This window comes from Felis catus, chromosome A3 (genome assembly GCF_018350175.1).
Source record: "Felis catus isolate Fca126 chromosome A3, F.catus_Fca126_mat1.0, whole genome shotgun sequence".
Taxonomy (NCBI): Eukaryota; Metazoa; Chordata; class Mammalia; order Carnivora; family Felidae; genus Felis; species Felis catus.
In genome coordinates, this window is record NC_058370.1 from 90,087,354 (window position 1) to 90,319,066 (window position 231,713).

General features: G+C 45.7%; 3 protein-coding genes, 3 long non-coding RNA genes and 1 pseudogene across 19 annotated transcripts; 5 read left to right on the forward strand and 2 right to left on the reverse strand.

Moving 5' to 3' along the window:
* Positions 1-19,470: 19,470 nt before the first annotated feature.
* Positions 19,471-24,769, forward strand: LOC109498218. Its single transcript, XR_002154915.3, has 2 exons — positions 19,471-19,604; positions 23,859-24,769. It is a non-coding gene; the product is annotated as an uncharacterized LOC109498218 (long non-coding RNA).
* A 4,853-nt stretch (positions 24,770-29,622) lies between these two features.
* ACTG2 (actin gamma 2, smooth muscle) lies at positions 29,623-52,030 on the forward strand. The gene is made up of 9 exons (XM_003984129.6): positions 29,623-29,748; positions 37,537-37,698; positions 38,537-38,665; positions 43,903-44,013; positions 44,261-44,345; positions 45,857-46,018; positions 46,796-46,987; positions 49,234-49,415; positions 51,809-52,030. The coding sequence occupies exons 2-9, from the start codon at positions 37,573-37,575 to the stop codon at positions 51,950-51,952; spliced, it is 1,131 nt and encodes a 376-aa protein (XP_003984178.1). The 5' UTR covers positions 29,623-29,748; positions 37,537-37,572; the 3' UTR covers positions 51,953-52,030.
* A 5,667-nt stretch (positions 52,031-57,697) lies between these two features.
* Positions 57,698-86,743, forward strand: DGUOK (deoxyguanosine kinase). Of its 6 annotated transcripts, none has more exons than XM_003984131.6 (7): positions 57,698-57,988; positions 68,745-68,857; positions 76,486-76,673; positions 80,129-80,276; positions 85,256-85,371; positions 85,979-86,078; positions 86,519-86,743. In XM_003984131.6, exons 1-7 carry the CDS (start codon positions 57,847-57,849, stop codon positions 86,543-86,545), a joined length of 834 nt encoding a protein of 277 aa, XP_003984180.2. In that variant the 5' UTR covers positions 57,698-57,846; the 3' UTR covers positions 86,546-86,743. The 6 variants fall into 6 exon arrangements, with proteins under 6 accessions (XP_003984180.2, XP_006930256.2, XP_019682982.2 ...); XM_006930194.5 differs by lacking the exon at positions 68,745-68,857 and adding an exon at positions 71,044-71,141; XM_019827425.3 differs by lacking the exon at positions 68,745-68,857 and having other exon boundaries at positions 57,857-57,988.
* Positions 65,964-85,256, reverse strand: LOC109498221. Of its 2 annotated transcripts, none has more exons than XR_006595673.1 (2): positions 84,787-85,256; positions 65,964-66,350 (listed from the first exon to the last, which is right to left on the reverse strand). It is a non-coding gene; the product is annotated as an uncharacterized LOC109498221 (long non-coding RNA). The 2 variants fall into 2 exon arrangements; XR_002154918.3 differs by lacking the exon at positions 65,964-66,350 and adding an exon at positions 81,344-81,937.
* Positions 86,744-101,081: 14,338 nt separating the features above from the next.
* Positions 101,082-105,028, forward strand: LOC123384501. 3 transcript variants are annotated; one of them, XR_006595671.1, is made up of 3 exons: positions 101,082-101,863; positions 102,337-102,661; positions 104,751-105,028. It is a non-coding gene; the product is annotated as an uncharacterized LOC123384501 (long non-coding RNA). The 3 variants fall into 3 exon arrangements; XR_006595672.1 differs by having other exon boundaries at positions 101,084-101,863; positions 102,478-102,661; XR_006595670.1 differs by lacking the exon at positions 101,082-101,863 and having other exon boundaries at positions 101,870-102,661.
* A 3,907-nt stretch (positions 105,029-108,935) lies between these two features.
* TET3 (tet methylcytosine dioxygenase 3) lies at positions 108,936-215,557 on the forward strand. 6 transcript variants are annotated; one of them, XM_019827426.3, is made up of 12 exons: positions 108,936-109,097; positions 111,155-111,887; positions 125,933-125,989; positions 162,473-164,606; positions 183,469-183,559; positions 189,780-189,873; positions 196,478-196,686; positions 198,713-198,863; positions 201,550-201,639; positions 202,151-202,288; positions 206,768-207,104; positions 207,688-215,557. In XM_019827426.3, the coding sequence occupies exons 2-12, from the start codon at positions 111,585-111,587 to the stop codon at positions 209,463-209,465; spliced, it is 5,382 nt and encodes a 1,793-aa protein (XP_019682985.1). In that variant the 5' UTR covers positions 108,936-109,097; positions 111,155-111,584; the 3' UTR covers positions 209,466-215,557. The 6 variants fall into 6 exon arrangements, with proteins under 6 accessions (XP_019682985.1, XP_019682986.1, XP_023107545.1 ...); XM_019827427.3 differs by lacking the exon at positions 108,936-109,097 and adding an exon at positions 109,366-109,536; XM_023251777.2 differs by lacking the exon at positions 108,936-109,097 and adding an exon at positions 110,093-110,312.
* On the reverse strand, positions 150,881-150,979 carry LOC111559933 (annotated as a pseudogene).
* Positions 215,558-231,713: the final 16,156 nt, after the last annotated feature.

Sequence of the window (231,713 nt, forward strand, 5' to 3'; positions counted from 1 at the left end):
TCTTTTGGTGTTGTCTCAAGTGGGTCATCCCATTCACTTCCTCCGTATGCCCTAAAAGCTTTCAGCTAAAGATAATAGAGCCTTTGTTTGGAGTGCCAGGTTATACCAAATGAATGATTACATTCCCTTGCCACCCCACCCTACCGATTTTATGATGTTGTTTATTCTTTTCTGACTCAGGCAACATTTAGGAAGCGGTTTGAGACTGCAGTTGATTCTATATTTTCCTTTCTATGAGCTGAGTCTAGCATTGTAAGGTGGCCTAGAAATAATGGTACTGCTTATGACCCCTCAGGTGACGGCAAGAGGGTAAATACCTTGCATAAGAGAAACATGTTTCTTTTTATATTAAACTTCTATAGGAAAAATTCTGCAAACGTATGAAGTTTGGCTTCATTTTGAAGTTTTGTGTCCTGAATATATTAAGTTCTTTATCACTTAGGTTAGTGTCCTTGAACTTTTCCCCTGGAAGAACCAAGTCTCTATATTCTTCTTCTCTTGGGTTCTTAACTCCCAGGTATCAGAAATTCTTTTTTCTGTAGTTCCAGTGTAAGTGGGAACATGGGGCCAAGTGAGTCTGGGAAGGAGGAAGAGTGCCTGTCCTATCACTGCCTTCCTTTCCCTCCAGCGGCCCCAGAGGCAGCCTGGGCTGTTCCACCTTGCCTTAACAGTCCTGTCATTGCCCCAGTTTGGTACTTTCTCGGAAATTCATCCTTTTCTTTCCATGCTCAGGGCTTTATTGCCCCTTACTTGGACTAGTGCAATAGTGGGTTTTTACCAGGTCTCTCTTCTCTTCTCTCTCTCTCTCTCTCTCTCTCTCTCTCTCTCTTTTTGGTATTTCTTGACTCCAGTCTGTTCTGCCCAGTACAGTCAGGAGAAGCTTCCCATATTACAGCCATCCTCATGTTTCCTCTCTTGCTCCAAAACCTGCAATATCTTTGCATTGCCTAAGACCTAAATTTAGCCTTTACTCAGAACTTTCTGCATATGGCCACATAACGCTCTTGTCCCTGGCTACACATTCAAATACACATTAAAAAACTACTGATGCTTGTGCTCAACCCCACACCAATGAATTCCAAATCTCTGGGGCGGGGTCCCAGACAGTGTTTTTTGTTTTGTTTTTCTTTTGGTCTCTAAAGCTGCTAGGGTGCAGCCAGGGTTGAAAAGCACTGCAGGAGTCATAGTTCAGGGGCCACTATACCTAAGAATTGGGAGCTCTCTTATCCATCTCTACACTTCAAGGACATTCTACAAAAGTTTGTTGAACCAAAGTGAACTGAATATGTCATGTGTCACAACTGCATTGATCATTTACTTTTTACCAAATGGCCACTTTTCTTTTCTTTCTTTCTTCCTTTCTTTTTTTTGCCTCTGCACCTGTGTACAAGAAATCTCAGAGGCTGCCCAGGAGCAGAAAACCAGTCAGCAAATGCCCCCTTTGCACCTGCTGCAGTGTAGCCACTCTGCACAGGGTGGTTTCAGTGTCTCTTCCCCTTAGCTCTGGGGGAGAGATGTGGTATCAATCCAGCACCCAAAGAAGCAGGGGGACAGGGCAGGTGCATGAAAGAGAAAAGGAGCCAGAGTTGCAGGGAAAAGGGGAAAGGATTCCATATTGTGAATAAAAGGGAACCAGACCGTGAAACCTGAGGAAAGCAGCTTATATTGAAAAAGTAGCAACTGCTCAGTGGAGAGACTGATTCCTGAGCTCCTGAAAGCCTTTCCGCTCTCCCAAGCCATAGGAAGGAGCACCATGCATACTGGTCTGGGCTGAGTAGGGAGGGAGGGCAGTGTCTGGTTGCTTCCCAGTTGGCTTCAGAGGCATAGACCCTCCCAAGTGCCATGGGCCGGGTGCAGACAGACTCTGGGGAAGCTGTCCTCCTGGGATTCGGGGCAGGGCTGTGTTTCTTCAGATGATCATTTTCACGTACTCCGTTAAACATCACCAAAGAGGAAGAAGAAATCACTTAAGCCTTTAAGAAAGAAATCACTTGCTTTGTCGGGTAGCAGTCACCTTAAAAGGCAACATGGGGAGAAGCATTCCCTAGTGGGGCTAGTGTGGTGGATATTTGTTGCTTGAGAGGCTAGGGTCTCAAATTTCATTTTGGCACCCCCAATTTTAAAATCACAATGCCTACCCCCTTTGACTGTTGATTGCTACTGAAGGGTTTTAGCTGTCCAGGTGGAAGGAAAAAATTTTTGTGTGGGGGTTGGGAGAAATGGCGACCCCTGAGAATGAAGCTTTCATGGCGTGAAATCCCAGTGAATCCTGCAACTTTGGGCTATTTCAAATAGATTTTGAGAACAGTTTTAGGACCAAACCAGTTGTTTCCTAAAAAACATTTGTCAGTTGGTATTGTGTCTCCTGACTCCTCCCCCCGGTATCTCAGCGTTTTAACCCCACCTGGGTTTGGAGACCAGTTTGTCTAAGGATCTTTCACACTTGTGACCAGGAGTGGAACTTCTGAGTCAAAGCTCATTTCTTTTTGTGAGGAGCTTTGCCTGGGCACTGAGAAGGCCTGTTTGGATCAGGACCACGAAACATCCTCTGGAGAGGAAGTGCCACGCCGAACATTTAAGACCTCACTTTTAGGTCCAGCTGTTTATTCACCCACAAGTCACTTAACTTCCCAGACTTTTAAAAAAATCTATGAAATGGGGTCAGCCTGATACGCCTACCCCAAATGAAGACAAAATGAAATCCATGTGCAAGCCCGAGAGCCATAAAATGCTATAAAGATTGAAGGTACCTGTTTTTGGTGTCTCCAGAAATGTTGCTTCTACCTACTAGACTTTTATACCACACAACTTCCAGCTAGAAGACTCTTGAGTCAGATTTGCATTCTTTGTCACTGGCTGGACCTAGGCTCCAAATAGCTTAACCTCCCACTTGGTTGTTCCAGCTACTTTTTGAGGTGAAAGAAGAGGAAGAGAACTTTGACCCTCTTCATGAAGTCTGCGTTCCTTAATCCAGGGTTGAGTTTCGGGGTTGACTTTAGCCTACTTGGGGTTAGAAGCAGGGCCGTAGGCTTATAGGCTGTGTCCAGTATCATTCACTGTGCCTGTTGGATCCAGAATCCAGGCCGGTTGCACTGCACTGCCATGGGCTCTTGTGTCCTTCTTTGGCGATGAAACCTACTTCCTGTAGGTCTTTGTTCAAGTTCTGCCTCCTCTAGCTCCTTCTCTCACTGGTAAATTCACTCCGAGGGTTCCTTCTTTGAACTCCAGTGGCATTTATAGGCTGTTTCCCGTAACTTGATTGCGGATTTTTTTGCTGTTTCGCAGTGTTTTCTCACTGTCTTCCTATATAGGTCGTGTCTGAACTCACATAAATTCTGTAAGGGCAGGGATCATGCTTGTTTTCCAGCACTGTGTTGAGTGCCTTTCAGTCAGCGTAGCACTTCCTTACTTTCTTTTGCTTAGCCCTTCCTTGAAATAGAGTCTTTGGTGTTGAATCGTGTGTTAGGAAGCCAGCTGGACCTGTGCCCTCATTGAGAAGATCTGTCTCCACTTTGCGGGAGGCCATCTTAATGCCTTGCCTCAGATGTTGCTTTTGGGGCCTGTGCTGCCACCCCAGTGTCACCTTGTGCCGAAGGTTTGAATATGAGCAAGAGCTCTCAGCAGAGGGAGCCGGCAGTTGAGCTCTCTTCCAACTGCCAGGACAGATGGTTATCCTGCCCAACAGGCTCCATTCTCTGGGTAGTCAAGAGAAGATGCCAGGAAGGCTGAAAGGGGGGAGGTCAGAGAGGCAGAAGAAGACCAGGAGATAGCGGCACCACTATCTTATCACAGAAGCCAAGGAAGGCAACAGTTTAAAACAAGTGGAGTTGCATGGCGCCAAATGGCTCAGGAGGGGTTTTCTGGGCTAACGACCAGGATGAGTTCATGGGATGTGGCAGTTGGCAGTGGTCTCCCCTGACAACCCCATCTAAAGCGCCTCCACCCCATCACTCCACCACACCTTCCTTTAACTCTCTGAGTAGCACTGTCATTAGCTAAAATCATCTTGTTTATTTCTAGCTTATGTATCTAAAGTATACTCCTTGAGAACAGCAACTTTGTCTTGTCCACCCTTGTATTCTCAGCTCCCAGAATAGTGGCTGACACTCAGAAAGATAGGAATACGTGCACAGACTTGTCCAAAGTCACCCGGCTACTAAAGTGGGACGTCTTTGGAGGTGTTGGGGGGAACAGAGCAGTAAATGTGCATATGTTTTGAATACTGATTTTAAAGATTGTACGATTTAAAAATTCACAAGTTAATCATAGAAGATTACCTCTTAGAAGGTAAAAGAAGGAAAGCACGTGAGAATAAAATCTGCATATATAGCCATTTAGTTATTTAGAGATGAATGATAATGCAATATCATAGGTGAGAACATCTGGAATTTCTACAAAGTGTACAGAGTTGGAAATTTAGAACTTTAAGTGCTTTCACTATTTAATAAGAAAGAATAAAAAAAAATGAATCAAGCATTTGATTCAAATGAGAAAAAAAGAACAAAATATAGACCAGGAAAGCCAAGAGAAAAGAAACACATACCATAGCAGAAATTATTGAATTTTAAAATAGGAGAATTGGTAGATACATTCATAATGTCATTTTTTGAAAAAACAATGAAATAGTCAAAAAGGAAAACACAAAATTAGAAAAGAACAAGGGTATACAACAAATGTATAAGAAAGTACTATGTGTAACTAGGTTAATGAATTTGCTACTTAGTGAAATAGGTGATTTTCTGGTAAAAAAAAATTATAAGTGTGAATGAAACCAAAATTGTCTTAATTATCTTAAGCTAAGTGGAAGACCTGAAAGATCAATAATCAATGAAGAAATGGAGAAAAGTGTACAAGTATTATCTCCATATGCTTCTATGAATGAGTTCTTTCAAAGTTTCAAGGAACAGGTAATTCTCATGCCATTTTCTTTATCATATCACCATTCTGATTTATTTTAATTAATTAATTATTTAAATTGAGGTATAATTGACATACAACATTATATTAGTTTCAGGTGTACAACATACTTATTTGGCATTTGTATATATATTGCAAAATGATCCCCACAATAAGTCTAGTTAGCATCCATCACTATAGATTGTTAGAATTTTTTCTTGTGATGACAGTATTATTATAGTTGCCACATTGTACATTATATCCCCATGACTTATTTATTTTATAGCTGAAAGTCTGTATCTTTTGACTCCCTTCACCCATTTCACTCACACCCCCCCCTCCTCTGGCAGCCACCAATCTATTCTCTGTACCTATGAGCTTGTATTGTTTTTTAAGATTCTACATATAAGTGAGATCATATGGTATTTGTCTCTTTCTGACTTATTTCACTTTGCACAATGCCCTCAAGTTCCATCCATGTTGTTAAATGGCAAGATTTCATTCTTTTAAATAGCTGAATAATATTCCATTGTGTATGTGCATGTGTGTGTGTGTGTGTGTGTGTGTGTGTGTATTTCACAATGTGTAAATGATTATGTGTATATTACAATTTAAAAATTCTGTTTTGTGGCTGAATAATATTCCATTACAGATATATATGTATATGTAAAGGATATATATATATATATATATATATATATATATATATATATATATATATTGTTTAATCTGTTCATCCGTCAGTGAACATTTAGATTGTTTCCATATGATGGCTATCGTAAATAATGCTGCAGTGAACATGGTGGGTGCGTATATCTTTTTGAGCTAGTGTTTTCATTTTCTTCAGATAAATACTCAGAAATGGCTGCACTGATTTATATTCCCACCAACAGTGCACAAGGTTCCCTTTTCTCCACATCCCTGGAATAAACCCTACTTGATCATGGCGTGTGATTCTTTTAATGTATTGTTGAATTCACCTTGCTAATATTTTGTTTAGGATTTTTGTATCTATGTTCATCAGAAAATTGGCCTTTAATTTTCTTTTCTTGATGTGTCCTTGTCTGGTTTTGGTATCAGGTAATGTTGAACTTTGTAAAATGAGTTTGGAAATGTTCCCTCCTCTTCTGTTATTTTGGAAGAATTTGAAAAGAATAGGTATTAATTCTTTGAATGTTTGGTAGAACTTACCTGTGCAGATGTATGGTCCTGGAATTGTGTTTGTAAGGAGTTTTTAAATTACTGATTCACTCTCCTTACTAGTAATTAGTCTATTCAGATTTTCTCTTTGATTTGGTCTTGGAAGATTGTATGTTTCTTAGAATTTATCCATTTCTTTTACTTTGCCCTATTTGTTGATATGTAATTATAGTAGTCTCGTGATCATTTGTATTTCTGTTATATCAGTTGTAACATCTCCTCTTGCATTTCTGATTTTATTTATTTGAACCTTTTCTCTTTCCTCGTGGTGAATATAGCTCAAGACTTATCAATTTTGTTTACCTTTTCAAAGAACCAGCTGTTGGTTTCATTGATTTTTTTTTTCTATGTCTTTTTAGTCTCTATTTATTTCTGCTCTGATCTTTATTTTCTTTTTCCTACTAACTTTGGACTTCATTTGTTCTTCTTTTTCTAGTTCCTTGAAGTGTAAAGTTAGGTTGTTTGAGATTTTTCTTGTTTCTTGAAGTAGGCATTTTTTGCTGCTAACTTCCCTCTTAGAACTGCTTTTGCTGCATCCCATAAGTTTTGGTGTGTTGTATTTCTCTTGTCATTTGTCTCAAGGTATACTTTGCTTTTGCTTTTGCTTTTGATTTCTTCACCAACCCATTGGTGGTTTGGTAGCATGTTGTTTATCTCCACATATTTGTGAATTTTCTAGTTGTCTTCTTGTAATTGATTTCTAGTTTCTTACCATTGTGATTGGACAAGATGCTTGGTATGATTTCGGCCTTTTTAAATTTGTGAAGATATGTTTTGTGGCCTAATATATGATCTATCCTGGAGAGTATTCCATATGCACTTGAGAAGAATGTGTATTCCATTGCTTTGGGATGGAATGTTCTGTATATATCTGTTAAGTTAATCTGGCCTAAGTTTTGTTTAAAGCTGATGTTTCCTTATCAGTTTTCTATCTGGATGATCTATTATGTGAGTGTGTATTAAAATCCTCTACTATTATTGTATTGCTGTCTATTTCTTCTTGTAGGTCTTTTAAAATATTTACTTTATATATCTAGATGCTCCCAGGTTGCATGCATAAATATTTACATATGTTAAATTCTCTTGTTGGATTGACCCCTTTTATCATTATGTAGTGCCCTTTATCTCTTATTACAGTCTTTGTTTTAAAGTCCTTTTGTCTGATGTAAGTATAGCTACCCCAACTTTCTTTTGGTTTCCATTTACATGGTACATCTCTTTTCACCCCTTCATTTTCAGTCTATGTATGTCCTTGCATCTGAAGTGAGTCTCTTGTAGGCAGCATATAGAGGAATCTTGGGGTTTTTTAAATCCATTCAGTCACTCTGTCTTTTGATTGGAGAATTCTGCCCATTTATTTAAAGTAATGATTATTGTGGTAAAAAAATCACATAACATAAAAATTGCCATCTTGACCAGTTTTAAGTGTACAGTTGAGGACTGTTAAGTATATTCATATTCTTGTGAAACAGATCTCCAGAACTTTTATCTCTCCTTTCCTCCCTCTCCCTCACTCCCTGGCGACCACCCTTCTATTTTCAATCTTAATGAATTTGACTTCTTTGGATACTTCATATAAATGGAAGCATACAGTATTTGTCTTTTCATGACTGATTTGTTTTACTTACCATAGTGTCCTCGAGATTCATCCGTGTGGTAGCATGTGTCAGAGTTTCCTTTTGAGGCTGAATAATATTTCATCGTGTGTATATATCATTTTGTTTATCCACTCATCCATTGATTGACACTTGGGTTGCCTCCACTTCTTGACTATTGTGAATAGTGCTGCTGTGGACTTTGGTGTATAAATATCTCTTGCTGTTTTAACTGTTGTAGAGCATGGGAAAATAAGAAAACCAACATAACTCATTTTTATGAACACAACCTAATCATGTACACACACATATATACACACTTCACACGGCACTCAGTAATATAGATGCATGAATCCTAAATAAAGCACTAATGAATGTATCCTTATAGTAAAGGAACAATAACTACCAGCATTTATTGTCCATCCCGTGATGCATTAAACCTTAGAACACATTAGGGTTCTAACCACTGAGTGGTTCAGTTGGTCAAGCATCTGACTTCAGCTCAGGTCATAATCTCACGGTTTGTGAGTTCCAGTTCCACATCAGGCTCTGTGCTGATGGCTCAGAGCCTGGAACCTGCTTTGGATTCTGTGTCTCCCCCTCTCTCTCTGCTCCGCCTCCACTCATGTTCTGTCTCTCTCAAAAATAAATAAATATTAAGAAAAAACTTAAAAAAAAAAAAAAGAACTTAGAACACATTAGGGACACCTGGGTGGCTCAGTCGGTTAAGTGTCCAACTCTTGATTTTGGCTCAGGTCATGATCTCACAGTTGTGAGATTGAGCCCCATGTCATGCTCTGTGCTGGGTGTAGAGCCTGCTTAAGATATTCTCATTTTCTCTCCCTCTCCCTCTCCCTCTCCCTCTCCCTCTCCCTCTCCCTCTCCCTCTCCCTCTCCCTGCCTCCCTCCCTCCCTTCCTCTCCCTTTCCCTCTGCCTCTCCTTTGCTTATGCGTGCTCTCTCACTTGTTCTCTCAAAGAAAAAAAAAAAGAACTTAGAACCCAATACCTCACTCAGCTAGTAGGGCAGCCCAGATCTATCCAGCTCCAGAGCCCTGATGCATTTGGTGAGTTTGTTGAGAAGATAACGATGGCCCCATAAAAGAAATCCATTAATATCACATTTCACAGAAGTAGGTCAAAGGAAAAAAAAACCAGACTTAAGAGTCTCTCATGGGTAATAAAGTATTTGAAGATGAAAATCAACACTTGTTCTTTATTTTTGAAACTCCCCTAATAAATTAGGAGAAAAAAGAAGCTTTATTAACATAAATCTGAAAGAACACCCAGCATCATTATTTTTTTTTTAATTTTAATTCCAGCGTAGTTAACATACAGTCTTACATTAGTTGCAGGTGTACAATATTGTGTATAACAGTGATGCAACACGCTCAGGATGCCTCATTCTTAATAAAGAAATAATGTTGTCAGGGATAAGACAGACCCATTCTAACCCCTATTCTCTCACAGTATCCTGAAAGGATAATCGAGCGGATGTAATGAAGCAGGATAAAAAATTTACTATTGGAAAGGAGACACAAGTTTTAGCTGAAAACTAAGTATCTACCTAGAAATCTAGAGAGAATCAATCCTGAAAAATGGTTAGACCTAATAGAGAGCAGCAGTCGTCCCCTGAAAACGTCTAACATAGCTTTCCAAGCACAAGAAGCCACCAGTTGTGACTGAGAGAAAGAAATCTCATTCATCCTAGCAACCAAAACTATAAAATACCTTGGCACAAAATTAACAGGAAATGTGCAAGACATACAGGAAGAAGACTAAGCTTTGCAGAAGGACATGAAGAAAATAAACGGGAAGGCAGATAGGCCATATTCCATGAGGGGAAGACTTGGTGCTTCAAAGATGTTCATTCTTTTTTCATTGATCCGTAAATTTAAAATGCAAGTCCATGACAACCTCATTTTTTAAGACTTGGAAATACTATTCTAAAACTAATCTGGAATAAGTGAAATAACCATTTTTAAAAATTGAAAGAAGAATGTTGGGGGAAATTTTATTACTAGATAACTTACTATAAACCTGTAAGTTAAAGCAATATCGTCCTGGTGGTAGACTCATTTAAACATTAGCAAACTTTAATGTTGAAGGAGTTAAGATTTAAAGAGAGAAGTTGCCAAAGACCACAGAACCTTAAATGAGTGGTATCAGACTTTCAAATCCATACTCTTAACTACAATGCAATACTGCCTTCCTAAAACATACATAGATACACGTATTCATAAAACGATGAGAAAGAAGCACACCGAAATATTAATATTAGTTATCTGCAGATGAGGGAATTATAGCGTGATTATTCTTTTTTTCCCTTTCTATCCTTTTCTTGAATTTTCCAAATATTCTGTGGAGAACAATATTGCTTTTATAATTGAACAAAAAGGACAATGCCTGCTATTTTCAGAAACCAAAGCTCCACTGCCCCTTCAATGTGGGAATTTGGCCAAGATCTTATTCTTGGACAGCATCAGTGAAAGGGCCTTGGGAATGCTCTTGGGCGCAGCAGCAGAGGCATGTCATATATGGAAACCTTCCATTAGGATGACCTCACTACTGGAACCCATTCAACATAAACCTTGCCTGCAAGAGCTAGCAGAGATCTTTGGACAAAACCTGGAGGGTGGAAAGCTGAGAAAGTACTGACCTAAAGAAGAGAGAACTGGGCTTTTGGCCTGTAGAAGTCCTCTGTATCCATTCGGGCTCAGCAGGTCTCTGTGATTAGTTCCTGGGGAAGGATTACTTTCCCCATCTCACTCTCCTCCAAAAAAGAACTCCTGCAATGGCCAAAGGGTTATTTTGTCTTTTTCCTGGGCCTGAGTGAGAACGTAGGTTGTTACTTGTGTTGGAAAAACGGTAATGGGTTATTAGTGGGTGAAAGAAGTGGAAACATCACCTAAACTAAAGGAAGTAAGACTATTCTTAGATATTCCTCAGCCATTCCCTGTGGTTATTTCCCGATTCCTGGCAGTCTCCTCTCTTTACCTCACCTTGCCTTCAAAACAGCACTGGTGCCTTTGCCACCTTGAACAGCTCTTAACAGCTCTGCTTGCCATGCTTAAACATCTGTGTCTAGAACTTGTCTCACTCAGCCTAATGTTCTATACTTTTCCCATGGCTTTGGAATTAAAAAAAATTTTTTTTAAGTAGGCTTCATGCACAGCACAGTGCCCAACACAGGGCTTGAACTCACAACCCTGAGATCCCAACCTGAGCTGAGGTTTAGAGTCAGCCACTTGACCAACTGAGCCACCCAGACACCCCTTATATTATTCTTAATTGAACCATGGTAGACTCAGGATAAGTTTATACAAATATTTTAGTTCCCAGTCTTAGTGTTGTTGTGTAAGCACAAGGCCTCTGATTATGGCCTTTGGAACTTAAGTGTGGCCTGGGAAGAAACCATATAATGAGAATGGAATCCTGTGTTAGTCTGAACTATTTTCATTCCACTGGCAGAAAGCTCAATTCAAACTGGTGTTCAGGCACAGCTGGATCTAGTGCCCACTGTCATCAAGATTCATTTTTTTGTTTTGTTTTAAAGATTTTGTCTTTTTATTTTTTTTTTAATTTTTTAAGGTTTATTTACTTTTGAGAGAGAGACAGAGACAGAGTGCATGCAGGGAAGGGGCAGAGAGAAAGACGGAGACACAGAATCCAAAGCAGGCTCCAGGCTCTGAGCTGTCAGTACAGTGCCTGACGCGGGGCTCAAACTCATGAGCCATGAGATCATGACCTGAGTCAAAGTTAGACGCTTAACCCGCTGAACTACCTAGGCACCCCGGATTCTATCTTTTTTTAAATGTTTATTTATTTGAGAGAGAGGCAGACAGAGCACAAGCAGGGGAGAGGCAGAGAGAGAGGGAGAGAGAGAATCCCAAGCAGGCTCTGCACTGTCAACACAGCCTGACGTGGGACTTGATCTCAGGAACAGTGAGATCATGACCTGAGCTGAAATTAGAGTCAGTCGCTTAACTAACTGAGCCACCCAGGTGCCCCTGTTTTTTTTGAAAATTGTTTTTTTTTTTAACGTTTATTTATTTTTGAGACAGAGAGAGGCAGAGCATGAACGGGGGAGGGTCAGAGAGAGAGGGAGACACAGAATCGGAAGCAGGCTCCAGGCTCTGGGCCATCATCAGCCCAGAGCCCGACACGGGGCTCGAACTCACGGACCGTGAGCTCGTGACCTGAGCTGAAGTCGGACGCTTAACCGACTGAGCCACCCAGGCGCCCCAAGGTGCCCCTGTTTTAAAGATTTTGTTTTATTTTAAAATCTGTACACCCAACATGGAACTTGAATTCACAACCCAGAGACCAAGAATCACATGCTCCACCAAATGCCCCAAGACTCATTTTGAAGGATATACTCAGTGTTTGTTCGTTTAAGTAAGTTTTCTCAATGTGGTAGCTTTGATGGCTTTTATACTCAGTGTTTGTTCATTTAAGTAAGTTTTTCTAATATGGTAGCTTTGATGGCTATAGGTTTATATACTATATAGGTTTATATACTATTGTTTTGGTGAGTCCAACAAGAAAAAGAAAACTTCTGTGTCCAAAAGTTCCCCCAAAAAAGTCCTGGAATTGAGTTGTTGGGTCATGGGTTTGGTCATGACTTCATCCTAGGACCAATCACCAGGGCCAGGGGGTTAGAATATTCTGATTGGCCAGTCCTGAGTCATGTGCCTATACACCATGTGAACCACATGCACTGAGAGTAGGGGAGAATTCATCCTCCAAAAAAAAATCACGATGACATCAAGAGTAGAAGGAGGAGTGGATGCTGGGCGAGCAAAGACAACAGATGTCTGCAGCAGGTGCCTAGGAAAAAGCTAGGGCCTACCTTCACCACTGTGGGCAGTATGACCTAAGGTGAGCAAACTAAGACAGAACTGGAAGCACCAAGTGCTACAAGCTTTAGATAATAGCACCAAAATTATAAGGTAGTGACCCCTTCACTCCCAAAAAGGCGTGTCACACATCCAGGCCATGAATCTTTCATTCATTTGATTTGCATTTAGTGAGCACCTACTTTGTGCAGAGCACTGTTCAAAGTACACAGAAGTAAATGGTGTGCTCTCTGTCTTTAAGGAGTGAATAATGGGGTAAGACAAAGGAGCCATATTCCCATGAAATAGCACGAGAGCAATATCTTCCTAACTGATGAGCATACACAGGATGGGCAGCAACTTCATGTATGGGTGTTGAGGGGACCCAAGCAAGGAAGAGATGAATGTTTTCACTTTATTTATCCTCTACTTTTATAATTTAACTCATACTCTTTATAATTTATTTGTACTCCACCTTTAACTGTTTCAATAAATATTTACCGTATGCCTACTAAGTGCCAAGTCCCCAGACTCTAGATACCAATAGAAAGGTTTTCCAGGATAGGTAAAATATTAGAAAGAGAAAATAAATCGATTGAACATGGGGGCAAGTGAATATAGAATACAAGGATGCAACGACATGGATCCGGTAATAGAGCAAAAAATGTAACCTGTGATCACTTACATTCCCAGTATAGATGAGTCGCATGATGTATGATGTCACAAATAATATACAAATTTGTTCAATGAACCCAAGCAACACAATAGAGTGTTCTGTTTTGCCATGTAAAAGATGGCACAAGATACAGTAAAATATGTGCATATTATATATATAACATAGTAAGGTACAATATGTAGTAAAGCACAATATATAGTAGAGAGTAATTCTGCTGGAACTCAGGTGGGTGCAGGCATTGGGGCAGTATAGAGTTCAGCCCAAACAACTAGCTGTCTGCTAACCTAGCTTAACCTAGATGGTAGACTGCATGAATTTTAAACAACTCCAAGTTCCTTTTCAGTGACATTTTAATATTTAATGACAGTGAACTTGGAATTGTAATCTTTGGCAAGTGCTTGGGGGTGCAGCTGCCAATCTTTATTGGTGGCCGAGTAAGATCTGAGGCTCTCAACTTTCAAACTGTTTTTGTTTTGTTTTAACACAGCTCACCAAAGTTTTAGTAAGACAGCCTGTGGGTCACTTACTACATCGATTCCCCTTTCACAGCAGAAAAGGAACTGGCAGTAACCACAAAGGGTGTCTGTACAAGCCAATATGGGGTGTCAAAATTTGGACTATGTGGTTGTCTCCTTATTTATGAACTTGGGGAAAACATGGGAATACCTACATGGGGAATACCTACCCAAAACCAATCTTCGAGGTTTTGATCTTGTAGCCTTTCTTTCTTGCCATAATTGGCTAGCAGGGTCTGTTGTATATACAAACCATTCTTTGTCTAGGAAAATAAAGCCCTGTCATCAGAGTAAAAAAGAATATCTTCCTTCCTTTTTTTTTTTTTTTTTTAATAGCAAGGGGCTATGCAACCGGCCCATCTAAAGATAGTATCAGTTTTTTTTTTTTTTTTTTTTTTAATGAGTGGAAAAGTACTGGTGTCAGAATTCATCCTGGATCAGCCCTCAGGAAAACTGTCCTCCCCCCACCGCTCTGGCCCATGAAGTAGAATAGCAGTGCTGAATCAATTTGTCCATGGCCCAGACTGAGGAAAGGTCAATAAAAGTTGCAGATAATTTGATATTATTCTTGCCACTGTAGGGCAAAAATTATAGCAGTGACCTGTGGTGGAATTGCTTTTTAAAGCCTATCTGTTCCTTATATCCAATGCTCAGCTGAGAATCCTGGATTTTCACCACTTGTTAGAGAGCTTTATAGAATTCATAAACAAATCGACGTTTAAAAAAATTTTTTTTTTAATTTTTTTTCAACGTTTTTTATTTATTTTTGGGACAGAGAGAGACAGAGCATGAATGGGGGAGGGGCAGAGAGAGAGGGAGACACATAATCGGAAACAGGCTCCAGGCTCCGAGCCATCAGCCCAGAGCCTGACGCGGGGCTCGAACCCACGGACCGCGAGATCGTGACCTGGCTGAAGTCGGACGCTTAACCGACTGCGCCACCCAGGCGCCCCTTAAAAATTTTTTTAACATTCATTTTTGAGAGGCAGAGAGAAACAGAATGTGAGTGGGGGAGGGGCAGAGAGAGAGGGAGACAAAGAATCTGAAGCAGGCTCCAGGCTCTGAGCTGCCAGCACAGAGCCCGAGGTGGGGCTTAAATCCACGAACAGGGAGATCAGAACTGAACTGAACTGAAGTCAGACACTTAACTGACTGAGCCACCCAGGCACCCCACGAATCAACTTTTAATTTGAGTTAGAGGATGCCCAGGTTGTTCTCACTCAAGAAAGATAAACTGGATTCTGGGTTTAGCTCAACACAGCTAAGTCCAAAGAGTAAAAAAAATAAATAATAAACACAATCAATAAAACTGGGGATGGGAGCCCATTGTCCAAAGGAAGTATTAACAACTCCAGAAGCAAAAAGTTGCTCACGGGTGCTTTATTTAGATCGAGTTTTTAAATTGTCTGGGCAGTGAATTGGGCTCTAGTCAGAGATCGGCCTCATATTTATAAAAATTGGGACAGTTGACTTTGTTTCGTGAAAGCCAGAGGAAGTGAACTTCCCAGGTGTTTGGTCCCACACAAACTCAGTTTCCAGAATAACAGCTCAAAACCTTCCCGAGTCTGCTGTTGTTGCCAGAGTCCATTCTCACCACGAGGTGTTATTGAAGTAAAGTATTTTTAAGACGGTGAAAAAATGTATTCTAAACTTTAACTTTTATGAGGTCCTGAGTGGCCTTTTTCTATTTTGGGTTCTCACAGCTTCTTCATTTGATGTGTTAAAGGTTATTTCAGCTAGCCAAGAATTCTTAAACCAAATGTAGGATGAGCAGGACCTGCATTTGCTAAAACATTTTGAAATTAAGACTGATTCTAAATTATCTGCCCAGTGTTGTGATGAGAGAGCCTCATCTTCGGACACTTCTAGTAGTTCTCAGCTAATCCCAGGTTGCAAGTATATTTTTCCCCTCAGCCCTAGGGGAGGGCGTAATGCTGAGGTTACGAGCGGGCTCCAGAGCCAGACTGACCTGGGATGGATTCCTGGCTTCCTCACTTACTGGCTATGTCATTTCAATAAGTGTCTTATCCTCTCCAGCTTCAAAGTCCTCAACTTTATGAAATGTGAATAATACCAGGAGCAAGTGAGAGAATGCATACACACAGAGGCTTAGGACAATTTGGGGCACATAGACACAACTCAATAAGGGGCAGTATCGATAATAACAATCATAGTAATAGCGATGAGGCCTAAGCCAATAGTTTGCTGTGAATCACACTTTGGGGACAGGGGAAACATCTTTCTCTTGCCTAGAGAGATGGGCAGAGGATCCTAATACCCCAGGGAAACCATAGCCCCTGATCACAAAATAAAAGGGGACAGTTCCTGCTTTCATTTAAAAGCCACCCTTCTGGGTGGGCAGGTCCGAGTGTCAGGGAGATCTTGACTTTTAAAAAAATTGTTTTTCAACGTTTATTTATTTTTGAGACAGAGCATGAATGGGGGAGGGGCAGAGAGAGAGGGAGACACAGAATCGGAAAAGGCTTCAGGCTCTGAGCCATCAGCCCAGAGCCCAACGCGGGGCTTGAACTCACGGACCGCGAGATGGTGACCTGGCTGAAGTCAGACGCTTAACCGACTGCGCCACCCAGGCGCCCCTAGGGGATCTTGACTTTTAAAAGAACCATCTAGCAGGAAGGCTATCAATCCTGCTTTTAAAGCCCTCTAGTCCCATCCATTCCCCCCGTCCCTGCCCCACTATAACTCTCCTCCAGCTCTTCCTATCTGAGGATGAAGGTAGGGACTTGGGACACCACGCTCCAAGGGTTGATGGGAAGGACAGGATGACTGTAGGAGTCAGAGGAAGGCACTGCCTGATAATAAATAAAGGAAATAATGGGGATCCTGGGGGACTTCCCAGGCCAGCCCAAGGTTGAGACACTTAGAAAGTCTAAAGGGGTATAGTCTGTTTCTAATTCCTCCAGGGTCAGGGTCATCCCAGAGGGAAAAGGAAGGACATGTGTCTTTTTACTTAGATGTATGGTAGATTTCAACATTCTCTCCTTTGGCTGTTACTTCTCCATTTAGCACCGACTGTCAAATGCTGGCTTTCTCGTAACGATCACATGTGGAGTTTCCCGTGGGTCCTGTGCAAACCGCACCATTCCACCCAAGTTCACACTTCCTTGATATGGGAAGTCTGGCCTAGTTGAAATGCTCTTATCCTCCCTTATCCCCACCTTCTCCAGTGATACACCCACATTCTTTCTCTTGGGTGGGGCATTGGCAAGAACACTCCAGTCCAACCACCTTCCCTGTGCCCATTGGTCCTATGAGGACACCCCAAAACTGAGGGTGTCCAGTCTGCTCCACACTTCCCCACTGTCTGCCCTATTATTGCCATCCCACTAGCATCTTCAGGTGGGCTCAAGGCAGATCAGTACAGCCACTGCCCCAGTAGACACCCAAATGGAAAATGCAAACTGTTATGGGCACCTGTACCCTCCAAACCGTCCTCTTGGAATCCCCCCTTACTTGCGGGGATACAGCCCTCCTTCTCCACAGAATAATCGAAGAAGCCATTATGTCACTGCTCTTCCCCAAGGCTGGGGACTCAGCTGGGAAGACTCAGTCTACTTCTTTCTCTGCCTTTCCCACATAGACACCTGGGGGTAAGGACACCAGAAAGTAAGTTGGCTGAGCTGCCTCTCAGTCAGCCCTGGGGGAGGTGTTGGGTTCCATTTCTGGCCATCTCCTAGAGCCTATTGTTTGCATTTGGGGCCATAGCAAGAATTTCAGGGAAACAAAAATGTTCACTCAGCAGTCTGTACCAGATAAGATTTAATCCTGTTATTCAAATACTGTATATCTTTCTTGATTTTTTTAATCTCCCTGTTCTATCAGTTACTGAGAAGTTGTGTTACTTCCAGTATGATTGCAAATGTATCCATTTCTCCTTTTTGTTTAGTTAATTTTTGCTCTCTCTCTGTCCCTGTGTGTGTGTGTGTGTGTGTGTGTGTGTGTACATACAAGTGCTACTAGGTGCATACAAATGTGGAATTGTTACATTCTCTGGTAGACTGCTGTCTCTTTCCTTCAGGACTACACCTTGCCTTAAAACATACTTTGTCTCATATTAGTATAACTTTCTTTTGACTAGTACTTCTTACTTTCAACTTTACTGAATCTTTGTATTTAAGATGCATCTCTTGTAAGTAGTGAATTACCAGTTTGATATCATCAAATATCCAAACTATCTTTAAGTAGGAATATTTACTCAATTTAAGTTTAGTGTAATTACTGATGTATTTCGGTATAAGCTCACCACTTACAATTTGTTTTCTTTTTTCTCTCTTCTTCCAGGAAGATGTCTTCTCTGTTAAGGTCATTGCTGCCTGGATGAGACCCATCCCTTTTGTGGTAGATAATCTGCATAACTCAAAGACTACTGATTTAAATGTTAGTATCATCTTTTCTTTTTTTTTTTTTTTTACAAGATGCATACTAAATTTTTTTTTATTTTTTATTTTATTTTTTAATTTAAAAAAAATTTTTTTTTCAACGTTTATTTATTTTTGGGACAGAGAGAGACATAGCATGAATGGGGGAGGGGCAGAGAGAGAGGGAGACACAGAATCGGAAACAGGCTCCAGGCTCTGAGCCATCAGCCCAGAGCCCGACGCGGGGCTCGAACTCACGGACCGCGAGATGGTGACCTGGCTGAAGTCGGACGCTTAACCGACTGCGCCACCCAGGCGCCCCCTAAAATTTTTTTTAATATTCATTTTATTTTTGAGAGAGAGAGAGACAGAGTGCGAGTGGAGGAGGGGCAGGGAGAGAGGGAGACACAGACTCTGAAGCAGGTTCCAGGCTCTGAGCTGTCAGCACAGAGCCTGATGCAGTGCTTGAACTCACACACCACGAGATCAGGACCTGAGCTGAAGTCAGACTCGTTTAACTGACTTAACTCGCTTAACTGACCGAGCCACCCAGGCACCCCACTGTTAATTTCATCTTTAAAATACTTCCAGAGAAGGTCACCTGGGTGGCTCAGTCAGTTAAGTGTCCAACTCTTGATCTCATCTCAGGTCATGAGCTCATGATTTGTGAGTTCAAGCTCTGCTGACCATGCAGAGCCTGCTTGGGCTTCTCTTTTTCTCCCTCTCTCAAAATAAATAAATAAACCTAAAATAATAGTAATAATAATAATAATAATAATAATAAACCTCCAGAGAAACACCTACATCAATGTTTGGCCACATATCTGGGTACTGTGGCCTAGCCAAGATGACACATAAAGGTGACCATCAGGTCCCAGTGGAAAGAAAGCCCAGAGTGTTTGACAGACCCCTCCCTACGGTGGCTCTGAACTCCCTAGCCCCATAAGTCTGCCAGAAACATTGATAAGTTTCTTAGTCTCTTAGTTACTGCTTCTTGCTCAACTTCTTTTTTTTTTTTTTTAAAGATTTTATTTTTAAGTAATCTCTTCACCCAACATGGGGCTTGAACTCACAACCCTGAGATCGAGAGTCGCATGTTCTTCCAACTGAGCCAGCTAGGCACATTGCTTTTTGATCAACTTCTTCTTCTTCTTCTTTTTTTTAATTTGAGAGAGAGAGAGAAAGAGAGATAGAGCACGCTTGCGAGCCAAGGAAATGGTCAGAGAGAAAGAGAGAGAATCTTAAGCAGGCTCCATGCTCAGCACAGAATCTGATGCAGGACTTGATCCCACGATCCTGGGATCATGACCTGAGCCAAAATCAAGAGTCGAACACTCAACCAACTGAGCCACTTCTTGGTCTCTTCCCTGTGCTGCTCTAACATGGAAGGATGTCTCCAGAGGAAGATGGCACAGAATATCAGATCTGCCCAAATGAGATCCCTCTCTCTAGAAGACTGGCCTTTTATGTCCTACCTGCTTTGGTAGTTCTGGGTGACTACAAACAGGTATGTTTTCATAGTTTATTTTAGTGGGAGGATCATTGAGATGCTGAAAAGGGCATTTTATGAAATCCAACTCCCAATGAATAGCTCTTAAACCTAGAATGGAGCAATATGTCCTTAAGATGAAAAATAATGCAAATTATATTGAATAATACTAGAGTAGGGTCCTCAGTGTTGTATTGGGAAAGAAGATGCTTCAATATTACCTGTGTAGCTAACAAAGCACAGTCACCTGGATCCCCCCCTCAGACGTAATGAACCAAAACCTGTGAAGGTTGGAGGGGATGGGTTAAGAACACTGAAGTAGACACATTTTCATTAAAGACAAGAATGCCATTTGTAAGGGCAAAACATTAAACATTGTTCTGAAAGTTCTAAATAGTGTAATAAAAATAAGAAAATAAATCAAAGGTAGAGATATTGGTTGAAATATTTTCAGATGATAGATTATCTACCTAGGAAAGAAAAACTTCAAACTAATGAGTTTAAGATGACTAGATAATGTGTGTATAATATATATGTGTACATAATAAAATGTTTATATTTCCTATACGTCAGTAATAAGTTGGAAAATATAACAAAAATGTATGGGGCACCAGGATGGCTCAGTCAGTTAAGCGTCTGACTTTGGCTCAGGTCATGATCTCAAGGTGTGTGAGTTCGAGGCCCGCGTTGGGCTCTGGGCTGACGGCTCAGAGCCTGGAGCCTGCTTGGGATTCTGTGTCTCCCTCTCTCTCTGCCCCTCCCCCGCTCACACTCTGTCTCTCTCTCTCTCTCTCTCAAAAATAAATAAGCATTAAAAAGGAAATATGACAAAAATGTTAATGTAGTAGCAAATAGGGGTGCCTGGGTGACTGAGTCAGTCAAGCATTCGACTTCACCTTAGGTTGTGGTCTCTCAGTTTGTGGGTTCAAGCCCCTCGTAGGGCTCGCTGCTGTCAGCGTGGGGCCCGCTTGGGATCCTGTGTCCCCCGTCTTTGCCCCTCCCCTGCTTGTTCTCTCTTCCTCTCAAAAATAAAATAAACATTTAAAAAATACATATACAGATAGAAGCAAATAAAAATACAAAAACCTAGTTAATAAAAACAGAACTGTGCAGGACCTATATGATGAAATCTTGGTGATGTTATTGAGGAAGATAAAGAAAGTTTTGAATAGGTGGAAAGACATAAGTGGAAAGTCCAACAGTATAAAGATATAAACAGTATATAAATTAGTATAAAATTCAGTGTAATTCCAGTTAGGATCTCAAATTTTTTAGGGGGGATTTGGTGAAAGAATTTCACAAAATGGTTTTAAAGTTTTTCTGGAAGAACAAATAAACAGTAATAACCAAGAAATATTTGAAAGAGAGTAACAATGCAATATTTATTTCTGCATATATTAAAACCTAGAGCTGAATGAAATAAGTCATACAGAGAAAGACAGATACCATATGTTTTCAGTCTTATGTGGATCCTGAGAAACTTAACAGAAGACCATGGGGAGGGGAAGGAAAAAAAAAGTTAAAGAGGGAGAGAGCCAAACCATAAGAGACTCTTAAAAACTGAGAATAAACTGAGGGTTGATGGGGGGTGGGAGGGAGGGGAGGGTGGGTGATGGGCATTGAGGAGGGCACCTGTTGGGAGGAGCACTGGGTGTTGTATGGAAACCAATTTGACAATAAATTTCATATTAAAAAAAAACAAAAAAAAAAACCCACTGGTTTAAATTAAAAAAACAAAAACAAAAAAACCCCTAGAGCTGTATTTGAAATGCTGAGATACAGGGATGCCTGGGTGGCTCAGTTGGTTGTGCATCTGGCTCTTGATTTTAACTCAGGTCATAATCCTGTAGTCATGGATTGAGCCCCGCATCAGGAGTGTGGGCCCTGCTCGAGATTCTCTCCCTCTGCCTCTCTCCCACACTTGCACGCTCTCTCTCTTTCTCGAAAAAGAACAAACAAACAAACAAATAAAGTGGTGAGGTGCTAACGCAGAAATAAGTAGGCAGATAAAGGAAGAAAGCAGAGTGCAGAAAGAGAACATTTCAAATCACGGAGATGGTGTTGACTGGTTTGTAAGTGATATTGACTAGTTAACAAATAGTGTTGGGTAGTAGCTCTTGGGGGAACAGAGAAGACAGGAAAGTCTGAACCTATCTCATAGTTTATATTAGAATAGATTTCAGCGGGATTCAGTAGAAGTTTCAGTGTAAGATACGAAATAACAAAAGCGTCAGAATAAAATGTAGGTGAATATTTACATAATCATGAGTTGAGGAATGATTTCTTTAAACATGGCCCAAAGGTACATACCATAAAGGGTAAGGCAGATATTTTTATGTCGGAAGTTAAAACTTTATCGGAGTAGTGTTTATCTTGGGAGGATTATTGACTGTGAGAAGTTACATGAAAATCTGATTTGGGTATGGTTACGTGGGTGTAAAGACTCACTGCACACTTAAAATTCACTTGTCTGTATGTGTGTTATTCTTCAATTAAAAAAAATTTAAGTAAAACTTCTGGTTGGAAAATACCAAGAAAATAATTTTTGAAAAAATGATAAACTAAGAATAAATATTTGCAACATTCACAATATACAAAAGGTTAATTAATATCTCTAATACGTAGTTATTGTAAATCAATAAGAAAAGATTAAACACCCTAATAACAATTAAAAATGCACAAAACCTAATACATATTGACAATAAACAAGAAAAGATGTGTAGCTCATTGATAACCAAATAAATGTGAATTTAAATATTTAAAAAATAATTAAAAAATTATTTTTTTAATTTACATTCAAGTTAGTATATAGTGCAACAATGATTTCAGGAGTAGATTCCTTAGTGCCCCTCACCCATTTAGCCCATCTCCCTTCCCACAACCTTCCAGCAACCCTCTGTTTGTTCTAAATATTTATGAGTCTCTTGTGTTTTGTCCCCCTCCCTGTTTTTATATTATTTTTGTTTCCCTTCCCTTATGTTCATCTGTTTTGTATCTTAAAGTCCTCATATGAGTGAAGTCATATGATATTTGTCTTTCTCCCACTAATTTCGCTTAGCATAATACTCTCTAATTCCATCCACGTGGTTGCAAATGGCAAGATTTCATTCTTTTTGATTGCCGACTAATACTCCATTGTATATATGTACCACATCTTCTTTATCCATTCATCCATCGATGGACATTTGGGCTCTTTCCATACTTTGGCTATTGTTGATAGTGCTGCTATAAACATTGAGGTGCGTGTGTCCCTTCGAAACAACATACCTGTATCCCTTGGATAAATACCTAGTAGTGCAATTGCTGGGTCGTAGGGTAGTTCTATTTTTAGTTTTTTGAGGAGCCTGCATACTGTTTTCCAGAGTGGCTGCACCAGCTTGCGTTGCCACCAACAATGCAAAAGAGATGCTCTCTCTCTGGATCCTTGCCAACATCTGTTGTTGCCTGAGTTGTTAATGTTAGCCATTCTGACAGGTGTGAGGTGATATCTCATTGTGGTTTTGATTTGTATTTCCATGATGATGAGTGATGTTGAGCAGCAAAATGATTTATAATTAAAATGTGCATTCTACTTGACCAAGAAATTTCTCCTTTTGGAATGATCCAAGGAGATAACCCCACAGGTACACAAGCATAAGTAAAAACATACTTATTGCAGTATTGTTTATAATAATGACAGATTGGAAACTAGTTAGATAGCCAGTCAGAAAAGGACTGGTTCAAGAAATACATTGAAATATATACAGCCAGTAAAATAGATGTTGCTGAAAATATATATACCTATGGACACAGAAAAAAGAAATTCCAAGACATCGTGTTAGGTAATAAAAGTGGGATTTGCTTATTTCTTCATGTAACAGATATTTATTGAGTGCCCACATATGTCAGGCCTTCCTCTAGTCACAAGGGATACAGCAGTGAGAGAAAAAAAGTAAAAGCAATTACTGCCTTCCTGGATCTAATATTCTAGTGGCAAATGAAAAATAATAAAAACTGAAATAAATTATGTAGTTATAAAGCAGCATGTACAGTACAATAGCATTTTTCTAAATGTGTATTTGTATTGAAAATGTCTGCAAAGAGTTTAATTCATAGTGGCTTTCTGCATGGTGGGGATTTTCATTTTCCACTTCATACTTTTTTTCCCCTGAAATGTTTTGAGTGAGTATTCCTTTTTAATCAGAAGAAAAGAAATGAATTTCTAGTTTGACAAAAAGAAAATGGCAAAAGAGTGTCTGAATAAATTATATTTGCTATTTCCTTCCCCACAAGAAATGAAAAGATCAACAACTCCCAAGTGGAAGAAACTTTTTGACATTAGAAAGAAGTGCTCAGTTACATATCAAAGCCACAGTGATATGGACCAACATGGCTGCTGGGAATGCAAAATGGGTACAGCCATTGTGGAAGGTTGTTTGGAAGTTTCTTACAAAACTAAACACACCCTCACTGTATCATCCTGCAGTCACACCACTTGGTATACAAATGGGTTGAAAATTCATGTCTATACAAATACCTGCTCAAGGATGTTTGGAACAGCTTTAAACTTGGAAGCATGTCCTCCAGTGGGTGATTGGATAAATAAACTTGTGTGTCCATCCAGACAGTGGGGCTGTTATTCCTTACTAAAGATAAATGAGCTATCAAACCATAAAAAGACATGAAGCAACCTTGAATGCATATGATTAAGTGAAAAAAGCCAATCTAAAAAAGATTCACAAAAATAAAATAAAAAGTCAAAAGGCTACATAGTGTGTGATGCCAACTATATGACATTCTGGAAAATCAAAACTATGGAGACAATGAAACAATCAGTGACTGCCAGGAGTTGGAGTGGGTGAATAGGGATGAATGGCTGGAACACAGAGGATTTTTAGGACAGCAAAACTATTCTGTATGACACTGTAATGATGGATACATGTCATCAGACATTTGTCAAAACCTATGAAAGGCACAGCATCAAAAGTGAACTCTAATATAAACTATGGTCTTTGGGCAATAATAACATGTCAGTGTATGGTCATCGATTGTAACAAATGTACCAATCTGGTTGGGGATGTTGACAGTGGGGGAGGCTATGTGCGTGGAGGGGTAGGGCATATATGGTAAATCAGTGTACTTTCTGCTCAATTTTTCTGTAAGCCTAAAACTACTCCCAAAAATAAATATTTGTTGTTGTTGTTGTTGTTGTTGTTGTTGTTGTTATTATTATTATTATTATTCTTTGGAAGACACAAGAGATACCACCTCACACCCATTAGGATGGCTGCTATCAAAAAATGTGGAGAAATCGGAACACTTGTACACTGTTGGTGGGAATGTAAAGTGGTGTAGCTGCTGTGGTACACACTGTGGTTGTTCCTAAAACAAACAAAATAGAATTACCATGTGATCCAGCAATGCCACTTCTGGATATATGCCCCAAAGAATTGAAAGCAGTGTCTTGAGGAGGTATTTGTACATTCATGTTCATAGCAGCATTACTCACAGTAGACAAGCGGTAAAGATAAACCAAGTGTCCTTCAATGGATGAATGAATGAATAAATGTGATATGTACATGCAATGGAATATTACTCGGCCTTAAAAAGGAAGGAGATTCTGACCCATGCTCCAACATGGATGAACCTTGAGGACATTATGCGAAGTAAAATGAGCCAGTCACAAAACGACAAATACTGTATGATACCACTTACATCAGATACCCAGGGTCGTCAAAGTCACATGAACAGAAAATAGAAGGGTGGGTGCCAGAGACTAGAGAAAGTTGTTGTTTCATGGGTACAGAGCTTTATTTTTGCAAGATGAAAACGTCGTGGACATCATTTGCACAGTAAAGTGAATAAACTTAACCTTACTAAACTGTACACTTAAAAATGGTTAAGATGGTACACTTTATGTTATGTATAGTTTACCACAACTAAAAATAAAATAATGAATAAAAAAAAAAAAAGGGGGCGCCTGGGTGGCGCAGTCGGTTAAGCGTCCGACTTCAGCCAGGTCACGATCTCGCGGTCCGTGAGTTCGAGCCCCGCGTCAGGCTCTGGGCTGATGACTCAGAGCCTGGAGCCTGTTTCCTATTCTGTGTCTCCCTCTCTCTCTGCCCCTCCCCCGTTCATGCTCTGTCTCTCTCTGTCCCAAAAATAAATAAACGTTGAAAAAAAAAAAAAAGAAGCACCCAGCTTTCCTGAGAATGTTATGAAATACAGACAACAAAAAGGAAAGACCTCTGATTAAAGAAACACCAATACGGTGCATGCTGCCAGACAAAATCAAAAGGCAAATGTTAAACTGGAAGGAAGATACATATTTGCAACCGATGGGATAGGCCAAAGGCTAATCGTAATCACTGATGAAATGTACCAAGAACTCTTATAACTCAAGAAGATTAAAGTGAACCATCCAATGGAAAAATAGGCATGAACCAGCCATTCTCAGAAAGACCAAAAAAGAAAAAAGTTAATAAATGCCACATGAGTTCATTGTCATTAGTTATTAAAAATTTTTACATTTTAATTTTAGAACAAGAAGGTGCCAGGGCACCTGGCTGGCTCAGTCGGTAGAGCATGCCACTCTTGATCTCAGGGTTGGGAGTTCAAAACCCCACATTGGGCATAGAACCTACTTAAAAAAATAATAAAACAAGAAGGTGCTAAGTTTCTCCTTTTGTATTGGGAAAAATTTGAAAGATGTTTCTTTAGGGCACAAGGAGATCCAGAGAGGCTCAGCTGGACAACTATCCACTAACGCAAACAAGATGCAAACATCTATTTCCAATTTTTCTTTAAGAAAGAAAAAAACATTGTATTACTTTTATAAGCAGGCGGGAAAACAATTCTAAGCTGAAGAGTCATAGGAAGATTAGCATGTTTCCAAATGTAATAAACAAATATAATGGACCAAAAAAATAATTGAAAAACATCATTGATGCTCAGTGTCTGGTGTGTGAAGAAGGAAGTGGTCTCAGACACTCTTGGCAGGAGGGTAAACTTGTCCAACCTTTTCAGAAAACAGTTTGGCAGTTTCCACCAATATTTCAAATGTTCTTGTCTAATCAAATAATTCTGCTTTAAGAAAATCATCATATAGATACACACATACATGAAAGCACATAAAGTTTTATTAATTTTGGCGATGTTTATGTAAGTAAGAAATTGGAAATGACCCAAGAGCCTATCAATAGGATATGTTTAAATAATTTATACTATATCCCTACTGCAGAAAACTATGCTAACATTTAAAAAATTACCTGAACTCATTTGGAAAGACATCCAAGAATATTATTAAGAGAACATGGCAAGTTTCAGAACAATTGTAAAGGGGCACCTGGGTGGCTCAGTCGGTTGAGCCTCCGACCTTGGCTGGGGTCATGGTCTCCCAGTTTGTGAGTTCAAGCCCCACATCAGGATCACTGCTGTCAGTGCAGAGCCCGCTTCTGATCTTCTGTCCTCCTCTCTCTCTGCCCCCACCCTCAAAAAAATAAAAAATAAAAACAAAAATTAAAAAATTTTCTTAAAGAATAGTTGTAAAAACATGTTATAATTCTATTTTTATGAAGTAATATAAAAATATAGAAAAATCTAAAAAAATTAGCAGGAATACACATCATACTGTTAACTGTGGTCATCTCTGATTCAGGTCTGAGATTGCAGGAGATGTTTGCTTTCTAAAATACACATTTTTGTACTCTTGAGGTTTTTTGCATTGATTTGTGAAACGAGGGGTAAAAAACAAATCTTCAGGGTGGGTTTCCTCATACTACAAAAAATTGAGTACCTCCAGTACCTGGTCTAGCCTCCTGCCTCCCATACGCCTCCTTCTCTCTATCAAAGTCAAGGCAGACTGCACCTCCCTAAGAATTTTCTAAGAGCTTCAATTTATTCAGATAGCATTCCTTTGTGATCTCTGGGCTCTTTGGACCCTGAATCACAACAAACCCCTTTGGATCATAGACTCTTTATTGTTTATCAGCTGACTGTGCCAACAAGGTGTGAATGTCTGGCCTCAGTGCTAAATGCTTAGAAGGAAACAGAGCCAACCCTGACACTGCAAAGGGAAACGATGCCCCCTTTAGATTCCTGATCAGGGTGAGAGAGACTACTGCCCTGTCCCCACTCAAGGAGGGAAACTCGAAGAGGAGCTCACAACCTGGGCATTAGCTCTCAGCTGCCTTGGCCAGTGAGGACTGACAGCACTCTGTCCCTGCTGGACAGCTCCCACTTTATCCGCTGCCTTGCATGCCCCATCCTCTAGTGAGGGCTTTTCCAGGAGCCTGAAAGGCTCGGGAAAACTTCCCATGGGGCCTGGAGTTTAGACTACACACTAAGCACTCAGTTTAATTGTCAAAAGGTAAGTATACCTCATGATGGCTACAGTGTCCCTTCTCCACAGGGGACAATCACAAGCCCTCAAGTCAAGCCTTCCCTAACCTATCCTCTGGGTTTTTTTTTTTTCCCTCCGTATCTACACTTCTATTAATCCTCAGTTAATGAGGAAGACAGACCTGCACCAGGCCATTGCACCAGGTCACCCAAAACCATGTAGAACTCCCATACGATGTCCCCAGAGTGGGTGTAGTTGTGCCCGTCTGTACAGGTAAAAGCTGAAGGAAAATGCCATTCATACCTGGAAGAGAAATCCTGTGTGCCCTGCTCACCTGCTGCCCACCCCCCACAAGCTCCTTAGTCTTGGGCTGAGTCACCAGGTGGGGGTGGGGGAATGTTCCCGGGGACGCCTTAAGCAGGTATTTGATGCATGCTCCTTCTGATGAAGGGTAGGTATCCTGGGCACCCCCAGAGTTTCTGATTCCATCCATTTGGGTGAAGCATGAGAATGTGCATTTATAACGGATTACCCAGTCATGCTGGCACTGCCCTCCAGTCAGGCTGGGGCACTTGGGAATCACTGGGTTTGAAGATGGGGCAGAGTCAGGAAGCTGTGTCAGGACCAGAGCCTGAAGCAGAGTGGGGCCAGCAAGGGTGGGAGGCAGACAGCAGAGCTGAGGGACATCTCCGAGGGGAGGGCCACCGGGAAGGGAGCCCAGTTGGCTGCAGAGCATGAGGTGGGGTGTCTAGACTGACTTGGGGTTTCTTGCCTGAAGGACCAAAGGGGAAGATTGTGAGGTAGGGAACCCAGGAGGCAGAGTAGCATGAAGGGAGGGGATAGGGGTTCAGGTTTGGAGGGTCATCTGGGTGGAGATGCCCAATAGGCACTTGGTCATTTCAGTCTGGATTAGACATCAGGTGTGAGAACTGTGGGAATATGGGAGCAGAGGGTACTTGGGACAGAGCTGATGACTGGTAGTGTAGGCAATGAAACAGCTACCCAGGGAGAGTACATGAATTATGAAAAGAAGAGCAAGAACCGCAGGACTGTGGAAACTTCTACAAGCCTGTGAGTCTTATCAGGTGTGTTAAGACAGCTCCCTTGGTCTGTAATTCCCCAAATTTAGGGACCAACAGAGGAAATCCAGCAAGGTAAGGGAAACGATAGGGGACAGTGAAGTTCCAGAGGTGGCTGAAGGTATCCTGGGACAGCCAAGTTGACTCAGCCCAGCATTTAGTAGCTCGTGTGATGGGCAGGGGGTAAGGAGGGCACACGGGATCTTTCTGGATGGCATTTCCCTTCAGCTTTTAACTGTCCTGGGCTTGCACCAGACAAGGCACGACTGCACCCACTTTGGGGCACGGCATGGGTGTCCCAGGCCGACCCAGGGTGGGGTGGGGGGGCTGCAGGCAGCAGGGCCTAAGGAGGGAGGTGTGGAGGGAGGAGGCCCACTGCCATTCTTGGTATGGTTCTCTCTCCAGGAGCAGAGTTGTATCTGGCCTCACTCTGGGCAGCTTATAAGGCCTGGTGTGAGTTTTGTTGATGCAAGTGCAGCATAAAAGGAACAAATCCGCCAGCACCAGGGCTGTTGCCACTGGAGTCCTTTTGCATACATTTCTCAAATGATAATTCACTCTACCCAGCCCCCTTCCCCACCCCCCTAGGCCGATTTATTGAAAAAACCACCTTATATGGTAATATTGTTAACACACCGTCAGCTGGCCTTTTTAGGGACTCTGTTTAAAGAAGATCCGCCTCTGGGGTTTTATATTGCTCTGGTATTTATGCCAAAGACACACCAGCCCTCCGTCACTGGGAGAAGGACCTCTCGTATACTCGGTGAGTACTGCACACACAGCTTCTGCCATCCCTTCCTTTCTGAGGCTGCCTGGCCCCCTGGGTGCGGGAGGTGCCTCCAGATTGGCCTGGCTTCCGTGACGCTGGCCCAGCTCACATGTCAAGGCGCTCGGTGGGCAGTGGGGCCTCCGGGCATGCTGCTGCCTTCCAGGAAAAGGCATCTCTGGGCATGGGGCATGCTGGACAGCCCTGCGACTGGATGGTGGGTGGGATAGAACACCTGTGGTCTCTACTCACCCTGCTCACCTGGGCCACTGCAGATCTATAACCTCATGTCCTTTGTCATGATTCAGAACGTCTGAGAGGCTGTTTTAGGGAAGTGGATGTTTTGCAGGAAAACAGCTTCTTCTCGGGGTATTTGAATCAAAGCCAACAATGGTCCCAGGATCCATGAGATGTCTGTGTTGGGAATGGAAGTGTGTTTTCTTCAGTCCCCTTGTGGGTCTCACTCTCCTCTGATTCATGCTTGGCTGAGATGAACTGAGAATTTTCTCAGTCCTTGAAGGCTCCAGGGTCATTGGGGGATGTGGAAACTCAGGGTTGGGGCACGGGCAAGTGTCCTGTGGCATCATGCAGGTTTAGGGCTGGCGGGAACATGACAGTCATCTAATTCATTCTGAAGACACTGAGGCCTAGAGAAGTTAAGTGACCTGCCCAAAAGGCTCACACCCAGCTGTGAAACCACCTACCAATGCCTTCATCCTCCCCTCCGATCCCCTGCAACACATGCACGCACAAATAATTAAGAGGGAAATGAGACCAAGGGGCTGTTTCCACTTTTGTGACCAGAGTTGTGAACATCTGTTTGTGGCTGAGGCAGCTTGGTGCAGTGGTGGAGCTCTTGGAGGCAGACTGCCCAGCTGCCAGAGTTACTTGGTGACCCCAATGTTCTCACCTGTAAAATGGGAGTGCTAGTGACAATACCTACCTGGCAGTGTTGTTGTGAAGATTAAATGAGATAATGCATTTATAGGGTGCTCAGCTCAACACTGGTAGGGCCTGGCCCTGAGTGCTTTAAGTATCACTTGCAGGGCTTGTTAAAACACAGATTGTCTTCCACCCCGCCCCAGATTCTGATTCGGTAGGCTGGGGTGGGGTCTGATAATCTTCATTCCTAATAAGCTCCCAAGTGATGCTGAGGCTGCAGTTCTGAAACCACACTTTGCACAGGGAGGCACTGAGGGCTTGCTTTTTACTATTCGAACAAGTTTAGACTTGGAGGTTAGCCTTTGAGCGGAAAAGAAACTGAGCTTCCTCTGGTGGAGATGGATAGGTACTTGGAGAAAATGCAATGAGCGATGAGATACTACATGCCAGGTCTGGGATACCAAACGGGCAGTATGACATCATGACTTTGAGGCTAGAGTTTTCTCCTTCCCTTTGTTCATTGCACCAACATTTATTGAGTACTTATTATGTGTCAGGCTCCTGCTCCTTAGGGACAGTGTAGAGGCTTCTGCAATCACTAGGAGAGATGAGCAAACAAACAGATAAAGCCCAGGAGGGGCCGTCACCCAGTCCTGGAGTTATCTGGGAAGGCTTCCTGGAGGAAGGGTACCTGAGCTGGGTACTGATGTGGACTAGTCCCCAAATCAGGGAAGCATGGTCTTTGGACTGTTGAAGTGGCTCAACTCCACTGAATTAGATTTCAAGACAGGAAGCAGGGACAGTTTAAACAGAGGGGCAGGCAGCGCTGGATTACTAAGGCTTCATACACTAAAGGGTTAGGCAATGGGGGACCACAGAAGCGTGACGGCAAGAGATCTGCCCTTTGAAGGGACTGCTCTGTCAGCGGTGAAGAGAGTGGACTGGAACAGGGCGAGAGCGCTACCCGAGTGTGCAGAGGCCCCGAGCTGGAGCACCGCGGTGGCGCGGAATCAGAAATACAAGACCCCAGGATTGGTTGGGAGGGCAGTGGGAGGAGTCGGGTGTTGGGCGTGGCCTCCAGAGTGGGCGGTGCTCTTCTCTCTCGGGCGGTTCCAAGTAGAGGATGGTGATGAAGGCCGCAGCCCCGGAGGTGGAGTCGAGGTGCTAGGGGTCTGGGGTATAGATGCCCTGCAGGCAGTCTTCTAGAGCCCGGGAGAGGGGTCTGGACTGAGCGGATCCGGCAGAGCAAGAGAGACGCGCCGGTAAAAGAACAGGCCCAAACGGCAGATTCCTGAGGATCAGAAATATTACTAACCAGAAGTCATTTTTAATTTAGTTAAGTATACCAACGAAGTCAAGGTAACAAAGTTGATTAGAGGTGCTGCTGCTAGAATTTTCCACCGCAGGAGCGTTTTTTGTTAAATTATTTCTCTGTGCCAGGCTAATTGTATGGATATGTGTGTCTGCAGATTATTATAGGCAGCTGCTTAATGTCGTTTGAAGCCCTCACTGCAAAATATTTCTCCAACTATTGTTTGAGGTCCCACCATCTGAGAGGCCTTCCTTTTAGGACTTACATTTTGTACTGAAATGAAAATGCCTTTGGAAAGTGGTGTAAGTTCAGTCTTCCCTTTAGTAATCATTGATTTGTGAAGTGGATGGTTCAACTCCTTCCAATATGACAGACTTCATTATGGGAGCAAGTTCTGATAGAGAAGAGTAAGAGAGGTCATAAGAACTATGATTTTTGCAGCCCTTTGCAACAGGGTTTGGCAAACTTTTTCTGAGGAAGGCCAGATAGTAAATATTTTATGCTTTGCAAGTCTAAAGGTTTCTGTGGCGACTATTCAAGGCTGCCATCATAGGGATAGCAGCCATAGACGGTATGTAAATGAACAGGTGTGGCTGTGTTCCAATAAAACTTTATTGATAGGCTCTGAAATTCAAATTTCATATAATTTTCTCAAGTCATAGAATATTATTCTTTGGCGTTTTTTGCAACCACTGAAAAATGTCAAAATCATTCTTAGCTGGTGGGGCCCACGAAAACAGGCATTAGTTTGCAGATCCTGATTTACAATTATAAAGCACTTTCGTTTCCACTATTTCTTTTTTTTTTAATGGTTATTTTTTTTTTTTGAGAGAGAGAGAGAGAGAGAGAGAGACAGAACATGAGCGGGGGAGGGGCAGAGAGAGAGGGAGACACAGAATCTGAAGCAGGGTCCAGGTTCCGAGCTGTTGGCACAGAGCCGGACATGGGGCTCAAACTCATGAACCATGAGCTCATGACCTGAGCCAAAGTCGGATGCTCAACCGACTGAGCCATCCAGGTGCCCCACATTTCCATTATTTCATTTGCTTCACAATCCCAGGAGACAGATGCTACCCTTTCCAGGAAACTGAAGGCCAGAGGGGGATTCGGGGGAAGGGGCCATGGGAAGGGGGTACCCTGAGGGAGGAGAAGGGGAAAGAAAGGGAAGCCGGAAAGAACTCTGAAGCCAAATCTTGTCTCCTTCAAAGTGACAGGTTGGGGGGCTAACGTCTCTGCCCTCATGTTTGCCTGAGGGTGGCCAGGGAGATGAGTGAATGAACACATTTTTTGGCACCCATTATGTCTTTGGGTTTTGACCACCCTGAGGGGCGGGGTGGAGCTGGGTTTCTAACTCTGAAACCCTCAGTGAAGACCAGATGTGCCGAAAGAGAATAATTCTGTTGGCTTTCCGTGAGCACAGAATGGTCGTGACCCTGGGAAACCACAGTGATTTTGGCTTTGGTTCAGCTGACACACTCAAGCCTAGCCACAGATTACCAGCAAGCAGCTGAGAAAGGTCTAGAATTTCTCTTGGCAAAGACATTCCAGGAGAGCCTGGCTTCATGGTGAAACCTTTCTTCCCAGGCCGTGTGGGACCCCGTGGAGGCCCCACTCCAGGCCAGCAGCCCTACCCCTGTCTTTACCTCTGTCACTTCTCATTTGGTTCTGACTTCAAAAAAGCAGATTTAAATCCAGCTAAAGTGCTGCACAATGGCATTGTTGACTTGACAGCTTTAAGTTGCTTTGTGGCTTGTCTCAGCTGCTGCTCGGCTTGGGAAACAAAGTCCAATCCTCTCCTTCTGTGTGTGGGGAACTCAGCTGGAGACAAAAGGGCCCATTGAAAAGCCAGACAGGCTTGAACTACAAATCGCACCAGAGAGGGATGCTGAGGGGACCCCAGAGGGAGATAGTCACAGAGATGCAGCTTTTCCTCTCGGCCACCTTCTAGCTTTTGAGGTGGTTTTCCCTTCCTGGTGGACCACCTGCTAGAACAGGGCAGCACAACTGATAGCCGACCAGCTTGTGAAGAGAAAACTGTCTCCCTGTGATTCAAATCAGGCCCGTGTGAGCAAGCTGTCAGGAGACTGGACTGTGGGGACCCAGGGATCCCAGGGGCAGGGCAGATCAGGTCTGGAAAGGGGCCACTCGGGTGGTGGTGGGGGTCACCCACTGTTTATTGAGCACCTACTGTTTGCTAAGCACCGAGTTAGTTTTGAGGGCTGTAAACATAAACCCAGACTTAGTCCTGGCATAGGAGGGGTGCAGAGGCTCAGAAAGAGAAGTGAACACAGATCCTTTTGTTTCGGCCTTTTGCTGCCAATGGCTCTAGAGACAGAAGCAAAAACACCAAACATGGAGAAGTTAGGACAGTTTCACTAAGGAAGGTGTAAGCTTCCGGCTTTGGAACCTGTTCTGAGTTGATGCCAGCCCTGCCTCTTCTTGACTGAGACCTTGGGCCAAGTTCCTTCCCTTCTCTGAGACTTGGTTTCCAAATCTGTAAAACAGAAATAAAAACATTTTCCCTTGGGGCTTTTATGAGGATTAAATAGATAATCTATGTGAAGAGCCCCACATTTTTTAAAATTAAAAATACATTTTTACCAAAAATGGAAGCATGGCCAATACTGGTATGTTTCACCTAGCAATGCAGCTCACCCGTTTTCTGTTGCATTAACTATTCTGCTCTCCCCATTATACAAAGGTTTCAGGCAGTTAGTTTACAAGCCAATTTATTGTTCGACAACTTCCTTTGATATTACGTGGCTTCTAATTTTGGTTATTTTAAGCTGTGATAAACTAGCCCATAGCCAAATCTTTGCATTCACCCATGAGTGTTTCCCAAGGATAAAATCCTGGAAGTGCCTTTGTGGAGTCAAAAGTTATGTACATTTTTAAGACCAGGGACAAGGATTTTCGAATTCCCCTTCTGAAATGCAGTGCAATTTGGCACACCTCCGCTGTGAATGCAAACCCACCTCCCCACACCTTTCCAGATGCGGGGAGGGGGAGGGGGGGCAAGCATCGGACCTGGTGTTCCAGCTAGAGGTAGTGTTAGCTTTTAGCCTGGCCCCAGAGTACTTCTCCCTCTTCACAAGACCCCATGTCCCGCTTACAGATGCTAAACAAGAGCTATCACAGTTTGCTTATTTCGACCCACGTGCAAAACCTCGTATTTACCCTGTTAGGTTTAATATTATTTGACTTGGCTCATTTTCTCTGTTTTTTGAGATCATCTTGGGTTTTGATTCTTCCATCCAACACATTTAATATTATACTCTCTTCCAGCTCTGGAAATTTGATCGGCACGTACCCCATATTTTCATCCAACGCATTTATAAAAATGTGTGACAGAGGACTGAGAGTGGAGCCTGGAGGAATATTGCTGCCTCCAGGTTGATGTTGACTCATTAATGAACACCTTTCAGTGACAGTAATTCAGGCAGCTGTAAATATGCGTAACTCATTTATTGTTCAGCCCACATGGCTTTATCAATAGGGATATCACAGGAGACCTCGTCAGATGCCATGATCAAGTTAAGGTCCAAGGTCTCCCACCTTCTTCTGCATTCCCAGCCCACAGCAGTCCCGGGGAAAAAGGGGAGGCTGTCACTCTGTCAACATTTGTTCTTGGTAAACCCTTAGTAATTATAAAAAATCACTGCTTCTTTAATAATGCTTTCTTCTTTAACAGTGCCTTCTGGAAACCTGCCTACCTTGCATATCAAGATTAACTGATGTTTGAGAAATCTGCTTTCTTTCCCTTTTTGAACATTAGAACAAACTTTGCCCATCTTCAGCTTTCTGACATTCCTTCATTTCCCACTCTTCTAACATGGTAGGAAGTTAGGATCTTCTCTGCAATCCAGAAACTGGTCAGACCAGAAACAATATTGTTTTAAGCAGCTAGGGAAGGGTGCTGTCCTTCAATCTCCATCTCATCTCACACCTTGAGTTCCTCTTACCAGTGTTTGGTCTATCTTTGTTACTCTGAAAATCCTTCTCCTTGACTCCCATTGATTAATTCACTCCTTCATTTTGATGACAAACATTTAAAAGCACACTCTGTGCCAGATATTGTGTTGGGCACACTGAAGAATCGTGGGGGGAACAGGACAGACCCAGCTCCCGCCTTTGCAGAGCTACGAACGAGCCGGGATATGCAGAGTTGATCATTGCTCATGCAAGTTCAAGGTGCTGTGGGGCCAAGAAGAGGGGCTACTGACAGACTGGTGGGCCAGAGAGGCCTCATGAAAATGCAGTGTCCATGCAGAGGCCTGGCAGGTGATAGGAGTTAGAGTAGCAAACAGGTGAGGGGAGGGTGCTCCAGACCCTGCGTCTCAAGGTCCGGCAGGGAGAGAAGATGACACAGTTCAGAGAATGGAAAGAAAGTCCATATAGGCAGAGTGAGAAGGCCAAGAGGGGGCAAGAGGGAAGGTGAGCCTGGAGACACAGGCCCGGCCAGACCCTGGGGAGCTCTGTGGCCTGAGTTAGAGGGCTGGGACTTGATCCATGGCCATGGGGAACCCCAGGGGGAACAGGGACAGAGGCAGAGCTGGATTCAGGAAGTCACAGCAGCTTCTTCCCTGGTGTCCACTCTGCTTTGAATGTAACAGGGAAGAGCTTCCTTTTAGCCTTAAAGTGTGTTACTAACCTTCTGCTCAGCCTCAACTTTGCCTTTCTGACCTCATATTCACAAGCCTGTGTCTCTGTCTCCTCCTTGCTTTGTCCACCTTTGATGTGAGGCCACGGAAGAGCCAGGGGCACAGATTTCCATAGCATTTATCTCCTTCCCGGCCTGTGGTCAAATGTTCTGAATGAAGCTTCCAGGGGCCTTCCTCCTCAGCAGCCACCTGCTTTTCCTGGACTGCTGAGAGTTAACCTCCCTGAGCCCAGGGCCTTTCTGTCTTCCACCTGTCCCGCTGGGGGACCCCCCAGGCCAGGGGGTCTGCACACCCTCCTCTGAGCTTCTGTTGTTTCTTCTTTGTCACCGAGCGCCAACGAGTCGTCAGCTGTTGTCTTTTAGCCTCCCTGAAAGAAAGAAAACCTGCAACAGATGTGGGAAAAATGAAGTCCCTCACCACTTTGCAGCCATCCCAGTGCAGCGATGAGCATCAGCGGACGGACTGCTGCTTTCTCCACCCGAAGAGCCAGGGACTGGGCTTCCTGTCCAGAATCCTCTCTCCTCTCAGGCTGCCTTTCCTCCCCGAGCCGCTTCTAATGTCCACATCCTATAAAGATATCCATCCTATTAGACTAGTCCCATTGAACACCAGTCATATTAGATTATTGACTTCATTCTGCCTTAATTACCTGTCTAAAGACACTATTGCCAAATATGGTCCTGCTCTGACACGCTGGGGGTGAAGACTTCAACATATGACTTGGGGCGGTGGGGACACAATCCAGCCCGGGACAGCAGGCTCCAGGGAAGAAGTCCAGCTGCCCGGGGGTGGGAGTTCAGGCCCATGTCTGCTCTTCGTGGAACTGGGCCCTGGTTGGAGGTGGAGTCAAGCTTCAGAACCAAGACATGCCTGTCTCCAGCATGATTTTGACAAGGCGCTGACTAGTTCTCTTCTTCCCCTGCCCCGAAGGTGCTCAAGCCCCCGGTTCACTCGGCCACACTCACCATGTGTGAAGAGGAGACCACTGCGCTCGTGTGTGACAATGGCTCTGGCCTGTGCAAGGCTGGCTTTGCTGGAGATGATGCCCCCCGGGCTGTCTTCCCCTCCATCGTGGGCCGCCCTCGCCACCAGGTATGTGCTCATCTGGACCCAAGGCTTTGAGCCTCTAGGAGTAAGCGCTGCATGGTGGAGACTACCTGACGTGTGTGTGCGCGCGCGCGTGTGTGTATGTGTGTGTGTGAGCTTTGTGAGTGCATGCGTTGGGGGTGGGGGGGACTCGCTTCCAGTTAACTAACAGAGCAAGACCCTTCAAATAGAAATATCCAGGACTAAACCCAACATAGCCCAGGCATGCAGGGATGGTATTATGTTTGGCTTAAGTCTTTGGAAGAAACTTGTAAAAAATACCTGCAAGTAAATAAGAACTTTGCCTTTAAGAAATGTACACTCTGTGAACTAACTTGAGATCACAGGCTACAACAGAGGCAAAATATTTCACCAGGGGGAGCACAAAGGAGGGAGAGATTAAATATGAGTGGAGGGACCAGGGAAGAGAGGCTTTGCAGAAAAGGGAAAACTGAGGATACGGAGGATCTCCTCATATGCAGAGAAGAGCAGGAGCCAAGATGTGGGGACGTCAAAATGTAAGCAGAGGGTATCTGAGGAGAGCAAGTGTGAGCCCTGTGTGTGTGAAGTGAGGGAAGAAGCGCATGGAAGGCCCTGCTCTCTTGGAAAATGACGTTGTCTTAGGAGAGAGAAGAGAGACGAGCCCACAGGAAACCCTCCCCCTTCTCTCCACGCCACCTCCACATTCATCAGTACCTGCCTCGCCCATGTCTCATTCTGTCCTGTCTCCAGGAAGAAAGATATCTTTCCCATCTGTATCCTTCTTCACAGCCCCTCCAGTGCCTAGATCCCCCTAAGTGGAGCCCTCAGCCAATCTGCTTCTTCCTTGTCTTTTGCATTACAGGGTGTAATGGTGGGAATGGGCCAGAAAGACAGCTACGTCGGGGATGAGGCTCAGAGCAAGCGAGGGATCCTAACTCTCAAGTACCCCATTGAACACGGCATCATCACCAACTGGGATGACATGGAGAAGGTATTGGTGGACTCCCCCCTTTTGGTATAATATACACCGTCATGACCCTCATCTCCCACAGGCCTCTATCCTGTCAAGTGCCTCAAGATGTGTCTCATATCCTTCCTTCCTTCTTCGTCCATCCCCCTGGTCACTCCCCGTGGGGCTGCCAATGGCTCTCGTTGGACGGCTGCAATGGCTTCCTGATTTCTTTGTCTCCAGCCTCGCCATCCAGTGAATTCCCTGCATTGCTGCAAAGCTAGTCTTCCTAAAAACAGATCAGATCGTGTCCCTCATCTTCTCAAGAAGCTTCGGTAGCTCCTCATTAACTGACAGTAGCTTCCTAACCCCCTGTCTGGGATCTGAGGACCTGTCCTACCTAATGCCCAGCTTCATCCTTTCAAACAGCTTTCGCTCTAGCAGGTGCTCAATGCTGCTGCTGCCTCAATGGGGGTAAGTGGCTTCTCTCCCCTTCGTTTTTTCCTGTCATGACCTCAGGGAGCTGCATTAATGCCATGTCGTTATGATGATTCTCTAATGAAAGTTCTAAGTAGGACTCTCTAGGGGTTTCTAGAAATGTGTGTGTGTGTGTGTGTGTGTGTGTGTGTGCGTGTGTGTGCGCGCGCGCGCGGGCGCGCGCAAGAAAATGCAGGGGTAAGGGGGGGATTTTTAAAAGGTAGTTTGTGATCAACAAAATCATATGTGGGAAATGCTAATAGAGCCTTCTTAATATTCTTTTGATATGTTCTGCTGACATTTGTCTGAGAATCCTTGTTTTTGCAAGGAGTGCCTTTTGAAGTGCCATAGAATGCTTATCGAACAGACTGCGACCAGAAAGGAGGATGTTGCTGTGAAATCTGTAATACACTCTACTCTTGTCTAAATCCCAGATTCAGTTATTTGGGGTGTGAAGCTTTTACGCTGTGCAGTGGCTAAGAGCAAAGACCCTGGAGTCCGTGGCAGGGAGGTCTGGCAGTGGGTTCTTCCTTCTGAGCCTCAGTTTCTCCATTTGTGTAGATAAAAATACTTCATTACGGTTGCTTTGGAGACTGAATTAGGTACTCAGTATGATCTCAAGGCATGGAACACTGTGCTCAGTAAATGGCATCTATTACTCATAGTATCTAACAGAATCTAATTCAAAAACAGACAAAATATTTTGGTATAAAAATATTTTAGCAGTAATTATTTTAGTAGTAATAATGTGTGACCTCGTTAAAGAAATTCCTAAACATATATTATACACCTCAAAGAAAAATAGAATAGGGGAAAGCTGTCAAATCTTCCCAAATTCATTTATAGGCTCATTGCCTTTCTAATAAAAAACTCACATTTTTTAAAATTGTATATATATTTTTTTAATTTTTTTAACGTTTATTTATTTTTGAGACAGAGAGAGACAGAGCATGAATGGGGGAGGGTCAGAGAGAGGGAGACACAGAATCTGAAACAGGCTCCAGGCTCTGAGCTGTCGGCACAGAGCCCCACGCGGGGCTCAAACTCACGGACCGGGAGATCATGACCTGAGCCGAAGCCGGCCGCTTAACCGACTGAGCCACCCCGGCGCCCCTAAAATTGTATATATTTAAGGTGTACGAGCTGATGGCTTGATACACATTTATATATGTAAGAGCCACCACATTCCAACTAATCAATGTACCTATCACCTCACATAGTGACTTTTTTTTCCTTGTACTGAGAACAAACACTAGGATTTACACTCTTAGCAAATTTCATATACACAGGACAGTATTGTTACCTATAGTCACCATGCTATACATTAAATCTCCAGAACTTATTCATCCTGCATTAAGGCTTTGTACCGCTTGACCAACATCTCCCTGTCTCCCCACCCCCAGCTCTTGGTAACTACCATCCTCCTTTCTGCTGCCATGAGTTTGAGTAAAAAAAAAAAAAAAAATCACAATTTTTAATTCTGCAGGGTAATCATGAATAACGTACGTTTGGAGAAATAAATAAGGCAAAATTTATGAGAACACAGTGAGTAAGGAAAACTATGAGAAGCTTGCCATGTTCACATATTAAAATATAATATAGTATACAAATTAAAATAGTTTGGTACTAGCACAAAGGTAAAGAGGAAATACATGATAAATGAAACTTTGAACACCAAAGGGAGAACAGGGTTGGTCAACAAATTATTCCAGAACAACTGATGAGTTATTTGGGGGATGGGAAGTCTTTATGGCCCCTACCATACACCATTTCACCAAACACATATAAACTGAATATAAAAGTTAAATATAAAAATTCAAATGGTAAAGAAATACAGCATAGTAAGCGTGAGCATTTATCAAATTTCTGGTGAAAGAAGTCATAGAGGGAAAAAATGACAAATGTGATTTTCAAAAAATCATGGCTTCTAGTATGTGAAAAACATAACCAAATGTAAAAGGCAAACAATAAGTTGCAAAAAAAATTCACAAGAGCAATGAAGATTAATATAAACAGCCAATGTAAATTGATGACTAAAAATACAAAGTCTCCACTGGGCAAATAAATAAAGGACATGAACAGATAATCCACCAAACAGAAATTATAAAAAGTTGCAAATCTGAAAACACTTAAACTCATTTGAAACAAATGTAAATTGTCAAAGTAAAACAATGAGGTATTATATTTCGCTACCAAATTATTTCCTATATTAAGAGTGAGAACCCTGGATGCAGGTAGGGGGAAAATGGGCTTTCTTATTCTGGAGGAAAGAGTAATTTAGCCTCTTTGTTGGTAAAAAGAAATGAAAAGGTCTTCTGGGGTGCCAGAGTGGCTCAGTTGGTTAAGCATCTGACTCTTGATTTCAGCTCAGGTCATGATCTTATGGTTCTTGAGTTCGAGTCCCGTGTTGGGCTCTGTGCTGCAGAGTCTGCTAGTATTTTCTCTCTCTCTCTCTCTCTCTCTCTCTCTCTCCCTCTCTCTCTCTCTCTGCCCTTCCCCCATCTCTTTCATAAATACATTTTTTAAAAAGGTCTTCCAATCACCATGCTAATAGCCTAGTAATTCCACTTTTAAAATTCTTTTCTTTGGAAATGCCCTGAATAGAAAAAGGAAAATACAATATGTACAAGATAGCTATGATAGGATTATTTATAAATGAAAATCAAAGATACCATGAATAGTAATACAATTAAATATATGATAGCATATGATGAAATGTTGTATAAGCATTAAAAATAAATGTTCAAATAATTAAAAAGAAATATTTACTATGAAAAAAGAAATTATTTATGTTACACTCACCAAACAGTGGCAGGAAACAAGATTGAATGTAAAAACATAAAAATAGTGTAACAATAAATAAATACAGGTATATGAAATAAATAAGTCGTGATAGTAATAAATTTGAAAATGCTCAAAGGTGAAAGATTAGTAAGAAGAAAAAGCCAAAGTGTTAACTATTATTAGATGATGGAAATGTGGGAGACTTTTACTCCTCTTAGAAATAGTTCTATAATTTTATGGGGCGCCTGGGTGGCGCAGTCGGTTAAGCGTCCGACTTCAGCCACGTCACGATCTCGCGGTCCGTGAGTTCGAGCCCCGCGTCAGGCTCTGGGCTGATGGCTCAGAGCCTGGAGCCTGTTTCCGATTCTGTGTCTCCCTCTCTCTCTGCCCCTCCCCCATTCATGCTCTGTCTCTCTCTGTCCCAAAAATAAATAAACGTTGAAAAAAAAATTTAGAAATAGTTCTATAATTTTAAAATTATCAACATCTCTAAGTTTTAAAGTACTTTGTAAAAGCTCTAAAAAGTTAAGTGAAAATGAAGTGCAGGTATTTGGCCTCAACAGCCATGATTCGGATTCCTGGACCCGGGGTCCAGCCTGGGAACCTGCACCAACAGCAGTCACCCCAGCTCGTTCTGTGATAAAGCGTCTGGGGCCCACATTTGGAGAAATACTGACATCACTCAATTAAGACTCATTGCCATTCATATCTCTGTTGTGAAACTTACATAGACAGGGCCTTGGCTTCTTCCATGTCTTCTGCCTCAGATGCCCTTCTCAGCCTCTGGAGACCTTCCTTTGCCTGCAGGGCCCACTCAAATCCCCCAGATAATGAACTGCCTCCTCTTTTACTCAAAATGTGAATATATCTTTCTATTTTGTCTTCTTGGGTGTTTTACTCCTCTCTGGGCCTTGAAACCAAGATCAAGGGACCATGTCTGATTTCGTATCTGTCCTCACTACAGTTAGCACCATCCTAGCACAAAGCCGGGAGTCCACAAATATATGGGTGCAATGGAAGCAAATGACCCTATGCCCCGCCTCTGAGGAAATCAGAGCCCTATGTCCCTGCCACTCTGCTGAATCCCTCTGAGATGTAGAGTCCTATTTGGTTGTCTTGGCTCATTGGACACGGTGAGAAGAAATAGCTTCCTCTAAAGCAGTGATTCTCCACAGGAGCAATTTTGCCTCCTGGGAGACGTTTGGCAATGATCGGAAACATTTTTGCTTGTCATAGCTGGAGAGGTGCTACTGGCATCTAGTGGGTGGAGGCCAGGAATGCCGAACATCCTGTGATGCATAGGTCAGCCTCTCACATCGTGGAATTATCCAACCTGAAATGTCAAAGTGCTGAGGTTGGGAAACCCTGCTCTAAAGCACCAGCCTGGCCAGTAATAGACAGCGATGGCTCAAGCATATCTGTCAGGTTCCCATAGAGAGGTGTGAGCAGGGGGAGGGAACCAGGAAGAGATGTTGAGGCACCCACGTCCTAGGAACAGAGGAAAGCTCTTACACCCTAAGCCTGAAAGGTGGGTTAGGGGCAGTGTCACTAGAGCTGGAAGAGGAGCCACCCAATAGGAGCCGGGCTCACAGTGAGCCACACCATTGCTTGGAGAAACACCCTGACCTCTCTCCCTCTTCCCACTCTCCAGCCTCTTGCTGATGTCTTCCATCCGCCAAGTATAGCCAGAAGCCAGGAAGCAAGGAATACTGAGAGATGCAATGGGTCTGGCCCCCCAGGGAAGAAAGTCAGGGGGACAGAAGAAGAGTAAAGAGGAGGGAATTTCCTATGGAAATAATCAAGACGCTAAGTATATTGGCCCCAGATCTGAGTCCTGTCTAGGGCCCTGTTGAAAAGGAATGTAAACTCCAAAGGTTAAGCAGAAATTCCCAGGACTGACAGTCTTCTCTTCAGACCCATCCCATGCTGTGGACGTTGTGTCATGCTCCCCCAGCATGTACATGCCAGTGGAATTTTATAGGAGACTCCTCACCTCATTTGACTTTTGTCTCAACCAGATCTGGCACCACTCCTTCTACAATGAGCTGCGGGTAGCACCTGAGGAACACCCCACCCTGCTCACAGAGGCCCCCCTAAATCCCAAGGCCAACAGGGAGAAGATGACCCAGGTAAGAGGCCAAGAAGTCTTAAGCATGACACAAGAAAGCAGCATGGATCCCTTCTCCCTTTCACACATCAGTGCAGCAAAAATTTTTGAGGACATGCTATGTGTGTAGTCGATGTCAGGCCCTATGGGAGGTGGGGTGGCGTAAATAGGCACAGCCCTTGCCCTAAATAAGGTTACAAACCATCCCATGAGCCAAGAGGTGCTGTGATTTCTGCCAGATCATCCTTCATTCTTCGTTGTCCTTTCAGATCATGTTTGAGACCTTCAATGTCCCTGCCATGTATGTCGCCATTCAAGCTGTGCTCTCTCTCTATGCTTCTGGCCGCACAACAGGTGAGCAGCCTGTAATCTGATCCCTTCCTGACTTGATGTGGGGGGGCAGGTGCTGTAGAGAAAGCTGGGCTCCTGCAGAAGTTCCTGCTCAGAAGAATCAAAGGGACAGTCAAAGTCCAGGGAAAACCCTGCTTAGGGATAGCAGAAGGGAAGCCCATGTGGAATGCATTCAGGTCTACCCAGTAGAGCTGACAAGAATTTATATGAACGAAGCATGACAAGTACATCCAGCGAGGGCTGTTTCCCTCACAGCAGTCAGTCCCTGAGCTCACATACACTTTCTAGCAGTATTGGAATGTTTCTGCTCATGCGCCTGTGATGGTGGACATGTATGTGCCCTTGGTATAGAAGGGTGCTCAGGGAAACAGAAGGAACTTCAAGATAGAGCAATTTGTAATGGGGACTCGATAACTTCCATGAACATTGTTCAACATTCATTCATTCAAGTATTCATTGATTCAATGATTGATTGATCGATTCATTCATTCATTCTTCAGACATTTCCCATTACTCCCTACCAGGTGCCAAAGACTGCACCAGGCCATGGGCATACAGTGACAAATGAGACAGCCCTGCCATCCCAGAGCTAATGGTCTAGTGGGGGAGAGGCAAAATGAAAAGATTGTTTCACTGCTGATGACAAGGACAGTGATGGGGAATGTATGATGGTTCTATAATTCACTTATTTGTTTGACCATTTCTCTACTGCTGGACTTTTAGGTTGTCTCCAGTTTTTATTTTTTATTATAAAATATGCTGTGATCAGCATCCTTGTACAAGTGTAAACTACCGGTCTCTGGATGTTTATTTTGTATCGGGCCCTGACTGAGCCATCTTATTAGCTCTGGCCATGTCTCAGTTGATTCTCTTGGGTCTTCTAGGTATACAGCCTCACCATCTGTAAATAATGACAATTCTGTTTCTTTTTGATAATACCTCTTATTTCTATTTTCTGTCATATTGCATTGGCTAGAACATCCTCAACTGTATTAAATAATAATGATACAATAATAATATTAGTGTTTCTCCATAGATTATGATATGGATTGAGATTTATTATCGTGTTGAAAAGCTCATTTCCCTCCATGGTTTAATAAGTTTCATCAGTCAAGAATGTTATTTTTTTTTAATTGGATGGTTTTTGTGGTCCCTTCCAGATCTCACATTCTCCATGCGTGTGCATATGTGTTAGTTTAATGCCAGAAGGATGTGCAAATTATCCAGTCTCCTTAAAGAATGTGCAATTGAGATGCACATTGACAAGTATGCATTACTATGAAAGTGTTTTAAGGAATACAAGAAGGGAAGATGTTTTACTTGCCTTCCAGAAAGCTACCTTCTCATTTTGGAGAATGAATTGATGTACACAAAAAATATTACTATTGATCCTTATGGTGGGTGAATTTTCTTAGCTGCTAAAGAAAAGTATGGTAATTGAGGATCATTTGGCAACTGGTCCCAGAAAGATGAAAGACAAGAAGTTTTCATGGGTCCTATCCCTCTGTCCATAGGCATCGTGCTGGATTCGGGGGATGGCGTCACCCACAATGTCCCCATCTATGAGGGCTACGCACTGCCCCATGCCATCATGCGTCTTGACCTGGCTGGCCGTGACCTCACTGACTACCTCATGAAGATTCTCACAGAAAGAGGCTATTCCTTTGTGACCACAGGTATCCAGCCCCTTCCCTGATTCTCACTTGAGCTCAGAATGAAATCTGATCTAGGACCAGGTGTTCTTTGATGAGAAGTCTGTGGCCCCCTGCCCTCAAACTCTCCTGGGATAGATGAGGAGGCCCCTAGGCTGGGGCTGGGCCTCTGGACAAGACCAGGTAGTCAAGGCAGCCTTATTTATGGAGGAAGGTTCCCAACCAAGTTGCCCTTGGGAGGACGACAAACCCTCCTAAGTGCCCTTTCAGAGCATTCCCTGCTTCCCCAGGGACCTGCTACCTCTGTCCACATCCACACCAGGATCAGAGATGGTTTTTACAGTGCTAAATGGTAGCAAAAATCTGATGATGCATTTTGTGTCTTAGGGGCATTTGTGGTTTGTCTGAGGACACATGGAATAAATAAGGTCTGAATTTCTAAGGGGAAGTTGTCATGCCTCAGTGGCCACCCTGGACAAGAGGAGATCTTAGGCAGGGCCCTTCCTAGATTCTGTAAGATCACAGCAGATTCTCCTACATCTAGCTGGAAATGTGTCCTGTAAGGCCCTCGGGAAGCCCTGTAGCTTTGTCAGGGCAGAGTAAAGATGGCAAGGAGAAAAGCCCATGCGAAGTTTTGCCTGGGAATCAAGATTTTGAACTTGCACTTTAGGAAGAGGAATGAAAAATTAACATTTATCCTAAGAGTGAATTCAGAGTAGAGGAGGAGGTTTTCACGGAGATCAAAATAGGACAAACTAACAGAACAGAGTATCTGCTTTCTGTCATTTCTCCTCTTACTAGCTGAGCGAGAAATTGTGCGAGACATCAAGGAGAAGTTGTGCTATGTCGCCCTGGACTTTGAGAACGAGATGGCCACAGCAGCCTCCTCTTCCTCCCTGGAGAAGAGCTATGAGCTGCCAGATGGGCAGGTCATTACCATTGGCAATGAGCGCTTCCGCTGCCCTGAGACCCTCTTCCAGCCTTCTTTCATAGGTGAGGTGTTGCCCACTGTCCCTGCTAATCGAGAGCGGGGATGGGGAGGGTGAGGTAGAGGGGTGGGGGGACGGAGGGAGAAACACCAGGAGCCGTGCACACTTTGTTTATGGTTTATACATAGCCCACATTTTTCCAAGAAGAACCAAAAACACATCAACAATACAACTAGATAAAATCTAATTTTTTTAATGTTTATTTCTTTTTGAGAGAGAGAGACAGACAGAGTGCAAGTGGAGGAGGGGCAGAGAGAGAGGGAGACACAGAATCTGAAGCAGACTCCAGGCCCTGATCTGTCGGCACAGAGCTCGATGCAGGGTTCAAACTCATGAATCGGGAGATCATGAACTGAGCCAAAGTCGGACGGTCAACCGACTGAGCCACCCAGGTGCCCCGATAAAATCTGATTTTAAATAAAAGTATAGGAAAATCAAAATAAAGGAAAAGCAGAACAGGGAATATAACATAAAACTAAGAATAAGGTTAATACACAAGACACTTCTTGGATGGCCCAACATTTAGGTCACTGGGACCAAAACCCACAGTGGTAAACAGAATGGGTCTGGGGGCAGACCTGGTCTCAAGTCCTGATTCTGCCCCTTCAGACCCTGTCACCTTGGATGTGTTACCTTCTTCAAACCTCAGTTTCCTCATCTGTAAAGTATAAATAATGATAGTACCTACCAGATAGGGTTACAACAAGGATTAAATAAGAGAATATTTAATACAAGGACAACTACTTTTTTCGAGGAGTGTATAAGAAGAGATGGGCCTGTGAGCAAATGCTGATAGATGGTGTAGTGTTACATACCAACGCACAAAGTGATAGAAGCCTAGGAAACCAGTGAAGGCTTCTTAGAGAAGGTGAACATTTGAACAGAATCTTGAAGAATGAGTATCATTTGATGGTATCTGGGGACGGAAGGAGTGCAGGATGGGAATGGCCTACAAGGAAGATGGAAGGCTACCTATAAAGACAAGGAAGTGTGAAAGGTCATGTTCTATTTGGGACATGATGGGAGAAGTAGGGGTGTGTGTGTGTGTGTGTGTGTGTGTGTGTGTGTTTGCACACAGAGGAAACTGGAAGGAGTTGCCAGACCCCACGAAGAGCATGGTGTTTAATCATACTAACAATGAAGATCCCTGCAAGTTTTTAGCTGGCAGTGTAGTAGGGTCAGGTTTGTGTTTCAGGAAGATTCCTCTGACCTCAGTGTGAAATTCTGTCACGTGGGGAAACTACTAGAGGTGGGGGAGACTAGGTAGGTGGGCACGAGCTGGTTGGGCATGCAGGCCTTTCACTGTGGAAAGTCTTGGTGCCAGGCGAAGGTAGCTAGATGTAACCTGTAGATTAGGGGGCTGTCAAAGATGATATGATGGGTATATCCATGCAGTGGAATACTGTTTAGCAATAAAAGAGAATAAAGAACTGACGCAGCCTCTAACATGGATGAACCTTGAAAACATTATATGAAATGTTAACATTAACATAACATTAAGTGAAAGGCTCCAGACACAAAAGGCTACGTATTATATGATTCCATTTATGTGAAATGCCCAAAGCAGGCAAATCTACAGAGACAGAAAATAAATTCGTGGTTATCTAGGGCTGGGCAAGGGGTGACAGGGGAGATGGCAGTGTCTGCTAATGGGGACAGCGTTTCTTTTTGGGGTGTTAAAAATGTTCTGAAATTAGGTTTTGGAAATTAGAGTTTGCACAATCTGTGAGTATACTAAAAGCCACTGAACTCTAAAGGGGTGAAAACTAGGATATATGAATTCTAGCTCAATAAGGCTTGAAAAAAGACGACACAGTGGAATGTTCCCTTAGAAATATATCTCGGGTGGGGCTCCTGGGTGGCTCGGTTGGTTAGGCATCTGACTCTTGATTTCAGCTCAGGTCATGTTCTCACACCGTGTGAGTTCAAGCTCCACATCAGGCTCTGTGCTGTCAGAAGCACAGAAGCCTGTGCTTCAGATTCTCTCTCTCTGCCCCTCCTCCTCTAGCATTCTTTCTCTCTCAAGATAAATAAACTTAAAAAAAAAGAAAAAGAAATGTATCTTGGGTGAAAAATGTGACAGGTCAGTCAGAACAGGAAGAACCACTGGCCAGTTAGAGGTCTAATCCTGGGAGGTGATTAAGGGTGTGTACTAAGGTCGCTGCAACAACAGAAGGGTCACTTGAGGAGCTGAAAGTGTGGGTATTTATGACGTGATGGATGTTGACAAGATACTATGACTTGTACTAGGCATGGAGTCTGCCGGGATTCATGAAACCACCTACAATTCCATCATGAAATGTGACATCGATATCCGCAAGGACTTATATGCCAACAATGTCCTCTCCGGGGGCACTACCATGTACCCTGGCATTGCTGACAGGATGCAGAAGGAGATCACAGCCCTGGCCCCCAGCACCATGAAGATCAAGGTGGGTCCTGTCCCAGTTCCCTCCACCCTTTGGGAAAATACAAAGGTCCCAAAGACCTGCCTACTTGGGAGATGCTCCAAGTCTGTCTGCCAGGCCCATAGCTTGGTGGTCTCCTGGGCTCAGCATCGTCCTGGTCTAGGGCAGATTTCATCTCAGGGGATTATGCTCCTTGGGCACTGGTGAGCTGGAGACATGTTTAGCATGGGATCTCAAATGTAATCACGTGATGTCATATGAGAAGGGGGTGAAAGAGCTTGGGATGAGAATATTGCGGGGGCTGAGGATGCAATCAGGAGGAGGGAAATAGAGGGAAAGAAAAGAAGGAAGCAATACTACAGCATCTTTAGACTTTAAAAGGGCTGTGCTGCCCCAGAGGAGGGTCAAAGATTTGGAGAGAAAGTGTGGCGTGGGTCGGGCTGCTGGCTCACTCACAGACACATCACTTGATTCCTGGGCAGCCTTTGATCTGTTGTCTCCTCTTGGTTCCGGTCCTCCCCATGTGGCTGCTCACCAGGGCGGCTCACCTCACAGGCCTCATCAGAACAGGGGCCCCCACCTGTCTTCTGCTTCTCCCCAGCCTCTGGTCCCCAACAACCATACAGAGCTTTTAGGGCTTCTAGGAGATTTGCTGCTAGCAGGTTTAGAAAAAGAGTTGGGAATTGAATACAGATAATGAATAGATTAAAAGTTACAAAGTCTCACAGTCAAGGTGGTCTCTGGGAGTAGGCCTGATCTGAGGAAATGTGTTCTAAGAACCTTTTTCACAAAGGAGGGCTACCCTAGGCCTTCCCCCTTTCTGGCATATGGTGCTCAGCACAGGGAAGCAGAGTAGGTCATCGGGAGCCACTGGAGCCACCGTACTTACTAAGGCCTGCCATACCGGGGCATTGTGCCAGGGCTGGGGCAGGGGCTTTTTACCAGGACCATGTGTCAGGATCCCACACCTCGCCTCGCCCCCAGATTCTGGCTCAACAGATTTGGGGTGTCCCATCACCTACATTGATAAACGAACACCAGCGTTTTGTTGCATATCCCAATTTGTGAGCCACTGCCCTGAGTGATTCGTAGACATGATCACTGAGAGGGTGACTTAAATAAGACAAGAGGAGGGGAAAGGGCACTTGAAGCAGGAAAAATGCAGAGCACAAAGGTTCCCCATGGTGTGTGTATGCAGGGACAAACACCCCCAGCTAAACTGGACAGCAGGATTTGTACAGAAGAATTGGGGAGACGAGACAGGCTGCAAGGATGTGGAAGAAGAGATGTGAGACCAAGGACACCAGCCCAGGACAGCCCAGTGTTTTCTCACAACCAGAGTGGCGCAGCAATAAAGTGGCCATGCTGTCCTTGAGGTGTCAGTCCAAAGAGTGACCAAGTGACTTTTGTCTGACTGAATAATAAGATAACTTCTAAAGACTCTTCTTCCTCTCCAATTCCATGATCTCTGCAATTTAGGAAATATGTAGAGAGAGCCTAAGTAGACAAAAAAAAAAAAAAAAAAAAATCCAGTGTCTGGTTTCTTCTAGCACTGAATTCTTAGACCATTTAATAGCAGTCTTTCTGGACCTGCTTTTAGGTGGAGTTTAAAATTGTTTGACAGGACAACCAATTTCTAAAGGCTAAGCTCAGGACTTGCAGGGGCAAGGATGAACCGTGTGTGTATGAACTTGAGAACTTGTCAGATATAAGTGGCTGTTGACAGCTGAAGCTCAAGACAGGGTGTGAGTGGACCGGCTGGCTCAGGATTGGAAGACTCAGACTGGCTGAGCCGCCCTTGCATCCCAACTCCAGGCAGGAACAGAGCAGCACTTTCCCTGCAGGTGTTTGCACGGGTCATCTATGGCTGAGGCACAAGCAACTGCGAAATCCCAGGGACATAACACTAAGTGTTTGTTGCTTGTGCATCTGCAGGTCAGCTGGGAGTCGGCCAATCTAAGTCAGGCCCGGCTAGGCAGCCCTGCAGGTCTAGCCAGCTCAGGTCAGGTCCATATCTCATTGTGGGGCCCAGGCTGAAGGGCCAGCAGCTTCCCAAGGGAAGCCCTTCCCCTGAAGGTGGCAGAGGCACAAGAGAGCCTGCCCGGCTGCATGCCTGAAGCGCATTTCAAGCTCCCGTTTGTATCACGTCTGCCTAAGTCCCATTGGTCAAAGCAAATACAAGGCCCAGACCAAAGCCACAGGGTGAAGCAACGCATCCTTCCCATGGGGGCGGGGTGGGGAGAGGGAGGGACAAAGATCTGGGCAACAATCTAATCTACCACAAGGTTTACCCTGTTTGTTTCTGACCGTGCAGCTGTCCTTACCTGGGGCAGCCCGCTCTGTAATGAGAGGATTCCCAGACCACCTCGCTCTTCCCTTGGGGACTGACGGTGATTCACCACATTTATTCTTTGCAGATTATTGCTCCCCCAGAGCGGAAGTACTCAGTCTGGATTGGAGGCTCCATCCTGGCTTCTCTCTCCACCTTTCAGCAGATGTGGATCAGCAAGCCTGAGTATGATGAGGCAGGGCCCTCCATTGTCCACAGGAAGTGCTTCTAAAGTCAGAACAGATTCTCTGGGGATCCCCTTGAGACTGCTCTGTTACTAATCATGAAATATTAAAACCTGCAAGCCTTACTTCTCTGCGTGGGGCTTTTTCTCTCCTCCCCCCTGGGCTTTTACATGGTGCTAAGGACTTTTCACCACACAATGATCCTGTGAGATACACATATCCCCATATTATGGATGAGGAAATTGAGGCTCAGAGAAGTTAAGGACTTGCTGAAGACCACAGAACCAAGATTAAAATCCAAGTGTGTCTAACTCTAAAGCTAGTACTCTCACTCTACTACCTTGTTTCCTTTTCCTTCAACATGAGTAAGAATGAGGGCTAGATGACTCTTGGGGGGGGGGCGTGTTAAGAAACAAAGGCTTTCAGAGATGTACATCCTTTTACTCAAGGGCAAGACACAGAGAACATGAACACAAAGAGAAACACAAGGATTATAGGGTGTGACATATGAATGGTTCAAACACAATGTTTGAACTTGTGTGGAGGAAGGTCATAGTGGCTTAAGGTCTCTATGAAGTCCTTTGTTATTGAGCATTAGGCTTATCTTGCCCCGAAGCTAAGAAAGGAGTAACATTCTTAGGAAGAATATGTTTTTCTTTCTTTTTCTCCTTTCCTCCTTCCTCTTCTTCTTCTCCCCTTCCCCCTTCTTGCTCTTCCCCTCCCCCCTTTTTCTTCTCCTTCTCTTCCTTCTGCTCCTCCTCCTCCTTCTTCTCTCTCTCTCTCTCATTCTCTTTCTCTTTTGTTACTTGCTCCCCACTCTCTGCCCTCGGTCGATTCTGTTTAATTTCACAAGTATTGACTGAATTTTCAGCATCTGCTATTACTGGGTAAGCCCACATGGAATTTATGTATCCAGCAAAGATGATTCCTGCCCATCAAAGTCTCACTGCATAAAGTGGGAGAAGACATATGCAAGACAATGATTTGAGGTGAAATGGAAGCACCCACAGAGTACTACGAGAAAGTAAGAGATGATAATGATAGCTAACGTTGGTTGTGTGCTTACAATACACGCGGCCCTAGGTTAAGGGCTTTACAATGATTTCCTCATTTGCTCTTCACCGTAACACTATTAGCCGGTACTAGTATCATTCCCATTTTACAGCTAGTTTACAAACTAACTCACTCGCCTAGCAAGTTAAGAGCAGAACTAGATCCCCACTTTTGCCTGGCACACCCTTCACTCTGCCTACCCAAGTCCCATCCTTGCCGCCCCTGAGCAGATCCCACTTGGCTGGGAGCCTTCCCAGACACACTTACTTGGAGACAGTGGACCCCAGTGGAGGTGCACAGACCTCAATGTCAGGCACTCTTCCTCCACCATCCCCACACTTGTCCTCTGGGGTGGAGAAGCATGTTTTGCAAAAATCCTTAGTGGACTCATGTTTTAGGACAGGTTTCCCAGAAGCAGACCCCGAAGTAAGGCTACACAGGCAAGCGGTTTATTAAGGAAGCGCTCACAGGGGAAACCAGTGAGCAGAATCAGAGAAGCAGAACAAAAATGGAGAGGAAGAGCAGCAGGGGAGCTCTCAAAGTCCCCCAGAGGGTGGCCTCACCCTGATTCCCAGGCAGCTGGGTGTGAAAGCCTGACCGGATACAAGTGGGCTTTCACACGAGCCTATCAGTGATGAGTGAAGATGCACTCTGGGGGGGGGGGGGGGGGAGGAGGGGAGGTAAAGTCCCAGGCTTTCCACCTGTGCTGGGAAAGGGCTTCAGTAGCATGAGGACAGTATTGCAAAGAAAAGCTGTCGGCACTGGCTGTTGGGAGAGAGAGCAAGGGGAGGAGGCCAGAGGGAGTCATACACACACACACACACACACAGGGTCCGAGGAAATGTGGAGCACTGACCATCCCTGCTGCAGAGGGGTGCATCAGAATCTCCATGTGGGGAAAGACAGGGAAGCTGACTGGTTGTTCCCCACCCAGTCTTGCCCCACTTCAAGAAGTGCTATCCTAGAAGTCTTCAGTGGAAGTCAAACTATGGGCTGATAGTGAGGGGGACATGGGTGGGTGACATGGCTTGAGGAGAGATGAAATACATCAGGAAATCAACTAAAGATAAATATAGCAATAATGTCCCAGGCACAGAAGGCCAAGCTGAAGGCAGCCATCACTTACCACGTAATGTGTACTGGGTGGTAACTGTGTGGCGGGAGGTAAGTGCTGCTTGTGGATTATCTTTCTTAACCCTCACCCCTGGCTATCTGACCGCTCCCTAAATGCCTCCTAACCGCTCCCTAAATGCCTCCCTTTATGATTAGGTATATCAGTCAGAGTGCATTCAAGGGAGCAGAGCCATCATGCACATTATGGGAAGAAGGGGTTTATTATAGGAATGAGACTTTACCTGAAGGTGGGAATAGCTGGGGAAGTGAAGTTCTGGAAACAACTGTAGGATGATCAGGAAGGAGACACTAGGGCTTTGAGGACAAGCTGGGATCTCTCTGTGAACTCATCTGTCTGTCACAGTATCTGAAAGACATCTCCCCAGACGATGGCTAAGGCTCTGCCTTCTGAATCTTATACCTGGGCCTCTTTTGGCCGACTCTAACTCAAAGCCCTGTCAGGAGAGAATTCTAGAAGCATACTTCCCGGCTTAACCAAACTGACTTAGCATCATCTAGCACATTAGAAAATCTTCGATGTAGATGAGACTATAACTGACCAGATATCCGAGCAGCAAAAGAAAGTCAGGGTCACATTGGCATATGTTTACCTTCTTATTTTTTGTGGCTATGTTGTAGCATTTTTGTAATATGGGTCTGTATCTATTTGTCACAATAGCACTTACAAACATTTGAAAACAGTAAATCCTTCAGAGCTGTACTCTAAGGACTAGAAAGAGTGCCTGATAACATAGTAGATGCTCGGCAAAAATTGGGTGAAGAAATGGATGCTGAATGACAAGAGTCCGTGTAGTGTAATCAACCCTTGTTCATACATCCCAGCAGATATCTGACAAACTCTAGGAGCGTAAAGCGGCCTCATTCCTGTAGACAAGTAGGATGTAATTCTGTTCACCAAGACACTGCTGCTTTTTGTGTTCTGGCCATCACCTGAGGGGGGATGAAAACACCCTGTTTGCTCCTTCTAGGAGGGACCGATCACTACCTTTTTGGGTGTCTTCCTTGCTCATGATGATCCCTTTAATCGCCTTCCTTCTTTATGCACGGGGTGGGGCAAAATACTCATGTTCATTCCATGAGAACTTCATTTGGGGCACAGCTGGGCCAATTAGATTCTCTCTCTTGGGAATTTGGAATTAGGACCAAGAAATATATGAATCCATGATATAACATAATAACGAACACTACAAAATAAAAGGGAATAGAGGGGTCATCACTGATATTGGGACAACTGACAGGCAATTTAGGCCATTTTAGTTTTTTACTTATAGTGAACACCAAGGAAATTTGAAAGCTTTTTAAAAGCAAGGAACAGAATGAGAGAAAATATTCATAAAGGAGTTTATATCCAGAATGAACAAAGAACAGTAAGTAAAAGACAGATAGCCAATAGAAAAGCGGGCACAGGACTTGACTAGGTCCTCCAAAACAGAAGTTACCGATATAGCCAATAAACATAGGAAAGAGTGTTTCACTTCGTAAATCATCAGGAGAATGCAGGTGAAAACTATCTACAGCATATTGGACAAAATGAAAAGGCTGACAATACCAAATGTTGTTAAGAATATAGGATGACCAAAAAAAAAAAAAAACAAAGAATATAGGATGACCACAGCGCTCACCCATGATGGTGCGAGTCGATTGGGACAAACACTATAAAAACTATCTACTGTTTGGGAATATTTACTAATGCTGAACATACAAATAACCTATCACATAGCAATTCCACTCACAGGTAATTATCCAAGAAGACTGCATGCTTAACTTCACCAAAAGACATATTCAAGAATATTCATAGCAACCCTATTCATAATAGCCCAAATCTAGAAACTCATAAATGTCCATTGATAGTAGAATGGAGAAAATACATAGTGGTATAGTGACATATTGGAATACTACACAGAAATGAGAATGAACTACAGTTACATATATAGCATGGATAAATCTCATAGATACTAGGTTGAATAAAAGAAATACTATATGATTCCATTTATCTAAAAAACAGGCAAAACTATTGTCTGCTCTTAGAAGTCAGGCTATGGATTATTTGGGATGGGTAGTAACTGGCAGGGCAAATGGATTCAGGAGATACTAGCAATGCTCTATTTCTTTATCTGAATCCAAGGAACATTTTCAGTTTGTGAGAAATTCATTAAACTGTACACTTATGATGCATGCGCTTTTCTTTACTACTTATTACACTTTACTATAAAGTCTAAAAAAATTATAACTTTTAGGAACAGGTTAGTTGCCTGTCTGCACCTAAAGTGGCCGACAACATCGTCATTTAACTTTCCTGATATCCCAGATGGCAGTGAGGGCAGGGAAACATTGGGGGCTCAGAGAGCCTCTCAAACTTGTTTGGATGAATATTTTCCAAGTCTGAGTTTACATAGCTAAAGAAATGTAAGCAATGATTTGACACGGAGGTGCCTGTGAGAGTAGGAGCAGAGGATGGGACTGACTTTAGCTGTTCCCGTATCTATCAGTGCTCCATCCAGGTTATCCTAAATAAATTTATAATCTATATTTAAAAATAATGTGCTTAATAAATGAACATCACTTCAATCATCTCATATAAACATCAGTATAAGAAAAGGTCCCGTGCTTGCTATGCAAGACAGGTGTCCCAGCCACGAACCCTTCCCCAACCCCTCGCAATCTGATCCCCATTTCCTAAAACCTCCCCCCCTCTAAGGTGTTGCCTGAAGGCCGTTTTAACTGTTGGACTCCTGGTTTGACTCTTGTGGTTTCAACGATGGAAAGTGGAAATACCCTCTGACAACATTTCATAACTCGTTAGTTCTGAGGTCGTTATGACAACGGGGTGGTGGTGGCAGGACAAAGCCAGTCAAGGCCTCACCGGGTGCAGCAGCTCAGAACTGTCCCTGACCCTCCACAGAGCACAGGTCTCCACCGACGGCAAGACTCCAGGTTTATACACCAGCCAAGTCTCTCTCTACTCTGGCTCTGCTCATCCTTTTGCAAATCCCACTCAGATTCCCCACCGCCCCACGCTGGCCTGCAACTCACCCTCGCCGTGGTTCACACCCACAGAGCCCAATCTACGTTTTAAACGAGTTCCACTCACATCCTGAGCCTCCACCCACTTTATCCTAATGGGATTTTTGGCTGCTGTGCAAATCGACCGAGTGAACGTTTATTTCATTCAAGAGACAAAATACGAGGTGGGATGTAATGAACTAATTTGTTGATTTATTCAGTCATGTGCCAGCATTGTGCTGCGCGTCACCGTGAATGGGAAAAAGTTAACTTGTGTACATCATCAGATTGCGTCATTTTCCTGCTTAAAATAGTCCAATTTCTACCCAAGTTAGAATAAAAAGCAAACACCTGGAAAAGCCTCGTTTAAAATTACAATTACTTTGTCTTTAGTTATGACTTATTTGAAAGTTACACAAAAATACAAAGGTGAGGAGCTTGCTGAGCGTACGTCTCTTTCACAATGTTGCTCTTCCGACGAACAGCGAGACGGCGAGCCTCCCAGACAACCGCAGTTACTAACGCTCCGGCACCCCCGCACTGGAAGTCTTTTCCACCTAGCGTTGCTTTGCTACAAATTTCGCGAGAACACAGGGGTCCCTTCGGCCCCTCCCCGCGCGGCCAGCTGAACTCCACCCACTTCTTGCCCGGCGATCTCCTGACGTCATAGGCGCGCCGGAGCGCTTGCACAGCGGAGCCGGGGGCGGAAGTGCTCTCCGCGGAAGTGATAATTGCGCGAGTCGTGGGTGGGATGACCGCGGGTCAGCTCCTTCGAAGGCTGTTGCGAACACCTTCCAGTTCCATGGCTCAGAGCCGAATCGGTGGCGTGTCCCCCTCCAGGGGCATGCACGCGAAGCGCGGGCCTCGAAAGCTCTCCATCGAAGGAAATATTGGTAAGGGCCGGAAAGTGGCTACCAAGCCTTTGCCTCCCCCGAGCTGGTGCCCGAAAGGCTGGGAAAGGGAGCTGGGCCAAGACCACCCTGCCCCCGCGACCTGATGTGACGGGGCCTTTCCCTTCCCAAAGAGGCCTCTTTGATTTTTAGGATGTCAGGCCTCAGTACTCTCCCACAGTCACGAAGTCCGTAGATAGCCAGGAGTTCCACCAGCTTGTTCTGATCGCAATAAATGCGACAAGGAGCAGGGTGTAATTTCTTTTGTTCTCCTAAAATAGGGATGTCGGATTTGGGGGGGCTGGTGAAGTGCCATTTAAAATAGGATTTCAGATTTTAGTATGTGTGTGTGTGTCCTATGCAATATTTGGGACATGCATGAGAAAAAATTATTATCTATCTACAATTAAAATTTACTGGCGTCCTGTATTTTATCTGGTAGCCCTACCCTGAGAGTTCTTAAAGTTCAGTCATTCAGATACCACTTACAGTAATTTTGCCATGTCTCTCTTCTAGTCCCATATAATGTAACATTTTTCTTAGGAGAAACTCACTTTTTAAACTTAAAACATGTTTTAAAAGTAACTGTTACAAGAGTAGAGACCCGGTATGTTAGATAAAAAGAAACCAAAAAAACCAAATGAAAGCATAACACTTCGATTTTTTTTTTTTTTTTTTTTTTTTTTTTTTTACTGTTTATTTATTATTGAGAGAGAGCATGAGCAGGGGAGGGACAGAGAGAGAGGGAGACATAGAATCCGAAGCAGGCTCCAGGTTCTGAGCTGTCAGCACAGAGCCTGACGCGGGGCTCGAATGCACAAACTGTGAGATCATGACCTGAGCCGAAGTCGGGCGCTTAACCGACTGAGCCACTCAGGCGCCCCTGCTTCAGTTTAACGTTATTAAGTTCTGACTTGATGCTTTTACCTGCTGAGGTGCTGAATAAGTGTTGAAAATTGAAGACAGCCTAGAAGCCAACTGAGAATTCCTCATTTTATTCATTCGACAAATAACCCTTTGAGCAACTTCCGTATGCTAACACTGTTCTTAACCCTGAGGATATAGCACTGAACAGAACAAATAAAAATCTCTGCTCTCACGGAACTCTAGTAGAGGTAAATAATAAACAGTATGAATTAAGTAAACAATATATTAGATAGTAATGAATGTGATGGGAGAAAATTCAGGGGTGAGAGATTGAGGGAGGTTGCAGTTTTAAATAGGTTCGTCAAGACAGGCCTCACTGAGAAGGTGACATTGAAGCAACAACCAGAAGAAAGCGATGAAACCATGTGGATAACTGGGAGACTCTTCCAGGCAGAGGGAAGACCAAGTGCAAAGGCCCTAAGGTGGATAGCGTGTTCAGGGAACAAGAAGAAAGCTGTTGTGGCTGGAGTGGAGTAAGCAAGGGGGAGAATGGGAGGAGATGAGGTCCAAAGGTAAGGGGTGGCTGGATTGCATAGGCCTTGTAGTCCATGTTGGACTTCTTCTTGCCACTGGAAAAGATTTGCGCTGTCATGTGACATGATTTGACTTAAATTATAAGAAGGTGACTTTAGCTGATATGTTGAAAGTAGGGGTCAGGTGGTTATTGCAATGGTGAGTTGCGGTGAGTTCGAGCAGGGTGGTGACCGTGGAGGTGGTAAGAAGCAGTCGGATTCCAGTTACATTTTAAGGCAGGGCAAACTGGATTTAGTAGCAGATGTGGATGGAGTATGAGGTAAAGAGAGGTCCGTGATCACTCCAATCATTTTGGCCTGAGCAACTCGAAAAATGGGAGTTCCAAATTTTCATAAATGGGAGAAGAATGAGAAGAACAGACTGAGCACAGAGGATGGTTTCAAGATTTTACCTTTAGTCGTGTTAGGTTTTTGTACGCTTGGTAGATATCTGAGTGGAGGTGTTGAAGAGGCAGTTTGATATATACGTCTGGAGTTCAGAGTCTCCCTGGACTGGAGGTATAAATGTAGATGGTGTTTGAAGCCAGGAGACCTTGTTGTGTTGATGGAAAGGACTAAGCCATGGGGCAGTTAGATGGAAGAAGGAATCAGGCAAAAGAAACTGAGAGGGAATGAGCACTGAGGTAGGAGAAAAACCAGAAGAGAATGATGTCTTGGAAGCAAAGCGAAGAAGGTGTTTGGGGAGTGGGAATGTTCAACTGTGTAATGCTGTTTAGGTAATGGAGCTTTTTGGTGAACTTGAGAAGAACGGTTTTTAGGGGCAGTAGGGGTGAAAGTCTGATTGGCATAGGTTCAAGGAGAATGGGAGGTGACAATGGATTCAGACAACTACAAGTTTTCCTAGAAAGGGGAGACATGGGGTGGTAGCTGAAATGGGAAGAAGGTTTGAGGGGGTTGTTTCCATTTTTTTCTTTTTGTAAGAGGTATTGGATCATATTTTTAAGCTGGTGGAAATGGTCTAGTAGAGAGGGCAAAAAAATTCGTGAAGCAGGAGACAGGATATAATTACCGGAGTGATTTTAGTAAGCAAGGAGTGGAATCTCTTGCCGAAGTGGAGAGAGGTTGGCCTAAGCTAGGAGCAGAGTTTATCCCTAGGAACAGTGTGCGTGGCAACATAAATGAGTACTGACTCAAGTAGGTGTGGTGGGAACTTGGGGAAGGTCTTTTGGTTGTTTCCTCGTGAAACGGGAAGAAGGGTCAGCTAAGCAGAGTGGGTGTGAGGAGAGAGGAAAGACATGAATTAGTCTAGTGAGTGAGCAAGAGAAATGTAGAGAGTTGCTAGGCAGCATTAAGGACCCACTTGGACTTAGTGGTCATGGGTTTAAAGTGAGATCAGTCACCACATCTGTGTGTGTTTCTGCAGCCAAATCAGAAACATCAAAAAGATTGAGAAGGGAGGGTCCTGATGGTGTTCAAGATGTTCTGCCTTTGGGAAGCATGCCTCTAAGGGAAGCTCTGTTCTCAGAGCCCACAGAGGTACCAAAGTACTTCACAAAAGAAGTACTTGGACAGGCCATTAGGTGAAGTTTGATTTTCCTGACCAATTTTCCTGACCTTTGCGTCTTAACCTTTGCAGATGGATATGCTTCTGCCTTGGTTTCTCTTGAACCAAGACTTACCGAATATGTGCTATGAGGGTAGACTCACATGTGATACAATTCCTGTCCTTTAAGAAGCTCATAGCCAGGTGGGAGGAGCAGACTTCTAAACATCATTCCTGTACCATGTGATGAGTGCCATGCTTGCTTGGGCATGGAAACTCAGAATCTCTGGGGTAGGAATTCCCAAGGGGGAGATGAGAAAGGAATGTTCCAGGTACAGCAGGTAACACTTGCCAAGGCAAAGCCTGAAGAAACATGCAGTTTTAATAACAGGGATGTACCTGTGTGGCAGAACAAGAGGGTGGAAGGGTAGACTTGCCAGATGTTGAACAATCTTGTGGACCATGCTAGTAGAGGGACCATGCGGGGGAGGGTGCTGAAGATTTGAGGCCGGTATGTGTCACAACCAGATTAATTTTAAAATGGAAATTGGCCGGAATGAACGAATAGGAAGGTCCATAAAACAGGCACTTTCTTTATATGTCTTGTTTGCTGCAGTACCCATAGTGCCTTGTATCATTGCTCTGAGTGAATGAGCAGGAACAGAGTTTGTAGCTAGACTGGTTTTGTGGCTGTTGTTGTAGTAGTGGGAGTGTGGGAAGATGCCGGCCTGGACAGAGGGAATGGAAGGACGGAGAAGAATGGAGTCATTTGAGAGAGATTCTTAGAAGTGAGATTGACAGGACTAGGTGGCCACTTCTAGTATAGAAGATGACAGTGAGGCTTTTAGTTTGGACACTGACTGGAAACTGAAGATGGGAATAAAGGAAGAGGGAGTCTGGGGAGGTAAGAGTGATATGTTTAGTTATCAGGTCCCTCTGAAGCATACAGAGATAGATGTTCTGGGGTAGATTAGGACATGTGCCTGAAATCCAGAGGGATGGGACTGAGCTTTCAGGTATGGAAGTTGTTGATGGTGGGGGTAGCTGTTGAAGCCTTGGAAGTGGATGCACTTGCCCAAGGAAAGTGTGACTAATGACCAGTGGACTGGGGGACCCTGATCTGGCTGTTTCTGGTTTTACCTCCTACAACTCTTCCGTCACCCCACACAGCCTGGTGACTGTCCTCAGGCGGAATTAGTCACTGCCTCCTCTGTGTGCTCCCATAACATTTTGTACCCACAAATGCTGCAGCACTTGACTTCTGCTGAGACCTTCCTTGGGTTGGCTGCTTAGTGTTTTGCTCATCTTGGCATCACCAGCACTTAACCCCTGCCTGACCCATTGTATTCTTTCAGTGTTGACCACATGTTTGGCTCCTGTGCTTTGACATCCACGTGAAAGGTCGTCACTGGTGCCCACGGAAGGAATATGTCAAACTGCTTTACAATCCTAGTCAGGACTGAGCTTGTTCTCTAATCACAGGTGGCATCCCCAAGTAAATGAGTACCCATCCAGGAAACCTGAATAGAGGAAGGGAAACCCTTGTCCTGACTGAAGTTAGATATGTTTAGAGGGGCTTTTCTAGTAGTCCTGCTGCTCCAAGTCTTGTTGATCTGATCCTGTAAGTGCAGACACCCTGCTCATGTGTCTGGTATGAGCTGTGAAGCCATCTGCCACGTGTGATGGAACGTCAGAAACTTGGTGCCTGAACAATGCCTGAAAATCTAAGAAATACTTAGCCTATCTTCTAAGTGTATTCATGGCTACGGTATGTTATTGCCTCCCAAAGCCAGTTATTTTGTAATTACAAACCTCAGTTGAACAAAGGACTACCATATGAAATACTGGCAGTGAGTGATCTCAGACCATTCTCACTTTGGTTTTCAAAGACCCAACCAAAGCAGAAGAAACTTTATCACTTTTCCAGTCTAGAGGCTTGTATATAAAGCAGCGGAGAGAGCTTCCCTAATAGCATGTTTCCTGCATTCTAACATCACTAATGCTCATCTTTTGCTTTTATTGCGTGTAAACAACTGGGCAAAGAATCCTAGCGGAAAAGAGACTATTTATTCTAAACGTTGTATATTGGAGCATTTGTTTCTGTGATTCGCCTCGTTCCATCCATCTCCATTCCTAGGACCTGGCTAGGTACTCAGGATGCAAAGGGAACAAGGCCAGTCTGTGTCTTCAAAAAGCAAGTGGAGAGAGTGATGGGTCAACAAATAATTATAATGTAATACCTTGGTACATCAGAGAAGGCAGTAATTAGCTCTGCCTCCGGGTGACGTGGAGCTGGAGAGAGTTCAGGAGAGTTTCACGGAGAAGGAGGGAGTGAAAGGATGAATCCTATGGTGGGCAAAGTGGGGGAGGAAGGTGTTCCAGACCAGTGAGGGTCTCATGCTGAACAGAGCGGTTTGGATTGTTGGGATTGTTTGCTGGGAGCTGGGAGCAACTTTTTTTTTTGGTAAACATAGTTTTCCCTAGGAAAAACATTAAAAGGAAGGAGGGCAAAAATGTATTATGTTTCTTTTAAGCCTGCTGAGTGATTTTTGTTACGTTTGCCCAGTGTGCTTTTAGGCTCAGAGCCTTTCTGAACCTAGGTACTTTGTTTCACGGGTGGATTATGAACTTTTTGAGGGCAGGATCTCAGCCTAGTTCATTTTATAGTACCTACTAGTTGGTAGCGATTCCATAAACATTTCATAAACATCTGGTGAGCGAGTGAGTGAGAGATGAATGTGGCATCACATGCAGTTCCTGAAGTAAAGGCTTTCAATTTTCTTTGGAAGACTTTTGTGTTTAAGATAGACAGTTTTATATATATTGCCTTTGTTTGCTTTTTGGTAAAAGGTTTCAGAATTGGATTTTTGCCATGTTTTTCATTTTGTTCAGGAGAGGAAAATGCTTGGAGGTGATGGTATGTTTAAGAGGCTCACATGAAATACAGCTGTATTAAATTTAAAATAATACATTATTTTGGACATTACACTCTGACTGCTAGGTTTTAGCAGAATGTAGCAATAGCAGGCATCATAGTTTATAGAAAAATTTGTGGAAGAGAAAAAGGAAAAGATGGACATTAGCAAGAGAACTCTTTGGTGCAGCTTGTGGAATGACAGTCTTGGTGCTAATAAAAATCAGCATGTTGAACTAATATACTCTAAAGAAAGTACCTTCCCCCCTTTTTCAAGTCATGGCGCATATAGTAAAGTTCAGTAATAGCCAAGGCCCGAAGGGAAGGTTTGATTCTGCAATCTGATACAGGTTTAATTCTGCGATTAAAGAGTATATTGAAAGATAACAGTGAACCTGGGATCCAACTATCGTGATAATGATATCATAAGAACCTGGTGCTCTGCACAGAGACCGGACAAAGGGAGGACTTTTTCTTGTTTGCCCAGTGTTGCATAAAGAGGAATGGCTTTTGGTGGACATGAGTGTTCTGCTTGCTAGGAGAAGGCCATTGTAACAGGAAAGAAGCAGATGTCACCACTCTTATGAAGCCCCTGGAACACATTAAAACATTTGTCTTAAAAAAAAAAAAAAAAAAAAAAGCTAACACAACAACCAAAACCCCAGCAGGAAGAAGAAAAACCTGTTATGATTAGGTATTATATCACTAAAAAAAAGTTGTGTGTGCTTTTAAAATAAATATATCACTGAATTATCTTTTACAATTATTCCATATTTGTGGCCTATGCCTGGCACAGCTGAGTTCCATTAGAACACGGTTTTAAGAACTACTGCCCTATGGCAAATGACCCCGGCTCTCTGAGCCCTAGAGCAACATGGATGGCACAGCTCTTAGGACCTGCCACCACCATTTACTGTCATTCTTTGCTGAAGCCAGCTTCTGACTACTCAACTGACTTTCCAGAAGCTTTCGAATGGGCACTGGGGTGCAGGGTAGAGCTGTTGCCCTGGTGTAATTATTCCAGTAATTGGAACTGTAGATTTCCCATTACATCAAATTTGTTGCCATTCTGGGTTTTGTGTGCTTAAATGGCCTGAGTCGATTTCTCAGAGTCCTGACTGCCCTTAGATGAACTAATAGTGTCTGATCTCAGAGGTGAAGTTGACATTTTCTAACCCTGAGGGCCCTTCCTGTCCATCTGCAATAGTTTTTTAGATTGTTTTTAACGTTTAAAGCATTTAATTCTAACAGTCACTTAATCCCAGCCATCTCAATTACCTTAGTCTTTCCCTGTTAATTAAAATAGCTTTTCACTGATAGGCAGGAACCATGTTCTAGATTTAATCAACAACCTGCAATCTAAATATTGACCATCTATGCCAAATATTTTAAGCTAGAGACTTTTTAGGGCAGGCAGACATCTGATAATATATAAACTCAACCAATTTGTAATTCCTGTCAGTCTCCTAGGTACTTCATGATAAGCCTGTAGGCTTTTATTCAGTAGCCTGGTATGTGGTTTTAGAACCTATATTAAAAAACAAAACAAAACAAAACAAAACTACCTCTGTTGATTTTGAACAGATTGTAATGGACAGCAACCTCAAATATAAGTATGCATCAGGATCACTTTGGGGCATACTTATAAATGTGGATTCCTGGGTCCCAACCCCAGAGAGTCAGGTCCTGTTAGGAAACCAAAAGTAAGACCCATGAAGCAATCAAAACAATTGAATGCTAAACATACTTTTTTTTTTTTTTAATTTTTTAATGTTTATTTACTTTTGACAGAGAGAGAGAGCATGAGCATGAGAGGGGCAGAGAGAGAGCGAGACACAGAATCTGAAGCAGGCTCCGGGCTCTGAACTGTCAGCACAGAGCCCGACGCCGAGCCCAAACTCCCGAGCTGTGAGATCATGACCTGAGCCAAAGTCGGACGCTCAACCGACCGAGCCACCCAGGCGCCCCTAAACATACTTTAAGCAGTTAATAAATATTTCTTATTTGATTCAATTGCCCCATACGGTAGAAATTCCATGTGAACTAGAGACATTCTGAACCCATGGAAGAGGTGGGGCCTTGGCCTTGGTAGGGGAAAGGATTTAGACACAGGCCTGGAAGAGCAGGGGAAGGCATTTATTCACTGAAGTGTGGGAACAGCAGAGGCTGGGCGGATGTGCAAAGGCACGCATGGGCTGGGTGGAGGTGGAACTGAGAGATGAGCGTGACTGTACAGAACGCACAGGTTCATGATGTTTGTTCTTACCCTGTGTTGTTCAGACAGGAGTTGGAGTGGTGTGTAATCGATGGCACATGTTGGATGTGTGGGCTCTTCTGAGACAATCCCTTCACACCTGATCAGTAACCCTGGGTGGCTGATAGAATTGACTTGAAGGGCACCTCCCTTCCTTCTCTTGGTTCCATTAAATGTTTCACTCAGTCAGATCATTATGCTGGTTTGTGGTTCCAGTTCCACTCTGTGTGCCCTAGAGGAGCCCCATCTTCTACCTGCAGAAACAGAATTACAATTGCAGTGACAGATTCTTACCCAGAAGGCCAGACCAAGGGTAAAGGATGATTAGCTGATCTAGCTCAGAGGAGTCAGGGTCTGGAAAAGCTTCATGCAGGAAGTATATCTGAGCAGAATCTTGAAAATTGAGTAGCGGGTTGACCAGGTGAGGGGAGAAGATGCTCCAGGAAACGGGAGCACGTTTGCAAACTCACATTTGCAGGGAAGAACATGGCATGATTGGAGTTTGGTCAGCAGGAGCTCGGGGTGCCTGAAGGAAGCCGAGGCCAGAGAGGTATATGCAGGTGTTATGTCTCGTAGACCATGCTAAAGGGTTGGATTTTGTCACAAAAGCAATAGGGAGCTGGTAGAGGGTTTTAAGCAGTGTTATTTTGTGTTCAGTGTGGCTGCAGTATGGATGATAGATTGAAGAGGGCAATGCCAGAGTCAGAGAGGCAAGAGATGAGAGCCTGATCTTGAGCTTGGAGGTGGGAATGGAGAGAAAAGGAAGGATGGGGAAATTTTAGAAGGCAAGTGCAAAAGGACTTGGTGGCTACTTGAGGTTTGGCAGAGGAGGGACAAGCCCTGACAGTGAGTGGATGCTGCTGCCATACCCGGGTCCAGGATATGGGAAGAAAGTCATTTTGGTGGGGATGATGATGACTTCATGTAGGGAGCAGACTGATTTTGAGGTATTTGTGGGACATCCAAGCGGAGGTGTCTGGGGGGCCCTTAGCGAGTCTGGAGCTCAGGAAGGTATAGGCCAGACATTGTTGTAAATGGAAAAAGATAATTTGTTGTACTAGGTTGGTTTCATCTCCAGAGTATTTCCCAAAAGCAACCACAACTTTCCACGTCCTCTGCCATCCCTTGGTTCAGGCTACTATTATATTCTAATTGGTGTGGCTACTTCTGTTAGCAGTCTGTTCTTTTTTTTTTTTTTTAATTTTTTTTTAACGTTTATTTATTTTTGAGACAGCATGAACAGGGGAGGGGCAGAGAGAGAGGGAGACACAGAATCGGAAGCAGGCTCCAGGCTCCGAGCCATCAGCCCAGAGCCCGACGCGGAGCTCGAACTCATGGACTGTGAGATCATGACCTGAGTCAAAGTCGGACTCTTAACCGACTGAGCCACCCAGACGCCCCGTTAGCGGTCTGTTCTTACACACCTGGCAGAGTGATCTTTTAAAAACGAGATGGAATCTGGGACACCTGGGTGGCTCAGTCGGTTGCGCGTCCAACGTCGGCCCAAGTCACGATCTCACGGTCTGTGAGTTTGAGCTCCACGTTGGGCTCTGTGCTGTCAACTGAGAGCCTGGAGCCCGCTTCAGATTCTGTCTCTCTCTCTCTCTCTCTGCCCCTCCCCCGCTCATTCTCCCTCTCCCTCTCTCTCTCTCTGAAAAAAAAAAGAAAAAGAAATAAAAAATGAGATGGAATCTTTTCATTTCTCTGCTTAAAATATGTTGCCACAGATTTCCCATTGCTCTTAGAATAGATTTGAACTTCTTACCATGCTACGAGGTCTTGCCTGATCTCGTCCAGCCTGCCTACCTGCTCCTCCAAACATCGTGAGCCTTTGCTTGACCATGTCTCTTCTAGGGCACAGGCTTCTCTTCTGTCTTGTCGTACACCAGGTCCCCCCACACCCCCCAGCCCTTGCTTATGCGGCTCCCTTTGCCTGAAATACCCTTCCCCCATCCTCGGCCTGACTAACTCCTCACCTTTCAGCTCTTCCCTCAGAGGACATTTTCTTCAGAGGAACCTTCCCTGGTCTCCTGTGCTGTATTAGAGCCGTCCTGCATTTTTCTTTCCTACCACTCAACGCCATTTGTTATTGGTTACTTCCGTGTTTGTTTAGTGTCTCCCGTGCAAGCTCTGTGAGGGCAGAATCCATCCTATGTTTTGTTCATCACTGTACCCCAGGGCCGGATAGTCCTGAGCCCATGGTAAGCACTCCGGTAAATACTGATTAGGTTTGTTGAGCGAATGAGGGTCATAATCTTAACTTTCTTTCTTGAAAAACTTGCAGTTTTTACAGTCACAGAATATGATTCACGCATTACAACTTAAGTAGCTGATTTCATCTACTTCTGGTAGTCTTACATTTTTCAAGGTTATTAAATAGTTTGCCTCTGGGAGGTTGAAGCATTAAAACTGCAAGTCATATCTGAAAGGTATTTATCTTCCCTAATGCCTCTGTTCCTTATGGCGACTCTGGTTAGCAGGGCCTGACCTATCCATCGGCCGTCGGACAGTCGTATGGCACTGAGTTTTGAAATTGGGAAACCTGGTGCTTGTTGCCTTAAGTTGGGTCTTTGTGGCAGAGTTTAGTAGCAGCTTCTCCTTCAGCCCTCATTTGGGAAGTGTCCCAATACGTGCTGTTTGCGTTGCAGCTGTGGGAAAGTCCACCTTTGTGAAGTTACTCACGGAAACTTACCCAGAGTGGCACATAGCTACAGAACCTGTAGCAACATGGCAGAATGTCCAGGCCGCTGGCACCCAAAAAGTAAGTTTTGAGTTGTGGTGGGTAGTTGGCAGGCATGGGTGAATAAACTCATTGTAATAATCTAATTTGCTCTGAGTTGGTGAAATAGCCCAGTTTGAGTCTCTGTTTTAAAATACTTTCATTCCAGAAAGCAGACCGCATGTGCCAGAGAGGATATGACTTGTTTGAATATGTTTAGTTTTGATTTTTGTGGTTTTTACATGTCTACATAAGTGACTGCCTCTGTTCTTTGTGGTTTCCCAAAGCATGTCCAGCCATCCTGGCTTTGTCATTCCTACCCTTAAGTGTATTACTGAAGCTGGCCATCAGGACTATTAATAGTTAATTATAGTGATCTTAACTTATTTATGAAGTCTGAGAAATTGGAAGGGACTTAGCGAACATCTTGTCACACTCTGAGTCGATGCAGAATAGCTGACGTTTATAAGGCACACTCTGCCACTTACTATGCCAAGTGCGGTGCATTTCACTTATGCCTCGTGGCCTAGGGCCCAGTGTCACGTCTGCTGCTTTGGGAGAGGCCGTAGCTTTGGTTTCAACACCAGCCACATCAGTGTGAGTAGGGAAGGACCAAGTTAGACGTGAACCTCAGCGGTAGCCGAGGGAATGGCACCACCTTGCCTCAGTCTCCACACACTCCTCCCACAGCCACCGGGAACATTCGCCGAGCAGCTTGTTCTGGGTTTTAACAACTCTAATTGTTAGAAAGTTCTTGTATGAGCCACTTCGCATCCCTGTGACTCTGACTCATTGATTCAAGTTCTGCCTCTTAAGTGTTTTGACTTTCCCACATGACAACGCTTCATATAGTTGAAGGTAATGATTTGTTTGCTCTTTCTCTTCCGTGAGTCTTTCAAGCCAAACACCATTTTCCTCCAGACTCTTCCTCATTCCGAAGTAACTTTGTCTAGGCGATAAGCTCCACTTTGTTAGTTTTCTGGTTAGAATTTACTAAAAGTAGTACTCTACATGGTAAAATATATCATAGAACTTGTTTCAGGTGCCATTTTTCTGTTATTCGAACTCAGAATTGTATTACCTCTTTAGGCAGGCACTTCATGCTTATTGTGGATATATGTTTTTTAAATTGCCTCTTCCTGTGTGTGTGTGGGGGGGAGAGTATTTATGAAATTAGCTTTCCATTTAGAAAATAAATTACCTATCTTTTTCTGAGTGTGCCGCAGGTCACCTGTTCCAAGGATTTAAAAAATACGTCCACAAATCGGTGGATGAGCTTTCCTTTGAGAGGTAGACCCAAATTTTCTCCTTGAGTGTGGGCTGGACTTAGGGACTTGCTTCTGATGAATAGAATATAGCAGGAATACAGTGGGACTTTCTAAGGTAGACCATAAAAGACATTGTATTTTCCACTTTGTTCTGTCTTGATCACTTTTGGCTCTGGGGATGCCGGCTGCCATGTCACGAAGCAGCCTTGTCTGTGAAGAGGCCCATGAAGCAAGGGATGATTGAGTCCTCCTGCCAACAGAGTGTGAGTGAGTCTTCTTAGAAGTGGATTGATCCTTCAGCCCCAGTGAAGTCTTCAGATGACTGGCCTCCACCAACATCCTGACGGAAACTTTTCGAGAAACTCCAAGGCAGAACCAGGCAGCTAAGCTGTGCCCCAATTCCTTGCCCGTAGAAACTGAGATAATGAACATTCTTTTTGTTTAAGCCACCAGACTTTGGCACAGTTTGTTGTGCAGCAGTAGAAGATTAATACTCACGTAGTCCCATTATCCAGAGGGAAATAGTTAACATTTTTGTTCTTTTAGATTTCTTTCTAAAGAGGAGAAAATGTATATATATACACCTATGTTAATATGTTAATACACCTATGTTAATGTGTTAAAACATATATACATTTCCTTTTTTTTAAGCAAAAATTGTAATTGTTACCTGCATGGTTTTGATATACAAGGTCTTCCTTTCATAGTCATTTTAACGATTGCAGTTTACTGCATAATATCATAATTAAAATACTTAATTTAATACATAATATTACATGTGTTAATTTCTTCCTGTTATAAGCAGTGTTACAATGATGAATATCCTTGTAGCTACATCTTTTTTTCTTTTTAATAGCTAAATTTTGTGCACTTTTGTGTTTTCTTAGGATAATCTACAATTGGAATTTTGATGTCCAGAAATTACACATCTTGTTGACACTTGTTATATATACTTTACAGAATTTTCCTACAGAAAAGTTGTACTACTCTCCCCATACTTTTGGCGACACTGGCTGTTACTGTTTTTCATCCTTTCTAATATGAGGGACAAGAAAATGGTGTGTTACTTTGTTTTACATTTCTTTGATTACCAATGAATTCAACATCTTTTTTATGTTATCAGTCATTTATTACTATTCTTTAGTGAATTGTCTATTCAGACCTCTTGCTTTTCTTTTTCCTATTGAGATCTTCACGTTTTTGTAATGGCTTCATAAGAACTCACTGTATGTTAAGTATCTCAACTCTGTCCTATATTGCTGATACTTTCCCCAGTTTGTCATTTTTCTTCTATCTTTATATATGATGTGTTTTGCCATATAATGCTTTTAAGTTTTTATGTAATAAAATCTTCTTGTAATTACTGCCTTTGATGTTAAAGTTTAAAAAGGCCTCAATCTGAGATTATAAAAATCTGTGCCTATGTTTCTATCTCTTGCTTTTATGGTTTTATTTTGCTCTCTGTGTGACTTTAAAAGTTATAGGAGGCTAATTTTCCCCAAGTCGTTATTTACTTTTCATGATAGTATTCTTGTTTAGTTTATTCCTGAGTGGTTATATATTTTCTTATTATTGTGACTGGGATCTGTTTTCCCATCATCTTTTTCAAAGTTATTACTGTTTTGAAGGAAAGCAGTTAACTGTATTTGTCTCATGTGACTTAATTTTTGTAACATTATTGTTTTTTTTTTCTTTGCTTTATCTGCTTGAGGTTTAAGAAAATAATAGTTTTCTCTAAAAACTGATCATTTGTAAGAGTTAAGAGTTCTCCGATATCCATACTTCTGTTTTCTTTTATTGGGTAGAAGTTCCAGAACAATACTAACTGTAACAGCACTGACAGTTAGTTAGCCTTATCTTGTTTTGTCTTTAATGGAACTACATCTGACGCATCAGTGTTCAGTTCTGTGATTGTTAATTGTTTCAGTAGATCATGTGCGGCAAGTGCCCTTCTAATTACTAGGATAGTAACATTTTCCTCAGGATCAGATGTTGAATTTTCATCAAAAGCCCTTTTAGTACCTAGTGAGATAATCATGGGGTTTTTCTTTTTTTAATCTCTTAGTAGTAGTCAATAGATTTGATAGTGGTGCCATTTGTACATTCTAGAATGAACCCTTTTGATCATGGTATACTGTCCCATTAATTTGCTACTAGGTTGTTTGAAATTTTGCATGTATATATATATATTTAATTGGAATTGCTATTTTTTAACAGGTTTTACCATCAGGGTTATGAATGAATTGAGAAGTTTTATACTGTTTTAGCATAGGAATTATCTATTCTTTGAAGGTATGATAGAAATCATTTTTTAAATAATATGGATCCAGTGCTGTTTGGGGGGTAGAGTTACTGGACAACTGTTTCTTTCTCAATTATTATTCAGAGTTTGTGTTGTTTTAGGTATTTTTCTTTCAAATAGGATTTTTAGTTTTTACCCAGTGTTAGGGTTTGCCTTTCCTGGGTATTTTCTCTCTTCTATCACCTTATTTTATGCTTTCATCTTTTTTTTTTTCCTTTTTGCTATATTTAATATTCTCTTTCATTTTTCTCCCCTTTATTCACATGAGAAACATACCGTTTTTATCCCAACAGTGGAAACGTTTAAATTAAAAATGTACATGTGCTGCTGAGCCTGGTGGCTTTGTCGGTTAAGCGTCTGACTTCAGCTCCAGTCAAGATCTGATGGCTCATGAGTTCGAGCCCTGTATCTGGCTCTCTGCTGTCAGCGCAGAACCTGCTTTGGATCCTCTGTCTCCCTCTCTCTCTGTCCCCCCCCCCCCAATATATAAACATAAAAATGTACATGTTTAAACCTATCTTTTAATGTTAGTGGAGTCTCTGTGAAAGGGAAAAACAAACCAAAACAAAACTTTCTTACTTTTTTTTATCTTCTTCTTCTCCAGTATATTAAAATTATCTGAAATTTTGTAGATCCTGAATGCTTTTCCATTGTGAAATGTCTCTTTTAACAATAGAAATTTGGCACTCAGTTTTATAGCCATTTAAATAATAGTTCCTTAGTTACATTTCACTCTGTTCTACTGGTTGATCACTGACCACTGTTTTCTCATTACCACATCTTCCCATTTTGTAATTTTTCAGTTGGTTGGAATATATTTTAGAGAATTTTTTTCAGAAGGGGTATGTGGGTGGTATAATTTCTGAGTGATTGCTTGTCTAAAAAATGTCTGTTTTTTTGCTCTGGAATATAAAAGGTAGTTTCTGTTGTAGAGAAGTATTTTATATGGTTTTGATCCTTTTTTTAAAAAGATTTTTTAATGTTTATTTTTGAGAGAGAGAGAGAGACATAGACTGCGAACAGGGGAGGGGTAGAGAAAGGGGGAGACACAGACCCAAAGCAGGCTCCAGGCTCTGTCTGAGCTGTGAGCACAGAGCCTGATGCGGGGCTCGAACTTACCAACCACAAGATCATGACCTGAGCCAGAGCTGGATGCTTAACTGACTGAACCACCCAGGTGTCCCTGATCCCCCTCCCCTTTTTTTTTAAATAAGTAATTTGTGTGATTCCCCCTTGTTAGGTTTTTGTTTTAGTTTTATGAATCGTCAACATTTTGGCAGGATAGGTCCAGCTATGGGTTCGTGTGTGTGTGTGTGTTGTGTGTGTGTGTGTGTGTGTGTGTGTGTGTGTGTGTGTGTGTGTGTTTATGCTTATGAAAGCTATATATGTAAATATATATGAAATCTCTTATGGTACTCAGTGAATTTCTCTGGTGGAAAGTCTCACATCTCAGAGCTTTTCTTTAATTTTTTAGTTTTAGCTTTTCTATCCGATCGGTTCCTTCTTACTATAACTCCTAGTTGTTCCATGGTTTTAAACTGTTCTCAAATACCTAGAGATCCTACATGTTTCTATTAGATAGCGATTCTCAGTGATGATGAGAGGGAGACGCACACCTTATGAGTAGGGGTCTTCCTCTGCTCATCTCTTTGTTGGGGGTGGCTTTTCCCTTCCCTGTGTTGGACTCTTGTCTCATAAGAAGGAAAATCATCTCCCTAGATAGCTTTGTCTGAGCTACAGGTACTATGGAGTTGTGGATCACTTTAGCTCTTGTTTGGAAAGTTGTTTGATACAAAATCATATTAATTACTGTGAGGTGGAACACAGGTGACATTACATCCTGATCTATCTTTCCAGAGGAAAGACAAGGAGAGGCCAAAAAAAAGCCCTGCCACGATAAGACAGTGCACACTGGATCTCTTCCTTCTACCCTGCGTGTCTTCATTTCTGTCATCCTTTTCTGGTTGGTTTTTTTTTTTTTCTCTTAGTTTAAGGACAATTTCTTGAGCCGATTCACTAATTAGGTTTACTGCAGCATACAGTGTGCTAGTTACCATCTTCATTGAGTGCTTTGTTACGGCAATTTCGTTTTTCTCCTCTAAGAATGTTCTTTTCTTATTGTTCCTTTTTTTTTTTTTTTTAATGACAGCCTGTTCTTATCAATGTGGCAGTCCCTTAACTCTCATTGAGATTTTTCTGGCAACAGCTCTGTCTCCTAAGGGGCTGCTTGTCCTGAGCACACACATTGGCTTTCTCCTTTTGAATTGCTGAATATTTCTATATCCAGTTATTTCCCTCTCTTTGTTTTTATGTTTGAAGGGATGTCTGCATTTGTTGTGTAGCTGAGGTGGGTTCTTTCAGAAATCGTGTAGACCCTGTACAGTTTTTTGTTTTGGAATGGCCTCCCTTTGGTAGCCCAAAGGCTGCCGGTGGAATAGCTCCCACCTGGTCCACCTAGTACATCTGTACTCACAGCAGCTCGCTCCACTCAGTGGTCTTCTGCGCAGTCTGGTAGCTGTGCCACACCCCAAGGGCTCCCTACAGTTTCTAGTGACACCATCAGAGACTCAAGTGGATTCTAATTCATCCCCCTGCTTCTACTTCCAGCTCGTAACCAGGAGCCGTTTGTGAGGCTGTTGTGTGTTTGCGGATTGGAGGATTGAAAGGAGGGAAAACATGTTGTGATCCATTCTGCTTTACCTGCATTGCTCCCAGTGAAGCCTTTCAGAGAGCTGGGAGCCTTCTGTGTAATCTAGGGTTGATCCTTAGCCAAACTGGACCACTTATGGATGTCTAACCTTTTACACCTCCTATATCTTTCTCTCCACCCAAATGCTTTTTAATTTTTTTTAATGTTTATTTATTATTGAGAGACACAGAGAGACAGAGCATGAGCATGGGAGGGGCAGAGAGAGAGGGAAGCAAAGAATCCGAAGCAGGCTCCAGACGCTGAGCTGTCAGCACAGAGCCTGATGCAGGGCTTGAACACACAAACCACGAGATCATGACCTGAGCTGAAGTCAGACGCTTAACCGACTAAGCCACCCAGGCACCCCCCGAAATGCTCTCTTAATCCCCATTTCCATCTGTGGAAATTCCATGTATCATTGACCTCCAAGCTTATCTTTATATAGAGAAACATTAGAATGAAGTTAGAGGAAGCCAGGTTTGAGTCCCTGTTCTGCACTTACTCACCTTGAGACCTTGGACAAGTAAGTTACTTAATTAACCTTTCTGAGTGGACTTGCCTTTCAGGAAAATGAGCATAACAATAGTTCTGTCTTCATGAAGCTGTTTTGAAGATTAAATGAGATAACAACATAGTGAACACTGAAAATAAGTCTTAGTTTTGTTTTCCGAACCCCTTACAGCATCGAGCCCATGTAGCGCCTCATCCATGCAGGCCCTCAGGTAATGGCGGTTGAATGAATGCAGAGCCAAAGGGCTTTGTGCTGAGTCAGTGGCAGAGCCCAGGAAAAGAATCAGGGCTCTCGAGTATCTGACCCATGTTCCCACCTGCACGTGCCGAGTAGGTGGGTCTTTAAATATGTTTCATAAAGTCTCTAGAATGGAGGAGGAAGGTTTTGCTTGGCTGTTTTAATCCCTTCATTGAGAGGGAAAGAGAGAGAGAGAGAATTCTCTTTGGTTGGTTAGTTGTATTTTTGAATCATCCGCTGCTTCCTTGTCTGGGTTGGAGTTGTAGAAAGAAATAGCCAGGGATGGAAGCTCAGAAGAGAGGCAACATAGTGTTACAGTGGAAAGATTTGATTCCAAGTAGTTGTTGGAGAACTCTTCGTCAGACAGACTCCACAAACCAGTCAGTGAATGTGCTCATTCTGCATGTGGTTCTGCTTCTGCTCTTCTCTGGTATGCTGAAGGTGGCATGTCCTCTCCCTCTCAAATTCTCTCCTAATCAGGTAGGAAAATCTCTTCCTTGATTATGTGGCTTTGAATAAACTGGGGGATATGATTACATTTTTTTAGAAGGAAACTTCTGTAATTGTTTCCCTCACTGATATTAAACCATGGGTGTGGGGAGCAAACACCATGAAGTAAATGTACCTTCTAGGAAATTCTCCTCTTTTGTAATTTCCCTTTAGGCCTACACTGCTCAAAATCTTGCAAACTTGCTGGATATGATGTACCAGGAACCAGCACGATGGTCCTACACATTCCAGACGTGTTCTTTTATGAGCCGCCTAAAAGTACAGCTGGAGCCCTTTCCTGAGAAACAATTACAGTCCAAGAAGGCGGTACAGATCTTTGAGAGGTCCGTGTACAGTGACAGGTAAGACCCCGAGCCCTCCACTGGGCACAGGCCCCGTGCTCAGCACCGCATGTTTTCTCTTGCTCAGACCCTGCTCCGCTGTGGTTTTGAAAAGTATACTTGGAAAAATGCTGCTTTTTTCTTTTTAAATTTTTTAAGTTTATTTATTTATTTTGAGAGAGAGAACACAAGCAGTTGGGGGGGGGGGGGGTGGAGAGAGAGAAAGAGAATCCCAAGCCGGCTCCATGCCCAGTGCGGAGCCCGACGCGGGGCTCAGTCTCACAATGGTGAGATCATGACCTGAGCTGAAATCAAGAGTCGGACACATAAGTGACTGAGCCACCCAGGAGCCCTGAAAAATGCTACATTTTCATTGCCCATTTACTTCTGAAGATGTAAGAAATAGTTACCCATTTACTTCCAGATTAGACAAACCAATTCTACTTCTTGGTGTTCCATAAAGCCTCATGTAGGAAAAAACTACGGGTACACTTGTAAATGTCATGTAATTTTTAATATCTCGAAACACTGCGAGATATGTCATGCAAGATATGCAAAACAGTGCAAGATACGGGCTACATATTCCTTCTCTACCCCAAGAGAGAGCCTACTAAGGGGCACCTGGGTGGTTCAGTCAGTTGAGTGTCCAACTTTGACTCAGGTCAAGATCTCACGGTTCATGGGTTCGAGCCCCACGTTGGGCTCTATACTGACAGCTCAGAGCCTGGAGCTTGCTTTGGATTCTGTGTCTCCCTCTCTCTCTGCCCTCCCCCGTTTGTGCTCTCTCTCTCTCAAAAATATTAAAATTAAAAAGAGAGAGAGAGCCTACCCTTTATAAAAGCTAAATATGTGAATTATAGGTAGTTGGGCTGTAGATTTTGGTTCTTTTCATTTGTTGGGTATACTACTGCATATTTTTCTCTCCCCTTTCCTAAGCCATGCCTCTTGGACTGGGAAGATGACTTACATACAACAACCCTGGTTGCTTGGAAACATATTCACCATGGGTTTTTTTTTATTCCCAGCCCTTTAGTGAAGTAGGCATATGAGAGACCCCCTCAGAAAAAAGAATACTTGGTTTAGAAGGTATAAGATCTTAACATTTACTTGTAAAGGAAGAGATGAGAACTGATTTTGCTATAGACAGCTATACATTCTAGATGTTTTCTTCAGAGGGGGGCATTTTTGAGATAGAAAAGATAATTCATTTAATCCTAATGGTAACTTAGGCCTTTTCCCCTTTTTTAATTTTCTATTTTAGAGAGCATGTGCTAGCAGGGGATAGGAGTAGAGGGAGAGAGAGGGAGAATCTTAAGCAGGCTCCACGATCAGTGTGAAGCCTGACACGGGGCTTAATCCCACAACCCTGGGATTATGACCTGAGCTTAAATCAAGAGTCAAACGGACACTCAACCGACTGAGCCACCCAGGCACCCCCAGACCCTTTCCCCTATTTAAAGAACTCGTTCACTTGAGGCACCTGGGTGGCTCAGTAGGTTGGGCATCCCACTCTTGGTTTCGGCTCAGGTCTTGATCTCACAGTTCATGGGTTCAAGTCCCACCACATCAGGGCTCTGTGCTGGCAACGCAGAGCCTGCTTGGGATTTTTCTCTCTCTCCCTCTCTCTCTGCCCTTCCCCTGCTCACGTGCGTGCTCTTTCTCTCTCTCAAATAAACATTTTGAAAACATTCATTCATTCATTTGCTCAAGCACAGATTTATTAAATCCCTGTATGTTCAGACACCAAGCTGGATCCTGGTACTCAGCAGTGAGCAAAGGAGACCCAGTCCCTTCCTTCAGGGTAATCCTACTCTAACGGGACTCTGAGACTGCACACGTGCACACGTGTGTGATGTGTGTCTCAAAGGAGGAACACAAATTGTTTGGGAGAGGGGACGACTGGGAGGAAGAAACCTAAATCTTTTTGGTTTGAGTTAAAAGAAACAAAAGCATGTGTTTTTAGAACAGGGGCCCTGATGCCTGTGTCCTTACGCTTGTTCTTTGCAGCACCTACATGCAGTAGTTCCCTCCCTTAGCCCACTTCTCCCTCTCTTCCCATCAACACCAGCTGGGAGAAAGAAGTGCTCATCCTCAAGAAAGATGAGGATCCCTCGTAAGGCTTATAACAGATATGTTTTTTCTCTTTATAAGATTTTAGTTTCTAAATTGTGACGAAGCTGAAAATATTTTTCAGAAATTGAGTTACAGAAGTCATCTTTTTGTTGCCTTCGGCTAGACCGTAGCTAAACCATTCCAGACTGGGAGAGTTGACTTCTGGAGCTCCCAGATTAATTTCTTTACAGCCCAGCAAAGAAGTAGGTATAGTAACAACTACGATGTCTTGAATACTATGCACCAGTCACTCCAGCAAGCACCTTGTCCTACAAACAGTCAACACAACAATTCCGAGTTGGGTTCTACTGTTACCTCTTTGTATAGAGGAAGAAATGGGCTCAGGGAGTTTGATGGCTTGCCCATGGTAACGCAGCTTATGAATTTGGGGGCCAGGCTCACACTCAGGAATGTGACACTGCAGCCCATTCTTTTAATCGCAACACTTGCAGCCTTGTGGTGTATACTTCCCTGGGCCATTCGTACGCAAGGATTCTGAATTTCATTTTCCCAGAAGTGGCCAGTTGCTAAGCGTTGCCTTAGAAACTGGTGTTCACTGTTTAGGATGTAAATTGTGTTTTGTATCAAGATGCCTGACGTTTGAAAGCAGAATTGACCCTTCTGAAGCAGTGGGTTTCTTGTTAGCTCTGATCTCCTATTTACCAGATGCTCCTTTTGTTGTGGAAGTAAGCAAGGCTCAAGCTAGCTTGATTTTTAGATTTAGCTTTCTGGTACCTGGATTAGAAGCTCAGCAACAGAGGAAACGAGTAAAGAAGAGCTCATGTGTGCTTGGGGGAAGGTCTGCTCTCTTGGTAATACTGTAGTAAGTGAGAAATGCATTTCCTACTGCATGGGTGACCCCACTTCAGTACGTTTCCTTCTCCGCTTGTTAGCTGTATGAGAGGATGGCTCAGCAGCCTTGGAGACTCAGAAGCCCTCACAAGCCCTAGGTTGGTTTTTTTGTTTGAAGGCTTGCTACAATAATAATAGAGAAATCTCAAAAGTTTCAGTTTTCATGCACCGTATGCTGTAGTTCTGACTGGCTTCCAGCAGGGAAAATTGCTAGCAACCAATGATATTCTTTTCCAGTGCCCCTTTTCTCCCAGTGGATCAGTCCTGTTGGAGAGCTGTGATTTTGGCTTCTAAAGTCTAGATGCTATTTCCCATCTTGCCGTTGGACAAGGAAGGAGATCTAGGTTAAGAATTCAGATTTCTTAAAGATTGATGAGGAGCTAGAAAGGTTAAGTGGTTTGAACAGATGTGGAACAAGTTGGTTATTGATTTTTCTCCTTCTCTCCCTTTGGCCTTTTATTCCCTTTCCCATTCTTCTCCCCTCCCCCAATCCCACTTACATTTCCAACCAGGTATATCTTTGCAAAGAATCTTTTTGAAAATGGTTCCCTCAGTGACATCGAATGGCATATCTATCAGGACTGGCATTCTTTTCTCCTGCAGGAGTTTGCCAGCCGGGTCAAATTACATGGCTTCATCTACCTCCAGGCTACTCCCCAGGTAATGCAGAACTTCAAGCCTTAAGCTTCCCAGCCATATGAAACCTGAGAGGTGACATTCTCCAACCCCTGATTTTCTGGTTGGAGAAATTAGATTGTGGGTATTATCTGGAGCATGGTGGGTAGAGGGTAAACACCCTCCCATTCTGGCATCGAGTACCCCATTTCCCACAGGCTTCTGCAGTAGAGGGCTAAAACAAATGACTGAAAGGGATTCTCTCAATGTAGTAACAACACAGAGAAAATTGGGAATTGTCTTTATCACCCAGGGTTTGCAGATTGGCTCCTCTGACCAGGTCACCTGTACTCCGTTGCCTCAACTTTCCCTTCTCTCCAACTGGGTCATCCATCAGAGTCTGGGGTGGTCTTGATGGTTTCCTGAATAGGATGCTGGGATGCAGTGGAGAGTTTCCTCACCTCACCCTGATACTACTGTAATTTATAGCTGCCTTTTTGTTGTTGTTGTTGTTGTTGTTGTTTTGTTTTTTAATTTTTTTAAATGTTTATTTATTATTGAGAGATAGACACAGAGCGTGAGCAGGGGAGGGTTAGAGAAGGGCGGGGAGACACAGAATCTGAAGCAGGCTTCAGGCTCTGAGCTGTCAGCACAGAGCCCGACGCGGGGCTCGAACTCACAAACTGCGAGATCATGACCTGAGCCGAAGTCGGTCGCCCAACCGACTGAGCCACCCAGGTGCCCCTATAGCTGCCTTTTGAACCTTGAGGATGGACTACAGAAGTTACATTTTATGACTCTCTGACTTGGACCCTGGAGCCAGCTTAGTATGCAATAGGGTGATATCATAGAAGGAGCACCAGGAAGGAGAGTCTTTGACTGGCAGTGACCCTGGACACCTTTCCCCTGGAGGGGTCCTTGTCTTTTAAATCCAGTGGCTGAGACTAGTGGTCTCCAAGGGCTCTTCTGGAGTGGGATTCTGAGTCAAGGCTGGAGGTAGTTTTTGAGAGGTGTGTTGCTCTCGGCTTTTGAGACATATGTAATGTATAGTCAAATACCAGATACACTGCATAATCTTAGGAGGAAAGCTCCTTTCTGATTAGAGGCCATGCTTTTTATTTATTTTATTTTATTTTTTTTAGAGGCCATGCTTTTTAGAGATGGGACTGAGCCTTGTGGACAGGGGCAGGCCTGAGAGCAGACTGAGCAGTCAGAAGATAGGTAGGAGAGCCCATCACACAGGCTTGCAGGAGCTGGAGAAAAGGCCAGCAAGAGTCTTCCTCACTTGCTTGTGCCCTTTGGAATGACTGAGAAGTGATGGTGACGGTGGTGGTGGTGATGATGGTGGCCGCGGTGGTGGCGGCGGTGGTGGTGGTATGACTGACACACCTTCGTGGAGAGACTAACTGAGCTCCTTCAGCAGGGGTGGAATGAGGGGGGTTGTTGAAAAAAAATGAGGGGCTTTGAAGGTTTCTTGCAACTTAATGGTAGAAAAAGCAGAAGAGCTTTAAGACTGGTTGTGGATTTTGATGGTCTTTTGATGGTTTTAGAGCCAGAGACCCAGGAATGCCGATATCCTTCCCCAAAGTCACCCCTGACCCCCTCCTGTGAGATTCAGAGGTGACCATATCCGAGGGAAGAGAACAGACGTGAAGGCGTCTGCGTGTGAAAAGCCATGCGAGTGCCCAATACTGTAGTACAAAGCCCTGGGAAAGAAATACTGAGTTTAGAGCATGTGAGATGGACCTCAGTAGGGCATTTTGCTCCTTTCTACCTGCTTAAATTCTTTTTTTTTTTTTTAATTTTTTTTTTCAACGTTTATTTATTTTTGGGACAGAGAAAGACAGAGCATGAACGGGGGAGGGGCAGAGAGAGAGGGAGACACAGAACCGGAAGCAGGCTCCAGGCTCTGAGCTGTCAGCACAGAGCCCGATGCGGGGCTCGAACTCACAGACCGTGAGATCGTGACCTGGCTGAAGTCGGACGCTTAACCGACTGCGCCACCCAGGCGCCCCCCTGCTTAAATTCTTAAACACAAGCAAGCCAGCCTAAAAAACAGTCAAAAGAGAAATGTCTGTTCCTCAGTGTCCCACCCAGCCCCATGGAATCAGGAAGAGAATGCAGCCCTGCCGGGGACTGTCGGCAGCATGGAGCTAGTATGCCGGAAGTGCCTGGTGCCCGTGGCACCCAGGCTTGGGCTTGGGAAGTAGAGTGGCCAGACCCACTAGCGGTCACAGTTCAGTGTCCAAGCAGCCTCTCTTCCTGCGGTGGTTGGTCAAGGGGGCAGATCAGCAAGAAGGTCCCCGCTTGCTGTGTGCAGCTACACCGCCCTTCTTACATTCAGGTGTGTCCTTTTGTGAGGACTGATACCAAGAGACACAGGTCTAAAGAACTGTTTGCATATGACTTTTGAAGAAAAGAATTTGTTGAGGGGCATCTTGGCGGCTCAGTCAGTTAAGCTTCTGATTCTTGGTCTCAGCTCAGTTCTTGATCCTACTGTCATGGGTTCAAGTCCTACATTGGGCTCCGTGCTGGGTGTGAAGCCTACTTAAAAAAAAATTGATGTAGCCGTACCAGTAAAATAAGAATTTTGCCAAATGTTCGAAGTAGGAGTTTACCTGTTAATCACGCTCCTTGGAATTTATACCATAAATATGCTCCCAAATGGGCACAATGGCTCATGTGCAAGACAGCAGTGTTTGTAAATAACAGATTATTGGAAACAACCCAAGTGGTCATCAGTAGGGATCAGTTGAATGTATTGTGCTCTATCCATACATTGGAAAACTCTAAAGCCATAAAAAAGATGGGAAAATACTAATTGTTAAGTGAAGAAAAGCCAGCACAGGGGATGTAGTGGGACACCTTTTACAAGTATGGTGTTTTTTTAAAAAGTGGTGGTAAGAATGTGTATATGCATAAAATATTTCTGAAAGTATACAAAATTAACATTGGTTGCTGTGGTATCGAGAACTGGGCAGCTAGAAGTTGGGGGTGTAAAGCTATGTGATGGGGAAGGGAGGAGAACAAGGGGAAATGTCTTGAAGCCATCAGCAGTAAGGGTGGGGTGTATAGGCAGAAAGAGGAAGAAGAAAGCAGGTTCGTGGTGAAAGAAAGTAGAAATGGAGAAGATGAAAGCAGGAGAAAAAGGTTAACAGAGCCAGGGAGACGAGGGCAGAAATGGACTCAGCGAACGGCGGCAGGCAACAGAGTTTTCACTGACCACTGGCTGCGCCAGCCCGGCGCTCGGCCCTGAACAAGACAGACTCTGGCTCTCAGCCGCTGTGCTCTCAGAGCTCCCTGTACACGCCTCCCTCTGTCTCCTGAGACAGCTGAAATGCCACCGGCGGCCTGTGTTTCCCCAGGGCCTGGCACAGCGCCGGCTCTCCGAGTGGTGCTCAGGAGCTGGTACTAGAAGTAAAGTGGGGGGGGCCCTGCCTCCTCCAGGGAACACCTCTCTGGCTCTGGGGCACAGCTGCTCCCTCCCTGATCTGAACTGCTACACTGAAGAAAGATCCAATGCTCACAGTTTAGCACTTGATTCATTGTTTTGCATGTTGGTTTACCTATTGTCTAAGTAAATTATAAAATCCCAAGGACAAGGACTTCATCTAAGTTTGGGATGATAGTTGATTAGGGGAAAAGATTGGCGAGAAGGAATGGGTGCTAGAAGTATTAACGTGTCAGATCTGTCTCTGTTAATCAGTTTGAAAAGTTGGACATAAGCTCATAAATGAAATTTGTTTACATGATTTCGTCCCCTTAGAGGAAGGGCTGAGTGAGAGGGAAACAGCAAGGACTCTGTGCGTCTTTGGGAGTATTGTGTGCTTCATTTGCAGCTAAAGTTTACATTTGGGATAAAGTTTTTAAGTGTTTGAAAGAGGGTAGCCCTAGATAAGTGGGCTACTCCACCTGTTCTTCCCAGGACAGGTGACATTGAATGATGAAATGTTTGCCATGTGGAAAGAGGAAGGAAAGCAATCAGGCAAAACAAAGATTTGGAGCAAAAGTCTCAAGGTGGTAAAGAGCTCGGCCTCTCCTGCGGGTCCGATCTGGCTACTGGCACTGAGTCCAGGGAGGTGCTAAGGATGAAGGTGGAGAGGTAGGAGGGACGGCCAGCATCTGGGATGGCCTTGTGCGACAGGTAAAGGAGAAGAAGACATTCTCTGAGCCAGTGTGCTTCAGACTTTTCTACCAGGTGAAGGCAGAGTGGAATCATGCACTCTCTGGAAAGGGGGAGGGAAGGAGAGTTAGTCTTAAGCCTCACTTTTTTTTTACTTCTTTGTTTTATCTTCGACCTGGGCAGAGTTTGCATTCTGCTGCAGACTCAGTGAGTGAAAGGATATGAAAGTCGTGTTTCAGATTTTCCATTTTGTAAATATGCTCCTCATGCTTCCTTGAACCTGGGGCTCTGTAGCTGTAGGTAGTACCGAGCCTGGGAAGTGTTCGCAGCAAGGAGCGCACCGCCACACTCCTGCAGCACTAAGGAAGGGTGGGTGGAGGGGTCTCACTGGGAGGAGAGAGCAACTTTGGCCAGGAACTTGACATGCCTTACCTTGGTGAGTCCTCACCAACTCCCCATGGGGTGAGTGGAGGGGAGGAGAGGGAAGCCCACAGAGCTTGCACCACTAGTACAAGGCGAAGACAGGAATCGAATTGTGGGTTTTCTGACTTTAAGGCCTGTGCCGTTCCCATGCACTTCACCGCCTCCAGAACGCAGAGAGCCAGAAGGCTCTTGCCACCATCCGAGTGAGAGGTGATAAGGACCTGACTAGGACAGAGGTGAGAGAGATTAAAGAGAATTTAGGGACTTCCTGGATGGGATTGGGAAGAAGAAAAAAAAGGGTTGATGAAGTTTGCCATTAACCCTGTGATTGAATAAGAAAACCAGACAGTAGAAGCAAAGTCATGGCTTACCGTTCTCAGGATAGACGTTATGAGTTGAGTCAGAGAGCCCCTGAGGACTGCCTTGTCACAGCCAGGATAGCACATGAGCTCAGCAGGGCCTGGGGATTGTCTTTTAGGTTTGCTGGAAGAGACTACACCACAGGGCCAGGGAAGAGGAGAAAGGAATTGAGCTGGCATATCTCGAGCAGCTTCACAGTCAACACGAAGCCTGGCTTGTTCACAAGACAACCAGGTAAGCAGAGAAGAGGGCAGCACCACACAGACGCCTGCCTCCCTACAAGCCAGTTGCCCAAACATGAGTTCAGCACGCAGCCCCATAAGAAGGTTGAGAATGTACCGAGTGGTTGGAAATGCCAAGCATTATCCAACTCAGAAACTTAAATGTTAGATGTAATCTATATGCTGAGAGACTTTTTATTAGATTCTGTTTCTCACCTTTTTTGTTTTTTAACATTACCCTAGATTGAACATTGTGATTGAGGATAGTGATATAGTTAGCTCAGGGTGAAGGTCTGAAAATTTCTGGAGAGATTGTCCTTCTTACTAAGTTGACAGTCCTAGTTTGGGCCTTTCCTTCCTTCGGGCTCGGCATGCTGTCCACTGGAAATGTGTAGGGCTCTGACCTTCCGTATCCATTTCAAGACTAAAGAGAAATTTCAGCCTTCCTCTTGCTGGCCAACTTTGTTAAACTCGTTTTCAAAGTGCTATTTACATGCCATTTCGTTGAGAAGCCATGTGACTTTAGATCTCTTCTATGGATTACTAAGACTTGGTGAGTATGTGAAGGTTGGCTCAGCTTTCTTTTTTCTGTCCCCTAAAACGTTCATGCTTCTTACAAGGCTCCACTTTGAGGCTCTGCTGAACATTCCAGTGCTGGTATTGGATGTCAATGATGATTTTTCTGAAGAAGAAACCAAACAAGAAGAACTCTTGAAAAAGGTGGGGAGGATCTTAACTCCTGCATCTCGTGATTTTCCTTTATTGCGCTTTTGTCTTTGCTTCAGACTTCAGAATGATGGTCTTATGCTTTGTGCTTCAAATTGCATTTCACACTCCAAAGCCCGTGGGACCTTGTACATGTCACAAATATAATCCCTATTCTCTAAAGTATTTTGGGCTAATAATTGTTAAATAATTGACTTCCCAGCTAACTTCCTCCTCAAAGGTATTTTAGAACTGGGGAAATACAATTTATGGATTCTATTCCCAGCTCTGCCACTCGATACTGTATGACCCCTGAGCAGGTCCCATTTCTCCCCCGTGCCTATTTTCCCTTCCTCACAAAACCTGGTGGGCTCAGCTACATATGCAGTGTGGGTGGACTGTTGTAGAGTGCTAAAAATGTGAAATATAACTTTTGGTTTTTCTCTTTCGCACAGGTAAACACCTTTGTAAATAATCTGTAACCAGTCCCGGGATGTTCTGGCTCTCTGAGTTTCTAAAGCTGGAAAAATCCCAAGTCATGCACCTTTCCATCGCCTTTTGCCCCTAGAGTGCTCTGACACTCAGGTGCATGGTTTGGGTTAGCCTTCGACTTTGCAGTTACTGTCTTTTATGTCTCAAAGGCTTCTAAAATAAAGTGGAAGTTTTGCTTATTCTGTTAATCCAGTTGTTGGTTTATCCCTGTGCATATTTCTTGGTGCCCGCTCTGAATCTCCCTCTAGATGAGCCATTTTCACCTGAGAACAGCCATAGCTTTTCTCTTGAACCCTTCACCACCTAGACTTCCCTGTGTGCTCACTTGTTCCCTCTGATGCGCCTGGGCTGGGATTGTTCCCAGGACTCCCATCCAAGCCCTGCCCTGGGCATGAAGGAGGGAAGTACAGAGGTTCGGGAGAGTGTGGACACTCAGTGCAGGCCCCCAGCACTCCCTAGTGGAGTGCTGAACCCTAGTGGAACCCGAACTCCAGGATGCTCCTGTCTCTTCCCACCCAGCACTTTTGCTTGGGGGTGTGGGGTGCTCTGACCTTTGTGCTAGAGCTGAAGAACCTGGGCCAAAGGAAGATGGAGGGAGGGAGAAAACAAATCATGAGCCCAAAAGTCCCAGCATCTTGCATTTAGGATTCAGTCATCCTGGCACTCTGGCCTGCCCTAAATATACCCAGTGAGTTTCAGGTGATCTTAATGGAGTGACTGTGCTGGAAAAAGAATTTTTTGTGCTGCACTTCAAGCTCCAAGGACAATTTATTGTCAAGAGAAAAATGCATGGCTGCGTAGAATCGAAATGCTCCATTGCAAGAAGCCTGCAGCTCCATGAATCCCTGCACTGAGCCCTTAACAGTCGTGCAGGCACACAGGAAAACGAATAAGCTCAGAAGTCAGCGTCCCAGGAGACAGAAACCTGTGTTTCTCTATGCTTGGGGAAACGAGCATGAGATTGGCTTCTGACAAATGTGTGCTGTCGTGAAATGGAAGCACAGCATTTCTTTATCATACTTAAATTTTTAACAGTTTTATTGAGATACAATTCACGTACCGTACAATTCACCTAATTAAAGTGCACAATTCAGTGGTTTTTAGCATGGTCGATAGGGTTGAGCAACCATCACCATAGTCAATTCCAGAATGTCTTCAGCACCCCGAGAAAAATTGCCAACCAACTAGCAGTCACTCCCTGTTCCCCATCATCCTTACTTCTTCCACCCCAGTGCAGCTCTAGGAAGTCACTTTCAGTCTCTAGATAGGACTCTTCTGGAGATTTCATGTAAGTGGAATCACATAATATGTAGCCTCTTGTGACTGGTTTCTTTCAAGGTTCTCCAAGTTCAGCCATGTTGTAACATGCATCAGTACATCGGTCTTTTTTGTGACGAAATATTTCATTGTATGGATATACTACATTTTGTTTATCCATTCATCTATTGATAGACATGTGGATTCCATTTTGGGGCTGTTACGAATAATGCTATGAAAATTCATACACAGATTTTTGGATTTTAAATTTTCTTGGATATACATCTAGGAGTGGAATTACCAGGTCAAATGGTAACCCTGGAGGAACTGTTAAACTCTTCCAAAGTGGCTGCACCATTTTACATTCTCTGCAGTGATAAATGAGGGCCCCGGTCTTTCCCGGTCCTTGCCAAAACTTGCTGTCATTTCGATTATAGCCGTCCTAGTATCCTATCCTGGTTTTGATTTACATTCCCTGATGGCTAATGATGCTGAGCGTCTTTTCATGTTACTATTTGTTATTTGTATTTCTTCCTTGGAAAAATACCCAAATCCTTTGTGCTTTCTTCAGTTATTTGGCTTTTTATTATTGAGCTGTAAGAGACTTTGGATATTCTGGGTACAAGTTTTTACCAGAGACATGATTTATAAATATTTTCTACCATTCCCTCAGGTGTATTTTGATAGTGTGCTTTGAAGCACAAAAGTTTTGAATTTCGACCAAGTCTAGTTTGCCACTTGGGCTTTTGGTGTCACGTCTAAGAAAGTTTTGAACAACCCAAGGTGACAAACATTTGCTCCTAAGGTTTCTTCCAGGAGTTGTATAGTTTTGGCTCTTCCATTAGGTCTGTGGTTCATTTTGAGTTGTGTGTGTGGTGTAAGGATTGACTTCGTTCTTTTGTATGCGCATATCCAATTGTCCCACCATTTGTTGAAAAGATGATTCTCTTTTCCCACTGAATTCTCTCGTTAGTGTTGTCGACCCACTTGTTCTTGTGTTTGTTTGCCGCTTCAGGCTTTGGACAAGACCAGGGATGAACATTGGATGGTAGGTACGTTTTAGAAACTCGGTGCTTTTGGTTCGTTAGCTTTGAGGGGCCCAAATGTTTAATTCCCATTTACATTTTCAGGAACCACTAATGTAAAGCCAGGATAAGAGCACTGGGACCCCACCCTTCATTCGTTTAATCAGTCATCAAATATTTGTGAGTATCTCCTGTATGCTAGAGACCAAGGAGATAACAGCACAGCGGAGGCAGGCTGTCCTTACCTTGCAGAATTCGCCATCGGATGGTGAGGGTGAAAGAGCAGACAAGTAATTGCTTATGTGGTGAGCGGTTCAAAAGGAAACATACGGGTGTTCCGTGGGGGCCCATGACAGAAGGAGCCAACATAAGCTGGGACAGCCCCCCCTAAGAAAGTGGCAACTGTTCCGAATTTTGAAGAATTAATGGGGCAGGATATTCAGGCAGAGAAAAAGTCACATGCCAATGTCTTTGTGTGAGAATGAGGCATTAGGCCCAGCTTCTCAAAACCACATAAGGCTAGTGGGTTTAGAATTTAGGAATATACTCCTATCCTTCACCTTCTTCACTTAGAAAAAGCCTGAAAATCTAGAAATTCAGCATTTCTTTCCCTGCATAAACTTTGCCCTTCAGAATGTGAATGTTCCGGGGGTGCCTGGGTGACTCAGTTAAGTGTCCTGACTCGATTCTGGCTCTGGTCATATTAACACGGTTCATGGGATCAAGCCCTGCGTTGGGCTCTGTGTGCTGACAGCACGGAGCCTGCTTGGGATTGTCTCTCTCCCTCCCTGTCTGCCCCTCCCCCCTTTCAAAATAAATAAATAAACTTAAAAAAAAAGAATGTGAATATCCTGTAAGATAGCACCGTGGACAGTCTACCTGGGTAAAATAATTTGCCATTTTCCAAATTGGTAGTGAGATGGTCTAGAGAGACTGTTTTAATGAGGACCTTAGCATTCGAGGAGGGACAGGTCTGGGAGGAGTGTTTAAACACGGAGACCCAGCACAGCACAGTCACACCAGGCCGGAGACTGTCCCACTCCCATTTAGGCTGTGCTCCAACGTCAAATAACTTAGATTAGCACATAAAAATAGAGTTCATTCTCACTTGTGATGTGATAAAACCTGCTCTTCCCGAACCAGAATATTACCTTGATGGGTTTGTGATGTGAATTGAGATTGTGAAAGTTCTCGAACTCTCCGGCTTTTAGCGTGAAAGGAGAAGGTGGTGGTTTCAGGGGAAAGGCTGTTTATTTTATGAAAATGCTAGAATCACAGGACGTTGAAGCAAGGGAAGAACATGTGCTTTAAAACTGAAAGACTGCTTACCCTTCAGCCTTCACTTTTAAGGAGTGGGCAGTTTAAATCTGGACCACTTTCTCCTTGGAACTTTCTCCTTGGTCTCTTCTGTGTTCCGCTATTTGGTCCCTCCCTTTCTGTGTCCTTAGCTGACTCCTCATTTCCTCCTCTCCTCTCAAGTGTTGCGTCCCCAAGGCACCCTTGGTTCATTTCTGTCTTTACCCACTGTGCTGAGTGATCTTGTATTCCTTTTTTTTTTTTGCTGCCATATCAAGTTACCACAAATTTGGCTTAAAGTAGCACAAGTTTATCTTCTAGTTCTGTAGGTCAGAACTCTGACGTGGATTCTCTGGAGGACAATCTGTTTCCTTACCTTTTCTGTCTTCTAGAGGCTTCCCACATTCCCTGGCTTGTGTCCCCTTCTTCCATCTTCAAGGCCAGCAACTACGTCTCTGACCCTTCTCCCGTGGTCACATCTCTCTCTGACCACAGTCAGGAAAGGTTCTCTGCTTTAAGGCAGAGTACTCTCCCCATCTCAAGATCTTTAGCCTTAACTACATCTGCCAGGTCCCTTTTGCTAGTAAGGTAACATATTTACAGGTGCCGGGGATTAGGGTGTGGATGTCTTTGGAGGGCTGTTAACTCACCCTTGCGGAGATCTCAAACACCATCATAGCTCCTACTGTTATCATGGGGTGAGTACTTCTCAAGAACTTGGAAATGTGGAAAAATGTGAATCATTTGCAATAGCAGAGGGAATAGTGCAAAGAACTGTATCCCCATTACGCAGACCCAATCAGCCTCAGATCACCAGAAACAAGCCTGTAGTTTGACAAAACCAGATTTTTTAATTCATTGTGATGAAAGGGACCTCACCAGAGTAACTATGGGTGTCTTACCAAACGGGAAAAGAGAGAATTAAAGGATCTGGGGGAAGGATAGAGTTTAGGTAAAAATGTAAATGAAGCAGTGCTTTGATAGGCTCAGAGAAAAGCAGGTCTCCATATACGGGAGTCAACGCCTGGTCTGAACTGCACTGCAGGCCCAGGTTCATTTCCTTCAAAAGTACAAAGTGAATGTTGTGTTCAGAAGCCCCTTATCTGAAGCTCCAAACCTGAATTGCAAATCAAGACCGTTTCTCTGTGTCAAAGTGACTTAGATCCTCCCAGCAACAGGAGGGTGTTTCATTTTTACTGATAAAATTTCAAACGGCAAACTTTCTGACGGTCCATCATTTCAGAGAACAAGGTGAGCTCAGTGACTCAGAAAGCAGTAGCCACGCAAAGAAGGGGGTGGTTATGACACTTTAGCAGCAGCGTGCCCTTGGGAGGAGTAGTGTTTCATGGCAGCTTTGTAGCTGGCCTTACCTGTGCCGTCTTCCCCGCCTGAGATGGTAGCACGGCTTTTGTTTTCTTAGTCTGAGCTAATTTTTACTTTCTCACCCACTTCAGTTATTTATTCAGGGCCAGTTTTGTGTCACCTGTAGCCAATCCACCACTCAGATTGTTTTGAAGCAAACCCCAGACTGGAGGGTGACGTTTAAAGCTAGATCCGTGTGGACTTCTGGGTGTCATTACCTGGATCTCCCTTCTGCTCAGTGTGTGCAAAACAGAGTTCTCACCCCACCCTGCCCCTTCCCCCTCCCCCAGGACAACAAAGCCTGTTTCTTCACGAGGTTGACCACATTAGAAGCCTTGGAGTCATCCTTGCCCTCCAGCTCTCTTCCAACCCCTTTCTCACCAAATTCTGAAATCGCTCAATCTCTGAAATCTCTCAAGTCTTCTGCACCTCATTGTCTGCTCTCTAGTTGAAGGTGTAGTGGGCATTGCAGTTGACTCCCCCAAATGCATTCACCCCGCCTCCTTTTTCCTAGCGGTCACATGGCTCCCTTCCTCGCATGGCCATGCCAGGAGTGGCTACGATGCTCACTCCTTACCCTGCCCGCCCATTGCTACTACCAGCGACCATCTGTTCCCCAGGCCGCCTCACCTTATTCCCGGCCCTTATCTGCAGTTTCACTTCCCGCAGCTCGGTTACCAGCAGTCAGCCATTGTTCTGGAAGCAGATGACCCTCCTTCTGACGTCTTGAGGGAAAGTCCGTAGTAGCCTATTGCTGTGTCATAATGCCTGTCATTCACCTCACTTCGTCTCATCACGTGGGCATTCTATCATCTCACAGCATCACGAGAAGAAGCGTAGAGTACGGCACAATAAGATATTTTGAGAGAGAAGGGGCATTCACAGAACTCCTGTTACAGTATGTTGTTATAATTGTTCTAATTTGTTAATTATTGTCGATGTCTTACTGTGCTGCTTTATAAATCGAGCTTTATCACAGGTATGTATGTGTAGGAATAAATAGAGTATGTTTAGGGTTTAGTACTATCTGTGGTTTCAGGCTTCCCCTGGGCATCTCGGAACGTGTCCCTCTCAGATAAGGGGGAGACTACCGTACAGAAAACCTGTAGCTGCTGTGTAAAAGCATAGCTTCAAGTCAGGTCTTCTGCCAGCCCCTGCCACCAGACAGCCGCCCCCCAGCCCTTCCTGTGTGGAAGTATTAGAGCTGCCATGTTTTTGTAACTTTACCTCCCACCGCTCGTACCGTAAACCCCACAGGACTACCCGTGGGTCCAGACGACATCTTGTGTTTCCCACATAACGCAATGCTTCTCTCTCGTCTTCTGCTCTTTTTTTACCGAAAGGGATACTGATTCTGCCAGTCCCAAGTCCACTCCTGTCTCTGTGAGGCTCTTCCCTCGCACCACCCAGAAGGAACCGGTATTTGTGCTCTTGGACACACTGCTGATTCAACTATGTCCAACCGTGTGCCAGACCTGAATGAAAGTTGTCTGGAGACCAATGGGCTTTGCCATTTTTGACACAGACCATGTCTTGGTCACTTAGCACAGTGCCTGGCATTTCTCTATTTACTGCTATTTGGTGATACAGACTTGCCTGATACAGACCCACTAAATAAGTGAATGATGTAAGTGGAGACATGTTGTGCCCTTTCTGGGGCCATTGGATTTGTGAGCTCCATAGTATGGTCACCAAATTATGAAGTGCCTTCTGTGTGCTAAGCACTACAAGGATATGCAAAAAAAATTCTGAGCCCAGATCCCATCCTCAAGTTGTCAAGGGAGCTGATGATTGCTGAATGCCTACTGTGTGCCAGATGCCCTAGTGAACCCTTCTTAAATGTTGTATCATCCTCTCATTAATCTTATGAGGGAGGCTTAAGATCCCAGTTTTTACCAGTAAGGAAACTGAAGCTCAGGGAAGTTCAGGAACTCACCCAGAGTCCCGCTGTAAGTGGTGAAGCCAGGACTCAAACCCAGGTCCTTCCTGACTCCGGAGTCTGTTCTGTTTTCACAACAGACTGCTGGTTAAGGGAGACAAGACGAGACTTGCATGCATTTCCTTGGCTGCCTTTTCAGATGTACCAGTCCACTTTTGTTGCCCAGGCAGGAAGAACTGCTAGCTTGCTAACACTGCTGGGTGGAGGCCCCCAGGTGCATCCTAAATATGCCATTGGCCCCGTGGGTCCTGAGCAGGCAGACGTGCTTCCAGGGGCCCAGATCTCCTCTTCCTGGCAACTGCACCTTCAAGGTGGTGAGCCCCTTCAGGCACCAGGCACTGAGATGCATTTGGAAATTTGGTGAAGGTTCTGGAATGCCTTTACAGATGCCTTTCTACCCTACATCCTGTTCCAACCTGGCTGTTCCATCAGACGATTCTCCTAAACCAGCTTTAATCATATTTAATATTCTCCTGTAAAAAGATTGGCATCTAAATGCAAAGTGTATCCTGGATTGGATCCTGGGATAGAAGAAGGACATTAGTGGAAAAAGCCGTGGAATCCAAATCAAGCCTGGAGTTTAGTAAATAATAATATACCAGTATCAGCTTCTTAGTTTTGACAAATGTAGCATACAATGCAAGATGTTATTAGCATCAGGGGAGATAGGAAACTTTCTGTACTATCTTTGCAACTTTCCTGTAAATCTAAAATTATTCCTGGGCCCCTGGCTGGCTCAATCAGTAGAGCCTGTGGCTCTCGATCTTGGGGTGGTGAGTTCCAGCCCCACACTGGGCGTGAAGCTTACTTAAAAAAATAAATAAATAAATATATATATATATATATATATATATATATATATATATATAATTACTCTAAAGTTGGGGCACATGACTGGCTCAGTCAGTACAGCATGACTCTTGATCTCTGGGTTATGAGTTCAAGCGCCACATTGGGCGTTTAGCTTACTTAATAATTATTCCAAGGGGCGCCTGTGGCTCAGTCGGTTAAGCGTCCGACTTTGGTCACTTTTGAGGTCATGATCTCATGGTTCGTGGGTTCAAGCCCTGCATCAGGCTCTGCACTGGATCCTCTTGGATCCAGTGGAGGCTCTGCACTGGATCCTTGTGGAGCCTGCTTGGATTCTCCGTCTCCCTCTCTCTCTGCCCTTCCCCTGCTCACACTCTCCCTCTCTCTCTCAAAAGTAAATAAACTTTTAAAAATAAATAAATAATAAATAATTGTTCCAAAATAAAAGTTCATTTAAAAAATGTTGGTGCCTCTTACAAGGTGATGACCAGGCTACTTGACTGGGTTTTGGGGGTTCTCCAACCTTATCTTCCCCTTCTTTCACCCTGTACAAGAATCCTCTGTTTGGCTGAATGGTTTTACTCACTGTCCTCCAGACAAAGTCTGTGCTCCCCTCTCCCCTGCATTTGCCCTAGCCATGTACCCTGCTGGACTGATCACCTGCCAAGGAATTGTCACGGTCCTTAACTGCAAACAGAAGCAAGCTAGTGTGAACCTACTGAATGTCAAGCTTCAGGCCTGTCATTTGTAAGTTCCCAGAGTGTGCACCATGGCTGTTAGGAGAAAGTGATCCCCCTGTAACCGCCTCTGCCACACAAAGATCCTCACAGCCCTGCGACTCTGGGAGCTATATCTTAGTTGTAGTCTCGGCCACGTGTCCTTGACGTGCCAGGTAGCTGCAAGGGAGTCAGATAGTATCTGACTTTTCATCTTCACTGTGTGAGGCCATCTCTACCTCCAACCACAGTGGGAAAGTACCCAAACACAGGAAGGGGATCCATTCACTGGTTCTCCACAAAGTGGCAGATGTTCACTACAGGTGGTTTTTTAGAGCCAAAGCTTCCATGAGGCACAGCAGGCTCAGGTGACACTTGGGAAATCAGCTTGGTTTGGCCTGGAGGCTGCCTGGTACAGACTGTGCTCCTGCATCTGACTCACTAGACCAGGGTCGAGAGGACTTCATCTCCCGAGGGCACTTGACCTAAAACCTTTACAATAAAAAGGGCCCATGTACCTGTCTTTAGCAATGGAAAAGGGTCGTACAGGGGAGGTGACAGCCACCTGAAGCTGGGGGTGTTCCCCAAGGCAAGAGAGCACTGTCACGGGAGAAGGTCTGTGTGCTCTGTACCCACGGTGGCACCATCACTCCTCCGACCACCGCAGCTAGAAAACTGGGAGCGTCTGACTCCTCCCTCTCCCTCATCCCCAACATCCAGGCAATCATCTGGGGCTAGCTACTGCCCCCTAATATTTCTCAGGTCTGTCTCATCAGCAAGCACCTTCTTCAGGAAGCCCTTGCTGACCTCCTACCTGGCTGGGAGGGGGAAGGTCAGGGGTCCGGCCTTTGTGCTCCTGTTGAGCACAAAGCTCATTAACTTTGCATGTATCTTATGGTTGCCCTTGCCACATAGCATTAAAATGGTCTATTTCCTCATCTCTTTGTTCAAACACAGAATGCGCCTATCCCTCTTTGTACCTCCAGTGCCTGGCACACAGGAATGCACAGCTCGATAAACATTAGACAGATGGAAAGAAGGAAGAAGGGGAGAAGACAAGAAGTAGGCTGAGCTTGAGAAGGGCCCCTTGGACTAAGCAATGAAATGTCCCCCACACTCTTACCCCTTAATGCTGCCTGCAGCATGCTTGCCCCAGCCAGACTCAGAGCTGCCTCTCCGGTGTGAAGGGTACAAATAGAAGACAGGCAGTGAGCCCTCTGAGCTTGCTCTCAGACTCCCCTGTGCCAGGTGATCCTGGGGACACTGGGGACCATGCAGGGCCTCATTAGGAGGGACCTGTGGAAGACAAAAGAGGCCTCAGGCCCTGGGTGGGTTAATCAGCAGCATTAGCCCCATACTGCCCTCCTCAGACATCTACATGAGAAAGGTATAAACCTAAGTCACTGCTGTTTGGGGTTTTATCATTGTATACAGCTGAACTAATAATCCCGTGGCTCTAAGCTTGCTGGAACATTCTCTCTTGCCTCCTTCGGGGCCCTGCTTGCAAGGCAGGTGTGTGTCAGGAGGCTTGCAATTGGAAGCCCCAGAGAATGTTACCTGGCACTGGTGGTCCCCTGCAGTGGATAGATGGTTCCTGGGTCCCCAGTGCCAGCACATGCAAGGAATGAGGAAATGGGGTGGGCAAGTCGTCCGGCCTCTCTACTCCTTGGGTTCCTTGCTCTGAAAACAAGAAAGGTGATCTTCAAGGTTCGTATAGCCTCAAGTTCAAAATATTTGTCTTATGAATGAAAAAGTAGCACGGAAGAGATGGGGGGTTTAGGTGTAGGCATTATACCTGGGCTCCAATCCTGGCTCCGGCCACTAACCAGCCGTGCCTCTTGGGCAAGTTCCTGCACCTCTCTAAGCCTCTGTTTTCCTGAAGTCTGAAAGTGTAACTATCTTTGCGCCTGCTTTGCAGGGGTGTTTCAGGATTGGAAATACTGTAGACAAACGTCTGGGCACAGAGCGGCTACTCAGTAAGTGGGGCTGCTAGGTCTTTGTGGGTGGAAAGTCCTTCAGAGAGTCTAGCTGAGCTGAGCCCTGGGTGGTGAGGTGAGGAACATGATGGCAGGCAGGTAAGCAGCATGGGCAAAGGAAGGGATAGGCATAATGTGATGGTGAAGAGTGGGTACAGTGTGGTCCCAAACGGGGAGAGACGACGCTTCCTTTCAAGTGTGACGCAAGACAGTCTACAACAGGTGCCACTTCCAGCAAAGGGAACTGCATGGGTCACATGGCCTATGAGCTGGGCACTACACGAAAGCAGGATTTGTAGAGCAGAAGCTGGAAGACAGTGGAGTTAACACCATGGACCAAGGCAGAGAGCTGAGAGCGTGCCCTGTGTGTCCTGGGGGCGGGGAGGGCAACAGTGGATGAGGAATGCTCAAATGCTTTAAACGGAGCACTTGGGCCCCTCTTCTCTGCAGGACAATGACAAGACAGGCCAGCGAGCCTCCACTGCTCACGCTGTCTCCTACCTGCTTCCTCTCAGCACCTCTGCGTAGGCTGTGTCTGTGAGGCCGGAGCCAGAAGTCCTGGGTCTGGAAGGAGCCTCTGCGGTCCCCTGGGAGACCTGCAAAGGGGCTGGTACAGCACTTGTGTTCAGAAGGTGAAAGACTTGGAGAGCAGGCAAGCAGGCATTCACTGCAGCTTCCTTCCCGCCTGGCGGCTGGCTGTGTGCCCTGAACTTGACCTCAGATGACCTGTGTGTTCCCTTCCTGGAAACGGTTCCATTGCCAGAAGCAGTTGAGCTTTGGCTTTGGCTTTCTTTCTCCTTCAGAGCAGGGACTCTGGCTTAGCTGAGATTGGCTCGGCTACTGTAAAAGTCTCCCCATTAGCTGAGCAGGACCTTGCTTTCTTGTCCATCACCTACCACGGGGGTGGCTGCTGCTCTCCACCTGTCCTCTTACCCCTTGTCAGCCTTCAGCGTTCTCAGTTTAGCTTTGGCGACTTTTAAGAGTGGAGATAACTGCATAGATAAGGTGACTTTAAGAGTGCAAGATCACTGCAAAGATAAGGACATAAAGACCAAGTGGGGGAAGTGTGCAATGTTCTCCCCAGGCTGCTCAGCTAGTTAGCTGCGGAGCTGGGACAGCCCAGGAGTTCAAACTCTCAGACGATGCTCTCTTTCTGGGCTATGAGTTGCCTAACTCCACACTCCTCAAATTCATTAAGGCCGGAGGTGTGGACCTTCGCTAATGTGCAAGTCTGGATTAATGTCAGTGTCTTGAAATCCTCGTGTGACAACGTGAATTTTGTTTCAGGCATTGTCCTTGGTAACTAACAAATACCATGCTTGGTTGTTTTGTGGATTGGGCTGGCATGAAAAATAATTCCAAAAATGCTTGAATTTGCCCAGTGTCGCTGATTAGTGTTGCTTTAGGAAAGGAAATCCAGTATTAGCCCCAGTAAGGGGAAGAAACTGCAACACTTTCTCTCTAGTCAAATGCATAAGGTATATACATAGCATACTTACCAAAGAAAGGGACTAATTTCCAATCAGCATACAAGCTAGAATGTTATTAATCCCATATAGGTTGCTTTGGTCCAAAGCCTTCACACTTACCTTTGGAGCCAGTTTATGGGTCCCCGTAGAGAGCCAGGCTCTGTTTACCATTCAACAGCAATATGTTGAACATCTGGGTCCCAGGCACTGGGCAAGGTGCTGGGAATACACTGGGTAGCAAATAGGCACACGTGTACTTTAAGAGTGACCTCTTCACTTAAAGAAATGTCTTCTCTAGGTTTGAATGCCATCTTAATCATCAGGTTTGGTTCTGAAAGATATTTTTGACTGCTTTCTAAAATTAAGCTCCTCTCCAAAGGATAGAGAATGAATTCACTGATTGAAACTACCCAGAAAAAAAATGTAGCTCAGACAAAGGCAATCTCAAAAGAGGAATTCCCAAGACATTTTAAGCAATGGCCACGCAACCTCCCAAGGAGACAGTTAAATAAGAAACATGTATTGGGAAGCGGCATTTATTTAAAATGCAAAGGCACATTTTCATGAGAACAAGGTTTTGGCTTCTGGAAGCCAGCCACCTCTCAAAGCAAGATGACCAAACGGTCTGAACCAACTCAGATCTATTGGTTGCTGTCTACTGGCCATGAGCCCTTAGGCTAAGACTGCCCCGGGGAACCACATCTGACAGCACCTGCCTGCGGAATCTCCAAATCAAGGCAAATTACAAGACTGACAGAGCTTAGAAACAAACCCGCTTATTTACACGGGTTCCCCTGTTGCCAAGGATATTTCATTGATCAAAGATAAGTGTTATCATTCGAGTTTCCAGGTTCTCACAAAGAGCTCATTCTCTATGTTTTCTATTTTATACAGACCTTTCTCATTTACCCTCTCCCTCGAGGCCAGGCCCCGACTCTTGTGGTAGGCATTAAAAATTCCCATTGTATGGACAGACAAACTAAGGTTGGGTTAAATGGCTTGCCAAAAGCATGCAGCTACAGCGGGCCACTGATGGGGCTTGAGACCAGGTCTTGCACTTCCTCCTCCATCAGACACAGAGGCCTAAACTCCTGCAGAAACATGTGATGGCTTGTGCAAGCAGTGGGTCCCAGCCTGGCCAAGCATTAGACCTCACCCGGGTGTGGCTAGATGTTGCCAAGGACGTGAGGCTTGGAGTCCCCACCCAGGTCCATTCAAGGAGAATCTCTGGGTGTGGGGCCTGGGCACCAGTATTTCTGGAGTTCTCCAGGTGGCTGCAATGGACAAAACTGAAATCATTCTGTTAGTAATCCGGATCTGCTTCCTTCTTTCTCAAGGACCTGCTTTCCAGTTGTCTTTTTTCAATAATAATGTTCTATTTCTCAAGTATAGGAATAATACTTATTTGTAGAAATTTTAGAAGAAAGGTAGGACGAAGAAAAAAATCGCCAAGAGATCCATTGTTAATATTTTGATGTATTCTCCTCTAATCTTTGTATATATCCACTTACAAATTTTGGTAATATATACTAATATTTTCTTTTGATTTCATATGGTAAATAGTTTCCAATGTTGCCAAATAGTTTTCAAAAACACTATTTTAATGTGAAAGCAGACAAGATTTTTAAATATACTGTCCCCAACATTAATAGTGATTAACATTGGACTAAATAAACACTTAAGAAAATAAAATAAAATTAATAAAATCATTATAATGGCTGCATAATAATTTAATGGGCTCACCTCCTATAAATCAATCAATCTTTAATATAGGACACTTAGATTGTTTCTAGTTTTCTGTCGTTGTAAGTAAGTCTTCTATGAAGATCCTTGTACCTACATTTCTGTGCACCACTTTCTTAGAAGTGAAATTAATGAGCTGGAGGGTATAAACCTTATGAAGTTTGTTGATAAACATTGCTGAATTGCTTCCCAAAAGGGTACATGAATTAATTGCTGGTCCCCTCGGTGTAAAGAGAATTGGGAAAGAGAATTGTTACAGTCTTTGCAAAATTAAGTATTTTCATTCTGTGATCCGTCAGTTTGCTATGATTATTAATGAGGCTGGACTTTTTATATCTTTATTGGTCATTTGTATTTCTTCTTTTGTGAATGTTCGTGTCCTTTGCCTTCCCCTGCCTTTTGGGTGTTTATCTTTTTTCTTACATATGAAGCATACTGAGTATATAACACTTTTCCATTCATTTGTTTTGTAAATGTTTTCCCTAAATTTATCATTTAATTTGGGTTGTTGACATACACAAGAGCTTATTGATTTTATGCTCAGAAATACCTTTCGACTGTTTGATCAGGTAAATAGTTACCAACAGTTTCTTCTACAAGTCTCAGTGAATAAAAGCCTGCTTACATAGGAGCAGTTTTTCTGGTTAAGCAGGATTTTATTGGTCTGGACTAAGAAAACCAGTCCATCTCCTACAAGAACCTGACTTGAAATTATCAAAACTATAATACTTTTTAGTTTACATTCTTTGAACTACCCCACTGGATGCATGATAATGTAAAAAAACATGTTGGTTCCCATCTTTGTAGGGCAAAACATTTAAATTTTTTAAATGTTTATTTATTTGAGAGAGAGCGAGCCAGAGACAGAGCACAAGCAGGGGAGGGGTAGAGAGAAAAGGAGACACAGAATCTGAAGCAGGCTCCAGGCTCTGAGCTGTTGGCACAGAGCCGGACGTGGGGGTCGAACCCGCAAACTGCGAGATCATGACCTGTAGTTGGAGGTTTAACCTACTGAGCCACCCAGGTGCCTCAGTAGGTCAAAATATTTAAAAGCAAACAGTATGCATAGCCTCTCGCAAAAGACTGCCCCACCCACAAATTAACAAAGTCCGCTTTCTCTCTGATTTCAGAAATAGGGTAGGTTTTAGGAGGGTACCCCTGGGCCCTAGGTGGAGACTTTCTTTCAACCCAAGCCTCTCCTAGTCTCACGCCTTGGGGACAGACAGACTCTAAACCCGAGCAGGGTTGCTCTGGAATGTAATATCTGGTAGATACTTATACTAAAAAATTTTATGTTGCTTCTCTGACCTTCAAATTTAACTTGGATGCCCTGTATTTTTGTTTGCTAAATCTGACATCCCTGATCCTGAGGTTTCCTTTCAGTGGTGATGTTGGGGTCTGCGTCCCAGGCGTGCCCACAGGAAGCAGTACACAGATGTCGCACAACTGGTAGATCACATAAAGGTGTTTACCTGCCTCCCTCCAAAGAGGCTCTCATGGCCAAGGGGCAGCCTCTTCCCTGGGCCCCAGGGATACTTTCTAAGAAACCCACTGCATTGACTTTTCTGTACCAATCAGCATGTGCTTAGAAACCTAAGCTCTTCACCCAGGCCTTGTGGGCTGCTCCCAGGCTTCCTGCACGTCATGGTTCCTCTTCCTCCTTTTTCTAGCAGCTGTGAGGTTCTTCTTGGGCTGGTGGATCCAGGCAGGCCCAGGTAAGTGCCCATCATTGCCTCACTCAGGTGTCCTTAGCCCACTACACGTTTTTGTTTGAGTGGCCAATCTGTTCCCTGTGGCCTCTTTCTGCCTTGACACCTGTTTTCTGTCTTACGGACTCTTGCTTCACTATAAATAATTCGATTGCTTTCCAAAAGTTGGATGCTCAAATTCATGTTTTATTGTGGTTTGAAGTGGCCAAATGACAGGTGGATGTGGGTCATGGCCTAGTCATGCCTCCATTAGGACAACCCTAAAGAATGGCAAGAAGAGGGAGGCATCAGCTCATACCCCCTCCCTGGCTTAGCAGATAAATAGTACAGTGTTGGCAACCCAGAATACTTCCCCAGGAACAGTGCCAGAGTGACCTCGAGTGACTCAGTCCGTTAGTGCAGGTGTTCCCAAGATCGCCTCTCCCGCTCCATGGGGCACGGCTGCGTCCTTTTTACCTCTGGCCCGTTTATCTCCAAAGGCTTCTAACACAGAGCTCCTCAATTTTGAGGGGGCCTAGGAATCACCTGGAAGTCTTGTTAGAATGCAGACACTGAATGAGCAGCTCTGGGGCCTACTGAGAGTCTGCCCTCTTGACAAACTCATCGCACCGCTGCTGTAGGTCCACGGATCACACTTTGAGCGGCAAGCGTCTGAAGCTTTTCCCGATTGGCTGCAGGATGGCCCAGGCGCCTGGTCTTTTCAATTCCAGGGCTTTGGCGAAACCTCCAGGCCCAGGAGGTCGGAATCCAAGGCAATGTGATTCACGTCTGTGAGAAAGGCAACCGCAGGGAGAGGGCAAGGAGGTAAGGGGAGTGAGAGCCGGGGAGCCGCGGGAAGCCTGAGAGAGGGGACAAGTTCTGGACAGTTTAGAGTGGAGGTGGCAGGCCCTAGGGCTGCTTGAATATGTAGGGAAGGAGGTGTTTGGAGAGCTGTCGTCTCCAGCTGGGGAGGCTGAGGAAGGTCTCCTGCTCCGGGCCAAGCCGGGTGCCTGGGCACCTACACATCATTGCCTCCATTCTCTTAGGTAATACATAATATCCTTACTGATTATTGTATAAATTTTAACTTTGGTTGCCATGGCTATTTATAGTTAAAATATTGTAAGACCCTTTCCCTGTGAAGGGGGCAGAGGAATCAGGGGATGGGATGGCTTAGAAGGAGGAGACCATCTGAGCGTCTGCTACATACAAGGTCCGAGATAGGACATTGCCACAGTGTGGCTCATTTGATGCTCCGCAAAGGAACCTGCAAAGGAGCTAGCGTAAGTCCCATTTTTACAGATGAGAAGGAGGCTGGGTGAGGGAAATCACCTTGCCCACAGTCACAAACCAGAACCTAGAGGAGTGGAAATGGAGCCCAGGCACCCGGAGGGAGCATCTCAGTGTTTGGGGAAAGGGAAGGTGTTGTGTGTGTGTGTGTGTGGGGTGCACAACGGCCAAGTGGAATGATGGGGGCTCTGAGGATTGGTCCCCTTGCACTGCACAGTTCCCGCAAATGGGGCTTGACCCTCACCCACAAAGGATATGGGGAAGGGGAGCCTCGAGAGTGAAAGGGGTGATCTCCAGTTCAGGTCCCAGATAGGACAGCGAGCAGGCTCCTGTCCAGCAGAGATGGAATGGGAACAACGTATGGAAACAAGATAATGGGACAAACAGGGTGATGATGAAGAAGCCTTTTAGGGATGCTCAGCTCTTTTTAGGAAGCCTTTGCATCACTCTGGCTGGATTCTTAAGATTTGTAGCTCAGGAATTTCATGATTTTTATACTGCACATATTTTCTGTGGTCTCATCTCCCCAACTCTACATGGTTTTGTTTGTTTGTTTGTTTTTGTTTTTTAGTAAGTCCTTTTAAAAAGGCTGACCTTGTTGGAGGATTTTATGTTTAACCAGGAGGTAGATAATAAGATCTTGGTCCAGCCAATTTCCCCTACTCCTGAACCTCAAGTCCCCATATATGCTGCTTCTTGGGTCTCTGGGCATGTCCCACATGTGCCTCAAATGGACATGTCCTTGCTGACTTCATTCAGCCACCTGCTCTTCCTCTGGGCCCCTTGGTGCCACCATCCACCCTGTTGCTGTTCCAGAAACCTCCTCTGTGTGCCCTCATATAATTGATCCCCATCCTGTTGACGTGAGTCACTAAATCTGTCTCCAGTACATCTCTGCATCCCCAGCCCACAACCCTAATGGAGACCACCATGATTTTTTTTCTCACCTGGGTTTCTGCAACAGCCTTCCAGCTGGTTTCTCTGCCTCCATGCTGAGACTCTAATACATCCCCCATACCGCAGCCAGCACTGAGCAAGATGTGGTCCCTGTCCACAGCACAGTAGATGGGACAAATCTACTAAATCTACTAATGATGTGATTGGCAGGTTCAGTCTCGAGAGACCATCAAAGGCTTCCTGGGGTGTCACCCGAGTTTAGCCAGGAAGGATGAGTGGGAGTGAAATGGCAAGAAGGCAGGAAATGCTTCTGCCGAAGCTGTGCCGTTTCAGAACTTTCCTTTAGCTGTCAGGCCCCTGGTGACACATATACCCCAAGTCCTTTCCTCTGCTGGATTCTGTCTCAATTTACAAATTAATGTCTACTGAGTTTGCCCCACTGCCACTCATCCCTTCCACCAGGCTTCCCTCGGGTCAGATTTCTTCCACCCTGGTCTAAATTTCTGAATCTAGTTCTCTAGTGGGATGAATGACAACCAATCGACTGGGAATTTCAAGTATATGTCCCCAGGAGGCAGAAGCCTCCATGCCTGCCCTCATGAAATGGGCAGAACCGATCGCATTTACACCTACCTTAGAGACCCCACATCCCCGTCACATGCACACACTATTCCCTGTGTGTTAGTTATGAGGGCTGCTAACCAAATACTTTTGCTTCTGCTTCCAGGCACATGGCAGCATTGTACCTACTGCACTTCCCCAACCCCTCATGACTTGCTTTGGCCCGTGAAATGAGAGCAGAAGTGACTTGTATTACTTCCGGATGAACACTTGGAGAATTAGTGCTTGATTTGCCCCGTCCTCGCTTCCTGCCTTCAGGGTCGAGGAGGCAGCATGTCCAGTTCCAGCTGCCTGCGTCCCTGGGTGGCTGTGGGAAACAGAGCTCCTCTTGACCCACAATGGACACATTTCATGATCGAGGAATAAACTTTTATGTCAAACCACTGTGACCTGGGGATTATTTGTTATTACATCAAAGCCAAACTGACCCTGACTGATACATCCCATCAAATCAAGGTCTGGGTCGGGGAGCACCGTGGTCTTTATCCCTGTTGGGTATTCAACAACCTGGGTCTCAGAGCCAAAGTTCCCACCCTTCTGCCCAGCCCCCTTAAGTTGGAAGATTTCCAGGTTATTTCATCTCTTTCCCATCAAGATGAGGATCCATGCATTCTCCTTGTGAGTTATTTAGTCTATTTGATTCCACCTAAATTCAAAATGAAGTCACAGAAATAAAACGTGAAAGCATTTGCTGAGCTACTCAAAAACCTAGTCTAGATATCCTACACATGTCACACTGACCCATGCGTGTCCAAAGCAATCCAGTAATGCATCTCCCTTTCCCCAAGAGCAAAATGCCAGCGTCTGCCCCATATCAGCCCTGGCACCGGTAGGCTAATTTCAGAGGCCCTCGATCGTAGGCCCAGTTCTGCCACTTAGTAGTGAATGACCTTGGACAAATTACCTCTCTGAGTCCCAGTTCCCTTATCTGTAAAATGGTGATAATAATAATAAAAGCTGTGTCACAGAAAGAAAAGGAAAGTAACATTTGCATTTGGCGTGTTAGCCACTCTGCAGACAGAACCATAATGTACGTGAAAGTGCTTTGAAAAGGGAAAGCTCTATGCAAACATTAGCTGATAATATTTTTAACCAATACATGACCAAAGAAGAAACACATCCCAAAGCAAATAAACTTCCTTTAATCTTCAAAACCGAGCCCAGGCGTGGATGGACGTGGCTGTGTATTTACAGTTCTGCAAAAGGTTCCGCAGTACGAAGCTGCTTCTTCAAGTAGGGCAAATTGCTTATTAGCTAAAGAGAAGGAGCAGGATCAAACATCTCAGAGGAGGTTAGTCACAGGCGATCATTTACAGGTTCGGCAAAGGACCAACAAGCAGCGTTGATTCCACCAAGTGACTTCCAGAAGAACTACGCGGGCACTTCCAACTCAACTTCCTGTACTCGTTGCCCGCCCGCTCGTGCTGAATCGACCGCAGTTCCTCAGTGGAGCTGAAGTCCTTATTTCCCAGCCCCACCTCCATCCCCAAAGGGAAACGCCCCCTGCCAACCTCGCAGTGCTGGCCGTCCACTGGGCTTGTTTCCTTCGCGACGGGATTTCCCTTTCTAACCCTTGGGGCAGCTGCAGCAGCCAGGTCCTGACCTCACCGGAGCAGTGGCCTAAAAAGGCTCAGTCTTCGGTCGCTGGGGGTGGGGCCCGCCACGCTGCTTAATAAAAAGAAGCCTCTCTCGCTTTACCTCCTCTAAGCGCCTCGGGCCTGATCCTGGCCGCCGCCTGGGCGCTGAACTTGCTTCTCAACCGCTTCTACTAGTCCAGTGCTTCCCAAACTTGAGCGTGCATCACCCCAAGGGCTTGTTACAACAGAGCGTCGGCCCCACCTCCAGAGTTTCTGCTAGAGTAGGTTTGGGGTGGGGCCCCAGAGCTTGCGTTTCTAACAAGTTCCCAGGTGTTGGTGATACTGCATCTGGGGACCACAGTTAGCCAACCACTGCCTCTAGCTCAATGCTTCTGCCAGAGAGAGAGAGGCCCGCTGGGCACCTCCGCCACCGTCCCAGCTGCTCTCCCGCCCTGCGTGCTGTGTGAGGAAGGAACAACCCGGGCAGCACAGGGGGCTGCAGACCCGACACGGCAGGCTGGAAAAAAACAAACAAAACAAAAACCCTGAAAGCCTGTGGGTCTTCGGTGTCACCGGGATGTCATTGATCAGGTTCTACTGACCTCATTTCTTCATTCAGCACATATTGATTGAATGCTAAGTCTAGGGTTACGAAGGTGAAAAGACAAGGTCCCAGCCCTCCAGGAGCTCATAGTAACAGGGAGGGAAATGTGCAAACAATTACAATGCTGATAAGATAACTGTTGTAAGGGGGGGGGGCATCAAACTTCTGTGGGGAGCTCTGGAATCTGAGGAGCTGGGAAAAGTTTCATGGAAGAAATGGCATTTATGCCCAGACCTGCAGGATGGGTGGGAATTTGGCAGGTAGAAGGAGTAGCTGGAACCCCGGGGGTGGGGGTGGGGGGAGTGGGAAGGGGTTTCCCCAGGCACAGGGAATGAGCAAACAGAGACTGTCCAAGTGCAGGGTTCCAGAGGGAGAAGCAGTCCGGAAAATGACTGGCAGGTGTTGGGCTGGGCCTGGTTTCCCTCCCACCTCTCTGGCTGCTCCTTCTCAGTCTCTTTGGCTGATCCCCTGTCAACTGCTCTTCCTCATGAGCTGGTGTTCCCTGGGGCTCTGTCCTGGCTGCCTTTTCCTCCCACTTTCCCTGTCCACTACCGATGAGCTCCTCCACACCTGAGGCCTCACTTACACTCTACTCGGCAATGGGGTTCACGTGTGTGTGTGTTTCCAGCCCAGGCCTCACCCCCTCAGCTCCACATGGATGGCTCCAGGTATCTTTCCTCCCATACTCTGTATTGGTGAATGGCGCCAGCATTCATCCAGTTAACTAAGCCAGAGGACTTTGTGAAACAACCCTCTCAGGTAGCTGGTGAAGAGTTATTTGGCACAGTAAATTGCTCAGAATACAGAAAGATGCCAGGCTCAAATTCTGAGTCTGCCATTTTTAAGTTTATTTATTTTAAGAGAAAGAGAGAGAGGGAGAGAGGGAGGGGCAGAGAGAGAGGGGAGAGAGAATCCCAAGCAGGCTCCGTGCTGTCAGCGCAGGTCCCAACTCGGGGCTCGATCTGGGGAGCCGTGAGACAAAATCAAGAGTCGGATGCCCAACCAACTGAGCCACCCAGACACCCCCGGAATCTACCATTTACTAGCTGAGTGACCTTGGGCAAGTTACTTAATCTCTGTTTCTTTATCTGTAAAATGAGTTTAATGATAATACCTAGTTCACAAGGTTGTTCTATGGATGAAACAATAACAGTTGTCATTTATTATTCCCTACGAAGAAACAAAAAAACTAACTGATCACAAGTAGTGCTGTCCAGAAAGCCCTAGGCCAAGTACTTTATTTACTTGGATTGTCTCAGAAATGGTGAGTACCTTGTCCAAGGTCACTCTGCTAGCAAATGGCACAGCCAGGTCTGGAACCCAGAATTCTCTGTCCCTAAGCCACCTTCTTCAACCCAATTGTCACACGGTCTGTCTGGAGATTGTATAACAAATGGGGAAATGCTCATGTTATAACGTTTGTGAAAAGAGGGCAGAAAATTGTGTAATCAGTGTGCATACAACTGTTATAAAATTTAAAAAAGGAAACCGATCTACAAATAGAAAAGGCTAGAAAGAATTATAGAGAATGGTTAAACGTGGTTGTATTTTGGTGATGTCTGTCTTCTAATTCTCTGTATTTTCCACATTTTCTTTAATATATATATAATTTTATTAAAACAAAATTACTTAAAACATTAAACATTCATTACAGTGACAATTGCAAGTCCACGACCTGTTCTCATGTTTGATTGAAAATTACACTAAGTATCTCTTCTCAGTTCTAGACTTACTTCCCTGAACAGAAACTCTTCAGTCCTCTGTAACACGGGAGTAGGAAGTAGGTATTGCAGCCATATTCCCCACCCACCCACAACTGACAACCTGGCCACTGGAGCAGACTGTCAAAATAAGGCCTGGGAGGAGGAGGGAAGTTCCAGGCAGAACCCCGGCTTCTCCTACCGCCTAGGGCTTTCTGGACAGCGCTACTTGAGATCAGTTACTTTTTTTGTTTCTTCTAAATAGCCGGCCGAATGCTCTTTTTCCAGTTCTGGCTGAGTTGTTAGCTTCAGCCGGGCAGGGATGCCTGCCAGGTACCTGGCTCTGTGAGCACCGCCCAAACTGGTCAGGCCAGTCCGCCCCATGGCTGTTTCTGCCAGAACTTGCCCGCGCGCGCGAGTGTGTGTGTGTGTGTGTGTATGTTAGAGACCCACCCTTCTCTCCAGCAACCCAGGTAGGTGGAAGGCAGCTGCGGGCACCAGCCTGGCAGTCAGGCCAGATGGGTGGAGCTGAATTAATCTAACCTGGAATTTCAACTTGGCCTGCACAACAGGTGAGGGGAAAAAAAAAAAAAAAGCAGCAGAGTGAACGGGCAGTTTGGCAACTTGGAAATATTCTTGTGCCTTGTCCCTTGTCCCCTGCCTGGAAAATAGCCCGGGGTGACTTCTCAAAGTGTCTGCACCGGGTAATGGGGCTTGGTTGCACCACGGCCCCCTTCATAGGCTCTCCGAGCCCCTCCTGAACGCTGTCCTCCTCCGTTACCCTCCGCGACGCGCCCGTTCCCCCTCCTCTGGGAGGCAGGGCGGGGGTATCGGATTAGTCTTTGTTTTCGACGCGAAAGAGCCGAGCGCGGCGCGGGGGAGGCTCGCGATGGCAGGGCCCTGGGGTCCGCCTGAGTACGGCGCTCGGCCGTGACCCCTGCGAGGGTGTCCCGTAGCCGGCCCGCAGCCTCTGCCCCCGGGTACCCTTTCCTTGCCGGCCAGGCTGACTCGGTACGCAAACGCGCGACGTCCCCCATTGTCCTGCCTCGGAATGAGCGAGCGGCAGCAGGGAGAGGGGGGTCAGTCAGGCCCGGAGCTCAGGGCCCCCGGGGGCTCCGGGGCCGTCCCAGACCTCTCGGGCCCGCAGGGAGCGGCAGGAAGTGGGGACACCGGGGCCGGCTCGGCCGAGGGCCTAGGCTAGGAGGTCCGCGTGCCCCACCCCGCGCGGCCCGCCTGGGCTGCAGAAGCGCGGGAGGGCGGGGGCCACTAGCCTGAAGGGGGCGGCAGGGTCCTGGGAGGGCCGACGCGGGGGTGGGGAGGTACTGCAGGTGCAAAGGCGCGGCGGCCGAGCCGGGCCCGGCCGCCACCCGCTTGCAGGCTGCTCGCTCCGTCCCCTCCCCCTTCGCGGGAACTCCCCCCTCGCGCAGCCCCCGGCCCGGTGGAGGGGGCGGCGGGGCCGGCGGGGCTCGGCGGGGCCGCACGTGCGCGCCCTCCCGGGCGGGGGAGTCCCCGGGCGAGCACGTGCCGCGGCGCGCGGGGGGCGGGGAGTCCCGCGGACGCCTTCATTGCTGCTGCTGCCGCCGCGGCCGCCGCTGCCTCTTCCTTCCTCCTGAGCCGTCCCCTCCTCGGCCCGGGCGGGGGGCTCCGCGCGCCCAGCTCCGCCCGGCCAGGCGCTCCGTGAGGCGGGCGCCCCAGGCGGCGGCGGCGGCCGCGACGGTGGTGGCGGCGGCAGCGCGGGCCGGGAAACTTTGCCCCTTTGTGCGCTCCGCCCCGGAGGCGGCGGGCAGGTCGGTGCAGTCGGTGCCTTTCCGGCTCCGGGGTGGGGGAGGGGAGGCGTGGGGGGCCCTGCCCGGACGGGGGGGTGTGGGGGAATGGGGGAGGGGACGGCCCGGGGGCCGGCCGGGGGGGCCGCTACTTTGTTGCGGGGGACGGGGCGGGGGTGCTACGGGTCACAGTGTAGCGGAGCCGGGCGGGGGCGGCGGGGCGGGGCGGGGGCTGCGGAGCCGCCAGAGCCGAGCGGCCGAGGCCCCAGAACAAAGGAGCCCGAGCGGCGGCGCGCGCGCGGCCCGGCCCGAGCTGGAGCGCGCCCCCCTCCCCGCGCCCCCTCGTCGGAGCGGGCCGCCCTCCCCAGTCTGGCCGGCGGGCGGGGGGCGCGGCGGGGCGGCCGGCGCGGGCTACCCCGGGCGCGCCCCTGTCCAGGCCGCTTCCGTGCCGGGGGCGCTCGGGCAGCCCCGCCGACTGAAGCTCTCAGCAAACTTTATTTTGAAAGCTCTGCTCCCTTGGGGAGGCCCTAGCGACCTCCAGTGAGGGGTGTGTGTGGGAATTTTGGTGAAACTCTCCCAAGCCCGTGGGGGTGGGGCAGAGGACAACTTTATTAGACATCTCACCTTGACCACCCCTTTAAATTCGTTGAGCAGGTTCCCTCAGCACCCCATCAGGCGCTAGGCCTCCTCCCCCAGGCAGGGAGCGGGTGCTGGTGCGCCCTGCCAGAGGTTCTGGGCAGGACTTCATTTGAGCAAGCCCTTTCTCTTCCCCCATTTTCTCTCCTTCCAGAAGCAGGAAGAGGTAACATGTGAAAGTTGTCCCTGAGCCTCAAGTGATGCGCTTCCTCTTTCTGTCTCTCTTTTAGGCAGCGCTGCCTTCTCCATCATCCTGACCCCAGAGGACAATTACCAGGAGGAGAAACTCCTCACCCTGCCCAGCCCCCACCACACACTCACCTGCTCACCTCATGCCTGGGTCCAGGGTGGGTGAGGGTGAAGAACCCACCCAGTCAAGATGATCCCTTCTCTGGGGACCGCTGCTGGTGTCCTGCCCCAGATCCTGGGCCCCAGCAGTTGGGAGAGTGGCCCCCAGCTGAGCCCTATCAGACTGCTGCAGAGGAGGTGAAGAGGGGTTGAGAAGAGGCGCCCATCCTGGAGTCTGGAGCTACTTGCCTTCACCCGCGTACACTCTTGACTGTTTTAGGAAAGAAGGACCTGGTGGTGGCCTTTGCAGGCAGGCAAGAAGCTGGACCGTGGCTTTACTCTGGCACCTATGCCCCTACCTCTGGCAGCGTCATGAGCCAGTTTCAGGTGCCCCTGGCAGTCCAACCGGACCTGCCAGGTCTTTATGACTTCCCTCAGGGCCAGGTGATGGTAGGGGGTTTCCAGGGACCTGGGCTCCCCATGGCCGGGAGTGAACCCCAACTCCGAGGGGGTGGAGATGGGCGAAAGAAACGAAAACGGTGTGGTACTTGTGAGCCGTGCCGGCGGCTGGAAAACTGCGGGGCTTGCACCAGCTGCACCAACCGCCGCACGCACCAGATCTGCAAACTGCGCAAGTGTGAGGTGCTGAAGAAAAAAGTGGGGCTTCTCAAGGAGGTAAGCTGGCCCTTGTTTGGCTACCCTGCCCTTGCTGTGAGGGTGCTGTCCTCACAGGGTCTTGCTGAAGACGGTTAAGCCCAGTCTACCATTCTGATCCTTTTGGTCTAACTATCACTGGGGCCATGTGTGGGAGCTGTCTTGCTGACAGTTTGTAAGAGAGTAACCACAGAGCGGGGGTCTCCAGCTAGCACGCTCCTCTCTGATGTTTGCATTTGATGGAGGACATACCCAGCCTTATTTCTAGAAGGTGTGTGTGTGTGTGTGTGTGTGTCCTACTTGAAGCCTCAGATGTATTTCAAGGTCACACCAATGCTTGGGTGGCATGGGAGTGATGGTGTCAGGTAAGGGGTGGATTTGGAAAGAAAGATTTGGAGTGACAGGGTGCTTTTGTGCTGCCCTGATGAATGGGATGTTTTGTTTTTCCTAAACCTTTTCTCGAGTACCACCGTTTTTCTCAGAAAGCAGGAGAGCCTATTGGAACTGGAGATTTAATGACAACCCATGATTTGGGTTTCCCTACTGGACTGAGGACTTCTTGGGGTCCAAGACTTTTCTTTATCTCTGTGTTCTCAGGACCTGGCTCAGTTCCTTGATGTGTAGTCGGCACTCAGATACTAATTGAATGAATGAATGATGTGCTTTTGAGACACTGTCCAGCCCAGGGAAGAGTACTGCCTTCATTTGGAATAGGGGGATGGAGGGAGGAAAGGAGGAGTGGGGACGAAATGAAAGGGGGAAGCGGAGAGGTAGTGACCCTGCACTGGCCATCGTTCCCTTCTATTCTGGTGGCTGGCTGCCAGCACGAGGTTGGTGGCAGCCTCCATAGCGCAGAGTTGGCAGAAGTAGGGCCGAGCGAAGTTGAGCAGCTCGGGAGAGCGGTGTAGCGGCTTGAGGTCGCTCCAGGCAGCGGAACTGGCGCTGGACAGAGCCGGAGGCCTGCGCTGTCTGTGGGGCTCCTGTGCTCCGCCACTGATTTGTCCAAGGGCTCAGACAACTCAGGCCCCCTCTCCGGGGTTGTCTTCTCCCCTGGGAAATGGAGGGGTTGTGCTTGATGGCCTTTGAAGCCCTTTCCAGCTGGGCTGGGAGCCGCCGCGCTTCTGAGGGCTAGGGCACCTGTGGCTTCGATGGGCTGGCGGCTGGCGCTCGGGATTTCCCTGTCCGCTGAGCGCCCAGCTGTGCCGTGAGCTTGGTGGGGCTGTGGTCCCGTGGCTGGGAAGAGAGCTCCAAGTGTTGGGGGCAGGGAAGTGGGTGTTGCTGGGATGTCTTCTGCCCCTTTTCACTTTCTCTTGTCCACTCCTGTGGAAGCTGCATATAGCGGCCCGGGACCACAGACTCTGTGCTCTGTTTCCCTGGTCTCTGATGAAAGCAGACATCTGGATCACATGTGCAGCTCCCCCTCACCCACCCCCCCCCCCCCAGCTGGGAAGCAGTGTCCGGTCCCTGTATGTTGCTGGTGTTGTGGGGAGTTGGCATCCTGCTGGCCCAGGGCCCTGTGGGTCACTTCTGAAAGGGAGCAGGGGAAGAGCAGGGGTAGACTTCACTCCTGGGCATGAGATCTAGTGTGTTGGAGTAAGGAAGAGTTGTTCGGTCTACTTTTAAAGCTTGGTTCCTCTGCTTGCTTCCTTGAGGCATCCATCCCATCTTGCCACCCTCTTTGTTTCACTCCACTCCTCCTGTGATCAAACCCGAGGAGTAGGGGGGCTGAGCTTTCTGAACTGGGTGTTCCTGGAAGTAGAGGACATGGTGAACTGTGTTTAAGCTTTTCATATGGCACTGATGCACACATCTGAGTGAAAGGGGCAGGGAGTGAGGCCAGTGTCCTGTCATCCTCCTGCATAAGCTGCTGACCTGGGCTGCTTGGTGATCATGGTTAAGATACAGGGATCTGGGTTGGCTGAGGCTTAGACACAGCCCTGCTGAGAGATCTGTATCCATGTAGAGCTCATCGGTGATGGCTGCCCATCTCAGCTACCAGGGTCTGTGGCTGGTGGCCCGTGGTGTCCCAAGACAGAAGACTATACACTGGTGTATAGACCAGCGCTGGCCCGCAACAAAGTTCTTTGGTTTCGAGAGAAACCGTGGAAAGGGGGCAATGAAGTGACCTTTTTTCTTAAAACTATTTTTGACTTGTTTTAAGGATAGAGCCTTTCTAATTGATGCTCAAAATGCAGTATCTTTTACAATTCGAAGGTGTTGGTAGAAAGTAAATCTATTTTTTTTTTTAAATCTTTACTTGGTAAAATATAAAATGGTAACTAGTGTCTACATCCACAACTTTTTTTATTGGTCCGTGAAAGCCGAAAGCAGGGGAACCACTGTCCAGGCTACACTGCATTTAATGGATGTATCTCTGGCGTAGTCACGGAGCCAAGAAACGCCCCGAGAGGCTCTGCCTGAGTGAGTCCAAGAGAACCAGCCCCGGGGGGACTGCTGGGACCTTAACCATTCGATCGGAGCAGCCATGTCACCATGTCACAGGAGAGTCCCAGGATTGGGGAGGTTGGGAAAGGGGGAGACATGTTACTGGCATCATAGTGTTTTTTTTTTTTTTCCCCCGGCTCAGGTATAGGACTTTAGAATTTGGCCCTGATTCTTCAGGTGGGACAAGACACAGCATCCAGGAGTCTCCTGGGAACCAGTCCATCTCCTTGCATCCCTGCTCCCTGGCATTTCCTCTTCTACGCACCTTTTCCTTCCAGCCTGTCTCCACCTCCCCCTGCTTCTTTGAGCTGTCTGACAACTGCTTTGTGTCATTCTGTAAGGGGGAACGTTATCTTGGGTTTCTCTGCTCCTCACTCTTTTTTGCAGTGTGTGTGTGTGTGTGTGTGTGTGTGTGTGTGTGTGAAGGGGGAGGTGCTGTGGAGCCCCTTCACTCAGAAAAGAAGTTCAGCATTTTAAGACTAGAAACAGTTCCCAGGGAAGGGCCCTCCCACCAGAACCAGGTGACTGCTTCTCTGGGACCAAAAGTGAGGTAAACACCTTCAAGTGGTTTATTCCTGTACCGTGATTTTCCTTTCTAGTGGCAGGAAGAATTCAGATCCTAGGCTGATGTCCGAGACTGTTAGACTTCACATTCTTTTCACCTGAGTCGTGGCTTGTAGCACAAAGAAGAAGATGTCTAATTAGAAGATAGGACGTGGTGGGTATGGAGACAAAGTAGGCCTCAGACCCCAAAGTAAGCCCTGTGCTGCTTACTGTCTTGAGCGTTGGTTTCTCATTTGTCAGATGGGGTAACTTTTCTCTGCAGGGTTGTTGTGAGGATTAATGGAGCTTAAAATATGCATAGTGTCTGGCACATAGTAGGTAATCAAAAGGCAGTGACAACACATTCCTAGAACATCTAGGGAAGATGGCTGGGAATTAGCCTCAACTCTGCGGGGGTGGAGATGGGTGAAGAAACGGAAACAGTGTGGTACCTTCACGCATAAATGATTGTGCATTCATCTCTAAGTCGTAATTGTAAAGATATCATACAAATTAGGTGTTTATCTCAAGACATCTACTAGCTTGCTTATAAAAGAACCATGGAGCCAGGCAGAAGGAGGGAAGAATTGGCCAGCCTCTCTGCTGAGGAAGGAGGTTAAACACCCAGGAGCAAGGAGCTGCTGTGGTCTTGGGCCTTCTTGGCCTGACTGAGAAATTGCTCGTGGGTGAGCACCTGATAGGAAGGGTAGGCGAATAACTATGGAAAAAGCAAACAAGCCCTGTTTGGAAAAACATGTGTGGAAGGTTGGAAGCATGATTGAGAACATTGTGGGTGAAAAATGAAGAGAGATGGGAATATATATAATGTGAAAACACCATCTAGCTCTCAGCCAAGTGGATTTAGTGGCTGAAACAGCTCTCTGTTGCCGTTTTGAGACAAGATACCTCAAAATTGGGGATCTCTCAACAATACGAGAGTATCTACCGATTCTTGCCTTTCCTGTCGGTGGTCCAGTGTTCCTGAAGACAGAGGCTCTGGGGAGGGATGCTTTCAGGCTGGCACCAGTTCCCACCAGCAAGAGGGAGAAGTAGTTGGTAAGATAGAAGTGATGACATTCTTTAGAGAAAGGAACCCCATCTTCCCCCTTTGTGAAGCCAGAGTGAAGACTGGGCAAGGAGTGGCATTTACCACAGACTTCAGAAATCATCTTTCAAATGCAAAGAGTTTTTAACCCCAGGCCCACAGACTAAAAGGGAAGTTAGCTGGAAGGATGGGATTGCTCTTTAAAAAGGAAATGCTGACAGAACAGTCCTGAATGGTGCCCCAAGGAGGAAGGTGATGGGACTCTGGGAGAACTGAGCCATCTGTGTGGCTACATGGGCTGCTGTTGTGTGAGCGCAGATGGTGGAAGACCATGCTCCTTATGCGGAAAGGGGGTGTGTGTCACGGAAGGCAGATTGAGGAGTGGCCTGACCCCTTAAGAGGAGTGTCAGGAAGTACAGTGGCCAGAATGTGCTGAGGCTGGTGGAAAATACTCAAGACAATAAACGTCTTTTATATATTCCCGGCGAGAATGAGAAGGAAGTGTAGGCTTACAACTTCGGGTACATAGCTGGTGACAGAGAGCAGCCACTGGGCCCCTGTCGTGTTGGGAGGAGTGAGCTGGGGAAAGACCGCAGCGTGTGTGGTTAGGAAAGGAGGGCCAGCCAGCTGCCTTAACCTGAGTCTGAGCCATTCACTCCCTGCCGAACACCTTCACATATGCTCACAGAATGCCAATTTTTATGCAATTATGATGGTTGAAAGAGGACTAAAAGATCAGAGACAGGCAAAAAGTCCAATTCTTCAAAGAGATTTTGGAAACGATAAACGCAAAAGCTTGACGTTAATTTTGGACAGCTCTAGAGCAGATTGTTAGATGGTTTGGGAGACTAGAAAGGCAAGTGATGAACCTTGGGAGGTGGGGGTGTCCCTTTGGCTTTCTATAAAGCAGTTCAGCCAAATTAATAAATCTGGATTTCTGCAAATAAATGATGGTATCTCCTGCAGCTTCTTGGACAGATCAGAGGGTTGGTTTTTGATTTAAAGTCATCCTGAAGAGAGGGCACTGGGGTAACTGCCCGTTCAATCTTTTTATCAACCACGTGGATCAGGGATTCCACATTGTGATCCCCTGGGTCCCACTCCCAGGGATTCTGATTTAACTGGTCTGTGGTGAACCCAGTTGGGCTGGGGCACCCCAGGTGTATCTGGTGTTTAGTTAGAGTGGAAATTCTCTGATACAGTTGAGAGACTGAGGTTATGGGCACCGACCTGGGCTCTTCTGCAGAGTGCTTGCCTGAGTCTTAGAGTATGTGAACGACCATACATCCTCCTTTGCTGATCAGTGGACCAGCAGCATAGACGTTGCCTGGGAGCTTGTTAGAAATGCAGAGTCTTGGGCCCTATCTAGGACCTCCTGAATCAGAACCTGTACTTTTACCAGATTCCCACGTGATTTGTATGTCCATGAGAGTTTGAGGAGCTGATCTGCAGCGCCTCTGTGACTGGGAGAAGGGGATGGAGTTGGAGAAGGGGGCAGAAGTCAATCTTGATGAACAGGTAGAGAACTCCAGTTGCCAACAAGAATAAGGAAGATGACTAATCCATTTCTTTACCTGTAGGCCAGGGAGACAATATCCTCTTGAGATTTACTTCAGGTTTATTCTTGTTCTTCTGGTGCCCATTATTTTGTAGTCTAGTGAGTTATCAGTAAAACCCTTTAAGTTTGTGTGTGTGTGTGTGTGTGTGTGTGTGTGTGTGTGTGTGTGTTTAGAATAGTCAGGAAAGGGCTCTCAGAAGATGTCTGCTGCTAAGCAGCCTGACTCAGAATCTTGGAGTCCATGAGAGAGTAGTAGTTGGTGGTGGTTGTAGAGGAGACGTGTGTTTATAGAACCTTGGGTCTTATGGGAGGGTCTGGAGACTTATGGAGGAGAAAGCATGTGTACCGTCTTCAGAAGATGTAGGTAGGGAGTAGTAGGTGTGTCAGATAGATAGGTGGGTGGGGTGGCGTGCTGATGGTGGCAGTGCAGGTATTAAGTTGAATGGTAGAACGAGGGGTTAAGGAGATTGGGGCAGTCTAGAGCAATGGGCTCCAACCAAACTTGACGGAATGTAATCAGGGTAAATCTAGGGTATTGTGCTTGTTTAAAAAGAGAAAATGCACAAGCAAGGAACCCTGGTTTCCTAGCAAGTAAGAAGAGCTGAAACTCTAAAAGAGATGTTGACAGCCTATCTCGATCTGTCAGAGTGGCCACATGCAGGATGACTGAAGGAAATGGCTCTGCCGCTTGGAAATGAGGAATGCTAAGGTAAGTCTTATGTGAAAGAGGGAGTCAATTTCTATGTGTAGAGGGGTGTGCAGAACTTTTGGAAGTGCGTGGAAGTTATAAGCAGGGAGACTGAACCTATGTTAGAAAAAAAAGAATCGTCTAGGGGCGCCTTGCTGGCTCAGTCGTTGGAACATATGACTCTTGATCACGGGGTCATGAGTTCAAGCCCTACTTTGGGCATAGAACTTACTTGAAACAAAAAGAGATAAAAGACAAAAGAATCATGTGACATTTACAGCTATTCCAGAAGTGGAGAGCCAGGCCTGAGAGAGGAGTGCATTTCCTGTACCTGTACATGTCTGGGTTGAGGCTGGGTATTGACTGGCAGGGGTTTTATGAGGACTTTCTGTATCAGGTGGGACTTCTATGTTTGGTGTCTCTTGCTAAGACCGTAGAGTATAACATCAGGTCTGTTTTTGTATTCCTCAGACAACTACATTGCAGAAGAAACACCTCTCTTAGGCTGTAAAAGTTTTTGGTCAAGATCTAGACAATCACAGACCTAATCGCAGACCTAGGTTGGAATAGAGTGTGAACTTTCTGAAACTTTCTGCCAATTGGTATGTGACTGTAGAGGGGTGTGTTTCTTCAGGGGAGAGGGTCAGTGATTTTGTGCAGATTCTCAGTAGTATTCATGGCCTCCCCAAATTTAAGAAATATGCCCTACCTGAGCTGTCCAGTATAGTATTCATTAGCCATGTGTGGCTGTTTAAATTTTAATTAAAATGAAATAACATTAAATTCAGTAACTCAGCTGCACTAGCTACTTTTCAGTGGCTAGCGTCTTGGGTATGGGACAGCACAAGATATATTTCCATTATTATGAGTTCTATTGAACATGGAGTTTCCCTGTGATCTCTGAGCCCTCACTGAAATCTGTATCTGGGTTGGGGAAATCGTGGTTTCTGTTGTCTGCTCTCAGAAGGATATTTTGGATTGGGATCCCTGTCCCCACCCTAAGGTAGGTGGTGAAGGGTGTGGAAATGAATAGTGCTTTTCCTGGGTTCTAACACACGCTGAAGCTCATTGCTTCTCCTTGAGGGCATGGGCCATGTTTTATTCACCTGCCATGGGGAAAGAATAACGATAGAAATGTGGTGGGGCTCCCCCATCAAAGGCTGTCTCTGAAGCTCCCTAGGGAGAAGTGGTCTCTAACGCCCACAGTCTTGACCAGCGGCCTTGGTGGACCTTGTCCATGTTTACATCTAGCCCTAAGCCTGTTGTCTCCTCTCAGCGTTGAGCCTCTCATTCTGGAGAAGGCAGTGTGGGGACCAGGCGAGTTGGAAGGCCACATCAGGGGTCTCAGGAGTTGTCACTACTTCCACGCCCTCCTTCCCATCACTTCTTTGCAGCTCCCTTGTGGGTTGAGGACAGATGCTCAGGAAGAGAGGTGTTAGAAAGGAAAGGCACCCCTTCATCTTCCTTGAGCTGTGCTGCAGCTCAGCTGGCTGTTCCAGGGAGAGGCGTTCAGGGCTGCTGCGTGGGCCTCTACCTGAGTGTGGCCGTGCAGGGCGGAGGCTGCTGGCACACCTGGAGTGGACACACCCCTCTGTGGCCTCGTCTCCTGTCATTTGCATAAGAAATCTGATAACCTAAGTTTTTATTGGTCTTTGAGGGAGGGAGAAAAGAAAGCGGGCAGGCAGCTCATTGTAGGGTGACTGGCTGGCCTTCCGGTGACCCCAGGTCTGGGGGTTGCCTGCTTGCTTCAGGTTGCACAAGATCTTCCTGCACTGCTGGCTCTGACCTGTACAAGAGCCAAGTGCGGTATGCCCTACCTCCCCACACCTGTCAGGGAGTCCGTGGACAGAGTAGTGTACCTATCACTGCTAGTCGGGCAGCAATTCTGGATTTTCTACATGGAAGGGAAATTCTAGTGGGCAGAGTCATTTGGGGGTATGTGCCAGACTGCACTGTGCCCCATAGGCCCCCACCCCTCTTCATTACTGCCAGAGGAAGCCGCAGGAAGGGTGTGGAGGTGCCGGGTCAAAAACGAATACTGAGGCACTGGACTAGATTCTGTTCCACTTCTGAGCCATTCGTGCGGGAAGGACCCTGAGCGGCTTGCTCTTGACTTTTCTCTTTTTATTGATTGCTCTGCTCTTCAAGGGTAAGGATTCATGCCCCAGTAAGGAGTGGGGTGTTGGGAAGAGCTAAGTGCTAGGACAAGGAGGAGAGGCACCTTCCCAGAATGTTTCCTTGGTCCCGGGCCTCACAGCGTCCCCAGTGCGAGGGGGAGGGCAATTCCTCTCTCTGGCATCGGCCACAATTTTCAGTGGTGGGGGGATGGGCAGGACGTCCTCTGCTTTGACTTGTAGACCTGCGAGTTGCCTTCCCAGCCTGATTCAGAGAATTGCCTGGGACTGGCTGTGCGCAAGGCACGTGCGCGCTTGGAGCCTCAGCTGCGGGTAAAGAGGAGGCAGCGCTTACTCCGTCCTTAATGAGCTCACAGTCTGGGGAGGGAGACAAGCATGGAAACAAATAATTACAGTACGGTGTGTCAGGGCTATAAGAGAGGGACGCCTCCAAGGCAGAGATGAGCCTTACTTACCTTTGGGCTCAGTGGGGAGGGGAAGGGACAGATTCTGAGTTTCAGTGTAGCGATATGTGAAGGACAAGGGGGCTTCCAGGAGGAAGGGAGCATTGTCCCTGAGCTTGAGGTGGGTAGAGATGCTTCTTGAATGCTCATGGCTGGTGGCAGGGTGTGGAAGGCTGCGGACAGACAGCAACGGGCCACCTGAGGGTGTTCCCAGGTCCTCCGGGTGAAAGGTAAGACGCGCTTTGTGTTAATTCCTCTTGGAAGTCTCCACGGGCGCTGTCCACAGGTTTCTAAGCCACTCAGCATTCCTGTCCCACCTCTCAACCACCTCTTAAGGTCCGTGTTGTTTGCCTGGATCCTGGAACATTTGGTGGCCCAAGGCTGTTGTATTTGGGGTGGGGAAACCCAGATGTGGCTCGTAGACTGCAAGACTTTCTCACAAGCATCTAGGAGGGCGGGCAGGGTGTGGGCAGAGCTACAGCTGCTACCTGTTAGCTGGGGTGGGGGAGGGGGCAGGTGCATTCTGTTTGTTAGTATGGAAACTTGTGGTGGGGTTGTTGGCTGGTTCTGATAGTATTCCCTCGGACATTGCTGGGTGCATGGGTTCAGTTTGTTTCCGCTGCATCTCCAGAAGCACCTTTTCTCCTCCTCTCCTTCTCCTCCGCACACTGCACACTCCATCTCCTCCTCCTCTTCCTTGTGATTGCTGTTGACACAGACTTCCGCTGCCAAAGCTAATTGTGAGGCCTGATCAGTGAATGAAGGCAAAGGCAGTTCCCATGACAACCGCAAAGAGTTTCAAATATAGGGGATGATGTGTGTGATGGGCTGCAATTACTTGGGTGGAAATTGATGCGTGGACACCGGGGACTTCAAACATAGGCTCTGAAGGTGGAGGGGGTATTGGGTTTCTTTGGCAGGATCCTTTGTGTGATGGAGAGGGAAGGAAACGAGGGTGTGACTCCCCCACAGTTGACTCCAGGTGCCTTCAGTGTGCGCAAAACCCCTCAGGGGCTTGGGGAAGTCACGACTCCAACCATTCTGGTTGAGGAGGCAGGACACCCAGAGGGACAAATATCGGTAGCAAGTGTCAAATGAGAAACATTAGAAGTGCTGTCAGCTGGCAGAGGACTGGGGTAACCCTAGAAGGCTTCCTGGAGGAAGTGGGTCTTGAACTGAGCTTTAAAGGAAAGCTTTGTGGGGAATGACCTCATTCAGGACACAGCTATGCCAGAGAAGTCTGTCTACCTCCTGCCAACTCTAGAAGAGGTAAGTTGATATGAAAATCATAGAACTACACAGAGCAGCCCCAACTGTATCACTGCAAGTTAAGGGGTGGCAAGAGCCCTGCTCAGTCATTCTCTCGCTGTGTGACCTTAGGCAAGGTGCTTGGCCATCCTGTAAACTGATTTTTCTTATCTTTAGAATGGGCATGAATAACTCCTGTTTCCCTGGTTTGTTTTGAGGATTAAGTAAGAGATGATACATCATGTTCCAAGTATGGGGCCCTACAATGAGGTTGATGTTTGTTTGACGTTCCTGTACAGGCTCCTGAATCTATGTCTGGATGTGTCCCCATTCCCTAGTCTTTGTATATCAGTGTGGTTTCCGGCCTGTGGGTATCCGTGTTCCTGAGGTTCTCAGTATTGGGTAATTTGTGTGTTCTGAGAGTGAGTGAATCCATCTGCCTCTCCCCAGTGGGGAGGGCTGTAGCCCCATTCCTCTTGCTGGGAGTATAGTGGGACTGGGGTCATGATAGAAAGTGGGGAGGAACCCTCAGTCCCCAGGGGTCCCAAGTACCTCTGGGTTAGTCCCTGAGAAGACCAAAATGTAGAAAGGCCAATAGAGATGGGAGATAGTTGATTGTATTGTGGGGGTATGGCGCGTGTCTCTGCTGGGAGCATGCACCTTTGTGACTCCTTAGAGCCCTGGCATTCCAGTGTGGGACAGAGATGGGATGGGAGCAGGTGGACTGCCTCTGGGACCCTGGGCTATTCTAGAGTATCTGCAGGCTGCTGGGGGGTGGGCCAGGACCTGTGGGTGGGGTAGGACTGAGTTAGCAGTGGCGTGGGAGTGGGGGTCAAGCAGCCCAAATGGCTCTTGCAGGCTGGTGAGGAAGATGTGTGCTGGCTGAGACTCAGCTGTAGTTTAGTTCTAGCAGGTCCTGCCCTCCCATGAGAGCAGGTGTCCCTCTGATCCTTGGGGACCTCAAAGGGAAGGTCAACCAGGAGAGTGGCGTCTCCATTTCAGTGCCCAACCCCCTGTCTCTCCTCCCTCCTTGCCTAGAAAGTCAGCTCAGCACATTCCAGCTCTGTGCAGAGCCTAGTAAAGTGGGGAAGACAGGGCCCCCGCCCACGTGGGGAAGACCGCCGTGTAAATAAATAACTGCACTTGGTTGTGACTGGTGCTAGAGGAAAGGCTGTGCACTGCGCTGTGAGGCCCCTGGAGGAATGGGGCATACTCACAGAAGCTAGATGAACTGGGAAAGCCTCAGAGGGAGGTGACAGTTGGATGAAGCCCTGCACCAGGCCGGGGGGGGGGGGGCGGTGTGTGTGGAGAAGGGGAGGGGAACTGAGTCAAGGAGCAGCTTCAAGAAGTCTCTGAGGCATGAAAAACATTACTATTCTCGGACCCATAGTTTGAAGGGAAGTGGTTAGGTTCAAATGACCCTATCCCTTTTTGCGTTTCCCCAGGATTGGCAGAGAGAGGGATTAAAGAACTGGAATGAGGAAAGCATAGATTGGAATTCTAGCTCACTGCCCACCAGCTGTGTGTTGATGGGCAAGTAACTTAACATCTCTAAGTCTGCTTCCCCGTTAAAGACGAGGTTGTGTGTGGAATAAGTCCAGTGAGATGCTCCTACAGCGTAATTGGCACACGGCCTGGGACGTAGCAGGGGCTTGATAAACTGTGGCAGCCGCAGCAGCAACAGTATTAATTGTTACTGTCCAAGCAGTGTTAGTCACTCTTATCCAGCAGCAGACTGTGTGTGGTGTGGGTGGGCGGGCCAGGGGTTCTGGGGACCAGAATAAAGGAAGAACTTCACTTGGCTTGGCCAAGGTAAGAGCTAGGGGGTGCAGAAGCCGTTTTCCATCTTGAGCCATGGCTCAGGACACTGCTCCTTGCCTTTGCCTTGTTACCTGCCCTGGGGAGGAGCCCATGAGGGCTGCCCTTTATCCCCAGGGGTGAGGCCCCAGTGCAGTGCCTCTTGGAGTCTCCTCACCAGAGGCCAGCTTTTCTGTCTCTCCCAAGGCAGCTCACCCCATTCTGAGTATCTCCTTGGGGCCCCGTGGAGGGCGCAGCAGTCAGGCATCTATGGTGGAGCAGATAGCAGAACACATCACTGAAACAGGGGCTTTCACAAATCCTAACTAGTCCTACCAGTCACTTCTCCTCTGTGACCTCAGCTTCTTCATCTGTAAGATTCTCAAGAAGTAGCAGCTGCATTTCTTCATAGAATCCTCCTGGCTGCGCATGAGTTAGCTACTGTTTGTAGTTCCATTTTACAGAAGAGCAAAGTGAGGCTAAGACAGGTAAAGTAACACCACCAAGGTGCTGCAGCTAGGTCGTGATGGAGCTGGGAATCGAACCAGATGTGTGAGCACCAGAGTCTGTGGCAGTCCCCTTCCCAGGAGGTGGAAACTTTGGGGTGTTCAGCTACAGGGAGGAGATAGGGTGAAGCAGGGTGTGCTCAGGGATACCCAGGAAATTAAATCCAGGAGTGGTTTGTAAGACTTTGCTCTCCCCATTCTGTTCTCCTGCTGCCCTTTTAGTCTCCAGGGTGTTGTAGGCTTCAAAGGCTCAGAGTCCAGGAACTGGAGGCCAGAGTTTTTTGGGTCTGGGTCACCTCCCCTCCTCAGCCTTTTCTGGGGATAGAAAGTCCTGAGGTCTGGGGAGGCTCTGGGGCCTGGAGGGCCACCTTCATCCATGACCTTTCTGAGAGAGGAGGAAACATCCTACTGGTGGTAGTGGTGGAGGAGGCTGTCTGGATGGGGTGGGGTATGTTCAGGCATGAGGGATGAGTGATCTAGGGTGAGCTGTGGGTGTTGGTGTGTATGGGGAGGGCAAGGCTGACTCCATGAGTCTGAGCCACAGGCAGTGTGGGTGGGCTTCAAGAAGTCTATTTTCTGAGGTGGGCGCTAGAGGGAGGGAGGAGCAGGACTGTTTTTAAGGGTTAAGAGTCTGGTCTTTAGAGCCAGATGAACCTGGCTTGGAGTCCCAACCCTGCTGTGTTCTAGCTATTGTCACCTTGGGTAAGTTCCTTTACTTGCCTTGCCTTGTTTCCTCATCTGCAAAAATGGGGTAAAGGTTCATAGTGCCAAGGCTTTCTTCTTCTTCTTGGAAGATTGCAGAGGCTGTCACTCCTCCGGCTCTCTTCTCCTAGCACCTGGCACCGGCCTGGCTGCCGCCGGGATGAGGCAGTGTGCTAGTGTTCCTGGGCTTAGAGAGTGGCTGGAGGGGGAATCCCACCAGTCCGCCCCAGCTCGACCTCAGGCGCAGTCTGTTATCTCTGACCCCGGAGATGCAGGAGACGCCCTGGGTATTACCTTCAGGGTCCCCTACTCGGGAGGAAGTGGGGTGCCCCGGGATCCCCGGCAGGCCTGGGAGCGGCGGCGGCAGGCCTGGGCAGCAGCCAGCGCAGCTCCGCGGCACCCTTGGCGGCGCCCCCGCCTCCCGGCTGGGCAGGTCCAGCCCCCGGCGGCCCTGCCCCCGCCCGGCGGGCCACGGGGATTGGCTGGCGAGCGCGCCGCCCCCTCCACACAAGCCTCGCCGGCGGCGGGGAGGGGAGCCAAGCCGGCAGCTGGCCGCCGCCTCCTCTGCAGTGCCTCCCTCCGTGTGCTCCGGCGGGGATAATGGGAGGCCCGCCGGCCGATGCACCAGAGGAGGCCGGCCGAGGTAGAGCGGGCAGGGCGGGGAGGGACGAGGCCAGACAGGACGCAGGAGGAGGGGCAGTGCCCTCCTGGATCTCTGGAGGGTGGAAAGAGGAGAAATGAAAACAAAAACACAGGAAGGCGAATGAGCAGATCCACCGAGAGTCTGGGCGGCAGCTGGAGGCAGGAAGATGGTCCCTGCTATCCTTTCTTTCCGAGGCCCCCTCCCTCCCATTCTCCTCCTTCCCCTGCAGTGGTGCTGGGGGTGTGCAGCAGAAGGACTTTGCTTCTTTGCTGGTGTCAGCCGGGCTCATCAGTCTCTCTGGCTTCTTTTGCAGGTGGAAATAAAGGCTGGTGAAGGAGCCGGGCCGTGGGGACAAGGGGCTGCTGTCAAGGTACCTTGTGTGTGTGCGTGCGCGCGCGCGCGCACACACACGCGTGCGTGTGTGTGTGTGTGTGTGTGTGTGTGTGTGTGTGTGGTGGGGGTGAAGTGTTTGACTGGATTGGATAAAAATAAAGGGTCTCCTCTGGTGATCCCTTAATCTCCCACTGTGTGTGTAGCAGCAGCTGAGGGGGAGGGGTGGCGGGGGTGTGGGCGACCAATGAATTCTCAGGCCTGTGTGGGTTTTGTTTGGATTCTTTTTGCTTTCTCAGCTGGATGGTTTGGGTGCAGTTGGGATTGGGTTTGTTGAACTGTTTTTTTTTTTTTTTTTTTTTTTTTAAGACATGCAACCCACTCCCCACCCTGGCCTCTGGAAATCTCTAGAGAATGTCCCTGGCACTGCTGGGTTGGTTAGCATCCAACCTGCAGAAATCCCTGGGGGGGGGGGGGGGAGTTCAGGGGGAGGGGGGATTGTGCTTCTGTGTCTGAAGCTGATAGGGTGTCATTAGTCATGCTGCTGTCACCATGGAGATGGCTGGAGATGAGAGGAGGTGGTGGGGGTGAGGATATTTTGGGTAGGGTGGGGGCTGATGCAATATCATGACTGGGAATCCGGCGGGCGGCTGTTACTCTGTGCAGATTGGTGTCTGGGGGACTGGGAAGGGAATGTTACCAGGTGCGTGGGAAGCAGAGAAGGGGGCATTGAGCTTCTCCATGTGATCGCCTGAGGGCCAGGACTCGGGTATTTGGGGCAGGGCAGAATCTGGTGGGGGTATCAGCCATTACTAGGGAATACAGATGTTCCTCTCAGATTGGCAAGGACCAGGATCAGTAGGTTTCCCTGGGCTTTGCCCCTCTTTTCAGGGCCAGGGACCCGCTGAGTGTTTGGGATTACTCAGCAGTATCCTCTGCTGGCCCAGGGTGGAGAAAACTGAGCAGGAGGCAGTTTCATGTGGCTGCCTCTCAAGTCCAAGCAGAGAGGCTGGGGAAGGAGTGCTGGGCAGGGGCAGTACGGAGGGGACTTCTCCTGGGAGGGAGGGAGCCTGTCCCTGCCCCTGGCTCAGCTCTTCTTTCCCCTTTGGCCCATGGAGCCTGTGGGGAGCTGGGGGAATCAGGTTGCTTGGGTAGCAGGTAGGCGAGCTGCTGTAGTCCCTGGACGCTTTTAGACTTTGGTCCCTGGAAATCCTCCTCCCACTTCCTGGGAAAGCTGTGGGAAGCTCTGTGGAGGTGCTGGAAGTGGCACCCTGCCGCCTCACTGCCTGGGTGGGACGCTGGCAGGGAGGGGCTCTGCTTCCCCACGTGGGATGGGGGCTCCTGGGTGAGGCTGCCGGGTGGATCAGGAGCCAGGGTGGTTCCCTGGACTCCTCCCAAGGAACTTGAGGCAAGGAAGTGCTTAGGGGAGGGCATAAATTTTGCTTCTGAAACCTGTTCTGGGGGAAGAAGAAGAGCCAGGTGGCATTAGCTCCCCTGGGGAGCTGGGCACGTCTTGGTGAGGCTGGGAGTAGTGGGCGGCCCCTGAGGCAAGCAGAGGGTGGTTGATACTGGCGGTGCTGTGGGTGGGGAGGAGAGAGCTGTGAGCTCACTCGCTCTCTTCTCCGGAGCAGAACCCCCGGTTCCACCTCCGCTTCCTTCCCTGGCCTCCCACTGCTGACTGGGGGAGCTGTAATCACCGTGTGTCCTATTGAGGGCTGTGGGCACAGAGATCATGGAGTGCACCTGTTCTTCCCCCCACCCTGGGGAAAACAGGACAAGGGGATGAGGACAGATGGGCTCAGGGCAGGGGGCAGCTCCCTCCTTCCTCTGTGTCTCCGGCCTTGTCAGCCAGAGCTTCCCTCTCTGCTGGGAGGAAGGACTGCTGGCAGGTTTGTTTACTCCCCAAAGCACCCCCCTCCTGCCTAGCGATGGCTTCTCTTCAGCTCTTTCCAAGTGTGTTCTCCGTTTCTCCCTGCCTGCATTCTGCTGGCCCTGCAGTGCTGCTGGAAGCTCCCAGCCTAATACCTCAACCTTTGGTGTTGTGGGCATGCGGCAGAGGCTACTTGCAAAAGTAGAGGAAGCCTTTCAAACACGTCTTCCTCCTTCCCTCTTCTCAGAGCAGGGCCTGAGCTGGCTTGGTTTTTAAAGTTCTGAGATTGTGTCTGTGCTTGTTTTTATTGTTGAGTCGTCTGTCTGAGAATCCTAGCCTCCTCTTGGCTCGGCTTGGGCATTGCCAGAAAGCACTCAGATCTGACCACCCCCCTGCCAGCCCCTTTCCTGGTGCTGCCTTTCCCCCACATGGAGTTTTCTTAGGTGGCGAGTTGGGTGAGGTCCCACATACCCAGATGAGGCAGTCTTATCAGATCCTCTTCCCTCAGCAGGTCGTGGTGTAGGAAGATGTGTCTGGTGTGTGAGCTCATTCTGAGTTCAGGCCAAGACTCTGGGACATGGGACGAGGGGGTGTCACATGTCAGAGTCTGTGCTCCCATAGTACGGGTGTGAGATAGGTAAACTTCATGGGTGAATGGTATGCAGCAGGAGGTGGGAATGTGCTCGTCTGCTGTGTGTTCAGTCCCGCCAGAGTTTCAGGAATATCCATGATGTAGGGTGTGCGTAAGTGATGCCTCGCACAGGCATAGAGTTGAGCTTGATAAACGCAGTTTGTCATTTAACTGGCTAGTGTGTTATGTGTGTGCCCATGATATCCCGAGGAACATGCCACAGCACACACTGTTGCCACCACCTCCTTCTTGGCAGCCTGGATAGGAGTGAGTGCCCAGTGCCGAGAGCTCCAGGCCACCCTGCTTTCGGGCTCCCACGCTGCTCCCACGCTCTGCCCCATGGGAATCCTCAACTGGCTGAGGATGTCTGGAAACTATTTTGGGACTATGCCCGGGATCTCTGCCTTCTGTCTGTCCTTTGGACCACTGCAGAAATCCCCCTTTGTTGAGGATTTGTGATCCACACACCGTGGGTGATTCGTACTAGATCTTTCTTGCCTGCTCTTCCTATTCTCCAGCCACTTGTGAGCGTCTAGTGGAAACTCCCCCCCCCCCCCCCAGGTAAGTTTACAAGCAGCAGTGAACTTGGGGAGATACAGAAGTAGGCGAGTTCAGGAAGCGAATGGAGCACAGAGGACTTCAGAGTGTGGAGTTTGAGAATGGAGAGAGTGAGGGCTTCCCCCGCCCCACGTGATAAGGACTGCAGTTAGAGTCTCAGAGCCCCACCTCCTTAGTGACCCCAACCACTTTTGAATGTCCTGGGAAGGGAGAGGACATTGCAGGATAGATGTGTGAGTGAGCCGGAGGGAGAGCCTTCCTGCCTGCCAGGGCACAGGGATCACAGTGAGGGCTCTGGTGGCCCTCTTGCTGGGCTTGCTGAGGAGGGGCCTGGGCTCTGGGTTCCCTCCAGCTGCTAGAAATGGTCTTTGTGGTCCTGCCAAGTCCCCTCCCGCCCCTCCCAATCCCCTCCCTAGCAAGGGGTTTGGCTGGCTGGAGGTGGGGGGCGGGGAGCATGGGGAGGGGCTTTGGTTTGGCTGAGCTTCCGGGTCTCCCAGTTCTCTTTTTCCCACCCTGACCTCTTGGGCTTTTGACCTCATTTCCTCTCACACTCTCGCATCTGGCAGTCAGCTGAGGACTCCCCCTTGTTCCCAGCATGTGTGCAGCTTCTGAGAAGGAGGTGACTTCCTTGGGGGTTAGTTTAAGAAGCCTTTGGGCAAATAGGGGACAGGAATGGCTCAGAGGGTGAGAATCTATTGATTATCATGCTATCCAGGAAGGACTGTGACCCCACTCACTCTATCTCCCTTTTTTCTTCCCTTTGTCTTTCAGTGTTTATGAGCATTTACCATGTTCTAGGTGCAATACTAGATCCTGAAAAAAAAAAAAAAGAGAGAGAGAAATTATTATTTGATCTTCACCATATCATTGGAAGCAAGAGACATTGACTAAATCACCAACACTCATAAGTCTGAGGGGGAAAACCAGCATTGGCAAGTTTTGTTTTTTATGTAGTAAAGGCTTTTGATCTTTGTGTTTGGGGCTGTGAACTTGCACGTGGCTGACCAACCCCTTCACCCCGAGCTGTGCCTAGCTCCTAGCTCTGTATGTTTGCTTTCATACTGGTTCGGTGGACCTCAAGGGACTGTGCAGGAAGAATCCACACACCAGCCTTGTTTTCAGTAAGTTAGTGTTTCCAGGATCTGGTGCTTACAGATTATTAGGGTAGTGGGGTCAGGAATTGAACAGCTGGGAAGAAAGCTTAGTTTTGAAAGGAAAGCGTTGGGTATGGATGTGTTGGGTTTGAGATTCAGGTAAAGCAGAATCGAAATACTGTGTCTGCACATTCTGCCTTGAACCCTGAATTGCCCCCTACTCAGTGGGAGTACGTGGGTCCTGCAGCCCTTCCTGCATTGGGGTTCCCATGGAGACCACTGGCTGCGAAGAGGAAGCTGAGAAGTGCAGTTGTCTGGTTTCTTCTCCTCTCTCTTCCCAACGCTGCTCTGGTGTCTGGGTGCTGTAATTTAGCTTGGGGGTACTTAGTGTCCTTGGACTTCCATTTTCTTTGTGAAATGAAGGGGTTACCCAAAGTTAGTTTTTCTCAAACTCAGTGTGGCACAAAGTGCCAGTTTTCTTTTTTTCTTAACACCCAAAATGTTGCAAATGGAAACATGGTCCTACTTTGTACAAGGAGTTTGCAGCTTGTGCCAGGCATGGCTCACCTTGGGAGTTCACCATTCGGATTGGTCTGTGAGCCACTGGATGGGGTGTGTCCAGTGGACATGCTCTTGCATGTTGCGGCAGGTTCATATCGCTATGATGGCTTTAGGAGTTGTGGACTAGTGATAAACAGTTTACGGGCCATACCCTGAACTGCATTACTTCTCAACTTTGCTTCTGAGAGAGCAGAGGGTCTCTGTTTTGACCCTCTCTCCCCGCTCCTTTCTGGACATGACTTCCCCTCTTTTCAGTACTGTTCATCTGGAGGATTCTTGGAAGAATAAAGATCTTGCTATCCCAGAGATTCTTCCTGAGTACCTCGAAAGATTTACTTGCCTCTCCAGCTTCTGTAGATAAGGATGCTTCCTGTTTGCCCTTTCTTCTCTGCATGTCTCAGATTCTGATGGAGAAGTGTCAGAACCTGTGGAGCCCCCTGAAGGGGTAAGAGTGTGCGCGTGCATGTGTGCCTGTACTCCATGCCTTGAAGGAAGAGAATGTTAAGGGGAGGCCAGGTTTCCTGTAGATGCCAGAGCTGACTCGTGCCCTGTGAGACACTAAAGGTCCATCGCTTCAGGCAAGGCACCTTGCCTTTTGAGCTTTTTCCATGTGGTGGCTCCCAGTCATCCAGAAGTGGAGCCCTTTTCATCTGAGGGCTGATCACAAGTTCTGCCCTGATTTCCTGTAAGGACAGACATCCCAGCATTTTTGATTGCATGAGTTTGGGTCTCTCCCTCCTAGTTTATCCCATCTCCCCCCTGCATGCTCTGCAAAGTTTGTTTTACTTCTCTGCTGAGGATGTTTGGCCTCTCCATTTAGGATGCTGAAGGCTAGACAAAAAAAATTTTTTAATTGATTTCCTACTACCCTGGCTGCCTCATCCTAGAGGAAAGCGGGGGCAGGGGCTAAGGTATAGGGAACACTGTCTTGCCACAGAAATATTCCTTAAGAGGCAAACATTCTAAGGACAGTAAGATTAGGGTCTGAGCAAATCCTGGTTACCTCTGTGGCCTGGAACTCTTATGCCCTTGGTGCTTAAGTAATTGGATTTCTCAACCCCGCCTCCAAGCATTTTTCACATGTAATCCTAACCTCATGGGCTTTGCCAGGGGAACAAAGACATTGAAAGGGTTTGCAACTTGTCCCTGACAGTGAGCTCCTAAACTCCCTGTCCTGTTGACTGAGTTTTCCTGCTTTGCATCTTCTTCAGCATGCACCCATGTCTCCTTCCCAACGTTCTTCTCTGCTCTTTTAGCCTGTGGGCCTTGGTTCCCAGCCCTGCTAGACAGAAGGAGCTGTTTCTGCCCATCCACTGTCCTATACCTTAGGAAGTTTCCATCCCTGATTCCTGCTGGCTTCTCTGCATAAGGTGGAAGAACTAGGGCCAGGGGGGTGGGGGGTGGGGGGAGGTTAGTAACTCTGCCAGAGGCAGAGACCCTGGAATGGTGCTGGGCTGAGAGTCTTCTCTGCATCCCCAGACAGACTCTCTGCTCTACCTTCGTCCTTGAATGTGGGACAAGGCCCAGGTCTCCTGGGCCAGATCATTTCTCTGCTGACTTGAACAAGTTCAGGCTGGGTACAGGGAGCTCCCTCTGACCACCAGGCTCTGCTGGATCCAGAGAGGAGAGACTCCCTTCCCAAGTGGAATCTTTGTCGCCCTATACCCAGAGGTCTCGTGGGCACACAGAGATGGATTTTCAGTGGAGCGGGGGAGGCTGTGCCCTAGAGATGCCCATTCTGTTCTTCTTGGGGCAACACATCCCTTTCTCTTCCCCTGCTGTGTTCTCCATCCTAGAACACTGTTCATGGCTTCAGCCCACCCACAGTCTCGCTCTTTGTGGTTTGAGCTCATCCCTAAGTTCTAGACTGAGAAGAGAGGGCCTTTGAGGGGGCTGCTTAGTGTGGTATGGGCCAGGGACTCCTTACATCCTGGTTTTATCTAGGAACTTATAAAATGCTGTGGGTCTGCTGGGCCAAGATAGCTGTCTGCTAGGGTCAGACATGTGTGTTCCTCTCACACATTTAGGTAGGGTGCTTGCAACATGAGGGTGATATGGGGGCCCCAGAGGTTAGTGTTGGAAACTCTGGGCAGGTTGGCCCTGGGGCATCCCCTCCTCATTGGCCCTGCCACTTGTCCTAGAGCCAGGTCCTATGTGATGGTTGAGCTATATGCTGACCTCTGCCCTGTGGCCTTTCTTCTAATTGTTATTTTTCCTCGGTTTCCTGTTTTCCAGCTGTGGGTTCCCAGTGGTGTCATTTGGACCCTGGGTAGTAGTTAGGGCTTAGCTCTGGGGTTGTGTGGTTGCAGTGGTACATGTCTTGGGGCTGTACTGGCAAGTGGTCCAGGGCCCTCTGAACACTCGGCTGGGGGCCAGAACCCAGGGTTCTGTGTCCAACCGTCCAACCCTTGGGAAGCTCCTCCCCCACTCTTCAGAGGCTGCCTCCTTCACATGGGGGCATTGTTCCCCACTGGTCTCTGTCTGAGGTCTGGGGGAACTGGGATGTGGAGGAGGACCTGGGAGGGTGCCAGGGCACTTCAGCCCCTAAACACTTGCTCCCACTCCCCTCATAGCCTCCACCAGGACAAACAGGGACCACGCTTAAACTTGCTGAGAGAGTGTCCAGTCCCTCTGCTTCAGCTAGTTTAGTGTTTCTCAGCACTACTGAGTATTAGAATCATCAGGGGAACTTTAAAACAAGGAGTATCAATGCCTGGACCCCAGCCCCTGAGAGTCTGATGTGATTAGTGTGGAGTAGAGCCCAGGCACCAGCATTTTTCAGGACTCCTCAGGTGATTCAGATGTGTGTCCAGGGTGAAAGCCACTGCCCTCATCCTGTTTGGCTTTTCTTGTGTCTCCCATACTGCCCCAGAATTTTTTTCTTGTTCATTGCTAATTTTAGTAGTAATCAATAGAGTCTGGAAAGATTAAGACGAGACATGTCAGACAAAATACTGGATTAAATGTTCTGTTCCATGAAACTGATCCATGAGTTCATATTTATTAAAACCAGAATTTAAGAGGGAGACTCTGTGGCAGATGATAGAAACAGAGTATTCTCCTCTCAGTTTTTAATGAAAAAAAAAATTTATTGAAGTATAGCATACACATGAAAGGGTACACACTGTATGCAGTTTGGTGAATTTTCACAAGGTAAAGACACCTGTAAAACCAGCATCTGGCTTAAGAAATGAGTACTTTCACTCCATTCCCACCACCCAGAATTTCTGTGTTGTTGCGCAAAGTCAGGTCAGGATATGCATGGTACAGCACGGTGTGCTGGCCTTGGGCCTGGAGGGCTTCAGCTCGTCCTCTGCCAGGAGCATCGTTCCATGCCTGTGTGGGTGCTCCTGAAACCGAGCGGGTTTCCTGATGATAGGACCCAGGGCAGAGGAAGCCTGCCAGCCCCTCCCCTGTGTTACTCCCCCTATCACCTTTAGTTCCTTTTCCACCTTAGCCTTTAGGCTTGCCAGTCCTTAATCTTGGCTAAATCCAAAAATCTGTTATCGTTGTTTGGCTTTTTGTTCTCTCTTTTTTGTTTTACAGATAATACACGTTCTTTGGAGAAATTAGAAAATAGAAATAGGCATGGGGCACCTGGGTGGTTCAATTGGTTAAGCGATCCTTGATTTTGGCCCAGGTCATAATCTCATGGGACATGGGATCAAGCCCTGCCTCAGGCTCTGCACTGAACGTGGAGCCTGCTTGGAATTCTCTCCCTCTCTTTCTCTGCTTCTCCCCAACTCATGGGCATGTGTGTGCACGTGTGCTCTCTTTCAAAATAAATAAGTAAACATCAAAAATTAAAAAAAAAAAGAAAATACACAGGAGGGGAATTTGCCCATAATTTCACAACCCAGTTAACCACTGTTGACTAGTGTTCCTCCAGACTTTGTGCACATACTTGACCCTTGAACAAGATGGGTTTGAACTGTGTGGGTCCACTTATATGTGGACTTATATGTTTTTTTCCCCAGTAAATACAGCATGGTACTGTAAATGTTTTCCTTATGATTTTCTTTTTTTTAATGTTTATTTTTGAGAGGGAGCACATGAACGGGGGGAGGGGCAGCGAGAGGGGGGACAGAGGATCCTCTGTGCTGTCAGCACAGAGCCCAATGTGAGGTTCAGACTCATGAACCATGAGATCATGACCTGAGCTGAATTCGGATGCTTAACCGACTGAGCCACCCGGGGCCCCTCCTTATGATTTTTGTAATAATGTTTTCTCCAGCTTTATTATAAGTGCATGGTATGTCATATATATAACATATAAACTACGTGGTAATCAAGTGTTTATGTTATCAGTAAGGCTTCCTGTCCACAGTAGGCTATTAGTAGTTCACTTTTTGGGGAGTCAGAAGCCATATGCAGATTTTCAGCTGCATGGGGGTCAGTGCCCCTAACCTCAAGTTGTTCAAGAGTGAACTACTTGTTTTGTGTTGTTTATGAAAATGGAGTCCTACTGCATTATTGCCCACTTTATGTTAATAACTAGCTGTAATGCTGTCTGTTGAGTGCTTATCATGTGTGTGGTACATGGGGCAAAGTTTTCACAGTTTTGTGGACAACTCCAAGGCAGGTGGTAGTAGCTCCAACTTTCAGATAAGAAAACTGAGATTCAGGCCAGTAGTGTGACCGAGGACTGAGGTTTCCCGAGGGGGTAGAGCTGAAATTGAGGCCAGAGATGTCTGACTTCAGAGCTGATTCCATTGTCAGTAGACTACTGCCTCTTTCCTAAGACTGTCCTTCCATGTTAAATTCATTTGGCAAATATTTAGTGAGCAGAGGCCATTGTGATCCTTAGTGATTTTTTTTCCCTTTTCACTCTAATGTGAATGTCTGTAGTGTGTTACCCATAAAGCGTGGTATTGCTGATTGTTTGAGGTCTTTGTGTCAACTCCTCTCTCATTCCATTTTAAGAAGTTTTCCCCTATTAGTAGTGGATGTTTCATTTCGTCAAGTATATTGAACATGGTTTGAAGGTGAAATATTTCTCCTTTGCCTGTTAATAGGATGAATTGTGTTAACGCATTTCTTAATATTGCACAATTTTTACATTCCTTGAATAATCCATACTTGGTAATGGGGTATTTATTTTAGCATGCTGTTTGATTTGATTTATCAGTGTGGGAGTTTTGCATTTGTTTTTGTGAATGAGATTGACCTATAATTTACCTTTCGTGTTTTCATTGTCAGATGGTGGTATTCGAGTAATAGCAACTTCATATAATGGATTGTGAAACTTTCTCTTTGTGCTCTAGAACCGTTTAAATAATACAGTTTAAATAGTAATTTCATTCCTTAAGGATTTGATGAAACCATCTGAGCCTGGTACCTTTTTTGAAGGGTGGGTCTTTGCATCTTTGTGACCCCCACCCCTTGCCATGGCTATTGGTATAAAACGTTCACTTTGTGTTTTCCATGAAAGTGAAATATTTTCAAATTTAATAGCATAATGTGTATGCAACTGTTGCTTTTCAGTTCCCTCAGTGTGATTTTTTTTTTTTTTTGCTTTCTTAATTTCTAACATTGTATATTTTCTCTTTTCTTTCTTAGCTTTGTAAGTGTTGTATGTAATTTAAAAGCACATAGATCTGTCACTTACGCTTTCTGGTTTTCTAAAGGATGACTTTCTGCTTTGGTCTTTGTTGTCTTCTTTTCCTTAGGTTTATTTGGTATGTGCTTTTTTAGGCTCTCCGCTGGATCTGTAAGACGCTCTATTTTTTCTACTTTTTTTTTTTTTTTTAAATCACAGACACATTTAAAAATATGACTTTTCCCTCTAAGTTCTACTGGCCTTTTCTGCAGGTTTTTATATTTCATGTGTGCTAGTGCTCTTGGGGAGATGCTGATGGCACACCCAGTGTGAGAAGACCAAGTCCTGATGCAGCCTGGCTCCCTTTCCTTCCAACAAGGGAGCATCACTGTACATGGAACAATGGCAGGGCCAGACAATGCACTTGATTACTTTCAGGGGCTTTGTCTCCATTACTGGGCACCTAGTAATAATAGTTTACCAGCTTAGCAGCCAGACCTGTAGGAAAAAAAATTTTTTTAACCTAAGCAAAACCAATTTGAACTTACTGCCTGGCATCAGAGCATATCCTGGGCCCGTATAGAAGTTTTAGTAGTATTTAGAAAAGCCTCTTGCATTAGCATCAGAGAAGATGAAGCTAGAAGCTAAGGACAGTGAAGTGTTCGGGGAGGAAGGTAGAACTTTGACCCAAACTCCTGGCCTAGCCGAGCTGGCCTAGGCTGCAGGTTCAAGTCTTGCTCTGTCCCTCTTTCATGCACTTCTGGAAGATATGGCCCAGTTGATGTCCTGAGGCTGTGAAAACTGCACTAGGATGGAGAGGACAGTAGGGTACAAGAGGGATTCATAGTGCTAGGAAGAACAGCGTGGGCATCTCTTGAGGACACTCTCCAGTGCTCCACTGAAACTCCATTTCTGTATTCCCCCCAAGAGCTCAGGGTGTAGGGCAACAGTGATCCCAACTGGGAAGGCATACCTCCCCTCTCCACGTCCAGCTGGGTCTGGTGTGGTGGGGAGCCCTCTGTACCTCAGCCTGAACTTGTTGAAGCCAGCAGAGAAATGATTTGGCCCAGGGGTTACACTCAAGGGTGACTGTGCAACACCTTGGGGGTAGATTTTCTTATCCTTTATCTTGACTCCATGGAGAACAGTAAAGGCCTGGGAATAGAGAAGGAATGGAGTTCGACCTAGAAACCAGTAGTAATATTACTCCTTCTTTTTTTTCCCAAATGGAAAATAAACTTTTGGACTTTAGGTAAAAGTAATATATGCCCATTTAATGAACTCAAATAATATAAAAGTATATAAATTAGAAACTGAAGATTGCTGTTTCTTCTCCATCCTATTGTAATCTCTATTAATAATTCATACATATCTTTCTAGACTTTAGAAGGAGTATCTGAGCTTACTACTTTACCATGGAAGGATGTCCTTCCATGGCAGTATGTCTCTTTTAGCCTTTTAAGAGGCTGTGGAATCTTTCATTTTACAGGTTTGTCGTAATTAAATTGACTCCTATTGATAGACATGTACGGTTCCATTTTTTTGCAATTATAAATGATGTGGTAATTTACCTATTTGTACATATGTTTTTTTGGTCACTTGTTCAAGATTAATTTTTGTATATGATTTAAGATAGGGATTGAATTTTTCTCAGAAAGCCTATTATCTCTAGTTTATTCATTGAATATTTACAGTTTCCCAAATGGTTTATAATTCTACCTTACACACTCATGGGCCTCTCTTCAGTTCCATTGAAGTATTTGGCTGATTCTATGTCAGTATTTTATTGTCTTAATTACTGCAGTTTTTATATAACAGTTGGGTTAAAAAAACCCAAAACTCATTTTTTCCACTTTTTTTTGGCTTTTCTTTTGTATTTCCTTTTCCAAGTAAGTTTATAAACAACTTGTCAAGTTCTGTGAAAAATGTGATTTTTCTGTTGGAATTACATGGAATTTATAGGTTATTTGGGGGAGAGTGGAGAGCTTTACAACGAGTCTTTGTATCCAGGAAATGGGAAGTATATCTTTCCATCTATTCTAGTCTTTTTTGTGTGTCAACCTGAGTTTTAAAGTTTTGGCTCTTACACACTTCTCATTAGGTTCATTTCTAGGATGTTGTAGGTCTTGTTATTGCTGTACTGAATGAGACTTTTTCTATTACACTCTTAAAATTTTTTTTATTTAGTTGAGTAATCTCTACTCCCAGCATGGGGCTTGAACTCACATTCCTGAGATCAAGAGTCGCATGCTCCTCCGACTGAGCCAGCCAGGTGCCCCTGTGTTACACATTACATAGTGGAAATGTTCTGGTTTTTGTCCCCTGCTCTGTGATACGGTCCCTAACACTCCCACTCCCTGGGCGCCAGCAGCCCCTCATTCCCTCATTACCCCATTCCCCATGCACGAAGTTGGTACCTCTGCAACAGTACTTTAGGGCCTCGTATGAGTTTCTGTGGTGAGGTGCTCTTCTTACTCGATTTCGTTTCCCAGTACCTGGCACAAAGCCTAGCATGCAGTAAATCCTTTTAATGAAGGCTGTAGAACCAAATTGATGAGAGAGGCAATGAGCTTCACCTCCTCAAAGTGTGACAACCTGGGCCAGTCTGAGGAGCAGAATCTAAAGCAGCCCTGGCTGCAAGCCTGGAGGCTGTGAGCTGGATAACAGAGATGGGGCACCTGTCTGATCCCCACGGCAAAAAGAAGGTCCTGGGCTGTTTTCCCACAGGCAGACATTAGGGAGGAGTCCTGTGAACCCACACCTTATAATTACCCTGAGACCAACAGCCCACTTGTCATTAACTCTCATTAGTACTAACTAGTAGGGAGACTTGCCTCCTCGGTTCCCAGACACCTGAAGGTAGCATAAAACACAGACTTACCTGCGGCTGCTCTTTGGGGATGGAGATTCATGGAGGCTGAAAGTGGAGCTTATAAAGACCACTTGTGAAATTGGCTCCACTTCTGTGTCCCTGGTCTCCTTTCTTGAGGAAGCTTCTTTGCCCTACTGTTTCTTTGCCCTACTGTTCTCCTTCTTTGCCCTACTGTTCTTCTTCTTTCTTCTTTGCCCTACTGTTCTCCAGAGTCTAAGACTTCCACCACATATCTTCTAGGTAAAGCCTATCAATGTGCTAACCATTCCCATCACATTTGCATTTTAAGCTTCTACTTGTAACTGGGGAATGAGTGGCACTAGGTTTTTTTTAATGTTTATTTCTTTTTGAGAGAGAGAGAGCACACACGTGTGCATGCGAGTACACTCGAGTGGAGGAGGTGCAGAGAGAAAGGGAGCGACAGAATCTCAAGCAGGCTCTGCGCTGTCAGTGCAGATCCCCTGTGGGGCTCGATCGCACAAAGTGTGAGATCATGACCTGAGCCAAAATCAAGACTCGGACACTTAGCTGACTGAGCCACTCAGGTGCCCCTAGAGAGGCACTAGCTCTTGATGGAGCTGGCCAGCGCAAGCCCCTCTGTCCTGACCCCATGGCACTTGTGCCATAGGAGCTGGTCCCTGGTCTCTGCTGCCCCAAGAACGAGGATGGAGTTGGAGCTGCCTGACTGCCTAGGAAGGGCTGTGTCCACCGGGACCTGCGAACCTCCTTCCCCGGGGCATCAGGCTGCAGACTGGGAGGCGTGGGAATCCCTGCTGCTGTCAGATTCCTGCCTCTGGCCCTGCCTAAAAAGAAGGTGGGGGAGGGCTCAACTCGGCTTGTGTATGTAAAAGAAACGCCAGTTAGAGGTGGGCTGTGAGTTTCCCAATCTCAGTAACAGCCATGGTGCATCTGGTTCAGTGTGTCACCAGGTTGTGTTTGCAGCAGCAGTGAACGGTTCGCATTTAGCCAGTGGTCTGTGCTCATTCTCCTCTCTCATGTTCAGGCGGCATAGCTGAGAGCAGCGCTTTCTCTGGCTCTTCTGCCAGAGTCCCCTGGGAAACAGTGGAACCAAGGGATGCCCAAGAGGTCCAGGAGGGAGGGGATGTACTTCCCTGGGCCCCCACCCCACCCGTGCCTTACTCCCTCTCCTACTGCCTACCTAGGGCAGGGGAGCAGCCCCAGGGCTGCAGGAGGTCATCACGGGCCCCGCCAGTGCCATGCCAGGTCCCAGGGTCCCTCGTGACAGCCAGGTTGCATCTTTGCCAGCTCTGGAGGAGCCGCCTTCTCAGGGTGCCGAGCAGAAACTCTGACAGATGGACCTCCGTGAACCCGTGGAGCCGTTCCAAATGCCTTCTCCCGGAGCAGAGCGCATTCTGGCAGGGAGGCTGCGACGCAGGGCTCCTCAGGGCTTCAGCTCACCTGTTGGAGAAGCCTTTTCCTACCCCTGCCCACTTGTTGCCCTCTTTAAAGAGCAGAAGCACTGACCGTTGACTGGTCAAGCCTGTGTGCGCACACGGCAGGGGGAGGGGTGGAAAGAGAACCCTGTTGCCGGACAACCTGTAAGACCCTCGGTTCACCCAATTTCTAAACCAGTTGAGACTTTCCCCTTTTTTGCACTTACCCTCCCATAGGGTTGTTGGCAGGCTGGGGGGCTTCTCAAAAGGTAGTTGGGGTACCACCTGTGTCCATATCCCCTCTGTGGACACACAGGGTTGATCTCTAAGGGTAGGACCTGGGGGTCTGCATCTGTAGCCGGCTTCCTACAGGCGATTCCCATGCCCACTGGGGTTGGAGTATTGCCAGGGTGCAGAGTAATGTAAAAAGGCTCTGTTTATTTGGGGTTCCAGCACTTGATGATTGAGAGGACATGCCTGTAAGACTGATTTGTGAAAAGGCCAAATATTGTTCAAAGGCTCGTGAAAAGCCAAGAGACTAAGTGTAAAAGCTGTTAAATTTCAGAATAAGGTCAGGCTCTAGGAAATAGGTAAAACGTTTTTGTTGTTGTCTGTTACAAAGCATACAGATTCATTGCAGAAGTTCAGATAAACAAATGGAGAAAATGAAACATCTATAATTTTACCACTTAGAATTCCTATTAATATTTTGGTGTTTCTAGAACAATCATATATATGTTTTTTTTTAATTTTAATTGATTTTCCCCCTGATTATCAACAAAATAATACATGTTTGTTTTAAAACCTTTATTTTTTAATTGGTATAAAAATCGGCATAACATTTGAAATCTCTTATTGCTGTGTTTAGTTGGTTTGGCACTTCTATGTGAATATATTTTTATTTCTTTTGCCCATTTTTTGGTGTGTTGTTATGGGTTAGTAAGAGTTTCATATATTAGTGGCATTAAGTCTTTATCAGACCTTGATAAATGTTAGACATTTCTTTTAATTTTTTAATGTTTTATTTTGTCACACTTTTTTTGTACATGGTTATATGACCAAATCTAGTTCCTGTTGTTTGTCAGTTGACTTATTGACTGATATTTTTGGTTGTGCTACACATAACAGGCACTGTTTTTGCAGATTTTAAAAGGAATTGAAGGAGATTGGGCAGGTGGATATAGGACAGACCAGGGCTTCTCACATTTTAATGTTCATCCAGATCACCTGGGAATCTCTTTACAATGCATTTTCCAATGCAGCAGGTCTGGGGTGGGGCCTGAGATTCTGCATTTCTTTCTTTTTCCTTTCCTTTCCTTTCCTTTCCTTTCCTTTCCTTTCCTTTCCTTTCCTTTCCTTTCCTTTCCTTTTTCCTTCCTCCCTTCCTTCCTTCCTTCCTTCCTTCCTTCCTTCCTTCCTTCCTTCCTTCCTTCCTTTTTCTTTCTCTTTCTTTCTGAGTGGGGGAGGGAGGGGCCAGAGAGAGAGGAGATTCTGCATTTCTAACAAGCTTTCAGGTGGGGTTGATGCTGCTATTTGTTGGACCACACTCGAAGTAGCAAGGGCCCAGAAGTTTCTAACCCTGGCTGACCACAGAGGTGCTTGAGCATTTTGGAACACAGAATTTTCTGGGCTTTACCCCAGAAATGTCAGGCTGTGGGACTGAGTCCCAGGTTAGCCACGTGTGGCTCAGTGACTTAGAGACAATGCTTTAGCCTCTCTGAGCCCTTGGATTCCTTTTCTGTGAAACAGAGAGATAGTGCTTACCTCCTAGGGATCTGGGAGAATTAAATGAAAGAATAAAAGAGATCACCATTTTTATGAGCTAGAAAAATAATGTAATAACTACTGGGCGTGGTGGTGCCCTTTTGGGAGGAGGTAGTTCTCTGATACATTTCTACTTGTCTGGTGATTGATACTTTCAATATTTCTACCTCTTCTTAGAAAATTGTCCTTTCATTAATATTTTCAAAGCTTTTAGTAATGCATTTCATGTCTTATTTACTGATAATAGTTATATTCCTTTTCACATTTCCAACATTGTTTATATATATATTTTAAAAAATGTTTTTTAATGTTTATTTTGGAGAGAGAGAGAGAGAGAAAGAGAGAGAGAGAGCGCACGCGCATGAGCTAGGGGAGGGGCAGAGAGAGAAGGAGGCACAGAATCTGAAGCAGGCTCCAGGCTTTGAGCTGTCAGCATGGAGCCCGACGTGGAGCTTGTGAGATGATAACCTGAGCCAAAGTCCAACACTTAACCGACTGAGTCAACCAGGCACCCCTATATATATTAAAAAAAATTTTTTTTGATGTTATTTATTTTTGAGAGAGAAAGAGAGCACAAGCAGCAGAGGGTCAGAGAGAGAGAGACACACACACACACAGAATCCCAAGCAGGCTTCAGGCTCTGAGATGTCAGCACAGAGCCCAGTGCGGGGCTTGAACCCACGGACCGTGAGATCATGAACTGAGCCAAAGTCAGACGCTTAACCGACTGAGCCACCCAGGCAACTCAGCCCTGTTTATTTATATATATTTTTTTCAAATGATCGCTTTGCCAGAAGTTTGTTTATTTTAATGGCCTTTTGGAGAGCCATCTCTTAGATTCCATTTATAAATACTACTACATTTTGTTTTCTAATCAACTATTTCTGTCTACTGATTCCTTTTTCCTACATTTTTATTTATTTTTATTTTTTTTAAGTTTTATTTAAGTAATCTCTACATCCCACATGGGGCTCAAACTCACGACCCTGAGATCAAAAGCAGCATGTTCCTCCGACTGAGCCAGCCAGGTGCTCCTTTCCTACATTTTTAAAGTTTTTATTTTCTAACTTCTTGGATTGAGCCTTAACTTATTTCCTTCATATTTACCAAAAGTTATTTATAGAAGCAGTTTTAGAAGGATATAGAATTTTTCCCTGTTAGTAGTTTTCATTGACATTAATCTTCACATCTGCCGTTGTGACTTTTTTCCACAGAAACCACTCTATTTTTATACCCATATCGGTTTATATACTAATGATAGTTAATGTACATACTTACCATGACCCATACAGGTAGCATAAATAGTAAATCAATGTAATTGTGATTTTTATTTCTTTTTTCCCCCTTGACCCTAGATTTATTTAGGAGACTGACAGGATTTCCAGATGTTGTGCTATTTCCGTCAGAGGGGCTGAGGGCTGCCCTGCTTGCCTGTCCAGGCTGTGTTCTGGTGGAGTTTGTGCACTCGTGTTGCTGAAGCCTCTGGTTAGCCTGTGGGGTGTGCATGAGAGGAACTGTCTGTGCCCTGTGCATGTGGAGGGCAGGGATCTTGGGAGGAGAGCAGGGCGGTCTGTTTTCCGAAGCTTTCTGCTTCTCTTGACAGCCTCCCGGACATTGTCCAGGTGGCCCCTTTCTTAATTGCCTTATGCTCTGAGGTTCTTGTCCAGTATCTGAGGTGGTGTCTGGGGCTCATTGTCCTTTGCTGGTAGGAAGATCTGGGGGTTGGGTGGAGGGAGGACTTGAGTCAGAGACCCTAGTTGTAGAGCCCTCCTGCTGCTGAGGAGCTGACCTCTTCCTGTTTCCTGTTCCTTGTCTGTAAAATGTGGAGAATGTTACCTTTTTACAGAAACTAGAAGAGTCTTAGCAATCATCTAGTAACATAACTCTTTTAAAAACTATTTTAATTTTGGCATACTTTCAGAGTTTCAGAAGAGTTGCAAGGATCGTACAAAGAATTCTCTTCACTCAGATTTCTAATGTTAACATTTTACTACATTTGCTTTGTTTTCTTTTTCTCCGTAATTTTTATTTGAACCATTTGAAAGTAAGTAGCAGACATGATGCCTTTCACTTCTAACTACTTGAGTGTGGATTTTCTTTTTTAATGTTTGGTTGTTTATTTATTTTTGAGAGCTAGAGCACGCATGCAGGCGGGGGAGGGGCAGAGACAGAGGGAGACCGAGAATCCCAAGAATCCCAAGCAGGCTCCTTGCCCTCCATGCAGAGCCCAGTGTGGGGCTCGAACTCACAAACCATTAGATAATGACCTGAGCTGAAATCAAGAATCTGATTCTTAACCAACTAAGCCACCCAGGTGCCCCTTCTTCTTCTTCTTTTTTTTTTTTTTTAGATTTTTTAAGTAATCTCCACACCCAACACGGGGCTTGAATTTACAACCTCAAGATCAACAGTCACATGTTCTACCGAATGATCCAGCCAGGTGTCCCGAATGTGAATTTTCTAAAATCACATAAAAAACTGCAGTGCCATGATCAAACTCAGGAAATTAACATAGATACACTACTGCCACAGACCTGATCTACAGACTTTACGAACACTAACATTAACATTAATAAACTAATCTATAGGCTTTGTTCAAATTTTCCCCATTGTCACAACCTTTTGTAGGAAAAAAAAAAAACAAACCCAGGTCACACATATTCTGTGTGCTCAGGTTTCTTTGTCTCCTTCAATCTAGAGCAGATCCTCAGATTTTCCTGACATTTATAAAGAATTTTTTAAAAGCAGATGAGGAATTTGAGGCCTAGAGATAAAATGACTTATCCAGGGCTATGTAAGACAATCTTAGAAAAGCGGGGCTGGCCAGCTGGTATCGCTGCTGAAGTGCTGTCCTGCTCACATGCCCCCCAGCTCCAGGTGAATACCTTGCTGCTAGGTCTTTATCATCAGCCACCTGCCGCCTTCTGCCTTTGGCTTTGCCCCTCTGTCTTTGTAGTGCCAGGCCACAGCGCCCCACCCCCACCCCTTTCCTAGCTGATTCGGTGTTGGCCAGAGATCAAGGCCATAGCTGGGGAGACAGAGGGACTTTAAAACTGGTCCAGCCTTTCCCTTGAGAACAAGCTGAGGAGCAAGGATTGTGGCCTTGGGTGGGGCACGGCAGCTGCTTTCTGAGGAGTGACACCCTCGGGTTGGGGATGTGATTTTTAATCTCCCTCCCCTGGCAGTTTTGGGGTTGGTGGCTAGGACTTGTTCATCTCCAGCCGAAGTGGGAGCTCGGGATATGTCTTGAAGCTGGGCCTGAGGATGTAAGTCACCTGCTCACCTGCCCCAGCTCCTCCCGGGGAGGTTCTAGAGCAGTCATTCACATGACAGGGGGAACACTTAGCAGGTAGTTGACTGCAAGGTTATCTGGCAGTAGCAGTACCCTCTTATATTGTGGATATTAAAAACATGATTCGTTTTTTCAACAAAAGGGTTTGCGTTACGCTTTTTAAGGGCATGCTGATTGCTTAATATATATTCTCTGTCTTATTTCCTTTAATTTTACTCAACCTCTTGCAGATACCCTTTCCCAATTTTTCTTCTTCTCATTCTTGTTTTCCTCCTTCTTCAGTAAGGACCTTTTGAACCAACCTATATGTCATGACTGTTGCCTAAGACTGCTCAGCTGATCAGTGGAGTTTATGTCAGTGATTCTTGGTTTTGGGGGCCCTTCCTATGCATCTTCAGTGGCCATCTCTTTCTTTCTCAGCACACAGCTCGTGGCCACACCGGCCTGCTTTCTGCACCTCATAGGAGGTACCATGCCCCTGCTGTGCTGAAGAGCTTTTCCTTTCTAAGTGTGGTGGTGGAGTGGAAGGTGGTCTCCCCCTCCTGACCACCAGCACTCACCCCGAGTTAAGACCTCCCTTGTTTTCACTTTCACTGTGACCCAGTGGGGAAATAAAGGAAGTGTCAGATCCTTGTGAAAGAGTTACAAAGAAGAGTTTCCATTAAGGTTCCTGACATTCCTCTGTCCCTTACCCTTCACCTTTGCAGTGGGCTCACCAGCTCAGCCATCCTCTCTTGAGCACATGTTGTTTCTGCTTTTGTCCTGAAGCTTCTTACAGAAATGGAGATGTAGGTTTTCTTGAAAAGATTTTTTTTTTTAATTACAGTTTTATTGCGATTCAATTCACATACCATGTAAGGTGTATAATTCAGTGGTTTTGAGTATATTGAGAGTTGTGCAACCATGACTTCTCTTTCAGAACATTTCCATCACCTCAGAAAGAAACTACTCAATAGCATTTACCATATCCTTGTTCTCCGGCAACCACTAGTCTTTTTGTCTCTATGGATTTGCCTAATCTGGAAGTTTCATGTAAATGCAGTCATACAGTATGTGGCCTTTCGTGTCTGACTTCTTTCACTTAATGTGATATTTTCAAGGTTCATCTATGTTGTACCATGTACCAGGACATCATTCCTTTTTATGGCTGTGTAATATTCCTCCCCAAAGGCAGATCAGAGACATAACTAGTGAACTGTCACTGAAATGAGATGAAACGCTTGTACTAACGTGAGTTAAATCCTACTTGTTGTCAGGGTTGTTACCTACAGCCTTTGGGGCTGGTAGCGTCTACCCGTTCAGCTGACCAGAGCCCTGACTTGTGCCAACTGTCCATTCCTGTCCTCAGAGGAATCACAACCCCAAACAGAGGCAGGAGGATAAGGAAAGAAACTACCCCCGTAGTCAGTCTGTGCCATGGGAATGCAACAAAAACACAAGGGAACCTCGGCATTCACTTGAGGGCTATATGTATGCCCTGCGTGTGTTCTATATACGTATACCGTGTGTGTGTGTACCCCACAAACGTGCCAGGGAAGGCAGTGCAGCTGTCCGCAGTGAAACTCTTGAAGAAGAGTTGACACTATGAAAATACCTATGATACAGTAAGGGAAGAAACCCCGAATTTATTTAAAACCGAAATTAAAAAACATTTAAAAACCCCGAATATATTCAGTGATCCCAATTTTATTTTATTTTTTTTAATTTTTATTTTTTAATTTTTTTTAACATTTATTTATTTTTGAGATAGAGACAGACCATGAACGTGGGAGGGTCAGAGAGAGGGAGACACAGAATCTGAAACAGGCTCCAGGCTCTGAGCAGTCAGCACAGAGCCCGACACGGGGCTCAAACTCACGGACCACGAGATCATGCCCTGAGCCGAAGTCAGCCGCTTAACTGACTGAGCCACCCAGGCGCCCCCAGTGATCCCAATTTTATAAACGAAGTACATGTTGCATAGGAAAAAAAGGCACCAGATGTAAACTGTAGTTGTCTCTGGGAAGTGGGAGCTCCTAGTTTTTACTTACTTTCCACTTTTCAGGGACAGAAACTCCTGTTCTTCCACCTCCCTCGGCATCTTCTGTTGAACCTCTTCTTTACCTTTCTTATCATTCTATTTTTAGGACCTCTCTTTATTCTTTTGGGTCATCCACCAGAGTTTTCCTTGGCTCTGTAATGAGTTTTAGAGTGGCTGTGATATTCTAACAGTAACCGCACAAAGGGCAGCTTCATTCAGAGATAAACTCATAATTAGTATCAGTTTTCAATGCTTTCATCACCTATTCAAAGCTACAGAGTGCATACCATAGATTAATGCTGCCATACACATTTTAGAGATAGTGGTACGGGTCTGTCCTAAAGGAACTTTCCTTTGAATGAGATCTAAGACAAATCCAAACATCTAAAAAGTCTCTGTTCATGAGGCAGAGACTGCTCATTCACTGCTGTGTCCCCAGTGCCTAAAAGTAGCATTCATGTTGTAAGTACTCAACACACATTTGTTGGAAGGATACGTGAATACATATATATGTATGCATGTATGACAGCTGTGATTGTTATTATGTGCTGATGGCATCAGTAGGTGAAATTTTATTATTCTATGGGGCCACTCTAGCTGTTTCTGCTTTTTAAAAAGACTGTCTTCCCTCTTTTGTCATTCTTCTGCATGGTTTTACATAGTTGTAGTAATAACCTTCATATAGTGTGGTATTCTATTTTTACTGTCCATTTTAGCATTTCCTTGGTGTTCATTCTTTATGGTTTTTGATGACTGTATAATATTCCATTGAATTGTGTTATGTACCAAACTGTTCCCCTCATCCAGAGTTTTCAATTTTCACTAATGTGTAGAGAACATTTTTTGAAGTGCAAATTAATAAACCTGAATTCCTAGGAGCGAGATGGCAGGATCTTTATTGCCTTTGATACATGTATCTGCCTACTTACCTATCTACCTATTTGCTTATTTTTACCATTGAAACCAAAAAGAAGTAGTATAAATGAGACTTTATACTGAGATATGTTGAGTGATTTTTTTCCCCCAGGGGTTTAGGATAAATCGAATTTAGCTGCATTCCCTAATTTCCCATCACCAGGCTTTTCTAAGTGGCAGTGCCACCCCCACCCCTTTCCATTTCCTAGCCAACCATGGGAAGTCAGTCTTATGACTGATGGCTGGAGGCCCCTCTGCCAAAATCTACTTTTCCTCCAGATTTTTGGGTGGTGGCTTAAAGTTTTTGTTTTTGTTGAATGAAAAAATGTAAGGCCTCTTGAGTCCTTGAGAAAGGAATGACTGGGGGCAAACTCACTTGACAGGGGTCCGAGGGAGGCTGAAATCTATGGTTTGTGAGACTCTCCTGCACATAAGGGAGCTCGTTCTCTAATAGATGAGAAGCTTGGCGGGGGGCATGCACACTTCCCTCTGCTGTTAGATTGGGCTTTCCTCTCACCAGCGTTGAGCCTTGGAGTATGTTCCTTAACTGTGCCTTATTTATTTGCTTATCCACTAAAATGGATGTTGGGTTGTTGGAAGACTTGAAAAGGTTACATTTGGACATGAAAGTACTTGCTTAATCCACGGTTTCGCACGAGGCATTCAAAACTGTTAGCTGCTCTCATCATCAGCCTTGTCCTTTGGTACACCTGAAGGGCCAGTAGGTTTTGTACGCTTTGGGGTACCTTTAGGGAAAGTGCATGGGGCTGTTGGTCAGGGTTGGTGCTCAGCAGACTGTGGCGATGGCGGGTTTGCTTTCTCATTTCCTCCACGTTTAGACTTGGGGGTGGGAGGTGGGTGGTGAGAACCGGGTATGGGCAGTCGGGTGGGTGGAGCTGTGGGAGTGCCCAGCCTCGCTGGGGGTTGATGGGGGCTTGTCTGGACGTGCACTGCGTGGCTTGGCCGATGGCCCCAGCGGCTGCTGGAGGGGCGCGTGCGTGCGTGTGCGTGTATGCGTGCGTGTGTGTGTGTGTTTATGTGTGTGTGTGTTTTGCTGTCTGGCCAGGGAGCCGCCTCTTCGTCCTGCCCTGGTTCTCGTGCGCTGGCGGCTTCGGAGGCAGCTGCTGCGCCTTTCGCCAGGCCTCAGATGTGGTCGGCTCGATTTCCTCCCCGCTGGCCCCTGGCCGGGCCGCCACCGGCTGCTCGAGGCAGGGGCTTCCGTCGGGAGAGCTGGCCGCGTTGGCCACAGATCAGGGGGCGGCGCCTGGACTGGGCTCCCCGCCCCCACCCAGCACGCACCCCGCCAGCTGCCGGGTCGCTCCGGCGGAGGATGGCGCTGCTGGGGGAGGAGGCTTCCGTGCGGGCGCTGCGTGGTGGGGCTTTACCTTGGACCTTGGTGGGAGCACAGAGAGCTACAGAGAACTTTTGATGGGCGGGGAACTTCAGGCTCCTCACCCCACCTCACCCATACCCAGTTTTCCCCTTCAGAGTGCGCTCATCTTGTAGGATTTTTCCTACTTTCTCCCTCCCCTCCCCTCCCCTCCCCTCCCTCCCTCCCTCCCTGTGTGTGTGTGTGTGTGTGTGTGTGTGTGTGTGCGCGCGCGCGCGCGCGCGCGCGTGTGTGTGTTGGGGAGATGGGTAATACAAACAACTCCGTAGCAACAGAAATAGCAAGAAGAAACTTCATCCACAAATTCCTCTCCCTGAAGCCCCCTTCCAGTCTTTGTTCAAGCGTAGTGTGTGTGAGGTTTCAGGTGTGTACCTACTCTATTCTAACACTTTCCCCTTAAATAAAAATCTGATACTTCAAATGAATTATGGGGACTATGAACAAGAAAATATTCCCATTCTATACTACCATGCGATGAGCATTGTTAACATTTCTGCGTATTTTCCCTTGTTGTTTTGTGTGTGTGCACAAGCGTGCATCGTGGACAGAACTGAATTCTTAAATTGGGCAATATTTTGAATCTTGTTTCGTTTTTCCACTTCAAATAGTGTATAAACACTTCCCCGTCATAAAAACCCTCAGGAAGCATCTATTTATGAGTACAAGTACATTCTTGAGTTTCTTTTTTCATTTCAGACATTTCCCTGTGTTTTTATAAAAATGTTCTTTTTTTTTTTTTAACGTTTGCTTATTTATTTTGAGAGAAAGAGCATGCAAGCGTGAGCTGGGCAGGAGCAGAGAGAGAGGGAGAAAGAGAATCCCAAGCAGGCTCTGCACTTGTAGCATAGCCCTGAGCAAACGCTAGGCTGTTTGGACATCCTGGCCCTGGAACTTAGGAACTCTGAGATCATGACCTGAGCTGAAAGCGAGAACCGGTCCCTTCACCGACTGAGCCACCCAGGCACCCCAAAACGTTCTTATTTTTTTTTATCGTTGTAAGCAGTTATACGTGTACTGATGAAGTAGTATGTATTATAATTGTTCTTATGTATTATTTGGGTGTCATCCTTGGGTAGGGACCATGTTCATCTTCTCTGTATCCAATTTTAGTATGTGCTACCAAAGCGAGCACTCTTACATATTATTTGAAACATACTTGACCTAGTGTTTCACGTACGTTAAACAGATAAAGCATGATAATGCACACATGTGAAGTACCTACCCAAGATAAAAACTAGAACATTGCCAACATCACTGAAACCACCTGGGTGTTTCCCCTAGCCCTGTACCCCTTCTTTACCGAGGTTACCAATCCCTTGAATTTTGTGTTTATCATTCCCTTGCTTTAAAAACAAGTTTTAATTACATACATTTTATTAAATCTTATACATTTAATTTTATTTTTTTGTTTGAGCTTTGTAGAATTGATAGTCTATATATAGTCTTCCGAGGCTTACTTTTTTTTTTTTTTTTTAACTCAGTGTAGTTTCTGAGATTTGTTTGTGTTCCTGTGGTTCATTTGTTTGCACTGCTGTATAATATTCTTTTGTCCCTCTGGTTGGTGGGCACTTAAAAGTATTTCCACAATTTGGTTTTTATGAGTAATGCTGCGATGAACCCTTGAGGACACATCTCCTGATGCATGTGTGCAGAGTTTCTCTGGGAGTGGAATTGCAAGATGATGGGGTATGGGTATGTTTAACATTAAAAGAAACACCACAAACCTTTCCAAAATGGTTCTTCTGTTTTGCCCTCTACTAGTGGTGTGTGAGAAAAAAAATTCCTGCTAAACCCACCAGCACTTCGTGTGAAACAAAAGTACCCTTTCATGGGACTTATTAGGTACCTGGTACTATTGTAAGTGTTCTTCACGTGTTAATTTGTTTAATCATGACAACCTTGTGAGGTTAGGTACTGTTATTAACCCCTGATATACAGATGAGGAAACAAAGGCACAGAGAGGTTAACTTTTAACCCCAGATTTACAGGTAAAGGAATGAGACACAGGTTAACTAACTTGTGGAAGTTCACACAGCTAGTGACTGGTGAGGGCAAAATATGAATTAAACAGTCTTTTTTTTCTTCATTTTGAGATCTTGTTCATTTTATTAAAATAAAGTTATTAAAATAAGAGTAAGCTAGATTCCAATTAACCAAGATTGTACTTCAAGTGATGTCTTAGCATCCTGTCCTACCCTAAGTAAACTAAAGAGGCATGCTAATACATGTGCAGAATAACAATTAGGATGAAAGAATGAATATTTATGTACTTTATTTTCCAAAGAAAGGTTGCCATGTGGAAGAAAAGGCCTAAGACAAGTATTCATAAAAGAAATAACAACATATTCTATGGACATTGTACCAGTACTTATTTCAGAAATAGCCAGTGAAGGGCACCTGGGTGGCTCCGTCGGTTAAACATTTGTCCCACTTCGGCTCAGGTCATGATCTTGCGGTTCATGAGTTCGAGCCCTGCGTCAGGCTCTGTGCTGACAGCTCAAAGCCTGGAGCCTGCTTTCGGATTCTGTGTCTCCCTCTCTCTCTGCCCTACCCCACTCGCTCGCTGTCTCAAAAATAAACACTAAAAAAAACACTACTTAAAAGACAAAATATTAAAAAAAAAAATAGCCGGTGACACTAGGAACGATTGGACATTGATGATTTTTCTCTAGTGTATACCAGCAGAATTAAGCTAAAACTAAATGCTATATAGAGAATATAAAATGGAGTCTCACAGTGGTCTTATTTTGTATTTCTCTGATTACTAATGGAGTCGAGTATTTTTTTTTCATATGTTTATTCCCCATTTTCTTTTTGTGAAGAAGAACTAACAAAGCACTTTAAAACCATTCCCCTATTGTTGGGACACTTAAGGTATTTGTAATTTTTTACCGTTAATGCTTCAGGGGAAATCTTTGGCACTTGTAACTTTTTTGTTTCTTTAATTGTCTTATTTTGTTTGCATTTCCTGAAGTGAGATTAGGAATACTTAATGGTTAAAAATCGCTGTGCTTGGGGCGCCTGGGTGGCGCAGTCGGTTAAGCATCCGACTTCAGCCAGGTCACGATTTCGTGGTCCGTGAGTTCGAGCCCCGCGTCGGGCTCTGGGCTGATGATGGCTCAGAGCCTGGAGCCTGCTTCCGGTTCTGTGTCTCCCTCTCTCTCTGCCCCTCCCCCGTTCATGCTCTGTCTCTCTCTGTCCCAAAAATAAATAAACGTTGAAAAAAAAAATCGCTGTGCTCTTCTGGATTGCTTTGTGATCTTGCGAAAGTTACTTAGCCTCTCTGTGTTCAGGGTCCTCATCTGTGGAGGTACATCTCTATCTTGTAGAAGTTTATGATGATTGGAGGAAATAAGTGAGGGGGCAGTGATTAGCATGATGCTCAGCCCGTCTAAAAGTGTTCCACCAGAGTCCTTAGACTTTTCCTAGTTTCTCTTCCCTTCTTCCCTGAAACCACATTGATTACTGTTGGGGCAGAGGGCATGAACAGTGACAGCCTGTGCTTCTGCCAGATATGGTGAGCTCAGGGAATTAGGTCTGAGGTCATCAAGTCTAATTCAGCTTTTTCCCAAGCATCATCCCAGCCATTGAGAGATCTGCTGCATCTGTATCCAATTTGTAGTAGGAAAAAAAAATTAGATTTTAAAGTGTTTTATTGATATGTACATACTAACCACAAGAGCCACTGCCTCCCCCCACCTCATACAGGAACACCCTTTGCCAATACGTGACAGTCTCCAGAAGTTAGACATAACCCCCGAGATTTGCTGTTTGCAGAGAGCTTGGTGTGGAGAGTGCAGACATGGGACCGGGCTAGCCAGTGTGTATACACACACACACACACACACACACACACACACACACACACACGCACGCACATCCCCTGAAAGGGCTCCCCTGAAAGTCTCCTTCCCCACTCACAGATTTGTTTCATCAGTAAATCCCAGGAGGGGAGAATCCTCTTAAGAGATGAATAATTGATCACCTCTAGACGGAGCGTGCCATAAATACAGCCCCTGTGCAATGAGACATTGGGGGAGGGGAGGAAGGGCTTGGCTGCCGACCTCTAGGACTAGGGGAAAGGGCGGAGCTGGGAAGTCCAACCCCCTGAACAGCTGCTGGAGGGCAGAGGAGCTGAGCTGCTGGCAGAGGCGGGGAAGTGCTGGGTGGGGTCTACTGGCCAGCTGGGTGGGGAGCGGCCACCACTGTCTTGGAATCCCACGAGAATTCGTTCTTGGAGATTCCACCGTAGAGGATGCACCCTAGACTGGCCCTACCTCCCAGCCACTGGCCTTTATTGACTGCAGACTTTTTCATCCTGGCTGGATACACCTTCCCAGACAGGTTTCTTCTAACATGGTGTGTAAGTGCTGACGGCCAGCAGAAAACCCTCTGGACTCTGTGCCTCTTATGACTCCTCCTTTCCTAGAGGCCCTGAGATGGTATGGTCAACGAGGACTTTGATCTCTCAAGATGGTAGTCTTTATCTTCTTTCCTTCCTTCTGTTTCCTTTGATAGGGGATTGCTGATTTGGTTTCAGTGTGTTGATAGTCTGAGAGTCAGAAAAGACTTGGAAAAATGTAGTATTTTTCTGCTGCTCTCCCTGTGTTCTAGACAAAATGAGATGTTTGGGGATGTGGTTTCATACTTCTCTGGAGCCCCTCAGGTGGGGAGGGTGGGCTGTTGTTGAATACCTGCAGATGTCTGGGGGACCAGCTATGGGGAATTGGGAGCAGAAGGAGTTGGCTGTAAAGGGGGAGGTGGGAGGAACCTTGGGAATCCCGACTAGGCAGGGTACAGGGACCAATCCCAATAGAGGTTCCTAGACCACTGGAGGGAGACCTGGGTCCCCTCAGGGTTAGAATCATGAGGATGGGCTGGCAATGCTGGATGCACTTGGCAAGTCTTCGTGAAGTGGGGTGAGGGATTAAGACTCTTCTTGGATCTGAGAAGGGGATTTAGTCTGTCTTGTAGTAACAAGCCCCTGTTGTCCCCCCATTGAGGGGCACCGCCAGCTTGGACAAGGCTGAGCTTGGGATGGGTCAGAGCCTTGCTAGTCACACTGTGAGGCAGGGAACGGACTGGGTAAGGTAGGGTATGTGGATCCCTACCTCCACATAAGGTAGGTATGTGGAGGCCAAGGCGAGGTTTTATACCTGGAAAGAGGCCATAAGAAGGGGCCCACTTTTGGTGGGCCTTTCTATGGAGGGCAGAGTTGGGGCAGGCTGTTCCAAGATGAGTTGTCAGGTTCCTAAGTCACTTATGACAAAGGTATTCCTGACGGCACTGGCAGCTTCACGGGCGTCTATAGTGTGAACGTTGTTGCCAGGTGCCCAGTAGAGGAGCCGCCGCCGGCTCTGCCCAGAGCTTCACAGACCCTCTTTTCAAGGCTGCTAGCTGCCAGCTCCTGGGAGGAAGAAGCAGCAGATCTTTCTGAACATCTACTGAGTACTCTGCCAGGTTCTGAAGGTGTGATGGAAGCTTTAGTGCAGGAGCTTGGAGTGTACTTGGTCATACTCCCAGGAAAAGATCCCTGGGGTCTGGGGTCTGGTTCATACCCTGTGGTGGGCAGGACTGGTGAAGAAGGACTTCATCAGGGGCGCTTGGTTCCGTTTCTTGCCCTTACATTTAATCATTTCTTCCCATCACTGTCGTTCATCTTCATCTCCCTGCTGCTGCCTTACTCAGTTCAGGCCCTTACCCTGGTGTCGTCTCCTAACTGGTCTTTAGGCCGCTGGCCTTGTAGCCTACAGTCTGAGTTCCACGGGGACATTTGGTTACCCCTCCTAAAAGGTAAATCAGTTCTGCAGTGAGCCACAGGCCTGTCCTCACCACACTTCATGCTCAAGCAGTGCTCCCTAGCTTAACCTTTCCCTGGGCCTGCAGGCCTTCTCAGGAATCTGTGCTTTTGCATATGCTTCTCCCTCCTCCAGGAATTCCTTCTCCTCCCCCTCCTCCAAAATACCTGCCTATCCCCAAGGCTACTTTGAGTTGAGATCTTTCTTTTTTTTTTTTTTTAAGTAATCTCTATGCCCAACTTGGGGCTCAAAACTCATGACCTCGAGATCAAGGACCACAGGGCTGGGAGAGACGGTGATGAGCATACAATTAATTCTCCCAACAGGTGTCTGAATCCTCCACAGCCTGTCTGCCATGGCTTCCCACTTGAACACCTCCAAGGAGGAAGTGTGGAGACAGGTGGACCTGATTGATTCTAAATTCTGGCTTTATTTCCTATTACCTGTGCATCATGGACAAGTTCCTTAAACTCTCTGAGCCTCAGTTTCTTCATCTGTAAATTTGGGACAGGAATAGCTTTGCAGAGTAGTTTTGCCAGCCAGGTGCCCTCAAAGTGAGACTTTTCCTGACTCCCCTGTTCACCCGCCCAGATAGAAGTGACCCCCCACCCTGGGTTCCACACTGTTTTCACAGCACTCATGTGCTTTGAGGCATTTGTTTATAGTCTGTCTTTTTTCACTTATAAATGTCTTAATGTTCCTGAAATACAGTCTGGTTTTTAATGCCACCCCAAAATTTAGTGGCATAAAGCAATCATTTTATTATGCTCATGGAGCCCTTGGATTCAGAAGTCAGGGAGGATATGGCATGGGAAGCTTGGCTCTGGCCCTTGATGTTTTTAGGGCCTCAGCGGGGGAGGCTCAAAACTTGGAGGTAACTTGACCCCTGGGCTCAAATCCTTGAAGGATTCCTTTACTCACACATTTGGCAGGTGATGCAGCTATTGGCTGGGACTTCTCAGAATGTCAGCTCAGACACCTGCAGGTAGCCTTTGCATGTGGCCTGGGCTACCTCACAGCATAGTGGCTGGGCCTGATAGTGTGCTGGGAGTCTTGAGGGAGGGTGAGGCATCATCAGCAACAGAGATAGTGGCTGAGGTGGGGGCTGGGGGCACATAGAGTTGCTTAAAGGGGACACTGGCAGGTTGACAGTTAGGAAGTGTGCACACACACCAAGCCTCAAATTGGGGCAGGAATGGGGAGGGAGGAGATAGAACAGAGAGGTGTTCTCACTTAGAATTGTTTGGGTCTGGTGACCAGGCACACTGGAAGAACACGGGTGACGTTGGGGTTAGGAACATTGGCGAGCGTAAGCATGCCGGCAAGAATAGGAAATTGGAAAAGGGGCTGTTGTAGGTGGGGAGAGAAGTTCAGTTCTGTTTGAGACAAGCTGGCTCTCTCTCGGCTTGTAACACGTCTCAGAGGTTGGAGCCAGCTGGAGGTTGGTTGAGAGGTCCAGACAAAAAGCAGACGCTGAGGAACATCCTTGGAGTGGCACTTGCTGGAGCCCAGAGGGGAGCAAGGATTGAGAGAGAGAGCTTGGAAGGGTTTAGAGCTGGGGTATTTCTGAACTGAGATTTTGGAAGGGCCTCAACTAGCATCCACCCTCCAGCATTGTCCTGCCTCTCTGCCAGTAATCGCCTGATAACTGTCTTGTTCCTTTTTCAAGTCTCCATTGATAAGGACTTGCTGCCTCCTGGTTGTTAGGGGGGACAAGATTCAGTGCATTAGCATCTCTAAGTTTTAAAAGTCTTCCCTAGGGGCACCTGGGTGGCTCAGTTGTTTAAGCCTCAGACTTCAGCTCAGGTCATGATCTCCCAGCTGGTGGATTTAATCCCAGTGTTGGGCTCTGTGCTGACAGTTCAGAGCCTAGAGCCTGCTTCAGATTCTGTGTCTCTGCTCCCTTCCCTGCTTGCGTTCTCTCTCTCTCTCTCTCTCTCTCTCGCTCTCTCTCAAAAATATATAAATGTAAAAAAAAAATTTTAAGTCTTGCCTAAGTTGAGCCTAAGTTCACTTCTCTAAGGCTTAAAGTCACTCGAAACAGTGTACTGACAGACTTCAGATGTTTAAAGACTTTCATGAATTTATCTTCATTAGAACCCAAAGGGTTCCTCTATGGTTTTGAACTGCCTGGCTTGCTCTGCTTTGTGCCCCCTCAGGGGTAGCCCCAAGGGAAATCCTAGGTCAGGAAGGGACTGGGTGGGCAGAGTGGGGCTGTCAGTACCTGTACTGTGGGTCCTGCTCCAGTCAGGTCATGGCTGTGTATGTGTCCAGCTATGGCTTGCAACCCACTAGTGGACTATAAAATCAATTTACAAGGTTGCAACCTGCCAGAAAGAGAGAGGGAGGGAGGCATTTGTGTGTCTAGTAAGGGGAAATATCTGTCCAACTTGTCATATATGTAAGTGCATAACGGGTCATGTTGTAAGATGCATTTCTTACTGTGGATTGTAGTAAAGAAGTTGGAAAAAATCCCGAGTTATAAGACCTTTTGAAACCGCCAAATCATGGGGCGCCTGGGTGGCTCAGTCGGTTAAGTGTCTGACTTTGGTTCAGGTCATGGTCTTGCAGTTCATGAGTTCAGGCCCCATGTTTGGCTCTGTGCTGACAGCTCAAGAGCCTGGAACCTGTTTTGGATTCTGTGTGTGTGTGTGTCTGTGTGTCTGTCTCCCCCTGCCCCCACTTGTGCTGTCTCACTCTCTCCCTCAAAAATAGACGTTAAAAAAAAATTGAAGTTGCCAAATGATCACTCTGCGTGTATCATCAGCTAGTCTTTCACCTCTTCTGATTCCGAAGACATTTTTTTTAAACACCATTTATTAATGTTTATTTACTTTTTGAGGCAGGGAGAGAGCCTGAGGGGGGAAGGGACAGAGAGAGAGGGTGATACAGAATCTGAAGCAGGCTCCAGGCTCTGAGCCGACAGCGCAGAGCCCGATGTGGGGCTCGAACTCACAAACCATGAGATCATGACCTGAGCTGAAGTCAGCCGTTTAACCGACTGAGACACCCAGGTGCCCCGTCCGAAGACATTTTTATGTGCAGTGCTGCCATCTTTGATTTGTACATACATGATTTGGGGCCTAAGTATAAGACCCTGTTTACCCTGTTAGATTTTTTTTTCTCTCTCCAGCCTGTTGACCTTTTGGCATCAGGTCCTGTCAGTCAACCTATCTCTATCCGTCTTATTTTCAACATTTGACTGTTTAATAAGTGTGCCTTCTCTATTATTCTTGATAAATATGTTGAACAGGACAGTTCTGAGGACAGAGGCCTGTGGCAGACCACTAAAGACCTTCCCCCTCCAGTTGATACACCACTTGAGTTTGAGTGTAGTCATCCTGCCAGTGGTGAGCCAGCCTGTCTGGCCCTGTAATTAATTCTCTGGCCCACGAAGGGATCATGGCAGATCTTAGGAAACTTCAACATCTATAGCCCAAGTTACAAGTGCAAATGCCTGCAAGGGCTTGGCAAGTAACACAAACGAATGAAGTGATCATGAATTCAGGCAATTAATAAGTAACCTCTGACCCCTGGCCTTGGTTTCAAGAAAGCAGTGTCAGATGGCGAGTGTGGGCGTGACCTGGAGTGGTAGCTGTTGCTCTTCTGCCGGGTGAAGTGTGGACCTTTGAGATAATCTGGGTTTCGTGTAAAATTTGATTATTATTTTTTTAGTGTTGGAAAGACAAATAAAAATACTGTGTAGGCCAAACAAAACAGATCTGTGGCTCATTTGGCCTGCAGCCCTTGAACTGCCTTGCTTGCTTGAGTTTGTGACCTGTGAGGCAGGATGTCTCCCCATCCCCTGGTCCGATGACCGTAGGACACAAAAGCAGATTAGTTGGATGTTGATGGCCTTTGGTGAACCTGGCTCTTTGTGGTTCGTTTCCTCAGTCACCCATTCAGAAATCTTACTGGGGCAGACCTCGCTCAGTGGACTAAAGTCGGGAATGATCCCTGCCCTTTTCCCGCCTGAAGACACCTTCTCCTGGCAGCATATTTCTTCCGGGATCACCAGCAGGTGTTGAGGAATGGATCAGTGGGATCCCCTGGCCGAGAAACTGCAGTTTAGAGTTCCTTAAAATCTCCCCACCCATCCTGGCTTTACTTTCCTTCCTTTTTGTGTCCACTCTGCCCTTCTCTTTTTGGTCTGAAGAGCATTTTCTTTCCCAGGAAATTCAGAGGCACAAGCGCCAGCCTAGCCCTTCCTTGTTCTTATTCACAAACCAAAAATAACTTTTTAAATCCTTTTAGTTGTCTTGACCATTTTGGGGAAGCCTCAGCTCACACAGCATTAGTCTTCCTGACACTGTTTTTGTAAATCCATGCTACTCCCTCATGTTTCTTCTGGGTTATGCGTGCTCCTTCTGTCTTTTACACAGAAGCGTGTAAAATTTGGCCACTTCAGACTTTGTAGCCTTTGCTGTCGTGGTAGTTTAGGTTTTGAGAAGGAGGGAAGGGACTACTGGGTGATCAACCACATTCCTAAGGGAAAGGTTTCTTTCCTAGTTCCGCGTTTGGAGAGATAGTCAGGGAAAGGCAGCTTAGTCTGTGGCCAGTGGGGGATGGGAAGCCTTTCCCTGGGCTGCGAGGGTGTTACTCCAGCAGCTGTGGGCAGGAGGTGCAGAAGTGGTTAAGATTTGGACTTTGTCTTGAAGGAGCTAGCATCTGGTGGGAGAGGCAGCTGCTTGAATAATAGTAGGAGCATGTGCAAAGTGCTAATAGAGGCATCTACAAGGTGCTATGGGAGGCTGGGGGAAGGAGCCACAGGTATGTCTGCCAACCAGGTCGGGGAGGAGGTGACATTGAGCTGGTGTTTGAGGATAAGCTAGAGTGGCCCCACAGAGGCTGGGCAGGGCATTCCCGGCAATGAGAACTACACGTGCAAATCTCAGAAAAGTCTGTTGGAAAAGCATGTGAGTCCTTAGTGACCAGAGTTGGAGCAATGACGAGGATGGGGTGGGAACCGTAGGCTGGGCCTCTGCTCACCTCCCGTAGGGCTGATCCCAAATCCCACCTTCCCACCACTGCTTTGGAGCCCAGGATGGCCATGTCTGACAGTCCGGGGACTAGTATCGTTTTAACCCTCTGTTTAATACACTTTATTTTAGTGTTTATAGAAAGGTTGCAAGAAAAGTACCTGGGACTCCCACATACTAAAATGGTTCACATTTCGCTTTGTCATTTTCTTTATATGTGTATATTTTTTATATGCATATAATACTTTTCTGAACCACTTGAGATTGTTAGAGATACTCTGTTCCTTTACCCTGAATACTTCACTGTGTGTTGTCCATGTCCTAAGGACAAAGACATCCTTTTACATAATCAGAGTAAAATAATCCCAAGTCAAGAAGACCGAGATTGACACAGTGTGATCTTATCCACATCCATATTCAAATTGCATCACATGTCCCAATGGTGTATGTTTAAGCTGTTTTCCCCAGTCCAAGATCTAACCCATGAGCATGCATTTCACCATCCTGTGTCTTCAGTAAGCTGAAGATGTTTGCAGAGGTGTTTGTCTTTCTTGTCTTTGAAATTTTTGAAGAAAACAATCCAGGTGCTATCTCGAATGCCCTCCAATTTGGATTTATTTGATGTTTCCTCATAATTAGATTCAGGTTGTACATTTTGGCTGGAGTTCTGTGTGAGTGATGTTATAACCTTCTCAGTGTATCATATCAAGAATCTCATGATGTTGGTTGCAATATTGGTGATGATAACTTTGATCATTCGGTTAAGGTGATGTCTGCCAGATTTCTCTTTACTATTACAACTCAGTGATTTTTGAGGAAATACTTTGAGACCATGTATATATCCTGTGCCCCATCAAGCTTTCACCTGCTAATTGTAGCATCCACTGAGGACTTCCCAAATCCATCATCCCTCCTACATTTTTTTTGTTGGCATTCTGTTGTAAGGAAGAACTTTCCTTTCTGGAGGGATGAATTCTGCAAACTGAATTTCACATTTTTGTATCAGCTTTTAAGTTGCTGGGCTGGGCCACCTGGCTCCTTCCTTTTTATGCCCTCCCCCTTCTGTGTGCTTTGCTGGGTACCAGGTGTATAGGGGTGGTTTTGGGCTTGGGAAGAGGCCTGGATCTTCATCCAGATAGCAACTTGCTTGTTACTGGCATGACCGGCTCGGCAAGAGGTGCTAAGCGCACGCCGTGTCCAATCACCAGTGTTTCCCTTGGGCCTGGCTGGGACTGGGAGTGGGAATGTCATCTTGTCGCCAGCTCTCAGAGCTCAGCCAGGGCTTAAGTGAGGACAGTAACAGGCAGAGAAAAAATACTGTGGGTTCCTTCCCACTGAAAAGCTGTGGCTGACCCCTTGTCCGGGCTGCATTTGTTCATAAAGGCTGCTCGCTCCCTCCCTGTACACACACACACACTGCACACTTACGGCATATTGCTAGTTGGTGTGCTTGGTTAGCTTTCTCTTGACAAAAACCAAAATCAGTGTAGTCCTGGTGTCACTTTGGTTATTGAGAGTTAACGATCTTTTTGGGAACTCCTTAATAAATGCTTGGTTTCTGGGGAGCCTTGTCAGTGTGATTGATCTTAGGCTCTAAAAGGATGTGAGCGACAGAATTCAGAATTCTGGATTAGGACCTTTTAAAGACCTACCTTTCATTTTTGTTGGTGCAGCTAGCTGGGAAAGGAGACATGAAGATGAGTTCAGGTTCAAGCTGTATCAGAGACAGAGTTTGCAAGAAAAGCAGGGTTTAGGTGTGCATCTGAATGGTGTGAAGCAGGACAGTGCATTTCTAATATTATGGCTCATCTTTTTCCTCTTTTTCTCTCTCTCTTTCTTTCTTCAGACAGGCTCAGAGCTCAGCCCAGTTGATGGACCTGTTCCAGGTCAGATGGACTCAGGGCCAGTGTACCATGGGGACTCACGGCAGCTAAGCGCCTCAGGGGTGCCGGTCAATGGTGCTAGAGAACCCGCTGGACCCAGTCTGCTGGGGACTGGGGGTCCTTGGCGAGTAGACCAGAAGCCCGACTGGGACGCTGCCCCAGGCCCAGCTCACACTGCTCGCCTGGAAGATGCCCACGATCTGGTGGCCTTTTCGGCTGTGGCCGAAGCTGTGTCCTCTTATGGGGCCCTTAGCACCCGGCTTTATGAAACCTTCAACCGTGAGATGAGTCGCGAGGCTGGGAACAACAGCAGGGGACCCCGGTCAGGGCCCGAGGGCTGCTCTGCTGGCAGCGAAGACCTGGACACACTGCAGACGGCCCTGGCCCTCGCTCGGCATGGCATGAAACCGCCCAACTGCAACTGCGATGGCCCAGAATGCCCTGACTACCTCGAGTGGCTGGAGGGGAAGATCAAGTCTGTGGTCGTGGAGGGAGGGGAAGAGCGGCCCAGGCTCCCAGGGACTCTACCTTCTGGTGAGGCTGGCCTCCCAGCACCCAGCACCAGGCCACTCCTCAGCTCTGAGGTTCCCCAGATACCTCCCCCAGAGGGCCTGCCCCTGTCCCAGAGTGCCCTGAGCATCGCCAAGGAAAAGAACATCAGCCTGCAGACAGCCATCGCCATTGAGGCCCTCACACAGCTCTCCTCTGCCCTCCCTCAGCCTTCCCACTCCTCCTCCCAGGCTTCTTGCCCCCTCCCTGAGGCCTTGTCCCCTCCTGCCCCTTTCCGGTCTCCCCAGTCCTACCTCCGGGCCCCCTCGTGGCCTGTGGTCCCCGCTGAAGAGCACGCATCCTTTGCTCCTGATAGCCCTGCCTTCCCTCCAGCAACTCCTAGGACAGAGTTTCCTGAAGCCTGGGGCACTGATACCCCACCAGCAACTCCACGGAGCTCTTGGCCCATGCCCCGCCCAAGCCCTGACCCCATGGCTGAACTGGAGCAGTTGTTGGGCAGCGCCAGTGATTACATCCAGTCAGTATTCAAGCGGCCTGAGGCCCTGCCCACCAAGCCCAAGGTCAAGGTGGAGGTGCCCTCTTCCTCCCCAGCCCCGTCCCCATCCCCCATGCTCCAGAGGGAGGCTCCCGCCGCACCCGCAGAGCCCGACACCCACCAGAAGGCCCAGACCGCCCTGCAGCAGCACCTTCACCATAAGCGCACTCTTTTCCTGGACCAGGCCCACGATGGCTCCTTCCCCCCTCCCACGGAGCCTCCTGCTCCGGGCTGGTGGGCTCCACCAAGTTCACCTGCCCCACGGCCTCCAGACAGACCACCCAAGGAGAAGAAGAAGAAGCCCCTGGCACCAGCTGGAGGTCTCGTGGGAACCGAGAAAGCCGCCCTTGGGATCAAGCCCAGTGTCCGGAAGCCCATTCAGATCAAGAAGTCCAGGCCACGGGAAGCACAGCCTCTCTTCCCGCCTCTGCGGCAAATTGTCCTGGAAGGGCTGAGGTCCCCAGCCTCTGAGGATGCGCAGGCACATCCACCTGCCCCTGTCCCAGCTTCACAGGGCTCTGCTGTCCCCTTGCCCCCAGAACCTTCTCTTGCGCTATTTGCACCTAGTCCCTCCGGGGACAGCCTGCTGCCCCCTACTCAGGAAATGAGGTCCCCTAGCCCCATGGTGACCCTGCAGCCGGGCTCTGCCGGCCCTCTTCCCCCTGCCGATGACAAGCTGGAAGAGCTCATCCGGCAGTTTGAAGCTGAATTCGGGGATAGCTTTGGGCTTCCCGGCCCCCCATCTGTGCCCATTCAGGACCCCGAGAGCCAGCCAACATGTCTCCCAGCCCCCGAGAGTCCTTTTTCTACCCGTTCCCCCAAGCAAATCAAGATCGAGTCTTCGGGGGCTGTGACTGTGCTCTCAACCACCTGCTTCCATTCAGAGGAGGGAGGCCAGGAGGCCACACCCACCAAGGCCGAGAACCCACTCACACCCACCCTCAGTGGCTTCCTGGAGTCACCTCTTAAGTACCTGGACACACCCACCAAGAGTCTGCTGGACACACCTGCAAAGAGAGCCCAGGCTGAGTTCCCCACCTGCGATTGTGTCGGTAAGTCCACCTGGGTGTCAGGGAAAGGCGAAGCCTGGTGGGCTCATTCTGTCGTTTGGCAAACGTTTACTGTGTGCGAGTCGTTCTCTTGAGGGCTGGGGACACAGAAAAGAGCTCACACGCTAATGGAAAAGACATTGAAAGAAACAGACAGTGATGGGGCATGTCAGTGGAGGTGGGCATGGGCGCTTTGTCGCCCAGATGGAGGCAAAGGCATCGTAGAGGAGGTGGTGGTCCTTGTGTGTTGAGGCCTGAGCCTAGTGGCTGTGAGGGGGTGGGGCTTATTTGGACTGCTCTTGGTCTAGGGGGAGCAAAAGGAGAGGAGTACATGTGGGTAGGAACAAAAGGTGGCCTGAGATGCAGCCAGGGGCCAGGTCTTGCACAGCATAATGAGCTGAGGTCAGGAGTCTGACTTGATCTTATAGGTAATAGTGACCTCCTGAGGGTTTTAAAGCAAGTAATGATCTGTCACTTTGTGCTTCTGAAAGACTTCTCAGAAGTCTGAAAGTTCTGAAAGACTTTTCTAGCTTGTGGTGAAGAGGAAAGCCTGCCTGGTGGGGGAACCTAATAAGAAAGGTGTCAGGAGCCAAACAAGAAATAACAATGGCCTGACTGAGAGAGCAGGTGGGTGGAGGGCCTCTCAGGAGGAGGACGTATGGGGTTAGGACAGCCCAGGTCTCTACCTTGGTGGTGCTGGTCCCCAAAAACATATTTGGAGGAGGGATGAGTTTGGGTAGGCTGAAAGCCTAGAGCTCTGAGCTGTGGGTTTGGACATAGTTAGCATCAGGTGGTGGCTGAAGCCTAATGGGTAAGAGCACTGAGGAATTGGTCCATTTCTGAGCCTTGCCTTCCAGTGAAAACACAGCGAAGGCTACGAGGACCGCTCCTGGGAGCTTCTGTGTCGGGAGGTCAGTGACGTTATCAGGAAGCCCCAGGTCTATGCTAGGCTGTGACTCTGCTATTTATGAAGCGTTCTGTAAAAGATGTGTTTCAGGTGTTGCTCAAAAAGCACATGGATGCTGGTGAGGAGCATGCTGAAATTCTTGTGATTTTATGATACACAAAACAAGTCTTACAAAAAGTCTGTGTTCTCTGCGTATTAAAATAAATTAATATTAGGTCAATTGTGTGACTAGTTGGGATGCTGTGTCCTTGTCAGGAAGGAGGAGCTGGGCTGTCCTGCCCACTCCAGCTACCCCAGACTCCTGTAGTCCAGATAAGGAATCACTTGGGGAACAAGGGCAAGTTGGCCCCCATATTTCTGTCTGAGAGCGCACAGAAGTGGAGGGTCCTGCCAAATGCTCACAGACATGTTTTGGGATTGTGGCCCCGTCGACGGCTAACCCTGTTCATCCTTGGATCTTAATAATGAGATGCCTTTGGGGGCCTCCTTATTTCTCAACATTTTGGAGAGGCTTGTTCTGATCATAGGAATTGGGCCCTTCCCTTTGCCCTTTTCTTTCTTTGCCTTGGTGTGTATCTGTCCCATCTGCCTGATACTTAGTACATTGTTAGGTATTTCTTCCTCTGCAGAGTAGGACATAACCTTACATAATGCTTAGGCCATAGTTGGTCCTTACTAAACATATTAAGGGGCACCTGGGTGGCTCAGTTGGTTAAGTGTCTGTCTTAGGCCTACGTCATGACCTCGCCGTTCCCGAGTTCGAGCCCCGCGTTGGGCTCTGTGCTGACAGCTCAGAGCCTGGAGCCTGCTTCAGATTCTGTGTCTCCCTCGCTCTCTGCCCCTCCCCCACTCATGCTTGCTCGCGCGTTCTCTCTCTCTCTCTCTCTCAAAAATAAACATTAAAAATATATATATTAATTGGTAATATATCTATATGTGTATATTGTTGGGGCGTCTAGGTGGCTCAGTTGGTTAAGTGTCTGACTTTGGCTCACGTCATGATCTCATGGTTAGTGCGTTCAAGCCTCACGTCAGGCTCTGAGCCTGATTCGGATTCTGTGTTTCCCCTCTCTCTCTTTGCCCCTCCCCAGCTTCTTTGGGTGCTCGCTCTCTCCCTCTCTCTCTCTCAAAAATAAATTAAAAAAATATTTTAAAAAGAAATATTTTGTTGAATTCAATTATATGGATGTGATATTTGATCGAACTAGTTTTTGGGGGGTTTTTTGGTTTGTTTTTTTGAGAGAGGGTGCAAGTGAACAAAGGGCAGAGAGAGAGAGAGGGAGAGAGAGAGAGAGAGAATCCTTCGAGGGGCAGGGAGGGAGAGAGAGAGAAGTGGGGCTCATCTGAAGCAGGGCTGGAGCTCACCCGATGTGGGACTCGAACTCACTGACCATGAGATCATTACCTGAGCTGGTCAGATGCCTAACCGAGTGAGCCACCCAGGTGCCCTTGATCAAACTAGTTTTTTAAATTTGAATTCTGGGGTGCCTGGGTGGCTCAGTCGGTTAAGTGTCTGACTTTGGCTCAGGTCATGATCTCACGGCTCATGAGTTCGAGCCCCGCATTGGGCTCTGTGCTGACAGCTCAGAGCCTGGAGCCTGTTTCAGATTCTGTGTCTCCCTTTCTCTCTGACCCTCCCCCGTTCATGCTATGTCTCTGTCTCAAAAATAAATACACATTAAAAAAATTTTTTAAAAAGAAATTTGAATTCTAACTCCATCACTTCCTCGTGCACAAAATAAAAAGATAATAGTATCCCCCTCACCAGGGCTGTTGGAAGGTTTAAATTAGTTGAAATGTATAAAGCACTTAGAATTGTGTCTGGCACATTGTAAACACTATAAGAGTGTTAGCTGTCACCGAGCCTGTTGAGTGCAGTAAGGCAAGAGAAAGAAGTAAAAATATACGTGTTACAAAGGAAGAAAAGTATTGGCCATTACTTTATTCATCAGTCATTTGTTGATTACTAGTTCTGTACTAACTACCGTTAAGGATAAAAATTAGGAGACATGGTTCCTCTCTGAAGGACTCTGTGGTCTGCTTGAAGAGACAACAGAAACAATAAGATATTCAGTCACCCATTCAACAGCTGTTGGCCCAGTGCCTGTGCAGTCATAATGGATGTGGCTAAACGGTAAGAGCCAAGAGCGCTCCGAAACCCCGGGCTTGGTTGTTGTTAGGGAGGGTCATGTTTTCTTTTGGAAACTCTTGTTCCAGGCTGGGTTTTGAAACATGTAGTGAACACCGATGGGGAGAGGGGAGACGGTGGCCACTGAAGTCCCAGGCGTGTGTGAGCACCGTGTTCGGGGCAACAGAGCAGGCTGGCAGGCAAGCCGGCAGGCCGGTAGCACAGGGGTGGACCCGAACCCTCAGGGCCCCACATTCCATCAGAGAGGACAAGTCTCAGCTTGAAGCTGGAGAGCAGAGGAGCAGGGAGGAGAGTGTCGGCATCACAGACACCAGGCAGTAGCAATGCCAGCAGCTGTTGCCTCTCAGCCCGGAAGGCGGGGCAGTGGGCGAGAGATAAGGGGAGTGGAGAGTCCTACCACCAGTCATTTATTGTTCTGGTTCGTGTTTTATCTGCATCTCATCCTAAACAGAGAATTAGAACCAAACCTACCTCGTGGTGTTAAATGTTAAATTATGGGGTAATGCTTAGTTGGAAACAGTGTACACACCTATACGGTACATAAATGATCATCTCACCTACATAAAAAAAAAAAGGTGGGGGGCACCTGGGTGGCTTAGTCAAGCGACCGACTTCAGCTCAGGTCATGATCTCATGGTTCATGGGTTTGAGCCCCGCGTTGGGCTCTGCACTGACAGCTCGGAGCCTGGAGCTTGCTTTGGGTTCTGTGTCTCCCAGTCTCTCTGCCCCTCCCCTACTCACTGTGTTCACGCGCACACGCGTGCGCACTCTCTCTCAAATAAAAACATTTGAAGAAAAAAAAGGAAAAAGAAAAAGAATGGAAGGAAATACATCACTAGTGGTTGTCTCTGTGGTCAGACAGTGGCTGACTTTTCCCTTATATGTTTTCTGAGCTTTCTATAATAAAACATGCATTTTATAATCAAGAAATGTTTTGACAGTGTATCCTGGAAGTAGCTTGGAAGATAGATTGGTGAAGGGTAATAGCCTGTGGCAGAAAACTGGTTAGGAAGCTATTGAGAATAATAATAATAATAATAGTAGTAGTAGTAGTAGTAATGGTAATAGTAATAATAATATTTATGAAACATTTGCTCTATTCCAGGCACCGTGCCAAGTTCTTTACAGTTAGTCATTTCATCCTAATAGTATCTATATGAAGGGGGTACTGTCAGTAGTTCCATCTTAATGATGAAGGAAACAAACTCAGATTCAGCAATTTACCCAGGTCCACATCTAGCACATGGTAAAAGTGAGATTTGAACCTAGGCAGTTGGACTCTTAAATTGTTTAATTGAGAAATGAGTCCTAAGTAAAATAGTGGTTTTAGGTGTGAAGAGGGGCAAAGAAGAAGGGATTCACTTAGAAACAGTTTCTAGGTGCTGGGGGTTCATGCTAGGGAAAGCCATCCTGTTTTCCAGAAGTTTCTGGAGACCCCATTTCTGTACTGTTGCTTCCATCAGCCAGTATGGCAGAATTTGTCTCTGTGAACTCGGGCTCAGGACAAGGGTTAGGAATAAAGGCTGCTCACTCTGGGATTGATGTCAGATGGGAACCATCTCATATTCCAGAAACTCATCCCCTCAACTGTGGTAGGTAGGTGCAGAGCAGGTCAGTATAAGGAAGAATTTTCCATGGAAGTGACGGTGAAGTTTGGAGATGCCATTATGCACTAATAACAAACAACTTTATAAAAGCATAGAAAGGTTTTATAGCATAGCAAAGGAAACTTAATATTCAATGTGGTGATGTATGCCAAATCAGCAGTTTTGGCCAATATAGGCTTTACTGGATAACCAAAAACCCAAACACCAAGAGCACTGTTTTTCCCTTGTATACAGACAATGAGTTTCTGAAGGTATGGATGGCCTTCGTATGGACTTATTCTCCAAATCTTGAAATACTAGAATTAAAGGCACCCCTTGAAGCTTCAAAGAAATAAATTTAGAATATGTGAAAGGAAATGCCTTCCTCCAGAAGGTAGTGTGGTATGTAAAGGTTTGGGGAATCTTAGCACAAGTTGAAGTTCTGTATTGAATTATTGGAGGAAGAGAGTATTCGTACATTTCTAATATCTTGAGACACACATTGGCGATCCCCTTAACCATCCTGTAATACCACTGTCACAAGCTAGTGAGCTGCAATAACTAGGCTCTATGTATTTTATCTATCCCTAGAAATGGGGAAATTCACAAGAGCCAGTTTAGGACAGGGAATGAGTTCAGGTGACTTTTTAGTGGGAATGCATCCCTGGAGATCACCTACTCATCATTTCATGGTTAAGGAAACTGGTTTGTGTTAACTTTTTTTTTTTAATTTTTTTTTAACGTTTATTTACTTTTGAGACAGAGACAGAGGATGAACGGGGGAGGGTCAGAGAGAGAGAGGGAGACACAGAATCTGAAACAGGCTCCAGGCTCTGAGCTGTCAGCACAGAGCCCGACACGGGGCTCGAACTCACGAGCCGTGAGATCATGACCTGAGCCGAAGTCGGACGCTTAACCGACTGAGCCACCCAGGCGCCCCTGTGTTGACTTTTGAACTTTGTCCTGATTTCTCTGAGGAGCATCCTACAGACAGCTAGAGACATCAAACTGTAGGAGAAGCAGATTAGGAGTTAGATGGTAGGAGTCGCCTTCACAGAAATGCTGTATTTTTATCCAGTTGATCATCCTGCCCTAAAGGAGTAGCCAAAGGCCAATACAAGAAAAAACCTCTCCTTTTGCCTAGAGCATGGTGAGAGTCTGGGTGAGCGGGGGGAGTGTTGTCCAGAAAATGTGGTTGGTAGCAGTGTCCACTGGGTGCTTCAATACAGACCATAGTTCTGAATGGGGGACACAGAGACTTACCTCTGTTTGCAGTAATGGAAAGTCTATTTCCTATAGTTTTTATGAGAAAGTTTCCACTCTCCCCCCCACTCAGTTGGAGATAAAGAGGAATTTTATGTGTTTTAAGTATTTTTTTAGACAGCGGAATATTTGGATCCCAGCATAAAGGTGGAGAATATGACTAGGTGAGTATCAGAAAGAAGTTCCTGGAGGAGGTGATGTTTGATCTGAGTTTTAAGGGATAAGTGGAAGTTTAATGGATTAATAGGAAGAAGGTAGAGTGTTCCAGGCAAACGGACATGAAGATTATGGAGATGAAAAATACATGAAAAACCACATGAAGATGTAGAGATGAGAAGACATGAGGAAATACAAGTAGTTGGTATATTGGATGAAAGATTGGGAGTGGCCAGAGAGGGGGAGTTCAGGGGAAGAAGAGACGATACCAAAAGTAGAGAAACCAGTTTGCAAGCTCAGGTGTGGTTCAGGCAAGAAATAATCAGTGCCTGAGCTCAGAGAATGACATTGAATAGGAGGGAGGAGAGGAGTGGGTGGATAAGAGTAAGATTAGGAAAAAGAACTAATGGTTGGCTGTAAGTAAGGAAGAAGAGGGGCTCCTGGGTTGCTCAGTCAGTTGAGTGTCCAACTCTTGGTTTCAGCTCAGGTCGTAATCACACAGTTTGTGGGTACAAGCCCCGCATCAGGCCGTGGGTTGATAACATGGAGCCTGCTTGGGAATTCTGTCTCTCCCTCTCTCTCTGCCCCTCACCTGCTCATGCTCTCCTTCTCTCTCCAAATAAACAAACATTAAAAAAAGAAATAGTACCTGTTTAAAACAAAACAAAAAAAGAGTAAGGAAGAAAAAACAGCCACAGGTGATTCCTGAAGTTGCTGAGTAGATGGTGGTGCCATTCACCAAGAATCAAAATACTGGGAAGGAAGCACGTTTGGACATCCAGCCTTTGAGATGTCTATGGGGTCTGAAGGTGTGCATCCATGTGGGTCTGTGAGTTGGAGTTCTAGAGCAAACTGATGGCAGTTGAAGTTTCAATTATGATCATTTCACCAGGTTAAGTGTATAGATTGAGAAGAGGCGTGCGAAGGGAGGATACTAGCGTTTAGAGGGTCTCAAATAGGAGACTGTGAAGGAGGTGTGAAAGAGAGGTGGGAGGAAATTGAGGAAAGGGAAGCTTAAAGGACCAGCATATAGTTTGGGAGGTTGGGAGGGCTAAGAACCCAGGGTTTAATGCTGAATTCTTCTTTGTCTTCCATGATGTGTGTTTTTTTTTTTAATATTTATTTATTTTTGGGAGACAGAGTGCAAGCAGGGGAGGGGCAGAGAGAGAGGGAGACAGAGAATCTGAAGCAGGCTCCGAGCTGTCAGCACAGAGCCTGACACGGGGCTCAAACCCACAAAACGCAGGATCATGACCTAGGCCGAAGTCGGACACTCAACCGACTGAGCTACCCAGGCGCCCCCATGATGTGTTATTATATGTGCACTAGTCTCATCAGTTAAATCCCAGGTTCCTTAGGATCAGGGACTGAATGTTGTATTTCTAAAACATTCAGACTAGTGCTGAGCACTGTGGTAAGTGCTCTTCATATTTTTTGGTTAACTGGTCAACCTTATTCTACTTCCATATTTAAACTCTACAAAGATGTCAGATGGGTTTAGGCACGATCTCCTTCCCTTTAATCTTTGTCATCAGTGAGTGTATCCATGTTATAAAGGTATTTGTGTCTATAACCAGCAGGCCTTGGCATGCTGCCTGCAGGCAGCCTGACCTGTGATTTTAGTTTGAAAACAAAACAATACAAAACAAAAAATTCATCTAGCACACCTAATCCAGGGTAGGGCCCAACCATCTGCCTGCCCACTGTGTGGATTTATGGCTGCCAGGAAGCAATGAGCTAGCAGTTGGTTATTGACTGTCATGGAAATAGAATCTAATTAGTTCTATAAGCTTAATCTGGTCAGCTTGAAGTACACTGAAATTGATACAGGAAACTGAGGCATTTATATAGGTTTGTTTGGAAAAAGAAGACCAGTACATAAAACTTTTGTGTGATCTTGACACCTATGCATTAATTATACCAGTTATCGTCTCTATCAATGGCATAAAGAGAAGAAATGCCTTGACCCAGGAAGATGGGAGGTTCATTTAGAAATTAAGGATCCTTCTTTCTGTTAGGCAGTCATGAGTAGTTTCTTGTGTTTAGTATCTCTTGCAGATAGCAGAAAGGATACATTTCATTTTTTCCCTAGCCTAGTACACAAGTGGAACAGAGCATATTTTTCTATCTTAATGAGCGTAAAATTAAGTGCATAGGGCAGAGAAAAGCACCTGGAGCCACATAACCAACATTTTCTCAAAAATTGGATTTTTCTCTCCTGAGCTCCTACCATGTATTTTAGGGAAAAAATTCACTTCTTTCTGCTCCAACTGCTCAAAATGAGACCTAAAACAGATTTCTCTTTAAGGAGAGTTGAGCTGTTTCCCTGCTCTACCTCTGTAGAGGAGGAAGACCCTACTACGGTGTTGGAGACTAAAAGGAGAATTAATGACTTAAAGCAAGGTAGCAAAATAACCCTTTCCTGAAACCTGGTGAAAGGAACGACAAAAACAGAAGGGAAAATTCGTCAACTGAAGTTTGGAAATAGCCCCAATCTTAAACCATGAATTCCAGGGGCTGTCTGCTAGCTTAAGATCAGTTGAATTTAAGGGGGCTCCTGGGTGACTCAGTCAGTTAAGCATCTGACTTCGGCTCAGGTCATGATCTCGTGGTTCGTGGGTTCAAAGCCCCGCATCGGGTTCTGTGCTGACAGCTCAGAGCCTGGAGCCTGCATCAGATTCTGTGTCTCCCTCTCTCTCTGCCCCTCCCCCCTCATGCTATGTCCCTCTCTGTCTCTCAACAATAAATAAATGCTAAAAATGAAAGAAAGAAAGAAAGAAAGAAAGAAAGAAAGAAAGAAAGAAAGAAAGAAAGAAAGAAAGATCAGTTGAATTAAAATAAAGGATGATATGATGTATACGACCCCCACTGTTGGGAGAAACACTGGAGGAGTCTTAGAGGGACCCTGAAGCTTGGAGAGATGGGCTGGAAACCATCCATCTAGAAGACATTCTGGAAAGTGGGGGATGCAAACCAGCCCCTTTTCCCTGCCTATTCCAGCTTCTGATGGGGATGAGGTATGGGGTGAGGACAGTTGGCCAGAGAGACTGGAAGCCATATCCTAGGAGCCAGCTTTGTAGCCGAGGGCCAGCAGCACCAAACAAAGGCCATTGTGCACAGAGAAATATTTGCTGAACCACCAAACAAAAATCCTGCAATCTGTGGGGCTTTATTTTAACTTGATGTCTTATCAGAGTGACCAGCTTACTCCCATATGAGGAAAAGAACCAAAATCCTAGCATCAAGACAGAGCATGACCCAGCCCTCGACACACAAAATAGGTGTATATTTAGAGGCGTTGGTCCCAACAACCGAGTGCCTAGAGATGAAATTTCCCAGTTGCGACAGTCAACAGCCAGCCCCAATTCTTCCCATCCCCCTTCAGGCTGTTGAACTTTTGAACCAATAATTGAAACCTCTACAGCATCCAGTTCTCTAGCTTAAAGTGTAAGGAAGAATTTGAGCAGTGTCCAATAAGGAGATTCCACTCATTCTCTTTTGGGGCAAATGAGTAGACCAATGGCTTTCAACGAGGGGCTGTTTTGCCCCTCTTCTCCCCAGGGGACATTTGGCAATGCACGGACAGTTTCTGCTGTCACAGTCGGTGTGGTGCTACTGGCATCTAGTGGGTAGAGGCCAGGGATGCTGCTGAATATTCTACAGTGATATGCAGGGCATTACAGCACAGGGCTATCTAGTCCAAACTATAGTGCTGAAGGGGAGAAACCCTGGAGATGAACTTTTTCCACGGAAAGATGAATTAATAAGCAACCAACACGCAACCCGTGCAGATTCTATGGGAAAAGGGGAGGGATTATAACATTTAGAATGAAAACTTACATTAGAAAAAACAGAAACTTGAAGAACTGATATATACTGTCAAGGAAGTTGAAAAAGATGTTCTCTCTGAAACAGGAGGTGAAAGGTGAGGTGCTAGAATAGAGTTAGAAAGAAGCCACAAGAGGTAAGGATTAAATTCCAGAAGTGTGCTGTTGCATAAAGCCCGCACAGCTGCACTAGAGGCTGGAAAAAGCGGAATCAGAGTTACAGGAAGGGCAAATCAGTGAGGAAGAGGGACTTGGAGGTCACTCCAAAACAGGAAAAGAAAACAGGAATGATCGTAGAGCGGGGAGATAAGGGGTACGGAAGAGAGGCAGGGGGAGGGATTCTATACACAGATCCATTCTGTCAGAAATACTGGCAGTCACTGGTGAAGGGCCTAGAACAAACTGAACAAAGGCAAGAGTCAAAGAATAGAAAACTTTTCTGAAATGAAAGAAAACGAATAAAAATCAACAAATAACGATCCTGAGGAACTTCCTGAATTTCAAGAATGAAGAATAGTCTACCAATAAAATTAACTGAAAAATTAAGTTAGTCACACATGTTCAGTTTTTTTTTTAACTTAAAAGAAATACTTTTAAAAAACATTCTTTTGATTGAAACACATATAGGAAAGTACATAAACCTTAAGTGTACAACTCAGTGTTATGAAAGGCACGTACTTGTGTAACCACATCTAGGTCAAGAAACAGAGTTTTTCCAGCCCCTCAGCAGCCCCACACCCAGTCACCTGCACCCGACTCTCGAAAGCACACTAGGTCTGCAGACCATATCTGGCTCTTCTCTGTGAGCTAAAAATGATGTTTATGTTTTTAAATGGCCTAAAAAATATATCAAAAGAAGAATATTTCATGACTGACAAATTATATGAAGCCCAAATTTCAGTGTCCGTAAGCTTTAATGGAACATAGCCATGCTCATTTGTTTATGTATTATCTACGGCTGCTGCCTTTTCACTCCATCAGCAAAGATGAGCTCTTACCACAGAGACTACGTGCTCCGCAGAGCCTTAAATGTTTGCTATCTGGCCCTTAACATAAAAACTTTGCCAACCCCTGTCCTAAGGTGGTAACTACTTTTCTAACTTTTAAAACCACATTGGTCAGTTTGCCTGTTCTTGAATTTCATAGGTATCTACCATAAATACGTGTGCATGTATTCCTTTATGTTACGACTTTTTTGTTCAGTGCCGTGTTTATGAGGTTTATGTATGTGTGTGTAGAGGTACCTATGATCTGTTCATGCTCATTGCTGCGTACTACTCAGTTTTATGAATAGGCTACAGTTATCCATTTGACCACTGATGATCATTCGGATTGTTTCCAATTTGGGGGTTATTATGAATCATGCCGATATAAGATATTCTTCTGTATGTCTCTCGGAACATACACGTACACATTTAAATATTTCTGTTGGGGGGTGCGTCTGGGTGGCTCGGTTGGTTAAGCGTCCGACTTCGGTTCAGGTCATGATCTCACGGTCCGTGAGTTCGAGCCCACGTCAGGCTCTGTGCTGACTGCTCAGAGCCTGGAGCCTGTTTCAGATTCTGTGTCTCCCTCTCTCTCTGCCCCTCCCCTGTTCATGCTCTGTCTCTCTCTGTCTCAAAAATAAATAAACGTTAAAAAAAATTAAAAAAAAATTAAATATTTCTGTTGGGTATATACCTAATGACACTGAAATTGTGTATGTTCAGCTCTAGTTGGTACTATTCGTTTTCCAAAGTGGTTGTGACAGTGTAAACTCCTACCGCTGGTGCTCCACATCCTCACCAGCAAACAGTATTAAGTCTTCCTGCCGTTGTGGTAGGTGTATCTCGTTGTGGCTTTAATGTGCATTTCCCTGATGACTAATGAGTTTAAGCACCTTTTCATACCTGTTCATACCTGTTCAAGCCATTTGCCTGTTTCTCTGTTGTGTTTCTCTTTTTCTTATTGATTGTTGGGGGTTCTTTATTTATGCTGAATATCATTTTTTGTTGGATATGCGCATTGCAGTTCTCGGAATATTAAGATAAATGTTTGACCCAGGAATTCTATACCCAGTTAAGTTGCCATTCACACATAAAAGCTTCATTGAAACATTTCCGAATATGCAAGAACTCACATTTTCTAGAGATGAGTCTGATGAGTAACAGATTGGGGAAGTTCTGTGTTAGGAAGGGGCGGGTAGTGAACACTAAATATATTCAAATGTGACGTCTAAATTTAAAGAAGTGTGATAATTTTTTCCTAAAACGAAGGTGATATACTTACTTATACTTTAAATTATTTTATATTAAATATCTCTTTTATAATAGAGAGGAAGAAATATGTTCACAAGGACACCAACAAAAAGCAGGAGATGAAATGAAGGAGGAGATGGGAAAAATTGTAAGCGTGCTAACTTCTTTCTCTGCAAAAGCACATTTAGCATCACTAAAGACATACTGTAGATTTTTCCAAATTACCAGGGGTATGGGGTGGGGAGTAATAGAAAATACAAAACATATAACAAAAGATAGGAAAGAAAAAAACCAAGGATACATGCAAGGAAAACAAAATGACAGAAGACCATACATAGGTTATAACTAAAATAGGGTAAACTCACGTATTAAATTTAAGATTATAGCATTAAACACAACCAAAAGGTTAATAAATCTTATTTTGCCATGAAAAAACAGAAGCACATATTGGTCACTGATTCACAGTATATACTGCATTCTGCAGAACATTCCCCCAACCTGACAAAGTATTGTCACTTGCCCACCACCATAACTGAGGATAAGCCCATTGCTACACAGAAGATATGTAGAGATTTATCTATTTATCTATATGTGTATATAATGAGATGTATTTTCTCATATTTATGTAAATATATATAATGAGATATATAGCCTTATGGATATATAAACATGTAAGGATAATTAAGTTTGTAAATGTATACTAGTTTTATAGCTAAGCATACTTAATTTGTTTTTGAATTTTTTTTTTCAACGTTTATTTATTTTTGGGACAGAGAGAGACAGAGCATGAACGGGGGAGGGGCAGAGAGAGAGGGAGACACAGAATCGGAAACAGGCTCCAGGCTCTGAGCCATCAGCCCAGAGCCTGACGCAGGGCTTGAACTCCCGGACCGCGAGATCGTGACCTGGCTGAAGTCGGACGCCCAACCGACTGCGCCACCCAGGCGCCCCAAGCATACTTAATTTTAAGTTTAGTTTTTTTCCATAGAATATCTTCTCCCTGATATAGACATATAATCCAGGAAAGGGATTTGTTTGTCTCTATAATTTAAAGTCTATCTGTACATATATCTTACGTATATATGTACGTTATATATGTAAAACAGGAAAAAGGATATAATTAAAAGAAAATGCTTCTGAAGGGCTCCTTGGGCTGCCTTATGAACCTCTAAAAGGGAAAGAATAATTTTGCTTTTTGTTTAGTACTTGGAGCTATGTCTGCCCTTGGTGTTCTAAGGGCCTTCCCAGAGAAACCTGACCGACCATCCAGTTTCTAGGTTGGCTCGGTTTTGGATCTTTATCTTTTTTCATAGCTGCTAGGGTGGAGTTGCCAAGACTTAGTTTGCATCTTCTCCTTGAAAATCTTTCTCTGCCTTTAACTGTGTAAGTTTTGAGCTTTTCTGATTTGGGGCAGAAGGTAGTCACTAAAAGCTACATTATGTTCTAGTTCCAGTGGAAGATCCTGCAGTCAGTCCATTACTTTGACTTTTTTCCAGATAATAGAAACTGGAATAGGGCCCAGAAGTTCTGGCATATTCTTAGGTTCTACTTTTTATATACCATGTAGTCTCCTAGTGCCTATAAAGAGCTTTCAGACCACTACCTCCAGCACCCACATTCTTACATTTTCTTTCCCTCCCCTCCCCTGGTATCCCCCCACCCCCACACTCCATATGTTCCCTTCTGTAATGCTCTCTGTTTTATGGTTCAAAATAGTGTATATTTGAAGCAAGTCATTTTTAATCCTTTACTTGAAAATATTCATTCATTCATGAAACATTGAAGCATTGATCGGTTGAGAACAGTACTAGGTGACTACATCTCATCTAATCTTTAACAACTCCGTAATGTAGGAACATTATTTTAACTGCTTTTAAGGCTCATAAGGGTTGTGTAATTTGGCCACGGTCGCACAATTTGTTTGGCAGAGTCTGGACAGCAGCTGCCTATTGAGTTCATATTATGCGCCAAATACTGCACGGAGCCCTCTGTGTAGTTGAAGGCATGAGTATTAGAGGCCGGGAAGGTAACTCGTCACATTTGCCCAGGCCTGTCTGCAAAATCCATGTCCGTTCTGCTGTGCCATGCTAATGATAAAAATGTGCTGTGATACATGCCTGGGTATTTCCGTTGTATGCAAGGTGTTCTGGGAATCCAGAGGCAAAGCGGACCTGAGAAGTGCACTGGAGTTTCACAGAAGAGGTGGCATTTAGACCTTAAGAGGAGAGTTCTTCCAAAGAGAGAAATAAAGGAAGGCACCGTTGTCAGTGAGAAAGCACGTTAAAGACACGGAGGGGCGGCACAGTTGTGTGCCCGGAACGCTGCAGGCCGTAGCGCTGTGCACGGGCGGCTCCAGAGGGGCCTTGTGGATGCTGCTCTGGAATTTGGGTTCTTTCTTTTGTCTCACGCCAAGTCATCAGTGGGAAGTGGTGTGGTCAGACTTTTGTTTTGGGTGTATTAACTGGTGGGATTGGGTAGGATAATTTAGACAAGAGCCTGACCCAGGACATGAAGGGCATGAAGAGACTCCACGAGTGGCAGCCACAAGAGGTAGGCGTGTCCCATCAGTTCATCCGCAGGGACTGCACACACCATTGCAAACCTTTTTTGTGGGGGCGGGAGGGAGGGAGTCAAACCGTTTTATTGAGGGGCTTCAGGGAAAGGTTCAGTGAGATCTGACGTCCTCAGTCTGGCCAGGATCTCCCCAGCTTCATAATCGCCGGAAAGCCTTCCACACCCTTTGTTGTTAAAGACAGGAACACACCTGAACTCATTTTCACAGACTTGCTCTTACACTTAGTGTGGGTAGTAACCCAAACACTGTTTTTACTTGGATGTGGTGCGTATATACTAACGTATGTGTGACTGTATATACTAACTATGGTATGTTATACATGCAATATTGAAATTTGCTTTCTTTTTTTCCCGCCTAAAATATCTTGGAGGTCATTTTTTTGTCAGTAAATCTAGAGCTGCCTGGTTTCTTTTGATAGTGCTCAGTAGTTCATTATATGGATATGCCATAATATGTTTAGAATACATAATGTATCATGAGGAACATTTTGTCATTGCACAGATTTTGTCATTACAAAAGATGCAGTGAGTATTCATATATATGTATTCATATATATGAATATATTCATATATACGAATATACATATAATTGTGTACATATCCACATTTCCAGAAACAAATTCTTAGAAGACTTGAGATTCTTTGGAATTGCTGAGTCAAATGGATTCATGTGCAGTTGTTATTTTAATATTTTGCTAAATTACTCTCCATAACTGCCTGTTTTCCTATACCCTCATCAGCACAAGACACTGATGGTAACTCATCTGAAGGGAAGGGTAAAACGAGTATCTTATTGTAGATTTACATGTGTTTGAGCCATTTGCATTTCCCTTTTTATCCTTTTTAAATTTTTTTCTTGAATTACTGACCTTATTCAGCTACAGTCGCTCTTGATATATTAAGGAAATTAGCCTTTTATCTGGTATGAATTCCAGATATTTCTCCTCAGTGTGTTGTTTGTCTTTCAGCTTGACTTTTGTTAGTTATTATTATAATTTTTTTTTAAGTTAAATTTATCAGGGTTTGGGCGGGGAGCTTTAGAATTTCTTGTTATACTTTGAGAAGACTTCCCATTTCCATGATTATTTTTAAAGACTCTCCCATTGGGGTGCCTGGGTGGCACAGTCACTTGGGCATCCGACTCTTGACCTTGGCTAAGGTTATGATCTCACGGGTTCGTGAGTTTGAGCCCCACGTCGGGCTTTTCGCTGATGGCGCAGAGCCTGCTTGGAATTCCGGCTCTCCTTCTCTCTGCCCCTCCCCCGCTTGTGTTCTCTCTCTCTCTCTCTCTCTCTCTCTCTCTCTCTCTCTCAAATAAAAACTTACAAAAAAAAAACAAAACAAAAAACCTCCCATTGTTTTCCTTTCAGAACTTGCATCGTCTAAATTTTTTTTGTATTTAAATCCTCCAACTAGGGGCGCCTGGGTGGCTCAGTCAGTTGAGCATCCGACTTCAGCTCTGGTCACGATCTCGCTGCTTGTGGGTTTGGCCCCGCATCAGGCTCTAGGCTGACAGCTCGGAGCCTGGCGCCTGCTTCAGATTCTGTCTCCGACCTCTCTGCCCCTCCTCCACTCATGCACTGTCTTTCTCAAATGTAAATAAATATTTTAAAAAAAAAATTAAAAAATCCTCCAACTATTTGGAATGTATTTTGGGGTAAGGTATTAAGTGTGGATCAGACTTTTTGTCAGTATCATGCACTGAAAAATTCATCTTTCCCCATTAATTTGAAAATGCCATTAGGTAGCTTCTTTGTGGATCTTATCTATCCAGGTAGATCATAAACTCTTGAAAGGCAGCCATCACCTATTATCCGATCTTGAATCCCCCATAAAGTTGAGCATAATGTTCTGCATAAAATAGGTGTGACAGGTTTTTTTTTTTTTTGCATTAAAAAAATCGTGAATGATAGTGGAAAGTATGCAGAACATTCGTATACAACTCAATGAAAATGTATGAAGTGAATACCGGTGTAATCACAACCTTGATCCCTGTACACCGGCCCTGTTCACATTCCGCTTCCACCCTCCAGAGGCAACAACTCTCTCAACTTGTGACAATGATTTTCTTGTGTTTCTTTATACAACCATATAAAATCACCATTGTTTGTAGATAAAAAACCGTTGAATGTCTGCAAGCTCGTATTTCAACCTGGTAATTTTACCACCTCTGTGTGGGCCTTTAAATAGTATAGTTTAGTTGAGGCTGTTTTTGTATATTATTTAAATGTAATCTTACTGCTTTTGTTCTTTGGTATGTGTCTTTCACTTGCCGTGATGTTGTGGTATTGAACCATGTTGTGGAAGGTTGTGGATTCTCAGTGCTAGATAGAACCCATTGCATGACTGTGCTACATTGTATTTATTCACTGTTGCTGGATTATAGGTTTCCAGTTTTGACTATTGCAAACAGTGTTGCTCTGAAAATCTTTGTACCTGTGTTTTGATGCATGTAACTAAGATTTCTTCTAGGACAGAATCAGTAAAGTAGGGTGCGCTGCCTAGTTTTTTTATTTTTTGAAAGCTTTTAATTTTGAGATAATTTTACATTTATAGAAGAGTTGCAGAATTGGTACAGAGTTCCTGTATACCCTTTATCCAGGTGCCCCTAATGTCTTACATGATCACGGTGCATTTAAAAATAAGACATTCCTGTTGGTACAATACTATTAACTGCAGACTTTGGATTTTGTCAGTGTTTCCACTGATGTCCTTTTCCTATTCGAGGACCAATGTGGGATACCACGTTGCATTTAGTTGTTGTATTTTCTTTAGACATAAAACAAACTTACCAACTATAGTACAGTATTTGTGGAAAGTTCTTTTTGTTTTTAGCCTTGTAGTAGCCCGTCAAAACTGCTTTCCACAGCTACTATTACATAGTCATTTGGGTCGCGTTTCTTTCACTGCAAAAAATTCATTTAAAATTCATCCATGTTGTGTGCAGCGATAATTTGTTCTTTTTAAAAATAATTGTAGTGAGCGTCATATAAAATGAACTATTTTAAAGTAAGCAGTTGCGTGGCATTTAGTATAGTTACAGTGGACAACCACCACCTCTGTCTAGTTCCAAAACACGTTCGTCACCCCAAAACCAAACCCCGTACTCACTTAGCAGTTACTCACACGTTCTTTCCCTCCTCCCAGCCTCCGGCAGCTGTCAATCTGCTTTCTATTTCTGTGGCTTCACCCATTCTGGAGGTTTCATATGCATGGGATCATACAGTATGTGATGCTTCTTTCACTGAGCATAATGTTTTTGAGGTTTATCTACATTGTAGCATGTGTCAGTCCTTCATTCCTTTCTTTTTTTAAATTGTGGTAAAATGTACGTAACATAAAATTTGCCATTTTTGTACACTGTTTTTAAGTGTACGGTTTAGTGGCATTAACTAAACTCACAATATTGTACAACCGTCACCACTACCCATTTCCAAAACTGTTTCATCCCCCTAAACAGACACTCGGTACCCACGAGGCAATAAGTCCTCCTTCTCCACCCCTCCCAGTCCCTGGTGACCTCTAATTTTTACCTCTATGAACTTGCCTATTCTGGATATCTAATCTAAATGGAATTGTGCAATAGTTGTCCTTTTTGTGTCTGGCTTATTTCACCGTAATGCTTTCCAGGCTCATCCATGGTGTGGCATGTATCAGAACTTCATTCCTTTTTCTGGTTGGGTAATATTCCATTGTGTAGATACCCCGAATTTTGTCCGTCTATCGATGGACTTTCGTGTTGTTTTCACCTTTTGGCTCTTGTGAATAATGCTGCTGTGAAATTGGCATCCAAGTATCTGTTGGAGTCATTATTTTTTATTCTTTTGTGTATGTCCCTTGTAGTAGAGTGGCTTGCCTACCCCAGTCTAAACACACAGAGTAGTAAACTGAATTGCAGAGTGGTTACACCACAATCTTGACGGCACTTGATTTTACCAGATTCTTCAGTTTTTGCCAATATGCCCTGTGTGTTATGGTGTTTCACTGTGATTTTAATTTGTATTAATGATTCCTAATGGAGTTGAACACATTTTCACATATTTATAAGCCACTCAAATTTCCTGCTTTGTAACCTGCCCATTAGTTTTCCTGTTGGTGGTTTGACTTGCTAAATTAATGTTGATGAGTTGATGCCTCCAAATAATGTTTACTCTGTGTTTCTGCAGAACAAATAGTGGAGAAAGATGAAGGTCCATATTATACTCACCTGGGATCTGGCCCCACGGTAGCCTCTATCCGGGAACTCATGGAGGAGCGGTGAGTGACGCACAAATGTCCAAGGAGAGCTGGGCAAGTTGTTAGTAGAGCATGGAATTGAAGCACCTCTCGTTTTCATTGCCTTGACCAGACCACACACAGAAAGGAAGCCAGGATATCCGGACTGTGGAGGGTTGAATATGGGATTCTCACCCACAGTGCTTCTGGATTTCTCTCTCTGTCTGTTGGTCTGCCCTCTAGATCTTCCCCTCCCCGGCTTTTCTCTCTCTCTTGAAATATTTTCTTACTGATGAGGTCTGGTTAAATGACTCTGTGTCCCATAGTGTTTCCTGAGGTCTGAATTTTGCTGCTGGCTTTTCTGTGCTATTGTCATGTTCTTCTGCCCTCTCTGTGGCCTATAAGTTCACAGTCAGAGCTAAAGACTTCATGGAAATCACATCATTTTTTTCTTTCTTTCTTGTTTTTCAAAACTACTTTATAGGTGCTATTTTGTACCTCCACTAGGAAGAATATAATGTCTCCTCTTTGGCCAGTAGGCGCCTATTCAGTGTGTCCTGAGTCGTTCTGATACCATCCCAGGAGTCTCTCATAGCTTTCTCGATTCCTTGTACGACTGTATGATCTGGGCTCGCATTCTGTGTCTATCCACGAAGTCCTGGTCCTTTTTATTGGGGGAAAAAGTTTTCAGAAAACAAACTCTGGTACGAGGTGTGCTCATCATTTCTAGGCCATTTCAGTAGAAAGAGCTAAGATGTATGTGTAGATTTTTTATTTTTGTTCTTGATTGTGATTAAATACATCATGAGTTTACATTGACACTAGGATTCAAACTCAAGACTACACGGTTTTTACATAACAGCCCAGTTTTGTTTTTCTAAGCAGCTCGTGTAGCTAGAGACTTTAAATTTTATGGGTGGGTCCACAGCAGATATTAAATGCTATGAGTTCCAATGTACAGAAAGGTAAAATAGCTTGTTGATTGAGAGCATGTGAACGCTGAAACTAGACGTAAGGTCTAATCCTGGCCCTGCCACTTCCTGCTGAGTCCTTGAGTAAGTTGCTCTACTGCTCTGTGACTCAGTTTTCTTATCTGCAAAATGGAGATAATGTAAAAGTACATACACATTGTAGGAGAATTATGAAGATAAACTGAATTGATGTCTGGAAAGCACTTAGTGCTTATAGGGAAGTACCACACATAGGGTATCTTGTCTCATACAACATCTACTGATTGAGATCTTATAACAAGCATTAGTATAGCAAAGGCAAAGACTATGTAGACATAAACATGTTTGCTCATACGTATACATCATATACACACAGATGTGTGGAAGGCAGAGTGGCTTAGAGTTTCCTCAGATCTGGGTACCATATTTTGTCTGAGCAGGGGAGCCAAGTGAATCCTGTCATCAGTCTAGCAGGGAACACGAATTTGAACTGAAAAACTGTATTGGCATCCTTGAGTCAATAAATGGTAAGATGGATAGAGGACTGTGATCTCCTGTAAGGACTCTTAATTGTCCTCTACCATCTGGCAACATTTGTATTCAAAGTAGCCCATCAGAAAAGCATTCAAAGACTCAATTTGTAAATTCAAGCCTGCTTGAAAGTGGACCTCTGAGGCCGTGAGAAGGAAACATTTAAAACAAGGTGTGTGTTGCATGTGTGTGCCAACGTGCGTGTGCATTGCGGTGCCAGGGTTGGGGCAGGCAGCATTTTGGCCAGTGACTTTTTGGTAAGAAATAGCGATGCTCTTATTTGCAGGTTGAGGGCTGCAGGGGAGTCACATGTACAAGTTGACCTGGGACAGTTTTTGTGTTTGTTTCTTGGAAACAGTTCTACAAAATTTCTAGACAGCTCTCTAAATAACTTTTAGTTATGGAAGAGTATGTTTTGAAACAAGGATTAAGAGATAGTGATAAAGTTGAGATTTGTCCTCCCCCCCCCCCCCCCCATTGCTTTAAAAATAACAGCCAACTGTAGAATCTTCAGAAACTGATCCAAGGGAGGAATTCCTGTGGAGACCAGGAATACTTGTGTTTTTCCTCAGCAGCTGGTTTATTTTTATCTTAAGGACCTTGTAAATTATGTAACAGATTGTATTTCCATCTTTGTTGGCTGCTGGGTAAGCTTAGAGCCAGATTTGTGTACCCCCTATTGGGAGGAATGTAATTTCTCATCTTTGGCCCATGAGAACCTATTTAGGTTCACTCCTGAGTCCTTTTGACATAATCCTAAGGAACCTTCATTAGCTTCCTGATTTCTCATATGATGAAATTTTCTAGGCTCGTCTCTCAAAAACACACACAAGACCGTACTGCTTGCATTCTGTGTACCAACGTTATGTTCATCTTCCTCCCCCCTTTACTCTGATTTCATCACCTGTTATCTTAATAGACATCTTTTTTTTTTTTTTTTTTAAGTTTTCTTGTGGGACAAGGAGAGGAATGAATAACCAGTGAACATCACCAGGCTGGGGGTCTAGTTTGTGAATGGTCCAGGCTGTCTCCCCCACCCTCTCTCTACAGGACCACTCTACCGCCAGAAGTGGGCCAAAGTCAGGAAGGGGAAACGAGCTGAAATCAAGGAGACGTTGGTGCTTTTAGCTTCTCTGGTAAAGATTTGGAAAAAGGAGGGGCGGTCAAACGCAAATCCTAAAATATTATCCCAATTTATTTATGGGTTCCACACATGGGAATCCAGGTCCCCATTGATGTACATTCTTGTGGTCAGTTGTACAAACCCGTATCTCAGAATGGTGTGCTGCACAGAGCCCCATGTCGTCTATCTGGGAAGGGGATTCTCTGCAGCCTAGGAGCTCATTAAATGTTTATTCTAAAAACAGAGAATCACCACTGTGCTAGCAGATCCTCTGAGTTTAGGGAACTAGTCTCATTACTGGGTGATAAAGGTAACCCCAAAGAAGTACAACTTTAGATCAGTGGTTATCAAACTTGAGCGTGCTTCAGGGTCTCCTGGAGTGCTTGTGAAAGCACAGATCCTTGGCCCTACCCCAGAATTCCTGACCCAGCAGGGCTGGGATGAGACCTGAGAGTCTGTATTCCTCCCAAATTCCCAAGTGATGCTGATCTCAGCACCATCCTTTGAGAACCACTTGCTAAGGTGATCAGGTTATCTTTCAAGATAAGGTTTCAGCCTATTCTTTTCAGACTTAGCTTAGGGTCTAGGAGTTCATCTGTATGCAGGAATGAACATTATTCAGATGTTCTAGAATATTATTTTAATGCTAGGCCAGAGAGTAAGACATTTAAGAAAAAAGAGCTAAATCCGGAGTTGATTGGTTGTCAGTAAGCACAGAGAAATTTCTCGTTTGAAGGAAAAAAAAAGAAAAAGAAAAGGTCTAGCTGATCAGAGTGCTTGGCCCTTTTATTTGCTCTTGAATACGAAGTTCAGTGCAGAAAGTGTTCCTCTGATGGGTGGGATGGGGGGAAGGTACTGGCCAGAGAGCTCGCGTCAGTGTCCTCTGCTCACCCTCCTGAGGGGAACACAATATCCTGTTTCGGTGAGAGCAGCGTGGACGCCTCGGGCTGTTCATTCCACAGGGACCCCAGGACACACCAAGCACCCAGGCTTTGCACTTGGGGGCCACTTCCTGATAAATGTTTGTGAAATTGAAAGTTTTCCAGGAACCAAACAAAAGCAGCACTATCTGGTCTTTTTCTCTTGAGACAGGCCACACTATATAAACTCCCCCAGAGTCCTGTCTCCAAACACATTCTATAAGGGACTAACATAGCCTTAGAATTTTAATGTGCTAATTATCAGAAACACTTTTCACCTCGACAGTGTGCTCTGTTTCACTCAAGAAACCAAAGAAACCGTACATCAATACTTTAAAAAAATGTATTCTCTTTCCCAATTACCAAAATAAAACCTGTCTATAAAAGTCTTTTTTAAAAAAAGTTTAGAATAAAGCCTTCCAGCAATTATCCAGAAGAAACGTTTTTTAAAAAGTTTGATGTCTACTCTTTAGTTTTTTGTCAGCATTTATAGATGCACATATATAGAGAGAGATTTTAAACCAAATGGGATCAGTCATAATGTACCCACTATTTGTAGCCGCTACCCCTCCGGCCCCCAGCTTAATTTCTTCCATGTTAGTACATAGAATTCTGTCGAATCCCTTTTAATGGCTACATGGTTTTCCAACATACGGAAGTTTATTATATTTATTATAGTTTAGCCAATTCTGTACTAGATATTTCAGTTCCTAATTTTTCAGTTGTTGGCACAAGGAACACCTTGTGCCTACGTCTTGGTGTATCTGTACAGTTATTTCAGAGGTGTGGAGATTCCTGGAAGTGGAGTGGATGAGATAAAGGAATACAGATCTCCCTCGCTACCCAAAAGTAGAGCATCCCTTTGAAAACTTTCCTAAACTGAAAATGGCAATGAAGCGAAGAAGCAGTTACCATTAATGTATATGGGAAAACGTCTGAGTGTTCCTGGACCCCCCAAAATAATCTCTTTTAGGCTTTTCTGATACCTTAAGATAAATCAAGATAAAGCACAGATGCTCACGGACACAGTTCCGCTGTCTGGTGGCTGGAATGCTGAGTGCAGTTCCTGGGCCAGGAGCTTGGTGGCGCCACTCTCGCGGCACCACTTGGGGTGTGCATTGCCTCTGTAATGGCTCGTTGCCAAACGAACGCTGAACGCTATTTTCACTCTTTGCCTTTTTTCGTAAAAGCAAAAATTCTCTTTGGATTTCTTCTGGTTACCAAAAAAACAGGTACTGATGTAGGTCTTTCGTAAAAGCAAAGTGGCATAACGTGAGCTTCTGAAAGGTGAGGGATACCTGTATGTGTAATTGTCTATGTGTGTTTGTAGAGACTATGTTAACTGTAGTGTGTATGATGAGATATCTCTCCATTAAAGTAGTATATTAAAAAGGGCCATGACCAGAGTGGATTCGTTATAGAAATATAAGGATAGTTTGATTTAGATACTCTGTTAAAATAGCACATTCATATTAATTGATCAAAGGAAAAAAAAAACAACAGTCATCTGTGTCCTTTGTTGCTAAAAGTGCTTTTAATAAAAATAACCCATTCTTGATTAAAAACCAAGGCTTGAAGATGCCTTCAAACTAAGTCAGTCTCTCTTTCCCAAACTCAGCTAGCTTCCTTCTCAGTGATGAATAGTTGGCAACATTTTACAGTCAAGTGAGGAAATAAGCAGAGATGCCCACTAGCACTTCAGAAGCCTTGGCTGGTACAGTGAGGCAAGAGAGTGAAAGAAGGGCATGAAGAGTGAACAGGAGGAGGTGACAAATCACCCTGTTTGTCGATGATATGATTTTGTGCCTGAAGCTAGAAAGCTATTAAAAATAAGACGGTTCAGTAAGATGGCTACTTAAACGTTGTTAAGAATTAATATTTAGCAGGCTCTCTAACCCTCACGCAGGAGCTTCAAAACACTTAAAACAGTGCATCCCTATGGATTATGTAATTTGTTCTCCTTCCAAGCCTGGGAAGTATGGGCCCTTTCTATCTTCATGTTAGATTAGGAAACTCAGGCCTTGAGAACTTCAGTCATTTGACTACAGTGCTGCAGCCAGAAAGTGGCTGGGAGAGCATTCAAGCCACCGATGCCTGTGGCACCATAGTTGTGTGGCCTTGGGCAGGTCAGTTCAGCTCTGGGGCCATAGTTTGATCACTTATGAATTAGACGGTCTCAGAATCCCTGAGTGTGTGTGGGCCAGGGCACGAGTGTGTGCAGTGTGTGTTTACTGCCAGGGCAGTCTTGGAGCCAGATGGTGCTTGGTAGGGTCACTTCCCCTGGCCTCAGCTCTCTGTCCTCATCGTGTTCAAATGTTAGCTGGGGATTGTTGAAAGAAAACAGTAAGATTTTCCCCCATTTATTTTCTTCTGTTTATTGACTGTATAAATAACAGGGTGACTCCACTAACAAGGCTGGATACAAATGCCCATGTTTAGCCTTTGGTTTGAGTACCTTCCCTGGAGGTTCAGAATAATAATCAGGGACACTGTGTTTGATGACCCCCTCTACTCTGAGACAGAGCTGGGCAAGATGGACCCGAGGCCCTGTGGACCTGTACGTGGCTGCTGTGTCTCCAGAGGCTCTAAGCACAGAACAAACATTTAAATCCTTCTTCTCTGTTGACCCCACAGTAACTAAACCCATGCTGAAGCACACTGAGGCTTGCCTTCCTACCATAAGCTGCTCTCTTCTGGGGCTTCACTGTGCTGATGGTGGCTTCTGTCTCCCTCACCAGGTATGGAGAGAAGGGGAAAGCCATCCGGATCGAGAAGGTCATCTACACTGGGAAGGAGGGGAAGAGCTCACGCGGCTGCCCCATTGCAAAGTGGGTGAGTGTCAACCCTGTGGCCGGGGCTGCTGCCTCACTTCCCTCACTGCAGGCCAGGCCAGAGGTGTGTGTGTGGAAACAGACATGTTTATTGTTCAGGGGAACGTGGGAGCTTGCATCTGTGCTTGGTTAGGGTCATTTTCCCCCAGCCTGAGCTAGCCTCGTTTTATCTAAACACCAGCCCCTGGCCCCCTGGGCTGGCCTCAGAAAAGCTCTAGTCATTATGCTTGGTTCATACTCTCCCTGTGGATCAGGGATGTGGTTGAGGGGAGGCTGAAAGATGTCATCTTACTCAAAGCTGGGCCCCACTGTGCACCATTTGACCCCTCTGCCCCTCCATATGCCGGTGGCATTCCTATCTCTGGTCCAGAAGAACTAGCTAGGCCTCTAGGCGGGGTCGGGGACAATCTTGCATCTACTTTACTTCTGAGCCACTGTTCCCTATAAGGCCGCCTGAGTGTCCCAGCGAGGGGAGCGTCAGTGACTGTGACCCTCGTTTCACCCCCACACAGTTTTCTGACCTTGCTCTTCCAGTCCTCGAGGAGATATTTAGCATCACTGCAGAAGCTCAAGAGCAGCAGCAAGTCATCAGGTGTGAGCTCAGCACTGTGCTGGGTGCTCGGTACGGGGATATGCCTCGAAAATGAAAGGGTCTGTCCCTGTGCTCAAGCTGCTTATGGTGTAGAGACACATGAGATAAGATCACGGAGACTTGAGTGATCAAGGTCCAATTATGAGAGGCGAACTCAGTGCGGTAGAGTTCAGGGTCAAGGGATATGAATGGTGGGAGGAATGTGAGGCTTTGTTTCTCAAAGGAGGGTGACGTGCGTGGGATCACAAATACAGGGCCACATTAAATGGGCTGATGAGGGGCGCCTGGGTGGCTCAGTCAGTTAAGCGTCCGACTTTGGCTCAGGTCATGATCTCATGGTTCGTGGGTTCGAGCCCCGTGTCGGGCTCTGTGCTGACAGCTCAGAGCCTGGAGCCTGTTTGGGATTCTGTGTCTCCTCTCTCTCTGCCCCCTCCCTTCCCTCTCGAAAATAAATAAACATTAAAAAGTTCTTTTAAAAAATAAATAAATGGGCTGATGGGAGAGCAGAAGCATTTCTGGCAAGGAGAGCAAAGGTAACAGGCTTTGTGAATATACAGCTCACTGAGTGAGGGAAGGTGGGAAGAAGACCTTTGTCAGCCTGTGTCCATGTGCACATGGCTGTTTTTGTCTCGTATACGCCATACCTTTGCACCTTTGTTTTTAATGAATATGAAAGGTGTCTGTACCTGAACTATCACATACCTTTTTTTTTTAGCAATTTTCGGTCAGTATTGCAGAATTATATATAATAAAAGAATCTGGAGCTACATAGAGCCTTCACAGGTATGAAGAAATATAGCGTCCCCACCCTCCTGAAAGATAGGTATTACAGTGGGAGGGGGACTGTATCCGTCTGTGGCTGATCAGGGTGCAGTGTTATCCCTCAGAGATCCCATCAGCGACCTGGCATCTGCCCTTATTTCTGCTAATCCATGTAGTCATTGGAGAATTCCACAGTTCTGGATGGGAAACTGAAGATCCTCACACAGGTGGAGCCTGGGGACTTTTCCATCTTCAGAAACAGTTGGATCAAGGGAAGAAAACAACTGGCTATGTAGGTGGTGTCGAAGAAGAGAATATGCATTTCTGGCCCCAGAGCTCTGGGGAGCAGCACCTGTGCGTCTCTGCTAGGGCTGAGGAAGGAGGTGCCCAGGTGAAGCAGTGAGCTTAGTTCCTGGGGGCAGGAAGAGGGAAGCAGAATGATGGAGGGGGAGGAACTTGGTCTTCACACGTTGGTCCTCCAGGCTCTGTGCGCAGATGCCCAGAGCGGAGCACACGTGGCACCTGATGTTTTGTCCAAGAGATGAAACAGCTCGTGGGTATCACCAAACCCCAGTGGGTGATGCCAGCTTTGAAAGAAAAGCCCAGATAGAAGGGAATGCATAGTGACCACGTTCCCAGAGGTGGGGAAATTCTTGTATCTGACGAGGGAAGATAAAAAAAAGGAGAGAGGAAAGAAATGGTGTTTTATAGGAAGGGCAAATGGTGGTAAGTCATAGACTATCACAGTGGTAAGAAAATGGTGGTGCGGAGTTGTGTTTTTCTTTTCTAGCTATCTCCCTTAGTGCAGTGGACTTCTCTTGGTTTTTGCCTACACAGCCACCAAATACCCTATCTATTTTGGTGGTAGAGCTCATCTAAAGAGTTCTACCTCCTTGGAAGTTAGAGAAGGGCAGGTGTTCCCTTCCCCTGCTTCCCCCCCCCCCCCCCAATACACACACACACACACACACACACACACACACACACACACTGGGAAGTGACCCATAAGTGCCAAGAGGGGCAGATTGTCCTTAGTGTCAGCGTGGCGTCAAGAACCCCCAGGCAGTAGTCTGTGGCTACGGGCGAGTGGCAGCATCCAGCTGCCTGTGGTGGACGGTGCTTCCTGTGGTTCTTCCTGCCCACCGCCTGTTCTGGTCTCCCATCTAGAGCCTGAGTTTTCATCTGAACCAGGTTCATGTCTTTGTCTACAGCCTGAACCCCCAACCAGTAGGTTCATCTAAAAGTGTGTCTGACAAATTCTAGACTTGCCTGGCCAGGCTCTTGGGGGACAAAGTTGAGGCGCATCATGGGTACCCAGCAAATGTGTGTTGAGAGAAGGATCTAAGAAAGCAGTGAGATAGCCCAGGGAGCCCACTGATAATCTGCAGTTTTGAGGTGGCTTGTACGGCGTATGGAAGTCGGCAAGCATGGGAGTAAGGGAGTGACCAGGTAGCATTCCAAAGGCTCAGAATAAATGGAGACATGCCAGAAGCAAACACCACAGACAGCAAAAATGCGCTTTGGATACAAGAACCTTGGAGATGCTGCTTGGGCCAGTCTGTAAAGATAACAGGGGTCAGAAAGCAGATATTTGAAGGCCCCTTGAGGGCAGGGTTGGAACAGACCTCCTGGGGAACCCCAAGGGTTGGAACTAAGTACCAGGAGTAGGAAGACAGAAGTGGGCTTCCTTTGGTGCTGTGCTATTCTTGTTCAGTGCACGGGGGACTCCTGCCCAGCTGTGGGGGGGGGGGGGGAGGGTGCTGTCTGTGTTCTGTGACGGGATATGAACCATCCGTATGGCCACACTCAGGTACTGGTGTCTTCCAGCCTTCCCTTGGCCTTTTGATTTTTGCGCTTGGGGCATTCAGTCCTGCTGGCTTCCTTCCTTCATAGTGTGGGTAGGGAGCTCCGCTTTATTGTTTTCTTATAGTTTTTTTGAGTGTACCCATCGGCCTGTGAGTGTGTGGCCACAGAGAGCTGTCTGCTTGTGCTTATCATGTTTATGTGTTTGCCACTTGGGAAACCAAAGAGATGTGGCCTCAACCTCAGCTTTGGTAGGTCAGGTGTTTCCCTGTGTGCTCTGAACACATGTTGCACGTGAGGGTGATTAATTAGCCAGTGCCCTACCCTGGGCACTAAGCAGAGATTGACAGTAGTGCCTCAGAAACCCTGGTGGCAGGGACTGCTGTCTTATCAGTACCTGTGATGTGTGATCGTGAACCTGTGTTCACGATGTGCCCGGCTCAGTCTGCGGAGGCCAGGCAATCACACAGGGAGCTCTAATACTGATGACTTAATGACATGTTCGTGTGTTACTGATCCCAAAAAGTTTTAAAAATAATGATATAACCGATGCTTCTGTGGGTTGGCTCAGAGCAGGAACTCATGGGCCAGGGATATGTTTTGTTTAACGTGTCCCTGGAAATTCTGAAGGAAATCCTGACCTCTGCTATGACCTGGATGAACCTTGAGGCTGTTATGCCAGGGACCAATTCTGTATGATTCCACATGTATGAAGCACTGCCAGTAGTCAAACTATTCAGAGAGTCAGAAAGCAGAATGGTTGTTACCATGGACTAGGGGCCAGAGAGAAGGGAGAGTGAGTGGTAAGTGGGTACAGAGTTTCTGTTTGGGAAGATAGAACGTTGTAGAGGTGGACAGAGGTCTGGTGACGGCTGCAGAACAGCGTGAAGGTACTTCTGCGACTGAGCCATACACCTAACAATGGCTACAGTGGTAAATTTTACGTCACGTGTATTTTACCGTGATTTTAAAAATTGAATTAGGTGCTCACATCTTTAAAAGGAGAGATTTCATGTAAAAATCTAGGTTTCTGTTTTCTTCTTGTTAAAATTGGAAGAGGGGCACCTGGGTGGCGCAGTCGGTTAAGCGTCCGACTTCAGCCAGGTCACGATCTCACGGTCCGTGGGTTCGAGCCCCGCGTCAGGCTCTGGGCTGATGGCTCGGAGCCTGGAGCCTGTTTCTGATTCTGTGTCTCTCTCTCTCTCTGCCCCTCCCCTGTTCATGCTCTGTCTCTCTCTGTCCCAAAAATAAATAAAAAACGTTGAAAAAAAAAATTTAAAATTGGAAGAGGTAGCTGCACTAGGCTGGGATTCCCATCAGGCAGTGGTTGATGGAGAGAAGGCCTGGCTTACCCATTTTGAAGGGGCGTGTGCTTTTTCACTTGGCCATGGTCCACACCACCCCCAGTTGTCCATCTGGCCCACTTTCCTTATTTATACTGCCTGCCTGGCTGCCTCTTTGGACAGCTCCCTGCACTGCTGTACTCATGACCAAGTGCGTCTCCAGCCCAGGCCTCTCCTGACCTCCAGACCCAGTGTATTGGGGTCTTACTAGAAATAGCCACTCAGACGTTCCCAAGTACCTCAGCCCCAGCGTGTTCCCAGTTAACTCATCAGTAAACAACCCCCACCCCACCCACTGTCCTGTGCCACAAAAGTGGAAGTCCGTTTAAGACTTTGCCCTGTCCCTCAGCCCCTGGAGTCAGATGGTCCCAAGGTCACCTTTCTCCTCAATGAGTCTGAATGCATTCCTTTTCCTGTTTCATTCCCTGCTGTCCTACTTCAGCACTTTATCCACTTCTGTTTGTGTTTTGTTTGTTAGTGGTCTCCCTGTCACTCTCCGCCTCCACCCTGCCATCTGCCTGCTCCTCTTCTAGAGCAGGAAGCTACTTATGAAAGCCCCTTGTACAGACTTCTTTGTGGAACCCCTGCCTTGAGTTCTTTTCCCCTGAAAGCCCTTCCCTCATCCCTCCCCTCTTCACAGGCCCTCATCTTATCAGGTCACAGAATTAGTTTGGGCTCTTAATGGGAGATCAGCCACCTCGTCCCCCAGCTCCCGGGTCCTTTGCCATGCCGTATCTTTTTGGACAGAGTTCTGGGTGTGAGAGTTAGGTGAGAATCTGGCTGGGCAGCAGTGCAGAGCCCAAGGCCCTTGCTTTTTGTTTTCTTTAAGAGACTTATTGAGATATAATTCACACACCATACAGTGTATCCATTCAAAGTATATAGTTCACTGGTTTGGGGTATATTATTAATTTTTTAAAGTTGTGTTAAAGTATACATAACATAAAATTGGCCATTTTAACCATTTTTAAGTGTACTGTTCAGTGGTATCCACTACATTCACATTCTTGTTTTGTTTTGTTTTTGAGAGAGTGAGGGAGGGGCAGAGGGAGGGAGAGAGAGGATCTTAAGCAGGCTCCACGCTGTCTGTGCAGAGCCCGACACAGGGCTTGATTCCACAACCCTGGGTTCATGACCTGAGCTGAAATCAAGATTCAGACGCTCCACTGACTGAGCCACCCAGGCACCCCAACATTCACATTGTTTTGCAACCATCACTACTCTATATTTTCAAAACTTCTTCACCATCCCCATACAGAAACTCTATACCTGTTAAGTAATAATTCCCCACTCTCTCCGCCCCAACTCTGGCAGCCACTGTTCTACTTTCTGTCTCTACGAATTTGACTATTCTAGGTACCCTCTGTAAGTGGAATCACACATTGTGGATCCTTTAGTGTGTGGCTTCTTTCACTTAACATGATGCTATCCAGGTTCATCCATGTTGTTGCATGAGTCAGATTTTTCTTCCTTTTTAAGATTGAGGACTATTCAGTTGTTTGGAGGGGCCACATTTTGTTTATCCATGCATCCACTGATGGACACTTGTGTTGTGCCCGCTGTTTGGCTGTTATGAACAGTACCTGACCCAATCCCTGCTCTCGGTCACCTTGGGTATATTCCTAGGAATGGCATTGCTCGGTCATATGGTAATTACATATTTAGCTTTTGGAGAAACTACCCAAAATTGTTTTCCACAGCACCAAGGCCCTTATTTTTTAATTAAAATCATACAGATATGCAGCATTTTCTCTGTAAATATTTTAAGATACATAAAAATTTTGAATATATTTTGGCTTACCAAATTATCTGTGTGTTTTTAGTCCTAAGTCTGTGTGATTCATCAGTAACTTCCATTTTGTAGTAAATATTTTTTATTTTGCTCTTAAAAATAACTTTTGCATTTATTATTCCTTAATTGTAATGGTCTCTTAGCCGGTATGGTTGCCATTACCAGGTTGTGGTATCCTGTGGACACTGCCCTAAAGACCTGCGTCCCCAGGTCTGGTCAGCAGAGGTGGGGGGTGTATGGCATCCCATGCAGAGGAGTGTGGGGGCATGGCTCCCACAGTTAGCAGTGCCCTCCCCACCCCACCCCCCTGCAGGTGATCCGCAGGCACACGCTGGAGGAGAAGCTACTGTGCCTGGTGCGGCACCGGGCAGGCCACCACTGCCAGAACGCGGTGATCGTCATCCTCATCCTGGCCTGGGAGGGCATCCCCCGCAGCCTCGGAGACACCCTCTACCAAGAGCTCACTGACACCCTCCGGAAGTACGGGAACCCCACCAGCCGGAGATGTGGCCTCAACGATGAGTACGTGGGTGGGATCTCGGCGTGCAAGGGTTGGGGTGGCTGGGCCAAGTGTCCATTGGCAGGGCCTTGGGGGGCAGATGCAGGGGGAGATTCTGGGTGCCCCTGAGGGCGGCGCTGGCCCCTCCCAGGGCCCTGTCTGTCCTGCAGTCGGGACTGTGGTGAAAGAAGTTCTCCTACAATCTTGACCTGGGTTCTTCTGGTCCCGGCAAGAGAAGGGTCCCTTGACTTGGCTTGGCTCTGCTGGTGAACCTCAGAGGGACTCTGAGGTTCTAATGGTGGAACAGCTATGAGTGCATGAGTGTCCCACAAATCTAAGGCATCAGTGGTATTCATAAAACCTGCCCCTCTAGGGTCTTTTAAAATTAAGGCGTTTAAATTAAATGCCACTTTTTAAATTAAGGTGTTTTTCTTTTTTTTTAATTTTTAATGTTAATTTTTGAGAGAGTGCGCGTGAGCAGGGGAGGGGCAGAGAAAGAGGGAGACAGACTCTGAAGCAGACTCCAGGCTCTGAGCTGTCATCACAGAGCCCAACACAGGCTCAAAACCACGGACTGCAAGATCATGACCTGAGCCCAAGTCGGACGCTTCACCGACTGAACTCCCGAGTCCCCCCACCCCCACTTCTTAAATTAAGGTATTTTTACTTAGATATACAGTTTGAAGAGGTTTCTTTTTAAGTATTTATTTTTTAAAGATTTTTTTTTCAATGTTTATTTATTTTTGGGATAGAGAGAGACAGAGCATGAACGGGGGAGGGGCAGAGAGAGAGGGAGACACAGAATCAGAAACAGGCTCCAGGCTCTGAGCCATCAGCCCAGAGCCTGACGCGGGGCTCGAACTCACGGACCGCGAGATTGTGACCTGGCTGAAGTCGGACGCTTAAACGACTGCGCCACCCAGGAGCCCCTCTTTTTAAGTATTTAAATTCCAGTTAGGTAGCATACAACATAGTATCGGTTTCAGGCGTCCAAGTTTGAAGAGTTTTGACAAATGTTTACAGTCACGTAGCTGCCGCGAAGATGTATAACCATTCCATCATCCCCTCCAGTTCCCCTTTGCCTGCTTTGTAAGCAAGTTTCCTTCTGCCCGTGGCAACCACCACTCTTGCTTCTCGTCCCTGTGAGTTTGCCTTTGCAAGAATGTTGTAGAGACGGAACCATACGGGGTGTAGCCTCCTGAGTCTGGCTTCTTTTTCCCCTGAGCATAGCGTTTCTGGGCTTCAGCTGTGGAGGTGTGTAGCTCATTCTTTCTGATTGCTGAGTAGCTTGCCACTGCTGGACGCCTCACAGTTCATTTACCCACTCCCCAGTTGAGGGGCATCTGGAGCATTTCCAGGTTTGATTAGTTGTTGGATTATAATGTCAGTGCTTATTTATTTAAAGGCCTGTCAGCACCTGAGCCTGAAGGAAGCAGGTGTGTTCAAACTCTGTAGCCCATGTCACTTCCCTGATTGTGTCGTCTGTGTTGGAACCCGTCATGATATTAGTGTTAAGGCAAAGTATAAACCTTACTGGGGTTTTGACTAGATTTTTCCCACTTGCCTCAAAACACCCAGGGGTTTCTCCCAGCAACAGATTCCACAAAAAATCTTTTTAATGTTTGTTTATTTTTGAGAGAGACAGAGTGCGAGCTGGGGAGGGGCAGAGCGAAGGAGACAGAATCCCAAGCAGGCTTCAGGCTCTGAGCTGTCAGCACAGGGTCCGACATGGGGTTCGACCTCACGAACCGTGAGATCATGACCTGAGCCGAATTCTGACGCTTAACCCGACTGAGCCACCCAGGCTCCCCTCCCAAAGACAGACAGATTCTTAGACCTTCAGGCTCAGGGGTGGGAGCAGAAAGAGCTGCTCAGAGCCGACTCCCTATGCGAGGAAATTTGGGGAAGGAGTTAAAGGCGGGAGGGATGTGGTCCCAGTCACTGGGAGACCATGGGTGCCAGGCCTCAGCAGGACCTCCCCCTGATGTAGGAGGACGATTTCCGAACAAAAAATGTGTCTGTATGCCTAACGTGCGATGCGTATTGCAGCCGGACCTGCGCTTGTCAAGGCAAAGACCCCAACACCTGCGGTGCCTCCTTCTCCTTTGGTTGTTCCTGGAGCATGTACTTCAACGGCTGCAAATACGCTCGGAGCAAGACGCCTCGCAAGTTCCGCCTCGTGGGGGACAACCCCAAGGAGGTAAGCAGAGTTCCGCGGAGCAGTGGGGCCCTCCGGCTCGTCCTACCCTGCCTCCTGTCTCTGGTAGTGTGGTGGGGGGGTGGGTTAGCACACCCTGACTCACATGTGCAGATAATGCAACTGGCTTTATTTTTTTAACTGACCTTATCTTGCCGGGAAGTAAGGTATGTGGGGTGTGGTGTGGAGGGGTGTGATGAGTGAAAAATTAAACCTAACCAATTATGGGCATTTCAGACTCTCCCAGCTTAAAACAGTCTCTTTGAGGTAAATGGTCAAATTCCTCACCAGAATTTGATCTTCTTCAGGAGTTATTTCTTTTCTTCATTCTTTCTAAGGTGTGTTTGTAGGGATGGGAGGTATGGCAGGAAGAGGCCTCTAGGCCTCGGCCACTTTCTGGGGGGCCAGTGCTGAGCTTCCCGAAGTGCCCCTCATTCTACCTGGCAGCCAGGCACATGTCTCTGTGCGGTTGTCCACATTGCCAGGCCCTTGCTGTCTTCTTGCTGGGAGCCTAGCCTGTCTCTGAGGCACCGGACTAGGGTCCACAATGGCCTCCTGTCTGCAGCCTCCCGGTCAGGTCAGGTTGCCTTCCTCCCTGCCCCTTCCCCTCTGTTGCTGTGCTTGTGAAGGCCATCCCAGGAGGTGGTCTCCACGCAGAGTTCCAAATGCAGAGAAGGTACAGGTCTGTCTGGGTTCCCTGCCATCTGTCCCCGACCCTACCCCCTCCCCAACACCTGAGCTCTTGTGAGGTAGGGTACTGGGTCCCTTTGTGGGGATCTAGGCAACATCTTGATCCCCAGTTCTACCTTCCACATCTCCCCGAACTCCTTGTACAAGAAGGGTTTCCTCCTTTTCCATGGGCGTGGGGACTCCCCTGGGGCACACGTTTTTCTACCCTATGTGTAATAAACTTCTATGCTCTGGGTATCCAGTCGTGCTTTTCAGAAGTAAAAGGAAGCATTTTCAAGTGCAGAACTTTATTTGCCTCAAAGCCTGGCTTTTAGACTATTGCACAAGCTAGTTTGATAGTCTGATTTGACACTGGACTTTTCTCTATAGTGGCATCCGCCCTCCCCTGGAAGCAAGTTGTTTCAATGCAGTTGTTTCAATGAAGAGAGGAGCCCCAGGGCCACAGGAACTAGGAATGACCAGGAGTGAAAAGGCATTGCTTTAATTTCTCACACGTACTTCCCCTGTTCTATCAGCTGCCATTTCTGTGCACTTACTTAGTGCTGAGTATTCTGGCCAGCACCTCACAGGTGTGCATCTCCATTAACCTCAAGGCACCCCAGATGTAGGCCCTGTTGCTACTCACCTTACAGATGAGGCAAATGGCTTGCTCAGGACCGTGTGGCAGTAATGGTGAAGTCAGGTCTGGGTCTTCCCAGAGTTCATGGGCCTCAGCCCTGTGCTGTGCTGGCCATGGGCTTACCGTGTTGGTGGCAGCCTCTGGGCTGCAGCCAGAGACAGGCAGCTGGCAGTGGCTGGCAGCTCTGGCCACCCTACTGGACAGACCGCTGAGCCATTGGTCTTGCTCTTCCATCTCTACTTCTATGAACTTGGTTCTTTTTCTCTCTTCTTCCTCTTTCTTCTCTGCAAACTCTTCATGCCTGTCTGTGCTCAAGGCCTTGTAGAAACAGCCCCCCCCCCCCCCCCCAGCTCTACCTGCCACCCTCAGAGGGCCAGGGAGAGGCTGTGGATACCTGAAACCCTTGGCCAAATGTAGCTGGGGTGCGGCTGCTTTGTCTGGGGCAGCACTATCCAGTGGAACTCCTTCTGTGATGATGGAAACGTTCTCTGTAAAAAACGTGTAGCACAGGAGCCACATGTAACCACTGAGCACTTGAAATGTGGCTCGTAAAACGGGAACTGGGTTTTTAATTTTATTTAACTTTATTTAGATGTTTACTTATTACGAGAGAGAAAGAGAGTGAGTGGGGGAAGGGCAGAGAGAGAGAGAGAGAGAGAGAGAGAGAGAGAGAATCCCAAGCAGGCTCCATGCTGTCAGCACAGAGCCCCACATGGGGCTCAATCTCACAAAGGGTGAGATAGGACCTGAACCAGATGAAGAGTCAGACACTTAACCAACTGAGCCACGCAGGCTCAGAGCTGACTCTCTGTGCCCCAATTTTATCTAATTTTAATTAAATTTAATATACATTTCAGAAGCAGCACAGAGCTCATGACTAACACATGCAATGGTGCAGGTCTAGAGAATAGAGTGTCCCTGGCTCATGACAGGCTCTGGGCCTGGCTGGCTGTGGAATTCCTGGCCTAGACTTTGACCCGCCCCTCTCTGCCTTCATTTGCCTGTCTGCAACACCAGAAGAAAAAGCCACACCTTTTGATCCTGCTTTTACCGGCCTACTTCATCGAACTTCTGACCTAGGGTGTTGAGCACTCAAAACCAACAACCTGTTTTATGTGTTCTGAGCGGCACTGAGCTAGTAGCTTAGCAGTCAGGATGGCTGGACCTTCAGGCCACAGCTTTTCCTGAGCTTCTGTGTCTCCAACATTAAAACAGACATGGTACCCTATGCCTCCCAGACGGAACCTGTAAAAACACCTGATGCACTTCCTACCTTCCCAGCAACCCAGCAGTGGTTCTAGAATGGAGGTTAATTTCCAGTGTGTAGAGTTTGCCAGGTGGGGCTGCTTTGGATACGTGTGACTGCTGTTCTCTCCACAGGAAGAAGTGCTCCGGAAGAGTTTCCAGGACCTGGCTACTGAAGTCGCTCCCCTGTACAAGAGGCTAGCCCCCCAGGCCTATCAGAACCAGGTACTGGGTCTTGGGCTTTTCTCTGCCCACGTGTCATCTGCATCTCTGTCCGTGTTCCCTGAAGTCAGGAAATGGGAGAGTGGGCTCATTTGTGCTCCTTATGGGAAAAGCTCAGCTAGAGATAGAGCAGTGATGTAGGTCTTTGATGAGATCCTTTCTTGACAACAAGCTAACCGCGTCCCAGACCATCTTTCCCCTATCCCTTGCTTTCATGCCTCCCCCCATAGTAATCTTTCACCTCTCCTGGTCTGGCTTCTCCTGGGGAGGCTCAAGTTTCTCTCTCCTGTCACCTGTGCATCTCCCAGATGAGGTGAGGAGGACTTGAGTTAACTCAGAAGGAAGTAATTTCTACGGAGGCTTCATCCGGAAAGCCTACCTCCTGCAGCCCCTCTGCAAGGCCTCCATGGTCCTTAACCTCCTTCCCTCCAAGACCTAGCTTTGCCTCCACAGCACAGAATCTAGGCCACTGACCTCAGGTCACACGAGCAGTTCTCCTTGGCTGTCCACACAGGTGACCAATGAGGAAATAGCGATTGACTGCCGCCTGGGGCTGAAGGAAGGGCGGCCCTTCTCGGGGGTCACAGCCTGCATGGATTTCTGTGCCCATGCCCACAAGGACCAGCATAACCTCTACAACGGCTGCACAGTGGTAAGGAACTCTGGACCTGTCACAGCTCCCCCTGCGAGATGGTCCTGGGAGGGGGACTGGTTTAAGCAGACAGGAGGGCTCAGAGTAGGGAGGGACCTGGAGACAAGAGTCTCAGATCTCTGGGAGATGCCCTGCCATACTGGCTGCCCCTGCCCACTTCTCTGAGAAATGCATGGACCGGAATGCTTGGACAAGGCTGGTCTCGTCTCCATGTCTTAGGTGGATGCTGTAGAACACAGTCTGTTGGGCACCTGGAGTCCTTACCTAAAGACTGTTCCAGGTCTCTGAACACTGGATTTAAATCCAAACCACTCTTGATTCATCCACCGAGCAAATGTTTATTGTGCCCCAGATGCTGCTGTAGATATTGGAGAATAAAATGGACCAAGCCCTGCCCAAGTATGTGATACAGTTAATGTCTGGTAGTGTTGAAGGCTGTGAGGAAGATATGAAATAGGGTAAGGGGTAGAGTGATAGCAGATGCCATTTGGGATGCCATGGGCAGAGAGGTCCCTCTGAGGAGGGGTACCTGAGCTGAGACATGAATGAAGCAAGAGAGTAAGGGACCCGAATGTCTGGGGATGGAGTGCTCCAGGCAGAAGGACCAGCATACACAGAGATTCAGGGGCAGGCAGGGACCAGGTCACAGTGAGCCCAGAAGGTGGGCAGGGCTGTGGGTTGTGCTCCGAGTGTGAGGGGAAGCTGGGAGTGGTAGGGTCTCCTTGATAAAGTGCTCTCTTGCTCCTGCAGATAGAAAAGAAGTATGTGGAGATGGGGTGAGTGGGAGAGAATCAAAGGAGAAAGCCAATTAGGCTGGGACAGTGTCTAGACTAGAGGTGACAGGGCTTGGACAGGAGCGAGGGTAGGGAGGGGGGTGGTTGGACAGACTTTGGGTGATCTCGAAGATACAGCCAGCCAAGCAGGGGGTTGCTGATGGACAGATGTAGGATATGACAGAGAAGGACTAGAGAGCCACCCAAGGCTTTTTGCTTGAGCACCTGGTCAAGTGTTGGTGCGACACGCTGAGATGTAGAATCACAGGAGAAGCCCAGTTTGATGGCAAAAATGAAGAGTTCTGTTTTGAGATGCCTGGCAGATGTCCAGGTGGACACGTGGAGCAGGCAGGGGAGCGGGCTGTCTGGAGGACATGTAGTTCACAGTTTCAGGCACGAGGCTAGATGCCGTCACTAGGGGAGTGAGTGCAGATGGAGAAGAGGGGAGGTTTGGACTTGAGTGGGGACCCCCTCAAAGGGATGATGCCAGCTCTCTTCTTTGCTTTTTAACTAGGTCCTGGGCAGGCAGGGCTCCCCAGGGAACTGTGGAAGAGGCAGACGCAATGGCAATTCACCTGAAAGGGGGCTCCCAGAGTCTGGGTATAACTGGGGTGTAACACAGGGATTGATGGCCCAGCACGAGATTTTATTTCTCTACCTTGTCCTCCTTCCCTTATGTGCAAGGCTAGAAGCAAGATGAGGCAGGCCCCTGTCCACACTGTATTGTGAGGGTTTCGAGCTGACACACAGAGAAAGGGAGGGACCTCCAGGATTAGAAGAGGGGCAGGGAAGGAGGAGGAGACATCAGGAGATAGGAGCACAGTGAGGTTATTTTGATCCCAGAGCTTTGTAGCATTTGGAGTGGAAAAAAGTAAACCTCTTCCAAAATGAACAGTGTTGTTTTTTTTTTAATTAAACTATTTATTGTCTAAAAAAGTAAACAGTATAAGAAAGCATAAAGTAAAAATTGCCTGAAATCTTAGAGACCTAACTAGTGTTAGCATTGTGATGACCATCCGTTCAGGCACCTGAATATATGCATGTGCGTGTGTGCACAGCTGTGTCAGTTTTACACAAATGTGATCACAGTATATGTATGTGCTGTTCCATGACCCGCTTTTTGTAAGAATGCATGATGGACAGCTCTCTGTGTCACTGGATGTAGACTCACTTCAACGTGTTGTAAGGCAGTATGTAGGGCTCTGCCATCGTTTATTTGACCACTTCCCCTGTGGATGGACAGTGAGTGTTTCCAGACTCCCCCTCTGTAAACCAGAGTGGGGGTCCATCCTTACCACATCTTGGTACGGTGGTGGAATAATCCCCTTGACGTCCCAGAGTAAAGACATTTATAGGTTTAGAGTGCTGCTTCTCTGGCTTACTTGGCAACACAGGGTTTTCACAATTTCTTGTCTTTGCCCACCTGAGTGGCAAATGTACGAGCTCACTGTAATTTGTGTTTCTTTTATGACTAGAGAGGGTGAACGTCTTTTTCTCTTTTTTTTTTTTTTGCCCATTTAAATTTTCTCTTTGTGACTACCCGTATGTCTTTTTTTTTTTTTTTTTTTTTAAACAAGGATAGCTGTCTGTCGACATTGGTAAGGTATCTCTGTTAGGGAGAGAAACGCAGTTTCTATCATATCTCATCCTTTGCTTTTTACTTTTGCTGTGTTGTTTATCACATTGGGTTTTAGGGAATGATGGGAAGCAGGGCCGGTGGTCAGTCAAACCCAGAAAGCCTGTGGGGTCCGCTCAGAGCAGGTCAAGTCTGAAGAGACATACATATGCTGGGAAGAAACACACTTGGTAGAGCATCACACCAAAGGGGAAACTGCAGATGAAAGCATGAACACGGTTGACTTTATAAAAATGTACAGTTTCTGTTCAATAATAAAACACTGTGATCAAAATTGAAAGGCCTGTACAAACTGGAAAACAGCATTTGTAACAAGTGACAAAGTGAATGATAACTTTCATAGACAAAGATTACTTTACATAAATGATAAAAAAAATGAATAGTCTAGTATAAAAGTGGGCAAGAGTCATAAAACTCACCAAAAAAAGAAGAGAGTTGTATTAAAATATACCCAAGGTTTGTTTTAATGAAGTATGATAAGAGAGGAAGACACAGGATTGTCAGGAGGGCCGAACTTTATACTCACAGAGCCCAAGAAGCATGTGCCCACCAGGCCACACAGGGAAGCACCAGGATTGGTCAGGAGGCAGAGGAGTGAGTGGTGAGAGTGTGGCCCAGCGCAGTTGTTGGAGATTTGGTGGGAACGAGTGGGCAAGGCAGAGTTAAGTAAGCTGAGATCTGGAGAGTTTGAATAGTTTGTGAGCTCTGGGCCATAGGGGTGGTCCCCAGTTGTCCTCCCTGGTCCTGGGTAATGGAGGGCAGGGGGAATATTTGCTTGGTGTGTGAGAGTTTGATAAAAAGAGAGAGTTAGGGGTGTGGGCCCTGGATTGGTCAGTTTGTATATCAGAGTGCACCTGAAGGGGGGTCATTTGCTATCTCTAGGAATTAGCTAGTCTTCGGGGAAGGACGTCCCTCCAGGGTCAAGGCCCCAACTGCCAGAACATCAAGAACACAGAAAATAAAATATAATCAACCCAAGAGTTAAAGAGTAAACTTGACAGGAAAAAAAAAAAAAAAAAAAAAAAAGATTAAGCCTTATTAGTAATCAGAGAAATGCAGACCAACGAGATACATTTTGATAATGAGCAAAATGTTTTTCAGAAGTTAGTGGCAAAATTATAAGCAAAAGTATAGGAAAATGGAAGCTCAGCTTCAGCCAGTATGAGTGAAAAATGTGATAATCATTTTGGAGGGCAGTTTGGAGGGCAGCAACGTATGGCTGTTTACTTCACAGTGTTTATTCTAAGGAATTACGTGTTTTAGAAGATTTAGCTTAAAAGTACTGTTTATGATAGGAAAAAATTAGAAACAAGTTTTAATAGTAATGAGGGATTAGTTAAATGAATACATTGATGCAATAGCATAATATTATGCAAGTTCTTAAATCATACTGAAGGAGAATATTTAATGCATAAGAAAATATACTATCTTTGAAAAATGAAGTTACTATAAAACTGTATGGTAATAGGATCACATTATACAAAAACTGTGTGTATGTGTATATATGCATATATGATCAAAGTGTTTATTAGTGATTATTTCTGGGTGGTGGGATTATGGAGATAATTATTATTTCCTTTTTGGTGGCCTAAATTTTCTACAACCAGCACATAATAGTTTTTAGTAAAAAGTATTTTAAGAGCAAAAGGAGGCTGAGTGTTCAGGGCAAGGAGCGTAATGGTAGAAGGTCTGAGGCTCAGCAAGGTGATAAAGCACAGTGACAATAATATTCCACTGGCGGGCAGAGCATGGCCACTAGGCCTGACCCGGCCCCTTTCCAGCCATGCGACCTTGGGCCGGTCATCTCTTCTCCTCAGCCACATGAGGGTCCCAGGAGGCAAAGTGAATGGATGCCCTTTGAAGGTGTAGAGGAGATTCTAAGTGCTGGGGATACTGTTATTGCATGAACCAGGACAGCTGTGCTTTTAGACATTCTAGAAATCGTGGATGGCTGGTGTTGGGACTGTGTGGGGAAGGGTGGGCGGGTCATGCATGCAGATGCTCAGCCTCTTTCTCTGAGCGCCGGGCCCCCCCAACCCCACGTACCCTCCCTCTCTCTGCCCGGGGCAGGTCTGCACCCTGACCAAGGAAGACAATCGCTGCGTGGGCAAGATTCCCGAGGACGAGCAGCTGCACGTGCTCCCCCTGTACAAGATGTCCAACACAGACGAGTTTGGCAGTGAGGAGAACCAGAATGCCAAGGTGGGCAGCGGGGCCATCCAGGTGCTCACCGCCTTCCCCCGTGAGGTCCGGCGCCTGCCCGAGCCTGCCAAGTCCTGCCGCCAGCGGCAGCTGGAAGCCAGAAAGGCGGCAGCCGAGAAGAAGAAGGTTCAGAAAGAGAAGCTGAGTACTCCCGAGAAGATCAAACAGGAGGCCCTGGAGCTGGCCGGCATCTCCACTGACCCAGGTGTGTAGGGAGAGGGTGCCCACCAGAGGTGGCACGGGCGGGGCGGGGAGGGTTGTGGCCCTGGACAGCTCCTTCGCTGCCCCTCTTCCTGCTTCAAGATTGCACTCCAGACTAAAGTCCGGGGCCTCTCTCCGCCCCGTGGACCACACGTTATCTTAACTTTCAGCCGGCGCAGTATCCACGGCAGCCTCAGGACGCCTGAGTACCTGGGGGCGGGGGTGGGTGGCACCTGCGGAGCCAGCAGAAGAGGCGCTGGGCTTCTCCTCCAGCCTGCCTGAGCGTCTGCAGAGAATCCCACGGCCTCAGGCACGTGGTCTGCTGTGGGGGCAGCTCTCATTTCCCCTGACCCTTGTCCTGCAGAGGCCAGCATGAGGGGGGTGGGCTTCAGCGAGGACTTGTGGGGGTGTGCCAGGGAGGAGGAGGAGTGCTGTGTGGGCTCTGCCCCCGCTTTTCCCAGTGCTTCAGTGGGGCCGGGAAACCCCTAAGGGAGCAGGGAGGTTGCACCCCTGGCCCCCTCGCCCAGGGCCTTTGCGGGCCGGGGTTCCCTCTGCTCCTTCTCCGTGTTGATTCCTGTGTTCCCCAGGCCTGGCTCTGAAGGGTGGGCTTTCCCAGCAAGGCCTGAAGCCCTCCCTCAAAGTGGAACCGCAGAACCACTTCAGCTCCTTCAAGTACAGCGGCAACGCAGTCGTGGAGAGCTACTCGGTGCTGGGCAACTGCCGGCCTTCCGACCCGTACAGCATGAACAGCGTGTACTCCTACCACTCCTACTATGCACAGCCCAGCCTGACCTCTGTCAACGGCTTCCACTCCAAGTATGCTCTTCCGTCATTCGGCTACTACGGCTTTCCATCCAGCAACCCCGTCTTCCCCTCGCAGTTCCTGGGTCCTAGCACCTGGGGACACAGTGGCAGCAGCAGCAGTTTTGAAAAGAAGCCAGACCTCCACGCTCTGCACAGCAGCCTGAGCCCGGCCTACGGTGGTGCTGAGTTTGCCGAGCTGCCTGGCCAGGCTGTTCCCACGGACACCCACCACCCCACTCCTCACCACCAGCAGCCTGCTTATCCAGGCCCCAAGGAGTATCTGCTTCCCAAGGCTCCCCAGATCCACCCAGCATCCAGGGACCCCTCTCCCTTTGCACAGAGTTCCAACTGCTACAACAGATCCATCAAGCAAGAGCCAGTAGACCCACTGGTCCAGGCCGAATCTATACCCAGAGACCCTGGTAAGATGAACAAAACACCTTTGCCCGAGGCTTCTCAGAACGGGGGACCCAACCACCTATGGGGACAGTACTCAGGAGGCCCAAGCATGTCCCCTAAGAGGACTAACAGTGTGGGTGGCAGCTGGGGTGTGTTCCATCCTGGGGAGAGCCCTGCGATCATCCCCGACAAGCTCAGCTCTTTTGGGGCTGGCTGCCTGACCCCTTCCCACTTCCCAGATGGCCAGTGGGGGTTGTTCCCTGGGGAGGGGCAGCAGCCAGCCCCCCAGCCTGGAGGACGGCTCCGAAGCAAACCGTGGAGCCCCTGCAAGTTTGGGAACAACACCTCGGCCTTGGCCGGGCCCGGCCTGACTGAGAAGCCTTGGGGGGTTGGGGCCGGGGATTTCAGCTCTGCCCTGAAAGGTGGTCCTGGCTTCCAAGACAAGTTGTGGAGCCCCTTGAAGGGAGAGGAGGGAAGGATTCCAACCCCGGGGGCGAGCCAGCTGGACAAAGCCTGGCAGTCCTTCGGCCTGCCCCTGGGCTCCACTGAGAAGCTGTTTGGGGCCCTGAAGTCAGAGGAGAAGCTGTGGGATCCCTTCAGCCTGGAGGAGGGCGCTGCTGAGGACCCCCCTAACAAGGGGGCGGTGAAGGAGGAGAAGAACGGTGGGGCCGAGGAGGAGGAGGAGCTGTGGTCTGACAGCGAACACAACTTCCTGGACGAGAACATCGGCGGCGTGGCCGTGGCCCCTGCTCACGGCTCAATCCTCATCGAGTGTGCCCGGCGGGAGCTGCATGCCACCACGCCCCTCAAGAAACCCAACCGCTGCCACCCCACCCGCATCTCGCTGGTCTTCTACCAGCATAAGAACCTCAACCAGCCCAATCATGGGCTGGCCCTCTGGGAGGCCAAGATGAAGCAGCTGGCGGAGAGGGCCCGGGCGCGGCAGGAGGAGGCCGCCCGGCTGGGCCTGGGCCAGCAGGAGGCCAAGCTCTACGGGAAGAAGCGCAAATGGGGGGGCGCCATGGTTGCTGAGCCTCAGCATAAGGAGAAGAAGGGGACTGTCCCCACCCGGCAGGCACTGGCCGTGCCCACAGACTCAGCAGTCACCGTGTCCTCCTACGCCTACACGAAGGTCACTGGGCCCTACAGCCGCTGGATCTAGGTGCCAGGGTGCCAGGGAGCCAGCGTACCTCAGCGTCGGGCCCCGCCCGAGCTGCCTCTGTGGTGCTTTTGCCCTCACACCTGGGGGCGGGTTGGGGGTGCAGAAGTCTTTTTATCTATATATACATATATAGATATGCATATATATGTATTTATGGTCCAAACCTCAGAACTGACCCGCCCCTCCCTTTCCCCCACTTCCCCAGCACTTTGAAGAAGAAACTACGGCTGTCGGGTGATTTTTTTCGTGATCTTAATATTTATATCTCCACGTTGGTTTTTTTTCCCCCCCTTGTTTGGGGGGGGTGGCTTTTATTTCCTCTTGTTTTTAAAACTTTATCCTTGTATATCACAATAATGGAAAGAAAGTTTATAGTGTCCTTTCACAAAGGAGTAGTTTTAAATTCCATTTAAAATGTGTATTTATTGGATTTTTTAAAAAGCGACAATAGTAATGGTAAAGGATCGGCAGGAAAGGCCAAAAGCGCTCCTTCCTGCCCAGTCTTGCTGGGCCCAGTGAGCCTGGCCCTCTTGGGAGCTGACAAGGTTCTCTCAGCCATCTGCCCCTCATGAGCCAAGTGCAGATTTGTAGCCACCCGGTCCATCCCTCCTGACAGATGCGCCTTCCCTTCAGGGGAGGGATCCCTCAGGACAGCTTCTGTCCTCTCCAGTAGGATGGGAGAATCTGTAGAAAAACAGCTGGAGTCCCTTTTCCAGTCACCGGCTTGGCATCGGGGACGGGGCGGGGGGCAGGTGCACCCCAGGCCAGGCACCTGAGATGCTGGTGTAGATTTCCCCAGAAACTAGGTTGGTAGTAGACAGCTTCAAGCTTGCTAGTCTCCACACTGAATCCTCTCTGTCCGTTATTTATCAAGTCACATGATGTCATGGTTCCCTAGGCAGCACCTCCTGATGGAGCTGGAGTTGAGAGGCTCTTAGGAGCCGTTTCCACCGGGGTTGACAAGCCAATGAATACTGGGCTGAAGGAATTTGTCTTAGTGGCAGTCTTTCCTAAAATGCCCGAGAGTCTATGCTGATCCTGAAAAAGGGCTACTGTATCTCTAAAAACAAGAAGTTGAACCCAAGCTGTGAAAAGCCAGCATTGTGCCGTCCCTCCGTGCACAGTGCTGTGCAGAGCCTGGTGCTGTAGTATTGTGCTGGGACTTGCTTGACCCTTGGGCAGGTCACATCCTGCGGGAGCTCAGCACACCAGTGTAACGGCAGTTAACGCATCTCTCTCTATTCCTGGATTTCCATGTTGGACAATGGTGCAGGCCTCACGCCCAAGCCGGCCCCCGCCATGCTACCATTGGTGGGGGTGGGCTTACACTTATCAATTTTAAAATGCAGGAGTCAAACGTTTTCAGCAGGTAGCTATGATTGTCCTCCCTAATTGGTGCCATTTCTCTATTTGATCATTTTCTCCTTTCCTTCCTTCCCTCTCCACCCACTTGAACTCGCCCGTTCTAAAATTCTGGTGCATTTGTTCAGTTCTTTGAAATGAGAATGTGGTGCTTAATTTTTGCAACTTTGTTGAGAGAGGCTGGGCCTAACTGGTGGAAGCAACATTTGTCGACAGCAAGTCAGACTTCCTGGAGTGTTTGTTTTTCCTGTGGTATTAGCAAAGTTCCTATGAAGCTACCCATGTGGATGTGTGTGGTGAACGGGAGGTTTCATCAGGACACACAGAGGGGATCATGGCCACACAGTGAAATGACAACCAAGCCCTGAGATAAATGTCAGATATTTATTGAGCAGTTTTTTTTTTTTTCAGATGTGGGTCTTTGTAAAACGAGTTTAACAATCAGATGACGATGCTAAAGGCAAGTCCCTGAGCTTCCAGGTGCCTTGTGTAAGAGCTGAGAACCGACCCGCTGGCTGTTCGCTGTAACTGTTCAGAAGCACTGGCGGAGAGTCGCTGTAAGATGTCCTGAGCATTTATGTGGTCTGGTTTTAATTGTAAATAGGGAAAGATTTTTTTAAGCACTTTTGCCTAGATTTAAACAGCAACTTGAAAAAAAAAAAAGTATGTTTTAACATGTAATTGTGGGAGAAATTGTAAATAGTAGCTGAATATTTAACGTGCTTTGTCTATCCTTCACTTTTACCATATTCTGTAAAGTTGCATTTATTTTACAGGACAAAAATGAAATATTATTGCTTTTGAAATAAATACCCAAGAGCTTATCAGGATTTAGAATTATTCAGAACTCAGATTTATAGGAAAACCTCTGACCTTCAGTGTGACAAGCTAAAGGAAGCAGAGTCTTTAATAAGCATGCTAATTTTCTAGTTTTGAGGAAAAGTTGGGTCCTTTAAATGCTATTTTGCTTATCGCATCCGTACTTTTATGCAGGTCTCATTTGACTCTGTGCTTAGGTAGATGCGGGGGTGCCTTGAAAACTTCATTTTAAATGATCTTAAGCAAGAAATACAATATTTTACGAAACATTTGGAGAATGTGACCGTCTGTATGACCCGGGAAAGCCCCAGGTTGGCTGTTGGTTTGGAAGGTCCCGAGTGTAACCCAGGTGATTCTGATCCTTGGCATGTGTGAATCTTCCTGATGTATGTTAGATATACTCTTCCCCTCGTCACCCTTTGATAGCAAAGCCATTAGATGAAAGGAGAAACCAATACAAGCTAAAAGCATGTGATGTCTGTCCCCGCAGCCCCAACAGCCTTTGGTTCATAAATTCCTAGACTAGCAAATAGGCTGCTGAGAGGTGAGTCAAGAGGCAGTCTCCATTGGATGTTCCCATTCCCCTCAGAATGGTGTTTCAGAAATTAGGTGGTGCTGTTGCTATGCTCGAGCCCATGCTGATTTTTACACACTACATGTATAACCTACCTCAAATCTCAGTCATTAAAATTAGCATGCTTTAGACGTATATTTAAAAAGTAACTATGCACAGCTCTTTATCCCCTCCTTGCTGCTGAAGGTTTCTTAAAGAGAAAAATCAAATTTTTATTTTTTACTGGCACTATCATTTTTTAAGTCCTAAAGATGATTAACAGACGTTTTTATCATGAGAAGAAAAATAAAGCCATTGCAACTAAAGAACCTAACAGCATGACCAAGTTTTAGAGTTAATATTATAGCAATGAGAAATGATGGAGTCCTCATCTCCCCAGTGTGCCCTGTCCACAGATGCCATCCACATGCAGTGCGAATATTTGGTTCCTCTTTCGTTTTGTTTCCCCCTGCCTTTTGCATGCAAGGGAAGTGCTTGCAAAGTTCTGTGCTAAGAGATTTTTAAAATAAAAATCGCTTTGCGGCAGGTTCTCACAAAATAACTGGTGCTAGCTCAAGAAACCGTTATCTAACCATCAGAGATCTTGACTAAAGTTGTTTCATGGATTTTTGAGGTTTTGTTGTTTTTTGCTGTCATTGTAGTTTGTTTCTTGGCAGGGCCTGAGTTTCCCACACGCTGGCTTCGTGGGTCCGGCTTTCCCTCTCACCGAGGTGACCGTGGTGTGCATGGAAAGAGATCATACCCTGCCCCCTCTTGGTCCTTCCACCAGACTCTTTTGGAAACAGGAGTTTGCAGAGCAAGGGATTTTTAAAGTGCTAAAGCAAGGACAGAAGTAGCAGAGCCTAAGTGCTCTGCACCGAACAGCAGTAGAGGCGTGAGGATGGTTGATGATCAGTAGGATGGTAACCTGATTTCATGGAGAGAAATCCAGCCAGACTTTGTAACGTTTAACCACCGCCAGATCTCAAACCAAGGCAATGCTGGTGGAAAATTTAAGTGATGTCCCTGACGTGCCTCAACCAATCTCTTTCCTTTTGTTACTGAAGTGTGTTTTATGGACTAGGAAGCATTTTTATGAATTGACATAGTCTAAATAAAATGGTGCTATGGTGTTTTAATGTGACTGTCCCTGATCCTGTCCTGCTGAGGTGCTATCAAGGTTCTGAAACCACAACCAACCAAAAACAAGGTGGGCTCCAGTCTCTCTTGGCTTCCCCCCCGCCCCCCCCCCCCTTTGGTGCTGTCTCCTTAGACCTCTGTTTATCGTGCTAAAACCTGCTCTGAGCAGTTTTTCTGTTTTGTTTTAGTACTCTTCCCTTGGTGGCCAAAACCTGAAAGGCAAGTTCCGAAGACAGCCAGCTCCCTAACTGTACTGGGAGTGGGCCTTCCTGGCTTGGCAGGTGCTCTGGTTACACATCTGTCCCCTCAGGCCTAATGAGAAAGGAAAGGTGAAGGGCTTTTTTTTTTTCTTCCATTTTTGAGGAAGGGGAGTCTGGGACTCCTGCCTCTTCTGAAATGGCAGGCATTCTCATTGCCAAGGACACACATTTTCCACCTGCAGGGTGCCAAGCAGACACCTTTGAGGACCTCCAAGGCACTCGTATACCGAGGCGTTCCGAGCAGGCCTCCTTCCTCCCCTGGCATTGGCCCCGCCGTGGTGGGCAGTGGGCTTGTTGCTTTGCTCTTCACGGCCCCTGCCCCAGCATTGCTTCTGCCCGTCACTGGTAACCTTTCAGTGTTGCTTCTGCCTGTCACTGGTAACCCCTCACGTTCGAACTAAAGGAAGGAGATTTCTTTGCTCACTTGACGCCACTGAGGCTGCTTTTTAGTTGGTGCTACTCTAAATTTCCTCTCGGGTCCACAAAAGTTGACGTTTTGAAAACCGGAAGCTCCCTTTTATGTCATCCACTGTCACAATTTTTTTAAATACCTCAAAAACAGGACATTGTGACAACTTCAGTAGATTCCTTGAAGGTCTGATACCTGCAGGTTGTCCATCTGATGACTTACTTGACCTTGAAGAATCTGGGGTCATCTTATTTTTCATTCTTCAGCAGTTGAAATGGCAGAATATCTAAAGGAAGGAGTGGGGTTGACTTATTTCATTCTCTTTGTAAGTTTTGCTTTTGAACAAAATGTGAATCTCGTATGCCCATCTCATTGAGCTTTTTCAGGCATTGTTGTCATTTGAAATCACTTCCTCAAAACTTACTTTATTAGCCAGCTGCATCTGTTGTAGCACATGGCCAACTTCGACATACCCTGGACCAAAATTGTTTTTGAGGTGCATATCCCAGCATAGGTTATACGGCCCCACACCCACACGTGCGCAGAGTGTTTCCATGTGAGACCCTGTCCTGGCATTCCTAGCCCTTCCTCCCGCAGAGCTGCAGACAAGAGCAGAGCAATAGGCTTCTCCCCTGAGCAGAGGCTGCGGCACAGAAATGCAAGGTCTAACGTTGCTTTTTGCCTAAGAATCTGAGTGATTTGGCCTACTTCCTCATTCGCTTCTATTCTGATATCAGGGATGCTTTTTGTAGTGGTATCATTTGCGCTCTTTTCTCATTTTGACTACCCGTCGTCATTCAGGGATAACTCATCACTATTCACATGGGGATTTAAAAAATACTATTTGGCTCCTTTGAACATCCAAATTTTCTTGATTCCAGTGCTTTTTGTTGGTTTGTTTTTTTGAGGGGAAAAAGGAGGAGAAAAACAGGAGTGGTGTCATTTCTTTTTCGCATATTCTAATTATAAAAACAAACAAGGGCAGGTCATAATTGTGGCATATTAATGCATTAGACTTAACCTAGAATCCCTGTAGCTTTTTGATGTGTTTTATTTCTTCTCTCTTTGAATTCCTGTTTGGTTACTTGGCTTCCAATGGAGGTGAACTTAACAACCATACTTGAATATTCCGTCTTGACTTTGTAACTGTGGCTACTTGAAATGAAGTTTATCTGGGGTTGATGGATGAATGGTAGATTTTTGCAATGTCTCAAGGCAATAGGATGTGTATTATTAAACTGTAGATATTCTTAGTACAGTAAATTTATGCTGATAATTTTATTTTGTATAATTTTTACCTTTCTGTTAATATTTTTTCCTCCCACTTTATTGGTTTGCCTCCTGAGCTACCCCTCCTTACCTTCCCTTCTCCCCCAGTGTCAGTAAATTTAATTTAGGGTGCCTAGAAATTGCAAGTATGTATCCTTTTTTGATTTGTATTTTATTATAATTTACACAAACAACTGGGTTTGTGAACTGTATTACTCCTGGTATCTTTAAAATATTGTGGGTGTTTTAATAAATTTTATATTTATTTTTTGCACTCAAATTCAGAGTGGGTCCTTTTTTCCCCTCACCTCAAACCAGGCCCAGATTGTGGTATCTGAGATACCCTATAATCCCACCCTCCCACTGTAGGTTGTAGATGCACCAACGAAGCCCTCACTAACAGCAGCAGTAGGGCCTGTCCTTGTCACCACCGGCATAATGTTCAAAGGCCATGAGCTTTTAGAGCTGCATAGAAAGGGACAAGATAGAGATGGCCTTTTTCTCATCTGTGTTTCTGTTTTTCCTCCTTTTATTCAACTTGGAGACTCCCCCCCCCACACTGATTAAAATTGTTCACTTCTGATGTAATATTTGCTAAAGGTTGGCTGATTACTGCTTCATTCTGATGGTCCTGAGCACTAGCTCTAGTAGGGAGGGCCAAATATGGCTGTCCTTGGGGAGAGGAGCATTCCCATAAGGTCCCATGCTTGGGGCTACCTCTTTTAATTCAGATTGCCAATCTGCTGCTACAAAAGTGGTTCTAAGAGTAAATGGTAAATTGATGGCAATATAGGCCTACCTCAAGAAGCAAGAAAAATCTCAAACAACCTAACCTTATATCTAAAGGAGCTAGAAAAAGAAAACTGAAGACCAACAGAAGGAAGGAAATAAAGATTAGGGCAGAAAGAAATCATATAGAAACTAAAAAAAAAAAACAAAAACAATGGAACAGATTATTGAAACCAGGTTCTCTGAAAAGATGAGCAAAATTGATAAACCTCTAGCCAGATTCATCAAACAAATAATAAAATCGCTAATGAAAGTGGAAAAATACCACCACAGAAATACAAACAATTGTAACAGAATATTATGAAAATCTATATACAAACAATTTGGACAACTTCAAAGAACTGGATAAATTCCTAGAAACATGTAACCTACCAAAAATAGAAAAGCAGAAAATTTGAACAGAGCAATTACCAGCAATGAAATTTGATCAATAAAAAAAACTCCGAACACACAAAAGTCCAGGGCCAGATGGTTTCATGGGAGAAGTTTACCAAACATTTAAAGAGTTAATATCATTTCTTCTCAAACTATTCCAAAAATAAAAGAGAATAAATAGAAAATTCATTCTGTGAGGCCAGTGTCATCCTGATACCAACACCAGAAGACCCCACCCAAAAAAAGAGAACAGGCCAATATCTCATGAACACAGATGTAAAAATCCTCACCAAATATTAGCAAACAAACCCAACAATACATTTAAAAAACCGTACACCACAATCGAGTGGGATTTATTCCCAGGATGCCAGGGCAGTTCAACATTTGCAAAACAATGTGCTATATCAACAAGAGACAGGATGAAAACCCTATGATCATTTCAGTTGATGGAGAAGAAGCATTTGACAGTGTACATCATCCGTTCATCCAAACCCTCTGCAAAGTAGGTCTAGAGGGAACACACAGGCCATATATGAAGAACCCACAGCAAACAACATACTCAGTGGTGAAAAACGGAGCTTTTTCCCCCTAAGGTCAGGAACAACACACTCTCACCACTTTTATTCAACATAGTACTAGAAGTCCTAACCACAATGATTAGACAACATTAAGAAAGAAAAGGCATCCAAATTGGTAAGGAAGAAGCAAAATTCTGTTTGCAAATGACATGATCCAGTGTATAAAAAACCCTAAAAATTCCACCAAAAAAACTACTAGAACTGATCGGTGAATTCAGTAAGGTCACAGGATACAAAATCAATATACAGAAATCCATTGCATTTCAATACACTAATAATGAAGCAGCAGAAAGAGAAATGAAGAAACAATCCCATTTACAATTGCACCAAAAAATAATAAAATAGAAATAAACTTAATCAGAGAATTAAACACTAATGAAAGAAATTCAGGAGGATGCAAAGAAATGGAAAGCCATTCCATGCTCGTCGGTTGGAAGAACAAATACTGTTAAAATGTCTATACTGGGGCGCCTGGGTGGCGCAGTCGGTTAAGCGTCCGACTTCAGCCAGGTCACGATCTCGCGGTCTGTGAGTTCGAGCCCCGCGTCAGGCTCTGGGCTGATGGCTCAGAGCCTGGAGCCTGCTTCTGATTCTATGTCTCCCTCTCTCCCTGCCCCTCCCCCGTTCATGCTCTCTCTCTCTCTGTCCTAAAAATAAATAAAAAAGTTGAAAAAAAAAATAGCCAGAGACTATATCACCAGATAGTATATGTGTTTAAAAAAAAAAAAATAAATAAATAAAAAAAAAATAAAATAAAATGTCTATACTACCTAATTTTCAGGTTTAATGCAATCCCTATCAAAATACCAACAGCATTTTTCACAGAACTAGAACAGAAAATCTTAAAATTTATATGGAACTACAAAAGATTTTGAACAGCCAAAGCAATCTGGAAAAAGAGAAACAAAACTGGGTGTATCACAATCCCAGATTTCAAGTTATATCACAAAGCTGAAGTAATCAAAACAGTATGGTACTGACATCAAAATAGACACACAGATCAATGGAATACAATAGAAAACCTAGATATAAACCTACAATTATACAGCCAATTAATCTTCAACAAAAGGCAAAATATGCAATGGGAAGAAGTTTCTTCAACAAATGGTATTGGGAAAACTGGATAGCTACATGCAAAAGAATGAAACTGGACTACTTTCTTACACCATACACAAAAAATAAACTCAAAATGGATTAAGGACCTAAATGTGAGATCTGAAACAAACAAAAATCCTAGAAGAGAGCACAGGTCGTAATTTCTTGATATCAGCTGTAGCAACATTTCCCTAGATAGGTCTCTTGAGGCAAGGGAAACAAAAACAAAAATAAACTACTGGGATTACATCAAAATAAAATGCTTCTGCACAGTAAAGGAAGCAATCAACAAAACTAAAAGACAACCGATGGAATGGGAGAAGATATTTGCAAATGACGTATCCTATAAGGGATTAGTATCCAAACTATATAAATAACTGATACAACTCAACACCAAAAAAACAGTCCAATTAAAAATTGGTCAGAAGACATAGACATTTCTCCAAAGAAGACATACAGATGGCCAACAGACACCATGAAAGGATGCTCAACATCACTCTTAATCAGAGAAATGCAAATCAAAACCTCAATGAGATGTCACCTCACACCTGTCAGAATGGCTAAAATCAAGAAGACAAGAAACAATAAGTGTTTGCAAGGATGTGGATAGAAAGGAGCCTTTGTACACTGTCAGTGGAAATGCAAACTGGTACAGCCTCTGTGGAAAACAGTATGGAGCTTCCTCAAAAATTAAAAATAGAATTACCATATGATCCAACAATTCCACTACTCAGTATTTACCCAAAGAATACAAAAAAAAAAAAAAACACCACAAAACAGTCATTTGAAAGGATATATGCACTCTATGTTTATTGAAGTATTTTTAAACAATAGCCAAATTATGGAAGTAGCCCAAGTGTCCATCAACTGATGAATGGATAAAGAAGAGGTGGTGTGGTATACACACACACACACACACACACACATTGGAATATTAGCCATAGAAAAGAATGAAATCTTACCATTTGCAACAACAAGGATGGAGCTAGAAAGTAGAATGCTAAGTGAAATAAGTCAGAGAAAGACAAATACGATATGATTTCACTTGTGGAATTTAAGAAAAAAAACAGCAAAGGAAAAAAAATGAGACAAATCAAGAAACACTCAATTTTAGAGAACAGATTGATGGTTACTAGAAGGCATTTATCATGATGACAAAAGGATAGATGGATGGATGGGTCGGTTGGTGGATAGGTAGGTAGGTAGATGATAGTTAGATAGATACATAGATAGATAGCCAGCCAGCCAGCCAGCCAATCCTGGTGTGGCTGATCGGTGAAAAAAGGTGAAACTGTGAATTGGGGAAAGGAAAAGAGAGAAGGGTAAATGGAAGAGAATCCCCTTCTGCTTGAAACATGTAACTGAAATTCAGAGTCTCAGACTGACAACCAAGCCAGCAGTCCATAAAGACCTGAACATTCTTTCTAGTGGATGCTAACATCCTGTTAGGTCACCAGATAGGAAAGCTGCTCTCCAAGGGCATCTGGATGAAAGCCCATAATCATAACAGGCAGCCAGAAGATAGGCTCATATGGTTTTCCTCTCCATTTTCTTTCACTTGCAAATGAACCCTCTGGAAATGCCTGAGCACACAAGGCCCTCTGGGGATCCTCACACACATTTGCATGTTTTACAAAAGCAAGATCACCCTGTGTTTGGTAACCTGCTTCTTTCCACTTGACAGTTTGGGTTTGAAAGAGACCTAGTCCTGTCCCGTCCCCAGCCATTGTCATATTGGCTGCACTTGTAGGGCCTGAGGAGAGGGCTGGGAGATTCCTGCCTTAGCAGGGTCTGGCTGACTCCAGGGTAAGTATAATTATGCTTTCATCTCTTCTTATACAATTAGAAGACAGAAATTTTTAAAAATTACCTGAAATCCCACTGTAAGAGAACCACACATTGGTTGCAAACATCTGAGTATGTAAATATACATATATATACATATATTTTGAAAGAATAATGCAATACTGTTGTAATCTTTTTTCACTTAATATATCTTTAAGCATCAGTACTGCAGAACCACATCATTTAGAGTTGCTGTCAGGAGGTGGAGGAGGGTCAGTAAACTATCCTCCAGACTAAGAAGGCACTCAAAAAACAAAGCAAGCCCCTCCATACCATTTACACAGAGTTTATTCAGGGTAACTTACTGACAGTGGGGATTGGGCAGATGGACAGTCCACACACTACACAGCTATTCTGTGCCCTATCTGGACCTTAACACACAGCTTGTATAAAACAAGGGGATCACTGTGGTGAGGTCAAAGGGTAATTACCTAAAGTAGATACTCCAGAAGGAAAGCTTCCAAATTCATTCTTTGAGGCCAGTATTACCCTGATACCAAAACCAAAGAAAGACACTACAAAAACAACAAAAACACAGGCCAATATTTCTGATGAACATGGATGCAAAAATCCTTAACAAAATATTAGCAAGCTAAAACCAACAATACATTAAAAAAATTGTACACCACGATCAAGTGGGATTTATTCCCAGGATGCAAGGGTGGTGATTCAACATTTGCAAAACAATGAATGTGATATATGTCAACAAGAGAAGAAATAAAAACCATATGATCGTTTCAATTGATGCAGAAAAGCATTCAACAGGGGCACCTGAGTGGCTCAGTTGGTTGAGTGTCCGACTTCAGCTTAGGTCACGATCTCATGGTTTGTGAGTTCAAGTCCCACAGCACTGAACCAGCTTTGGATCCTCTGTCCCCCTCTCTCTGCCCCTTCCCTGCTGGCTCTCTCTCAAAAATAAACATTTTGTTAAAAAAAAAAAAAAAAACAACACAAGATTTATGTGTGTCAAGCACATAAACATTGACACAGGGATATTTTTTTAAAAAAGGAAGAAAAAGCATTCAACAGTATACAACATCCATTCATGATTAAAAAAAAAAGAAAAACCGTCTGCAAAGTAGGTCTAGAGGGAACTTACCTCAACATAATAAAGGCCATATGCAAACATCATTCTCAATGGTGAAAATCTGAGCGCTTTTCCCCCTAAGGTCAGGAACAAGACAAGGTGTCCACTCTCACCACTTTTATTCAACATAGTACTAGAAGTCCTAACCACAATGATTAGACAACATTAAGAAAGAAAAGGCATCCAAACTGGTAAGGAAGAAGTAAATCTCTCACTGTTGCAGATGACATGAGCCTATGTATAGAAAACCCTAATGACTCCACCAAAAACTACTAGGACTGATCGGTGAATTCAGTAAGGTCACAGGATACAAAATCAATATACAGAAATCCATTGCATTTCAATACACTAGTAATGAAGCAGCAGAAAGAGAAATGAAGAAAATCCTATTTACAATGGTACCAAAAAACAATAAAATATCTAGGAATAAACTTAACCAAGGAGGTGAAAGACCTGTACTCTGAAAATTATAAAACGTTGATGAAAGAAACTGAAGATGATGCCAACAAATGGAAAGGCATTCCATATTCATGGACTGGGAGAACAGATATTGTTAAAATGTCCATACTACCCAAATTTTCAGATTTAATGCAATCCCTATCAAAATACCAACAGCATTTTTCACAAAATTAGAACAAATAATCCTAAAATTTGTATGGAACCACAAAATACCCCAAATAGCCAAAGCAATCTTGAAAAAGAAAAACAAAATGAGGTATCACAATCCTGATTTCAAACTATATCACAAAGCTGAAATAATCAAAACAGTATGGTACTGGTGTAAAAATAGACACATAGATCAATGGAATACAATAGAAAATCCATATATAAACCTAAGATCATATGGCCAATTAATCTTTGACAAAGCAGGAATGAACATACAATGGGAAAAAGTATCTTCAACAAATGATGTTGGGAAAACTGGACAGCTACATGCAGAAGAATGAAACTGGACCACTTTCTTACACCATACACAACAAATAAACTCAAGATGGATTAAGGATCTAAATGTGAGATCTGAAACCATGAAAGTCCTAGAAGAGAGTACAGGTAGTAACTTATCTGACACTGGTCATAGCAGCATTTTTCTAGATAGGTCTCCTAAGGCAAGGGAAATAAAAGCAAAAATAGGTTATTGGCACTACATCAAAATAAAAAGCTTCTGCACAGTGAAGAATCACAAGAAGCTGCACAATAAACAAAACTAAAAAGCAACCTACTGAATGGGACAAGATATTTGCAAATGATATATCCCATAAGGAGTTAGTATCTAAAATATATAAAGAACTGATACAGCTCAATACCAAAAAAAAAAAAAAAAAAAAACAATAATCCAATTTAAAAATGGGCAGAAGAGGTGCTTGGGTGGCTCAGTCAGTTAAGCATCCGACTCTTGATCTCAGCATGGTGAGTTCAAGCCCTGCACTGGGCCCCATGCTGGGTGTGAAGCCTACTTAAAAAAAAAAAAATGAGCAAAAGACATAAACAGACAATTGTCCAGAGAAGACATCCAGATGGCCAACAGACACATGAAAAGATGTTCGACATCACTCATCATCAGGGATATGAAAATCAAAACCACAATAAGCTATCACTTCACATCTATCAGAATGGATGAAATAAAAAACACAAGAAACAACAGGCATTGGTGAGGATGTGGAGAAAAAGGAACCCTCATGCACTGTTGGTGGGAATGAAAACTGGTGCAGGCACTCTGGAAAACAGTTTGGAGGTTCCTCAAGAGATTAAAAATAAAGCTACCATATGATCCAGTGATCACACTACTAAATACAAAAATACTAATCTGAAAGGATATATGTGCACCCCTATGTTTATTGCAGCATAATTTACAATAGCCAAATTACAGAAGTAGATTGTGTCCATCAACAGAAGAATGGATTAAAAAGATGTGATATATATCTGTGTGTGTGCATACATATCACATCTTTATACACACAGGGGAATATTATTAAGCCATAAAAAAGGATGAAATCTTGCCATTTGCAACAACAGGGATAGATCTACAGAGTATAATACTAAGTGAATTAATGCAGAAGAAGGTAAATACCACATGATTTCACTCATAAATGGAATTTAAGAAATAAAGCAAGCAAAGGAATATAAAAGAGAAAAACAAACAAATAAAATGGCTCTTAGCCATAGAGAACAAAGAGATGTTTACCAGAGGGGAGGTGGGTGGGAACGTGAATGGTTGAAATAGATGAAGGGGATTAAGAGCACCTTATCTTGGGGCGCCTGGGTGGCTCGGTCGGTTAAGCGTCCGACTTCGGTTCAGGTCATGATCTCGCGGTCCGTGAGTTCGAGCCCCGCGTCGGGCTCTGTGCTGACAGCTCAGAGCCTGGAGCCTGTTTCACATTCTGTGTCTCCCTCTCTCTCTCTCTGCCCCTCCCCTGTTCATGCTCTGTCTCTCTCTGTCTCAAAAATAAAAATAACGTTACAAAAATTAAAAAAAAAAAGAGTACCTTATCTTGATGAGTAATGAGTAACAGAATTGCTGAATCACTACACTGTACACCTGAAACCAATTTAACACTGTATGTTTATTGCAATTAAAATAAAATAAAATAAAACAAAACAATATAAGATAAATAGAGACACTCCCAAGAGGATCATCTCAGTCCTTCCTATGGCCTATAGGCTTTCCTTCTGAGCCCTCACAAAGCCGCCAGGCCTCAACTCTGACACCAATCTGATGATTTCCAAAACCGTGTCTAGCTCTGACCTCCCTCATGAGTTCAGGCTGTTGGGTAGCTTTGGGTAGCTGTTTTGCAGGACCAATGCCTTAACACACCAAAAACTGAGTCTCAACTCTCCGCCATATTTTCCTTTGGCTGTTGATGGTCCCATCATTCTCCTGGTCATATCCTGACACCTACCAAGTCTGGATTTTACCTCCTCAGTATCCTCAATCCTGCTCCTCCGTGCCAATATTATTAGCAGCTCACACGTGGCAGTTGCACAGGGTGTGCCCTGCACAAGTCTGGGAGGCACCATTCATATGGACTACCACCTGGACCTTTGATCATTGGCATAGACTCCTCTCCACCATGGGCAAGGGCATGCTGGAAAAGGACCACAGCAGGGCCTTCTAAAGCTGGTGACCCAGGGCAGAGGGCCTCATAACTTGGTCTAAAAATGAGACCTTTCAGACGATTAAGTGTCTTGCCCAAGACCATCCAGCTAGGAAGTAGCAAAACCCAGACTCAAACCCAGGTGTGTCTGACACCAAAGCCTGTGCCCTATCCAACCATACCCCTGCTTCTTCTGCGCCTTTTAGGAGCCATGTACCCAACGGATACACAGTGTTCTCACTGACAGGAACCTGCCCCTGAGCAGAATTTAAGGCATGGCCAGCAGCCTGGGGGTCTGCGGGCACAAGAGGCACAGCTTGCAACAAGGTGGCTCTATGGGAAGATTTGTGCTCTCACGCTTTTTGACAAGTGTTGATCTTTGAAAGCCTGCTGTCCAGCCTCCATTTCATCTCTCTGCCCACCTCACCAAACCCAATCTTACCCAGATAATCTTCCTAAAAACCAAATCAGATGATACTATCTCCCTGTAATACTCCTCAATGCTCCCCATTTGGTACAGCTCTCAGGATAAAGTGCAGCACCCTGACCTTGTCACAGAGTGCCGTGGAATCGGGCTCCGCTCACATCTCTGGGCCACTGTAGTCCACGTGGGGCCTTTCATTACCTCATGATCTCCTCAGTGCCTCCCAGGGGCTCCTTAAATATGAAGGGGCTTTCAGACTAATGGTTGTCCACGTAATACCACCGAGAGCTCATTCCTTTTAAAATCTATTAAAATATTTACGTAAACTATAAAATTACTCCAAATAAATTATCAATAAGAACAAAAAGATCAGCAAAATGTTACTCAAAAAGTACGAAGGAACAGTGAGGCAAGTTATCTGAAACCAAAGAAAAACTTTTACTGCACAAAGAACAACAAATATTAAGAATTCAGGCTAGTGATGAGTCGTTTGCAAGCAACATAAAAGGGTAGACAGTGATTGCAGTCTATTTTCAAAAAAGATTAAAAAGAATATCCCAGCTACTCAACAAAATCAAGATTACTAGATAATGAACCAAATAGCATCTAGGCTGAAAGCATAACTGGCGTGCAGAGAACAGAATAACCACAGTAGATCCACGAACGGCTATTTAAGGTGAAGGAATACACAGGAAGAGGCATGAGGCCATACAAGACCATGAGAATACGGCACGGAAGTGCCTCCTGGGAATACTGCGAGTTCCCAGTTAAAGGACACAGAATAACTGGTTCTGAATCAGCAATCAAAGGTCTCTGGGAACAGAAATATTCTGAAGAGGTCAGAGGAGAGCTGATACCTCCAAGGCTCATTCCACCAAGAAGGGAGAGTCCTGGAAATTAACTTTCTCCTAATCACCTGGAGACATATTTCTGCAAAGACGTTTCGACTCTTCGGCATGTTCGCATTTGGAACCCAGAGCGAAAGCTGCTGCCCCACATCTCAGAGCCGCTCACTCCACAGCGGGCACTCGGCACCTTGCTCTTGGCAGCTGCTGTGCCAGGTGCTGTGCACCTGTGACCAGGTCCACACAGCCGGGCAGTTATATTTTGAGTATATTTGAATAGTAATATTTTAACATCTAGTAGCTAGTCAACAGCTAGTGTATCCTCATTGCTCTTCTTTTCGGGAGTTTCCTAGCTGTTCTTGCGTGTTTATTGTTCTATATGAACTTTGGAATGAACTCGCCTAGTGCCAGGAAACAAAAATACTTGTTGATACTTGTATTTGACTCACATTAAATTTATAAGTTACTTAGAACTATTTTTGGGGTTCTGGGTTTTGGGTTTTTTGGGACGCCTGGGTGGCTCAGTTGGTTAAGCGACCGACTCTTGATTTTGGCTCAGGTCATGATCTCACAGTTCATTAGATTGAGCCCTGCTCTGGGCTCTGCACTGAAAAGTTCAGAGAACTGCTTTGGATTCTCTCTCTCTCTCTCTCTCTCTCTCTCTCTCTCTGCGCCTCCCCCACCCACGTGTGCTTTCTTACTCTCAAAACAAGTAAATAAAAAAAAAAAACTGACATGTTTATACAGTTGAGTCCTTCTATTCAAGAACAAGGTTACATTTTCCATTTGTCCAAGTCTGCTTCCTGGTCATTTACAAATTAAAGCACACAAGGTGCAGGGCTGGTGTGCAGGTGAGGAGTGAGGGGGCAGGGGGCTGAGGATACCCGGAAGGGAGCAGCTACATGATGCACGACGAGGGGGTGGGATGGGTGTGGCCAGGGAGGGACCCACCGTAGCTGTCCCCCGGGGAGCACCCCTTCTCACCCCCTGCACCTGGAGAAGGGGACCGAGGGATCAGCTTGACTCAGAAAACCACACACAGTGGGAAACTGGTATTCTTGAGAAATGCATCACATTTGTCAGGGAAGGGACAGAGATTAAACTCATCTATTCAGAGCAACTCAGGATCTTTTGAACAAATACCAACCCAAAAAGAAGTCGAAGGAGGAAGAAGAATGCAGGCATACATCATGTTTACACCCTGTGAGCATACTGAGTGGTCACGCCGGGCAGCACTAACCCAACTGCCAGAACTTGATCTCACAGATCACTGTAGAGGTACAAGGCTATGTTCAAGACCTGCACGGGCGTGGAAATTGCACTTCCACGATGCACAGAAGACACATACTTGCTGGAAGAAACCTAAGTCAAGTAAAAGATGATTTGAGCAAGACCGTAAAAGGACTGCCAGAGCACAGCAATGTTTTGAGAAAACGACACTGACAGGAATGTTTTTCAAAGTAGATGGAGAAAAGGCACACCAACAAGCTCAAAAGCGTCGCCAACGGCAGAGGACAAAGAAGAATACTCATCAATTCTGAGAAATTCTACCACGAGCTGCGTGAATATTACCATCCTCGTATTTCCAACATCTTGCAGAAAATACAAGAGATGGATGCGAGAAGGATGGTGAGAACTGGAGAATCACTGAAGACGTGCAGAGGTTGATTAACGAGCAATAAGCAGTCAATGGAAAGTTCTCAGAGAGAATCATAAAGGCAGTTGAATCAGTGATCGGGAAAATGTCACAGCTGCTAATGGAAACTGTCAGGTCATGGGCGCCTGGGTGGCGCAGTCGGTTAAGCATCCGACTTCAGCCAGGTCACGATCTCGCGGTCCGGGAGTTCGAGCCCCGCGTCAGGCTCTGGGCTGATGGCTCGGAGCCTGGAGCCTGTTTCCGATTCTGTGTCTCCCTCTCTCTCTGCCCCTCCCCCGTTCATGCTCTGTCTCTCTCTGTCCCAAAAATAAACGTTGAAAGAAAAAAAAAAACTGTCAGGTCAGGGTTTGAGCCTCCAGGAGACATCTGAGGACAACGCTCAGCCAAAGAAGTGTACTGTGTCTGATAACAATCTTTCCTATTCCAGAGAAGGCAAACCAGAGGTCAAATCCGTTAGCAAATCCAAAAGAAGTTATGGCGGTTCCCAAGAATAAATAAGCCTCCCAAAGGGAAAAAGGAGCTCGTTGCTTCGGTGAATTCATGATAGTCAAACCCCAAAGTCGCGGCTTCAAAAGCCGAAAGTTCAGGGGGGTGCAACACCAGACGATTTCAGTAATCTTCCACCTCAACAAAGAAGGAAGAAGCAATAAAAGAAAGTCAATGAATTCAATAAAGAAATCCGGATGGAGATGTATCAAAGAGGAGGCATAACAAGGATGGAGAATGACTCTAAAGAAGCCTCAGACAGAAGACCTAGCCAGTTTGGGTCACAAATTAACAGGCGTCGGCCAAAAATATAGAAAAACTGTGACTAAGCCCGGCTGGCTGAGGCTGAAGGCGGGCTCCCAGCTCCAGGCAAACAGGCCTGACACCAGAGTAAAACGTACCAACCCCCCAAGCCCCAAACAATGGTGCGCGAGCCCAGGGGGACACAGGCAGCAGTTACACAGAGGAGCCGAGTCAGGAGAGGTAGGGGTAGGTTCTGGGCACGGACCTTAACCATGAGTTTGATGATGAGGAACCCCCTCCCACCGCAGGGACTTATAAAGCTCTCCCTGTGAGGGGGAAGAATGAAGGAATCCTTCTGCAGCTGAAGCAGAAACACCATTTGTCACAGAGGAAACTAAAGATGAATCTGCACTGGGAGAAAGAAAGTGAAAAGGGTTACAGTCCCACTTTCTCTATCAAAGTCTGTTTGGACAAAAATGCCAAAGGCGTTAAGATGGATATTTACTACCACTTTTAAAACTTTGTAAAAAAAAAAAAAAACAAAACACAAAAAAACAAAACTGGAATTATTTCTCCCCACAACTGTGATGGTTACAGGCAGCTCTCTCTTCAGGAGACAGGATGGGAGGACAGTGCCACAGTATATATTTTTATGGCCTCACATAGTAGGCTTTTCTGCATCATCCTTTCTCAGCTACTTTGTTTTTCTAGTTACACAATGATTTTATTGCTTGAACACACAGACACATTTATGCAACAAGAACAGAGGCTGTGGACGACTGGGGTTTCCAAATGGGGGGGAGGGGGAGGACTTTATAATATCGAGCCAACTGGTGATTCTCTGTGAGAATCAGTAAGAATTTAGCATCCTTACCCTTTCTGTTCCTCTCAAGATGCTTTCAAATGGCAAGAGCTTTTCTTCATCAAATGGTAGAGGTCCTCAGAAGGACAAGGAGCAAGGCCTTAAGAACTCTCGAGACTTTATTGCCTGTCACAAAATGCGCTTACGCAACACCTTGTGAGTGCGTCTGGGTCACACGATTTGTGAGGGAGTCAGGCCCTTCCCGGGAGCATACACGCGACAGACAGTAGAAAAAAACGTCGCTACTTTGGACTCTAATCGAGCTTCTCTTGCTAAGATGAGGTTTTACACTGAACGCCTGCCAGCCGCCAATTTACAACGGTGTCAGCTGAAATCTGAGAAACCTTTTTTCTTTTGGCAGCATCCGTATAGGACAAAAAAGTTGGACTCTACCTTTTAAGCGTTATTTCTAAACCAAAAAGGATAGCATCATGGGGGTGCAGAAGACTTCGGCTCTCTTATTTAGATACAGTGTCTACGGGAAATTAGACCACGTCAGAATGTTACATTGTGTATCATTGACCTATGCTAGTTTGTTCAATCTTACCTTCATCCGCTTAGGGGAAATCATGAACAAGATAAAATGCCGCCCTTCTTGAGCAAAGGAGTAAATGAGAAAATCCTTATACCGGTACCAAACATTTGTATGTTTCCTTAAACGCAGTCAAGATCCCAGTCGGTTCATCATGATTATTCTGGCAGGTCGATTTGATCCCAAATAACCAACTGGAATCCGGAAACATTTGGACAATCAACCTGTTGATTTTTACTAAAATCTGACATCAGTTGACCTTTTCTCTCCACCAAACTGACACAGTAGATCAGATGTTCTCTTGCTGTGTAGACACATTTATATGCAAACAGTCCTTGTCTACTTCTCAAGCACCCTGATTCTGTTTCATCTGGAGGCTTTGTGGCAAGAGTAGCAGTATTCAGCTCACACTTCCCTAGGCTGGCCAATAACTAGGATACAGTGTGGCAGTAACTATCACACAGGGACACTCAGCATATTGCTTTTCAAAGGGCAGATTTTTTAGTTGCAGGCATCTTTAACATTTTTTTTTAGTTTGCTTATTTATTTTTGAGAGAGAAAGAGAACAGGGGAGGGGAAGAGAGAGAAGGAGAGCGCGAATCCTGTAGTGCAGAGCACAACGCAGGCCTCGATCTCATAAACCAGGAGATCATGACTTGAGCTGAATTCAAGAGTCCAACGCTTAACCAGCTGAGCCACCCACGTGTCCCCAAATCATTGGCATCTTTAAAACTTCACTTTCGAGTTGACTGGGATTACACGTGGAGACTCACTTTAGAAAATAATATGATTAACTTTAGCCAGAATAATATAAAATTTTCTCACCGACTTTAAAAACCTGCCCACATAGGACTTGCATTCTTAAACTGACAGTGAAGCACGAGGATGGACAATGAAACTAGTCATGTTTAAAGCCCAGTGTTTAATCATGTTCCGTAATGAGATCTACCCCAAGATCACAGAGAACCAGCTATTAAATGGGTCAGAAGAAAGGTGTCAGGTTGAAATGTTCTTTTTTTTCCTTTGAGAAATATTTATTCATTTCCTTCCTGCTTTTAGACAAGAAAATTAGCTTCTTGTGTCTACATTATGGGCTCATTTCAGAAGCTCAAATCAGAGGATCAGAAAGGGGCAGGAAGAGAGTCCTGCTTGCTGAATGGCTCATGTTTCAAGATCCTAGCACAGTGAGTTAGGTTACTTTTTAAAAAATTGTTTAGGGGCGCCTGGGTGGCGCAGTCGGTTAAGCGTCCGACTTCAGCCAGGTCACGATCTCGCGGTCCGTGGGTTCGAGCCCCGCGTCAGGCTCTGGGCTGATGGCTCGGAGCCTGGAGCCTGTTTCCGACTCTGTGTCTCCCTCTCTCTCTGCCCCTCCCCCGTTCATGCTCTGTCTCTCTCTGTCCCAAAAATAAATAAACGTTGAAAAAAAAATTTTTTTTTTAATTGTTTAATGTTTATTTATTTTTGAGAGAGAGAGAGACAGACAGACAGAATACCAGCAGGGGAAAAGCAGAGAGAGAAGGAGACACAGAATCCGAAGCAGGCTCCAGGCTCCACACTGTCAGCACAGAGCCCAACATGGGGCTTGAGCCCACGAACTGTGAGATCATGACCTGAGCCAAAGTTGGACACTTAACCAACCGAACCACCCAGGCGCCCCAGCTTACATTTACAAGGGCTATCAAAGTGAAATGTAGTGGCTTTAACTTAATGACAACCTGACTTACAACTACACAACTTTTTAAATTTTGCAATTGAAACTGAGTTATGTCTTTACTGACACGATATTGATAAAGCCACCCATCTTGACTAGACTTCTTCGGGGGAATTCAGTTCTCTTTTTCACGTATTGTAGCAAGAAAATCAGCTGATCCTCAAACCATGAGGATATATTTTTTTTAAGTTTATTCATTTATTTTTGAAAGAGAGAGAGCACAAGAGCCAGGGAGGGGCAGAGACAGAATCCCAGATAGAGTCTCTGCTGTCAGCAGAGCCTGATGTGGGCCTCAAACCCACGAACCATGAGATCATGACTTGAGCTGATATCAAGAGTCAGGCGTTCAAATGACTGAGCCACCCAGGCGCCCCACCACGAGGATTTACTTTAATGAGCCAGAAATGCTTCTCCCCTCTGCAGCAACAATAGATTACCAGCTTCAGGCATTTAACCAAAGGAAAGGGAGACTGAAGATGTAAAAGTCTGACCTTCCTATACCAGATGATGAGCTCATTACCAAACTCTTAGCTACCAGAGAAAGCAAAATAAACACTGAAAAAGCCTAAAACAGGGCAAAGTCAACATTAGCTCCTAAAAAGCCTGCCATGAAAAACATCCTGTTCTTTGAGGTTTTTTCTTCAGAGTTGTGCAAATTTGATTCAGAAAATAGCTCAGTTGGTTTGTACAGGGTGGGGCAGGCGGCTTGTGCATAAATGTATGATCATTAGTTTGCGTTGTTTGTATGCCTCAGCTCTGAGAACAGGGGAAGATGTGGGACGCAGACTGAACAGTTTAAGGTATTTTGTATTTTC

What these genes read in the sequence shown, in the direction of transcription:
- ACTG2 (XM_003984129.6), top strand. Translation starts at nt 37,573, where the DNA reads ATGTGTGAAGAGGAGACCACTGCGCTCGTGTGTGACAATGGCTCTGGC. An exon ending in ACTGGGATGACATGGAGAAG is followed by an intron (nt 38,666 to 43,902) that starts GTATTGGTGGAC and finishes TGTCTCAACCAG; the next exon opens with ATCTGGCACCACTCCTTCTA. An exon ending in CTTCCAGCCTTCTTTCATAG is followed by an intron (nt 46,988 to 49,233) that starts GTGAGGTGTTGC and finishes GACTTGTACTAG; the next exon opens with GCATGGAGTCTGCCGGGATT.
- DGUOK (XM_003984131.6), top strand. Translation starts at nt 57,847, where the DNA reads ATGACCGCGGGTCAGCTCCTTCGAAGGCTGTTGCGAACACCTTCCAGT. An exon ending in AGGTCCGTGTACAGTGACAG is followed by an intron (nt 76,674 to 80,128) that starts GTAAGACCCCGA and finishes ATTTCCAACCAG; the next exon opens with GTATATCTTTGCAAAGAATC. An exon ending in AAGAAGAACTCTTGAAAAAG is followed by an intron (nt 86,079 to 86,518) that starts GTGGGGAGGATC and finishes TCTTTCGCACAG; the next exon opens with GTAAACACCTTTGTAAATAA.
- TET3 (XM_019827426.3), top strand. Translation starts at nt 111,585, where the DNA reads ATGAGCCAGTTTCAGGTGCCCCTGGCAGTCCAACCGGACCTGCCAGGT. An exon ending in GACAAGGGGCTGCTGTCAAG is followed by an intron (nt 125,990 to 162,472) that starts GTACCTTGTGTG and finishes TTCTTTCTTCAG; the next exon opens with ACAGGCTCAGAGCTCAGCCC. An exon ending in TCTACAACGGCTGCACAGTG is followed by an intron (nt 202,289 to 206,767) that starts GTAAGGAACTCT and finishes TGCCCGGGGCAG; the next exon opens with GTCTGCACCCTGACCAAGGA.